Raw genomic sequence first — 216,321 nt, 5'->3', positions numbered from 1 at the left:
GCTCATTTGACTCTTCCTCTCTTTTCTCCTCTGCTTCTTCTTCTTCTTTTTTTTGCATCCTCCACCTCTTCACCTCTCATCCTCCACATCGAGCGTCTCTCATCGTCTTTCTTTCAGTCCACCTGGCCACCGTCCTCCTCCTCCTCTTCCTCCTCTCTCCATCTTTTCTGCGCAGCTCCGGCATGTTTGACTTTGAACAAGGGATCAGAGGTCGCTCGGGAAGCCTCGAGGGAGGAGGAACAAAAATGGAAATTTAAAGACAGATAGGTGACAGAAAGAGAAAAAAAAGAAAGCAAAAAGACCTCCAGCTGTTAGAAGGTGAATGTTATTCACAGCTGGTTTATCCTGGAAAGAAAGCTGGTGGCAGCACAAAACTACTGGACAATATTTAGCATTATGCAGGGCCAAATTTGGATTTTCTTGCACATGTATGTGTTTTATTCACAAATGTGATCACATGCATCGCCCATGGCAAGATAAAATACCATATACCCCATAAACTGGACATTAAATGATAAATAAATGAAAAAACGAAAGGGAAAAAGGGGAGAAATACAACATTTTTGACCAGTATATCCTTAGAAGCTACAATTTAAATTACAACATCAAATAAATAGACATCACTCATCCACCTGCTTTTTATGTTTTATATTATGAAATGTATCTGAGTCAGTTTGTGTCATTTCAGAACCATCATCTCAGATTTATTCAGAGTTGATTCGCTTGTTATTTGGAACCGGAAACTGGGTTCGTTAAGGTATTTTGGCTGAGTTTGGGGGATTTTGTGTTATCAGGTGTGTGTTTTTTTTTTGCCATCAGAAACCACCTGTGGGGCCGTAGAGGTGGGACTCCGGCAGACATGGGGTGTGGTGGGAACACAGACAATAGTTTCCATCAGATTCTAATGATTGAATGGATCCAGCAGAGAAGAAATGTTTAATTGTTGGTCCTTGAAGGTTGAGGGGAAGGACACGATTTCAATCCGGGCTGGTGTGGTGTCCCTGTGGGGTTCTTTTGGTTGTGTCTGTATAGATGGGTCCATATTTCTACTAAAATACAGTCTTTGGTTGACGTTTCACCAACTTTTGAAGCTCTAACTTCAGTAGAATCTGATGTGTGGAAAGTTTGACAAGACAGGTTTCCAGTTTTTACACATTTAGATTTAAAATCTGTCCAAAATTGATCAAAATTGTTTAAAATTACTTGAAATTTGTCCAACATGAGTAAAATCTGACCAAAAAATAACAATCTCACATTAAAATGAAACTTTAAAAATTAAAAAAAATCACACATTAGAATATTTTATAGAATACAGAACAATAAATTACAGTTTAGCATCAGACCAGAAATGTAAAAGCTAAATGACACCATGGATATAATAAGATATATACAGGATAAGCCATATTTACAATAAAAATAACAGACAGGACACAAATTGTCCAACTTTTTGTGACACAAAAACCTCTAATTTACTGATTCAGGTCAATCTTTTAAGTTGCAAACAGTATTTAAACATAATAATGTTGATATCAATTGAACAGTGTGTGTAATTTAAACTTAAATTTCTGCATTCATTCGTTTGAAGTTGAGGTAACTTCATAAAATTAGCTTAACAGCAACATTGTTCTTCATCTTGAAGTCAGGTTTACTTTACATTGGATCAACATATTTCTTAAAACAAATATCCTCATTTAAAAACTGGAGTTCATAATTAGGGCAAATATAGACAAAATACTTTAAAATATCTTTTAAATGACACAGAAGCTGTTGTTGGACCAAGTTTATATTGTGGTGTGTGACTTTAGATGGAGATCAGAGGTCACTTTACAGGCCTTCAGGAGAAAGAAACAATTTTTAATGACAGATAAGTGACAGAAAAGTGGAATTAGATTTGAATACAAACTACAAATAGTGAGACATCAAAATGCAGTTTAGCATCTGACCATAAGTGCAAAAGAAGCAGTAAAAATACAGTGCATCTTGTTGCAACATAAAAAACGTAAAATTTACTGATTTAGATCTAACTTTTAAGCTGCAAACATTAATCTGACATTCTAGTGTTGCATCAACTTAATATTATATATGATTTAAACTTAAATTTCTGCGCTAATTGATTTAAAACAAATTCAAGAGCTGACATAGCTAAAATTTTTCTTTATCTTGAAGTCAGTCACTTTCCTTTCCCTCGTTTACGCAGGAGAAACTTTTCATTTACTTATTTTTTTGTCCATTTCTAAACTAGAGTTCAGAATTATTGCATGTAAAGACAAAATACTTTGAAATTTCTATGAAATGACACAGAAATACCAGTTGGAGTGACAAGAATTACGTACAAATTCTAGTTGCAATGAAGTTTGATTTAAATCTCACAAAATGAAACTTAATTTCAGGAGAACTTGTCTTTAAAACTCGTGTTTAAGCTAGGACTCATCAAGGAAATGTAATTAGATAAATCTTTGATTTAAGAGTAAAAGCTGATTCATCAAACTCAATATAGTTCGTTGGTTGAACATAATTCAATTACAAGATGCCACTGTGATCTCATGTATGTTTCTTTATGGCTGCTTGATATAAAGATAAAATACGACTTTGATAAGAATTTGGCCTTGAGCCGATATTAGAGATAAATCAGACGGAAATGAAACATAGCATGGAGTTTGACAAGGTCACTAAAGTCAGTATTTAAGACCCTGCATGTATCTGGAAGAGGTTTTATTATTAAATGGTGATGTGAGAGTTTAAATGGAGATCAGAGGTGGAAGCAGAGGCCTCCAGGAGAAGAACAAGAGAGGACATTTAAGAATAGATAAGTGATGGAAAGGGGAAATAGACAATGAAAAGGAAGAAATCACACAGGAGACGAACTGAAAGGTCACAACCTCTCCAGCTTTAAGAATAATGACTTTAAACTCAGGCAGTTCAGGAGACAAAGTGAGATTATTTTAGTATGAAGACAAATGTGAGGTTAGTCAGGTAGATTCACACCTGAACACACGGCTACTGAACAATATTTGGAATTATAAAAGCTTCCAATGACTCACAAACTCTAAAAAAGTCATGTTTGAGCTCAACAAAAACAGTAATGCAGCAGTTTACATCAGTCATTTTAAATTATGACAACTTAAAATGTACGCAATTGATTTTTAATTACATTTAATGACTGGTAGCCTACACGTGTTTATAAGTAAATTATTCATAAAATGAAACTCTTCCAACCAATATTTCAACGTTATTTGCAATAAAGTATGACGTTTTAAGTGCTATTTACTTAATTTTTTACCTTATTACCATAATTTAATAGTCATTTATTAAGTTTGTAGGTGTGCAAACGTCAAAAAATTCACATGCTCCCAGGTTAAGAAGTTATGTAAGAGTTCTGTCATCAAGCCACGTTACGTCAACTTGAATTTAGCTTTAATTCCACAAATGTAAGTTTAAATGACACACAATATTAAGTTGATGTAACATTATTATGTCAACACAACTTATTAGAAAATGTTTGCAAATGAATTATTTAAGATGAGCCACGGATTATCTGTAATTCATGATAAATATCTGTGCTGTTTGGCTACAGGAAATATCTGTTTATTTGCCATTTAGTTAAACCGATTATTTCTGGTATTTAAAGGAAATCTTTAAGTGTGATGTCCTTAATTAACATAAGTATGGACTCAAACTTTTAAGTCAAGTAAGATTGCTCTATAATAGGTTGCTCTGTATTAGTTAAAGTTGCTCTAAAGGAGTTAAAGTTGCTCTACATTAGTTAAAGTTGCTCTATCTTAATTAAAGTTGATATTATTACTTACAATTGCTCTGCATTAGTCAAAGTTGCACTATATTAGTCAAAATTGCTCTACATGAATTAAAGTTGCTCTACATGAGTTAAAGTTGCTCTACACTACCATTCAAAAGTTTGGGGTCAACCAGATAATTTCATGTTTTCCATAAAAACTCACACTTTTATTCATGTGCTAACATAACTGCACGAGGGTTTTCTAATCATCAATGAGCCTTTCAACACCATTAGCATTAAAAAAACGATACATATATATACATATATATGTTTGTATATATATATATATATATATATATATATATATATATATATATATATATATATATATATAAATAAAAATACAGTTATACTATGTTGTTTTTTGGAAGTGCCAACAAAGTGTATATATATATATATATATATATATATATATATACACACACACACATATATTCCACATTTTCAAACTTTAAAAAGGGTCAATTTAGACCCGCAGGACGACACGAGGGTTACATAGGTGGACAGTAATAATTAATAATTCGTCCAGATGTGTTTCTATCTGATGTGATCCCAGCAGCACATGTTTGTCCCGAGGCTGAAATGAAACACGAACCGCTGTAAAGTCGCCATTTAACACCTGACAGCGTCATTTTATTATTAATATTATGGTCTGTGAGTCGCTGCTGTTGCTGCTGCTGGCTGTTCTCGTCCTCATCCTCCCTCCCTGCTCCGCTCCTCCGTGCGCACCGCTCCGCCCCTCCGCCTTCTTCCAGCGCGTCGCATCGCATCGCCGAGCAGCCGGGGAGCCGCACGACGCAGCGCCACGAGCTCACCTGGTCCGCCCGACACATCGCTCTGCTCAGCGGCCGAACCAGGCGACGGACCGACGGTGTGGGGGGCAGGACAGCGAGCACCATGCCGGGCGGAGAGTGAGCGGCAGGAGCGCTACTTTACACTGCGGGTGTGTGTCCGTGCGCCTGGAGGAGGGGGGTGGGGGGAGGTGGCCTCTCCACATCCCGGTGAAACACCTTTCCGGGGGAGCTCGGCGGAGCGCGCATCGGCACCGTGATGATGGACGTCCGGCCGCCGCTGCTGCTGCCGCTCCTGGCGCTGCTCGCCATTGCGGGAGGTGAGTAGTTTTTTGTGCGTTTTAACGTCTCCATCGATGCGCTTTTTTTTTGTATGTGTGTGTGCATCATCATCATCCTCATCATCCTCATCCTCCTCACCACCTCACAGGGCCAAAAGCAGCGCGCATCGGAGCGTTCAGGGTGATAAGTGAGTGAAAACAAAAGGCGTTTTTGAAATTTTTGGGGTTTTTTTGGAGACGGAGGTGGAGAAAACGACTCTTTCCGTGCTGCTGTGTCACCATCTTCCCTGAGCAGCCAGTGGATGATGTAGTGGAGGAGTATCACCCGCACGGTGCGCACACTGTGGACACATTAGCTAAAAGCTAACAGGATTTTTAATTTTTTTTTGCATTGTGGGACAAAAAACTAGAAGAATCCAGGAGGCTGCTGTGCGTAAAATGCAGACTTGTGAGGCTGCAGGTACGCGTTAGAGGCTTTTAGCTGCAAATGAGTTGTCTAAAAATAAAAGAGGGAGAAGGAAATCCTGTTATCACTCCCTCTCATTCTACCTCATTAACACTGAGGTCCTGCATTGAGTGGGCAGGTTAATGAGAGGCATGTTGGGCTAAAACTACTTCTACATCCTGTCAGCAGAGGACAAATGATGTGTCACCCAGCAGCAGGGAAAATAAGATTAAAAAAACAAAAAAGCCTCCAGTCTGAGCTCTAAACTGCTTTTTTGTTTTTACGGAGGACGTGTATTTACGACGTGGCAGCAGCAGTGCATTTGGAGTGAATTAGGTTAAGTGTGTGAGCTATTAGGGAGTATTTTACCTCCGTTAAGTTGGCTCTAGTCTGCTGTTGGTTTCAGCTGATTGCCTTAATATTTCCAGCGGCCGATCCATAGTGGTGACAGTTCAGGAGGGCTGGTTCAGTGCCTCGGAGCAGAGAGAAATAAATAAAGAAAACACGGCCGCCTGTCAACCGCACAAACACAACACAACACAACACAACACACGCATGCCTGGCCGTCTGCCTGCACTGACTAAGTGTTCATCATCAGCCATGGCGACAACATACTCCTGCTTCCTGCCGACACACACAGCAGTTCATCAGCACAGAGGTAGAGCAGCGAGGATCCACCGCCTCGGAGTCAGTCCACTAGCACATCAATCTGCAGCTAGTTTGATGACAAGTTCAGCAGTTTTTGCTTAAAAAGAGTCTAAATTCTCTGATTATGATCTGGTTTCTCCTGTCTGATTGAATATCTTTGGGTTGTGGACACAATATTTGACATCTTTGGGCAACACTGATCGATATTTTTCACTATTTTGATCATCAACTACTCAATTTTTTGTTAAAAAGAGTCTAAATCCTCAGATTATTCTCTCATTTCTCATGTATGATTGAATATCTTTGGGTTGTGAACAAAATATTGTGTCTTCTTTGGCTCTGGATCGATATTTTTCACTATTTTAATAGTTGATTAATCATTTTTTGGTTCAAAAGCACATCTAAATTCAGGTTATTCTTTGATTTCCTTCCAGAAAACTAGAATCTTTGGATTGTGGACCAAACTTTTAGCACCTTTGGGAAACTCTGATTGATATTTTTCACAGTTTTGACATCAATTAACCAGTTTTTGGTTAAAAAGAGTCTAAATTCTTAATTATCATCTAGTTTCTCCTGTATGACTGAGTATCTTTGGATTGTGGACAAAACATCTTCTCATCTTTGGCTTTCAATCGATATTTTTCACAATTTTTATAATCAACATGTTTTTGGTGGGAAAAAAGTCTAAATCCTTGAAATTATTCTCTGGTTTCTCCTTTATGACAGTAAATTGATTATCTTTAGGTTGTGGACCAATCATTTGACATCTTTGGGCAACACATCAATATTTTTCACAGTTTTGATCATCAATTAATCAATTTTTGGTTAAAAAGAGTCTAAATTCTAAGATTTTCATCTGGTTTCTCCTGTGTGATTGACTATCTTTGGATTGTGGATCAATCATCTTCTCATCTTTGGCTTTGGACCAATATTTTTCATTATTTTGATGATCAATTAATCAGTTTTTGGCAAAGTAATGTCTAAATTCTATGACTGTTCTCTGGTTTCTTTCCAGTAAATTGAATATTTTTGGGTTGTGGACCAAACTTTTGACATTTTTGGGAAACACTGATCGATATTTTTCACTATTTTGATACTCAATTAACCAGTTTTTGGTTCAAAAAAAGTCTGAATCCTCTGATTATAAGCTGGTTTCTTCTGTACGACTGATTATCTTTGAGTTGTTGACAAAACATCTTCTCATCTTTGACTTTGGACCAATATGTTTCACTATTTTTATAATCAATTAATGCATTTTTGGTTTAAAAAAAGTCTAAATTCTTTAAATTATTCTTGGGTTTCTTTCCAGTAAACTGAATATCTTTGGGTTGTGGACAGAGCATTTCTCATCTTGGACTATGACTTGATATTTTTCACTATTTAGATAATCGGTTAATCATTTTTTGGTCAACGAAAAGTCTAAATGTTTTAAATTGTGCTCTGGTTTCTTTCCAGTAAACTGATTATCTTTAGCTCGTGGACAAAACATATGACATCTTTGGGCATCACGGATCGATATATTTCCCTATTTTGATAATCTGTTAACCAGTTTTTGATCAAAGAACATCTAAATTCTATGATTATTCTCAGATTGTTCTCTGGTTTCTTTCAAGTAATTCGAATATCTTCAGGTTGTGGTCAAAACATTTCATATACTAGGAATTGGATGGATAGTTTTCACTATTCTTATGGTCAGTTAATCAGTTTTTGGTTAAAAAACAAAAAACATCTAAATTCTCAGATTATTCTCCAGTTTCTTTCCAGTAAACTGATTACCTTTGGGTTGTGGACACAGCATATCTCACCTTGGACTATGGTTCAATATTTTTCACTATTTTGATAGTCAAATGATTTTGTTTTTTTGGGGGGGAAACAGTCTAAATTCTCTAATTTGGTTTCTTTTCTATAAATTCAGTATCTTTGGATTGTGAACAAAACATTTGACATCTTTGGGACACAATAGTCTACATTTTTCACCATTTTCTGACCAAACAACTAATTGATTATTGGAACAAATAATCAGTCTAATTGCTAAATGCAGTCCTCGCTAACATCTTGATATGTTCATATCTACACAACGCAATAATTGCACATTTGAATTGATAGCAAATGTCTCCTACATAGTTCTAGATCCTTATTAGTCTTATTAATCAGACCATTCTGTAGAACAGTCAATGGTAACATGAAGACTCTGTGGGATAGAATGGTCTGACTGCACCTCAAACTGCTGTAGGGGTAAAACTAAACACTCTGGCTTATTTGTTATATATGATCTTGGTTATTGTGGTTGGAGTAGTTTCCTCAAAATATCGATGTGGAGATTGTTTTGGTGGAAAATTTGCATGCAAGAAGTCCAGAACCGCCTTTAAAACGCATAATTCACTGCGTTTTCCACATCCTGTGCAAAATGTCAAAGTTTCATTGTGTAGTTTGCTGCTGCTTGGAGGTTGTTGTTGTTGTTTCTCGTAGCAAAGTGGATTTTGAAAATGTTAATGTGCAGATAGTGGAAGTTGAATTGGCCTGAAATTAGCGACTAATGTCAAGATGAAACCGAAAGTCAACATCTGGTGAGTCTAAATAACGTTTTATAGACCAAACAACTAATTGATAAATTGAGAAAACAAGTGACAATGAAAATAAGCAAAGATATAAACTACAAGATTGAATGCTTTGACCCGCAATTCACAGCCACAAAACAAACTATGAGTCGACCAATTATTGGATCTCAGCAATTAATTGATCACATGTCACCTGTTACAGCCAATCAGAACTGAGGGGTAAATGTCAGAAAGTCCTCTTTTTATCAAACTAATGTGATGTCTTGGGGTTACGCAGAAGTAGTGCACCTCTTAGGGCTCACTTTGCATGTTGTAATTGCACATTTGAAGCTTTTTTCATATTATTTTGCAGCATTAAATCAGGTGAAATGGTTAAAGATGATGGGTAGGAGGTTATTCGTGGTGACTACATGGATAGAATGCATTCTAATAACTTATGAGCTTAATATAAACACACATTTTAACAATACGACACTGATTAAACATGAAAAATGTGAATTAACAAAGACGATTTAACAAAGTTTTGTCGGAGTTTGAGTTTTTATGAATTTCAACACTATGATATTAATTTTTTCAATTATTGCATATCTGCCTCCTTGATTAGCAACAATCGATACACAAAAACACCCATATCTGTCGACACGCATCATATTTTAACGTATTTTGTTCTGGTAATTCCAGAAACTTTATTTAAAACCACTGTGAGAAACAGAGTTACAGATACACATGAAAATAAAATTTAAAGCCCCAGTTGAAGAGCTAACATGAAGAAACACAGCAAAGTCTGATAAAATTTAAAAAATAAGCTTAAGTTAATGTTTTATTTTGCAGATGTAACAGCTGATAATAACTAGAATGCATAAAATATGAACTGAAAAGGACTAAAATATGTTTAGTTGAAGAGGTTGAGGCCAATTTGCATTGTGTTTCCGATTAAATTAAAGAAGAAAATGTCAGAAAAATAAAGCAAACTGATAGAAAACTACAAAGAGAGTTATAGAGTTGCAGGATTTATGGAGAAAATAAAACAGTAATTGTTATTTTTCTGTCAAATATTGCAATTAGATTAACAGTTTTAAAAAAATATTCAATTCAACATTGCTGCTGCAAAACATAAATCCAAAGTTGTAACATTTTTGAATTGCATTGTTTAAAATTATGATTAAGAGAAGTAAATATGAAAATATCCAATGCTAATAGACTGTAAAATGTTTGTGAAGCTGCTGCAAACTTGCATAATAACAGAGTTCGATCAAACAAATTGTCAGGAAAATAACGCAAACTCAGAGACAACTACATAAATCATACTTAAAACTACAAACAGAGCTATAGAGTTGCAGGATTTATGGAAAAAATTAAACAGTAATTGCGATTTTTGTGTCAAATACTGTGATTAGATTAGTGCTAATTCTTAAAAATGTCAAGTTTCAGTTCAGCATCGATGCTGCAGAACATAAATCCAAAGTTGCACCGGAGGTTGAGGACTGTTTGCACTGCAGTTCCCTCAAATAAACAAGAAAATGTCAGAAAAATAAAGGAAATGGGTAGAAAACTACAAATCGAGCTATAGAGGTGCAGGAATTATGGAGAAAATAAACCGTAATTGTGATTTTTCTGTCAAATATTATGACTAGATTCACGATAATTTAAGAAAACGTTCAGTTCAGCATCGATGCTGCAGAACATAAATCCAAAGTTGCATTGCTTGGAATCACGATTAATAGAAGTAAATATGGAAACATACAACGCTAATAGACTCTAATTTGTTTGTGAAGCTGCTCGAGTTCGATCAGAGGAATCTGCATTGGAGGACGAGGAGTATTTGCACTTAATCAAGAAAATGTTGGGAAAAAAATAAAGCAAACTCAGAGAAAACTAGAAATAGAGCTAGAGAGTTGCAGGATTTATGGAAAAAATAAGACAGTAATTGGGATTTTTGTGTCAAATATTGCAATTAGATTTGCAATAATTTTTAAAAATGTCAAGTTTCAGTTCAGCATCGATGCTGCAGAACAATACTCCACAGTTGCATTGTTTGGAATCACGATTAATAGAAGTAAATATGAAAACATACAACGCTGATAGGCTGTAATTTGTTTGTGGAGCTGCTCGAGTTCGATCAGAGGAATCTGCGCTGGAGGAGAAAATGCTACCAACATGAAATATCACTTTAAGGAGCCTCATAAGCAGCCGAGGCCTAATGAGTCATCTTCCCTTAAGGGAGAAAATCTGATTAGCATCATCCTCGGAGACTCTAAACTCTGTCCACACACAGGCATGTTTGAAGAAACGCTCGCGACGCGCACACACCTGGAGCTCACAATAACACAAATTCAGAGAGTCCCTGCCAGGGAGCAGATTAGAAAACGCCATATTCTCAGCCTCAGATGTCATCCTATACATCCTCATTTATTCATGTTCGATGGCAGCCGGGCTTCATGTGACGTCCACGTACCAGGGAGGGGTGTTTGTGAATTCATGCGTCTCTGTCACGCAAAAATATCCAGCGTCGGGGGAGGAACAGCCGGCAGCGAAAAGTCACAACTTTGCACCTCCAGAGCCACAACAAGACTCTGTTACGTAAGGCGTCCGACAAAGAGGAGAAGTCTCGTATTCAAGGACGCTCAAGGACGAGGAGCACCTGTGCGGGGCTGCAGGAGGATGTGGCGTCCGGCTGCGAGGAGGAGGATGTCGCTTGTCATTTCCCCAGCAGGCCATGCATAATAAACTGGTCTGTGGTGCCGAGCTGACCTGAAGCCAGGGGTGACTGGATATAGAGTACAGTAGTGCTGCTGCTGCTGCTAAACATCAACCCAGGAGGTGGAAATGTGCAAAGTAAAGCGGCTGAAATCACACAGCAAATAAACGAGCAGCAAGAGGTGCCACAAAACAACACTGCAATGTTGAAAAACACCCCGATAATAACAGCATGATTTACAAATACAGCAACACAGTGTCATTTTATGGTCAAATGTAAAATAACAGTTCTAAAACTACACATTTTTGATGTGGATATTTTGGCCCTTTTTTGTGTAAATTTACTCTGATTTTACTGGATATTACCAGCTATTTAACAAAATAAGAGAAAAAATTATTACAAAGATTTCCAATCTTTAATATACATAATTTCTTTATTCCCAAAATTTTAAATATTTCTATAATAATGCTGTTTTGTTCTGATTTAAATACAGGAAACTGTAATTTTACTGTCCCATGTTGTAAAAAAAAAAATCTATGAAGGACAATTTGTTTTTATTTTGTTAGATTTTTTTTGCAATATAGGACAGTAAAATCACAGTATTTAAATCAGAATATAAAAACATTGTTATATAAATATTTCAAGCTTTTGGATTTAAGAAATCATGTATATTAGAGATTGGAAATGTTAGCAAGTTGTTTTTAGCTGTTACTTATTTTTCCTGTTTTGTTAAATAAACTGATATCTCATAAAATCACACAAAAAAATTACATATTGACTGTAAAGGAACAAAATGAACAAAAAAACAAATTGAATAAAAAATTTTTTAAGAATTGGTAGGTTTTTTTGTTTTGTTCCTTTACAGTCAATACATAAATATATATATGAATATATATGTATTTTTAAAATTTTATTAGATATTATCAGTTATTCAACATAACAGGAAAAATATGTAAAGCAATAAAGTTTTAAATATTTTTTAAAAAATGATTTATTTTGTTCTGATTTAAATACAGTAAACTGTAATTTTCACAAATTGTAAAAGAAAAATTATTACTAATTTTAAAAAAAAGTTTTTGTTCCCTTACACTCAAAACGCAATTTATTTTTTTATTTTTTTATTTGTGATTTAACTAGATTTTATCTGTAATTTAGCCAAACAGGGAAAGTCTTTTTAAAAATAAAAGTCACAATTTATTCTTCATTTTCCAGTTTTTAGTATTTTTTAATTTTTTTTATTTCAATAACAGCAAATGTTTTTTTTTAATAATTTAATTACCCAAGCAAACAGCCTAATTCTACGGTCAAGCTTACAGGAGCAAATTACTAAATAAAATAAAATACAGACTTTTAATATGAATATTATTTACAGATTGTGAGCATTTTCTGTTATGGTTAACATGTAAAGTAATATCTAAAAAAGTAATACCAAAATTCAATTTTTTTTGTAAAAATCTTTTTTTTTTAAACCATTTTCAATCTTTAATATACATATTTTTAAAATTGAAATTAAGGCAAATATTTGTTTTAAAAAATCTTGATTTAAATACCATAAAAAATTGTGTAATTCTAAGTTGTTTATACAGATACAGATTATTGTTGTGGATGTTATTTACATTTTTGGCCCATTTTTTATGTTTAATGTCTAGCTCTTTTTCTGTACTTTTACTTGATATTATCTCTAACAAAACAGAGGAAAACTGAAAAAACGGTAAAACTGCTCTTAAAAATTCCTCCATTTTTCCCGGTTTGCGTTTCCTGAAGCAGATTTTGGTGCTCATGCTGTGATCTTCGGTTCGGTCAAAGTTGTCATCGTCTCGTTGGCAGCGTTTCTCTCTGGAAAGTTCTGCAGTGGGTTGAGGCCGTCGTCGCTTCTCTGCAGCTCTGATCTGTGCTGCAGCTTCTCAGCAGCAGCAGCAGCAGCAGCAGCAGCAGCAGCAGCAGCAGCTTCAGGATCAGATCGGCGGGTAGGGCAGCATCTGCGATTAGAAACGCGCAGCAGATTCACAGCGGAGGTCGTGGCGTGTGTGACTCCATGTGTGAAAACGCTGTGCTCTCATGTGTGGTTTGGCTTGTGCAGGATTTTTACAAGTGTGTGGATGAATGTGCAGCAGCAGAAGCAGTGTGGCCCTGGAGATTACAGCCCGGCAAAGGCAGAGCACAGAGGTTTAATAGAACCTTAAGCAGCACAGAAGAAGACGCTGATAAGAGGGAAGTTTTAACTCTGACTTTGTCTAAGAGTATTTTTATAAAAGGTGAGCTCACGTTGAGGCTCTGCTCTGCTGAACGTCACAGGTGTTTGCAGAAGTGCGTTTCAGAAAACGTTCAAATGAAGCCACGTGTTAAAGATGAGATGGTTTCATCTCACTGAGCGGACATAGCTGGAATAAAACTAGAGGAAAATATATTTTATCAACAGAAAGTCAAGAGAAATATGTTTGCTTGGTGGAATTTTGATCATAGATTGCAGTAATGCAGCTTAGTTTCACAAAGATCTTCCATTAAAATCTGCTTTTCATGCATTCAAGTCCAAAAATGCTTCAGAATGCTTGATAAAAACAAAGCAGTGCAAAAAGCAGCTATAATACAATTTAATATTTGACACTTTCCTCACAAACAACTATAATGTTGACGTTTAGTTTGTCATTCAGATGAAACCACATGTTAAAGATTTTATCTGATAAGACATCTGAAAGTAAACAGGCCTGGAAAACTGTAATAAAACCAGAGAAAAATAGACTTTATAATCTGGAAGTTAGACAAAATATGTTTGTTTGGTGGAATTTTAAATCAGATAAATGTTATTTAGAATCATAGATTGCAGTTGCACAGCTCTGTTTCACAAATATCTTCCAAAAATGTTTCAAAATGCTTGATAAAAACATAAAGCAGGCCAAAAAGCAACACACTTTTCTTACAAACAACTATAATTTTGACATTTAATTTGTTCTTTAACCAAAAATTACATTCCTATACAATTAAACTGCATTTTTATTTATATTGCGAGGTATTTTCTGCGTTTGTGACGTATCGTGAATGCTTTTTAAACCAATATATATTTACAATTTTATTAAAAATCAGTTCACTGTCCCACTTTATCAACCAGTGAATCATATATTATGTAGTCCAAGATTCATAAAATGGTCGTATTTTAATCCAAATGTCCAATTTTTTTTAAAGCATATTAAGTAGTTTTTGGTTCCTGAACCTAAACAAACAGAAAGAGTCATGGTGAAAGATTTGGTGGAAACATCCAACTCTTTCCTCACAAACAACTAAATTTTGATGTTTAATTTGTCATTTCACCAAAAATTACATTCCTATGCAGTTAAACTGCATTCCTAATTAGATTTCGAGGTATTTTCTGCATTTGTGACGCATCATGAATATGTTGTAAACCAACATATGTTAGATTTTTTGGATTTTTTAATTGGTTAACTGTTGCTCCTTTGCAGCATTCAATCATATATTATTTATTATTGGGCAGGACCCAGAAAATGGTCTAAACTGTGTTGTTGTTCTTCACTTAACCAACTAGTTTTCATTTTTCTAGTTTAGTTTTTCTACTTTTCAGCCAAAGAAAATGAAGCTTAAGTTTCAGCTTGAATAATTTGGGGAAAACATCGAGTTTTTTTCCACACATATTGCAGTTTGATTTAAGATTCAACTTTAAGTCCTGATTTAGGTCAGTATTCACTGGAAAGTAGATTTAAAACATGCATTAAAACTTCAATTACACTTTTATAATTGACATAGAACAACTGTCGTAATAGCTGTGGCTGAGTTCAGTTAAATAATTAGCATTCTAATAATAAGAAATAGTGAATTTAAATCAGAAAACAATGGAACGATTCTGATTTGTGACATTAAAACATGTCAGTCATTCACTTATTGCTTAGAAGCAGCATTGAAGTAACGTAAATAAAGCTGAAATTAAAAAAAAACAAAAAACAGCAAATTTTCAGTCAGCCTTTGCAATATGCTAATTTTATAAATGATATTTTCATGTTTTTTTACTTTTATATTTTGTTGAATTACAAAATTTACCTCAAAAGACGAGCTCTAAATGTTAAATAACAGTAAAATGCACATTTTTAGAGATATTTCTTCATATTTTTTCCTTTTTTAATGAATTTTACTGTATTCTACCATTGTTTTATGATTTTTTTCTTTGGTACCAAATGTGTTCCTGTAACCTGCAAAGTTTCTTGTCATGTTGCTTGAAAGCATTTTTGCATTTAATTGCACATCACGTAGTTGCGACTAATAACCTCCCTGACCTTTCACCTGGTATTTAGCGCCACAAAATGGAACCTGAAATGCTAAAAATGCACAGATATGACACATGAAATGCACGAAACCTCAGCACTATCTCCCTTCATTCCTTTGTGGCCGTTGCCATTTGTTAATTGCGTTGTTTCGCGTTGCAATTTTGACGTTTTCAGCCTTAAATAAGTATTTTCTCACGTGTTCCATCCTCCCTATAAGCCTTTCCCACTATTTGACAGCCTTATCTATTTTCGTCTCTTTAAAAGCTGATTAAAGCAGCAGTTTAGCTGTCCTGGAACGTATTTTCGTGTCCATCCAGACCTCTTCTTCTTCCCTCTGACCTGCTGAAAACCGGGCCTCAGATTTACGAGCGTCCAGCTGATGGCAGGAATCATCGCTGCTGTAATGCAGCTCCAGTGATGGATCTTTATTGCCGCTCCTGAAACAGACTCCACCATTAGAAAGCTTTGGTCCGCCGGCCGAGCTGCACTTTAACCAACACAGATATGAAACATATCGATGGGAGCTTTTCATCTGTGCATTCCTCAGTAATTTAAAGGCACGTTTCCTCTTAAATTTCCCCTGATGTGACTACAGAATGAGGTTTATTCAGCGAGGCTCACTGGCAATCTGTTCTGTTTTGTTCCGTTTTGTCCCACCAGAAATATTATAAGTATTATAATAAACCTGAGATGATATTTTTAGCAGCTGCACTTTTACAGAAAATAGACAAATGTAGCTTCTTATATTTGGCGTCGTACAGATAAAATAGCACAGATTTACCGAGTTTAAAAGTTTATAGCCTCTTTGTATGAAGAACGATAAGCATAAAACTAGAAAAAAAACACAAATTATGACCATGTAGAAGTCAATTAATGGGTTTTGTAGGACAGATTTCAATTATTAGTAATAAAAAGAACTAATAACTCATAGATATTTGTCGTAAAAGTTAAAATCGTGGCATCAAAATTTAGAATGACACAATCTCCAACACAAAATTTAGTTGATATGCCTTTGCCTATTTATGTTTTATATGTTAAATGACAGATTTTTTTTCTCTATTTAATACAGATTATAATATATTTAAGGTAAATTTTCAGGTGATAATGGGCTATCTTCCATTATATGCCTGCCATTTAAAGGTGGTTGCTGTTTTGTACGGGATATTGTCAAGTTTATTTTTAAACTTTTTTTTCCGATTAAATGACAATAATTACCTTGGGAGAGAAGCTCTAACTGTTAAATAACAGTTTGGTTTTTTTTGCTGTATTTGTGATCAACTGTGTCGCAGTAACTGTACTTCAATAGTTTTTTAATGTACTGTTTACCATATTTCTGGTGGCAATGTTGACAGATTTTCACCATTTTTTAAAACGTGTTTCTTTTGTCAAAATGTTTATTGTGTTTTACTATTTTTTTTGAATGTACAAACTGTGTTCCGGTAGCGTGTTTTGTGCTTCATTGCACACCATGTTGTTGCGATAAACAACTTCCCCGAAGATTTTGTGTTTTATTCAGGTTCTATTTTACGCCGTAAAATAGAACCTGAAAGGCTTAAAATGCTTAAACCCTTCATCAGGGAAGTGATCATATTTGGTAACTTCTGTACACATTAAATATGCCGTTGCTCCCGCCTCTCAGTGAGGTGGACAAGCATGTGGTTTTCACCCAGCCAATCAGAGAAGATCACTCTACGTTACAGCACATTGCATCGTGGCATTTGACCAATCAGAAGAGGCCTGGAATGTATCAAACTTTTCTCCGAAGTTGGAAAAAGACGGAGTTGCGGATCGGTTCTCTTCCATATTTGCGGTCGAAATGTCAAAACTAACCATTAGTTGATGCAACTCACACGTTTTACAGTTGAGCACTAGTGCTAAGTGATTATAGATACATTTCTTAGAATGTGTTTTTTTTTTTTTAACCACTAACGGGCAAGGAACCATATTTGGTAACTTCATTGACCTTAAAAAATGTCACAAAAGTAAAAGTCTTATGTCCTTCAATAACACTCTAGGCTTGAAATTTTGGATTCAAAGTATTTCATTAAGTGCCCTTTAAAGGGTTAAACATGACACATTAAATGTGTCACTATCCCCTTACTTCATGTGAGCGTCATTAAAGTTTTCATTGTTTGTCCTCCAGCATTGATTGGCTGTTTCTCATGACGTGCAACCAATCAGAGGAAGCTGCACCAGACATTTTTCACAGCAGCCCATTTTCCAATTTATTTATTTTCATTGTAATTTGGTTCAAAACAAACACTGATAAGATACGGTTTTGTTGCAGTGATCCATGTTTACTGTATGTCTGCAACTAACTTATTATTTTCTCTTATTGATACATCAGTTGATTACACTTAAGATAATTTAATTGGTAGATCTGTTGCAATTTGTCAAAACTTAAGGTTCAACTCAAAGATACTCAATTTACAGCGACATTAAACAGAAAGAAGCAGCAAATCCTCACATTTAAAAAGCTGCAGACGGTAAATATTCTGTATTTTCACACTTAAAAATGATGGAAAACATGAATTGATGATCTAAATAGTGTCCTTTTGATCAAATAAGCTCTTCATGAAATTTTACACATTTTATTTGTAAGTGTTTTTCATCCTCCTAAATTTAAACCTGATGCAAGTTTCTTTGCGCGTTTTCATGCATGAGTTTCTGTCTTTGCAAATTTCTGCAGACAAAATGCAAAGTTTTCTTTAAAAAAGAGCTTTGTGAATAGATTAGTATTTAAATTATGCATTTTTTGTGTAAAGTTGAAGTAGGTGCTGAAAGGTGCGAGTTGCATTGTTGCAAATATGCATTATTACATTATTATCTGCAGCTACAGCAGCACAAAGTCAGCCGTCTTCTCTGTGCTTTGGAGTTTGTTGGGACGATAAAGCTTCCACAGTGGGAAGCCTTTGTTTTGGGAGTGCTGCGGCGAGCTGCAGGATCAATATTAATATCTCACTTCTATGGCCACTACAGAGCCAGTTGGGTGTTGCCAGTAGATCAATAGATCTCTCCATTATTGATTTAAGAATATTTCAGCATAAAAGGTTTGAAGCTGCAGCCAGAAAGCCTCTTTGGCAGAGCGGCAGTGCGACCCCACTCTCCCTCCAACCTTTTCTCATCTGTATAAATAGAGATCATCACTGTAATTGTCTTAGCGGGATAATTCAATTTAGCTCGCGCTTCTTCGCCCTCATTTTCCCCACGTTTGTCTTCACGCCGTGTGTGCAGTCCGGCCTCCGAGCAGCAGCAGACGGCGTCAGATTTAACAAATAAACACAGATTTTAGCAAAAAGGGAAAAAAAAACGAGAGCTCCATTAGCGGCTGGGATCGATGGAAAGAGCCGAAGCGATCGTGTTGTCTGTCGCTGGAGTGTGTTTGCATGTGAGGAACTTCCTCCGGCTGCAGCGTCTAATGGGGAGCCCTGCTGAAATATTCATGGTGTCACATTAACTTTGCAATATTTGCACTGGAAAACAAGCAGGATACAACCTGAGCAACATTACAGCGTTCAGACGGGCCTTTAGCATGAGCGCCGCATGTAGACGGATCAGTGGAGGAGCTCCAGGAAGAGCTGGAGGTGTTCAGAGATAAGAACAACCACAAGCTTCCTGTTTGGGTCTGATTTGTCTCAGTTCTGTAGATTATCAGTCTAGACTTTCATTCTGAGTATTTCAGCTCAACTATAAATAAGCAAAAACTGACCTAAGCCAAGATGGCACAGTTCTACACATTTGTGGAAAATGGTCTTTCAGGTTTTGCATCTTGATCTGGATTTGCATCTTAGAGCATATAGTGGAGCATATTTGGTTAAAAAAACACATCACACGTCACCATGTGATGTAATTCTGTAAAAAAATATACCTGCAACTCTTCCTAAATCTGCACGTGTTCTTTCTGGCTGGTTCAGATGATATTTCTCACTACTTTATATCCAGTTAACTGACTCTGAACTTTGGCCATGTCCAAACTAATATGGATATTTTGCAAAACTAAGACTTTCCTCTACATTCGAGCCTCTAATTCACACACAAACTTCATTTTAGGTCATTAAAATTTTGTAAATGTCTGCTGAAAATGTAGGAACTACATTTTGATTTGTGCACCATTGACCATTGTTGCTTCATGTAATTAGCAGCACCTTCTTGAAACAACAACAAATATATTTCTGTACTTTTTGGTTTTCGTTATACGTTGGTTTCATGTTTTCTTAGCATTTGTTGTCATTTTTGCGGAGGTATTTTGCAAATGAATGGTTGTGTGGACAGAATATTTGTGCCCGTCCTCGTGAAGTTACCTTTAGTGGTGTTTGTAGGATTTTTTTGGAAGAAATAGAAATATGTACTCAAAGTGAATCACTTTTCACCTTTTATACAGTTTGATAGAGCTGTTGGTTTTCCATTTGGTAAGCATTGATGCAAAACTAAAAACTAAAGAACAAAAACCTTCTTTTCACATATTTCAGTGCAACAGTACTTTAAGATGCTTGATAAGTGTATAATTTAATGTAAAAAGCAAATATAATTTGTCACTTTGAGCATCATTTGGACTTTTTAGCTCTGTCATCTAGAAGCCTTGTCTTCACACAATTACAACTAAGCTGCATTTCTCAATTATGCATTGAGAGAAACATATTTTCTACCAGATTTGTTTTTTATAGTTACATTTTAAATCAGCATTTCTTTTCTCATTTATTGTATTGCTTTTCTGCCATTCCAACCAATCATATATTAGATGAAGCAGGACCTGTGACCCTGGTCAGAACCAAGAAAATGGAGGTGAAGCTTCAAACATGTTGCAAAAGAGTCATATCTTAACCGATACTATAATAGTTTCCAAAAACTGAAAAGTAATCATGCTGCCTAAACTTAATCAAACTTCCAATGAGCTGTTATTATAAATGCGTCAAAAAAAGTGTAATATTTTCCTAAACCAAACAAAGTGAAAAACAAAACTTCAGTCCAAGAGTAGTAGTCCCACAAAGGATGCAAACTCCAGTCTCCTGGATGAAACCATTTTAACATTTAATTATCTAGACTGAATATCAGCTGGAGAAATCTGTGATTCAATTCTTTGTAGTCAGAAAGAACATTTCAGATCTCTGCGTCATCATTTTTCAAGGACAAATGACATGACTTTTACTATCAATGTGTTTTTTAATTACAAATATCTGCAGCCAAGTTCTAGCTAGATGTATTTCCAGTTTCCCCTCAATTTATCATCCCAGCATTGTGCTTTTTAGGCTCTTAAATGACATTTGAACTGGTCAGAATGATTTTGTAGAATATCAGACTGGAATTACAGATCTTTACTGCAAAATATCTACAGATAATTTGACTTTTGGACACAAAACTGACCTTGTAGTTACGTCAGAAGCTACATTGAGCAGGAGGCGACTTGGTTTTCAAACATGTTATGGAGCTGCAACTATAACCAAAGTTCTAGTAAATTTTAATCATAGAAAGAAGCTAACAGTGCACTTTAATATAATTTCTGTAATATTTAATTATCTAGATTTTAGTATCAAAGTGGTCTAACCCACCACTCAAATATAGCGGTACAGTGGCACTTTGGATGTCAGACCATTCTTGAAAACAAACCCTTCTTTTTTTTCCCCAACTAGACTTTCTTTTTAAAATGTAAATGAGAACGCAGTCGAATCAGCCGTCTATGAATATGAGCCCAGCTGACTGGAACATGGCTCTTTTTATGGCTTTTTTTTGCGCTTCATCATTGTTTAAGTGAAACGTATTGGCTTCCCGTCTCATTCGACAGCGTTATTGCCCTGTGCTTCTGGGAATAATATACATTACTCACATGGCTCAGACGCAGACAGTAATGCTTATTTCCCTCATGAATATGTGCACACAAAGAGACATGAAGATAAAGAATAAAAACCTCTTCCAGGCTGAGCTCGTACGCTGCAAACAACAAGGCGGCTGCTGCACACGTGTGCTGACAGGATGCGTATTGATGACGGCGGATTAGCGCCGGAAAGGAGCAATAAATGGACAGCGGCTGTCAGGAGATGGAGATAACACGAGGGGAGGAGGAGGAGGAAATATGGGCCGACCTGGGTGATGGAGAGGCCGAGGGGAGATAGAGCGTGGAAGGAAATGTGACGGCGAGAGGGAAAAGAGGTGAAGATTGAGGGAGGAGGCGAGGAGTTGGCAGGGGAATGAATAGAGTCCTCATTGATCCAGAGACAGCGGCCATCATTCCTGCTCAGTGAACACAGCAGCAGCAACAGCAGCAGCAGCAACAGCAGCAGCAGCGGCGGCGCTACAGGGCCGGTGGGAGGACGGGGGAGGACGGTGGACATCAGAGGGGGAGGACGGTGGACATCAGAGGGGGAGGACGGTGGACATCAGAGGGGGAGGACGGTGGACATCAGAGGGGGAGGACGGCGTGTCACCCAGCAGCTCCAAACATGCACATCAGGGAGTGCAGGGAAGCAAAAAGCTGCAGTTTTTGGCTCCATTTCTGCATTTGTTTTTATTGCATGTAGCTCAAACCTTTCACTGCAGCTGAATATTATCTGAATTGCTGATTCATCTCGAAAAAGAGCTGCATGATTTATAGTTTTTTTGCTGCTTGATACAAAAAGAAACCCCTCCCAAAACAAGAAGAGCACATTTTGGGGTAACTTCATATCACATTCCCAAGTACCTACACTGTAAAATAGCTTTCAAATCTATTTTTAAGCCGTATTCTTTCACAAATGACTATTATTTTTACAGATTTTCCCCATTTCAGAATTATAGATAATAGCTAGTTTAAAAAGTATCTATCTATCTATCTATCTGTTGATATATACCTATATAGGTATATACATGCACACATTTATTCACTGTAAAAAAGTAACTATAAAAACACCAAAAAACAGGCCGAAACTCCATGTTCAAAATCTGTATTTCCACAAATGTTAATTTGTTCTTTACAGGTTTGACCATAAAATTAGACTATTTTTAGTGCATTTAAATCAGCAAAAATCTGATTACCAGTACAGTTACCATTTTTGGCCTTTTTTTGGCTCCATTTCTGCATTTTTTTATTGCATTTACATGCACTTTTAGCTCAAACATTTCACTGCAGCTGAATTTTATCTGAATTGCTTATTAATCTCAAAAAGAGTTGGATGATTTATTGTTTCAGTGTCAATATTAATTAAAAATTACAGATAGCAACTAGTCTAAACAGTATTTGTATTATATATATCTGTTAAAAGTAAAAACAACAACAACAACAAAAAAAAAAAAACGGTTAAAACTATAAATGTCCACATCCAGAATCCGTATTTCCAGGATACAACTTTTTTTTTTTGCTGCTTAATACTAAATGTTTTTAAACTGAATTTTTGAACAAATTACTATTATTTTACAGACTTCCCTGCTTTGTTATATTACAGATAATAGCCAGCTTAAAAAGTATTTGTTTATATATGTTAACAAGTCAAAACTGTAAATGTCTACATCCCAATGGTAATTTGTTCTTTATAGGGTTGCTGTAAAATTAGACTATTTTTTTTGTGTATTTATATCGGCAAAAACTTGAACTTTCTTAGGAAACCTGCCAGTTAGGTCAATGACCAAACAGCACCATCATACTAGTTAATTTACTTCTGATGAGAAAATTTGCAAATATTAGAATTTAGGTCACAAGAGACAAGACAAGCCCAGCTTTTACAGTACATCCCCAGAAAAATAACATTAATACATTTATTTAATAGACTGGCTTCATCTAACATAAGAACTCTAAAGTCAGATAAGTTCATTTGCTCTCTCGCTCTCTCTGTCTCTCCATAAAATATTATTTCTTTTGCTTCAGGACACAAATCAAGATGCTTAAATAAATCCAGCAGATGGCCAGTTTTCTTTTAGTGTGTGAGTGTTTGTATTTTAAACTCTTGTTGTATTATCGTCACACTGTGTCAAATCTGCATCTTAAAAAAAATAAATAAAAAAGAAGCTGTTAGATAAATTTAGTGGAGCAGAAATTAGAAGATTTAACTCTGAAATGAAGCAGAGTGGAAGGAGAAAGTAGCAGAACATGGTTAAAGTCTAAGTACCTCCAAATTATACTTGAGGAAATGTATTTAAATACTGAATATATTTCAAAATGTTCTTATTGACAACAGGCAAACCACACAGTTTTTTGTGGGGTTTTTTTGTTTGTTTGTTTTTTTTAATTTGGGTCAATAACGGAATCTATGTTTCTTGCTGTTCAGGTACCCAATAATAACTCCTGTTTAACTTTATATCCCCAGTACCTACGCTGTTTAAAATGTTTTTGTTTTTTTTTTTTACACATTTTTAAACTGAAAATTTTACTGTTTTTCATTGATAGTTTACTGTTATATTACAGTTTTCCCCTGTTTTGTTAAATTATAGATATTTTGTGACGTTAAGCATTTATTTATGTTAACTGTTAAAAAAATAACCAAAAAGTGTAATGTCCACATCAAAAATCTCTACTTTTAAAAAAATATATCATTTATGATTTCTATGTTTATAGCATTTGTAAAATTACACAATTTTTTACAGTAATTAAATCAGCAGAAAAATTTTTTTTTATTATTTATTGTAGACATTTGCCTTTATTTGAAAAATCAGCAAAAAAAAGCTACAGATGTTTGCCACGATATATCTATATAGGACTGAAAATGAAAAAAAGAAATAAAACTGTTATTTTACAGATATTCCATTTTGTTAAATTATTCTTCATACAGTCCAGTTACAGATTTTTACTGTATTTATGTCAGCAAAAACAATAAATTTTACACATATTTGTTATTATATATAGTACTGAGAATGGTGAGAAAAATATTGTAATAATAAAACAGTTATTTTATAGATTTTCCATTTTGTTATATTACAAATAATATCTAATAAAATTACAGAATATAGTATTAAGTTTATATGTTCACTGCAAAAAAGAAAGAAAACAATAGTCAAAATCTTTTTCAGTGTGTGACTAAAGTTAGTTTTACTGTATTTAAATAAGCAAAAATGTAATTTTACAGATATGTTCCATTCTATCTATATTGGACTGAAAATGATTTAGAAAAAAATTTATTTAAAGCGTTATTTTACAGATTTTCCATTTTGTTAAATTACAAATAATATCTAATAAAATTACGGAATAAAATATTAATTTATATGTTCACTGTAAAAGCAACAGGTCTACATAAAAAAGTAATTTTCTTTTTTTGACTGTATTAAATTACAGTTTTCATTTTGCAGTTTTATTATATTTCAATCAGCTAAAAAAAATAAAATTGTATTCTTTTAAAGAATTTAGCCATTATTTTAAAAAAAACATGTACATGAAGAATTGGAAAATTGTTTAAAAAAACAAAACAGAACAAACACAAAAAAAATAAGGATTTATTTATTTGTTTTTTGTTTTTTTTATGTTTTTTTGAATTGCAGTCCACTACTAGGTCAAAAATCATCATGTACACATTAACTGTAAAAAAAAAAAAAAAAAAAAAACATTTAAAATACACTTACACTACTTTACATTAAATGATATTCAGAAAAAGTAGTTTGATCTTTACGGTGTTGAGAAAGAAATGAAAGTTTTACTGTATTTAAATCAGCTAAAAGTATAATATTTTGCAGATATTTCACATTATTTTAACAGTTTCTTAGTACCAAAGATCACACCACATGTCAGGAGTTGTTACACTCCAGGTTACAGACTGTCATCTTAAGCATGTTTACCTTAAATTTTGGAGAAAAACAATTAAAACAACTATTGATTTTAACCCACTTCAGCTCCGCCGTGTTTGTTTTCCTGCCCTGCTAATCGCCTCTAACAGAGCACTTGTGAATACGACAACATGGGTACCAAGTTAACAGCAAGCAGCCTGTGTTTATGTTCAGGGGGAAAGTGTGAGGGAGGAACGAGGGCGAAAAGATGCAGCAGATGCCAGAGAGACGGCAGAGAATCAGGAAGTGAGAGCAGTTGTTTTTCCTCTCAGCACTGAAAAAAAAGGGAATAAAACCTCCCTCCTGTGTGCAGTGTTGTGACAGCTCAGCCTGAAGTCGACCGCTAACGCTGGAGTCTGCTGCAGATGGAGGGACGGGAGGGGAGGAAGCCGGCGAGGAGAGATGAGGTGAAAATAATCGGAAGCTACAAAAGACTGGCAGTCGGGGGAAGGAGTGCAACAAGGCAGGGCAGAATAGATGGAGACAGTGGAGACAGGAGGGATAGCGATAGAGACATTCAGACTGGTTGACTCATTCTCATGAAGTCAGATCTCGTAAGAAGCGTGCATCGAGCTGCTGACGTGCTCCAGCCGCCGGTGATGAGTAACGCCACGGTTCAGGGGCTTTGCATTTCCCTACACATGGATAGAAGTGGCCGAGCGCAGAACTCAACAACACCACCGAGTGTGTTTGTACCACGCAGTTAAGCTCCAAAATTATTCATAGCTGTGCCAAATTTGGACTTGGAGTGAATTTTTATTCAACCAATAGGTTTCCTCTGGCTGGAAATGACATAGACAAGATAGTATGTCCCTATGCTGGGAGATTTTAATGATGAGTTTTAGCTAGTTCTGCATTTTCAGTTGCATTTTTATGTGAAATAACACATCCAAAATGATTCTTACTCCTTGAAACTGGTGCAAATATTTCAGAAAATGCTAATTCTATCTCATTCTTGATGGTTCTACTACTTTCTACCATGTTCTAATCCACTATAAACTGAGAACAGCTGATGCAGTAGTTCTCTAGTCAGTTACTCGTCATGGCTAAAACCAAAGATCTCAATGAGAACCTCCAGTTTCACATTTTTGCTGCTCACAAGACATTTAAAAGCTTTAAAGTCATAGAGTGTTTTCCAGGTCCAGTGTCCACAGTTTGAAGCCTGATGAAAAAGTCCAAGGAGTTCCACACTGTGAAACATGTCAAAGGGCTGCTAGGAAGACAGATGTGAGCCCTGCACTGGAAGAATGGTAGAGGACAAGAAGAATCCAAGGATCAGCACCAAGAGCATCCTGATGAATGTGAGCAGTTCTGGTAGCAACATGTCCATCAGACACTCCATCAGACCAAGAACAAGGCTGGTCTCCATGGATCAGACCAAGGAGGACTCCACTTCTCCAAGACAGACACACTAAAGCTCAGCTGGACCTGCAGCACTTCTCTACTCACTTACTGCTCAGTTACAAGTCATGTCTGAAGGAAACGGCATCATGAGAAAAGAGGAAACATGGAGATTGTGGAGGAGAACATCAGGAAGTCTGCAGAAAAACTGCTCATTGGGCATCATTGGAGCTTCCAACAAGACAATGATGTGAAACATGGAGCCGACGTGGTGAAGAAATGGTGAAGAGAAAACAATGAGAAGATGTTGGAGCGTCCCAGCCAGAGTCCAGACCTGAATCCATCCAGAATGTGTGGAGGAACTGAAGAGCAGAGTGATGCAGAGGAAGCCTTCAAAGAGCTGGAGATGGACACTTGGAGGAACTAAATCCCAGTGGAGAGCTGCAGAAACACTGTTAGACACTAGAACTACTGGTGTGGAGGAAAATAAAGACTTTGACACTGAATACTGGCAGTAATTTTGGACATGAAAATGTGGAAAAGAACATAGAAATAGTTAAATATTCATTATTAATGTATCCAGTGTAATATTTGACCATCTTTGTCACTTGTTTATGCCATTTCCAGCCAAAAGAAACCTAAAGTTGACATGGAAATGAATAATTTTGGGCTTTGATAATTTAATTCTGTGTATAAGGCATGTTAGCTATACAAGTTTACTATAAAATCTATCTATAGCATCTACTGTATGCAGTTTTAATGTCCATGAGACACAATTTGCACTGTTTCTTGTTGAATATAGTTAAATTATTTTATGCAAACTGTAAAAACAGACTATAATAGTATATATTATTGGTGTGGGATGTCAAATTAAGGTGATGCGGCTTTAAGCATCTATGGTGAATTTAGGCCTCAGCAGATCTTCAAAAGAGGAGAAGATATCCCTCTTGTTATTTTAAGTGTGACCAATTTTGAACTGTGGGACTGATGTGAAGGAAAATGAAGATTCTGACACTGATTTTTAGTAAAAATGTGACACAAAACCAATAGAAACCATCAAAATTCCCCATTAAACACCTCTAACACAATGTCTTACTGTCTTTTGTTGCTTGTTTGTGTGATTTCCAGCCATAAGTAACCCTTTGGTCAGGTAAAAATTCACTCTAAATCAAAAGTTGGCAGAGGAATTAATAATTTTGGGCTTGTATGATTTCATTTTGGTATAAAAAGCATATTAGCTATAAGGATTTACTATCTGTCTACACCATATACTATATACAGTTGCATTGTGTTTGAGACAATTTGCCATCATCTGGTGCACATTTTTGCACTGCTTCTTATTGAATACAGTTGAATTCCTTCATACCAACTGTAAAAACAGACTATAATACTGTTTATTATTGGTGTGGGACATGAAATTAAGACGCACCTGCTGATTTTGACAATCTATCATGAATTTAGGCCTCTACAGATCTTCAAAAAAAATCTGAAAATAACCTTTTTGTTATTTCATCTGTGACCAGTTTGGAACTGATTGACTGATGTGGAGAAAAAAAAACAGCTTTTACAGTTGATTCTTGAGATTTTTTTAGTTAAAATGTGAAACAAAACCCATAGAAAACACTAAAATTCCGCATTAAACACCTCTAACGCGGTGTCTTGCTGTCTTTTGTTGCTTGTTTGTGTGATTTCCAGCCAGAAGAAACCTTTTGGTGAAATGAAACGTCACTGCAAATCACAATTTGGCATGCCTTTGAATAATTCAGGGCTCGACTGTATCGGATATGAAAAAAGTCCTTTTCCACAGAGCGCCTGGAGAGACACAGATGGCTGCGACTGTTTTGGTCTCCTGGTGGAGGCAGATGATGGTGATGATAATGTGTTCTCATTACAGGCGGCCTTGGGGCAGACACAGAGGAGCGCTTGGTGGAGCATCTCCTAAACCCGGCCCACTACAACAAGCTGATCCGTCCTGCCACGAACGGCTCCGAGCTGGTTACCGTGCAGCTGATGGTGTCGCTGGCTCAGCTCATCAGCGTGGTGAGTGAGCTCACATCTGGCTCTGAATCTCTGGGATTTAGTTTGTGCAAGACTGTTTACTGTTCCTACTGGAAGCTTAAAATGTACCTGAGCTGATTCCTTGACTCTGGAAAAAAGATTTCTGAAAGATAAACCCGTGATTTCTGCCACAAGTTTTTTCAAGATTTCAGCCGTCGAGCAGCCTTGGTGGAGTACTGCGCTCTCTGAGTGGTTTTCTTGTTATTTACTGCACATTTTTTCTTTTTTATCTGTATTTATGGTGGTGGGACCTGTACTCTTTCTGCTGTAACAACCTAATTACCCATTACTGAGAAATCATGTAGACATTACAGACGTGCATGAATTCCATTTTGCGGCATATTTTCCGACACATTATTGTTTTTTATACACAGTAAAAATAGCAACACAGCAAAGGAAATATACTACAGTACAAGTACAGGTTCTGCATGGAAAATGCCACTTAAAGTACGTAGCAGCAACATAGAGTTAAAGTACTGCAGTAAATGTCCTAGTTTGGCCCCTCTGACTGATATATTGTTATATTTGCTAAGTTAAGTAAATTAATCATGAAGCATCAGTGCATCAGAAGCTGCTGCAGGTGGAGCTACTTTCTATATTAAATTAGTTTTATAGAATGAAACTAAAGAGAAATCTCAGAGCTTTCCAGTAGCAGCAAATGAATGGAGACTAGAGGCTTCTCCACGCACAGTCGCCTAAATAGCATCTTAAAATGTCAACATATCGTGGCATCTACTGATTTGAGGCATTTCAGAGACATCTATAAGAAGTATTAGAGCTTCAGGAAACACTGAGATATGATAAAAATGACCAACATTATGCATTTTTTCTGCAAGGAGTGCAGCCAAAGCACAGCTGGAAACAAAAATTTTGCTTTCTGACAAGTCACAAATCATAACAAAACTGGAATTTGCTTCAGCTCCAGATCATCATTACGAAAACAAACGAGTGACATATTTACATAATGTGTTAGGAATTAGCAGTGTGTATGGGAACTGACCACTAAGGTAACGCTTTGTTTGTATCGTTCAATGCCAAAAGGCACAAATGCAATCAATGTAAAAAGATAGCATACAGTCCTGTAAAAAGCAGTTGTATAATGTCTTCTGCAGCTCAACAGGAGCTTTTTAAAGTCTGACAAATTAATCCTGAAGTCATCATCAGGTTTGGTTTCAGCTTTAAGACTTAAAATCTGATACAAAACTGGAACACAGAGTTTGAAAGACGTGTTTTGAAGCGTCTTCAGATTACAAATCAAGATATGTCAAACTGGCTGCATCAATTTGGTGCCGCTTGTTTAAAAACTGTCACCCACACAGAAGTGCTGCAATGAAATCACAGTTTTTATCTCAAGAAATTATAGTTTTTAATGTGTATTTCTTCTTCTTTTGCAGCACGAAAGAGAGCAAGTGATGACTACCAACGTCTGGCTAACACAGGTGAGGCTTCCAGCTGCTTTTTCTTATTTTTAACCACAAACACAGAGAAAAAAAAAACATTAAAATATGGAACAAACAAAGAGTTAAATATGCAGTTTTGGTTGTTTTTATGTTAGATTTCACAGCGCGACAGTCAGGTCAGTGCAAGTGAGTCACAAACCGTGAGGGAATTGGATGGTAGTCATAAATGTGACGGTGAAAAAAGACAAACAGAAAAAAGTCCTCCCTCCCTCCACAACATACTACACTATATGGTGATTTACATTATATAATCGAGTTCCATGGCGTTATCATACTAGCAGAGCATGATGCATGAGTTGTGGTGCAGCTACTGGAGGGGAAAGATGCATCTCTGCGTTCCATATGTTTCACTGGTTCTGTGGTGAGCAAAGTGTAAATCTGCTAATGTGCAGCAGCAGCAGCAGCTATGAAAAAGACTGCTGAAGTGTCGCACAGCAAGAGATAAAGACATCAGACATGCAATACGCCTTTTTTTTTGCGCCTGAAGCACAGAAAATTTGCTGATACTTTCTGCAGAGCCTCCATTTCAGTTGTAATTTGGGTGAAATATACCATAAATTCACCCAGTAATGATAATGCGACTGTGACTGAGTCGTGACCCTGAACCTTATGGCCGGCCCTTACAGCTGAGACCTATATAACATCGTACATCATACATCATCTATACACACTTAGAGATCACACAAAGACACAAAATGCAGCCACATATACACACCATCAACACATGCTTCCATCTGAAGGCAGGTGTTAGAACAAACTACACAGAACTGTGATCAGTTCAGACTCAGATTTACAGTATAAAACAGAATGTGTAATATTTAAATGCCAAATAATGAAAAATGTACAATATTTCCATTACTTCAAGTGGAACTGTATTGTATTTGCTTTTATATAAAATTAAATGCTAATGGTTTAGATTTAATCTATAAAAAAATACAGGCCCCACAGTAGGAATTCAATGCAACAAAAGTCATGAAGATGTTCTGTTGGATTCAAGTCAATCGATGTACTTGTGGTTTTCATTTTGTTCTTCTGTAGAAAATTTTGTGATTTAGTTCTTTGGATGGTTCTCATGCTGGAATATTCCTCTTCTTCCAGCTTCTTGTCAGCCAGTATTTTGATTTATCCTCAGACATTCATCATAAATGTCGTCTCCTCAACACGTTTTGCTCTCATGCAGCTCCATATCATCATACTTCCACCTCCGTGCTTCATTGTCAGGACTATGCATCCACTGTGGTAGTCCTGGTCAGGTTCACATCAAACATATCTTCATCTGACCAAAGAATGTTCCTCAATATTCATCTAGCTTCTTTTCATGTGCTTTAGGAAGGTTTCATCTTGTGCTTTTGCATAAAATAGGAAGCAATGATGTTTTTCTTGTCCTCCGTCCATAGAGTTTGATGTTCTAAAGTGTCCTTCACTGTTTGAGCTTCACAGAAACTCAAATTTGCATTGATAACCTCAAGTATGAAGCAGCTGCTGTTTGTTTTTCACAGCTAGATTGTGAGAGTAGTTCACTGTCTGTGGAGTCATTTTAGCAGGACGACCACTGCAGCCATGATTAGTGCTACTATGACTCCTTCTATACCTCCTGATTACTGCTGACACTGTGTTTCTACTCGCTTTTAGTTGATCTTCCTGTATCCTTTTCCATCTTTGTGAAATCTCACAATTGGATATTTCGGTTACTCTGCAAACTATTTTCCACGTGGAGCCATGAAGCAGACATAGATGTGACCCATAGGTCCAAAACTGAAAAGGTTTCTGCTGTTCACAGCTCATTTTATAACCATTTTCATACAGTTAGGCTGGTTGGAAATAACAGGTGTATTCAGTTTAGTTTCAGTTATTATAGGGGTTTTGTTGCATTGAGTTCTAATTTGGGGCTGTTTTAATTGTTGAAGGATGGAAATACTGAAATTTGTATTTAAGTGATATTCACAGTGGTGTACTCGCTGTGTATAATGTAGCTCCATTGTCGAAACAACCCTTTAAACACCCTTCTTTGTAGACATAATGTAACTGGTATTGACGTTGTGTATTTATTCACATATACACATGCTGCAAGCAGTAGCACCCGAGGAAGTCAGGATTTACGACATGTAACGGAGCGTAGAATGATCATCAGCGCTGTATGGATTCCTCGCCGCCGCTAGTAGGGGAGCCAAGGACGGCCGTCCCGAGCCAAGACAAACTGTAATGACCATAATGCATCACAGTTACTGCAGAGCGCCTAGCGGGAGCATTACAGCTGAAACCTGGTCATAGCACGAAGAGTCACACCGAGCTGCTGTTACAGGTCACAGAGGCTTCGGCGTGCCAATGTCGAACACTAAACCACAACACGGACAACAAGATAATGCCGGTCTTTTACACAAGGACACGCAGAGGGGAGGTCTGCCGATGCACTCGCACACATGGAGCAGCCTCGCCGTATGCCATTTTAATCATAGTGATGGTCTGTGGCTGGCTGTGTTTAAAAGACCATTCAGGGTCAACATGAGTGTGATGCTCTCTTTGGCTTGTAGTTGAAAGTGTGACGAAGGTGCAGAGAGGACAGACGGCACAGGATGTTCCCTGAAATTACACTTGCGGTTAAGCCCAAAATGATTCACACCCATGTAAAATTTTAATTTATAGTCCATTTTAATTTGACCAAGAGGGTTTTCCCAACTGTAAATGACAAACAGACCGTAAGACCGTGTCTTGGAGATCTTAATGATGAATTTTAGCTATTTTTACAGCATTTTTATCCAAAATTATTCCTCTTCTTCCTCAGTAAACTGTGACTCAAAGTCTTTATTTTCCTCCACATCAGTAGTTCTAGTGTCTAACAGTGTTTCTGCAGGTCTCCACTGGGATTTAGTTCCCAGTAAATATAAAAGCCCAAAATTATTCACTCCCATGTCAACTTTAAGTTTCTTTTGGCTGGAAATGGCATAAACAAGTGACAAAGATGGTCAAATATTGCATTGGATACATTAATGATGAATATTTAACTATTTCAATGTTCTTTTCCACATTTTCATGTCCAAAATTACTGCCAGTATTCAGTGTCAAAGTCTTTATTTTCCTCCACATCAGTAGTTTTAGTGTCTAACAGTGTTTCTGCAAGTCTCCACTGGGATTTAGTTCCTCCAAGTGTCCATCTCCAGCTCTTTGAAGGCTTCCTCTCCATCACTCTGCTCTTCACTTCCTCCACACATTCTGGATGGATTCAGGTCTGGACTCTGGCTGGGACGCTCCAACATCTTCTCATTGTTTTCTCTTCACCGTTTCTTCACCACGTCGGCTCCATGTTTCACATCATTGTCTTGTTGGAAGCTCCAATGCTGCCCAAGGAGCAGTTTTTCTGCAGACTGCCTGATGTTCTCCTCCACAATCTCAATCAGGGCTCACATCTGTCTTCCTAGCAGCCCTTTGACATGTTTCACAGTGTGGAACTCCTTGGACTTTTTCATCAAGCTTCAAACTGTGGACACTGGACCTTGACAACACTCTGATATGACTTTATAGACTTTAATCGTCTTGTGAGCAGAAACAATGTGAAACTATAGGTTCTCACTGAGCTCACTGGTTTCAGCCATTAATACTAACAGACTAGAAAACTAGAAGAGCATCAGCTGTTCTTAGTTTATAGCGTATTAGAACATTGTAGAACATGGTAGAAACTAGCAGGGACATCTGTATTGGTATAGAAGCTGCATTTTCTCAAAAGTTGTCAACAATTTCAAGGGTATGAATAATTAAAATGGTTAAATGCATCATTAACATCTCTGACACAATATTTTACTGTTTTGTCAGCCAGAAGAAACCTCTCAGTCAGCAAAAATCCACTATAAACCAAAATTTGGCATGGGATGAACAGTTTTGGGTGTACATATATTCTGATGTGTCATAGTGACTGCTAACAGACTCTCTTTTCTGCTCCTCTAAGTCGCTTCCTTGCTGCTTTGTGATTGGCAGACGAGTGACTCTGCATTGTGTTTTTATTGGTTCTCAGGAGTGGCAGGACTACCGGCTGACTTGGGTCCCGGAGGAGTTTGATGGGATGCTGAAGGTCAGGCTGCCCTCCAAACACATCTGGCTGCCTGACGTGGTTCTCTACAACAAGTGAGTCTCTTTGTTTACCTCGGAAAGCTTCCAGAAGACACAAACACGCCGCAAAGATGCACAATAAGAGCGCATACAGTCCTCTTATTAATCTGATAATGCTTTAATGCCAGCTCCCCCGGTGAACCGATCCAGCTGCGGTTGTCGTGAGTCAGTTTGAATAAGGACATCAATTAAATAGCGAGTTTCAGGGTGTATTACATACAGACCCACCACACATGGCTGAATACGTCCTCTGTCATCTCCTCGTGTTGCTCATGCTACATTACTGTACCTCCAAACCTCACGAGACACTTCAAAGACGGAGTCATCTGCACGACACACTCGGTCCGATCAGCACATGCATCTACAGTAGAAGTATGGTGATACAGCAGGTGTGTGCAGTTAATCCACAAGAATGCCCTTGGTCATGAAGGCACGCAAACTGCTCTGCTGTGTTTTTGCCTTGATAAATATGCAACATTTATGCGGTATGCATGCCGAGAAGCTCAATAATTACCTCTATCTTTGCATTTTAACCCTTAGGGCTAAATTCACATCCTTTCTTCTCAGTTGATCCGTTCTCGAAGTATTTGCTGCAGCGAACTGTGGTGCATATTAAATGAAACCACATGACTTGACCTTTCCGACAACGCTAGTTGCTTGTGTGTGCAACGAATAGTCGATGAGAAAAATAAATGTAAATTTGCATTCAACTGAATCATTGTTACAACCTACATGCAGCTCCATGTCAAGATTTGTTAACTGAAACAAGACAGATGTGATTCAATATAGAATAAGGAAATTTATTCAATAATCGATTAAATGCTGGATGGCTGGAAGTGCTTGCAAAGAGAGTAGCCTAACAAAATGCTAAAGAATAAATTGAATATATGAAAATGCACCAAAAGATTTCCTACAATGAATGAATTCAGTTGAACAATGCAATTCTTTTAAAGAAAATATTTCTTGCTTCATAAAATTAGCAAAGGGCAGAGAAAGAGGGGTGAGATCAATGCAAAAAGTCATGCAAAAATAACCCGTACCTAGTTACAAATGTGCTTGCAAAGGGAGTAGCCAAACAAATTGCAAAAGAATAAACCGAATTCATGAAAATGCACCAAAAGATGCCCTACATTAAATGAATTCAGTTTAACAATGCAGTTCTTTTAAAGCAAACACTTCCTGCTTGATAAGATTAGCAAAGGGAGGAGAAACCGGGGCAGGATCAAGGCAAAAGTCTGGCAAAAGTCCACCAAAAATAACTCATACCTTGATGCAACCTTTATACAGCTCTATGTCAAGATTTGTTAACTAAAACAAGATAGATATGGTTCAATATAGAACAAAGAAAATTTACTCAATAAACAATTAAATGCCGGATGGCTGGAAGTGCCTGCAAAGAGAGTGGCCTAAAAAAATTCTAATTAATAAATTGAATCTATGAAAATGCACCAAAAGATTTTCTACATTAATGAATTCAATTTAACAATGCAAAACTCCAGCAAAACTTGGCCTAAAATAGCCCATATCTTAACATAATGGTGTTTTGGCTACACAGACTTAAATGGGTCAGCAGCATCCATATTACCCAAACACAGGCAAACATTTGGCATTGCAAACCTCATCCAAACACACACCAACACAAGGAGTCAGACAGGAAACAATCTAACAAATGGACCTCAAACATTATGTGAATACAAACGAACAAAATCTTTCAGTCAGCAACCTTCAAACAATCCTGAGTGCATCACCTACCTCAGAGAACCAGAGAAGAATCCATGTGGTAGCCAGCAGACAAAAGGCAGCCATGTTTTCTCAGGTGCTTTAAATACCCTCAGGTAGGGCGGGGCCATGGGAGGAGTCAACCTGATTCTATGGTGGTGTGTTCAAGAGCTGTCAGGAAATAATTAAGCCATTAAACACAAGTGTTTCTGCTACCTTTACAATAAAAATAGATTAATCTACACTGTAAATAACAAATCAAGTTCATACAGTTTAGAAACCTGAGTTTTCCTGCTGCCTTAAAGATGTGCTAACTGCACGCTGGATGATTATTTGTGAGAGAAATGGAGAGGTCACGTCATTCCACTCAAAATACCAAAGATAACAGAGTTTGACAGGCATAAAATTGTAATTTTTTTGCATCAACAAGTGCAACCCTCAAAGGCAAATCAGGAAGCAAACCAGACACTTAAGTTGTGTTTCTCAAGCTGTTACAAAGAAATCTGAGGAATGCGGAGAGGCAAAGTACAAAAAACCCCCCCAAAAAACAGTGGATAACTGAGAAAGCTGTCTGATGAGAAGTTTCTTAGAGTTTCCTCTTTGAGTAACTGGAAGAAGTCGAGCAGCATCTGGCAGCTTCATCTGGAACTGTTCTAAGGCTTGGAGAAGTTTGATCAGAAATAGCCTCAGTGGAAGGGCAGCAGCCACAAAATAAATTTTTCAGAGGAGAGAAGCAGTTGAAAAGCTGAAATATCACACTGACTAGAGTGTAGATCAATGGAGAAGAGTCCTTTAGACAGATGAATCAAAGTTTGAGATGTGCAGCTCCAATTTCCAACAATATGTACAAGGAAGAGTTGGATTTAGGTATCAGAAAGAGTGGTGGAAGGTTCGTTGCATTTCTGTCACTAGTGTCAGAATAATGTCTAAATTGATGTAAACTACAAACAAAATCTGGATTCATCTTGCTAGACTTTGTGAAAATCAATTGAAAACATCTATTTTTCAGCATGACGAAGATCCAAAGCTAATAAAACAGTGACATTATGGACTGACCTCTTCCAGAATCCAAACCTGAGTATTATGGAAGATGTTTGGGATCATCTGGACAGCAAAACAAATAACAAAGAACCCTTTGAAGGAAGGATATTACAGAAGGAGGGGCTTTTTTATAATTTAAGACAGGATTACTTGAGAAAACTTCAAATCACTCGACCCAAAAGAGTTGAAGATGTGCTCAGTGCCAAGGCAGATTGTACTAAATACCGTTAGCCTCTGTCTGTTTATTTATTGAATTATTCTCTTGTTGAACCTAATAATGCAACTGAGAAATGAATATATTTGCTCATTACAGCTTCAAACAACAAACCTAATAGTGGCCTTGAACTGTGGAAGTGCAAATAAGTGTGTAAATAATCCAAAAGTTCAGTACATTGAGCTAACTAACCCCAACTCTTCACATGTAAAGCAGCATGTTTTGTTAATTAGAGTTTGCCTGCTTGTCTGAGGCAGATCCGGATGTTGCGGACCACTTGTCTTAATGTAATGGAAACCGAGTGTCGGCCTACAGTATGTAAATCAGCTCGGAGTACAGTGATCTGTCTGGCCTTCTCCTCTTTCCCTGCCTCGGTCCCCACTTCGCCAAAGATTAAAAGATCCCTGACCCTCCTAACTCTGGATAGAATGATCCCATTAATCCTGAGTACCCCAGGTTGCCACCCCATCCTCCGAGTGTCCGATGTTTCCGACTGTCAGTCAGTCCAACAGGGGGATTAGCTCGGCTTATGTTGCTAATTTTGAAGTGTCAGTTTTACTTGGTTGTCGAATTCGGAGGAAACATGGTGATTCTAAGGGTGAGAAGGTGGGTCAGTAATGCAAGTGCAGAAATGATGAACTATCCTCATGTGTACGTTATATCGTGCAGCATTAGCCATCATTAGGTGGTTTTATCTGCCACAATCCAGAGCTAAATAGAAATTCAATCTACAGCTTTAATGCCGTCAGCTGACTTGTGAGCGAAGTTCTAACTTGAGCTGTTTAATCCGACCCAGTCTGACCTGTGAGCAGAGTTTCCTGTCTAGACTGACTGTTCGCTGGATCCAATTTCCTTGTTTCTTGTTTTTATATATGTGCTGGTTTTTCGTGACCCGGCTGATCTCAAAGTTTTACCTCCAGATCCATGATCCAAAATCCTGTTCAAGGCTCTTGGATTTGATAGTAAGTGTGCCATTTCCGCCCTTGCTGCTATTTTTGTGTTTTCAGAAATTACTTTCGCTAAGGAAAACAACTAAAACAACCTCCAAGCAGCAACCTAAATGCTAAAAGGGGCAAGTTTTGAAGACAGGTTGGATCGTGCAATAGTTCCCACTTGGGTCTTTTACTAAATTAGCCATTTTAATGAACATGCTCACCTGTCTGTGTGCAAATGTTCCACCAAAACAATTCCCCATTTCACTATTTTGCAGAGGCACCATCGCTACATCCTGGGCTTAGCACCATTTAACATTAACAAAAAAATAGAATATTTGCATTTCACATAAGCGCTTGAAGATCCAGACATCATTAAAGCAGACGTCAAGAGAGACAATGAAAACAACTGATCAAAGTACTGATATTTAACAAACTGCAACGTGATGACTACATGAACTATTTCAAAAGCAGTCTAACATTTGATCTTGTGGTGAGTTCAAGTTAACTAGCATATGTACACTGGTTATGTTGCCCTAACCCGTTGATGCACAACATAGGGAAAAAGTCACCCATATTCAATGGAATATGGGTGACTTTTGACCCATGTTGTGCACCAAAGGCTTAAGAAACAGCCTCAACTTACTGCACTGCTGCGCTTTAATAAATAGCACTACAACCCTACCAATATCAGAGTTTTATTATGGTGCAGTCAGACCATTCTCCACATTCGAGACTTGTGTCTGACTAGTCACATAGATGCCTGAATCCATATCTGACACTGTTGATCTTCTTGTCTCTTAGTGCCGATGGGGTGTATGAGGTTTCCTTCTACTCCAACGCTGTGGTTTCGTACGACGGCAGCATCTTCTGGTTGCCGCCGGCGATCTACAAATCTGCCTGCAAGATCGAGGTCAAGCACTTCCCGTTCGACCAGCAGAACTGCACGCTTCGCTTCCGCTCCTGGACCTACGACCGAACCGAGATCGACCTGGTGCTTCGCGCCGACGTGGCCAGCATGGACGACTTCACGCCCAGCGGCGAATGGGACATCATCGCCCTGCCAGGACGGCGAAACGAGAACCCGGGGGACCCGACTTACGTGGACATCACGTACGACTTCATCATCCGGAGGAAGCCGCTTTTCTACACCATCAACCTCATCATCCCTTGTGTGCTCATCACCTCGCTCGCCATCCTGGTGTTCTACCTGCCGTCCGACTGCGGCGAGAAGATGACGCTGTGCATCTCGGTGCTGCTGGCGCTCACTGTGTTCCTGCTGCTGATCTCCAAGATCGTCCCGCCAACTTCTCTGGACGTCCCTCTGGTGGGAAAGTACCTGATGTTCACCATGGTTCTGGTCACGTTCTCCATCGTCACCAGTGTGTGCGTGCTCAATGTGCACCACCGTTCGCCCACCACGCACACGATGCCGCCGTGGGTCAAACTGGTATTCCTCAACAAGCTCCCCGCTCTGCTCTTCATGCGCCAGCCGAGGAACAGCTGCGAACGCCAGCGGCTTCGCCAGAGGAGGAGGGCGCAGGAGCAGAAGGATGGTCAGCGCAGCGGGGAGGCTGGGGCCTTGATGGTCGGCCTCGGGCTGAGCGGCGCCTCCGGGAACGGAGGGGGAACCTCCACGGCGGTCTTCGGCAAGGAGGACGGTGACCCCTGTACATGCTATGTGAACCGGGCGTCCGTTAAACAGTTTGGAGGGGACCTGGGAGGAGCAGGAGGGGGATCCATGGATGGTCTGAACAGGGTGAGGGACGGACGGGAGGGCGGATCCGGAAACCTGCCGAGGGGAAAGCAGGCGGCAGGAGGTCCGGCTTTGACTCAGGCCCTGCTAGCTCAAGCCTGTCCGGGCTTCGAGGAGGCTGTGGAGGGAGTCCGCTTCATCGCCAACCACATGAAGAGTGAGGATGATGATCAGAGTGTAAGTATTACATTACATAGTTTTATAAAAATCTGGCAATGATGGTGGTAATAGAGGATAATAAAAGTTCCATGAATCAGCCAGCAGGTTTGAAAGGCAAGTCATGGTACTGAAATTACACAATTTATCAGAACCAGATACTGCAATCTTCAAATTTCCGTTGGTCCTTGAACTAATCATGTGCAGTCCTTTCATGAAAAATAAACAAATCTCTGCTTAAAATCTCAACATTTCATCAAAAATGCTTTATTCTACGTGTCTCATTTAGAAATTTGACAAAAATAAAACATTTGAAGCCACTAGATATTCCTTGGCACAACTGAGAGGCCACAACTGACAACCTGCAACCAGCACCTACATAACAAAAAAATCTGGATTTTTTTTCAGCAGAACTGCAGGTTGTGTTTATACAGCGTAGAGAGGAAATGGTTTACAAATGGTACATTCTGCATGGTGAAACATCTTTCTAGAGTTAATGTGCAGAGCAGTGGAAGGAATGTAGAGTTGGTAGCGGTTGTAAAAATGTAAAATATCTACAATATGTAGAGTTACCTGTTTTTTTCCAGTTTGGCAACAACAGTGTGCACTTGAAAGAAAGTACGTGCTTAATCCAGTTTTTTTTAATGATTTCTGTCACTCTAACTGCTGCACAGAAGACATTTCTGAGTTCTCTCTCCTTCTTCATGATTGTTCTGTTTCCACAGAGGTGCAGGACTTTATCTTGCAGTGAAAAATGAGCTCACAGTGAAGAAAAGTGTGACAAATTTGCAAATGTGCCTTTTAAAAGAAAACATCTGACTAATGACATGACTAAATGTACAACTGTAGACTGTGTCTGCTGTTCCTGTCAATATTGCAGACATCACTTTTTGACTTTAAAGCTTATAATTTTCCTGTTTTCATTGACTATCTCACTTCAGTCAAGCGGTCAATCTAGCTGGGGAACATCATGGTTACCTTTAAGGTGCTAACAGGAAAAGCTGAGGCTGGTGGAGACCAAAACAAGAGCTAAAAAGAGTGAATATTTACTGTATGTGCTGCATATTTTTACAATAGAGGTACACAATACATTGCTACAGCATCAACACTGCAATGTACACAATACTCACATAAATGACTTCAAAAGCATGATGCTACAACCTTTTTGCTGCTTGATGCAAACAAAAAATGCCACAGTTCTCATTTTTCATGACTAATCAAGAGAAGTCTGTCTGATTAAACACCATCTATTCGAATATTATGCTATTTAGCTATTCTTTGATACACTGAGTTTTCTTTTCAAATTTATTTTTATTTCAAAGAGTTTGTTGAGATGCAGGCACCGCATGTGCACAGTAAAATTAGCGATGGACAGGACAGATAAAACACTGAAAAGGAAGATTTGTTGCAAAATGAAACTGAACACCAGCTGTATGACCATTTAAATCAGCAGCACAAAGCTCTGTGTGAAGAGTACAAAGCAGGATTTTTAGCTTTCTGTAGTTACTATGCAGACGTACTGACCTACAAAATCACCCCAATCATTCTAGAATGATTCATTCTTTTCCAATATTAAAGTCATCTGTTGAAAAAGAATGTAATTTTTCAATATATATCTCAGATAAACTGCATATCACAACGTCAGATTTCTTTAGTATCGTGCAGCCATACTTGTGGACATTTATAATTTAAATAACCTTCCATAACAATAAGACTCTCAAACTGCCCAAGTAGGCAAGAAAATAAGATAAACATCCTGGTGATATTGCCAATAAACCTTTTATTGCTGCAGTTTACTGCTGTGACAATATAGATGTCTATATAGTCCGCTCATAACGTCAGCATCGGATTCAGCTCTTTATTAACCCTCTCCTGTCTTATTTTCACTCACTGTGGGCTCATTTTTCACTCCAATACAAAGTCCTGCACCTCTGTGGAAACAGAACAACAGTGAAGAAGAATGGAGGACTCAGAAATGTCTTCTGTGCAAAGGAAAAATGCCAAAATTCACTAAAAAAAGACCCAAAAAAACCCCACTACCAGCGACTTTTAAGCTGGAGTATTTTCGTGCGTGTTGCTCAGTGCATGAGTACCACATTTTTCCAGGTGTCCATATTTTTTTACCAGTACTAGAATAAAAATTGAAGCTCTTCATACTACAGATATTTTATTACTTTTATTTTTAACTGATTTTCATACCATCTCCTCGATCCTTTGTGTAAACGCTGCCTGCAGTTCAGGTGAAAACTCTCTGAATTTTTGTCACATGAATGTTAATCGCAGCTAAGTCACTAATAGATTGTCAGTTGTACAGAGGAGCACAGAATTTTTGGATTTTTCAGAATCTGGTTTGTGCAAGAAGTTTATTTTTGGCTAGTGTTTTGTACGGGGGTTACGACATCCTCGACTTACAGCGTTTCATCGTTATGTCGGAACTGGTTACGTGGAACTAGTTGGCGAGTGTAAAAACAGTGCAACATATTCTGTTATCTTCTTGTAAAATGACTCATACATGCATGAAAGTCATTGGTATTCATGACTTTTCCAAAGAACTGATCGATATTGTGCTGCATGTGACAGCTTTGTTTACATTTTCGCTGGAGTTCCGACTTACGGCGAAAATCGACTTCAGTCGCACAGTAGGAGCAGAACTCCGACATAAGTCGAGGACCCCCTGTACTCAAGTGGAATAAAAGGTATTAAAATATAACAATTTTAAGCTAAGATTTAGTTGGTTTCTTTCTAGCCTTGCAGTTCTACATTAATAGTTCAGGGAGCGTCAGAAAGCTGAAAATCTGCTGATTCTTTCTGTTTCAAGTGTTTTTGGCTCTGATAAATGGTGTCATTTCTTGAAGATAACATGCCTTTCAAACCTGAAGGCAGGTTTTTGGGTTCAGAAGGTCTCTGTGTGGGCAAAATCCTGCCATAAATCATCTTCTTTCCTGTGAATACATGAGCAGCCATAAAAAGCAGCACAGATCGGTGCCGGTATCATGTCATGGAGCTGCTCAGCTCTGCCATTTGAAACGTGGGAGGTTCTACGGCGGACCAGGAGCAGAGGAGACGGATCTGGTGACGCAATCGCAGCCCCGTTTGAATATTCATGGCAGACATGTAATTATAGCAGCGGCATGACGTGAGCATAGAGGAGCAGAGCGGAGGAGCCGCATTTCCTCAAGGCATCTGAGGAGGCTTCTCTCCTGGAATGAGCTGAGAATCCTCCCGTCGCCATGCCGACCACTCTTCCTCCTCCTCCTCCTCCTCCTCCTGGTGACCATCACCCGGGTTACAGTGTCAGAACACCCTCCGCCTCTCGCCTCCCTCGTCCTTCGCCTCCTCCTTGACTGGTGTCAGAACTCATCAGCGCTGTGAGGCGAAGCGAGTCTCGGCTCACATTAACCCCTCACCTCCATTAACCCTCCGCATGCTTAAGCAGCCGCAGCGCACTCACCTCAGTCTCTCTTGTTTCACGTCCGCAGGTGAGCGAGGACTGGAAGTACGTCGCCATGGTGATCGACCGCCTCTTCCTGTGGATCTTCGTGTTCGTGTGCGTCTTCGGCACGATGGGCATGTTCATGCAGCCACTCTTTCAGAACTACACGGCCAAGACCATCACCAGCTCGCCGGGCTGACCGACCCGCCGCTTCGCTGACAGACAGCTTCCCGACCGACCGACCAACCGAACGGGGGACAAAACGCCGGCGGTCGGTGTGGAGGGGGGAGGCGGCGGGGTCGGCGATCCATTTACCTTTATAGTGATGTTTTTGCAGCGAAAACAACAAGTTTTTTCTCGTATGGTGATGAAGGAAAAACGTTAACCTTGTCCGGATGCTTCGTGGACTGACTGACTGACCTCCCCTCTTTTTTCTGGTGGAAGGCTTCCTCCCTCCCCCGCGCTCTTCCTCCCGAGTGAGGACCTTAAATCAAATCAAAACCCAGCCACTTTCACACACTGACTGCTTACGAACCCCCCCGCCCGCCTTCAACTTACTCACAAATCTGGACTGATGTCGGTATCAGAGAGGCTCATGTCCATTTTGTTTTCTCGAAAAACTCCACTACGAACTGATTCAGTATATTTTATCATAGCATAGCAGCTTTACCACAGTATAGCATCGAGTATATATTATTAAGATTTCTCTATGTTGTTTGGCTGATAGAGAGGCTCCGGTGGTGTGTTGTATGATTGTATAGATATAACAAGAATGTGATATAAACTGTACCACACAGCCCGCACACCTAAAACACTAAAAAGCAACAGATTGTGCAGGAAAAATGATGTAGAGGACGCTTCTGTATTAAAAGGAGGAAGGCAGGTTATTACATAAAGTCAAAAGGGATAAAGTAATAGATTATGCATGGACAGTTTTTTGCTTAGAGTGTTGTGCACCGTAAGTAGAGAGCAGCCCTCTGAGCCAGAGAGCACAGCTGCACCAGATGAGTCCTGAGAAATGGAGGAATCTGAGCCAAGATGGTGCAGAGACAGACCTTCCCATGTGTCGATGTGTTTCAAGTTTAAACAGGGCGAAGATCAGTTGTTTTTGTGGAAGGGATGGGGGGAAATTTACATGTAAATTGGCAGATTATGTGTATTAATACGTGATTTCACACCTGTTTATTTTCTGCTCTGATCTGATCAGATCTCACTTTTTTTTTTTGTTCTCTTTGTTTTCTCCTCTCCCTTTCCATAGCTATTTCAGCAGTGGATTCTGTTCATGTATGTAATGTTCGTGTACGTATGCCCGCATTACCGCATCTGTGAGATACAATGTTCAGAAGAGCATAACGTATGTATGTTTGTTCCCACCTCTCTCCAGCTCTTATCTAGTCTTCCATGGATGCACATCTCTGACAATAACAGCAGAATGACTGCTCGTTTTTTCCCCTTTTTGTTTTTTTTGGTCTCATTTTAACAACTGAGCAAAAAGGCCCCCCTTTTTTCCAGGCTACACAGGGGAAGAGGACGAATTAAATTTTCAACAAGAGAGAAAGAGGCAATAAGTTATGTAGGATCATGAGCAGAAAAGACAAATGGAGAGGGAGGCAGGACAGACGGAGACAAAAGGACTCTTGCGGTGGTAAAACGCCGTCTAAAGCTGTTGAGTTTTTACACAGATTTGCCTCCTTCGGTGTCTCCAGAGGACAGAAACCCCCGAACAAGTGTGAAAAGCCCATCAGAGACCTGTGAAAACTGCATGGCGATGGAGAAAGTGCTGCTGCTGTTGTCCACTCTTTTCTCTCTCTCTCTGACCTTTACACTCTCCTTCCTTTTCTTCTCACACTTCCTTCGCTCATTGCGCTTTTCCCCCTTCCATAATTCACCATCTTCCCCTTCCTGCCTCTAAAATCTGCTCCTGTGCACACCTTAGCCAGTCCAATAAAGGTTGTAGGTTCAGATTAAACTAATCGTCTGTTGCCTGCTTTTTTTTTTTTTTTTAAACTCTCGCATGACACCTAAAGTCTGGAAATTACCCAGATTTCCCGTTAATCTTCCAGCACAGGATGGAAAGAAAGAAAGAAGCATTTCCTGGCTTTCTGTTATTGAAACTGGCAGCTTCCTTTTTATATATTCAAACACACACACGTCTTTATTCTTTTAGGAAGCAGGACTTTTAAACAATCATGGGTGTAGCGCAAAGTCAAGGCCACTTAAAGTTCTTGTTATCCTGCTGCAAAAACAGGAATCAGTACCTGCACGTAGAAACTTTTACCACTTTTTGAACTTCTAATAGATGTAATTTTGCCAGTTATGTGCAAAACTATCTCCAATCTTGCTCCTGCATGCACAGAAAATTGGACATAATTCACACATAACCTTATTGCAAAGCTCCTGCATGCAAACCGGAGCCACTTGCTGCCACCTGGTGCCCGTAATTCTCCACTGCAATAAAGAAACAGCCGACACCGTTTGAGTAAAGGTCACATTTATTCATTCCAGGGGGGAATTACTTAAGTTTGTAACAAAATGCATGAAAAGAAAAAGACAAAAGAGAGATATTCACAAGACTAAGCTTCACATTTCAAATGGAATCGATGGGACAAATACACAAACAACCCAACAGTTGCTGCTTGGAGTGACTGCTGCATGGTCGCGTATTTGTCCGAGGACGTCCCAAATCCCTCCTGCCTCCGTGGAGCGTGTGCAGATCTGTGCTCGCCGAGGACGCCCTTCACTTCTTCTTCTCCTGCTTGTCGTTGTACTCCAGGAAGAAGTCGTTGCAGGCCACGGTGAGAGCTCCGACCAGGATGATGAACTCGGTGAAATCTACCTCGCCGTCATTGTTGGAGTCCAGGTCTCCCATGACCTTATCCACCGCCTCCCTGTCCTGGGCGTTCTGCAAACACGAGGACAAAAAAAAAAAACCCCAGTCTGCGCTTGCTTCAAACCCAGAATTTCCTGCATTTGCAAGCGTGCACGTGAGCTTTCTTACCCCCAGGTAGTTGCCCAGCTCGGCGGTGAGCATCTCTTTGAGCTCGGCCCTGCTCAGCGTGTATTTGTCGCCCTCATTTCCGGAGTACTTGTGGAAGGTCTGGATCATGAGCTGCATGGCGTTCTCCAGGGTGGAGGCGTTCTCTGAGTTGGGCAAAGACATTCTGGAGACGGGGAGAGAGGTGGGGAGGAAGGGTGGGTTGAGGATACAGCGAAAGGCCGTCCGTGTCAGCCTGTACTTGTGCTCTGTCAAGCAACCATGCAAAAAAATCAATAGGGGTTAAGGCCTCTGCCTCACTAAAGCATGTACACACTTTCCCCTCTTAGAGCTGGTAAACAGACACGTGCAGGGACTCTTCTATCTGCTCTGCTGACAGCATCTGAGTGGGAAACCCTACACAGCCCTACGGTCAGGCGTGTTTCCTCCCTGCCAGCAGCATCCTGATAAGATGCTGCTGCAGATAAACCGATCCTTCAATCTGTTTGCTGCTCTGCCAGCGGCGCTCAGACCTCTGGGAGTCAGGACACAGTCGACAGCCGGACATGTGAGCCCGGCTGATAAGAGTGAAACTCTAAGCTGGTTAAACAGGCCGTCCGGTGGAGGAGATGCAGCGGCGAGGCAACCTGATCCGGCTTTTACTTTAGATGCACCGGATGGCAGAAAACACCAGAGACAGGTGTAGGTCGCTGTCTTTCTTGAACCTGTTTTACCTCTGAACTGTGAGGACTTTTCCTAAGTGCCAATCACGGCTTGCATCCGGCGTTTCTCTTGCACACAGTTTGTCCAAAATGCCTTGACTTGCCAGCAGGACAAATGACTAAAAATGCATTTTTACCTACTTTTATCCAGATAAATTTGAACTTTATAGTGAGTAAACAGGCAAAGCTTGTCTTCTTGTCCCTTTGCACCAAAACTTCCACGTCATGTCCTGTCTGCACCTCAAAAATCTACTTTTTGTAATAATAGTTCGAGAAATGTAGTCAAATCCTATACCTTGGTTTCTTACCTGAGTGGAGGATGAGTGCTGGCCGGCTGCTCAGGTGTAGACAGAGGAGGCTAAAGCATCTGATAAGGAGGATGAGGACGACGGCGTCTTAAATACATCCCTTACTCCACCCATCCCTCCGCTCCCTCCTTCCACCTGTCGCCCCTCTCCTCCTACCGATCCCCCCTTCTCTGCTTACAGACACCTGCCATCCGCTAAGTGGACCTGAAGATGCACCTGTTCCCTCACTGATGATGATGAATATCCACCGAAAACGCTAATGGAGCTGTAACTGCTAACAAGACATTAAGTAAATTGAAGTCGCCGCGAGACAACCGCAAGAGTCCAAATGCATTTTTCTCACATCAACCTGCATGAGGTTAAGCAACCAGGGCTAGTTATAGAAAAGCAGATGCACTCTGAAATATTCATTTTTTGATTATCTGAACTCACTAGACCAGCTGCATTTGTTTGAGCACAATGGAGGCGCAGCAGCGATGACATATCACTTACTATGTTACAGCTTTGCCATTGTGACGGTGGATTATCCTGCTGCTCTGTTGTGCAACCATTTTGTACTCGGTGTCAAAACAAAGCCAAGCCTTGCAGGGTGTGTTTAAATAAACTGTGTGCCAAGACTGACATGAATAACTTCAGAACTTTGCAAGTTTATGGCAGCGAGCGGAGCATCGTGGGTCGGACGTTTGCTGCAGGAGGAGGATGAGGAGGATGAGGAGGAGGTGGTGGTGATGATGGGGGGGTCATGCCTGATACAGTATCCGAAGGATCGGAGTAGCAGCGATGAATGGAGCCATCACACCTGGCAGCCACACAGAGAAATCCCCATACAAAGACTTCTGCAAAACGCACAACAAAGGAAAACATGACAATACAAGGACACACACACACACACACACACACACACACACACACACACACACGCGCGCGTCGTCACACATTCACACCTTAAGCTCCGAAACATGCATATGCAAACCGCACACTTTAAATAGTTCATCTCATGCAGACTTAAAGCGCTCCGGAGGCGACGGTGAGATCATGAAAAGCAAATGAGGAGCATAAATAAATGTCAGAGATGCACATAATCACTAAACGACATCAACATTAATGTCAACGCACTTTCATTTGCCACGATGCTGAGTGCATGTTCTTGTTTGTGTGTCTCCGCCTCGGTGTATTGTGTCAGCGAGTGGGGTAGCGCTGTGTGTTTGTGTGCGCTCGTATGCACCATATGTGTGTATGTATAGTGTTGCACAGCGGAGGATGGTGCACAATAGGAAGCGCATACTGTATGTCAGGATCTGGTTGCATTAGCTGATGCATCTAAAGGCTGCTGAGGATGTCGCGGCTATATTCAGCGAGTGTTGCATGGAGCTGTGGAAGTGCAGCAGCCGTTACCGACAAAGTCAAACCATACTGGAGAGAACGGCCCTGTGCAATGTCACCTCAATGTCAGCTGAGTCACAATGGAATCACTTCTCAAAAGTTGTGGTATTTTTAAGTTGAACAGCAGAATATTTCCTATTATGCAAACAAAACAGACATTAGAGACTATATTTGGGCCTGTATACAAATGTGAATCCACCTGTGATTTCCAGGCCGCCAAACTACCATGAACACGATTATAAAACGAGAAGTCAACAGAAAAACTCTCAGTTTTGGAACTATGGGCTGTCTATCTGCATGTCTACGTCATGGCTCAACATGGGGAAAAAAATGCCAGAGGAACTGAAACATTACTGAACTACTTTCACAATTTAACTGTGAAAAACACTGGTTCAGACTTGGCACGGGGGTTATCAATGGAAATCAGAGTTTGTGTGAAGTGAAGAACACTTATAAAACGAGCTGTCTATCTACATGTCTGCTTCATGGCTCCACATGGAAAAGAATTGTCAAAGCTTTGATTGTGAGACTTCACAGAGATGGAAAAGGATCCAGAAAAGATCACTGAGCAACTAAAAATCAGTGAAACAGTGTCAGCAGTAATCAGGAGGTATAGAAGGAGTCATAGTAGCACTAATCAGGGCTGCAGTGGTCGTCCTCTTAAAATGACTCCACAGACAGTGAACTACTTTCATAATCCAGCTGTGAAAAACAGACAGCAGCTGCTTCAGACTTGGTACAGGAATTATCAATGGAAATCAGAGTTTCTGTGACAGATCAGATAGTGAAGAAAGTTTCAGAACATCAACCTCTATGGACAAGAAAAAAACTTCATTCCTCTTTGGCAAAACTGCAAGATGAAACTTTGAAAAGAAGCCTGATGAACGTTGGGAGAACATTCTTTGGTCAGATGAAGATAAATTTAATGGGCTCAGATGGAGTCCAGCATGTTTGGTGTGAACCTGACCAGGACTACCACAGTGGATGCATAGTCCTGACAGTGAAGCACGGAGGTGGAAGTATGATGATATGGGGAGATGATATTTATAGACGAATATCTGAGGATAAACCAAAATACTGGCTGACAAGAAGCTGGAAGAAGAGGAATATTCCAGCAGGAGAACCATCTACAGCACAAAAATCTAGAATTCCTACAGAAGAACAAAGTGAAAACTATGATGTAGAGAAGTATGCAGCCCGACTTGACTATGGTGGGATCTGTTTTTTTTTTTTAATACCATAAATCTAAACTATTAGTTTTGAATCGGACATCAGAGCAAATACCTACTGTTCAACTTAGAAGTAATCTAAATACTTTGAGGTAATAAACGTTTGGATTATGTGACATTTAAGTGCAGGGATGTAGTGACTCATGTTGCAGACTGTGTAGTGGTCATCCTTGCATAATTAAAACGGAAGTTAATGGGTAGAACCAGCAGTGAAACAACAAAAACAAAGCTACAGTTTTAATATAAAGAGTTTATTTGAAAACACAATAAGCATCTTTTATGTAACTGGTATAAAAAGAATACTTCAGTGGAGATGAGTAAGATGGATCTGGACAGATATTGAGATGTAAGTCAGAGAATTACACATCTGGTTGATAAACTCGGTAAAACGATTATGGACTGCTGCGTAGTAATGAATACATGATGGCTGCAATGTTTGGCAATGATGAAAAATGCTTAAAAGCTCAGAAACGGAATCAGAATCATCTTCTTGAGTATCTACGATGCCTCCTGGGTACTGGATCCAGTCTTGCTCTGGCTCAGGGAGTTGGCCAAGTAGCCAATCAGAGTGAGGTATTCCTGGAAGCTGACCTTTCCATCGTTGTTCTCATCCAGCCCCTGCTGCATCTCCTTAATGGCAGAGGCACTGTTTGTATCCTGAAGAAAACACAAAGGCATAAACAGAAGCAGATTCTTGTTGTTACGTTCTAGATTATTCCTACAGAGCCAAAGCTGATGGGAAACCACAAGAAGTTTCTTACCTCCATGAGGCTGCCGAGCTGTTTCTGTACCATCTTCTTGAAGCTTTTCCCGTCGAGGTTCTCCTTCCCCCTGGCAGAACTCAGAAACGTGGTCACCAACGTCTGAATGGCTCCCTCCATATCTCTGGAAGACAGAGTCAAGGACACAAAGCACAGAGGAGAATTCAGCACAGGAAGTGGCAAAGACAGATACGACCATATCTTCAGACTCTCAGATGTTCTGCCGTTAGGTACAGTTCCGGTGAATTATATTCATGAGGGAAAATACAATTACATCGGGCCTTGAGTGGATAAAAGGCTTATTTCATATTTAATGCGTCATTTGGTTGGGAAGGAGAAATGGTGGCGGAAAGACTGTGGAGTGTTTGTGTGCAGATGATTGATGTTTTATTCTGTGCAGACATATTTTATGATGTATTTATACATCTAAACCACAAAACCCAGGTTTAGAAGACATGTCATCTTGAAGAAAAAACACCAAAATTTCACCATTTATCAGCCTGACTCTTTCCAACGGTTCCTTCAAACAAAAAAGTGAACCAAATCTAAGCTTAAAATTACAAAATTTCATCAAAATTACTTCATTCTACATGAACATTTAAATATTTGCCAAAAATAATCAGTTTACACTAAATCGATCCTCTAAAAAGCTAAAACAATTCTGTGCTCCTTGGTACAAACAACTATTTCAGGCTGAAAATAAAAGCTACTGGATCAATACAATAAAGTCAACATGGCTCACAAACAGTAGAGAGGAAAATTCCAAGTTTGTAGAGGTTGGAAAAATGCAGAATAAATGAATGGACATTTGCTATTATTTAGTTGTGTATATATATAGTGGAAAAACAGGATATTTTATGTTATTTCAAAGTAAATCTCCAGTACAAGTGTGTGGAGGTTGTAAAAATGGAAAATGTCCATTTTTTCAGGTGTTGATAAAACTTGTGTGCGCTTGTTGAGTCCAGTTTTACCCATTTTTGTAAAATAAATAATTTTCTTTTTTATATTTTGCAGCTTTCTAACTATTTTATACTGTACAAAAAGACATTTCTGACATTCTTTGCAATGAAAAATGAGCCTACAGTGAAGTCAAAATGTAACAGGATCATAAAATGCACAGAAACTGCTTCTGGGTGAAATTCGTAAACGGTAAATTTAGATTTTGCGTCCGACGGAAACAGTCCAAACCAAAGTGCATCTGAACTGGATGTCTCCTCTACATAAACATGTGGGAAAGGTGAGACACGGCGGTGATGTCAGCATAGCAGAGGAGGAAGAGGAGGAGCGGAGGAGGAAGAGGATGGCCTGGGAGGTAAACAGAGCGAGAGGAGGCCGAAGAGGAGGGGAGTCTCTAAAGGTAAACACAATGGGAGCTGTGATCTCTGACAGTAGACATCCGATCCGCCGGCAGCAAACAGCAAGTTCAGATTACTGCCTGAAGGCCGTCTGCTGCAGAAAACATCCCCAACGATACCAAGCTCAGGTCGGAAACATCACCAGCAAACACCGACAGATTTAAACTCTGGTATATTATCACTGGATGTCACATCTGGAGTGAAAATAATCCACAAGCTGCATCCAAATTCTACACATATACATCATTTTCAGGCCTGAAGAAGCCACTCTGAGCAGGTTTTGAGTGTTTTAAGTCTAAAAAGTGACAAAAAACTGTGTAATAATTACATAAAAGCTAAAAAAAACAAAAAAAAAAACAACCCTGATTCTGGAGTGTGCTGTTGACATTCCTTCACAATGCTCAGGGAAAATAAATTAGCTGCTCACAGCTGCAGCAAATTAAAACTGATTGCTGGTGGTGGGACGGAAACCAAGCAACCAAAAAAACAACAGCAGCTACTAAATTCTGAATTTCTGTATCTACTCGTGATGTAGAATCAGCAGAGACATTCTGGAGTTAGAGTGACATCCATTGTTGTAAAATAATAAACTGGATTCTGTCCCATAATGAGAAAACTGAACCAATAAAAATGAAGAATGAATACATGGACATTTACTATTATTTGTGGATCTATAGTGAAAAACAGAACATTTTCATATTATTTATTGAAAAATCCTTAAAACATACATGGACATTTAATATTATTTATGGATCTATAGTGAAAAAGAAGGACATTTTTATGTTATTTAATGATAAATCTATAATTAACACATGGGCATTTACTATTATTTGTGTATCTATACTGAAAAAGAAGGACATTTTCATATGATTTAAAAGTAAATCTATAATAAATACACTGGCTCTGTCTATCTGTAGTGGAAAAATAGGACATTTTCTGTTATTTAAAAGTAAATCTTCAGTATAAAAATTACAAATGTGAACTAAATACATAAAACAAGAGAAAATGAGCTGGCAGTTCATCATCAAAACTTTAACATTTGAAATTTTCTGTTGATTTCTGGTTGACATGCTCTAAATATGTATATTAAAAAGGGCATGTTTGTCATTATTACACCTACGGCAATAAAAAAACAAACTTTTCTGTCGGTCAGTGATGTATCTGTGTTTATCTTTCGCATTTCTATAGAAATATTGAGTTAAAATGAAATGAAAATATGTTTTTTAATCTCTAAATTGTCCAGATGTGCACATTAATTACAGTTTCTGTAAACACACATGAGAACTACTAAAATAAACATCCATACAACTGCCAATACACAGATATTTTTTTTTAGAGTTTACATATTATATGAAGTTCTCTTAGTTTAAAATATATATTAGCTTTAAGAGTTTTCTATAGAATGTGTCTATAGTATGTAATTCATACTATTAATATGTAGTAGGTTTGTTTACTCTCTGCTAGTTTGATTTTAACTGTTAATTAGTGTACATTTTGCATTATTTCCTCTTGTTAATTAACTCTGCAGCTCCAGTCAGCTCAGAGTCATCGACAAGCTCAAACTGATTTTCTTTAACAACAGTTTTTTATGCGTTTATCGGTTCCCAGCGGGATGATTGTAAATCTCTGTCAGACACAGTCCAACCAGTTAGTTCAGAGAGAAGCTGCCAGGTTGCCAACGGGTCTGAAGAAAATAGAACATCACTCCAGTTCTGGCTTGTTTGTACGAGTTACCAGTGAGATTTAAAATCTGACTCTTTGTCTTTAAAACCCTTGAAGGTTTAGCTGATCTAAATTAAAGCCTCATCTGTTTATTCTCTGCTTTTATTTCCTCCTTAAGCTGCTCCAGTTGTTTCCACTCTTAGTTTATTTTATAGTTCTGTTTTCTGTGTTGACCTGTCACCTGATTTCACTGTTTTCCTCTTTTAATCTTTAATTTTCCTCCTTTTTTTGGTCATCGTCACAGCTTAAACTCTAATTTTATGTTTTTCTTGTCACTTCCTCCATGCAAGTTATCAGTTTATCTTTTCTCTCTATCTGTATCTTTCTGCAGGTTAGTTTGTATTATTTAGAATATATTTTTATAGCTTATTCAACTTAATATTTAACTTTCTGAACTACAAGCAGTTTCGTACATCTTTTGTTTGGCTCCTGTCACATTTTTCCTCACTTTTTCACTACAATATAAAGCTAGAATGCCATAAATCATTAAAAGAAAGTTAAATTAACCTAAAAAAAACTGGAAGTACAACACAATATAGACATTTGACAATTTTCATTTGTTTCCATACTAGTCTCCTCTCTTCTCTGTACTAACAGGCTGCGGTTCAGCTAGAAAGACAAAAACCATTTTTGTCACAAGACTGTCGGTCACATCTGACTCAGTCATGGGTTCATAGTTGCTCCATGGAGTGAAGAATTTTTAGCTTTTACAGAATCTGATTAGAACAAATGGTTTATTTTTGGCACATATTCAAACGACACATGTAGAATGGAGGGATTTTAACAAAATATCACTGATTTTAGCTTCCACTACACCTCCAGGCAGAACAGATAATCAGAATTAGAATCTGAAATACTTAAACATTACAGTCGCTCTCATACAAAATCCTAGAAATATAAACAGTACGAAAAATATGTAGACCTACATAAGTAGAAAAATATACGCTAAATATATAAGTAGAAAAAGTGTAAGCATAAAGTGTAAAATGTGCATTGTACTAAGAAAAAAACTGTAATGGAGTCCTATTGGTAGTTATAATATTCAATAACTGGCAAAAAGTTGGAAATTTGACAATTTTATCCGATAAATGGCATAATGTTGGCATTTTTTCAAAGGATAACACAGCTTTAAGCAGGTTTTTGGATTTAGAAAGTTAGATTAATTCAGTAAACTTGCATTAGTTACAATATTCTACAGCTTAAATGTGAACCCTAATTTAAGCCTGAATTAAGTAAATTCAAAATACTAAGCTTATGTTTTTTATTTGAAAGGACTTTGGCTTTTTAAATGAGCTGAAATTTAACTCAAACTCAGTAAAATATGTCAAATTTTTGTTTAGCAGCTGCAGAAACAGCCCAAAAAGACAAGAAACTGTCTGTTATTAGTGTGAAATGTGACATTAAGACATTACAGCAGGTCCTCGGTTAACAACGTCCTCGATCTACGGCGTTTCTTGGTTATGTTGCCATATCCCATAAATTTATTAAGAAAGTCTTGTTCCATCATTCCGACATACTGTGTTTGCGATGTTTAAACACATTTCGTGTGGGAACTAGTTGGCAAGCTGAACAGACGAATACGTCGTCACGCGGCGCTATACGAGGAAGACAGCTTCGTTTACATTTGCCGGTTTTGCGCCACATTGGATTGGGCTACTTTCATTTGTGTTGCTTTTTGGAAACTTTTTGCCCTTCATTATAGCTCCCAAGCGTAAGTCAGACTCTTCTGATGGCAGCGCTTTGAAGAAGCTATTTTTACCGTACAGTGTTTTTATGTCCTAGATTACGATTTTACTACCACGTTAGCGTAGGTGAGTGACATCGGTACTTATGTACATATGTGAGTTCCAACTTAGGGTGAAAATCACGTTACGTCGTGCCGTAGGAATGGAATTCCGACATGAGTTAAGACCCCCCCGGTAATTCTGAGCATCCATCCATCCATTATCTATACGCTGCTTAAAAAAACTACTATCTGGGACAAACCAAACCAAAACCTAACAGCTCAGGCAGCAGCGGGGTCTTTCTGCCCTTCAGCTTTCTGGTACCTCAACAAATTCCAGGACAAAAGGCCTCAAACAAGCGACAGTTGATGGGTAACTGCGGCAGCGTTGGGGTGAGGCCTCGCAGGATTTCCACTCTGTATTGGAAACTACCACAATGATGATGAAGATGAATGGAGTCTGCAGCCATGTTGTCGGAGTAACCGTAGAAGCTGGTAAACCTCCCACCTGACACAGATGTCACACCTCAATGCTCAGTGCACCTCCACACATAGATGGACAGACGTGGAGGACGCACACACCCGCATATCTGCAGAAGCAGCAATTAGGACTTGTGTTGCATTAACCTAATTAGTGGGTGAGTGAGAGCAGCCACCCAAACCCCGGCTCTGGTTTCATGTCTCCCTGTCCATGCCAACAAACACAAACTCTTTCCAGCATGCAGGTGAGCATCTGTCATCGCCGTGCTCTTCATCATTATTTCATAGGCAACTATAATTGTCGCAACACCTTCCCGACAACCTCCACAGCGGCTCGGACCGGCCGTTTGTTCGCATCTGCTTTGGGACAAACATCCAAACGCCTGACAGGCCGCTGTCAATTAACGTCTCGTCCGAGTGTAATGAGACGAACGTGAAACCGGCGGCCGGTTTCTTAGGTCAGAACCGGAGACATCGGGCCGCGGGATGACAAGCAGGCCGAGAGGAACATGGAGGAGGGTTTGTCTGAGGCCGAGAGGTGGACCGACCCGGTTCACATTAGAATGGCTCAACTGGAACGAAGCCCAGATCGTGGTTTTATTTCTGCTTTTCACCAGAATGTTGCACCACACGGTTCCCAAAATAAAGCAAAGTCTGCAAAAGAACTGCAGAAAAACAATCAGTTTTATGACTAAGTAGGTTCTTGTGCAACTTAATCACCTCATAATGTACAAAGATACCTAATATGTACTGAAAACAACCTGCAAATATCTACAGGTTGCAGGTAAATTATCAGCATTTTAGAATATCTGTAGAGGCCTACATTCACCATGGATGCTCAAAATCAGCAGCTGTGTCTTAATTTTAACATTCCACATCAATAATATTTAGCATGCCCTCCTATTATACTGCTTTTGTGGTAGGTATAAAGGAATTTAACTGCTTTTAACAACAGGAGATAGTGCAAAATGTGCACCGAAAGACAGCAAACTGTCTCATGACATTACAACAGTATACAGTATACAGTATACTGTATACTACAGATAAAATTCACAATAAACTCTTGTAGCTATCATGTTTTTTACACTACAATATATTGATCCAAGCCCAAAATTATAACGCTTTTGATTTGCAGTGAGTTCTTATTTGGCTGACAGGTTTATTCTGGCTGGAAATTCTATAAATAAGTGACAAAAGATGGTAAAATGTTGTGTTAAATGATGTTAATGATGAATTTTGACTATTTCCATGTCCAAAATGTTTCATATCCTTCCTCAGTAAGTCTTTATTTTCTTCCACATCAGTAGTTCTAGTGTCTAACAGTGTTTCTTCGTGTCTCCACTGGGATTTAGTTCCTCCAAGTGTCCATCTCCAGCTCTTTGAAGGCTTCCTCTCCATCACTCTGCTCTTCACTTCCTCCACACATTCTGGATGGATTCAGGTCTGGACTCTGGCTGGGACGCTCCAACATCTTCTCATTGTTTTCTCTTCACCATTTCTTCACCACGTCGGCTCCATGTTTCACATCATTGTCTTGTTGGAAGCTCCAATGCTGCCCAAGGAGCAGTTTTTCTGCAGACTGCCTGATGTTCTCCTCCACAATCTCAATGTTTCCTCTTTTCTCATGGTGCCGTTTCCTTCAGACATGACTTGTAACTGAGCAGTAAGTGAGTAGAGAAGTGCTGCAGGTCCAGCTGAGCTTTAGTGTGTCTGTCTTGGAGAAGTGGAGTCCTCCTTGGTCTGATCCATGGAGACCAGCCTTGTTCTTGGTCTGATGGAGTGTCTGATGGACATGTTGCTACCAGAACTGCTCACATTCATCAGGATGCTCTTGGTGCTGATCCTTGGATTCTTCTTGTCCTCTACCATTCTTCCAGTGCAGGGCTCACATCTGTCTTCCTAGCAGCCCTTTGACATGTTTCACAGTGTGGAACTCCTTGGACTTATTCATCAGGCTTCAAACTGTGGACACTGGACCTTAAAAACACTCTGATATGACTTTATAGCCTTTAAATGTCTTGTGAGCAGCAACAATGTGAAACTATAGGTTCTCACTGAGCTCTTTGGTTTCATGGTCATGAGTTGGAACTGACTGTGGAAGTCCAAATGTGGCATTTTTAGGTATCAGTCTTGACTTGGAACTGACTAGAGAAATACTGCATCAACTGTTCTCAGTTTACAGTGTATTAGAACTCTCTGGAACATGGTAGAAATTAGCAGGACCATTTGGAGTGGGATAAAAGTTGCTTTTTCACAAGACTGGCAGCAATTTTTGGTGTATGAATACATGAGAGCATTAAATTTTTAGTAAAAACATGAACCTAAATAGCTAAAATTCATCATGAACATCTCTAACACAATGTTTTATTGATTTTTTCACTTGTTTATGTCATTTCCAGCCAGAAGAAACCTGTTGGTCAAATAAAACTTCATTATGAAACCAGATTTAGCAGGGCTACGAAACATTTTGGGATGGATGGATCTGATCCACAGACAGGAAACTTGGGTTAATTACTGCAGTTTTTTTTTGTTGTGGAATTTGATATTCCTGACATGCAGAATCCTAGTGTATTTGGAATTATTACAGTTTTCCTTTGTTGATTTTGTTTTGTGTGAAAGTTTTTAATCAGAAAGTTTTGCTTGGGTCTCTTTTGCAAAATAACTTTCCAACTTTAGTGAGATTTAGCAGGTCAAAAACAACAATACGTGCCTAGTGTTGTTGTGTTTTATGTCATGAATGTGTTTTAATGAGGATCTAAAAAAGATTAAAGTTTCCTAATACTGTGAGTGGAGGATCAAGTGAGTATTGTGCAGTCGTTAGTGACTAACTCTGGCATCGTGAATGTTGAAACTTGACATGTACCAACCAGTTTCCAGGTAAATCCACCCAAACCCAGCCCTTTGAGGCGCTGGATCCAGAAAACAGACTCAAAAACGTCTCATATCTGGAAGTTTTTCCACTCAGCTCTTCCTGAGCATTGATTAACCCGCAGTGACTGAGCGGCTCCACCCGGTGCCGTGTTGTTTGCGCTGGGTGTGACTGACGCACTTCCCCCCCTGAGCATGTTACCTGTCATCGGCCAGGTCGCTATTCCTCCTCCGCGTCATTAACTACACCAGGTCGAGTCTCACTGCCGGCTGTCTTATCATAAACTGAATAATTCAGGCTGATAAGAGTCGAATCTGAGCGCCGCTACAGCGACCGCGTTATGACTGTTTAACGGAGCGATAACGGCCCGGTGCGCAAATGGCCAAAAAACCCCCCCAAAAAACACCAACTCCGGTCCGGTGCGCCGTGCGTAACGGAGCCAGGAGGGGTTCGCCCCGCGTCCCACATTTACATTTAGCCCGAACTAATCCTGACAATTTGTAGAGCGTCCAGAGGCAGCACTGACACACAGCAAATAAATAAATAAACGTGACTCCGGTTTCTCTGGAAGTGTAAAGGGATTGGAGTTGGATTACCAAGAAGGAGAACCCGATCCGTGTGGCCACCAAGCTGGGTAATGACAATACAGACTGAGTATACAAAATTGATGACAGGCTGGCAGAAAATGAGCTAAACTGATCATTTTCTGGTGGAGAAAAACAAGATAATGGGTCACAGATGGATGAATAATGAGAAAACTCACCTTTGAGAAAGACGAACAAAAAGGGCTGAAGTATTCCTGAGGCTGCGCTCCTTCCTGCTCTCACTGATCCTCCTCTGCAGTCTAGATTAAGCAGCAACACATATCTTTTCCGTGATTTAACTTCTCCGTGCAGCCAACTTTTTTTTCCCCCTTCTCTTTGTCACAGGGCGTGTGCCTCCGGAGAGAAGGAATGTGGAAAGAGGCGCAGCTTGAGCAACTCTGAGCAAACAGAAAACAGAAATCATCTCCATCATGGCAGGTTAATACTTAGTTTAGGCGTATTCATATGCATGTTTCACACTTTCTTTGTTTTTTTTCTTGCTTCAACAGTTTTTTTCCCCTCTCAACATGTAAGAACAAGTGCGCGCTCCTGTTGCCGTGCGCGCGTCTTCAAAGCTTTCTCAGCGGACAGATGCATTCAAAGCCACACCCTGAAACTTGTGCAGAGTGGAAAGATAGTGAGGAAAGTAGAAAAAACATATAAAACAAAAGAGTGTTTGTGCAGCAGAGACTAAAGACGTGATTTTACTTTTAAATCAGATTTTATTTTGAAGATTTATTTTTTAAAAATGCATCACATGTGGTTCAGAAGGTGCCACGCCTCTGTTTGTGTCCTGGAGGGAGGTGATGTTTTCCAGGAATTCTACTTACTCACACATATTTCCAGCCTCTCAGACAATTGCATTCCCACCCTGCAGTTTCTCTGAGGACCTGTGAGCACAGGCACCTCTGGGTGACACTGTTTGGCAGCCGCTGCTGAGAGACACATTGAATAGAAACTGATAATAATAATGATAATTAAAAAAACAAGAGTGCAGCAGCTCAGAGACACTTTAGGGTGTTTTCCATTTGGCTCGTTTCCCATTTTTTCTAACTGTATGGCACTCTGACAAGTCCAACGGGGTATCTGAGGACACTCTATTGGCTGAACCCCCCGTGCTTGCTTGCGAGGTGTCCAATCAGCTGCCAGAACTCCAGGAAGTTCAGCTCGCCGTCGTTGTTGGCGTCCAAAGAGCGCATGAGCTGGTCGACGGCGGCGGGGTGTCCGGCGTTCTGCAGGGGGAAACAGGAATGTTTGAGAAGATACAAAACAGCACAGAGGATGATCTCATGCTTCCATACTGTTGGTGGGGGGGTGTGGGAGAGGAGGGGAAGCTGACACCGCTGGCACCAACACCGGCTCACTCAGTTCATGCAGCATCAGCAGAGGTGGTTTTGGCATCGGAGTCTGCTGCTCTGTCACCATCTAGTGGACGCCGAGATGGTTTTCAAGGGTTCACGCACGAAGAGGCGCATGGAATTTTCCACACTCGGGGAAAGGCAGTTCTGAAGCCTTTGTCGGGCCTCAGGAGCTGCTAGTTTTCTGTCGGTGTGAGTCAGAAAAAGGCGATCACAGCGAGGCAACACTGGAGTGAATTCTCTGAAGGGCAGAAACTCATTGTTTAAGCAAAAAAAAAAAAAAAAATTATCTGTTGAAGTTGCTCAAGGCCACAGGAAGGAGAGTCAGAAAGTACAGAAAACCCACATCTGTGAGCGACTGCCCACTTAAATAAATGATGACTAACAGTTAATTACATGGTCGCAGTGAAAAATAAAAGTCCAGATGATTCCTATTTCAGCATGACGGCCCCCACGAGAAAGCTTTGAAACTGGCAAACAACTAAATGTTCTCAGGAAACTTTATCCTCCTGATTGGGCAGCAACAGTGGAGCTGGAGGAAATTTAAATCTGTCAAACTGGCAGCTGACGATTTTTGTTCATGTGCTTTCAATAGTTTTCCGGCAACGAGGGGGTTTTACAGCACAAAGGAATCAACCGAATCAGAATTTGGATCCGTAAACAGCATTTGTACACACATGAAGCAGCTCAGTCAGAGTAGTTAATGTTATAATGGTCTAATACACACACACTAATGAGAAGGAAAAATTACTCTTTCCCCTTTCTAAGATGTTTTCTTGCAGCTGTTAGCTGATGTCATCCTAAATTATCTTCAGACCAGGCAGACACTGTAGGAGAAAGACATGCTAAGACCCTTTACTCAGGTTGAGGTTAGATACTGTCTATTCTGACATGACTTAGCAGATGAGTTGTCTCTATATTGGTCAATATTTTAAATCTGACCTTCTCCCAACTACAATATATACCTGAAGATCAGGGAGAATCCTCAGAACTGATGCTACCACTGCTTGCATGTACTGCTGCTCTGTCGGTGTCACTTCTACTGATATCAGTAAACGTTACTCACAACCTAAGTCATCTGAGTCTCCAGTGTGTCTCTCTGCCTCTTCCTCTCTGGACATCGCTGAACTTCCACAACAACTAATACATGTACATTTTGCTTATTTGGGCGACCGCCATCAAAATAGTCCAAGATAAGAGAAGCTGTGCAGCATTTAATAGGTGAAAGTTCATCCAGGGTTTATTTCTGATGAAAATAATGATAATTCAGACTTTTAAAGTAAAATAATATCCAGCTAAGGATTCAGGACTGTGTGACAGCTCACCTGTCGGAGGTGAAGAAAAGGTCGTAGTGTCATTTAACATCTCGTCTCCATGATCATTTATTATTATAACTGATGAAGTTGCTGTCTGATGTTGCAGGTATTTAATAAACTCAGAGGAAATGATCCTAAACAACTGGAAGCAACAAATTAAACTTAATGCTACATTAATTATTAGTCAGCCTTTTTCATTTGACCTGTTGTCACAGTAAAGTTCTATTGTTTTTGGGACATTTAAGTTTGTAAAGATGTGAATTTGAGCAGAGTGAATTTTAAAAAAAACTACATTTTGCAGCTTTCTGCTGCTGTATGTAACTTCTACAGTTTTCTAATGCTGCTTTCACCTGCACTCGGCCACTATAGTTGCATTCAGTGATACTAGGACATCAGAGTTTCACAGAATAAACAGACAAAATTAAATATTTCAATGGACGTAACAGAGAGAAAAGCTTCATCTTGCTGTGTATATTCAATCAAAACTGCACAAATTTCGGCTATAATAGTCGTATTTCTTTGTGTTATTCGTACATTTCTTACCTTGACAAAGTTTGGCAGCTGTGCTTTGACCAGTCTCCAAAACTCGTCTCTGCTCAGAGTGTCGGCGGAACCATCGCTTCCAGCATAAGCCTTAAACTGGGACACCAGGACACCAATGGCAGACTCCATTATGAGCTGAAAGAGAGGTTTTTTTGGAAGATAAAAATCCAAAAGCAGCTAATCAATAAAGCAGATTAAGATAGAGGACAAACAGCAGCATCTTTAGGTTGAATTAAATCTGAAAACAAAGATCTGAGAGGCTCACCAGCTCTGGTGTTTGTGTTGGGATGTTGTGAAAGCTCGAGTCTTCCTCGTCTTTTTCTATTCTCCTGGTAGAGCAAATAAATCATTGCAGCTGGTAAAAGTGTAAACCGTGTTTCTCCATAACTGCCAACTCTCTTCTGTGACGTAGTTGCAGGTAAAAGTTTCAGTCGGTTTCTGGTTAACCCTCCTATTATGTTGCCTGTCAAATTGGTCAAATTTAAAGTAAAAAATATCATTAAAAGTCGTTTTCTGGAAGCAAACTTCTTCTGCTCGGCTTAAGAAGTGTAATCAACATACGAAATTAAAATGGTTTATTTCACATGTTTGTACCATGAACAGCAAAAGCTTGTGTTAATTTATCTATTCCATAAAAAGAAAAAATGTGAAAAGTAAACTAAAATTTAGAAAAAATCAATGTAATGTTAAACTGTTGTATTTTTTATGTAGGTCTTTCCAATGTACATTAAAAAAAGTTTCAACATTTATTTTTGATGAAAAAACTACTGAATTATCCTCATTGAACCGTGATCTGTGGTAAAGAACACCACTGCACTAAATATTGATTGAAATGATTAGTAATGGAGTTAATAATGGGATATAAACTATGTTTATCGGGATTTTTTTTGGCTTCTGACATTTTTTTGAACATGGAACATCATAGCTGTCCCTGGGAAATGAACCTAACATCAGGTTTAAAGCTACGGATGACTGGATGCAGTGAGGACGGGTTAAACATATCACACTGTGCACACAAATAGGCTCGATTTCCTGTTTTCCTGTGCATTAAACTGAGGGCAGAATGCTGCAGGGAGCAAAAAGGAATCAGTAAATCAGCTGTAATTACACAGCCGGTGTCGGGGAAAAGTTTTGAGAACGAGCCACTTGGGTTCCTCCTCAAAAAAGTGGTATTATTTAGTCCAGAGCTGCGACAGGACGAGCACAATTGGCATCTTAGGGAGGCAGTTAGAGCTAACAAGCAGCTTGGTTTCATCATCCAAATATCCCCACATCTTTCTACCTGAAGCAGCTCTGCTCCTGCAGTCCCTCGGCCACCATTCAGGAGGCAGAGAGCAGCAACTAACGCAGAATAAACAGCTTTTAAAGACGGCCGAGGAGCAGAGCTGCTGGATGAGGTGATATTAAAGCATCGGAGGCTGCTGTGGGGAGACGCTGCCGGTTATCTTCTCATTAATGTGTTGTGACTGACAGTATCTAAGGACTTGTCCTTATTTCTGAACATAATTCACAAGTCCTGAGTTTCTTGGTTGTTTACGGTGACCACTTATCCGGCATTTGACCTGGAGAAAAGCATTTTAAGCTAAAAATATGAGAAAAAGTGGGGAACATTCAGAGGTTCTTAAAGTAACACTTGAAGAAAAAGCAGCCAAAAAATAAAAGGGAATATCAGGTAAGAGTGTCTTGGTTGTTTGCAATGTGTACTCTTCTGACATTATTTGGCCTGGAGAAAAGCATTCTAAGCTAAAAATGACAAAAATGTGGGGAAAATTTTGGGTCCTTACAGGAACACCTCAAGAAAAAGCTGCAAGAAAATGAAGTATCAGGGAAGAGTGTCAGAAAAAAAATGTTAAAATCCGGTGGAATACTGTATTGTTCAGAATGTGTAAAAACAGCATCATTTTAGTGTCACACATTATAAAAGAACAATCACTCTTTGTAAAAGCATATTTTTCATTTTTCCATTAATTTTGGCCCTATTTCAGAGTCAATTTGTCAATTACTAATCAATTTTTAATCCTTAATATGCATCATTTTTTCTTTTAAATAACAACTATGTGTAAAATATTATTTTGCTAATTACAGTGAAAAAAAAGCATGATTTTCTGGCCACATATTGTAAAAGAATAGATTTCTAATGTGGACATTTTTCTTTTTTTTCTTTTTTTTAATAAAGATTTTTAAAATGATCATTTTTAATCTGTAATATACACAATTTTTAAGTAACAACAGATATCTGTAAAATAAAATTTTGCTGGTTTAAATATAGTAAAACTTTTAATTTTATGGTCACGTGATAAAATAACAGATTTTTGAATGTGGCGATTATTTTTATTTTTATATTTCTATTTCCTAGTTATCTGTAATTTAAGAAACCAGATAAAATGTGTAAAATAATATTTTTTAAAATTAATATTTTTAATCATTAATATATATGAATTTTCTTTTAAATAAACCCAAGGATCTGTAGAATAATATTATCTTGCTGATTTAAATACAGTAAAAACTAGAATTTTGTGGTTACACATTGTAAAAGAACAGATTTTTGGCATGGACATTATTTTTTATTTTTTAAATAATTATCTGTAATTTAAGAAACCAGATAAAATCTGTAAAATCACTGATTTAAAAACTTTTAATCTTTAATATACATAATTTTTCTTTTAAATCACAGCAAATATCTAAAAAACACATTTTTTGCTGATTTAAATACAGTAAAAAAAATTGTGTATTTTTATAGTTTCACATTGTGTAAGAGCAAATGAACATTTATAAAACTAACCTTACAGTAGATTTACATATTTAGAACACACACTCTCCTCTCCTCTTATTAAAATATTTGGTACTAGTAACTAATAATTGGATTTTTATTTTTTCAAATCCTCCAATCCCTGACTATGACACACAGAGCTGAATGTTTCACCCCTTTCTGGTCTCGAACTGGGATAATAATCGACTGAACTAACCGACTCTGTGTCTGAATAACAAGAAGCCACCATCTCACTCCTTCTTTCCTCATTTTTCCTCCTTTTTCCTGCAACCACCAACCAGGTTGTTGCTCCACATTTCACACCTGGCAACGACCACAACAAACAGCTACATGAACTTAAAGCCACATTATTAACAATAATGATCCCAAACCAGCAGTGAACGGTCCTCAGAGCTCAGAAAAAGGTTGTGGAAATGTCCCCGTCACCTGCGAATTATGTGTTTAAACATTTTATTCTACCTTTTTTTGTCTGGTTCTTCATCCTGACTTTTGCTCAGACTTCTGTTCTGGAAATACAAGCACATTTTTCACAAGAAAACATCACATTTGCACATTAAAACAGACAATTTCTAAAAAATTCTAACACAAAAAATAATTGTCTCAATATGAACAACCAGCTGGGGAAGTTTCATAGCGATATCTGTTAGTTATTTTACCTTTAAGTGCAATTTTAACTGATAATGTGCAGCTTTAATTACAGCAGACAGTTATGCATCTCATTTAAAATAATATTAAACCTTGTTTGGGTAAAAACTATTAAACTAACTCATGTATGAAAAGGCTGAATATGCACAAGATTAAAAGAAGAGGTCACAGGGGAAATTAATTACCTGGCAAAGGTGATTTATGGTCCAAAGACAGCAGATTTCTCTGCAGAACACGAATACATCACTCTGACCCGTCAGCATGCAACTACTTTAAATGATTATTTTGATTTTAAACCAAAATTGACAGCACAGTTGCTCCATCAACCTACATTAAGGAATGAAAATCGACCAGAAATCATCCTATCTGACAATACAAGTACACATTTGCAGGTTTGAAGAAGGTTAAAGAAGACAAAATGGACTTGATTCATCACAGGGAGGCATTTCAATTTATTATTCTGCTCTTATGACAAAAACAGCAGTGGACACAAACTTCCTAACATTCAAAGTTCGCTAAAACTGCCACACGAAATCCTCCGATAAACAATCTCTACGGTGCTGCAGAAGCTTCAGTCAGCTACGTCTCATAAATTCATCAGCGTGTGAAAACGAAGCGCCGAACTAATCCACACGAACAAATGTTACATTCATCGCAAAACAATTAAGAACATTTTAGTGCACAACGCGAGTTCCGTACCTGAAGTAAAATATACATGCTCAACATGTCAATGCCTTATGTGCCGACCAATTCCTTTGTCTATCCTATGCCAACTTCTAGAAAATAAGTTAATTATATATTTTGAAATTACAGCCAAAGTTCTTAAATGCGATATGTACAACCTTCAAGGTATGATCTACGCAGATTTCTCTAATTTCACATCAAATATTCGCTAAATCTTTTCAGCAGTCCGTGTTAAGGCCGTCCTTTGTATTTTTAAAAACTGGTTTGTTAACCAACTTTTAAAGATAATCCCACGTTAAGAATCAGGCTTAAGTAATTAAACATGAAGACGGTGGACTGTAAGCCCGATCAGCAAATAGGTGAACAGTGCAGAGTAAAGTAGTGTTTGAATAAGACTATAAAGTAAATACTCTAACCAGTGGTGTTGACGTTAGCTGCATGTGCTCAGTCACGAATAAAAAGCTACACAACATACGACAGAAGTGAGTAAAACACTGTGCAATATTACCTAAATTACTCTAAATTGTATAACCTTACAGTAGTTGCACAAATTCTAAGTTGAACAGTTGGTATTTGTTCTTATGTAAATTTAAACACTAACAGTTTAGCTCCACAGTAGGAACTATTTAGTTCTTTGGATGGTTCTCCTGCTGGAATATTCCTCTTCTTCCAGCTGGAAGTCATCAAGTCGGCCAGTATTTTGGTTTATCCACAGACATTCAACTATAAACGCCATCTTTCCAAACACCTTCTGCTCTCATGTAGCCCCATATCATCATACTTCCACCTCCGTGCTTCACTGTCAGGACTATGCATCCACTGTGGTAGTCCTGGTCAGGTTCACACCAAACATGCTGGACTCCATCTGAGAACAACTCATTTATCTACATCTGACCAAAGAATGTTCTCCCAACATTCATCAGGTGTCTTCATGTTATCTAGAGAAGATTCATCTTCCAATTTAGTGCAAAACAGCAAGCAAGGGCTTTTTTTTTTTTTTGGACACTGTCCATTAGAGCATCACAGAAACTCTGATTTCCACTGATAACTCCTATAACAAGTCTGAAACAGCTGCCGTTTTGCTGCTAGATCTGAAATTAGTTCACTGTTTATAGAGTCATTTTAGGAGGATGACCTGCAGTCATAATTAGTGGTACTATGACGCCTTCTATACCTCCTGATTACTGCTGACTCTGTTTCACTGATTCTTAGTTCATCACTCATCTTTCTACATCCTTTTCTATCTTTGTCAAGTCTCATAACCAGATGTTTTGCAATTCTTTTCCATGTGGAGCCACGATGCAGACATCGATACAGCCCATAGGCTCAAAATTGAGAAATTGCTGCTGTTTACAGCTCATTTATAACAATGTTAACGCAGTTAGACTGATTGGAGATCACAAGAGTTTCTACATTGGGGCTTGACCTTTCAATATAGTTTTTTGTAAGTCTTTGATTGTTCATAAGAGGAAATACTCTGTTCAACTTAAAAATAATGCAATTATTGAGAGTTAATACATTTTAAATCCTTTTACATGTAATCAACATTGCACAAGGGTGTACTCACTTCTGTTGTATGCTGTATATGTGGCATTTTAGAGAATATTCTCTAGATTCAACATCAGGATCTATGTTTTTAGAAATTCTTTCTGAAAACATTACATTCTGATGTGGATCCAAGCCCTTTCTATATCCCTTTATACTAAAAGTGTGTGCATGTGTGCAGGTGAAACACAAAACTTCCCAAAACAATGAAACACAATTGCAATTGAAATCGCTTGGACAACAGATTGAAGAGAAGTCGTCCTTCAGGAAGGATGGCAGGCTGATAAATGTGTACTTTTAAGCATTTGTGGTCCAATAAGAAGTGTTCCCTTTGAGTAAACCTTCATCCATCCCGACTCCTTTGAGCTACTTTTGACAGATCCATCAATTCTATCATTTCATCAGCCACGTCCTCGTTCGGCCTCCTTCCTCCACTCTGATTTGATTCGCTCCTCTTTCTCTCCTGGAATCAAAAACTTTTCCATAACTTCTCTTTCAAACGCTTCCATTTCCTCCTCTATGGCGCTATCCTCCTCGTCGCCTTCCACCATGTCTTCCAAAATGTCCCCGATGTCCTCGACAAACTCCTGAAAGCTCATCTGGTCGTGAGCGAAGACGCCGTCTTTAAAGAACTCGGCCACCAGCTTTCTCAGCTCCTCTCTTTTGGATTCGTCCACCCCGGCCTCCTCTGCCTTGGCGAGATACATCTGGAGGATGGCCTGGAAGTCCGGTAAAGCGACGGGACGCAGGCGTTCGGCCTGAGCACAGGTTTCCAGAGAGCTGCAGTGCTGTGGAGGTCTGGGGTTGTGCTGGAGGCGATCTTTCTGCTGCTGCCAGTACTCCGGCTGGTCCAGGGAGGGTTTACGGTGAGAGTGAGACTGCTTTCCATCAGTATAAAGGTGCTCTTCCTCATGGATGTGGTTACCTGCAAATTTATTGCTTTTCTCCCACTTTTCTTTCTTCCCGTCTCCGCTGTGCTTCTTCTCCTTCTGCTTTCCTCTTTTCCACTCTTCCTCTTTCTCGTCCTTCCTCTTCCATTCCTTGTCATGTTTTCTGTTTTTACTCAACTCCTGCTCGTTCCACTGCTTCCTCTCGTCCTTCCCTGATCTTTCTTTGCCGTGATTTTTGCCGCCCTCCCAGTGTTTCCTCTCGCCCTTTTCTTTATTATCCCTCCACTCACTTTCTTTCTTCCACTCCTTCTTCTCTCCTTTCTCCTTCCAGTCTTTCCTCTCCCACTTCTCTTTGCCACTTTCCTTTAAGCCGTCTTTCACTTTCTTCCATTCCTTCTCTCCCTTCCATTCGGCCTTTCCTTTGTGCCTCTCTTCATAATCCTTTCCTCCCTTCCACTGTTTACCTTCATTCACTTTCTCATGCTTCACCTTCTTCCTCTCTTTCTCCTCCTTCCATTCTTTTTTCTCGTCCTTTCCTATCCACTCTTTCTTCCCTTCTCGATTCTTCCAAGGCTTTCCTTCGTCCCCTCTGCTCGTCTTCTCTTTCTTCCACTGTTTTGCTTCATCGCTTTGCTGCTTATGCTTTCCTTCCTTGTCAAATGTTCCCTGCTCGTGTTTTTCCTTCTTCCATTCCTTTTTACCTCCATCTTTTCGCTCCTTTTTATCTTCTTCCTTCCATGCAGATTTCTCTTTCCACTCTTTCTTCTCGCCCATGTCGTATTTAACTTTCTTCTTCTTCTCTTTCTGGTCGTCCCATGGCTTCTTAGCTTGTCTGCTGTCCTCAGACTGACCAGTAGGGGGTGATGTAGTGGGCTTCACGTGAGCTGCATGCTCGGCTGCTGGAGAAAACACAAAATCAATAAAATTCACAAAAACACAACTACAAGGAAGTGTGATTTGAAGTGAGAGTATCAGAAAAGAAGGAAAAACATGCTGAACTCTCCCTAACTTTAATATCTATCATCCATCTGCCTCGTCCCTTTGTACCTGAGGAGAGTTTTAATTCGGTCACAGTGGATCTCAGAGTTTCTAGCTCTTTCTGTAGGGCCGGGACAGACTCCAGATCTTTCTTCATCCTCTCGTTCTCTTTCTGAAGGACAGGGAGAGAGGCCATCTCTGTCTTCAACCTACTGTTTTCCTTCTCCACCTCCTCCCAGTGCCGACGCTCCTTCGCTCCCTCTGCTGCCTGTCCCTTGGCTACTTTTAGCTCCTCTTTCTGTGCCTGTTTTAAAGAGGAAGAACAGGGAAAAAAAAAAAAAAAAAAGAGGCTCCGGTGAGAATCTGGCACATTCGCCCGACACACATTTGTGCACCTTACAGCAGAGACGAGGTGAGAGACAGAATGAAGTCGCACCTGAAGTTGGGCTTGCAGCACCGAAATCTGCTGGCTCCCTTCGGCTAACTTATTTAGAAGCTGTGAACTGTCGGCGTCGACTGGGGGCGGAGGGGCCTCTGGATTAAGCCACTCCTGTCAACAAATTGCACACATGGTTCAACACAATGGCAGGATTTTGGGCGACTTCTTGTAATTACTTTTTTTTTCCCATGCCGAGTAGCTGAGAAGGAAAAGAGCTGTTTATGAGATGAGGAAGAACAGAGGAGCACAGTTGGTAGACAATAGCGGTTAATGCTGCCAGTGTTGTGGGTGGTCTCCTGCTAAGCAAAACACACTAAAAATTCATGTGCTGCTACTCAGCGAGCTGTAAAATGAGTACACACAAATGGCATTTATAATGAATAAAAGTTTGACAGAATGGAGGGAGAGCAGACACCACACTGACCTGTTTTCCTGGTACTTCTGCACCTTTCATCTCCGCTGGGCCGTAGTCACTTTCTGCAAATCGTTATGCAAAGATTAATGTCGATGCAGATAAAGTGTACACCGCTAAAGAGCATGCAAAATCTATATACAGCATTGCACATTGCAGGTTTTTACAGTAAAATGCAGCTGTGCAGGTAAAAGGCATTCGTGCTACAGTTGAGCTCCATGCAAAATGTGTATTTATAGTGAATTTTTATTTGATTACTAGGCCTTTTCAGGGCCGTAAATGACATAAACCAGTGATAAAAGACAACAAAATATTGTGTGTGAGCTCCAATGCTGCACAAGGAGCAGTTTTTTCTGTAGACTGCCTGATGTTTTCCTCAACAACCTGAGTGTTTCCTCTTTTCTCATGATGCCGTTTCCTTTAGACATGATTTGCAATTAACTAGTAACTTACTACAGAACTGCTGCATCATATTTTTTCAGTTTATAGTGCATTAGAATGCTCTAGAACATAGTACAAATAAGCAGTAACATCCAGAATGATACAAAAGCTGCATTTTCTCTAAATTGTCAGCAATTTCATGAATAATACAAATAATTTTGGCCATGACATTTTTTAGGAGTCATGCAAAAAATACACATAGAAATAGTTGAAATTCATCATTACCACCTTTAACACAGTGTTTGCTGTTTTCTTACGTGTTTATGCCATTTCCAGGCAGAAGAAACCTTTAAAAATTCACTATAAATAACAAGAAAAGCACTCCGCCAAAGCTGCTCATTCCACCATATGACATTGTTAGAAATACATCATTTCTTTTTTAAATCCAGCATTTGTTTATTAGTTACTGATGATCAGAAATCACGGCACTATAGAATGTGTCCATTTAATATAGATGTATTCACAAACAAAATGACCTTGTACTGAGCACAGGCGTGTGTTATGCATGTGTACGTTATGTACGGACACCGAATCGTGTGACCTAAATATGTAGCAGGCGGTGGGAATTGACGGGATTTAGAAACACCCCCACAATTTAATCAGTTGTTCCTTGTATGATGTCGGGCAAAAAATTCCGCAGCGGTGGATTTGTAGTAGGATCACAATCATGCGATCATCATCAGGCAGCTGATGTAGTGTTCACTTGTCATGGTTACAGTGACGCCGTGCCGCTGTCTCACAATGATTCAGAAATCTTTAACAAATCTGTGGATCCAGACTATAAGCTGCATCATTGCCAAAATCTAATCACTTGGTCCTTGTGTCATTTCTGACTTTCCCTGTAAATTTCATCCAAACCCGTTATTCCGTTTTTGAGTAATGCTGTACACAGACTGATTAACAGATGGACAGACAAACGTATGGCAATGATCACATAGCTCCACGGCATTCCTTGCCGGAGTAAAAACTTGGTTTGGCCATGCTGGGGTTTAACTGCATGTAATTGCATTAGAAATAAACAACATGAAATGCTAATTTTAATATATGAATTGCTGATTGAAAACCTTTTACGTTATCCCGTTTTCACGAAGTTTTACCCTGATACTGCTTTTTAAACTGTAAAAATCTGAAAATCAGGTGATCAGCACAGAAAATGTGCGCAATTACAGCACATCATTATTAGTTCCTTTAGTTCCTTTAGGTGATTCAGTACAATGTTTTCTTTTGAAAACAGCAAATAATCCTGACTGCAACACTCGCTTCACCCCTCTTTCTCCCACTCGCACACCTTTAAAAGCATGGAGAGCTTTTTAAAACAGCATCAGGTGCAAAGTGTTTTCCCTGCATGCAAAAATCACACACACAGAAATGCATGCTGTGGCCAAATGACACACACAACAACACACAGAAACAACCTACCCTCATCCAGGTCCATGAAAACACCTGCAGGTCATAACACACCTCAGTCTGAGAGAGCCTCAATCTCGTCCACACACTATCTGACCTCATTTTACATGTTTAACGATGTTTTTATGCTCCAGTCACATTTTTCCTCACTGTGGGCTCATTTTTCACTGCAATATAAAGTCCTGCATCTCTATGGAAACAGCACAACCATGACTAGAAGTAGAAAGAACCTAAAAATGTCTTTCGTGCAGGATAACAAAATTACAATGAGGTAAATCATAAATAAAAGACCAATCGAAAGTTGAATTTCTTTAGCATTTCTTTGCATTTTTCCAAGTGCACACCAATGCTAGATAAAGTGAGGGCTCCATATGCATTAGAAATTTCACTATTTGCATTTTTACAACCTCGACAAACTAGACATTTTTCCACATTATTCTGCACATCAGCTGTAGAAAGATGTTTCACCATGCTCAATGTATCTTCAACAACTTGCTCTTCTGTTTTTGAGTCATGATGCATTTATTTTATTGATCCAGTATGTTTGATTTTCCTCAGTCTCAAACACAAACACAGCCTGTAGTGCAGCTGAATATTCCCAAAATTTTCAATTTCAATTTCCATTGTTATTCAAATTGGCATAATGCAGTGCTTAATACTTAAAGAAGTTTTAAAAAACAAAAATAGACATCAGATTTGGTTATTTTTCCTGACTGAACTGCACAACACACATGACTAGCTCAAAGACTGTCAGAAAATTGAACATTCAGTGATTTTTTTTTCTGTTTTTATGGCTTCTTCTTCTTCGCAGCTGAGTCAAACATGACTTCCTGGTTGCACTGACAAGTGCAAAATATTTTGCAAAACTGCTTATTTGTGGTAAATTTTTAAACAAGACATAGAGAATAAAGTAATTTTAATAAAATATCAAGATTTTAAGCCTACATTTGATTAATTTTACTAATGAAATTGCACATCTGAAATGCTGGAAAGATAAAATCCAATGATTATTTCTGGTATTTTACAGTTTCTAGCTCTGACAAATGGTGTCATTTTGCCAATTTTTTCTAATCTAAAATGCATTTTAAACCCACTGGCAGGTTTTGGGGTTCAGAGGGTTAAAATCTATCTAAATTAACATGAACATTGACATTTCACTTCTCTACCTGAGTTCATGATGCCTACCTGAGAAAAAGATGGTTCCGAGGCCCAACAGAATCACGGCTCCCAGGATGCACTTGTTCACAGAGAACCCGCTGTCTTCCTCCCGCTGTGGCACCTGAAAGTCTTCATCTTCCTCCTCCTCCTCCTCCTCCTCTCTCCTTCCGACCCTCTCCAGAGCTGCCAGGAGAGACCTTCTCCTCCTCACCTCCGGCTCCCCCTCCTCCCCCGTCTTCTCACCCACCTCTGAATCCGGAGGGGAGTCTGGAAACGGCATGAAAGCGGTCATTTAAATGTATATAAATTGGCAAATAATACATTTACAGGTAAATTCATTACATTTATGGGCACCCCTAGGACATAAACTGTAAATACAGCAAAGCATTGACTCGGACAGTTTTTTATTATTTGAAAAACAAAGTTGTTGCATATTACTGGGCACAAACTTGTTCTGGCACTTCCATTCTCGTGTTAGATAGCACTGCAGCTATCTAAAGCAAACTTCTCAAGGGAGGAAAGACTTGCTTCTTTGTTCGCTCTGCTGTGCATAGCACGCCGGGTAATTTGCTGCATTGCCATTTTCCTTTAATCTGGCTTAAATCTCAAATAAATTCTTCTCTTTTTAAACTTCTGGTCCCCTGAAAGAACACAGTTTAAAGTTTCCCAACTGTTGGCCTCTCAATTTATTACTGAGAAGCAATGGGAATATAGAAACGAGCACTGTAAAACATAAAAACTCGCTGATGCTGAACTCTAGTTACAAAGAAATGCAGAACAGAGCAAAAGGAAACTAATCTTTTGATGCCGTAGTGACACAGAGAGCTGCAGACCAAAAAGCACATACACTGCAAAAAAAGAAAAAAAAGAACTTTAGAGGTCCCTGTGAAGCCAATTTATTTCTGCAGGGTGTCATGCAACTCAAAGTTTTTCCGTCACATCATGCTCCCTGCCTCATACCAACCACAGCCTCTCCAGACAACCTCCTGGCCCAGATACTGAACAAGTCCAGAACCAGCTGGTCCACCAAGTACACTTCAAACACAAATGGCACATGTGGCAGAAAAGAAAGGATACAGGCGTGCTGGTGATGATGATCGTAGCCATGTATACAGTGACAGTTATTAAAGGATTTATAGGAAAAACAACCTGATTAACTCCACATGTTCATACCTGCCTGTTTTCCCAAATCGGTCGACCTCTGGTGCTCCGACTCCTCCCCTTCCAGGTGAAGCTCCTCCCCGTTCAGGTGATGCAGCGTCTCCTCCTGATCGAGCTTCTCTTCGTCCGGTGCAAACTCTGCACTTCCGACGGTCTCGGTGCTCAGCAGCGAGGCTGGAGGCTCGTCGGGGGAGGAGGTGATGCAGGTGTAGGAGTCGGAGGATGAATCGGGGTCGGGGCCGAGCTCCGTCGGGCCCTCAGGCGAGCCCTCCGTCTGGCCGACTTCATGGACGGAGCTGTCAGAAGCCTCCACAGTGGAAGAACTAGGGGCTTCGGTGACAGCGGTTGGCTCAGAGGCCTCGCTTAGCTCTGCTGGTTTTTCTTCTGACACCTGGACAGAAGAATCAGATCACAAAAAAAGGGTTTTACACCGTCAGACTAAGAGGCTTCAGGGCAGCAAATGCAAAACTTCACTCAGAAATGGCCTTATTTTTGAAAGAAAAGCAGTTTTTCTCAATGAATATAACATTAAATGAATGATAAATCCAGTGTAGACATTGTTAATGTGGTAAATGACTATTGTAGCTGGAAACGGCTGATTTTTAATGGAATATCTCCATAGGGGTACAGAGGAACATTTCCAGCAACCATCACTCCTGTGTTCTAATGCTACATTGTGTTAGCTAATGGTGTTGAAAGGCTAATTGATGATTAGAAAACCCTTGTACAGTTATGTTAGCACATGGATAAAAGTGGGAGTTTTCATGAAAAACAAGAAACTGTCTGGATGACCCCAAACTTTAGAACGGTAGTGTACATTTTAGCATTTTTGGTGAAAACAGAAACAATAAAAGCTTTGGCACGTCTTCATAATACGCTTAACATTTAAGTATAAGTGTAGAACAATTATTACAGAAGACATGTTTGTGCATCTTGTTTTATAGGTTCTTTAACCTTCAGAAACCCCTAAAATCCACCATTGGATTAAAAGTCATGTTATATTTAACAAAAACACACCACAACTCCACCATTTATTAGCTAAAAACTGCAAGAAAAAAAGAATTGTCAGATTTTTCAACTTCCTAATGGTCCTTGAGCTGTCTATGACAAGCATTTCTATGTGGAAAATTAGCCAAATCTAAATATAAAATCATGACATTTCACTAAAATCACCTTATTCAACACATCTCATTTAAAAATCCCTTCAAATAAACCGAATACGTCAGTTTTTTTCAATAACACATTCATATCATTTAGATCATTATCAAAATTAAAATATAGATATGTGCAATATCCACAGCTCACAGAAGCTTCAACTTTCTGACAAAGTAAAAATTGTCACAACACACCATTTTAAATGAAGCACTGTAGTGCTTCAAATGCCCTAGCTATAAATCATATTATTAAGATATAATGTAATATGCTGGTTTGATACAGAAAGCAGCAAAAATCTCATTAGTTTGATTCATTTATCTTTTTGTTAGTGGAAAAAAAATTTACCATTTCACTACACTTGTATTACATATCTTGCAAAATAATCACAGAATAATTATTTATGCACATTGTTCATCCCTATTTTGCACCAGATTCTGTTAAAAAAAAAAAAAAAAAAAATCTGCAGTAAATGAGACATCAAGACTGATTTAGCTGTGATTAACAGTCACACTGGCAAAAAATTCAGGGACTATTTGGCTAAAATGACAAACTGAGAGGCAAACAACACATTCTGGATGAATAAAATAAAGTCAGCATGGCTCAGAAACAGTGAACAGAGGAGCAAGCTGTTGAAGATGCATTCAGCATGGTGAAACATCCTTCTACAGGTGATGAGCAGAGTAGAGAGAAAAGGTCTGGAGAGGTTGCAAACATGGAGACAGTTAAATATCTATAGTGTTTACAGTGTCGGTAACACCTGTGCCACTCAAAAACACCCCAAGTGACAAAAATGTGTTAAAAATTGCTTTAAAATTGTCATTTTGAATTAATTTTGTTTAACGTAATTGTGGATGGTTTTCAAGTTATTTTGAATGATTTCAGATGGAGGAAAATCTAACCTACTGGATTAATAAAATAAATGCAGCATGGCATAAAAACAGTGAACAGAGGAGAAAGTTGTTGGAGATATTCATCATGGTGAAACATCTTTCTACTGATGATGAACAGAGCAGAGAGAAAAAGTTTATAGAGGTTGTAAAAACAGAAATATCTAGTGTGTGGAGCCTCAGTTTTATTTTCTAGTAATGGTAACACATCTGAAAAAAAATTTGTACAGGTTCATTTCAAGTTTCTTGAATTTTTGTGAAATAAAAGAAATTCAAGTTTTGTTTTTCCTTTTTAATGCTTTATGACATTTCTCTCTACTTCTTAAAGGTTGTTCTGTTTCCATTGAGGTGCTGGACTTTATAGTGCAGTGAAAAACGACTCCACAGTGAATAATAATTTGACAGAACCAAAAACTGCTCACAGTTCAGAGGGTTCGAGTCAAGCACTGGGCTGGCATTATTTGCAGCCAAGTGCGACTCAAATGAATCACTTTCCAAACACGAGTACCGAGTTCGAAACATCAGAGCTGCGAGGCCGGTCGCTGCAATCAGAATCAAGTATTCCTCTTGAATGTGGTAAAAATAGTTTTATACGCATCATCTGGCAGTTCAGAAATGGGCAACATGGAACAGTTATACAATGAAAAACAGCAGAATGCTTTCACTGGCCAGTCACGGCTACATATTCACATTAAGGTGTGCGACAAATAGAATTATTACACTACAGAACAGGACATCTTACTGTGTCGTCCTGCACGGCGAGTCCTTCTGCAGGTTCTGCAGCGTTCGCAGGCTGGATGTTCTCCCCACAACCTGGATCAGCAGACACAAGAGGGAAGCAGTTCAGTGCAGCAGGTCAACATTTTGCAACTGTGACTCCATGAAACAAAGAAATTCTGACTCATGGCAGCAACACAGTGTGTAGAATGATGAGCAACAGTGATGTGGTCTGTTTATTCTCACTTCTAAACTTATTTTAATGTATGAAAATAGGCAAAAGTAAAAAAAAAATGAGCAGATTTGTGTGTTAGAAGTAGGGTTTTCTTGTTCCCACAAAGCTGTATTTTCTTTTTTGTGCATTTTTTAGCATAAAAATCAACAGCTACATTTCAGTATATTGAGATTAGAATTCTTCACCTTTGTTAGTTCTGCTTTCAGACTTTAGAAAATTGAACCCGCAATGGTTAGTTAGTTTTCAGAGAGATACTGTTCTTATACTAGCACTGTTTTCTTACTACCTGTCGAAATCACTTTAAATCACTATGCCTTGAAATGTGTAAATACTGTATATTGACTTTTAATATTTAGTAATTTCTATAGATTTTAAATTAGAAGTGTTCTTGATAGTATTGTAAAGCAAGGTTTTTTTGAGTATATACTGACGTTTTATTATAATCTGGTTACTAGCCTGATTGCTTTGTCTTTTTGTTTTTTGTTGTTATATGTAAGCTGATGAACAGTTTCTCTCGGGATTAATTAAAATATCTATCTATCTATCTATGGTGCATTCAATTCAAGTGGTATAAAGTCTGATTCACCAACAGAAAATCCTGCAGGAAATGTTGCTATTCAGCCTTAGCAACATCTGCCTACACTGCACAGAAGCACAGGCCTTTTAAACATGCATACTACCCCACATTTTCAGCTAATAACCCTCTGAGCCCATCCAGACTTTGTCATAGGTCCAAAAATGTGTCAGGAGACTAAAAAAAATTGCATTACACTGTGAATTTGGAGTACAAGTCTCTAATGAATGCAGCTTTCGATCTCCTCCTATCTCTGTGCTTGTCTGATTGGGGACTTTAAATATCTCAAACTGCATAAAATAAACTGTGAGGACACCTGCTGTAGTTGTCTGGTTTTCTTCATTCTGCTCAGTCCCCTCTGCCAAAGGCCTCAGGGTTTCAGCAACAGTTTCCTAAAACAAACACAGGAGCAGCAGACAGTCCTGGTTATCAACTATTCCTGGTTCCTTGAATCGCAGGTGGTTTGGGTTACTACAACAGTAAAATCCTGCCTTTACAATAATGCATGAGCAACAAGAAGACATTTTTCTGTGATATGTAGTTTTTCTTTCAATACATTAGTACAGGGGTGTCAAACTCATCTTATTTCAGGGGGAACATACAGCCTAATTTCACCTCAAGTGGGCCGGACCAGTAAAATCACAGCATAATAACCCATAAATAACAGCAACTCCATATTATCCCCCTTTGTTTTTGTCCGGAAAAGTACAATTCTGAAAATGTTCACATTTAAGGAACTATCTTTTTACAAAACATTATGAACAACCTGAAACTTGTTAAGAAAAATACATTCAATTTCAACAACATTATGCCTCAGTTTATCATTTACACATTACAACTGACAGATCACAGAGTGTCTACAAAGGAACACAACATTTAGTTGCAGGTTTGTGGAACCAAAAAAATATAGTACAGTATGTTACTTTACGATCAAAACGACAAAAGTCTGACAAAAACCAACAAAAACAAGACAAAATGTTACAAAAACGAGACATAAAGAGACAAAAAATGGACAAACGACGCAAGCAAGACAAAAAAAAGACACAAAATGACAAAAATGATGCAAAAAACAACTAATAAAGCAAAACACAAATGACAAAAATAAGACAAAAAACACAAGCAAGACAAAAAGGAAACACAAACCAACAAAAACATGAAACAAAATGACAAAAACATGTGACAAATGACAGTCAGACAAAAAACAACAAAAACAAGACAAAATATTCCAAAAACAAGATGCAAAACGACAAAAGAACAATGAGCAAACTAGTATTTTACTTTATGATCAAAACAACTTGTCACAGTCTAGAAATTATTTTAAATTTACAGTTTTACAAATTTACAATTTGCAGTTCATGTCTTCCCAGTAATTTTCCCACGGTCCAGATCTGGCGGGCCGCTTTTGGCCTGCAGGCCGCATGTTTGACACCCCTGCCATTGTACATTTTCCTGACTATATTTACATACTAGTCGTATTTGCAGTGCGAGGCATCTATAGTGTGGTATTAATACCTTTATCTAACAAAGGATGCAATTATTTCCTCTAATCCCTCTCTATCAAGGTAAACAAAGATTTAATCGTAGCTGTAGGTGCAGAAAAGTTACTTTATTTGGCTGTAAAGAGCTTCAATAAGCAGAACAGACACTGAAAATCTGTGTTGCGTTCACTGTCACAGGAGAGAAATAAAGAGTCACTGTTAATTTCATGTTACTGTGTCGTCCTCCGGTGTTCTTCACGTCTTTAACACCTCAGAAACACTGAGCTACATAAAGTAATTGTAACCATAATGACAGTGGTCTCTATTGGTTTATATTTCTGTGTTGACTCTGGGCGCTTTACTATAATGATAACAGATGTCCTATCCTGTTCTCGTTTTGTAGCAGCATCTGCTAAATTAATCCGGTGTTCGGAGACAATTACACCGTTTGCTGTGTTCACCTGTTCATCAAGAAACTCAGCTGTTGCCGAGTTGACTCAGCTGTTGACTCAAGATTTATCAAGACAAATAGAGATGGGAGGACACGCAGGCATTTAACTCGTGAAGTTACACACTGACGGTTGTACATTAGTTGTTTAAAGCAAACTAGCACAAGACAAATGTCAGCGTCTTTGAGCTTTTGGAAAAGCGCTTTATAAATAAATTTATTAAATGTATTTAGGAACCAATAAGTAGAATTTAAATTAGATTTTAATCTTGATTGCTTTCATAATCTGATTTTTGGAACCATTTCTTGATGCCCAACCCTACAGATGACACATAAGTGATCATTTAGACACTAATGCTGGAACACCCTAAGCTAAACAGACCATAAAGACTTTTTATAATCATATCTGAGCATCATTAACCCTCCTGTTCGCTTCACTTACAGGCACCAAAAAAAATACTGTTTCCTTGTCTGAAAAAAATCCAAAAATTCAACAAAGAAATCCCCCAAATTTCTGAAAATTTGCAAAACCTTCAGGAAGAAAATTCCTTAAAAGTTTCCCTTAAAAGTTTTATTTAAAAAAAAAAAAAAAATAAAAATCCTCCAAATTTGGCAAGAAAACTCTTGTAAATATTTTCAAAAAATGAATAAAAATCAGCGAAATTTGCTGGATTTTGGTTGATTTTTTGTGAATGTTCTTAAGAAACATTTTTAACATTTCTTTTTTCCACCAAAAAATGTTCAAAGATTTCCCAAAAATGTTGAAAATATGGACATCAGAAGTTTCACTGTGAAAATATTTTTCTTTTTCCACATTTTAAACTTCAAAACGGGTCAATTTTGACCTGCAGGACAACACGAGGGTTAAAGACTGAACATCATCTTATTTGACATTGTCTACTGCTTAAGTCCCACTAAACAAACCAGTTTGTCTTTCTGAATACCAGTTAAACCAGAAAAAAGAAAAAAAAAAAAAAATCAGGAAAGCCTCGTTACAGAAACCACATTCATATTCAGGTGACCCAATAGAAGATCTACTGGGACAACTGAGAGTTTTCTTATTAAAAATAATAATGCGTTTTCAGTGACGTCATGCATAGAGACTCCACATGTTCTCGTGCTCTTTGCAGAGTGACGATGATGATAATAATAATAATAATAATAATAATAATAATAATAATAATGATACCTCAGAAGAGAGGATGGTCCAGCTGTTGTTAGCACCGCTGCCACCAGACATGGCCCCCTAGAGGCTTTGCCTGTCTCCTGCAACACAAGAACAACATACAGAGCAAATTCAATAAGGAACCAAAAGAGGAAGAGGAAACAATGTGATTTTACACCACAAAATTATCAAATTTTAACTCTCTGAACTCCAGAACCTGCTGGCGGGTTTGAAAGGTATGTTATTTTTTCATAAATTTGCAAAAACTCCGCCATTTATCATCCAGAAACTGTAAAAACCAAAAAGAATCATCAAACTTTCAAATTTCCAACAGCCATTGAACTAATTATGTGTGACATGGAGATTGTTGGGAAAATCTAACCAAATCTGAGCCTAAAAATCATGATATTGCATCAAAATCACTTTATTTCATAAGTGTAATCTAAAAATATATCAAAAATAGACAGTTTGTTGAGGCATAATATTGTTAAAATTGCAATTATAAAACAAAGGGAAAAATGTAATTTGTCTTTATTTATAGGTAATTATGCTCTGATTTTACTGCTCCAGTCCACATAAGATTAAATTGGGCTACATAGAATAGAATAGAATAGAATAGAATAGAATAGAATAGAATAGAATAGAATAGAATGTGCTTTATTGTCATTATAGAGTGTACAATGAGATTGGAGAACTTCTCCTTTTCAATGCAAACACAGCAGAAGGTGCACGATAAAAGTCTTAAAAATCTTAAAGGTAGTGCATACAGTCTCTATTTACAAATAAACAATATAAATGTCACAAACGATAAATATCTTCAAAAATATATGAGAATTGTTCAGAAAAATAATGTACTGCACTGTAAAAAAGTGTTGCACACAAACTAAAATTAGTTTGACACCCCTGATCTATAGCATGTAAACTCATTTCCCCCCTCCGGTATTAGTAAAACCTGTGTTCTGTTTCCATAGAGGTGTGGGAATTTATATGTGACGGGAGCAACTAAAAACACACAGAAAATGGGTTAAAGTTGGGCGAAAAACGTTCTGTTTCAAGGGGAGCAAACAAGATGCCACTAGCTCACAATTACAGCAATGTGTGGCTTTAACAAATTTACATCCTCTGTGTTGTACACATGCACAGGATTTGCATACATGCCTCTGCCATTCAGCCTCACCCATTCTGCCAATAAAGGACCTACTGTAACAAGTTATTAACGTCTTGTGTCGGCGCAGGAAGTCCAATTGTGCCCGAGCATTCAGTTCTTCATTAGTAGTTTGTGTGCGCAGCGGGCCTTTTGGTCACCCTGGCTTTTGACTAGAAGAGGGATGTTTTGGCAGAGACACAGGTAACTAAGGCCAGCACTATTCTGGAGATAGTCCGCTTTAAAGTTCTGGCGAAAACACACAAATTAAAACTGTATATAAGACATTCTCTCCCATAGTGTATATGTCTAGTGAAGGTTTTCTGACCTACAAGTGTCAGGTATTACCTTTCTGTGAAGCTTTTCCTTTCAAGCAGTAATGCATAAGTGATTATGTGTAGTCCGGCTTTGTTCTATAAACGCACTCAAGTTAATACCACATTGTCTGGGTAATGACACACTTCACTCCCCAAATTCAATTCTCTCCCAGCTCCGGCAATTTAGGTCTTCTAATCGAGTGCCTCCCAAGAGGAGTCTACTGAATCTAGCCTGGGGCCCGAGGAGCATTGTGGAGCATATAGTGGAATGGGTTTAAATAGATGCCGGCTAAATATAGCCACCATGAGATTGACTGGAGAAGAAGAAGATGGCCATGGGGAACACAACAGAGGCGGCGATGTGTTCTAAGGACAGTTTTAAAAGGATTGCTCTGCATGCACCACAAACCCGGCGGCTTTCAGCAAAGAGAGAGAGAGAAATAAATCAGCTTTACTGGGTTTTATTTGCTCATGTTTAAGAGCAACACCTAATTTAACCTGTGATTCTCAAGCTCTGCATATTAGATCCTTCAGTGTTTAAAGGTGCATTAATGGCTTTATTCTTGGGGTAAACTAATGGGAGCATCTTGTCTCTGCAAGAGGGAAAAAAAGTGACCAAAAAAGGTCAAGAGAACAAACTGCAAGGCATTCCAGTGTTGGTAGAAGAGCTCACACAGCATCTGAAACAGGACTCTGTTATTATCATGCACAGAGGTTAGCTTGGACTGGAGGAGCCTGTGGGAAGGAAATGTCATGTGGCGATGGATTAAAATACACGTTAACACCGGGGAAAACTCACAAATATCACTTCAGTACTCACTTTGAAAACCAAACTTGGTGAAAAACGACTAAATGTGACACGAAAACTGCTAACGTTAGCTTAAAAACACACTTTTCCCACTTTAGCCGAGCAACCAGGAAAACGTGAAGCGACGCAGGCGACGCAGTAAAACGACAACAAACAGGACAAAAGACATTATTTTCAATCTAAAAAACTACTTTTTGAACGACAAACTGAGCTTATCTTACCGTGCTCGGTCACTTTTCTTTAGCGTGTCCCAGATACAGCTGCCACTTCTCACTGAGTCTCCACATCCAACTTGAGAAACTCGCCTCCTGAACTTCTTGAGCCACACGCCTCTTGTCCAATCACAGGCCGCCTCAGCTCAAGTCCCGCCCCTCGTCACAAGAATCCACCAATAGCAGCCCGGCGTCACTTTCACTCATTTCAGAAGTTGATTGACACACACAGGTGGAGGATAGCATGTAAAACATACATGTAACATACATGTTAAGCCTCAAATTATTCAGAATTATACTGACTTTAGATTTAGAGTAAATCATTATGTGATAACTGTGCAAATGAATAAACAATAATGGAAAGTAAATGGCCTAAACAAGTGACAAAAGACAATTTTCGAGATGTTAATGACAAATTTCAACTGTATTTATGCCATTTTTTGTCAAGTAATCAGTGTTAAAGTCAGTAGTTCTAGCGTCCAACAGCCTTTCGGCAGGTGTCCGCTGGGATTTTGTTCATCTCCAACTCTTTGAGGCCCAACATTATTAACCTCCCATACCAAATTTTGTTCTTTTATGATATAAACAAGGGCCAAAGACAGTAAAACATTGTGTTAGATTGTGTTAATGATGCATTTTTAACTATTTTTCACCGACATCAAAAATAGTCTCAGTAGTTCTAGTGTCTAACAGTATTCCTGCAAGTCTCCACTGGGATTTAGTTCCTCCAAGTGTCCATCTCCAGATCTTTGAAGGCTTCCTCTCCATCACTCTGCTCTTCAGTTCCTCCACAGATTCTGGATGGATTCAGGTCTGGACCAATGTTCCCTCTAATTTTTCATGGGTCTGAGCAAACACACAAACTCCCTGAGCGTCCCTTGGACCACTGTGAGCAACATCAGACGTGTGCACTGTGATCACACCAGCATCACATCCATTCAAGTTACATGGTTCATTAAAAGAATCAAATTACAGCATTTACATTTCTGTTAAAACACTTTGTCAACAGGAGCCAGTTGAAGGCTGCAGTGATTTTAGTGACACTACAATGTATAAGAGTGAAGTTATTGAATATTTGTCTCTCTTTACTGTTGCAGTGGTTTTGCAAATTGCAGACGGACCCTGTTCACTCCATAGACACCAATGTTATTCCTGTAGCTTGAAAGACAGCTACTTTTGATAAAACTGGGCTTGTAGCACATTGTCTACCTTGCAACAATGGGAAAGAGGCACCGTTTATGTTTTGACAACCTATATCTAATGAGTTATTGATGCTGGAAGTCCGAATCTGTGAATATCTTTCCAACTTTACTGAACTTGGGGCCACTACCACCTAAGGAGTGATATATTTAATTTTGAAAAAAGCATTTAGCCATACTTAAAGCTTTAAGTGCTTTATTAACACAGAACTAAAAATTTTGTATTGTTTTATTATCACAGGTTCTGTCTGAAAAGAGGTGGCATCATTTTAAACAGTGAAATCAAACTAATAAAATGTAATGACCAACCAGTGAGCAATACTGGATTCTGCAAAAACACAAACAACTTTTTTAAAAATCTAAATCTTATCTTAACACAGTTAATGTATTAACTTATTTTTGTGTGTATGCATGTATTTATTGATTTATTTAGTACTGTTAACATATCAGGGTTCTGAGTGAGTTTTTCTTAAGATAGACAAAGGCCATTTATTGATTACATATAGGCTGTTAAATGTTTATTAAAAACTAAAAAGCATTTAAAAAAAAACAACTTAGGCATTTATTGAGTCACTAAAATACTGTAGAGTACAGACCACATCAGCATGATTATAAGCATCCTCTGGTAAATGAACAACCAGATACTGATGTCTCTCACCATATGGACTTCAGGAGATGATTAGATGATGATAAACTGTGACCTACTGGTTGGGTTCTCTCTGTTCTCATGTTTCTTACATGTTTGTCCCCTGACAGCCGGGTCCTAATGTTTTTTGAGCAACACACCATACTATGACGTTTTTACAATGATGGTTCTACTATGGAACCAGTTTGACATGTTCAGGTGTTCTTTGTGTGAAAACTCAGAGATTTCAGGTATCAGAAGGTGGTTTTCAACTTTCTTTGTTAACTTTCTGCTTCAACTTTAAACTAAATTTCCTTCACTAAGCCCAGCCCTCTGGATTTCCAGTAAGCTGTGTTCCTATTGGCTGTCCAGGTGGCTGCTTGGTGTTATCAGGAACACCTGAGCAGCTCAGTGTCTTCCTGCTTTATTTAGCTGCAGACAAACATTTCCTCTGTTTCTCTTCACCACTGAACCGGGTTTGGCTCCATTGCTTTAGCTTGTTCTTTAGGCGTTGGCTTGCAGCTTCCAGCAGTAAAATCATCTTTAATGTGTTTCTTGGTGTGTTTTAGGGCTTTGTACTGGATAGTTGTCTTGGTAAATGTGGTTCTTTAGCCACAGTTAGCACATGGTGCTAATGTGTGCAGTGATTAGTGGATTTGGTGCAGCTGAGTTGTGTCTTTATCTTGGCTGTAGTGAGTCTTTAGAGGTTTTTGGTCAGACACATTCTGTATTCTTGTTTGTGAACCAGCGTTGGTTGTCCAGAAGGTAAGAGTTCCTGTCCTGATTCTCTGTTCTCAGAGGTTCTCTGGTAGGCTGCAGGAGACTTTAGCGTTTGGGTTGTACTAGTTTGGTTTTTGTATGGTTTCATTTGGACGACTATCTTGAGGCTCCTCCATGTGGTTTAGTGAGGTTTTCTGGAACAGTTCTACAAAGCAACCTGCAGCAGAAGAGACTTTGAGAGTTTTTAGGAAGTTCTGGAGACCAGACTTTAGAGCAGCAGAAACATTTGTCAGCAGTTTGAGCAGGAGAAGGTGAGCTTCAGAGTAGAAATGAGACAGAAACCTTCTTGACCCGTGTGGTGAGGTCCTGTACCAAGAGTTTGAGCAGGTTGTGAAGAGTCTGTAGTTCTTTGGTCTGAAAGCACAAGAAGAGTCGACTCATTAAAGGAGAAAACAGGAGATATTGTTGGTTCTTCTGTCGCTCTGCAGTTTCCTTAGACTGAATATCAAGTTTATATTTTAAATGATTTCCCATGTGAGCCCAAGAAGACTTCAATAAACTCCCTCCATCCCCTGGACACAACATATTTTATTACCATGTCAAATCTTTTTTTTTTTTTAAATGTTTTTGAGTTTTAATCATAGTTTTAGCATAGTTTTTTTTCTCTTTGCTTGTTTAGTTTTGTCATCTGTGTGAAAGGTGCTAAACAAATAAAGTTGAATTGATAAACTGAATAATTGACTAACTCATGATTGTGACAACAGAAGTATTTTCATTGTGATTTAAGGGGTTTGTTTAATTTTTAAGGTTGGGGTTAAAATCTTGACAGAAAAAAAGATAAAAGAAATAAACTACATTAAAAAACAAGCAATTAAATCAAAGGAAAAAAAATAATACAATAAAACTTTGAAAAAGGTTTATTATTAAAAAATACTTTTTGAATGTTTAATTATCGAAAATATTTTATCTGTAATTTTTAATATTTGTATTTGAAAAATTTTGTTGAATTTCATAATTACATGTATCTTGTTTAATTATCTAATTCATTATTTTGTCTGTTTAATATAGTTAAACATTAAATACAATTAAATGCTATTAAACAGAGAAAATATTGAATTAGATAATTAAACAAGATACAATATATGTAACTATGAAATTGAACAGAATTTTTCAAATACAAATATTCAAAATTACAGATAAAATATTTTCGATAAACATTCAAAAAATACAATTAAACAAGAAGAATATTAAACATTTAAAAAAATATAAAACATTTAATTAGATTATTAAACCGTTAAAAAGACAAAACATTTAATTAAAAAATTAAATGTTTAATTAGAAAATTACATCTTAAAGACAATAAAACTTCAAATAGGAATTAAACAGAAAATACAATGAAGCATTTAAAAAGAAAATTAAACATTGAACGGTGGTAAAACATTTAAAAAGAAAAACCTTTAAGATTTAATCGAAAAATTAAATAGTGGGAAAGAAAAAAAACATTCAAACAAGCCGATAAAACATTTGAAAAAACTATTAAACATTAAAAAGACAAAACATTTGGAAATCAAATCAGACATTAGAAAAGAATAAAAGGTGAGAAAAGAGCAAAACTAAACATTTAAGAAGAATCAAACTAAAGACAAAACATTTGAAAAGACACCAGTTAGACTTTAGAAGATCAAATTAAACAGAAGAGACAATAAAACAATCAAAAAGAGCAAAAACTGATAAAGATCTTAAAGTGTTTTCTAGTCTGAAATGAAAACATCAAGTTGTTTCTTCAAACATTTCCTCTTTCTATGTTCTTGGTTTGATTGTGGACAGATTTACTAAGTGCTCATTTCAGAAAACTGCTTTCCAGATAAAGTCTACTAGTAGTTGAAGGCATCGATCAAACTAATGTTACCTTCTGATCTCCACAAACTTTACTGTTCAGTGAAGAGAATCAAAGTTTGTTGAGGATTTCTAAAAAACCCACAGGTGAAGGTCTGAGAAGAACTCAGATAGATGATCTAAATGTGAAATCAAGACTCATGGTCACAAGTTTTAAGGCTTCTGTTCACCAGAAAGTTCAAACTAACAGAGAAGTACTGAGAAACTTTTAAAACTTCAGTCCTCAGACTGTCTGAAGGTTCAAACTAACAGAGAATTACTCAGGAACTTAGAAGATATCAGTCCTTGGACTGTCTGAAGGTTCAATCTAACAGAGAACTACTGTGGGACTTAGAAAATTTCAGCCCTCAGACTGTGTGAAAGCTCAGGTCCTGAGGACTCGGGAGGTGTGGAGGCTTTGGAAAGTCTTGGAACTGAGGGTTCCACCCTCCAGCACAAAGGCTGAAGTCCAACCTCCTGAGAAAAACGGTCGAGTCGAGACTCGAGTTAAAAAAAAACTCGAACACGACAAAAAATAGATGATAAATGCGCAAAAAAAAGAAGAATTAGTATCTGAGCGAATAGCTCAGGGGGATAAGAAGAAGGACTACCAAGCGGTAGGTCGCAGGTTCAAGACCCGCCACTGGCAGTTTTCTTTCTTTGTCTTTGTCAGGATTTTCAAAAAATTTAAGAAGGGTCTGGTCTTGAACCAGCGACCTGCAGCTCCATAGACAAATCCTTAACTCACTGAGCTACAGATCAGTTGAAAAAACATAATTTCGTCGTCCCTTTGTCATCGTAGTTTCTGTGTGACCACGTGGGTGGAGCCAAGGCGGAGTCTGGGTGGAGTCAGGGCGGAGAGTAGGCGGGGAGGTGGGTGGCGGCCTCCCCCCTCTACTCCCCCACCGCCCACCACACCTTGCCCCGCCCGACGAGTTCTTCGAGTCTCCACGGGTTTTCCCCAGTTTCTGGAGTTTCCACCAGGTCGGAGGCAGAACAAGTTGTCATGAAGAGGTGTTGAAGTCGGCCAGGATGGACTGACTTTTTACAGCGACTAGAAGGAAGACCACTAGAAGAGCAGGTCTTTAACCACCATCCATAAAATCCATGGATTCGGCTCCAGAGAAATGAAGGGAGGTCAACTTTTATCAACCTCCATCCAGATGTTCAACTTGATATCTTCACTTTGACATTTTTAGCACCACAAACCTTTAGTATCACACTTTATTATCATTTATTAGGACTTTAATGGAATCCACCAGCAGATTTAGTTTTTGTTGACAAACTTTATTCTTGTCATCGTGGGACTGCAGTATTTAAAACTCTTCCTTCTATTTGGCCTCATGTTTATTAATTTTAGTGGAGAAAGTTATTTTAGTTGTCGATTAGTCTCTTAAAAACCAAATAATAAATTGAATTAGTCAAGAGGTTTAAATTTCTTACGTTGTCATATTTTAAATATGACAAAAAATATAAAAATAAAGTGTCTTGAGACAATTTGACCTGTAATTGGCATTATATAAATAAAATTGAATTCAAATTGTATGTATCTTGTACTGTTGGAGTAAATCAGCCATATATGTTAGAAAACACATTTTCTTTGTCCATTAATCTGTTGATTGTTTTCTCCAGTAATTCATTTCTTGTTTTGGTTTATAAAATGTCAAACCCAAATATATTCAGTTTACTGTCATAAAAACCAAAAAGATTTACATTCATGATGCAGGAATCAGGCAGTTTTTCAATTTTTATCTTAGTTTAGTCAGAAAGATAGTTGATAATGTGTGAATTGTTGCAGCTTGTGAGCCGTAAAAGGTTTTAATCTTTGGGGCCGAGTGTCAGAAAACATTTAGAAACCAACAATAACAAAACACTCAACAAAGATTTGAACATCATTAAAGGGAAATCCAACTTTTGCATGACAATGTCAAATTGAAGGACATTTATTTCCAACGTAAATGTGTGATATTCATCCTCTGGAGCTTTCTCTTCACATCGTCTTCCACCTGGACTGGTTTGGTCGGGAGCATGTGCAACAAACATTTGAAAAACTGCACTTTAACATCAATGAATGACACTGAAGTTTAATCTCTACATAAATGAGACTGAGTCTGGATGTGCTGCTCTGTCATTAACTCCTAAGTTTAGGGAAAGTTCAAACAAAAGAGGACAGTTCAGATAAGAATTGAGAATGAGCTTATTTTGAACAAACATCTCAGACTTTCTGAGCTTCAGCACCTCTAGCAAGATATTTTAACAACAAGCAACTCAAGAGATCCAGAAGTTGGAGAGAGTTAGCTTTAGCTGAGCCAAAGAACATGTGGGATGCTAACCTAGCAAACATTTCAGACTTTTCTCTGTGAATTCTGAGAAATAATTTACTATTTAATGACAGAGCTACACATCTTAACTCAGTCTCATTAAAACAGACTCTAATTCAGTGTCATCCATCCATGTTAAAGTGCAGTTACCCAAAATGTTTGCTGCATGTGCTCCAACAAAACCTGTCCAGGTAGAAGGCCACTTTGACAAACAGGAAGTGGAAGATTCCAAGCAGATTTATAGAAGGGGGAACCAGACTGTACTAAGTGTGGTCGAGTATAGAGGGGTGTTTTGTGGGTTTTTAAGGCTGATAATGATTATTAGTGAGACATTTGGAGTAGATATTCATTTGCAGTAAATGAAAGTATTTAAAATCTTGGAGTTAAACTTAGAAGAACACAAACTCTAAAAGAAAACTTTGTTGATACGTTTTTGTTTTGTTTACAGATGTTAAGTTAAAGGAGTTTTATTCATGACGTATAACCAATCAAATCACTCCAGAAGACAGAGCGACCACAGGTAGATAAAGGTTCAGAGCCAAAGTAGCGCCATTTTTAAATGTATTTATTACTGTAAATCAGTAAAAAATAAAATACTGATAATCAGTAAATCAGTCAGCCCACAATTACTACAATTCTACAATGTATGTCTCTTTCCTTTGACTTGTTATTTGTACAATATACGATGTATATGATGGCGTTTTTTCATACCAAAGGCTATACTATGATGTTTTCTAAGAGACATACGATGCTACTCTGGTTGTTCTGGCTGCTGCACTCCTCCTCTGTTGTTTTCTGGATTGTACTCAGCTGCATGCCTTCATCCACCAGGCCTCCGTTGACTCGTCCCGCCTGCCGTCTCTGGAGCTGAAGCTGGATTGGAACAGACCAAAGTACAGTCCAATCACGATGCCAGCTGCCTCTCAAAAGGCTCCTTCATCTGGCAGGTGGCAGCACTTCTTCTGAGAGGAAGCAGAGCTGGTCCAGCAGAACTTTGGAGATGTATTCCAGTGGTTGGTGGATGTGTGGGGAGATAGAGAGGGACCTTTGAATTGTTCAGAAAGGAAAACAGGGAACCCATTGGTAGTTTTAGTTTAGGATGCTACTGCGGTGTGTTTTTGGGTTTTAAGAGGTGAACAGGAAGAGTTTTTTTTCGTATTGATTATCTTTTACTTTGTTCCTGGTTGGAATGCCCATCAATGTCAATGTGAAGTTCACTTTTAGTTCTGTTTATTTATTTTTATTTTACTAACACCCATTTGTTTTTAACCCCCTCACATGTTGTGTTGTTATAAACTGACTCTTTCAAATAAATTCTCGTCTAACCCTCTGGAAACCAGTGTTTGGACTGTTTTTGTGTTGCTCCTCACCTACTGACAGCTGTGGACTAAAGGCTATACTGTGACGTTTTTAGAGCGACATGCTATACTATGATGTTTGTTGGGCGACACGCTATACTATAGGCTTTTTTAATTGACATATTACTGTGACTTTTTTTTTGTTTTAGTGTTTTTTGTTTTTTTTAGCAACATATAAGAATTCGAACAGTTTTAAAAGTTACTATACTTTTACTTGTGCAATGAAATTATTATTCTATGGCATTGTTTAGATGACATATTATACTCTGATGTTTTCTTCAGTTACATACTATTTTGACAATATACTGCACTATGACATTTTTTGAACCACATATCATACATGACAATTTTAGGCAACATCCTATCATTTTGCGCTTTTTGAACCACATAATAATCTATGTTTTGGGTTTTTTTCTTGCCAACATGCTGTACTATGAACTACAGGCCATACTATGTTATTCTTGAGTAAAGCATACTATACTTTGACATTTTCTGAACTACATCCTATACTATGGCGTTATACACAGAGTGCTTTGGTTACATGTTGATTTATAATCTAGATTTTTTTTCTGTTTTGTTTTTTGACAGGATTACCACAGACCTGACTGTGAACACTGTTGACACCCACCTCAGGGAGACGCTGCCTAAGATCTCAAGGCTGCTTGGTCGTGGTCTTTCTGGCACGTACTCTTCCAAGATGAGCTGGGAAGTTTAACACTGATGGAATGACACCAGGTCTAAGCCGACAAACTTCCAATTCCTCCTCAACCCATAGTCTCTGGGAAACCTACATGGAGTAAGAAAAGTAGACAGAGAAGTAATTAAGTCTGTACACAACATATTAAAAAAGAAATCATGCTAATAAATTAAGTACAAAGAACCGAATTCGCCAATATACTGGAGACCAGAGCTATTTAATTTGATAAGTATAACCTTGTTTAGTAACATTTCAATTATTTGAGAGCAGTCCTAAAGAACTGCCTGTAATCCCAATCATAAAATGGGTTTGGAGGAAGAACATAGATGGTAATCTGGATATACATGAGTTAGGCTTTATAACTACTATTGGTAGTATTGGTGGTAGTAATAGCAATGTGACTACTACTAGTACTAGTGGTGGTAGTAAACTACTGCTGCTGATACTGGGACTGCTACTACAACTTGTAATACTATTACAAATGCTGATACTACTTCTACGACTCTAACAGCTGTTTATACTACTACTGCTGCTTGTACTTTTAGTATTACTACTACTGCTTGTACAACTATACTACAGCTACTATTAATCGTCTGGTACTTGGTTGTCAAGCTGCTAGCTCGCCTTAGCGTTTTGCTAGTGGCTAACTAGTTAGCTCTCATAGCTGGAAGCTCTCAACAAGATTTCATAATGAAAAAAGAGCCAAAAACTATTCTTACCTATGAAAAGTCATTCCAAGTTTCCTTGTCTCAATCGTACGACGTAGTGTGTAACTGTATGCAGCACAGTGAGCCGGCATACTTCTTGTTTCCGTTTTCACGCCGTCTACATCAACGGAATGCACTGAAACTTTGCCCCCACTAGCTTAGCCTCGCTGTAGCCGCAGCTCAAAGGGGCGTGTCCTATCGACTCATTCATATCTTTGACAACAATGGTGGCTGCACATAAGGACGCCTGACGATTAGCTGCATAAATACCATTATATACAGTCTATGGTAAATACGTATGTGAATCACATCATTGGCTGCAGCAGCCAGTCACTGAGTCACACTGAAAAATAGCACAGAATGAATTGTTACGTGTTTATTTACAATTTAGGTTGGATTTTTTTTTTTTGTGCACAGCAGATTTTCTGTGCGCGGAGACCGTGTCAGCAGTGCGCAATTGCGCACGCGCGCAGCTTAGAGGGAACAGTGGTCTGGACTCTGGCTGGGACGCTCCAACATCTTCTCATTGTTTTCTCTTCACCATTTCTTCACCACGTCGGCTCCATGTTTCACATCATTGTCTTGTTGGAAGCTCCAATGCTGCCCAAGGAGCAGTTTTTCTGCAGACTGCCTGATGTTCTCCTCCACAATCTCCATGTTTCCTCTTTTCTCATGATGCCGTTTCCTTCAGACATGACTTGTAACTGAGCAGTAAGTGAGTAGAGAAGTGCTGCAGGTCCAGCTGAGCTTTAGTGTGTCTGTCTTGGAGAAGTGGAGTCCTCCTTGGTCTGATCCATGGAGACCAGCCTTGTTCTTGGTCTGATGGAGTGTCTGATGGACATGTTGCTACCAGAACTGCTCACATTCATCAGGATGCTCTTGGTGCTGATCCTTGGATTCTTCTTGTCCTCTACCATTCTTCCAGTGCAGGGCTCACATCTGTCTTCCTAGCAGCCCTTTGACATGTTTCACAGTGTGGAACTCCTTGGACTTATTCACCAGGCTTCAAACTGTGGACACTGGACCTTGAAAACACTCTGATATGACTTTATAGACTTTAAACGCCTTGTGAGCAGCAACAATGTGAAACTGGAAGTTCTCACTGAGATCTTTGGTTTCATGGTCATGACTTGGAACTGACTGTGGAAGTTTATAGTGAATTAGAACGCTCTAGAACATGGTAGGAATTACCAGGAACATTTTAAATGAGATAAAAGCTGCATTTTCCCAAACACTGGCAACAATTTCAAGAAGTATAACTATTTCTAGACATTTCTCTCATTGGCACAAGATAGTTTCCATGTATGCTGATGACATATTTCCACACACTGATGAAAAACTTTCTTTAGCTCCCTAGTTCTCTGCATATTATGGAGACATTTGCAGAATTAATACATTTTTCAAGCATAAAAGTCACCACTGCACAGTGCTTGAACATTTGAAATCACATAGAAGCTGCATGTTGTCACAAATTGGAAACAACTTCAAGAAATATAAATCATTTTTACCATGTATTTTTAATATTTTTAGTGTGGAACTCCTTCGACTTTCTACATTTTCTCAGAAATTGTCAACAATTTCAAGGGTATGAATATTTTTGGTTGTTGAATTTTTTTTGAAACTTTAAAAAACAAAACATGAAAAATTGAGAACATTTTTAATTAACATCTCCAACACCATTTATTGCCATCTGCTGTTTATGCCATTTCTAGCCAGAAGAATTCTATTATTCACTGAATTATATTATTCTATGAATAATTTTGGGCTTAACTGTAATCAGAAACTGGAGCATCATCAAGAAATGCTACTTTTCAAGCTTTGATTAATTAAATGAAGTCCTGTTATTGGCATGTTTAAATCCACAGTACATGTTTTGACGCCTAAGCTTTAGTCATTTTTCTCGTTGTACAGTACATTTTAGATATCAAATAATGAACAAAAATCCATTTGTCTACTCATTTAATGCCTTTATTCACTGCCACATTAAGTTGTGTTGTACAGTGAACATCAGAGGCGCCAAGTTCCTGGAAATCTCAGCTCATCAGGGTCGAATTCAGAAAACCCACAATGGACATCTGTTGCATCTTCAAATGAGCATCCTAAAGACATTGAAAAACAAACATTTTAACACATTCAGTAATTTAATAATTTAGTAAACACATCCCCTATCATTAAAAACATTGATTTGAACTAAATTATTGCATAAATTACATTTAAAACAAGACTTGCCGATGCTCCGTCTGCAACGCTGTTCAAACACTTCATGTCTGATGAGATTTTAAAAAAAAATCTGGTTGGAATTACCATGGAAATACCAAAGCTTTCCCACTTGATCTACTCTCAGAGTGTCAGTCCAGGATCTCCTTAATACACCAGCAGCAGAGGAGGAAGTAGAGGCACTCCTTAATGGACTGGATGAACCCGTAGGCAAAGTTTCCTCCCAGTAGGTTCTTGCCTCGTCCCAGCCCCATGGTCATGTCCCTGAGGTGCTGCCCCAGGGACGAGGAGGGCATGGCCTGGGGGAGAGGTCGCTGGGGGTGCATGGCCTCGGCTGGAGAACCACCAGACGTGGATGTGGAGGAAGTGGAAGGCGAGGCGTAACAAATAGGATCCGACTCGTGCAGCAGCTGAGGTCCGCTTCCTGCTCACCTCTACTTATAACCTCCACTCGCATCCGGCATTTTCTCAACTCTTCGCCGACCGATTAAAACACCCTGTTTACCCCCCGGCTGTGTTTTATTTATGCTGCCACCCCCCCGACACTCGTACACAGTGACTCTGCTGGGGCTGTAATAATCCCTGAATAAGCCTCCCGCTGTAAACAGGAGAGTTCCAGCAGCTCCATCCCAGTCTTTGTTCAGGACAGTATGTCACAGGGCTTCCAGCAGCTTGGGCTTTGTTGTTTCACTCTGCATTAAAGTTTACCGTAACAGTTGAATGAAAGGATCTAAAAGCATGTCAGACAAGGTAATAAACGCACAATTTACACTCGAGTATTCTGTGATTTATCTCCAATGCATTTCCCCCCCTATTGCTCTTAATTCTAGAGCTCCACAGGTCTGTTTTTCTGCTTTCCTGGTGTTTCACCCGTTAATCCTCACCCCGACCAGGTGAGGTCGATGTCTGCCCTCCCTGAGCCTGGTTCTGCTGGAGGGTAAAGGTGAGTTTTTTTCTCCACTGTTGCCAATATGCTGCTTACAGGGAATCTTTGGATTATTAGGGTTTTTTTCCTTGTGTAATATAGTGGTGGATTAAGCTTAATTTTTTAATTTACTTTTTAGTTTATACTGACCTTTATTTTTCTTCATTTTATTTTTATTACTGTAGGGGATTAACATAAAATTTTAGTCTGTTTAATCTGCATTTTAAATTATATTTTGGGTTCCAGACCTTAACATTTATATTGCTCAGGTAAATTTACAAAAATAACAATATTACAGTGTCTTAATCTTAATATTTGTATTATTCATAATAAATACAATTGTATTGTCTTAATCTCAGTATTTAAATTAATTGATTACATTTGTATTATATGTAATGTTATGTGGTCTTAACCTTAATATTTGATTCATTTAAAATAATTATACTATATACATTTGCAGTTTATATAATATTATTGGTTCTTAACTTCAGTTTTCAAATTAGTCATGTCAATTTTATTATTATGTTTTTATGCTTAACTTTAGTATTTAAATTAGTAAGTTAAATTTGCAAAAATAATGATACTCAGTAATACTGTAGGATTTTAACATTACTGTATGTAAATTAATCAGGTAAATTTGTGCAATAAATAATATTTTAGGGCATTATAATTTATATTTAATAGTAAATTTGTATTTTTAAAATAATATTATAGGCTTAATATTTAAATTAATTAGTTAAATTTGTACTATATGTAGTGTTCTGTGGTCTTAACCCTAATAAGCGAAGAAAACAAATAAATGTACATAATAAACTGAAACTTAACATTTAATTGTAAATTTGCTTTTAATATAATATTATTGGGTCTTGACCTCAGTTCTTAAATGACACGTACATTTTTTTATGCTCAACTTTAGCAATTAAATTAGTAAGTTGAATTTACATAATTATTAATACTCAGTAATATCGTAGCATCTTAACATCTTTTTGTAAATTAATCAGGTAAATTTGTGTAATTTATTTTTTATTTACATAATATTGTAGGATCCTAACCTTTATTTTTTTAATTAGTCAGGTACATTCACATTATGAATAATATTGTCATGCTTTAATTGAAAAAACGAAATTTTTTCATAATTAATCATATTTAATAAGTAAGTACCAGTATAAGTAGTTTCTTAAATGCAATATTTAAATTCGTCAATGTTTTATTATAAATGTCAAATTTGTAATTAATATTGTCAGGTTTTAACCAGAATATTTGCATTATTTATCACTTTTGCATCATTATTTAATACTATTAAATAATTATGGTAATTATGCTATTAAATAATTTTAATACTATGTGTATCTTAATGTAATATTAAAAGTCCAATAAATTTACATAATAAATCATATTGTCGGTCATTGCCTAAATATTTAATTTAATCAGGAAAATGTGTATTTTTAATAATATTCTAGAGTCTTAGCTGCAATATTTAAATTAAGCAGGTAAATTTACATAAAAATAATGTCAGGTCTTAACCTAAATATTTAATTTAGTCAAGTATATTTATATTTTAGGGCCTTAAACTAAACTTTTCAAAATAGTAAATTTGTATTTTAGATATTATAGTGGGGAGTTAAGCTTACTATTTAAATTGTTCAGTTAAACTTTCAAAATAAAATATGCTGAAGGGTTGTTTTTCTCTGCTGGAAATTATTTTGGCTCCATGTCTGTTGTTTAAAATGTGACTTGATGACAACAAAATCCAAACCCACAAAGAGAGATGAATGATATATGTATTTATATATGCAATCTATATTTTCAGATATAGGTGTAAACAGACATATTTTCCTAAAAACAAAACAAAAAAACAACAACAACATCAACAACAACAACAAAAAAGTATTAAAACAGAACCATATAAAGTAAAAATCAATAATCTGTGCACGCTATTCGAAAGTAACCTTTGGCTTTCAACAACAAAAAAAGAAAAATGAAAAAGTACAACAGCATCAATCAACAACTATCACCATCACCAACAACAAACAACACAGATTTCTGGGTTTTTTTGTTTGTTTTTCATGCAACAAAAGGCAACTGTGATGAACAATGATAACACAGGACCAGTTCACTGATAAAACACAGGGTTTGTTCCAGCACACGGTTTCCCTATGTGACCTACAAACGCGTGAACAGCGCGACCCAGCTGTCGCTCTGGTATGTGTGTGTGTGTGTGTGTGTGTGTGTGTGTGTGTGTGTGTGTGTTCCATTTCATGCTCCATGGCGGTTAAGGTTTAGGCTGTCGATCCCTTCTCAGACTTTTTGTGTGTGTGTGTGTGTGTGTGTGTTTCAGCTGGCGTTACCGTCGCTTGCTGTGGCGTCTGGCTCTGTGTTACCCATCAAATAAGTCATTAAATACACAGAAAAAGAAAAGAATCAAGCTCCAAATGATTAAAAAAAATCTGATGTTATTTACAGATGATCAGGAAATACCCTCACCCCTTCCCCGACGGTGACATCAAGTATCTGTGACTAGAAGCTGAATGCAAGAATGTGCATCAGAGCAGATTGCCATCACTGGATCTGTGTGTGTTTCTGTCCGAGTGCCGTTTTTGCAGAGTCTTTGCTGAAACTGAGAGAGAGACCTGTGTTGAGATTGTTTTTTTTTTCCGTAGAATTAAGTACATAAGGTGACTGCATTGAAGTGACGTGACTGCATTGAAGGAAACAAGGCACGATTAAAAAGATATATAAAAAACAACACCATGAGCCGTGGGAGAGCGTGAACATCTCCCTCCAGGTTTTCCCTCCAGAGTTTGTGGAGAAAGAATTAAAACGACAAAAACAGCACAATCGAGGAGCAACATTTCGTCTCTCAGTCGTTTACACCCGAGCCGCTTCGTCTCATACAAAAAAGATCGATTCCCTCAAGTGATTCAGAGCAAAAAAACATCACAATACACAGAAACGACACAACCAGCTACTATGACAGAGTTTGCATTATTTTTTGCCGAGGGAAATTCATTGCTTTCGAACCGTTCAACTCTTCTCATCGGCCGTCGTTTAAAAGGGGTTTAATCCATTTGAAATCAACCAAATCTGAGAAAAAGTCCTACCTGACCTCCTCAGAATTAGATAATTCTTTATCTGCAGTAAGTTTGGTATATTTACTAAAGCCATGCAGAGTTTTACTTTCATACTGTCAATATTTTCAGTTATACGTCCAAATTTATCATTTTTACTGGACTTTTTCCATCATTTCTGAGCCTCAGAATTCCATCAGTACAGCAGACAGAAATATGACATTTTCAAGACTGAAAAACACATTTCAGTTCTTTTAAAAACTGCAACCAAATCAATTTTACCTCCACTCCACCTGTCACAATCTAAAGGCAAAATCTCATTTTTGTGCACCATGGTTTCCATCACCAACTTTTAGCATCAATATTATTGGATATGTCATAGTTTCAGCAAAATTGCACTAATTTAATTCTAAAACAGTCATAGAAACAAGCATTGGTACCCAGGCTGTGTTATCTCTTCTGTTTGCTGAAAATTACAAAAAAAATGACCCCAGAATGGTCAAAAAATATCTCTAACTCGTGTAAATTGCCTTGAAAATTTCCCCAAATCACTACAAAATAGTCAAAAACACCTAAATTGTGTCTAAAATAGAAAAAAGAATGCTCAGAATTATAGGAAATGGTTCAAAATGGCTCAATTTGTCACAAAAAGACTAACTAAAATGTCAAAATTAATTACATGTTAAAATGACAAAACTTGAAAATTACAACAAAAAATGTCCAAAATGAGCCACAAAATAGTTGAAAAATCTTATCTAAACTCACCTAAACTGCACTGAAAGTTTCCCAAAATAATAACAAAATTGTCCAAAACACTTAAATCTGATCCAAAATGAAAAAAAAAACCTAATGCTCAGAATTTCATAAAATGGTTTAAAATGACTCAATTTATCACGGTTCAAAACAACTAAAATATCAAAATTAGTTCTTGTTGAAATGACAAAACTTGTCATAAATATGTTAAAAAAAATCAAACAAAATGAATAAAAAACTCTCCAAAAATCACTTTTAAAATATGTCTGAAATAAATATAAAATAATTATTATTCAAAGCCATAAATACTGAACTTGTGTAGTTTTGCTGTTGAAACTATTATATTCCATGAAATTAATGCTTACAGTTGGTTATAGAAGAAAATCCTGCAGAACATAAATAAGATTTAGTCTTTAGATTGTGACAACTGAAAAAGATTTACTTATTATTTGGTTGCAGTTATTAAAAGAGCTCAAATGTGTTTTTCAGCCCTGAAAACTTCATATTTTTCTGCTGTAATTATGAAATTATGAGGCTCAGAAATGGTGGGAAAAGTAATACAAATTAAAACACGCAGACTTACGCATTTCAAGCTCCTGTAACTCTGAAAATATTCACAGTTTGAAGGTAAAATTCTGCATTTCATTAAATATCCTGAAGTTTTTGCACATAAAAAAAATCAGCTGATTCTGAGGATTTCCGGTGGGAGAAACTGATTGATTTTCACGGAAATAATCGTTTCGGTCTCTGGAAAAAGATAGAACCCATAGATTGTCAATGCAAACACATACTAAGTTAAAGCAGCAGGTCCAAAGGATCGACGCTTCTGAAGATGTTCTGTGTTTGTAGGTGACATCAGTGTACTTAAAATCTCCTTTTTTTGTTTTAGATGAGGCACAATCACCCGAAAACATTTCGCTCTCTTCGCTCCCGATGCTGTAAGCACAGATAAATGGCTTTCCTTTTCTGCCGTTAGCGACCGAGTTCGTGTTCTTTGGCGTGACAGGCGGCGCAGAAAGGTGAAGTTTACAAAGAAGGGGATCGGGGTGGGAGATCCAGCCGTTCTGATCCTCCTGTAATCAGACAAATGATGTGTGATGGTCATTGGCATAGCAGTCCCAGTTTTGCATACAGGCTTTTCCTCCAAAAGTCCTTTAAAGGGGAGTGTTTGGGGGTTGTCGGGTGGCGCTCCTGATTCGATTGGAAGCTTCTTTTTTATTTTTTAATGCATATGCACCAGCCAGAATCATCTCAGAGTCAGGTTTTTGCTGCAGAAGTGCTCCGGTGAGTTCATATATTCAGTCTTTCGCCATAAAAACGCTCCAGCGACAGTCCGAGGAGGGAAGATTCACCCCTCCGATGCTCCGTTCGTCCACAATCTTAGATTTGCTTGTTAATTTTTTTCTTTCTTTTAAAAAAAACCTTGCATTTTGTTTTGTGAAAGCTCCTCCCTGCTTCACAGTAGGCTGAGGAGCTGCAGCGGTGGGATAGTTCGGCGCCTGCCGGGTGTCGACTGCAGCCCCGGGTTTGGAGGAACGACGGGGAAATGTGGCGACAGCAGCGAGTGCACAGAAACTGGTTCGATTTTCTTCTGTTTTTTGGCTTTTTTTTCTTTTTGCTTTGTGTGCATTTGTATATTCTGAGTGTGTGTGTGTGTGTGTGTGTTTGCCCGTGTGTATTTTTGGTGGAGTATTTCATTGGTGTGTGTTGCGTCAGACCCTGCGCTCCACCGGCTGCTGCAAACACACTTCGCTCCCGGCCGACACGATGGGAAGCCGGTTGTCCATGTGGTAGCTGATCAGGTGGCTGACGCTGCCGAACCGATGGTCTTTTGTACGAACCTGAAAGAAAAGAAAAACACGTCTGAGTACGTTTTGCCATCTACACGCCCAGTCGTATGTTAAGCAGCCAATTAATCCTCTTCTTTGTTCTTTTGAACTTTAAACCTTGAACCTAAAAGAAGACACAAAATGATTAAAACGAGAAACAAAACAACTATAATGAGACACAAAATGACTAAAATGAGACACAAAACAACTAAAACAAGAAACAAAATGACTAATATGAGACCCAAAATGACTAAATTGAGACACAAAACGATTAAACAAGACACAAAACAGCTAAAAGGAAACAAAACAGTTAAAACATGAAACAAAATGACTAAAATGAGAAATGAAACTATTAAAATGAGACACAAAATGACTAGAATGAGACACAAAATGACTAAAATCAGCCACAAAACAACTAAAACAAGACACAAAATGACTAAAACAAGACACAAATCCACTAAGATGAGACACAAAACGATTAAACGAGACACAAAACAGCTAAGAGGAAACAAAACAGTTAAAACATGAAACAAAATGACTAAAATGAGAACTGAAACTATTAAAATGAGACACAAAACGACTAAAACGAGACACAAAACGATTAAACGAGACACAAAACAGCTAAAAGGAAACAAAACAGTTAAAACATGAAACAAAATGACTAAAATGAGAAAAACTATTAAAATGAGACACAAAACGACTAAAACGAGACACAAAACGACTAAAACGAGACACAAAACAACTATAATGAGACACAAATCCACTCAAGTGAGACACAAAACGACTAAAATGAGACACAAAACGACTAAAACGAGACACAAAACGACTAAAACGAGACACAAAACAACTATAATGAGACACAAATCCACTAAAGTGAGACACAAAACGACTAAAATGAGACACAAAACGACTAAAACGAGACACAAAATGACTAAAGTGAGAGCAGATACAGAATAAAGAACATTTAAACCTTTGAAAACCTGCAGTTTCTGGGTGTTTTTCACATTTTTCCCTCCCTCACCTCCATGGGAGCGACACAAACACGGCTTTTGTGCCGTCAGAACGCCATAAATTACAAACAACTGATAAGGAGGCTGCAGCAATAAACCCTCGAATGAAATACGCTGTCAGACACAAAGACATACCGGCGTGCATTCAAGCAGAAAAGCACACGTATGTGCGTTTCTACCAAGGACACGTCGGCGGGACAAAGAGTCCATCTCGTTCAATTTACCTGCTTCGGTTCGGTTTCTAACAGATTAAAAAATTACACAAAGAAAATGATGAATTTGAAAAGGAGCTATTTTTAGACCCTCAATATAAATTATGTAAGCTCAGATTTTCAATGTCTGTTTCTTTCCCCAGCTGAGCTCCCTGAGAAGGAAAACTGATATTAGAACCTTGAAAAAGCAAATGTTCACACAGTTCACAGCTCAGCAAATACAGTTAAATAGTTAGTTATCAGGCCTGCTTAGTGGTGAAAGTGCAGTTTGTTCCTTCACTCTGCATTCTGTAGAGTCTGGACTGTTTAAAGGAGGATGAAAATATGAAGATTTTGTTAAAAAGAGGAACTTATATTGTAACCCTCAAGCAGTTTCTGGGCGCTTTTACTCAGTGTGAGCTCATTTTCTGTGCAGCACAATGAAGTTATAATGCCATGAATTATTTGGATGAAATATTACAATTTTAAGCTCAGATTTGGTGACAAACCATTCTGTGCAACTTACTGCCCTTTAATACATTCCTTTTAGTCATTTTCCATGCGTTTCTGCAACTTTGGACAAGTTTGAGTAATTTTTGACCATTTTTACAATGTTCTGCACAAATTTATTGAATTTTGTACAAATTTTCAGTCATTTTGAGGATCGATATTTCCATTTTTCCAGCCTCTTTACCTTTCAGTCTCTGTAATTAGTTTCTATATTTGCCTGCTTTGTGTGAACATTGCCTGCAGTTCAGCCTAATATATACAGATTTTTTCTAAAATGACTGTTGGTTGTGGCTTTTCAGTTACGTTGAGGAGAACAGAATTTTTCCTTTTTTACAGAATCTGGTTAATGCAAGTGGTTTATTTTTGGGAAAGTATTTAATTATGACCTGTAGAGTAAAGTGATTCTGATGAAATATTACGATTCAAGCTCAGATTTGGTGACAATTTGTGACAGAACTTGACAGATGATGTGTTCAAGGACCCTCAGAAAGTTGAAAATCTGATGATTCTGTCTGTTTTTATAGTTTCTGGCTGATGAATGGTGTAATTTTGGTGATTTGTGGAACGATAACGTGTCTTTGAACCCTGCCGGTGTGTCTTTTTGAGGTTCATACAGCCTCTCCGGCCCTCCTTCCCCCCCAGACTCACCACTCCCTCCGGGTCGACCAGCAGCAGGTGTTTGGGCTGCCCTCCCTGCTGCCCCGTCAGGACGTACTGTCCGGGCGTCGTCCCGGACTCCCGGACCAGGAAGTCTCCGTCTCGGGTCAGCAGCCGCTCCGCTTCCCTGCGACTCAGGCTGCCGTGGAACCAGGTCTCACACTGCAGCTGCTGCACCAGGGAGGGCGTCACCGAGGCCGGACCGCCGTGTCCCGACACCCCCAGAGCGTCGTCCAGCGGCTCTGGAACGACCGACACACATACATTTTTAATATCACACAGGAAAACACACGACGGGTCCTATACGGAGCAAACCCGGTGATCTCTGACAGCTGCTGCTCACAGATTGGCTCTTTAATGTGAGAGGCTTTGTGCAGGCAGCCCGGAACGTTACATAAAACGCTCCTGTAATGGACAAAGACAGACTCATTTCCTTATCTTCCTTCGAGGCTGCCTTCTGTGGACAGCTTCAGTCCCGCAATTAGCATCAGTCATATGGACTGTAAATGCAAAAATGCTCTGCTCAGCTGCCTCGCCAGAGATCATTAACCCTTATTCTGTCCACATGAGAGAAAAACAGAACCAAACTCCCGACAAATTCGGTTATTTTGGCTACAAATCTTGTCATTTTGGTTTTTTTTAGCAGTTTGTGTTCAATTTATTACAGGCTTTTAGGCCATTTAATTATTCATTTGATTATTGCACCTATATTTTAGCTGTTTTACTGCAAAAAAAATGTTATTTATTCTCTACGTTGCTGGACATAATTTTGTTCCTTCATGATTTTAGCGCATTTCAGTGACAATAAACTGAACTAAATGATTGAAATCTTAGCATAGAATTACTTTGTTGTCACTGCAGTGTAGAACGAAATGAAGCAACATTCCTGTCAGTGAAATCACATAATCAGACAACAGTTTTTCCCTGAAAATTTCATCCAAATCTGTCAGTCCATTTTTGAGTAATATTGCTAACAGACAGACAGACAGACGTATGCCGATCATCACATAACTAAAAAATAGAGTAAAAAACATGTTTAACCTTTAAAAACAGTGATACATGCAGCATATTTGCTGTGCTAAGAACCCTATATAAATAATCGTGTAACTGATTATGCACATTCCTAGAGATTTATGAGAATTCAAGATATATTATTGCAAAAAAATACACACAGTGCAGTTGTAAGTAAACATATATACAGGTTAAGTAGATAAATCGAGGGTGCGTGTAGGAAAAGGTGAAAAAAAGGAGATATTTCCAGATTTGGTAGATGTTAATGTAAGTAAATCGCTGATAAACGCTCAGGTTCAGGCAGTTAAAGTCAGAAAAGCACCTTTTATATTTGTTGTTTTTGTATTTTTTCCTGCTAATACGCTCAAAGTGACACTTACTCATGTCAAAAGCATCTCTGTGTGCGTTTCCGTTGGCTGCAGCTGGAGGTCGAGGTTTGTCCACGTTGACGTACGAAGGATCGTCGAACATCTCCCGAGCTCCTTCTTTGGCACCCACTAGAAAAAATATAATCATAACAAGAAGATGCTTGTGATCTTTGCACATCTTCTCGTTACTAGGAACAGAACGAATGTGAATATTTTCTGGTTTTCTGGCTCTTTAAACATCTACGACCGTCAGCTGATCATCTCTAAACATGTGATCGACGTTTTCACCAGTTTCTGGCATTTTTTAGACCAAACAACTCATCACTTAATTGAGAAACTAATTGATAGAAAGGCAAAATGTTAATTCAGCTCCTAATTAGTTTCATTATTTCTCATGAAAATAAGAAAAAGAATCATGAAATGGGTCTAAACAACGAATCACTTTCAAATTAAAATCGCATTTTGAAAAAACGCACTTATGGCTGCAATTTAGGATCTATGTTATGTTATGCAGCCTGTCTGACTTGAGTTTAATTTTTTAACTATTATTACTTAGAATTTGTAATATTTTGAAGTTGTCCCAGAGCCACAAATGACTTTACAGACAAATACTATAAGTTTCTTGATAAAATAATTCTATTTTTTAATGATAATTACTTTATTTATTTCACTAAACACAGTCAGCTTTTGTAATGGTTGTTCTAAATGTACTAAACACACATTTGATGCAGTTTATACCCTAAATTTATAATCTTTGCATTAGAATACAGAGCAGCTTTGACGGTAAAACATCATTACATGCTTTTAAATCAATCTTTTCCACAATAAATATTTAACTAAAGCCTTAAAATAGACCAAAAAACTGCTGTATTTGTTAGAAAAACTGCACTAGATATTTTCCCTGAGACCATTTAGTCCGACCGGTGATATAACGGATCGATAAGCAGCATCTCAGCGATACCCATCAGCTGTGCATAATAAATGACGTTTTAATCAGCCAGAAATGGTCCAAAAACAAAACAACTAAAACAAAGAATGGAGAAAAATCTGGAATTAAATCTTAGAGAGAGGAAATGTGGGCTCTGATTGGTGACACAAACCTCAAGGACAAATTTGCAGAGACGAAGCGGCCCAAAATGACCACTTACTGAAGAACTGTGCAATGAAAATCAGTAGTTCAATCTGTTTTTAGGCCGATTGATGGCCAGTAAACAGCAGATTGAGACAGAACTGACCTGGTAGAGGAGGCAGAGGCTGCTTGTGAATGTCATTCTGACCCGGCTGTCCGTACGGCTGCAAACACAGAAGCACAAACAAACAGTGAGTCACTCCTCATCCTCAAATAAATCCTCCCTCTGGTCAATCACAGGGATTACAGAGGTCACTAATTAGGAGTCTAAATCACACACAGCACGTATTTGCTTTACGGATCGAGTATATTTGAGTCCAGACTGGAGTATTTTTCACACAAATATTTGTAATTTTTACGGCTGCAGAATCATCGCTCTGATCTCACAATGAAACTGTTTATTTGGTTCCACGAAAACATCCAAATTCTATTAAACAGAGTCATAAAAATTCCAAATTGTGCTGAATTTCATCGTCATCCATGCATTGAAAACAAGTAGGACTCTTTTCTCAAGTTGGCTGCAGGCCTGCATCAATAAAATTTGGGCAGATTTACTGTATAAAGAATAGAGCTGCAACTATTAAGCAATTATTTGATTCTAGATTCAGTTTATTCTGCAGGCTGTGTTTACAAAGAGCAGAGGGGGCATTGAAACAAATCAAAAATGTTAATATTAAGACATCTATACCATGTGCAGTTACATTTTTCCAGTATTTTCTAAAACTTGTGGGCTTTTAGAATGAAGAATTTGAAAATTTGAAAATGGATTTAAGGCGTTTTCTTTTCTTTTATTTTTTGTGAGTCCTATTTGGTTTGAAATAAACCAAATTAGACCAAAAAAATAATTAAATTAATTTACATTTTTTTCTCTTACTTTATTTTTCAAACAAAAATAATAATTAAGTACATTTTAAAAATTATTCTTTTTAAGAGAAAAATACAAATAAAAGAAAAAAATTTGAATAATTTTCTCTATTTTATTTTTTTCCTTTTATCAAACGAAGAGAAAAAAATATAAAATCATTTGTAAATTATTTTATTTTTCAATCAAAATAAGAGAAAAAACCTAAAATTAATTTACAAATTGATTTTTGTTTTTTCTTATTTACTTTTATTTTTTCTCTTTTTTTCAAACAAAATAAAAGAAAAAAATAAAATCAATTTGCAAAATGATTTTAGGTTTTTTCTCTTATTTTGTAATACATCAATTTCTTTGATTTTTTCAAACAAAATAATGTTTTTATTTTTATTTTGTTTTATTAGAAACAACAAAATAAGAGAAACAAAACAAAAATCACTTTGTAAACTGATTTCAGTTTTTTCTCTTATTTAGTTTTTTCTTGAAATTAATTTTTATTATTATTTATTGTATTTTATTTTTCTCTTTATCTTCAAACAAAATAAGAGAAAAAAAATGAAATCAATTTACAAATTGATTTTTGTTTTTTTCTCTTATTCTCTTAAATTCATTTCTTTTATTTTTTCAAACATATTACAAATAATGTATTTTTTCCTCTCATTTGGTTTGAAATAAACCAATTAAATGAAAAGTTTTTTTTTCTTGTATTTTGTTTGAAAAAAAAAAATCAAAGAAGTGAATTTTTTTCTACTTCTAGTCGTGGTTGTTCTGTTTCCATAGAGGTCAGGACTTCATACTGCAGTAAAAAATGAGCCTAAAGTGACAAAAAATGCGACAAGAGCAATAAAAACACCAAGAAACTGCTGTTTGGAGCTCAGAGGGTTAACTGACAATGAAAATAATCATCAGCTGCAGCTCTAATGTACAAACGTTGAGCGTATTTCTTGAAACACATATAGAATTAGGAGATGACACACTTTACAGGACTCTCCTACGTGCAGCCCTGGCTGTATTTGGATGTGCAGAGCTCATTTCTTCCTCCCTTTCATGCTAATATTCCCTGTGCTCACCAGCGTGGCCCCTGGGCGGGTCCTCATGTCGACCAGTCCTCCGGGGGGAGGCTGTTTTCCAGGGAAGTTGTTGTAGTAGGGGACGTCCGGAGGTGGAGCGGCCTCGTCGTCTTCCTCCTCCCAGGCCGAGCCGTCGAACGGAGCCATCCTGCAGGAAAACAGACGCAGCGTGAGCCACAAACTCAATTACGACTGCTTGCTTTTTGTGGCGTTTGGATGGCTCACCTGTCGTGAGGTGTGACCAGTTTGGGGGGGTTCTTCAGGTACTGCTTGAAGCGCAGCTCGAAGGCCTGGCCGATGGTGCTGATGACCTCCTGGGCTAAACCCTCGGAGCACTCCAAGATGTGACACGCTGCCGCAGAGGAAACACAAATACAGGAATGTAACAAACACACACAGTGGAGCTGCAGTGCATGTATGTATGTATGTGCATCTTCACCGCTTTAGATTTGAACACTGACATGAAGAATATCAACTCTGTTCAGACCTTTCTATAAATTATGTAAGCTCAACGTGTTCTTTCTTCTCCAGCGGAGCTTCGTGAGCATGAAAACTCAGAACACTGTGTTTTTTTGTTCCTCCGTTCACCTTGAGACGCTCAGAAATGGAGCACCTCAGCAAATATATTTAACCCTCTGAACTCCGAGCGCTTTCTGCTTGTTTTTCCCTCATTGTGGTTCATTTTTCACTGCAACATAAAGTCCTGCACCTCGATGGAAACACAACAACTACAGCTAGAAGTAAAGAGGATTCCAAAGCGTCTTTTATGCAGCATGACTTTGTATAATGTCATAAATCCTAAAAAAAAGAAATTTAATTTTTAAAATTTATTTCACACAAATATGTTTCCATGAAGAGGTGTTAAAATTACTGACAAAGATAGCGATCCTGCTACAGACATTCATTCATTTACCTTTTGACAACTTAAAAACTCTGGTTTTCATCCTTTCCTGCTCATCAGCTGCAGAAAGATGACAACTGACTCATCTGTAAGCTGTTTTTAAGCCATTTTGTGTGTTTTATTTTCCTCCTATGATAATTTTAGATGTGTTTATGTAATTTTGAACACTTTGTTTCAATCATATTGGATACGTTTTTGTCGTTTTGGACAGAATTTGAGTCATTTTTAATATAAACATTTCAATTTTCTAAACACTACACATCATCAGTAGAAAGATGTTTCACCATGCTGAATGTATCTTCAACAACTCACTCCTCTGTTCACTGTTTCTGAGCCATGCTGCATTTATTTTAGTGATCCAGTAGCTTTATTTTCCTCTCAGTTGCTCTGTAGAAACGCTGCCTGCAGTTCAATTTAAAAATTTGGAATTTTTGTCACTTAACTGTTGGCCACACCTCAGTCAATCATGGCTTCTCAGTTGCACTAAGAAGTGTTGATTTTTTTTGTTTTTTAAGAAATCTGGTGTAAACACTTCTTTATTGGGAAATATCTAAATGAGACACGTAAAATAATGATGTGATTCTGATAGAATATCATCATTTTAGGGTTAGATTTTGGTTGATTCTTTCCGTTTTTACAGTTTCCTGCTCTGATAAATGGTGTCTTTTTTGTGGTATTTTTAAAAAATTATACAACTTGCCAGCAGCTTGTGGGGTTCAGAGGGTTAAGTCATTTATTCCTGCATAATTTAAGCTTGTTAACATTTCTTTGTCGTGTGTGAAATTGAAAATCATGAAGCAATTGAGCATTGGTTGGAGCAACAAAAGCAAGAAATCTGCATCTTTTAGAAAGTGTGATGAATAAATTTGAACCATTTTTTATATTTCAAATGAAATGATTGCATGAGAAAGTTGTCTATGTAACTGATATTTAAAATAATTAGGAGGATACAGCTTTTCCCTCCATATTTTAGCACCTCAGTAAATACCTTTAATATAAATGATGTCAGCTCAAAGACCTTCTGTGTTTTCTTTGTTCAACAGGAGCTCTTTGAGCTAAAAGCTCAGAATACTCTTTTTTTGCCTCCATTTATCTTGAAAAACCAAATGTTCTGACATTTGGCACCTTTGAAAATACATTGAAAACAGTTTCTTCCTGTGCCTCTTTGTAGGAAACGTTCTGTTTCTTCCTTTGCTCGGCACATTCGCTCTGTGATGCCTCGGCTCTGGAGGGTTGTGTGTCAAATTCAAAGCAGAATAAAAAAGAAAAGAGCTTTTTCATTTACTTAAAGGGCTAATTTATATTTTAATGAAAACACTCTTCGAATTTATTTTTAAATACTTTACAAGCAACACATCTCCAGGTAGAGACAGACAGAAAAAACATGGTTCAATCCGGTGCAACTTCAATGCATTTAAACATATCAGTGTTTTCCACATTCTGAATAATTTCCATAATAATAACTTACATATAGACAAATCTGTGTCATATTGACAATATCAGTGTTTTTCTACAGGAATCTGAGCAAAATTTGAATTTTTACACATAGAATTGGTACAGTATCAGCAGTATTTATATTTATTTCTTGTAATTTTTGCATTTTGTCATTATTATTAAAATTAATTTAATAAAGACTTTATCTTCACTGATAGAAAATGAAAAAAGCTTTTTAATTCACTTATTTTATACATTTAAGATACTTTCTGCAATATATTTTTCTTGTACATATAGAAGAATGTGTGCAAAATCTATGTTTTTAATACCAGTATTTTCTACTTCTGGAAGAATTTGTGCAATATCCAAGTTTTTCTACATATTGAACAGCCCTGTGCACTACTTTTATTTCCTACATTCAAAGGAATCTGTGCAAAATTTCTACACGTAGATGAATCTGTACAATATCAGCAGGATTTATGGATATTTCTTGATAATTTTTATGTTTTTCTGCCTAATCTGGTGCAACATCAGTGCATTTAAACATGTGCATTATTAATAATTTTTACTTTTAATTTACAAAATGATTTTCATTTTTTTTGCTTATTTCATTTGAAAAAAAAATTATTTCTTTTATTTTTTTCAAACTATTTTTTCCCTCTTATTTGGTTTGAAATAAACCAAATAAAAGAAATAATCAATTTTTTAGTCTTATTTTGGCTTTCTCTATTTTTCAACAAAATAAAACAAGTCAATGATAAAAAGTCAATTTACAAATTATTTTTTATGTTTTTCAAATAAAAGGAAAAAAACATCAATTTAAAAACTGATTTTTTAATATTAATGCACAATGAACAATATAATTAATTTCTGCATATCGAAGAATCTGTGAAACATCTGTATTTATTTCTACAAATAGAACAACCCTGTGTAATATTGATTTTTTTTACATTTAAAAGAATCTGTGCAACAACTGAGTTTCCGTATATAGAAGACCCTGTATAACATAAGCAGAATCTATATATATTTTTTGATAATATTATATTTATTCTATGTAATCTGGTGCTATTAAACATGTGCATTACTAATATTTTGCCCATATAAAACCCTATGTGCAATATAATTCGCCATTACATATAGAAGAAATGGTGCAATATTGATAATCTTTGAAACATCAGTTTTTCTACAGATAGAACAACTGTGTAATAATTTATTAACATTTAAAGGACTCTCTGCAAAATCTGGTATACTTTTTTTTACCGCCGTCCCCACATTTCTGCACTATTAATCAACCCAACTTAATAAAGGATTGTCTTATCTCATCTTTTGCAGTATTTGATGAAAATGCACCAAACTGAGGTAATAAAAGTTGTGATTTTTGTCGATACCGGCCGATGCTACCTCTGTAAAAGTGTGATTCTGCTGTTGGTGCTCACCTCTCTGGTTGACTGGATCTTTGGCCACATATGCTACGTACTCAGCCGTATCCTGAGGGAGGGAGACGGAGGGGAGACAGTTAGGGGGGAAAAATCGATGGGAGGAAAAGTAAAAAGGGCGGAAAGGTTGAGAAGAAGAAGAAACAGATAAAGCAAAGAGCTGTAAGTTAGAGGAGAAGTTAGAAAACAAAAAACAGCTGAAAAAGAGATTGGGTTTGGAAGGAGAAGGACTGCAAACCGGCAAAGCAGCAGCAGCCGAGTGAGCGCTTTTCATAAGAATAGACAATGACAGAAGGCAGGAAGGAAGGACATGCAGGCTGAAGAAAGATGGAAAAAGGCCAGAGTGAGATCTGAGCAGAGAGAGAGAGAGGGAGGGAGGGTTGGGTGACTCACTGGGTCTCCTCCAGAGGCGAAGGAGATGGACTGCATGTGATGATTGGCGATTATCTGTGAAGAAAAAGAAGAGAGGAGGAAAGAAAGAAAGAGAGAGAGAGAGAGAGAGAGAGAGAGAGAGAGAGAGAGAGAGGGAGCACATGGGTGACATGAAGTATGTGGGAAGTGAAATGAAAGCATGTGGATGGAGACGAATGTGGGATCATTACTGAGAAAAGTGCTTTTTCTCTCTCCGCCAAGAAGCTCCATCGACTGCAGCTGAGATAAGAAAACTAACCGACGGATGGAAGCACCTTTTCTGCAACAAACCGCCCGATGCCGGATCGACAGCAGCACCGACTCTCGCTAATGTGCACAATGTGTGGCCCCGTGTCTTTATTTGTGAATGGCTGCTCCTCTGTCTACGTGTTACAGCATCTCCCCCCCTCCGAAGATAAACATCATTCAGCGGCTATTAACTCATTAGAGGGGCTGAGAGGAGGCTCACATCCTGCCCTGCGCTGGAGGAGATCTGTGCAGCATCCAGTCAGAGGCGATGAAGCAAACAGAAAGTGTTGTGGCTCTAAATTTATCTGGGTTTCCCCTCCACCCCTCCTGCCGACGAATGATCCAGAAGGTCACGGCGCACACTCATGACTAAATGGCAAAAAACGGCACATTGAGTTATGCTGTAAATACATAAACACATTACCTTCAAGGCATAATCAGTTCCAGAATGTTGTTTATATCATGAAAATGCTTACACCATTAACCCTCTGAACCCCAAAGCCTACCAGTGCATTTAAAAGGCATGTTATTTAAAAAAAATGCAAAAATTACATCATTCATTAGATTCAGAAACTGTAAAAACTGAAATATTTATCAGATTTACAACTTTCTGGCAGTCCTTGAACGGTTCATCTGTGATGTGCAGTTTCATCTAGAAAATTTACCAAATCAAAGCTAAAAAAAAATAATATTTGTCAAAAAAATGCTTTATCCTGCATGTCTAATTTAAAAATCTGCACTTTGTATTAGAAAGATATTTCACTAAGCTCAGCAAATTCCTACATTTTCAAAAGAATTTTCAATATTACACTCTTTATCAGCCAGAAACTGTATAAACACAATGTGATGTGCAGTAATGTTTGCAAAATTAACCAAATCTAAGCTCGGAATCGTGACATTTCACCAAAACCAATTTGTGTCTCATTTGAAGATGCGCCAAAAATACACTGTTTCCACTACTCAGATTCTGTAAAAAAATAATAATTCTGTGCTCATTTGCTCAACTGTGAAGCCATGAGTGACTCAACTGCACCAAACAGTCACATGATCACAGATTTTTTTGATTGAACTGCAGGCAGTGTTGATACAGAGTAGAGGGGAGAAAAGTCTAAAAACAAATCAAAAATGTAAAAATTAAGAATCTGTAGTACGGAGAGTCACAATTTCTTTTCCCAGTGTTGGTAACACATACTGATTCCAGTATTTTTTTTAAATTTTTTTTTTTTACATTTTTTGTAAAATTTTTGTGCTGTATCTACTCTCAGATGTACGTCACTTTGGCTAAAAGCGTTTGCTAAGTGAAATTGTAAAATAAATATTCTGAGAAATTAGATTTTTTTCTTCTTTTTCTTCTTTTATGACATTCTAATTGTGTCATACTGCACTGAAGACATATTTAATTTCACTCTACTTGCAGCCATAGTCGTTCTGTTTCCACAGAGGGATAGAACTTTTTATTTTAGTGAAAAATGACCCACAGTGATGAAAAATGCAACAAGGGCAAAAAGAAAACAACAACCAGAAACTGCTTGGGGGTTCAGAGAGTTAATTGGAAGGTGAAAGCATTCTAAATAATTACCACACATTTAAAACATGTTCTCAACCACAAAACTATCTCTGGAAAGACAAGTCAAGTTAGTAGACATATGACGGCTCCAGATTAACTTTTTACATTGGTTGCACTGCTGAGCCTTTAAATCATCATCATTTTTGTCAGTTTCCATTCACATCAGTAATTTCTTAACTCTCCTGTTGTCCTCATTTATGGACACCAAAAAATACCGTTTCCTTGTCTGAAAAAAATCCAAAAATTCAGCAAAGAAATCCCCAAAATTTCTCAAAATTTGCAAAACCTTCAGGAAGAAAATTCCAATAATTCCTTAAAAGTTTCCCTTAAAATTTTTATTTTAAATAAATTCCCCAAATTTGAAGAAAATTCTTGTAAATATTGTGTAAAAATCTTCCAAAAAAATCCTAAAAATATCTAAAGTGATTACATATATATCAGTAAAACTTTTAATATTTCCTTGAAGAACATTTTTAACATTTCCTTTTTTCCACCAAAAAATGTTTAAAGATTTCCCAAAAATGTTGAAAAAGTGGACAACAGAAGTTTCACTGTGAAAATATATGTTTTTCCACATTTTCAAACTTTAAAACGGGTCAATTTTGACCCGCAGGACGACACGAGGGTTAAAAAAAGCATCAGTTTGAACACTAAAACAAGGTCATAGAGACAGATGAAATTCGCAGGAAAATGGTAAAATCACAAATTAGGACACTGACAATTTCATAAACATTGAATTCTGATTTGTGCTCTTTAAGATTACGCCGTGAACAGATAAAGTCCCTGCAGCAGAGAGATCACCAGCTTCCCTCTGCTTCAGTGAGCTGCACAAGCTAAGTGCAGTCCGGATACCAAGCATACCTCTGGCTACATCACAGAGCTGTGACAGTCAGATGCATCTCTGACTCACAGTCATACTGTTGGCTTTCAGGGCCAAATCTACAAAAAAAAACCACCAGGAGAGGCTTTAGAGAAAACAGCAGCTTCACGCCGATTTCTTGCTAACCTGTTTGCAGTCGGAGGCCAGCAGGTTGAGGCTGCTGGTCGAGATGGTGAGGCTGATTGTCATGCCGGCAAACTGCAAGTTGCTCTTTCCCAGGATGGACGTCAGACAGCGAGAGGAAGGCTGCGAAGGAGGGGGAGGAGAGGAGTGGCAATCAAAACAAGAAACACAAAGCAACAGGGCAACATTTTTCTTTCCTTTTTTTTTTTTTTTTTTTGGACTCCGACTAATCCACCGCCTGAGTCTGTGGGAGTATGTGTGTGGAAATGCCTGTATGTGTGGGAGTTGGAGAACAGCTGCAATTGTGAAAGTGATCCTGTCTCCAAGGCCAACTGTGACCGATGGGGAAAAGCCAGGACGGTCCACAAACTGCGGGCCAAGAGCATCGCACAGACCATGCCAGGCCTGCTGTGCCAGCCCGTTTATCCCGACCCTCCTCCTGTTCTCGTGGCGTTCGTCCACGTTTCTTGTCGAATAAATGTTTGCTGCGGCAAACGCTCCATCAGTGCTCTCGGCCGCATTAACCTCGGTCCCGCCGAATCACAGAATCAGACGGGCTAGTTCAATCTATTCTGGTTTCTGTCTGGTGTGCCGCGCTGCCAGACATTCTTCGGTCAAACCCTGCAGGCAGCTGGATTTAGCCACCTGTTTTATAGACTGTTTGGGTGGATGTTTTTAGTTTTACAGGAATCCGGAGCACAGACATGAGCAGCCTTTAAAAGAGCAGACTGGCGACGGTGTCTGCTAATCTGTTCTTTAGGCTCCACGCGAGCTCCTACTCCGCCTCTTTAGCCTCCCCTGTGACGACAGGGAGGGAAAAGTGAGAGCGGAGACTGATTGGTAATTACCTGTGAGTAGCCCACTAACCACAGAAGTGTACAATCAGCCTAAATCTGGATTTGTGTGTGCGTGAGGTTACAGCATGAGCCCGAATAGCCAACTGACCACAGGGGTGGACAATCAAGCAGAATCCATCCAGAAAAGCCTCCCCACTGCCGTCCACTTAAGCCTTATAAATAAATAATGCCCTGTCAGGGTGTGTGCTGCTGTGTTGTATGTACCTTTCTCCTGCGTTGGGCTCCTTTGGCTCCGGGTACTGCCTCGCAAACCACAGAGATCGCTTCCCTGAAACAAATAAAACAAAAAGAAAAACATGCATGACTGACACTGGCGCATCTTCATTTCCATTTCCAATCCATTCGCCGTGGATTAAATGAGGGGTGGTAGAGTTTATCGTCCCTGGCGGCTGTGCTCGTCTGTGCCACGGAGACAAACACAACTACGGAAACCAGACGGAAACCACCAGGATTCCAGAAAGTTCTAATTTAAGGGCCGAGGCGTGGATGTGTGCACACATGAGTTTAAACAGTTGGGCAGAAAGACACAAGCGGGACAAAGGAATACACGAGATTGCACAAAGAAGTACTAAAATGATAGGAGATAGTAGGACTGTGAAGTCTCACCTGGTGACCTGAGTTCTGGTGTTGAAGTCCAGCGCTCGCATCGACTGCAGCACCTCCACGCACCCCATGTACTGCCCAGGAAACAGGAAGTCGACGCATTAACATCACACATTTCCGACATCACAGTTCCATTGTGTCGGAGGAAGAAAGCAGCTGCAGTGTCCGTTATGCGTTTATGTGTCAGTTGCTAAAAATGTGACAGAGGAGCGACCAAAACGGACTGTTCCTAGTATCCTCGTGCAGTGTCACTCTGCTCCCAGTGCTCCTGCAACACTTTAAATGCCCCCAAGAAAGCCAGTTATGTAAACATGTCGAGCACCATCTGTGACTAGCTGAATTTCCTAAACTGTGTCAAAGTTTGAAGAAGGTGAATTTCATTTTGGGGAAGAGGAAGAAGTCACAAGGAACCAAATCTATTTAGTAGGGCGGGTGGAAAGCGACAGTCGTACACCTCAGGACCAGAGCTGCTGTAATCAGTCAGAGTAAATGATGCTGTAAAAGCTGAAAATTCATTGATTTCAGTAACGCCAAGATAATTTTTTCCTCATCCCCAAATATGAAATTCCAGTCCCTCACACTTTGACACAGTTGAGGAAATTCAGCTTATCACAGATGGCATTTGAAATGTTTCCATAACCAGACTTCTAGCAAGCAATAAAAGTGTTGCAAGAGCACTGGCAGCAGAGTATCGCAGCACAAAGAGAATTTTGCGACAATAATGATGGCCAAATCTAACTGCTTCAATTTATTATGACAAATGTTTTAATTACTATGAAATTGTTGAGTCATTGCGTCACTGGTATAAGGTATTTAGTGGTACAGTTTTAGAAAACATCGGCTGCAGCAAAGTTTGATTCGGTTCAATATAAAAGTTTCCAAAGACCTAAAGTGTTGTACATATGGGAGTATTTCAAATGATCCACTGTGCAGATTTTGAATGGCAGACAAAAGCATCATACAAACCTGAAGTGAAAACACAGAGGCATTATACATCTGTTAGCTTCTTTCCTGCTCTCTGTGCTCACATATTCTACATTTTAATACAGCCAAACTCCCAATAACGCTGTTCCCATTTACATATTTCTGTTTCCCTTGTCAGGTGATGGAAAAAACATGAAAACGAGATGTAGAATCATTCAGACTTCATGTTAACCAGCAGTTACTTCCAAGCTGCTGCTCTAGATCACAAAACCGCACATTTTATAACTACAATGTTGTCTGATAAACTCACTGAATTCAGTTGTATTTTCATAGAATTCAAAGTTATTAAAATCGCAGTGTAATTACACAGAAGTTGGGATAGAGTTGCTTTAGCTCCTCTATGCTTGTAAAATAACAGTTTTATATCTAAACTTTGGGAGGGGTTAAATAGATACTTGGATTTCTTGTGGGGTTGCACTACTGACTTAAATAATGTGCCCTTTTGTTTATGCATTTTATATTGCTGGACTTTCAAGTTTAGCATTTTAATTTAATTCTTTGTTTCCATTTCATGTTTTGTTGAATTATACAATAGCATAATATAAAAATAACTTCAATGAAATCGTTAATTTGCCTTTTTTTTTTAGGAAGAATTAATCAATTAATAGACTTATCTGTAAAAACCGACAGAATGATCAACAGAAAAATAGTTGCAAATGGCAGCTTTAGCCAGGATGTTAAAATAGACTTCTGCCTTGTCAGTCTGAACCTGGAAGGCAAATTAACATCAACATCTTCTCCAGTTTTGGGAAACTCTTCTGCTTTAAACGCTGCTGTTTCTTCTCTTGATAGTAGCTGCAGACTCACCTCTGATTATCAGTGGAGATTTTCCACATGAAGGTTGACACAGATTGTGACGATTGCACTTTTAGTTTCACACTGAAATCACAAATGTGCACCTACTAGTGGTGACACAAACATCTGTAACACAATTCTTGATGTTGACAACGCAATGTCTCGTGGAATCCTAAATTTGTTGCGTGCACAGTGTCAGAACTTTTTGATCACCCCTCGCATTAAAGACTGGAAAGAGAAATGTGTATTTTTGTATTTATGCTAGTGAGAGTGTGTAGTTCACTTACCCGTACAGTGTAGGGAACCCCGGTGGTGCTGACCACATTGTCGGAGTGCAGCCAGCCACGGGTGGGTTTGTTGACAAAGGAGCCATGGCGCGTCCACTCGTCTCCTCCCAGCTGCCCTCCTTCCACCCGTGCCCTCCTGGACGCCCCTCCCAGCCGGTTCATGTCCTGCAGAGGAGGTCGGGGAGGAGGAGAAGGGGCAGTTAGAAGGGGAACAGGGTGATGGAGAGGAGGGGAGGAGCTGGAGCTGCTCCTGTCATCCCCGGAGGACTCGACAGGCGCCTGAAGAGGCTGCTGCTGCTGCGACCTGCTCGAGGCCTTCAGTCCTGGGAGTAGAGTAGCAGAGACACCCAGGCGAAGGGATCCCATCCTGGGGAAGAAGGAGCAGAGGGTGGTGGGGCTGTTCTCGGCGGGGCGGGGAGACGAGGGGGGCAAAATGGGAGTGAGAGACGAGGAGGAGAGGGAGGAAGGTAAACCTGGGGAGGGAGTGAGAGGGGTGGCGGGACTGGACGGAGGGAACGAAGACGGATTGGAGTTTGTTTCATCAGTTGAACTCAGCGATTCACTCCGAAAGTGGGTGTACTTGGTTTTCGGAACGAGCTCCATAATGAATCTGCAGTGTCAGTTTTTATATCCGCACAAGTCCACACAGGCTCTAGTGATTCAATCAAAGTCTCTTTGTCTCACTATTCAAAGTTTCTCTGTGAAAGGACACACAGCCATCTGTCTGTCTTGCTCCGTCTGAGAGCTGCATCCATCTGTCTGGTTGTTTGTCCTCCACTCATTACCACGCAGCCAAAACCGAGCTGCTTTAAAAACGGCTTTATCCACGATGAAAGCAGGATGAGGAAAGGCGCGCAGGAAAAGTGGGGTGTCCCAGTTAGTGGCAGAACGTAGCTGAAGAAAGTTTTTAGTGCAGCAGTGCAGCTCATGTTGTCATCAGTTCACTTTTGAATCTGCTTCAGCGAGTTCCCAGGGACTGATGAAGACGGCGCTCCGCAGAGTGTTCGTCTTGGTGTTTTGCCACAATGTAAGACAATATCTGTGAGTATCTTGTCCCAGCTTAATAGCCTCTGAGCGAGGACCAGCTACTCAGCTGTCGCCAGCACCATGGAGAATCAACACAAGCGATTGTCTTTCCGACCGCCCCCTCACTTTGCGTGTCTTACTGCACCGAGGGGTGTGATGTGTCTACATGCAGTGCAAAAGCCTTCCCTGCCCACAATGCCTCTTTGATTATCTCTGTGCACGTGTGAAGCAGCTCTATCCTGCTTGACACGGGCCCATAAAAATCCTATTAGCAGCCAACGAGGGGATTGCAAAAAAAGAAGAGGGGGGGACCGTGAGCACCAACACACAGCCTCAACTGGTCGATACTAACGCGGCGCGCACCTGCAGAGCTGAATGAAGCTGCTAAAGAAGAGAGAGGAGGATGTATGGCGAGGCTCCAGCTCTTGCTAGCAGCTACTTTCCCCTTTTTCTACTCTCGCTCCCTCTTCCTCCAAATGTTTTCATGCCCTCTCTGTATGGCCCTGGCTCTCTCCCTGCCCTCCTCGTCTTCCCTCCTCTTCCAGATCACCTCGGGCGCTGCCTCCTTCTCTTTCCCTGCGCTCTTGCCTCCCTTCTCCCTGTCTCCTCGCTTATCCTGGAAGTCCTCCCTCTTCCTCCACACAATGTACTCGGCCAACCTCTGCCTCTCCAGCGCCTCCGCCCTCTCCCTCGCCACCACTTCCTCTCTCCTCTTCCAGATGATCTCCCCCTCCTCCCCTCCCTCGTCTGCTCGCCCGTTCTCCAGGCTGTCCTGTTTAACAGTCCCTCTGTCTAGTATATAAATGGTGATCCCTGTCCACTACTGCCTCTCCGAACCCTTCTAAGACGGCTAGAGGCTAGGCATGGTCACCGTAGACACCGATAGAAATCAGAAAAGAAAAGTAAAAGTTAAGACTGGGCTGGCAGAGTTGGGCCCTTTCCTGACTGAGGTTCCTGATATGGCTAAAACAAGTGCCTTGGTTCAAGTGTGTTCCCTAAAGATTGGCCACCTTGGTTAGGATGTTTTTTTGTGTTTCTGGAGCACCATTAGATAGCGGTAGGTTGAGATGCTGTCTGTGTCTGGTACAGTGACACACACTGCAGTAGCACGGTGGTGATGTAACACTGGAGAATGTAGGTCATTGGCTGATGACGACTACCGGCGGGTTTGTTGTGATGGTAATGAGACCTGATTGGTCAGGTTTGAACTTCCCAACCCAGGGTTCCCTGAATGGCGCCAGAGGAACGTTAGCACAAACTCACTGACCCAGCTGGAAAATGCTCAGTTTTAAAACACGCCGATTTCTCTGTGCTCTTGCCTTGTGACTTTATTACCGCCCAGTTCAAATAACACGCCCAGATAATACCTGAGAGAAGAGTTTTGACATATGATATGAACAAGCCACGTGTTTTTATTCCAGGACAGCTCTCTTCCTTATCTAAGGCAGGGCTTATTGAGCAGCAGGTTAGCTCTCAGTTCTCAGACGCCGCACAAGTCATACTCTGCATAGTCCAACCTAGAAGGCAAACAACAGTCTGTTTACATTAACAGTCTCTCGCAAAGTCCCGCAAATAAAGCACCTCAGCAGGAGGCGACGCTACACGATCTGACACCTTAGTGCTGCCCAGGCACTCGTCATATTTACAATCCGTCGACCTTTACTCCCTCAGAGGAGAACAAGGTTCGCACGCACCTCGGGTTTTAAATTTGGCACCAATGTTTCAGTAATGCCGAACGAAAAAGGGGTTGGTTTCGACTTTTCTAACTGTGCCCAAAGTACAGCGCGGGAGCTTGCAGTGGGCGCCGGACGCATGGCAAAAGGAACAGTCGCCTACACCAGTCTAGCACCACAGAGGGATTGTCTAGCAACTCTAGCTAGTCATCCATCTGGTGTTGGCCAAAAAGCACCATGGAGGATCCAGTCATACTCACGAGCCGCCAGACAGGCTGGGACGATCTCCAGAAAGCTGTAAAGAAGTATGGCTGGAAAAAGTCAGGAAACACGCCCGAGCATGCGGAATAAACAAAACAGTCCCTATTAAATAGACAAGAGGATTAAAAGATCCAACATTAATGGGCCAGGTGAAAAGAAAGGGCTGCTGAGTTAACCCTGCCCAGGATGTTTCAGTGCACTGAACACAGTGTAGGTCAGGTGACTGCAGAGCAGACGAACCTCTACAAGAAGAGAAATCCTGAGTCACCTACAGACAAACAGTAACAGGAATCTGCCACAGATAATGATTGGTAATTAGTGGCCGTAGGGAGGCCCAGCAGCTGCACACACTGATATGTACAAGTAATGTGATTTATCCAGTCCTTCCTGGTGATGGCACATCAGCCTTGACTGATGGAAAACGGTCACCGGTAAAGGTAATTTCAGGACAAGCCGGGCTGAGCCGACTCGGCGGCAGGGGGAAGGTGGGGGAGGGTGGTGGGAAGGGGGAGTCGGGCGGACCTGAAACAACCTGATTCAGACGAACCCTCAGAACGGGGAGGGGGAGAAGGGGGGAGACAGGTGACCTGAAACAACCCTGATTCACGGAGTCTGGCGAGCTTCGCTGAGACAAAGCCTCGTCTGGTAAAGACCAAAAAAAAAAACTAACAAAAAAGAAAAAAAAACAACAACAAACCCTGTGTGAGAGCTAAAAACTGCACTTGACTAATCAAGTCTCCTCTACTGAATATATACAGTTACCTAATAGAACAGCACCAGTTTTGTTTTTTAAAGATAAGACAAGGATTAAGAACTTTACATCTTCTTCCGTCTGCTGCTGCCGCCCGTTGCTATGGCAACAGACATTAAAAAGAGATGCCTGCGGTGGATATATACACTGAGAAGTCCCGACAGCAGCAGAAAAACCTTCACGAGAAGAAGAGATAACTGCAAATCACATGGCAGGCAATTAGTTGCTGCATCAAAGGCTCCACATTAGAGCTTTTTTCTTTTTTTTTTCCTCTTTCTTTTTTTCAAACAGGAAAAACTACAGACTCCTAGAAAGATCAATACAGTTCAGGAAATGATCAAAGTTTCAACCGGCACCACACCAGCCATAAAAACCCAATCAATGTTGACATCCCACATCGGCTGCATGCACCGACTCCTCTTCGGATGGGATTTTTTTTTTTTTTTTTTAAAGAACAACAATCACTTTCTACGTATAAACGGCTACACGTTTACACCTAAAAGGACAAGTGATGTGTAGAAAAACTTGCATAAAAACAACCTGAATATCGAGTGCAGCAGCTAACAATAATAATGATCCTAGAAGATAGAAAATCAGAAACATTTACACAAAAAGGAAAAAAAGTAATTGTAGAAAGTGAATCTAATCTAATTTCCCTAAGTGTTCTTGTTTTTTTTCTTTTCTTTTAATGAATGGCAATGTAAAGTAGTTCCTTTTTTTGGTTTACAGAGCATGCAGTTGATAATCCATGGCGAGTCATGTAAAGCCTGGTTCCATGTTCACATGAGAACCACATTAATGTTTAAACAGATCCTCTCCTTCCTCTTTCTCCGGCTTCCCGTCCGTCCACTCCCCGAAAAACGTGCTCGCGCCTCCGATCCGCTCTTCCTCTTCTTCCGCTCGATTGATTCACAAAGTCACTGCCGGCGGCTCCTCTCCATCCACCCTCTCTCCTCCGTTTTGGCCGCCTCCTCCTCCTCCTCCTCTCAGCAGATGGTGAAATGGCAGCGCTGCCAGCATGGACAATGGCACTCCTTCATTGTGCTCCTCTGCTCCCCTTCACGTCTGCCTCTCATTCCCACTTTTCCCTTCCACCTCTGTCTGTTAAAAGGGACGCTGCTGTCTGTCCTCCCCTCCTCCTCCCAGTCTGGGTGGGTGATGCTGCCTCCCATTTTCTCCCTCTCTCTCTTGCTCTCTCTCCCTCTCTCTCTCTTTCTATGTGCCTTCCCTTCCTCTCGATGCTTCCTCCCCTTCCTCCCCTTCCTCCCCCCAGCCTCCTCTCTGCAGCCAGAGTCATTTAGCAGAGTACATGTGTATGCATGGCAAGATGCTGCACTCGTAATACACACGGGAATGGGGGAGGAAGGGGAGGGCGGATATGTTTGTTTGTCGGGGGGGAGGCTGGATCGTTGGAAGGCTCCTCCCTTTTTAATTCATGTTTGGTAACCTGAGAAACCAAGTTCAAAGAGGATGGAGACGGATGGCAGGAAGGGGACCGTGACACGAGGTCGCCCTGCGTAACCTTGGTGAAACTTAAGGAAGACGGGCATTCAAATATTTGCTGATCTGCTACACGGAGGGAAAAAAAGACAGACAGAAAGCATCCGACGAGGAAACCACCCATAAAGCATAAAGAGCGTAAAGCAAAGAGTCCTCAGATGACACCCCAACAATCGAGTCCTCAGATGACACCCCGACAAAAATGAGTCGCTGCACTACCCCGTCCGACCACCACGTGCTTCATCATTGTACTCTCAGGGATGTGAAGGAGGAAAAATCAGGCAGAGAACCATTAATCAGGCTAATAAACCAATCAAGTGATATGATCGGTAGCGATCGGTGAAGACAGTTCCCTCCACCCACAGCCAGGGAAACACACCGACACACTGTGGCTCAGGGATGCTGACAGAATCATCATTTTTTGCGTTACTAAAAAAAAACCTTCATATATTCCTGTGAATGAATAATTCATGTGCTATCTAGAATTCAGATGAACCCGCTGAACCCCAAGTAGTTTCTAGGTTAGGGTTTTTTTCTTTGCTCCTGTCACCTTTGATCACTTTGAGCTCATTTTTTCACTGCAATATAAAGTTGTGAGCTTTTATGGAAACAGCACAACCGTTGGTAGACGTAGAGGGAACTCAGAAATGTCTTCTGTGCAGTTAGAGTGACAAAAATCCAAAAATAAGAAAAAAATTATGGTTGAATTTTTATGATAATTTACCTCACAAAAATTTGAAAATGTACATTTTTCCAAGTGTCCAATGGGGTTAGCAGTGCCAGAAAAAATGGTGGCTCTACATGCAATAGATATTTTACTAGTTAGGTTTTCAATTTGTGCAAACACTGCAGCTCAACCAAAAAGTCCCACAATTTTTTGTCACATGGCTGTTGGTCGCAGCTGAGTAATTCACAGCTTCTTGGTTACAACAAGTAGCTTAGAATTTTTTGGTTTTTGCAGAATCTGGTTACTTCAAAATGTTTATTTTTGGCAAATCTTCAAATGAGACAAGCATACAAATAGATTTTCGTGAAATGTCATGATTCTAGGATTAGATTTGGTTAATTTTACGAACATAACTGCACATCACGTGTTTTTACATTTTCTGGTTGATAAAGAGTGTAATTTTGGCAACTCTTTCAAATAACTACTCCTTTGAAGCCTGCTGATGAGTTTTTGTTGAGTTTAGTTAATTATTTTTCTAGTGCTGATATGCTGAGTAGCGTAACGTAAAGCGATTTTCGCTGTAAGTCGGAACTCACATTTGTACACAAGTATCTATGTCACTCATCTACGCTACCACAGTGGCAAAATCATAATCTAGGACATAAAAACACCGTACAGTAAAAATTGTTTCCAAAAAAACAACACAAATGAAAGAAAGTGAATGTAGCACAATCCAACGTGGCATACAACCGGGGAATGTAAACAAAGCCGTCTTCCTCGTATAGCGCCGCATGACGACATATTCGTCCGCTCCGCTCGCCAACTAGTTCCCACGCAAAATCTGTTTTAACATCACAAACGCCATACTTTGGAACAAGACTTTCTTAATAAATTTATGGGAGACGAAGACGTAACCAGGAAACGCCACAGATCGAGGGCGTCATAAATATATGACGCTATAGTTAATTACCTATAGCATGTGGAACAACCATTTTTTCATGTTAATTCTTGGGGATTTTGATTCTTTTTCTTATAAAAAGTCAAAGAAATTCAGCTTTCTTTTGTTCTTTCTCATGATTTATGACATTCTAACTGTGCCATACTGCACACAAGACATTGTTGATTAATAGCTACCTCTATCCAGGGTTGTGCTGTTTCTATAAAGGTGCAGGACTTTTCATTGCAGTGAAAGACCGTGTCCTTAGATGACACCCAAGCATGGTGAAATATCTTTATAGAGTTAATGTGCAGAGAGACAAAATGTAACAAAATATGGTGTAAATATTAATTCTCATTTTTTAAATTCTTTGCAAAATACATAAATAAATTTAGGTTTCGTTTTCACGATTTAAGCCATTATAACTGAGTCTTATTGCACAGAACACATTTTTAAGTCCTCTCTGCATCTAGCTTTTGTTGTGCTGTTTCTTTAAAGGTGCCAGACCCTATATTGCTGTGAAAAACCGTGTCCTCAGATGACACCCCAACAATCGAGTCCTCAGATGACACCCCACTACGGTGCTTCAGCCTGATGCACTCAGAGGTGTGAGGGAGGTAAAATCAGACAACTGCAGAGAAGCAGACGGTCATTTAGGGTAAAAATATGTTTTTAGTGCAGTACTACACAGGTATAATGTCATTAATCATAAAAAATAACGAACAAAAGTTACATTTCTTTGATTATTTGCTTCATAAAATGGAAAAAAATAGTATCAACATTTGCAAGTGCCCAAATGTGTTAGTATGCAAGAAAAAATGGTGATACTACACATTATATATAATTTACGACTACATTTGATGAATTTGTTGTGCAAACACAGCCTGCAGTTCACCCGAATAGTCCCTGAATTTTTATTATATAACTGTCTGTCACAGCCAAGTCCTTAATAGCTTTTCTGTTGTGTTGAGGAGCTCAGAATTTTTTGTTTTTTAAAGAATCTAGTTAATTCAAACGGTTTATTTTTGGCACATTTTTAAACAAGACGTACAAATAAAGTGATTTTATTGAAATGGCATGAGAGTAATAGATTTGGCTCATTATTCTGACGGGACTGCACGTCAGATTTAATTTCTGACCATTCTTTCTGTTTTTATAGTTTATTATTCTGACAAATAGTATAATTTGACTTTCATTAAAGAGAAAACGTTTGGGTTTTAGGGTTTATTCAGCATAGTGAAACATCTTTCTAGAGTTGACAGGCAGAATAAGGTTTGTATAGCTTGGAAAAATGCAAATAGTGAAATATCCACAGTATGTACTTGGAAAAATGATGATGTATGTTGACTCCAGGTTTTTTTAAAATGCTATAATTAAAGAAATTCAGCTTTCATTTTTTAAAATGTATGGCTTTCTAATTGTGTCTTACTGCACAGGAGATAAAATATCTGAGTTCTCTCTGCATCTAGCTATATTTCTATAAAGGTGCAGGACTTTACATTGCAGAGAGAAACCGAGTCCTCAGATGACACCCCAACGATCGAGTCCTCAGACGACACCCTGACAATCGAGTCCTCAGATGACACCCCGACAATCGAGTCCTCAGATGACACCCTGACAATCGAGTCCTCAGATGACACCCCGACTAAAACAATCCCTGCACTACCTCATCTGACCACCACACCATCATCATGTGCATCAGTTTTAGGTCTAGTTGAAAAGTCTCTGAATTTTTGTCACATGATTGTTGGTCGCAGTTGAGTCACTGATATCTTCTGAGTTGCGCCAAAAAGCGTAGAATTTTTTGTTTTTGACAGAATCTGGTTGCTTCAAAGGTTTTATTTTTGGTGAATTTTTATATGAGACATGCAGAAAAAAATAATTTTGCTGAAATATCATGCATTTTCCCCACTACTCTTCACATTAACACTAGAAAGATATCTCACCATGTGTCTCACCACGAGGATTTTGATGAGGTTCATTGTTTTAAGCTTAACTTTGGATCATTTTCAAGACAGAACCACATATCATGGTAAGAATCTGATTATTCTTTGTTTTTCACAGTTTCTGGCTGATAAATGGTGTAATTTTGGCACTTTTTCTGAAGAAAAAAATGCCTTTGAAACTCTCTAGTGGTTTATGGGTTTATTGAGCATGGTGAGATATATTTATAGAATTGCTATGCAAAGAAGTATGAAAGATGCAAAACTGTAAATAATCTGTACTATGTAGAGCCACCATTTTTATCCTGGTATTGGAATTACTTGTGGGTGCTTAGAAAAATGGCAACGCCAGGTTTTGTTTAGGCTTTTTGTACTATTAATAATTAAAGAAATTCAGCTTTTTTATAATTTATGGCATTCTAACTGTGTCATTCTGCACATAAAACCCTTCTGAGTAATATTTGCTTCCAGTTTTGTTTGAGCTGTTTGCATAAAGGTGCAGGACTTCATGATGCAGAGAACAACCGAGTCCTCAGATGACACCCCAACATAAAGAGACTCTGCACTACCTTATCTGACCTCCGGGATGTAAAGGAGGAAAACCAGACAACTGCAGAGAAGCAGAGGGTCATTTAAGGTAAAACTGTCTGCTGTGCAGAATGAGACATGTATAATGTCATAAATCTTAATGCAAGGGGGGAAAATACAATTTATTTCATTATATGTTTTACAATAATAGAAAAATGTACAATATTACTCCTTATTTTGTACATTCCATTGCCTTTATTGATCTATTTTCATATTTTGACAATTTTTTATTTAATTTTGTTTTATTTTACTTCTATTTATCTTTTTTGTAGGTAGATTTCTATTGTTTGGCATTCGTTGTGATTAGCAAAGAAAGAATTTCATAGAACAGGGAAACATGTTTCTTTGCTGTGCATATGACAATAAAATTTGAATCTTGAAGCTTGAATTTTCCTCCACAGACATTACCACCGCTGATAAATAAAAAAAAAAAGTCATTGCACTACAAACTCTAAATATTTTGCCACTTACTATTGAATCTGTTGTGAAAACGCATCCTGCAGTTCAACCCAATGGTCTCTCCAATTAATGTTAAGTGACCGATGGTCACAGCAGGATCACTAATGGCTTTACGTTTACAAAAAGAAGTGCAGAATTTTTTTAGTTTTTACAGAATATGGTTAGTGTAAACAGTGTATTTTTTAGCAATTTTTTAAACAAAACTTGCAAATATAGTTGTTTAAATGAAATGTCATTGCATATCAAGCTGAGATGTGGTCAATTTTCTTAACAGCACTTAACATGAAGTGCTGTTAAGAAAATCTGATGATTCTTTCTGTTTTGACAGTTGATTAGTCTGATAACTGGTGTAGTTTTGCCATTTTTTAAAAAGAAAACATGCTTTCAAATTCACTGGTGGTTCATTCAGCATGCTGAGATACCTTTTAAGAGTTGATATGCAGAACATTGTGAAACATGCAGTTTGAAAATCACAACATTTCATCAATATATTCATGCAAAAACGGGCTAAAAATAGACCGTTTGAACTAACTACATTCTGTAAAAAACTAAAAAATTTTGCACTCCTTGCCCCAGTTATGAAGCTATTATTGACTCAGCTATGACAAACAGTCACGTGATGAAAATTTAGCAATTGTTGGTTGTATTCACACAAAATACACAGAAAAAAACCATGGAAACAATTAAAAATGTATAGTTAAGTATTTACAGTGTGTAAAGTCACAAATGCTTTTTTTCAGTATTGGTAACAGCTGTGGACACTTGGAAAAATGTTTTTCTGGGTATTTTTATTTTTTATAAATTATAATCAAATGAATTCAGCTTCCTTTTGTTCTTTTTTATGATTTTTGCTATTTAACTTAGTCATATTGCATAAAAGACATTTGAAAATCACAACAATTCATCAAAACCACTCTATTTAACACGTCTCATTTAAAAATTCACCAAAACTAGACCGTTTGAACTAACTACATTCCATAAAAACCTAAAAATTCTGCAACTTTTGCCCCAATCAGGAAGCTATTAGTGACTCAGCTGTGACCTACAGTTGTGTGATGAAAATCCAGTAACTGCAGGCTGCATTCACACAAAATAGACAGGAAAAAAGCATGTAGCCAAATTAAACGTGTAAATAGGTAAGTATCTACAGTATGTAGAGTCACAAATTATTTTTTTCAGTATTGATAACAGCTGGGGACACTTGGAAAAATGTTGTTTCTGGGTATTTAAAATTTTTATAAATTAATAATCAAATAAATATAAGCTGAATTTTATTCTTTTTTTTTTTAAGGATTTTTGCTATTTAACTGAGTCATATTGCATAAAAGAGATTAGTGAGTTCTATCCACTTCTAGTCCTGGTTGTGCTGTTTCTATAAAGGTGCAGGACTTTACATTGCAGAGAAAAACTGTCTCCTCAGATGACACCCCGACATAAAGAGTCTCTGCACTACCCCGTCTGAGCACCACACCGATACCACGTGCTTCACTATTATCCACTCAGAGATGTGAAGGAGGAAAAACAATCAGACAAGTGCAGAGAAGCAGACCATCATTCAGGGTCATAAATCAATCAGGGTCATGATCGGTAGTGATCGGTGAAGACAGTTTCCTCCACCCACAGCCAGGGAAACACACCGACACACTGTGGCTCAGGGATGCTGACAGAATCATCATGTTTTTGTGTTCCTAAAAAAAAAAAAAATAAACCTCCATATGTGAAGGCAAAATTCATCCTAAATTTAGCTGAACCCACTGAACTCGGAGCAGTTTCTGGGCGTTTCTGTGCTCCTGTCACATTTTTCACTGCAATATAAAGTCCTGCACCTCTTTGGAAACAGAACAAGCATGAAGAAATGGAGAGAATTCTGAAATGTCTACAGTGCAGAATGACACAGCTATAATCCCATAAATCATGAAAAAGAAGGCTTAATTTCTTTGTGCATTTTGCAAAATATTAAAAAAAAATGGAATAAACACATGCTACTTTTTGCCAACAGGTACTGAAAAAATGTGACTCCACATCATCACTATGGATATTTTATTACTTACATATTTAATTTTTTTGTAAACACTGCCTGCAGTTCAGCCGAAAACTCCTTTAACTTTTGTCACATGACTGTTGGTCACAGTTAAATCACGAATAACTTTTCGGTTGCAATAAAGAGCACAGAATTTTTAGTTTTTTACAGAATCCGGAGAGTTAAAATGGTTTATTTCATTTTAATTTCATTTCACGAGATAAGTGGAATAAAAGAATTTAATTAATTATTTATTTAATTAATTGTGATATTTTATTAATTTAATTAAATATCACAATTTCACCCTTGGATTTGGTTAATTTTCCTGATCTAAATGCGAAAGAATATGAAAATCTGACAATTCTTTCTGTTTTTACAGCTTCTTGCTCTGAAAATGGTGTAATTTTAGAGATTTATTAAAAGAAAACATGCCTCTGAAGTCGGGTTTTTGGGATCAGAGGGTTAAAAAGACGAGTGAACACACTGAACCGACTAAACCTGATGTGGTCTTCTGCAGTAATCCTTTAAGTAATACCAGCGTCTCGCTTCATGAAGGATGTAAGCTTCATTTTTTAAGCCTTATGCAACAGAGTTAGACAGAACCACAAACTGCAGCCTCCAAAATCAACACATCAATAAAACTATTTAACCGTTTGAGCCCCAACATCCATCAGGCAGGTTTTCTTTTTTAAAAAAAGGCTAAAATGACTCCATTTACCTGCCAGAAACTGTAAAAACAGACAAAATTGTCAGTGATTTTTAACTTTCTGACAGTGATTTAACAAACCATGCATTGTTTATAGTTCTATACGCAAATATGGTAAAATTTAAGCTGAAAATTGTGATAATAAGACATAAAATTCTAAATAAATATCAATAAATTCTTAATTTTTAAAAAAATCTATTGCATGAAAACTGGGTCACTTTGCATAAAAGACATTGTTTGAGCAGGTTATAAAAACTTTAAAAAGTGAAATATCTACAATAATATATAGTATGTGTAATATAATATGGAAATATTGTATATGTTGCTTTTTTTATGCTCGTTTCAAGTTTTGTACTAAAATTTTTGCTGTTTTGCATGATAAATTGCATTCTACCTGTGTCATTTTGCATAGAGGCATAAAAGACATTGTTAACTTTTCTCTACTTCTATTGTTGCAGGGAGGAGACAAGTATGGAAACAATTTAGACAGATTAAAAGGAAAATAAAACATATTTGAGCCATAAAATCAATGTGGCATGGCTCGAAAATAGTAAACAGAGGAGCAGGCTGCTGGAAGATACATTCAGCATGGTGAAACAAGCTGATGTGCCAAAAACATCAAGCTTAAACCGGTTTTAAAAACGTTAAAAAGTGAAATATCTATAAAAATGTAGAGTATGTATGATACAGTATGTAAATATTGAATATGTTGTTCTTTTATGCTCGTTTCAACATTTGTACTGAAATTTTTGCTGTGTTTTCATGACAAACTGCATTCTAACTGTGTCATTTTGCATAAAAGACTAGTTGTTCTGTTTCCGTAGAGGTGCAGGACTTTATATTGCTGTGAAAAATGAACCTACAGTAAATAAAAATGAAACTGTTCAATGCTGAGAGGGTTAAAAACACATTCTAGCGTTAACAAAGACTGGATTTATAGCAGGGCTGCGTTTGTTTTACCTGGTTGCCCCGAATAAACCATCAAGTAAAGGAAGTTTAACAAATTTGCAGAGCTGCACGATCACTCATGCATCTTTTTCCAGGTTCATACGGTTGTTTAAGAGAAAAAACAAACAACACAGGAGTGATATTGAAACATTTCCTCCAGACTGCTGCAGGGGAAATATTTTATATAAGATGCCGAATGTGCAATAAATACGATATGATTTCCTTTCAGATGCTGCTTTGTTCAGGATGGTTTGAATGATGCTCCTGTTTTATGCTAAAAGGGTCAGAAACTTTTTCATTTCAGAGCTACAACACTTCAATAAAGTCGAATAATATTAACCTGAAACATTTCTCAGTAACACTTCATTTCTATGCAGCGCTAAGAGGTTGAATTTATAAACATATTCCAAAATAAACCTGTAAAAAATGTTCAAAGATGCAGTCAGTAAGCTGCTAATGTAACTTTCAGTATTTTATAACAGGAACTTAATTTAATTTGGGCCAACAGAGGAAATGTTGTGGTGGATTGGAGTGGGAAAAAGTTTTATAACACGGTAACACCCAGAACAGACAGTAATAATAGGCCTAATTCTACAGATTTATTACTTTCTTTATAATCTCATCTGTATACAGCAGCTTGGAGATTAACTTATTGATTTACGAGGTCATGTTTCCCATGTCCTAAATAGGAAATGCACAATAAAATTTTAATTTTGTGAGACGGGAAAAAATCTCTCAGCTTAAACGTGATAGGGCTCAATTATATTTTAGATTTTATTAACCACATTTAATCTCCAGTCTACATTTTCTATACTCGTGCATTTATATATTTAGATTTTTATTATGTATTTTTAGTGCACCTTTGTGAATAAGAACCTTGGTATCATTTTGTATGTTTCTGCTGTAATCAAGCAGCTCCAAAATTAGAATACTTCAACTACTGTGTAACACTCCTGAGAAGAAGTAGGCCAAATTGTACTTTCTTGAGTGTTTATCTGTGTGTACAGGAGCAGTTTCCGGTATCATAATAAACTCCTTCACCACAGTGCCGCCGTGTGTTTCTGACCAGCTGCTGTATGCTTCAGATTTCTTACCATATATTCCATCGGCCAACAGGCTGCCTGAGATCTGAAACCCTAAAAACACCAAAGTGCACATCAGCAGGCGGTTCACACATTCACAGGAGCCAATCGCAGCGCTGCAGCCGCTCCACTCCCAGCATGCTTTGCTCCCGGGATCAGCTGTGGAGAGGGGTCATGGGACCGCCGAGATATCGAATAGAGATGCAGCGCCGACGTGAGAAAGTGGGAGAAAGGAAGAGCAGGAGGAGGCAGTGATCCAGCGAGCGTGTCGAAACAAACCCTGTGGAATGAAAGGAATTAGCTGCATGTAGGACGGCTGTGTCTCGGCCTGTACGGCAAAAAAACAAAACAAAACGGTGTTTAGGTTTCTGTGTGGAAGACTGAGGAAGCTGCAGGCAGTCAGGAAATATTAGGGGAGACGATCTACACTGGAAAAATGCTGTTTCAATTGTTGTTGGCTGGAATTTTTAAAAAATAAATGACAATTACTCTTATTTTACAGAGTTTCTTGTTTTGTTATATTACAGTGATTTAGTAAAATGACAGAAAAAGCATTTATTTACATGTTTAAAAAATATAAATTTTTTCCCTAAATTACACTATTTTAGGGGAAAAAATACATTATTTTGTTTAATATATTTATTATTAAAATATTGTTAAAAATATTATTTTAAAGAAAAATTCTGTATATCATAAAAATTTGCAAAAAAACATTATTGTCAATTAATATTTATTTTCAAAATATAATTTTACAGATATTTGCCATTACTTGAAAAAAAATCTGTATATTGAGGATTGAAAAAGAGAGTATGATTTTTTTAACTGATTTTTTTTTCAAAAATTCTCAGTGTTTAATTAAATTACAGATAAAATCCTGGAAAAATGACAGGAAAAAAGTATTAATTTACACATCAGCTAAAAAAAATACAAAACAACAGACAAAACAGTAAACAATATCCACATAATTATCTGTATTTTTAGAAATGATAAATTGTTCTTTGACAGTGTTTGACAATAAAATTAATTTTTTTCCCTCAGGTATTCATATTTGGAAAAAATATTATTTTACAGATATTTTGGATTTTTTTCAGGAAATATGTAATATAATGACAGAAAAAGTACTAATTTACATGTAAACGGTAAAAATAAAATAAAATTCATTCATTCATTTGTATTTTTATAAAGTTATTAGTTGTTGTACCATTTGAAATTTACACCATTTTACTGTATTTAAATATAATCAATATATATTATTATTTTACAGATTTTTTTTGTTTGTTACAATGTTTACATGACAGCATGTCACAGTATTTTTAACATTTTCTTTTTGCAATTTTAAACTAAATAAATTATGAGTTATTATGGATTCCTTATGGGATTTATGGCAACGTCAGTATGTACGTAAAAAGTACAGAAAAGTATTAAATCATAAAAAACAAAACAGGTCAAAACAGTAAACAATGTCCACATTAAATATCTGTATTTTTTACAAATGCTAAATTGTTCTTCTACAATGTTTGAAATAAAATTACACTTTTTTTTCTCATGTATTCAAATCAGAAAAAAACATTATTATTTTACAGGTATTTCAAAAGAAAAATATGCATATTAAGGATTTAAATGCAGTAAGTATTTTAATGATTTTCAGAAAATAATACTAAATAATAATAATAATTCTGTAACAAAAATCACAGAAAAAGCACGAATTCATATGTAAACTGTTTAAAAAAAAGCTGTAATCCTGTATAATAAAAAAGTATTTTTATTTATTATTTTAAATTTATAGCTTTTTACTGTATTTAAATCTAATACATATAATTTTAATTTTCTATTTTTAAAAACATTTTTTACATTGCAATTTAACTGTTTTGTTTTTAATATTATTATTTATTTATTTTTTGAGGGAATTTTGCACTGAACAAATTCTGAGTGATGTAAGATTTGTGGCTTTTAGGACATTTATTGACATGTAAATAAACATGTAAAGTTCTCTTTTATCACTATGTTCTACCTGTCAAAGCACTTTGTGAATGTTCTTCTGAAAGGTGCTATACAAATAAAGTTACTATTATTCTTATTATTGTAAAAATAAAACATGTCAAAACGGTACATAATTTCCACAATAAAAAGTACAATTTTCACGTTTTCTACAGTACAGTACAGTGCTTGGACGTCAGATTTCTCCAGAATATGTTTTCCCAGTGTGGTTTAGATGCTGCAGGGCCTCATGTGCTGCCAGTGTCCGGCTGACTGTGTGTTTGTGTGTAATGTGATTTGACTCAGCTTCCTTTACGCACACTGGGCCTGAAAACACGAGCGTGGACGAGGAGACGGCCGAGCCGCTGACCTTTCCCCCGCTGGACCGCTGCCAGTCCGGGCTGCTGCTGAACATCAGCTCGCATTACGGAGACGAGAGCAGAGAAGAAGAGCAGAGAAGAAGAGCAGAGAAGAAGAGCAGAGAAGAAGAGCAGAGAAGAAGAGCAGAGAAGAAGCTTCGCATGCAGGCAGGCAAGGACAAGGGCAAAAAAACTGCAATGGACAACCAGAGCCACATTAGATTATCCAGGCATCCAGCGGGAGGTCGGTTTCAGAGCTCACCAGCCAACATGTGAGCCGGCTATTTTGGGCAGTGCCAGCCCCCTTCCACCACCCCCTCTAACCACACTCCCACATCTCTATCTGCTGCCATCATTCCCTTCCTGCTGCTGCCGCCGCCGCCGGCCTCGCTCCACTTACAACTTCCACTTACAACTTCCTCCCCTCCGCTGCTGCAACAGTTTTATTGGCCACAAACTGTTATTTCATCAGCGAAACTCTCTGAGCGCCATCTTTTAACGCATCTGCAGCGTCGGCGAGGATCGAAACTGCTTGGTTAGGGTTTGTTTGCAGACATTTCTTGGTTTAACCCTCTGGAATCCAAGCTGGGTGCTTCTTTTTTGTTGCATTTTCCCCTCAATTTTACCACAATATAAAGTCCTACACCTCTATGGAAACAGAACAACCATGAAGAAGGAGAGAGAACTCCAGTTATGACGATAAAAATCAGGAAAAAACTGTCAAAAGCTTAATTTCTTTGACAATTATTTCACAAATATTTAAATAAATGTGGCATCAACATGCACAACTCCTTTCCATGAGCCCATAAGTGTTACTAATACTGGAAAAAACATATATATTTATTTAAATACTTACAGTTTTCATTAATTTCCGTACTTCTCTGCTATCGTCTCTGTCTAAACATAACCTGAAATTCATCTAAAACTCTGAATTTTTGTGAACTAACTGTTGGTCACATCTGAGGCCTTAAAAGTTTCACATTTATATCAACGATCACAGATTTTTTTGTTTTTTACAGAATATATTTAAAGCAAAGAATTTATTTTGGGGATTTTTTTTAAGTAAGACACATAGAATAAAGTAATTTCGGTGAAATATCACAAGTTTAAGCTTGGATTAGTTCAAGGACTGTCTGAAAGTTTAAAATCAGACAGTTTGTAGCTGATAAATGGTGTAATTTTGACATTTTTTAAAAAAGATAAAATGCTTTTCAAACCCTTTTGGGCTTCAGAGGGTTTAGTCAGAACTTTGCAAACTTCATTTTAGTTCAGAAAAACAACACAAGCTGCAGAGTTCTAGTTTGAGGGAAAGTTTTTAATTTCCTCACAGTAGAGCTGGACAACAGAGCAGATGATTTATCATGATAAAATGATTAATTTCAGTTGACAATGATGGATAAGTATCATTTTAGTGGTCTATAAAATAAAGGTTTCATTTGAATTAACTTTTTTAACCTGTTTAATATGGCACATGTATAATAATTTTAATGTAAACCCGACAATGACACTGAAAAATTATAAATTTAGACACATAAATAAAAATAATAAGGATAAAGGAGTGATCTCACCTTTACATAATAAACTAAAAAAGAAACTAAAACCATCCGGGTGTTCCTCAAAAGTAAAAGAAATATTGTTTGGTAACATCAAGTCCAGTCATGATGATAATAAATCAGGTTGAGGTGAACTTTAATGCAACTATCTCATCGTCATCAACCCTAAAGTCATAAATCCTGATTAAAGTCTGGTCTGCAAATATCAATTTCCTCTAAGGGCACTTTTCCTATTGTGCACTGAAACCACTATCTATTTATAGTAGTATCAGCAAATCTGCTTTTACTTTTCATCTGCTCAGATAGCAACAGCAATTTTATCACAGTTTTTTTTTTTTTTTTTAATGGTTTGACATCCAGTTTAAACTCTAAATTTAAATGCATCTAACATGTTTCAGCCTGATAATTAACTCACTGGTGATTTATTATTAATCTGAAATCAACACAAGGGATAATGTGGAGCAGAGAACAGTTATGGCAGATCCACCTTGGATGGATTATGTCATATAAAGTGATCATAAATCAACCTTTTCTTGCAGAAGACAACCTGTTGCATTACCTCCTGTAGTATAAAGAATAATAGAGGAGCCCTAACCTGCAAAAAACGAGCAACTTCCTGAAGATTTCTGCAAAAATAGAGAATAAAGATCATAAAGTAGGTGATTAAATGATTCCAAGAAATACCAATAATAGCAGAATTTGTGTTATTCTGTCTCTGATCTGCTTAGAACTCTTTTATCATAAACTCTAGACATTTAAAATGATGTCTGTGAAATTTTACTTTGATATATTAAATACTCTCTGAGATAACTGTACCCTTCATCCGATTTTCAGCAGTTTTTTTCACACATTTAAATTTGATTCTGTTTGAACAACATCTCAGGAGCTATTAAAGATAAAAACTTGAAATTCTTTCTGTTATTTCTCATCACGCTGTTGATTAAAACCTGTAATATTGGACAAATAGACAAAACAATCTCTGAATATTGCTGAGTTAAAATATGAAAAAGAAAGGGGAAACTGGCATACTGAAAGTCCCAGCTGATAAACTGATAAAGCAGAAGTCAACTAGTGAGGTTTTCTGAACCACATGCAGCTGCAGGTCACAATAATACCAAACTAAACATGTAGAATACTTTAATATTAAGTATTTGGTCACGAGAAAAAGGTTGAACTTTTATTAGTGATTGAGCAGGTTTGACAAGTTGCAGGACAAAAAACTAAAATATTGCTTGAGAGTCTGACCCAAGTAGAACAGACTTCTGGAGTTTCAAAATTCTGATTTAATGCTATGATGAAAAATAACAGTGAATATTTCAGGTTTTTTTATCTTTAATAGTTCCTGAGATATCAAACAGTCTCAAATTTCAATGTGAGAAAAGTGAGTCGATGTGCAATTTTTACAAAAAATTATCTTGAATACTACTCGATATATTGGGTTAAAATTTCACAAATATTTTTATAAATATCCATATTTTATTCAATAAAACTTTAAAGCAAATTGGAGCTAGCTGAGCAGAAACTAGTGGAACAAAGAGATGATTTAAGACGTAAAGAGTCCATAAAAAAACAGTAGGAAAGTATGTTTAATAGGTTCATGCAACATGCCATCAATGTCCAAAACTAAAATGAGAAGTTCGGTTGCATCAACAAATCTCAGTCCCACCTAAAAAAAAGCAAGGACTTGATGTTAATGGAGCACAAGATCATTCCCTTATCATTATTTATTCTTATTTATGCATCTAAATGTATTTATTTGACTTGTTTTTACATTAAAATTATCACCTGAGTGCCTTAATAAAGAGGATAAAGTGGTTAAATTCTAATTAAACCTTTGTTATTCTGTTTTTTATTAAAAGCGGATCATCAAAAATGCTCAAAAATCATCTATATCGACTGAAATTAAATATTTTATTGAGATAAATCTTGGTTATGTTGAACCTGCTGTGTATTAAAGGCCTCTTACCCTAAACTGACCTGATATATTGTGAGAAGAAAAGCTCCTGTAGGCCTGATCTGCAAGAAAATGCAACTTCTGACAGGTTCCAGCTCAGTTTTCTGCACGATTAAGACGATATCTGCCAATATGACAATCACAGAAACCGATACAGGATGCAGCAGTCATCGCAGTGTGATTGTGGTTCTGCTTTTTTTTCTGCAAACTTGACGGAGGCCGAGCTCATGTTTAAGATCATGCAGGCCGAGATTTCCATCAGACCGCGGCTGCACTGAAGCAGCGTGTTGCAGTGAAGCGAGCTCCGCAGGAGGAAGCACCGCCGAGGCTCGGGCCCATTGTGTAGCAGCAGCGAGGGACAACCACACGCTACGACCTCAAAAACAAACTCCTACGGCCTGTTTCCAGGCTAAAAACACACACCGACGGACGGACGTACACATCAGACACCCACACGAGTCTCCACGTCCTGTCAGGAGTTCAGTTCGAGGCTAATATGCACGCTAACGTTTCCACTGACTGCTTGTTTAAATCCCCTATAATAACCACTGATGATGAAATCACAGAAAAGCTTGCAATAACCTCCTTTCCAACTCCATAAAAACAACATTAAATTCTACCTGCAGCTGCAACTAAAAATTATTTTCGTTGCCAGTCAATCTGTTGATCACTTTTTTAACCAATCAGTGTCAGAAAATGGTGAAAAATGTCGACCAATGTTAGCCAAAGCTCAAGATAATGCCTGACAGTAGCTTATTTTTTTTCCACAATCCAAACATACAGAAGCTGAAATCAGAGAATTTCATTTTTTTCCCTTAAAAAGTGACTCTAACTGATTAACTGAACAACTAATGATCAGTTGTTGCAGCTATAAATGACTCACTGATCAATCAATTAATCTTTTCAAGTTAATTTGAGAATATTGGTGCATCTAACTGGGTTGAAACTAAGAAATATTTTCATTATCGAGTGTCTGATTAGTTGTTTTGGCCCCACGATGTCGTCTTAAAGTGTCAGACGCGTCAACATGTTAACAGCAGCTCAGTAGCAGAGTTTAATTCGAGGCTAATATCGACGCTAACGTTCTCCTTGTATATAAAAATCCCAGCTGATTTCCGGCCCGGGTTGTGTGTCCGTCTGCAGACCTGTCAAAGCTTCGTCCGTAACGATCCCGCCGTCCCGTCAATCACGGCCGAAACGTTTACCGGCGACTGATGGGGTTTGAGCAGAGCCGGACAGATCCAATTTTAATGGTCGGAGATGCTCGGCTCTGACTGACAGATCGGACTGTCTGTGTTTGTCCTGATAGATATATATATATGTGTGTGTTGATGTGTTGTTGACTGGACCTTCTCTTCGCCTCCAGTTCATCAGCGCTGATAACTGCAGGCGCATAACGTGGTGTCAGGGGCTGCCGGTGTGTCCGACCCTGATAAGACGCCTTCAGTCGCCTCAATCATCCCTCCTGCCCTTCAGTCTGTTTCCATAATAGTTTGTCTGTCCTTCACTCGCTCGTGGTGAACTTTAACTCCACCACGCTGACCCCGTTTCGACACATCTGAGGGCTGTTTTCAGTCTCCATGGACACGATCGGCACAGAAGAAGCAGTGGAGGTTATATGGTCTGATTGTGTACAGATTGGCTGGTTTAATCCCCCATAATAATCACTGACCATAAATCACAGTCAATACTGCAATAACCGAGTCTCTTCCTTCTTCCAACTCCATAAAAATAACATTTTATTGTACCTGCAGCTGCAAGTAATGATTGTTTTCATTCTCAGTTAATCTGTTGATCACATTCTTTGATCAATAAATTGGGTTTTTGGTCTTTAAAACGTCAGAAAATCGTGAAAAATGTAAATCTGTGTTTCTCAAAGTCCAAGATCACATCCTCAAAAGTCTTGTTTTGTCCAAAACCCAAATATATTCAGTTTACTGCCATAAAGGAGGCAAGAAACCACATTAAAAATGATTTATATTGTACTTGCAGCTGTAACTAATGATTATTTTCTTTCCCGATTAATCTGTCATCACTTTTTCGATCAATCAGTTGGGTTTTTGGTCTCTAAAATGGCAAAAAATGGTGGAAAAATGCTGGTTAGTGTTCCTCGAAGTCTGAGATAACATCCTCAAGAGTCGCTTGTTTTGCATCTGGACCAGCTTGTTTTGTCTATAACCCAAAGATATTCACTTTACTGTCATAAAGGAAGCAAGAAATCCCATAATAATAACATTACAGTGTATCTAAAGCTGCAACTAATGATTATTTTCATTCTCAATAAATTTGTTGATCACTTTTTTTGATCAATTAATTGGGTTTTTGGTCTCTGACATGTCAGAAAATGGTGATAAATTTTCCCAAAGTCCGAGACGACAAATATTTTGCCAAAAGATATTCAATTTACCATCATAGAGGAGGAAAGAAACCAGAAAATATTCACTTTTACGGAGCTTCAGTCAGAGAATTTAAGACTTTGCTGACATTTAATCAATTCTAACTGCAGCTCTAGTTTTTAATTAATACTGCAACTGATAACTATTTTCATATTCAATTAACTGATCAGTCATTTGGTCTCTAAAATGTCAGAAAACTGTGAAAAATATACTCAACTACAACCTGAAGGTGAACTGCAACAACTATTCCATTAATCAAATGGTTAATCAGTAACGTTTTTAAATATCAATTAATCTGAGTGATTTTTGAAGTAAAAAAGTGAAAATTCTCAGATTGCAGCTCCTTAAATGTGAACATCTTCTGGTTTCTCTCCTCCTCTGTGATGATAAACAGAATATTTTTGGACAAAACAAGACATTTGTCATCTTTAGGAAGCACTGATGGACATTTGTGACTGTTTTCTGCCAGTTTATAGACCAACCAATTAATCGATTAATCTAGAAAATAATCAGCTACATAAATGCAAACTACCTGCAGCCCTATTAGACACTGCAATATTGCCAAACTAAGTCAGAGAAGATTTGGAGAATAATCAATGAGCTGATCAGAGCTGCAACAATTGACCAATAAATTGTTCAACCAAACAACTAATTGACAAATCAAGAAACAATTCAGCTTCTCTCTCACATAATTTTAGTTTAAAACACTAATTTTGGGGCTGCAGCTGATGATTATTGTCTAGATATTGACGGTTTATCAGGCTACTGGATCAGATATTAAGCCTTTCTCTAAAGACCAGTGTTGCTGTTTTTTGCGTCTGAAACCACATGTGATTTATATGAATTTAAGACGAATGTCGCACAATGATTCCCTTGTTTTGGTGACTAAATGAGTTTTACTGTAATCATCTGCAGACAGACGCTCTCATGATAACCGGTTCATGAATCAGTCCTACTTCCTTTGTCTGCGGTTGGATTTAAACAAACTTTAAAATAAAAAAAACTCTAACCTTCTACAAAGGATGTTCAAAAATGTGGTTTGTATCTGACCTCAGTCCTGAATCTTTTATGAAGAAGTTGTAGACAAAGTGCTGAAGTAAATATGACTTAAGTGTTTGTTTAATAATCATATGTGTCATCTTAAATTAGTGACCAACCAATGATCGGCCAATTAGGTCAAAAGATGGTGAAAAATCAATGTTTCCTAAAGCCCCAGATGAAAAATATGTCACTTTCCCCAAAGATAAACAGTTTTCTGACATAGAGGAGCAAAGAAACCAGGAAATATTCACATTTAAGAAGCTGAAATCAGATAATTTTGACCTTTTTCAGTCACTGCCCTAATCAACTAATCATTAATCAGTTAATCTTTACAATTCTACCTTGAATTGAGTATATTATGGTGTTTAATTATGGCTGCAAGTATTGTGGAATAGTTTCTAGATTAATCGATTAGCTGTCAATGCAAAATGTCAATTAACGTCAAAATGTCTTTTTTTTTTTTTTAACTCAAATGCATTCAGTATACTATCAGAGGAGGAAAGAAACCTGAAAATATTCACATTTAAGAAGCTAAAATCTGAAATTTTTTGTTTTCCCCGAAAGTTACTCAAACTGATCCAAAGTTTATGAAAAATACTTGACCACTAATTGACTAATTGTTGCAGAACAACCAAACCTTTCAACTCTAACGAACTCTAAAGAATTATTTTCATTGTTCAGTGTTTTCTGCATTAATCGATTAGTTGGTTGGTCTGTAAAATGTCAATTAGTGTTTCCTAAATGTCTTGTTTTGTCCGAAAATATTCAGTTTATTGTCATAAAACCTGAAAATATTCACATTTAAGAAGCTGCAATCAGAGAATTTAGACTGTTTTTCTTAACAAAGTTACTTACTAGTAGATTTGGTTAAAATATTTGACAACAAATCGACTAACTAACAAATAATTGCAGCTTTAATCAACTTATCAATCAGTCAGGACTGTCATAGAGGAGAAAAACCTGAAAATATTCACATTTAAGAAGCTGCGATCAGAGAATTTAGACTTTTTCTAAAGAAAATCACTCAAATCGATTAAATGATTGACTATTAAAACAGTATTAAAAGACGACAATCATTACAACTCTAATTAAGGCTGCAACTAGTGAATATTTACATTCCTGGTTAATCGATTAGTCGATTGGTCTCTCAAATGTCAAAAATGGTGAAAAATTCAGTTTATAGCTGCAACAATACACCCATTTATCAAACAGATGTCTCCTTTAAACTGATTAGCATCTTTTTAGATAATGATCAAATCAGATTGGGTCATTTTTTAAGAAAAAAAGTCCAAGTTCTATGATTTCAGCTTCTTAAATGTGACTATTTTCTGGTTTCTTTGTTCCTCTATGAAAGTTATACTGAATATCTTGTGGCAGGATACTTTTCTTGGTCTTTGGCAAACCCTAAACAACATTTTCGCCATTTATTGACATTTTAAAATGAAATTGTTGAATCATTTAAGGTGACAACTATTCATTTTGGCTGGGATGTTTAACTAAGGCAGCAACTAGTGAGTTTTTTGACATTATTGATTAACTGATTAGTCCTTTGGTCGCTAAAATGTCAGAAAATGGCAAAAAATACAGTTTACAGCTGCAACAATACATCCATCAATCAAATAGATGTCAACTTTAAACTGATCAGCAACTTTTCTGATAATGATCAAATCATTAATGTGAATATTTTCTGGTTTATTTGCTCCTCTATGACAGTAACTGAAAATCTTTGGTTTTCTTGGCCTTTGAGAAACACTGATCAACATTTTCACCATTTCAAAACGAAACAGTTGATGATTAATCGATTGATCATCGCAGCTCCGGTGTGTAATAGGCTGCAAACACCACGTTCGTGAAGTTCTCTCCAGTTCTGACCTGATTTCTCAACATTCAACCACCACTGGGGCAGAAGCTACACTCACTCTGCTCCTCTGAGGCTTCAGGCTCCAACACTGAAACCCAAAAAACTCGTCTGACAGCAGGACAGGGAACAAGTCAAGCATTCAGCGCAGCTATTTTACGGTAACCCGACGCACAAACGTGCAGAACAACAAAACACAAAGACGCGTTCCTCCAACTTTGGAGACGTGCGGGGAGGCTGACGCACGGCGCGGCGCGCACGGTCCAGACCCAACCATGCCTCAAAAAGAAGTGTGGTCAACTTTTAACGAGCAACTCACCAGCTCTGTTCCTCCCTGCGCCTCCACTGGCCCTCCTGCCTGCCCTCCTGCCTGCCCGCCGAGCTGCCGCCGCCGCCGCCGCTGCGTAAAAACTTCAGCTCCGGTTCATCCAACGGGACAAAAAGTCTCGATCGGTTCCGTCCGCCGGGAGCCGAACTCTTTGGGTAGAAACTTCATAAGAGATGAGTGTGAACTTCTTCTTTCCTCTCCCTTTCCTTCCCTTCCTCCTCCCCCTTGCCTCCCCCCTCCACGGTCACGACAGAAGCCACTTCCGCGAAACAAATGGCAACGTCATCTGGCCGCGGATCCTGTGTGCTGTGTGTGTGTGTGTGTGTGTGTGTGTGTGTGTGTGTGTGTGTGTGTGTGTGTGTGTGTGTGTGTGTGTGTGTGTGTGTGTGTGTGTGTGTGTGTGTGTGTGTGTGTGTGTGTGTGTGTGTGTGTGTGTGTGTGTGTGTGTGTTTGGCCCCGTTTCTTTTCTTTTTTTTTTTTCTTATTTGCACCTGGACCAGTCAGCGCAGATTGCGTAAAAGTAGAAATCCCTCATCGCAGAAGCCCAGAGTTAAAGTTTAAGTCACCGAGAGCAGCTGTTTCTCACTAAAAGTTTTGTTTTCGTACTGCGGTCACCACCTAAAACCACATTTGTTCACAAGTAAAAGTTCACTTCTCTGTCCTTTAATGTAAGCTTTTCAGCAACAAACACTTTTGATGTTTGAGCTCAAAATGACTCATCTTCAAGCCAAATGCCGATTTATTGTGACTCTTTTATTTAAACGATAGATTTTTTCTGGCTGGAAATGACAAGTGAAAAAAAAACACAGAAAGGCATTGTGTTTGAGATGTTAGTGATGAATTTAAACTATTTTTATGTTTTCTTTTCCCATTTTCACTACAAAAAAAGTCATGTCCAAAATTATTCATACCCTAAATTGTTACAAGTTTTTCAGAAAATATAGAATCCAGATGCCATTTTCTACCAGTAGTAGGTCTCTAGTCAGTTCCTAGTGAAGATCTCATTGAGGACATCCAGTTGCAAGTTGTTGCTGCTCACGAGACATTTAAAGGTTATAAAGTCATACAAATTGTGAATCATCGTGAGTTTTTCTTCAACTAATATATTTCTTATGGCTAGAAATTGCAGAAACAAGTGACAAAAGACAGTAAAATGTTGTGTTAGAGATGATAAAGTTGACCTATCTAAAAATGCATGTCCAAATTAATTATATTCCTGAGAATTGGTGCAACTTTTTGAGCGAATGAAGCTTTTTCCAAATGTTCCTGGTAAGTTCTACCATGTTCTAGAGTGTTCTAATACTCTAAAACTAAATTTAGAACAACTGATGCAGTAGTTCTCTAGTCAAGAGCTCAGTGAGGACCTCCAGATCCACATTTTAGCTGCTCATAAGACGTTTAAAAGCTATAAAGTCATATCAGAGTGTTTTCCAGGTCCAGTGTCCACAGTTTGAAGCCTGGTGAATAAGTCCAAGGAGTTCCACACTGTGGAACATGTCAAAGGGCTGCTAGGAAGACAGACGTGAGCCCTGCACTGGAAGAATGGTAGAGGACAAGAAGAATCCAAGGATCAGCACCAAGAGCATCCTGATGAATGTGAGCAGTTCTGGTAGCAACATGTCCATCAGACACTCCATCAGACCAAGAACAAGGCTGGTCTCCATGGATCAGACCAAGGAGGACTCCACTTCTCCAAGACAGACACACTAAAGCTCAGCTGGACCTGCAGCACTTCTCTACTCACTTACTGCTCAGTTACAAGTCATGTCTGAAGGAAACGGCATCATGAGAAAAGAGGAAACATGGAGATTGTGGAGGAGAACATCAGGCAGTCTGCAGAAAAACTGCTCCTTGGGCAGCATTGGAGCTTCCAACAAGACAATGATGTGAAACATGGAGCAGACGTGGTGAAGAAATGGTGAAGAGAAAACAATGAGAAGATGTTGGAGCGTCCCAGCCAGAGTCCAGACCTGAATCCATCCAGAATGTGTGGAGGAACTGAAGAGCAGAGTGATGGAGAGGAAGCCTTCAAAGAGCTGGAGATGGACACTTGGAGGAACTAAATCCCAGTGGAGACACGAAGAAACACTGTTAGACACTAGAACTACTGATGTGGAGGAAAAGAAAGACTTACTGAGGAAGGATATGAAACATTTTGGACAGAATAACAGATTCTTTTGTTGTCTTTTGCCACTTGTTTATGTCATTTCCAGCCAGAAACAGTTATTGATAAAAAAAAAAAAAACAAAACATCACTATAAATGTCATTTTGGTACGGGGATGAATAAATATGTGTTTAACTTTATGTATTATTTGTAGGTTTCAAGCCATCTCTTCCTCGTGACTCCCCACACACACTTCCATAAAGTTTGGTTTGATCATTTTCAACAGTCTGATGGTGGGAAGCGATAACTTTCTCTCTGCAGGCTGCAGCCTAAAAATACCACCAACAGGTAAACATGCCCCTGAGAAAGACACTTAATCCCAACAGCTCACATGCTCTCAGGGAGGATCTTTACCCACAGGCCACAGGAAACATTTAGTCCTGTCATCATAGCAAAAGCTATACTGGTGTAAATAAGAAAAAACAAATGTGCAACAGCTGAATTCCTTTTAGCTTCTTCACTTTCACTGTATGCCGACTTTCTGCAACACAACAGGGCCTTTGTTATTAGTGACAACGGTGCTTTTATGACATGTGAAATTATCCGTGAAATAAGCCGTGCAGTATGGAAACCTACTTCTGCCAAGAAAAAGCTGTGAACACATACAGAAATCACACAAATAACATGATGTATAGAGAGTAAAAGTGACAACCTACACTGAGATTTTAACTAAAATTATGATGCAAGACATTTTATCCCAGAATTGTCACTTGCATCATGATTTGTTTGATTTATATTTTAAAATCTGACTCATTATGTTGGTATTTTCTTCTACTATAAGTGTGACATTAAACATTAAATATTTAAATAATTCTAAATCATTCGTCTGTTTTTTTTTTTTGTTCCCAAACAAAGAAGGACCATCATACCTTCATCTGCAAGAAACAAAATAATCGTATAATTGCATTTCACATTGTGGAAATATTTTATTCACACTTAAAGGTTGTATTATTTCCTCTAAATTATACAAAACTGCTTAAACTATAGGCTTAGATTTCAGGTGGGTTAATGTATCCTCCCCATAAAAATGCAAAAAAAAAGCTAACATGACTATAATATATACTAATAGATGCAGTAATACCTTCATTTGTCATTTTTCTTTAAAATAAATTACATAGATATGTGTGATTTGTCTTGAATTTGCAGAAAATTTTGAACATGAACAGAAATCTTGCTGAAACGTGTATGACCTTTTAACATCTGGAGGTTTTAAAATAATTGAAAGGATGTGAAAAAGTGCCACTTGCATATTTAAAGAGGTTACTTCCCCAAACAAAAGACAAGAAAAAAACAGAGGACTGAAGAATAAATCCTGCTGGAGTATGTGTTGACTCAGCAGGAGCATTATGAAATGAGAAAAGCTGATCTGCAGCAGAATAAATATTTGAAAGCATCACAGAATGTCTGAGAGTCTCAGTGCATTATTTTCCACTAATTTTGTTATATTTCATCAGCTGGAGCTTGAATTTTGGGTTTTTCTTTACACAAATGAAGATATTTGATGCAGAAAAGGTGCAAACTGGTGCATAAAAATTCACTAGAATACCGGAAATAATATATATGACACTCTGACAGCAGATTACCCTGCAGTAGGTACTTTTTTGGCAACAAAAACAGCCACAAATGAGGTTGTACGGGGCTGGTTTTTAAGACTGAAACATAGCAGGAAGGTTTTGGTGGGCCTAACATAGCCTGCAAGTTCCTGCAGTGCAAAATGGCTTAATATGTGTTGTATTTTGCAATTTACATCTTTTATTTGTGCATAAACACATCCTTCATAACCTGAAAAATCAATGAATTTTTGTCACATTACTATTGGTTTCAGCTAAGTCACTTGTGCCTTCTTAGTTGTGCAGAAGAACATCTAATTTTTTGCTTTTTACAGAATCCTGTTATTGCAAACGAGTTATTTTTGTTGAATTTTTACACGACAAATGTAGACGGATTAAACTTATTGATTTTCAGGTTGAATTTGCTGTGTTTTACAGACAACACCGGATGTCAGATCATTTCACAGAAAATAAGATGTATTTTTTAATGGTTTGTGGCTGACAAATTGTGTCACTTTGAGTATCTCTTTAAAAGAAGTGGTGCATTTTATTTCTAATTTAACACTGTGGGTACTAAACAAATCTGCTTTTACTTTGGTTTAATATTTCATCAATTTATAGAACAACAGCGGACTGACTTTTCTATATCAACAAAAATGTGTGCCACTACTAAATAAACATTAATTTGAATTTGTAAAAATGTAACTCAGATGTATTTTTTAATGTAATTACTCAGATTGAGCAATGCAACTTTAAATGTAGTGTATTCAAATCCAGTCTCCAGTGGGCCTCACTTCTAGGTATGCTAACATGCTCCACCAACAGGCCAAGACAGTAATATATACAGATCAGACAGGACAGAGTAGAAATACACGGTTGTACTTGCTTCTTGTAGTCGAGTCCTCCGACCAGCAAGGGCACACGTGTTCAAATCACTTCCTTTCTCAGATAGACGAAGAAGTAGTGTTTCCGCCCATCTGCTAGCATCCTGCTAACAGTTTCTTATCGGAATAGCGATGTTGGAAAACGGCAACAAGTTGTCAATACCTCACGTTGAGCAGATATTTCTTATATTTACATTCGGACACATTCCATTCCACTGTGGCTGCGTTAATTCTGCGACGACCGGAAAAAGCTTCTATTTACTTCCGCGTACTTCAAGTCGCCGACCGTTAGAGCCCACCTCCGCGAATGTGATTGGCTATCGCGCATCACGTGGAGACGCGTCTCCCTCTGTGATTGGACAGTTAACGACATGCCTTCAGCGCCGTTGTAGCCACAAATGGTCGGATACGTAACGAGGGCATTTGCGGCTCCAGAGTAAGTTTGTTCTGTTTTTAATGAATGTTTGATCATCGAATTATGAATTTAATGTATTGTGTTTTTGATCTGAGTATGTGGCAGTCGAATAAAATCGGCAAAAAATGGTAAAATTGAGGGGAGTTTGTGAGTGTACTTCTTGTTTGTTGCCCCTCAGTGGGTCAAGACACCTAGCAAGGAGTCTTATCACAGTTAGCTTAGATGTGTAATGAATGTGTTATACACTGAAACTGCTGATCATTTTCTGTCCCACATAGTGTTATGAAGGTGAATTAGTGTGCAATTTAGTCCCGTTACTGTGTTGCGCAATGAAAATGGACAGGTGCAAAGTAGCATGCTGCTCTAACTTTAACTCCTAGCCAAGAATATGCTCCTAATTTGAAAGTTAATACACAGCTCTAAATGTCACAGAAGAGTAAGTTAAACACTGTATAATACCTGTCAGGGCTCCAAAGTTATTTAATCAGCCCTGCAGGCTGCTGAATATCTGTCTCTGCTTTCCATTATTATGCACTGATATAGGGATCTACAGTGACTTGAGATCTGCAAAATATTTTAATCTAATAATATATTGGGTTTGTCACATCACTCTTGTCAACTGGGCACAGGTTAAACTCTTCACTTGCTGAATATCTACTTTGTACAATTTACACATGTTCCCTTAACGCCTCACCTGGAGGCTGCAGTAGAAGTTACCTGGGCAGGTGTGTACAGAGAATCCTCTAGTCTCCATCAGTTACTGCAGTACAGCAATTTAGATCCAACATTACTTTGAAAAAAACTATGTGTCAGATTTACCTCAGTTTGGAGTAATTTATTTCGTCTATAGGGGTTAAGGGGTGCATTTTTAATGTAAATATCACAGTTGATCATGTAGATTTGCATTTTAGCTGTACTCTAGCTCAAGTTGTAGCTTTAATATTTAGTTATTATATTTAGTTTTTCTGTGATATATATTACTATATGCAAAACAAAAAGAAATAATTTCCCCACTAGATGATTTGCAGATAATTAATCATTCTGTAATTACTAGGATGATATTGTAGTGGAGCACATACACCAAAATAAAATTGTAATTTTTTTTAAAAAGCAGAAAAGAAGCTGTTTTGAACCTTTCTCACATGATATAACACTGACAAAAGCAGCTGAAATCAACGTTTGCTCGGGATGACAGTCAAATCTGGCTTTGCACTCGTCTTACAGAACATTTTGGTGCTGATTTTAAATGACCAAACAAATTTGCATGAGGCAACACAACGAGACACTGGTGACAGAGAGCCTGTTTCTGGTTAACATCATTTTTACTGTAGCAGAAATATTTCCATACAGTTTGTTTTGCAAACAGATATTCCATTTCAGTGCACATGTGGAACCTGCACATCAGTGAACTCTCAGTCTTTCAAATAGATAGATAGATTGATAGATTGGTCATGGAAAATGAGAACTGTGTGGATTTTCTTTTTGTATCGAGCAGCCAAACAAGCTGTAGCATCATGTGTTTGAGTTAATTTTTCATATTTCACATCACATTATCAATACTCATTATATTGGGCAGCCGTAATTATTTGTCAGTTCTGCTGCACAGTGAACATTCATCTGTCTGGATTTAAGTCTCCTCTTGTCCCCCTCTTTAATGCTTCTATGTCACTTGCACCTGACCACATTACAGACAGTTCAAATGCACTCAAGCTGTGTCAAAGTCTTGCTTTCCTCTGTTACTCTGCCACCTGTTTTGTCAGTAAAAGGCTTCTACTTCAAATACTGAAGAAGACAAGTCATTACATCTTCTAAACTTTTTTTAAAAACTGATGATATTTTAAGTTTATTACATCTAATATACTTAAAACATCACCTGCTGTTAGCTCGGCTATCCAGCATGAAGGTGTGTCCGTGTCAATGTGGTCCAACCATATGTAGCTGAAAGTGCAGTTAACGGACTAATTAACAGAAGTAAAGTACGACCCCCAGAGTGCAGTATTTTTATTATTTTATGATTATGCAGCTCATTTCTTATTTAATCTCCAAGCCCTATCTGGAGACTTATACTAAGCAATAAGTGATGAGAAATCATTATTAGGTGATGCACAGCGTGTTCTGTGCAGCCGAAACACACGAGCTGTTCACCGTTTCTTTTCTACTCTGCTCTTTCATGTGTCTCTTCCCAGATACTCCCTGCTAGGAGGCGAATAATGCAGAAGAAGAGAGCGTGAGACGTGTTGAAACATTTCGGGATGCTCCGTGTGGATTCATGTTGATGTAAGAATCATTTACTGTCCTCACAGGAACACGGTGTCGTAAAAGCAACAAAAATGATACAGAGCTAACAATAAGATGTGCATATTAACACTGAATTATGCAGATATTTTATTGTCCTTGGATGCTATGCTGAAAAGATTTTATTGACGAGAGATTTTTTGACTTTATTCTATAGTAAAAATGCTTTTGTTGACTCTCCACCTTTTGCAAAACTAACTGAGTTCATCTAATTGAGCGCTTTTAAATCTAAACTGCAAGTTCTTGAGGCCGACTCCACAACATGCACTTGTTTTTCATAATTTGCTTTTAATTTAATCCTTTTTGTTTGTTTTTTTGCTGGTGTTTTAATTGTGTTTTAACTGTGGACTGTTCTGGATTTCCATGGGATTTCTCCTGGTTAAATAAAAGTAAATAAATATAGATGCTTGTGGGTCACAGATATGCTGGTCATTCCAGAATTCGATTTTGGACATTTGGGCTTCAAAAGTTTTGAAATATAAACCTTCTCTTTTCCCATTTTCTGCTCCACATTCATCAATAATAGGTATTGATTGGCTCAGCTTCCACATCAATGGTAGCATTTTTATTCCATGTTTTCTGTGTTGTTTGCTAACCCTACTCTAATCACAGTAACAGGGTTGCTAATCCATGCTAATGTGATCTTTTTCTCAGCAGTAGAAGCTAGATATTTAGCTGCTGTTACTGCTGACCAAGAGGACAAACTGACTGATGGAAAACAGTCCAAAGAATTAGCCTGATCCTGATAATATGAGGTAGAGGGAGACATTCAATCAAGGCTGACAGTGTTATGAAATATGAAAAATAGAAGAGAGGACATGAAAATGTCTTCTGTGCAGTATGACACAGTTATAATGTCATAATTCCTAAAAAAAAAAAAAAAAAAAAGCAATAGAATTTCTTCATTCATTTTACAACGGAAAAGAAAGAAGTATATTTATACATATTGTAGGTATTTTACTACTTACTTTTTGAACTTGTTTCCTATCTGCTCTGTGTGAACACAGCCTGCAGTTCAACGGAGTAGTTTTGAATTTTTGTCATGTGACTGTTAGTCATAGCTGGGTCAATAAATGCTTGTCTGTTGCGCTTAGAAGTGCAGAATTTTTTGGTTTTGGCAGAATCTGTTTAGTTTAAGCCGTGTATTTTTGACAAATTTTTAAACAAGGCATGTAAATAATAGGATTTTGATGCAGTATCAGGATTTTAGACATAGATTCGGTAAAGTTTTCAGACTGAACGGCATATTACAGATGCTTAGTTCAAATGCGTTGTTTTTACAGTTTCTGGTGCTTTTAATTATGTAATTTTGATGATTATGTTCTTTTTTTTTAATAGATAACATCCCTTTCAAGCCTGCCCGTGGGTTTTGGAGGTTCTGTAGGTTAATTAAAAATGAGTTTTTTTCTCTGTCTTCCAGCTTTTCTTTTCCCAGTCTGAGTAGAGCAGTGGTTCGTGTCAGGACACTGGCAGCTCAACTCAGCAAAGCAGCCATGTCCACCAACCACCAGAGCTCCAGTTTATCCCCTGCAGGCAACGGAGACGCTCCCACCGCCGCCATTCTCATCATCGGAGACGAGATACTCAAGGTGATTGAGCGCTGATGGACATTTGTGTGACTTTTGTGATTGACAGCACCTCGCTGAGAGTCCTTGAGAGTTTGTGGAGTGGAGAAATTTATCTAATAAATGTATGGGCTTGAATGTATTTGATTTGATTAACATATCATCAGTATGACTCTCTGGACTTCTATCCAGCCTCGGATCCTGATTTCATGACCTCAGGAAAACGCTGTGATGGGTGCTTGACACGCCGGCAGTTCTTGGATTTAAAAAGACACCATTATTTCTTGGCGTGACATGATCATGATTTAAACATGAACTCTTTGATTCTGTCCAATGTCGAGTTTCACCCTCAAAATATGCTCAGTCCTTGAGTCCCTTCAAGTGGGACCTTCTTTAGAGCACCTGGATGTGGTCGGAGCTAACCGAGCGTCTCTTTCAGGGTCACACGCGGGACACCAACAGCGCCTTCCTGACGCGAGCTCTGAGGAAGCTCGGAGTGTCGGTGCAGCGGATAACGGTCATCCCGGACGTACAGGAAGTCATCGCCAAGGAGGTGGCGCTGCTCTCTCCTCAGTACACTCACCTCATCACCTCTGGGGGGATAGGCCCCACCCACGACGACGTCACCTTCGAGAGCATCGCCATGGCGTTCCAGGAGGAGCTCTATCCCCATCCGGAGCTCTCCCGGCTGGTGCAGGAATTCTTCGGGGTGGTGGACAAAGACAGCGCCGCCATGAAGCTGGCGACGGTGCCTCGGTCGGCCAAACTCAACTACGGAACCGACCCTCAGACCGGACAGCTGATGCGCTACCCAGTAGTGAGTAAACGGAGGATGGTGGAGACTAGCGCAGCTTTTGTTATGCTGCTTTTTCTGAGGAAAAAATTAAAATGATTGTATTCAACATTACAAAAGTAACTTTGTGCAAAAAATTCAATGTAAAAGTGAATCTTGAAAGAGGGTTTTCTATTTCAGTGACAGAAGTATTGCACAAATATTGACCAAACTGACAAAAATGAATACTGCTTAAGGAGGTTATCCCTCAAATTATGATTTCATTTGGTACCCCAGATTCTTTCTCATCTGAACCGCAGAAAACCTACCCAGGAATGAGTCTGACTCTTAGACCCTGTGAGTATTTGCAACCCCATCTTCATTCCAGGTCTGGACCACATCCAGCACTTAAAATGACATCAGACGAGACCCAAAATATCAGGGATCAGTGTCTCCCATCAGCCTTGTACATTCTAATACAGATCATTTTCTGGGTATTTTTCCCCTCGAGTTTAAAAAAAATTGTCTGTCTACATGATTGTTGTTTCACAAAACATCTCCATACACACAACACAAAAACAACTTCAAACACCAGCATACACCAGACTTTAAACTGGTAAACAGATACTATGGAAGAAGTTGTATTGGGTACAGTGGGCACAGAGGATGTAGCGTTCTGCTGAAATACCCAAATGAAAAAGCCTCCAAGATTTACAATTACTACAATAACTGCAGCTCAAATAAACCCTCTGAACTCCAAACCCCACCAGCGGGTTTTTAAAAGTCATGTTATCTTTAATAACGCCCCAAATTACACAGTTTATCAGCTAAAAACTGTAAAGAAGAGACAGAACTTATGCTAAACTTTTATTTTTTAGGGGGGAAAATTAACCAAGTCGAAGCTTAAGATGAAGCTGTTTCTTTTACTAAATATCAGTAGACTTTTACCTGACTTTACTAGCTGACACGACTTTCAGGATGATCACATAATATTCAATCTGTTCTGTTCTGGGGTTATTTTAGACAACAGGCTGCAATTTCACCGACTAACCAGACACTGCAGGAGTGAAAAACAACTCCTCACAATGAGCAAAATCATTTAATTGAACGCTTTACAGATGTGAGGTGTGAAAAGCATTCACACCTTTAAGTCTCGGTCTGCTGAAATCATTACATATTGACACGGTGTGCGGCGCGGTTAACACGTCTGCTGCTTTCTGAATGCGTTTCAAGTCGAGATGCACAATAGATCGTGTTCCTATACGGAGCTTAAAATAAGTCATTAAAAGGAGCAACGTTTATTCTGCTGCTGGCTTGGAGTTAAACGCAGAAGATTCTCATCCCTGTCTGGTAAATATGAAGCTCCAGACAGAAACAATCAGCCTGTCAGCAACTCTAAAGCGCATTAATTAACTCAAAGGCAGCGACTAACCACTGTTGATTAATCTGTTGATTAATTGATTAGTTGTACGGTCTATAAAATGTCAGAAAACAGTGAAAAATATTGATCAAATCCCAAAACGCCATCCTCAAACTTCCAGTTTTTGTCCACAACCCAAAGATTTTCAGTTTACCAGAAAATATTCACATATAAGAAGCTGGAATCATAAGATTTTTATTTTTTTCCCTGTAAAATGTACTTAACTGAATAATCAATCAGCATAATTGGTAATTAATTTAATAGTTGACAGCACTAATAAATCCATAATTTTCACTTTAATGCTTTAAAAATGACCGTAACTAATTAATCAGTGATCAAAGTAAGTGGCAATTAATTTAATGTTTGACAAGTAGTCAGCTCTAATTAATGCATCTTCTTTAAGGTTGTGGTTTTTAAAGGGATTTCTGGAGACATTCTGGTGGAGATAAAGTTGTTTTTTCTGAGTACAGTAAAAAAAAAAAAACTTGCACCAGCAGACTTAAAAATAGCAAGTTAACAGAACCTAAGTTTACAGACACACTGATAAATAACATATCTGCTGTAGATATAGATTAATTTTAGCACATATTTATTCTTACTGTATGATTTCTTCACCTTCTTCTTCCAGGTGAGTGTACGCAACGTTTATGTCTTTCCTGGGATCCCGTCTTTGATGGAAAGGGCCTTCAGCGGGCTGGAGCACCTCTTTGCTGGTTCAGGGACCACGTTTCACACTCGTGAGGTAACACCACAGCCATCCTCAACACATCTGTCTGAATACGGTGTTTTATTAGACCAGTGGTTCCCAAACTTTTTCAGTCAGGCCCCCCTTCAGAGGACAAAACACTGTCATGCTCCCCCAATGGCTTTGTATATATACAAAGTTTATATATATATTTAGCATATTTTATCATTTTATTTATTTTATTAATTCAGGGGCCACATATAGCTCAATTTGATCCCAAATGGACCGGACCTTAAAATCACAGCATAGTAAGCTAGTAAGCTATAAATAACCACAGTTCCAACTTTCCCCCTTTACTTTAAAAAAGTACGTTCTGAAATTGTTCACATTTAATGAACTATCTTTTTACAAAACATTATGATCATCCTGAAATTTTTTCAGAAAAATTTGTGCAATTTCAGCAATATTAAGCCTCAGTTGATCATTTCCACGTGCATTACAACTGACAGGTCACAAAGTGTCTACAAAGGCACAAAACATTCAGTCACAGCTATCTGGAACTGAGCAATCTAGTATTTTACATTGTGGTCAAAACAACTTGTCAAAGTCAAGACATTGTTTAAATTTACAGTTTCACAAATTTACAATTTACAGTTAATGTCTTCTCTGTAATTTTTACACTTTGTAAAGTCATCCTGCAGGCCAAAATGGACCATCTAGCTGGCCAATTATGGCCCGCGGACCGTATTTTTGACACCCCTGGAAATAATCGGAATAGATGAGCTGAGGTGGTGACGTCATCGAGTACACTGGTGTTCCAATTTCACGTTAACAATGCGTTCTCCCGTTCTTCCAAGTCTGTACTTGCAAGTTCGTACTTGGTATTGAGAAACAGCACAGTTTGAGTATTGTTGTGCACCGCGACAAACAGGCCGACGTTAAAACAACAGTTCAGCTACTTAGTTTCATGCAGATGGACCTTTTCCTCCAGTCGCTCACGCCTCCCCAGTCATGCTTCTTAGCCCACGCACTTTGAGAAGCACTGTGTTAGACTAACCGAGCGTTCTTTCTCCAGGTGTTTGTGGATGCAGACGAGGCAGAAATTGCCCCCGTGCTGACCAAACTGCAGGCCAGTTGGGGCCGGAAGGTGGCTCTGGGTTCGTACCCCGACTGGCTGAGCAACTACCACCGAGTCCGGCTGGTTCTGGACTCAGACAGCCAGGAGGAGGTGGACAAAGCTCGAGCACAGCTACTGGAGGATCTGCCCACAGGAAGCGTGGTGCCTTTAGTGACCGACCCGGTGTCCATCGCCACGGCTGAGGTTTACACACTGGCCAACAGCGGTAAGAGGGAGACTGAGTGCATACAAGTAGCAAAAAAATCTGCATAGTTTAACCTCAGAACGCCAAAATCTGCTTGAATGTTTAAAAGGCCTGTTATTTGTTTAAAAAAAAAAAAAAAATGTCAAAATGACACCATTTAACTGAGAGCGAAACTGTAAAAACAGAAAGGATCATCAGATTTTCAACTCTCTGGCTGTTTTTGAGTGAGTGGTTTTTGAGAAAATGAGCCAAATTTAAGCCTGAAGTGATTTTATTTCTCATATGCCTCATTAAAAAAAAAATCCCCAAAGTTTCCAACAGACTCTCGCACACCCTCCAACTGCAGAAATACATTTATTGTTTCGGTTTAAAAGTTCGACAATGTGTGGGAGTCTGCTGGAAACTTTTAGTTGCACAACTTTCCTCTATTATTGAAAAGAATTCACCAAAATTTGTTGAAAAAACAGAAAAATTCTGTGCATCCAAGCAGCCATGACTGATTCAACTGCGATCAACAGTGATGTGACAAAAATTCAGGGACTTTTTGGCTGAACTGCAGGTGGAGTTTTCTTAAAAATCACCGAAATTATACTATATATTAAAAAAAGAACCAGAGAAAGCCTTAAAGTTTTCAAATTTCCGACAGTACTTGAACTAACCATGTGGGATATGCTGTACTATCAGGAAAATTAAGCAAATCTTAGCTTTAATGTGTCATATTAATTATATTATTTTTAATTCTACATGTGTCATTTAAAAGTGTTGCACCGGATTGTATACGAAACTAAATATTCTGAGCTCCGTTGCACATTAGTGGCTCCACTGGGACAAAAATTCAGAACCTTTCGATTGAACTGCAGGCAGTGTTTACATAGAGCTGAGAGGAGACGAATACAGAAACAAATTCAAGAAAATGAGAGCAAAACACAACATTTTTGAGCCATAAAATAAATGCAGCACGGCTCAAAAAAAAAAAAAGAGGAGGAAGTTGGAGTTGGGGGATACATTCTGCATGGTGAAACTAACAGCCGCTGATGTTTAGTTTGTTGCTTCCAGCTGTTTAGAAGTGTTTCCTCTGAGTTTATCTTTCTTTCCTTGTGGTTTCCAGGACTTTATATTGCAGAAAAATGAGCCCACAGTGGAAAAAAATATGGCTAGAGCTAAAGAAACACACAGAAACTTCTTGTTCGGAGCGTTAAACTGTGTCGTCTTAATATAAAGCGACTATTGCAGAGAACTCTTGCACTTAACACAGTCATTGGGGCCAATAAAGGAAGCCAAAAATATGAAAGTAATTATAGCTGTAAAATCCACTTTGGATTATAAAAGTGAATATAAGTGGTGTGAGAATGAACGGAGAGAAGAGTGAAGCATTAATAACTTCAATATGAGAAACTGTGTGCAGATATTTTTAACCTGAATTAGACGTAGAAATGAGGGATGGTTTATGATGTGGATTTTTTCCCACAGGCACGCCGTTGGGGGAGAAAGTCATGTCTGCGCTGAAAACAATAGAGTCTGCGCTGGATCAGTATTCCACAGAGCAGGTCTGCGTGGGCTTCAACGGGGGGAAAGACTGCACGGCGCTGCTGCACCTCTACTACGCTGCTCTGAAACGGTAACGGCAGGAGACGGTGACGAGTCGAAACGAATGACCTCAGAGACCAGATTCAGATGAAATAAACCATGATTCTGTGACGTATCTCACTGTGAAGTAGTGAGTTGGAGAGCAGCAGCTAGACTGAGAAAAATCCCGGACAGGGCCGACTAGTTTTTGGACTCCTCCTGACCTGTGCTGGACAGATTGTTGAACCGATGAGACGGAGAACCAACATTTATCTGATCTTTTTCTGTGCCTCGGTTATTTGTCCTTCTCTAATTTCCCTTTTCTCTCTCTCTGTTCTCTTGCCCCTCTCAGACGTTATCCAGACAGTAAAGACAAGCTGAAAGCTCTGTACATTCGTATCGTCTCTCCATTCCCAGAAATGGAGAGATTCCTGCAGGACACGATAAAGAGGTGAGACACCAATCTGTCCGAAAATAATATTTCAATCAACCCTCTGAAATCCAGGAAGTTTCTGGGTGTTTTTTGAGTTGCTGCTGTCGTATTTTTCCTCACTGTGGGCTCATTTTTCACTGCAATATAAAGTCCTGCACCTTTATTGAAACAGAAAAACCACAAAAAAGAAAAGAGAACTCAGAAATCTCTTCTGTCTCCAAGAATGTTTTCAATTTTTTGCCTTTTTTTTTTTAACTAATTCCAGTTAGTGCAAAAATGGTGACATCAGCAGTAGAAAGATGTTTCACCATGCTGAATGTATCTCAAACAACTTCCTCTGTTTACTGTTTTTGAGCCATGCTGCATTTATTTTATTGATAAAATAGAATGAATCTTTCTGTCATTTGTTTTCCTCTGTTTCCATACTTGTCTCCCTCCTATTCTGCGTGAACGCAAACAGCATTTCAGCCAAAAACTCCCTGAATTTTTGTCACATGACTGTTCCTTGCAGCCGAGTAACTCATGACTTCACGGTTGCACAAAAGAACACAGAGTTTTTAGCTTTTTGCAGAATCTCTTTAGAGGAAACAGTTTGTTCCTGATAACTTTTTAAAAATAAAACATGTCAAATAAAGTGATTTTGATCAAATGTCATGATTTTCAGAAAGGCACGTCATAAGTGATGAGTTCAAGGACTGTCAGAAAGTTGAAAATCTGATGATTCTTACAGTTTCTGTCTCTGATAAATGCTGTCAATTTAGCAATTTTAACAAAAAATAACATACTTGTCAAAACTGGTGACAGGTTTTGAAATTCAGAGGGTTAAGAAACGAGTGTCAGTGGATTGTTTTTTTCAGATTTCTGTTCTATATTTGAGTATCTTCTCACTCCGAGTGGTTGTGTGTTAAATGTCTTCATCCACATCTTAGCTCATTATTTGGCATGTGTCCCTTTAGGTACGACTTGGAGCTGTTCTCAGTGGAGGGCAGTATTCGGCAGGCGCTGAACGAGGTGCAGGAGAGGAGGCCGGAACTGAGAGCCGTTCTGATGGGAACCAGGAGGAGTGACCCCTACTCTCACACTCTCACCCCCATGTGTCCCACCGACCCCGGCTGGCCGGACTACATGAGAGTCAACCCGCTACTGGTGAGAGCCACGCTGACGTCACGCTGACGTCACGCTGACGACACGCTGACGTCACGCTGACGTCACGCTGACGTCACGCTGACGTCACGCTGACGACACGCTGACGTCACGCTGACGTCACGCTGACGTCACGCTGACGTCACGCTGACGACACGCTGACGTCACGCTGACGTCACGCTGACGACACGCTGACGTCACGCTGACGTCACGCTGACGTCACGCTGACGTCACGCTGACGACACGCTGACGTCACGCTCACGTCACGCTGACGTCACGCTGACGACACGCTGACGTCACGCTAACGTCACGCTGACATACTGCAGTTTTATGCTGCAGTAATCATAAAGTATTTCTTTTTTTTGTGGTACATCATATCATGATTAAAACGTTTTGTCTTTTTGTCTCGCTTGTGTTTTTGTCTGGTTTTTGTCATTTTGTTTTTTCGCTTTTGGCATTTTTTGTCTCGTTTGTGTCATGTGTCATTTTTAGTCTCATTTTTGTCATTTTGTGTCTTCTTTTGTCTCGCTTGTCCATTTTTTGTGTCTTTTTGTTTTGTTTCGTGTCGTCTAATTTTTTGTCATTTTGTTTCTCGCTTTTGTCATTTTGTATCTCATTTTTGCAATATTTTGTCTTGGTTTGGGTGTTTTTTTGTCTTTTTTTGTCTGACTTTTGTCGTTTTGATCATAAAATAAAAACTATATCATTCAGTTCCAGATAGCTGTGACTAAATGTTTTGTGTCTTTGCAGATCCATTGTGATCTGGAAGTTGTAATGTATAAATGACAAACTGAGGCTTAATGTTGTTGAAATTGAATTTATTTTTCTTCAGAAATTTCAGGTTTTCATGATGTTTTGTAAAAAGATAATTCCTTATATGTGAACATTTTCAGAGCATACCTTTTTTTGTACTAAAAACAGAGGAAAAATTTGGAGTTGTGGTTATTTATGGGTTTTTACGCTGTGATTTTAATGGTCTGATCCACTTAAGATCAAACTGGGCTGAATGTTTCCCCTGAATTGCCTTAGAGATGTGGATTTCACCCTGACACATTGTTCTGCCCTCTATTGAAATCTCTCTCTTTCTATGTGTAAAAACAGAGGTGAAATGGCAAAAAAGTCATCTTAAAAATGAATTCTTTGAGGTAAAATATACCAAACACACATTAAATCTTCGTACCAGCTCAGTGTTTACCTCCCCAGATTGTTTTTTGTGGCTGTTTTATGCCTTTGTTTCACAGAGACAGTGACTGGAAACAGGAAATAATGCAGCAAATGGTCCCCAGCTGACAATCAAACCAGTGACCTGCTGCTCAGAGCTCCTCCACCTCGACAACTCGGCTGTCGGGTCGCCCTCTGGTTTTTGTTTTAGAGCACCTGCAGAGATTCATTACAGCAGAAAAAACCAAGCAGTCCCTCCTTATTCCCGTCTATATATCGCTGCAGGAGAAACTGCTTTTTCACCGGTAATAGAAATCCGTTTCCACTGCTCCAGCCGGCCAAGTTTCCCTTGTTACACTTAATGTTATTTGTCATGTTGACTAAAGTTTCCGAATTCAGATGTGTAGGCTGTAATTCCAACACCTGCGTGGGTAAATGCAACCCTGTAGCGGCGGCTCATTTGTAAAGCTTTAAATGACAATATGTTGTGCAGAAGTCTGTGCAGTGTTTGTATCATTCTTTCTAATGTGCTTCGATATCTACAGCTACGGCGAATATTTAACGTGGAAAACGTCACAGAATGGAAGTTATTGCAGGGTTTTTGTGCTGAGTCGCGTTGCGCTGGTGTACAGGCTTTTTATTACAGCTTTTGTAGGCAGAAATCTCACGTTTTTACTCATTCTTCTGGTTAATCTGAGGCTTTGTTTTATTAATGTATTTAGAAATGGCAGTTGAAGCAAGTATAGAGGAAGAACAGGTACATTCAGCAGTTGACCTTGACTTCTGTAGTCCTTCATCACATACGAGGAATCCACAGTGGATGATTTAGTCTATATTAATGGAGAACCACTATTTTCCCTTAATGTGACAGCATGTGGACACGCCTAAATTAGCTCCTGGCTTAATTTTTAGTGAAAATTGGAATTTTGGCACAAATCTCAAATATATATAGTCGCATTAATGACTTTTTTCTACATTTCAGCACCAATATAGGTCCAGAAATATCACACTGGGATTGAAATTGCAAATCACCCTTCTTGTGCACTTTTTCTGCAGTTACACATCTATAAGAAACATCTATAAGAACATTCACAAAAAAATCAACCAAAATCCAGCGAAATTCGCTGAATTTTGGTTGATTTTTATGTGACTGTTCTTAAGAGAATATTAGAAGTTTTACTTACATATATGTAATCACTTTAGATATTTTTAGGATTTTTTTTGAAGATTTTTACTCATTTTTTGAAAATATTTACTAGAATTTTCTTGTGAAGTTTGGGGGATTTTTTTTAAAAAAATGAAACTTTTAAGGAATTATTGAAATTTTCTTCCTGAAGGTTTTGCAAATTTTCAGAAATTTTTGGAATTTTTTTGCTGAATTTTTGCTGATTTTTTTCAGACAAGGAAACAATATTTTTTGGTGCCTGTAAATGAAGACAACAGGAGGGTTAACAGACTAATGAAGCAGAAATGTTCTGTTTTCGTGTCTAAAGTTTCAAACCAGTTAAATTTTTCTGTTTTCTACCTGTACAGGACTGGACGTATCACGACATCTGGTCCTTCCTGAGGACTTTATACGTTCCCTACTGTATCCTCTATGATAAAGGGTGAGAACGTGTTCATGATGTTGTAGTTTCTGTGTAAACAGCAGAACTTGTGGCCTAACATTTCCCCGTTGACCTGCAGGTATACGTCTCTGGGCAGCATGGACAACACCTGTCGGAACGCTGCCCTGCAGATGGTGGACACGAGGGGGGTGACGAGATACAAGCCGGCCTACCAGCTGGAGAACGAAGACGAAGAACGAAACTCCCGTGCCTGATTACCAGCGGAGACGCTTGATAAGACTTCTAGCCGCGTACATGAACTCAGAGAAGGACGTTTTTTCACGTGAAGGCTCGACATGTCTGACTGCAACGACGGTTTGTACGTATGCTACTGTGTTTTAAATGTGAGCCTCAAGTCGTGGCTCTCTGTGTTGTTTAATAAAACATCGCTCTGTTTAATCTTTTTCTGGTGTCACGCTACTTTAAAAAGACTCCCATGTATCTGCCAGGCTTCTTTTTACTTGAATTGAGGTTGCACAGTCTCGTTTGTCTTGTTTTATGTCATTCTGATATGTAGAACTGCATAAGAACTCATATACAGTATAATAAGCTTTTTAATGTAACTTCCAATTGATTAAAACTCTAAAATGTTTAGCTAAAGTTCTGCTTTTTAGGTGTTAAAGCGCATAAGATAATTCCAATTTCAATGACAAAAGATAAATTGTCTTTGCTCTGCTCGGGACACCTGAGACTTCACACTGTGTCCATCCAGACTTTAGTTTTCTGTCTTTTGACTGCAGGTTCTGGGTCAGACTTACATTGTTCAGCAGTTTGTTTCTTCAAAGTAGGTTTCATCCCTGCAGTCTTTAAAAGTCTGGCCTGTACAAGAGCTTCAACTAAACCCACATCTGAACCTGAATCACACCACGGCCGCAAAAATAAAATGCCAGAAGACTGAAAAGTGTGAACCTTTGTTGCCTAAAGAAAATATTCACATTGAAGAAGCTGCAATCAGAGAAGAAAGACATTTTCTTTAATATACTCAAAGTGATTTGAGGAAATGTACTTTGTTCTCAAAGGTTTTTTTTTTTTTTTAGTTTTTAAACTACACTACTTTACTTTTCTACAGATTTTCCCTGGTTGGTTAAAGTTTGGATAATATCTAGTAAAATTAAAGTATAAAAGTACTCATTTACATGTCACAAAAACTGGTCAAAAATATAAGTCATGTCCACTTTTAAAATCTGTGTACTAACTCTGTTTATACTTTATTTATATTAGCAAAAAATTTTGCATATATTTTCTGTTTTTAAAAGAAAATTATGTATACTAGCGATTGAAACTTGAACAGGTTTTCCCCGTTTTGTTAATTTACAGATACTATCTCGTAAAATCACAGAAAAAAAAGCAGTCAATTGTATGTTGACTTGAAAAAAACTGGACATAATATCCACTTTAAAATTCGTATTTTTTTTAACACAAATATTTCTTTGTTTGCAGTTTGTGGTTGTAAAACCACATCATTTTACTGTATTTAAATCAGCTAAAAAATATCAGTACTTTAAACGTTGATGTTCTTTAAAAGAAAAGAAGAGAAAAAGTCCGTATAATAAGGACACTGTTTTAATGTATTTAAATGAGCTGAAAATATCAATATTTCACACAAAATTGCTGTTATTTAAAAGAAAAGTATGTAGATTAAGGATGGAAACCTAATTAAAACTGTTATTATAGATTTTCCCTGTTATTTAAATTAAGGATAATATCTAGTAAAATCACATTAAAAAATATTAATTTACACACTGAAAGTTAAAAAAAATCTATATATTTACAAATATTTTTTTCTTTTGCAGCGCGTGATCATAAAATCCCACAGTTTTTCTATTTCAGTCAGCTCAGGATACCATTATTTTACAGATATTCGTATTATTCTGACAGTTTTTACAGATTTTCAATATTACAGTACTCCACAGTTTTTATTTTTTTTATATTTTCTCAGGTACCCTGGATGTGTTTTTCATGGATGTTTGTTTTTTTTTAGTTATTTTCCTGTTTATGCGGGATGGCCAGACTTTATTCAAATATTCTATTATAATATTTCAATATTAAACAGCTCCTGATCTTTATTCCTTGTGGATCCATTTGTTTTCTTTCTGTTTCCAACAGCAACAATCCTCCAGAACCTCAGCTTCCATCAGGATGTTTTCTTACTTTCTGTGACATGTTCAGTGTCCAGCTGAGAAAATCAGATTCTACAGCTTCACATTAATCCCTGCAGCTGTAGTTCCGCTCCGGAGCCTCACGGGGACGTTGTTCTCACGTTTTCCATCCTCTTCCGTTCCGTGATTACAATAAATTACCGTGTGTGTTTCCAGACATGATTGGATCCAGGCCCATCGATCCGCTCTGCCTCTGCCGCCTGCAGATTAGTGAAGGCGGCGCGGCGCGGATCGATACCGGCCGATCTAATAAAGCGGGTCGCTTACGAGGCCACCGCGGGGCTGCACACACTGTTACACCGGCAATTACCGAGCCGAGGCCGCCCCCCGGTTCATCTGTCCGGGGCCGCCTGCTTTATTAATAATAACAATAATAAAAGAGGCTTCATCACCGCAGCGCAGATGTAATGGAGAGGCTTCTGCTGCAGTAAACACACCGGGACATGGTCTGCAATCTGATTTATGCGCAATGAAATCGTGTTTTATTCTGTGCTGCACATCTGAATGCTCCGTGAGTTCAGAATGGCGGCATTTATGACTTTTAATTAAGTTTAATCTGTGTTTAGTGCAACTTTCTGGCTTCTAAACGTCCCCAAGTGGCTCCAATGTTCTTCTAATGTTTGTGGTGATGCATTCACGTGCAAAATGCTGCTTTTAGATGAATATCTTCCTAAAATGAACATTTATTCAACTTCAAGTGTGTTTTACCCCAGTTTTTCTAGTTTATGTTGCGTTGTTACTGCATTTCAGAGGGAGATAATGTGCTTTTATTCAACTACACTGGTCTGACAGATTTATTTGCTTTCCATTTTCAGATTTTACTTAAAGATAACCTTAAGATAACCTTAAAGGAACCACTCGACTAACTGCACATGAAGTAGTTTAAATCTATTTATTCCTCTTTTTATAGATTTTGAACATCTATTACTTTTCTCAGACCAAATTTATGTTTCATTTTATTTAAAATACACAAATCTGGCAGGGAAGTTTTATAAATCTGTGTTTACATCTAAAGACTTCTTTCACATCATTTCATTGTCAAAAGTTTGTTCTTGTCTTAATTTATTTCATGTTTAAGACCCAAACAGGTAAAATTACCCAATAATTCACCAAGAAATCAAAGAATAAAGCAAAAAAAAGATCACATTTCTTGTTCTTCTTTAATTCCACTGGACTAACTTGATGTAATTTAGTTGAAAATATGCTGAAAAACTCACCTAGAGCTCATTTACGCTCAGCGATTAGAAAGAGGTTTAATTCTAGAAAAATCCCAGTTAATATTAATAGTTTCTTCCTTTTCTGGATCAGAACTGGATTTTAAACATCCTCAAAATCCTTCCAGGACTTTTCTTAAACCAAGTTTATGTATTAATTGATGTAAAATATCCAAATCTGTCTGGGAAATAATATTTATCTGCGTCTTTTTAGTGTCAAAAGTTAAATTTACTAAGTGTTTACGGCCCAAACAGGTAAAATCACCCAATAATTCACCAAAAAGCAAAGCAAAGATCACATTTTTTCTTTCTTAATGCCTCTGATTAAACTTTAACTGGACTAACTGAGTATAAAGCAGTTTATAATATGCTGAAAAACTCACCTGGAGCTCTTTTTCATTCAGCATTTATAATTTAAACACAGTGTGGACTGTTAGACGGATGTTTAACTCTGTAATGTTCCAAGTTTTTATAGTTTTTATGGATTACAGCTGAATTGTAAACATCCCTTCATGACTTTTATTAAACCAGCTTTATTTATCAGTCAATAAGTGTCCCTGGGCTGCTCTTATAGGAACATTTTAAATCGATGAATGTGAAATATGTCCCACATTAATTTTATCACCAGATAAAGGTGATAAAACCAAGGAAACAAAAAAAAGCAAAATGTTATTCTTTGTTTGTTCTTCTTTTTTAAAGTTGTTACCCATATAGGAGCCCAAATCTTAGTTTACTTGTATGTAAAGTAGCTTTTAATTCAAATTAATGAGGTTTTAATACAAGACTGTTTCACTGTTTGAGGCACAAACAGTTCAATTTCACCAATAATTCACAAAAAAAGCAAAGTTTTATCTTCGTTTATTCTTCTTTTCAAAGTTGTAACACTAATAGGAGCCTAAAATCTGAGGTTTCCTGTATATAAACTAGTTTCAAATTCTAATTAATGAGGATTTTTACTCTCAGTTGAGTATTTTTACATTATTGCACTGATATTTTCTCCTTTTAGAACACTGACACGGATACAAAATGTGTTTTGACGTTTCTTTCCGATATTTTTTCCAGAGTTTGTCGTCGCTTTCCGGTTTCATCTTCGTCCTCTTCCATTTGTCACTCCATCATCCTCACTTCCCCGTCTCATTCCTCACGTTTGCTCTCCTGCATCCACAAACTCTTTCTTCCTCCGCCGCCTTTTTCCCGAGGATTACAACTCTGGATTTCTTCTTCAGTCCTTCTTTTGAATTTCAAAATGATGTTTTGATTCCGGCCCCAGAAGATTGAGTCTGTGTGCTGACATAGTGGGAGGATATGGGTGTTGACTACCGGGGCTCTGAAAGTACTTTATTTGGACTGAAATACTTCTTTTTTTTTTTCCTTGTGGTCCTCCACTGCATATTTATGAACATCTTATTTTGTTCTTCACGCTGCTCCGCTCACAATGGGGTTTGTTTGAAATTGAGCAAATAAAATTGTGATGCTGCAACTTTGGTGTGATCTGAGACAAAATAGGAGCAAAAATAGGAATGAAATAAATGTGGATATTTAAAGTTAAGTGGCTCTCCAGAGGCTTGAAGCACTGATGATCCACCAAAAAAAGCAAAAATTAGAAACAAACCACCACAAAAATGAATTCAAATGTGTGCAGCAAGTTGTTTTTTTCTTCTTTTTTCACATATTAATCATCAAACAATCCTTTAGAATAAACTTGAGACCCTTTAAAGAGACCCAAAGGTATGCAAATAAGTTATTTATAACTTATGTTCAACTGCAGAAAGTCCCAGAAAATCAACTGATTCCTCCTCTTCTAGACTTAAACTGGATTTTAAACGTCTTTATATGCAACAATCAATTAAAAAAACTATCCAAATCTGGTAGGGATATAACATTTGTGTTTAAAGCTTTAATTTGATCTATTTTTTTCATATTTTTTTCTGTAAAAGTTAGTTCCTATAATGCTACAGTTGTTTAAGATGTTTGCCCACAGCGAAGAAATAAATGCATATAATGTAAAATGTGGACTTTTTCAACATATTTGAACAAGCAAATGCTGTTTGAAACACAAAACAAACACGTGACACTTAAAATTGCCATTTTACAGTGTTTTTAAGATTAATAATATAATATTAATGAGTTTATTCATATTGAACTTTCCATAACAAGAGTTTACACAGTTTCATACCAACAATTATGAATCATATGGAAAAATTAAGTAAGTTTCATGTTAATTATTGACTTTTTCAACATATTTGAACAAGTAAATGTGATTTGAAACACAGACAAAGCTGATGAAGTCAAACTAATGATACAAAACTCAAATTTTGTAGCCTTTTTCACAAGTTAATTAAAAACAAGTCAGTCACAGGGAAAATCTACAATATCAATATCAGAATCAGGGGTTCTAAGCATTTTGTATGAACAATTATCAATTATATGGAAAAATTCAGTGTGTTTTATGGTAATTATTGATTTTAGACAGTATAATTATAGTAGCATTTTCAAAAGCCAGGGTTTACAAAATGTTCCATACCAACAATTAGGATAAAACAAGAAGGCAACAAACTTAAAATCCACAATGTAATATGTCTAACTAGAATAATAACAGGAATAGAACATTAATATTCAGTAAAAGTACTTTTTCTCGTGGTCTTCGACTGCATATTTATGAACATCGTATTTTGTTCTTCTGAAATCTGGCAAATAATAAAACAGTGATGCAGCAACTATATGGTGTGATCTCAGGAGCAAAGTTGTTTTTTTAAAGTGTGACTATTTAAGTGGTTTGATCAGTGAGGATAAGAAGCTGATCTTTCGGGTGGATCCTGTTGTGGACTCAGCATGACTTTGTGCAGAAACATGCGACGAGCTTTTTGATATCGAGTGAACTTTCCATCAGATGCTGTGAAGGAAAACGATCCCTAATCCAATTCCCCAGCAGCTTCCTGCAGTGTAAAAGGAGACGTGAAGCAGCGTGAGACGGCGATTCAGCCGCTGTCCTGGGAGGGATGCCGAATGGACGCCGCGGTGTCAGGAGGCATCAGGAGAGAACGGACACCTCTGAGTCTATGCAAATCAGCGGCCCATCTGCATGTGAAGCCGGCCGACCAGAACACGGGGAATGGGATGTTCAGTATCAAAGTGTCGCACATTAAACGTGGATGAAAGCCGGGCGGACAGAGCTTTGCCTGCTGCCACGTCAAGTGTGACTGAGTGCGTTTGGAATAAAATCCTGAGGTTTGTCACGGCTCTCAGGGCCGGTACACAGAACCGAGGCCCCCTGCTCAGGTCCAGACACGTTCAGCCTTTCAAACCGGCTTTAATGTGAAGATCCAGCCGCAGAGCCGAGAGCTGATGAGAGAAATTCTGCTCAGATGAACTCCACCGGAGCTCATTTGCACTCAATAGCAGGAACTTAACCACAGTGGTGAGATGTTTAGCTCCACAAAGTCCCACACAGAGTCGACTTATTCCTGCTTTTAGAGATCAGAACTGGATCCTCTTCCATGACTTTTATCAGAACAGTTTTTATCTACTTTGGGGATTTCTTGTTGGTCTTTTCAGCATTAAAATGCTATTAGGATGTTGTACTCCAAATAAAAAATGGTTTTCATGTTATTTGGACATACAGTTCTGAAAAACTAGGTGTGTCCCATGAAAATCTTTGACTTTTTCAACACCTTTAACCAAGAAAATGCAGTTTGAACACAGATACATGTGATATAATCTAGCAAATGACAAGTTAAATTGACATTTTTCTAGTCTTTTCCAAAGAAACAAATGTAGAAGAAAGACCAGACTCTGAAATCCAGAAATGTAAAACCTGGAAATAATCTGCAAAAAAGCAAAGACTCAATGCAAATTTGTGCAGCATAAGTTTGCTTCTTCAAACAGTGGTGATTGTTGGAGACATGTTTAACTCCAGAAAGTCCCTTCCAAGACTTTTCTGAGACCAGCTTTTACCTACTTCAGGTGATTTCTTGTTGATCTTTTCCACATTCAAAGTTAGTTCTTAAAGTGACTTTAGGCAATTGTATTCCCCCAAAAAGGGTTTGCATGTTATCCAAAAAAATAGGTTCAACCAATGAAAATCTTTGACTTTTTCAACATATTTTACAAAAAAATGCTGTTTGAACACAGAAAAATGTGATATAATGGAGCAAATGACAAATTAAATTGACATTTTGTTCTCTTTTCTGTAATTTTCATCAAAAGAAGTTAAGACATAACAGCCCTACTTTTATCACATCTTCAAATGCAAAAAAATGGAATGTGGCTTTCCAGATTAGTTACCAGACAGTAGAATATCTTTGGAAAGTCTGTTTATTACTGGCAATTTCACCAAAGACAGATTTCCTCACTGAACTTCTCAAATTGCTTTGTCCCATGAATATCTTTCACTTTTTCAACATATTTAAACAAAAAAAATGCTCTTTGAACACAGATACATGAGACATAATCAAACAAATGACACATGAAATTGACATTTTCTAGTCTTTTCCATAATGCCCATAGAATAAAGTGGTTTATCACACTTTTAAATCCAAAAAAAAAATGTAATTTGGCTACCCAGATTAATATCCAGTGATTAGAATATATGGGAATTCTATTAACAGCTGATAGTTGCACCAAACCGAGATTTCCTCATTAAACCACTCAAATAGTTTCATTTATTAACTGTTCAAGGTTAAAACTGGTAAAATTTTTGTAATAATCTACAAAAAAGCAAATATTCAATACAAATTTGTGCAGCATAAGTTGTATCAATCCTCTAATAATCCCTCAGATTAATCTTATGACTGTTTAAGGAGATCCAAACTCTACAGGTTCAAAACCAGATTTAAAGTTGTTCATTTTTTCCCAACATATTTAAACAAGAAAATGCTGTTTGAAACACAGATAAATGTGATAAACTCAAATAAAATGAAGATTTTGCTGTCTTCCATAATTTCTTTTTAAAAAATGGAAAAAGAAAGTAGATCCTTACATTTATCACACCTTTAAATCCATAAAATTTGAATTTGGTGTTGCTGATTAGTCACCAGTGATTCTTTAGTCTATCTGAGTTGTTTGCAGTTTCAACAAAGAGTGATTTACTCACTAAGCCTCTCAGGTAATTTAATTTAATAACTGTTTAATGTCCACACAAGTAAAGCTTGGCACTAATCTACAAAACAGGCCAGCATGCACTACATATTTCTGCAGCATAAGTTTGTTTTGTCCTCTTTCTATTGGCATGAATCACTCAACAAACCCTGGAACTGACCCTGTGGTCCTGAGAGTTCTCCAGACCTAACAGGTTACAAACCACTGAACAAACTCTATATAAAGTCATTTAAAGCACCCTGAAAAACCCATCTGGTGCCAGTTTGCATTCAACAGTCAGAACTTAAATACAGTGAGGACTGTTAGAACAGTGCTTAACTCCAGAAAGTGCCAGTCAGGGTCAAGTGATTCCTGTTTCTATAGATTAGAAATTCATTTTAAACATCTTGACAATCCTTTCGTGACTTTTCCTGGATCAACTTTATGTATCTATGAAATTAAAATATGCAAATGGGGCAGGAAAATACCAATGATCTGTGTTTATCTTCTTCATGTGATCTCTACCTTGTCTTTTCAGTAAAAGTCAGTCAACTAAATGTTTCTGCTTTTAGGGAAACCAAGATGAGACCATTTTCGCAATCAGAAACCTTCAAGAACCCTAAAATTCAAACACCAGCTGTTGGTGTCAAAATGCTGCATCGACAAAGAGAAAGAAACTGTCCAAATATGATCAGGGAAAAGCCGCAACAGTTTGCCAGTCAAAGAGCAGTTTCTGGCCAGATGAATCAAAGATGGAGCTGTGGACATGTTTGGCAGCGTTTCAGGAGAAGAAGAAGATCACACCAGCGACGGAGCACGGAGCTGGAAATGCTCTGGTTTGGGGTTTCTGCTCTGTCTCAGGGATCGGACGGCTCAGAGTCGCTGATTCTACGAGGAATTCTGCATCACAGCAAAGAAAGTGCTTGAAGATAATGTGAATCCATCTGTCTGAATGTTGAACCAGAGGATGCCCTTTGAACAGTATAATTATCCAAAGCAAATGAGCGAATCCACCGAGGAACGGATCAGAAAGAAGACATTCCAGCTTTGAATCCCATTAAAATGTATTTGGGGGGAATTGAAATGGGCAAAAAAAAAAAAAAAAAAAAAAAAAAAAAGCCTTAAATATCTGGTAAGTGAAAGAATTTAGCAGAGATAGAGGTCAAAATGTTTATCAAGCCAATGCTAGAGATGGTGGACAATCATGCAAAAGACTGCTGATGCCAAGGATACACCTACAGTATGCAACACAAATGAGTGGTACCACTAATCATGGCTGTAGTAGTCATGGCTTCCTCCTAAAATGAGGCCACAGACAGTGCACCTCCTGCACAAACGAGCAATGAAAAACAAGGACTAATCAGTGGAAATCAGAGTTTCTGTGACAGCTCAGATAGTAGGAAGGACAGTTCATACCTTCAACCTCTATGAACAACCTTACTTCCTGTTTGGCATAAAAACTACAAAATGGAACTTAAACTTGACAAACATTAGGAGCACATTCTTGGGTCAGAAGAGAAAAAGATAAATGAGTTGTTCTCAGATGGAGTCCAGCATGTTTGGTGTGAACCTGACCAGGACTACCACAGTGGATGCATAGTCCTGACAGTGAAGCACGGAGGTGGAAGTATGATGATATGGGGCTGAATGAGAGCAAAAGGTTTTGATGACATTTATAGATGAATGTCTGTGGATAAACAAAAATATTGTCTGGCAAGAAGCTTGAAGAAGAGGAATATTCCAGCAGGAGAACCATCTAAAGAACCAAATCAAACGAGGAAGAAGAACAACATGAAACTCTAGTCTAACTTGATCTGTCAGCACCGTTTCAGTTTCCACCTGTACTTATGTTTTCACATGACTGTGTTGGATCCAAACAGCTAATTTGTCTCTCTTTGTTCCTTTGTCACGATCTGGTCGAGCCACATTTTCCACCGTCGGCGCGACACACTGGAAATAATAACGCCGTTACTGGTTACCTGACATGTGTGAAGGATGTGGAAAACAGGACGTCACCAGCAGACCCACTTATTTTAGACTTTATTTAGAACAAACAAAACAAACTGCTCTCACCCACAGAGCAAAGAGAAGCCCTGAGCATTATTCACAACCTGGAAATTAAACAGCATGTGGAAACATCCGGGCTGCGAAATTATTCAGCGATGATCCTCAGAGACGCACAAAAAACCCCACACATGAACACTTGAGAACTTGTTTTTTATGCCTCTAACAAAAGATAATATTGGAAAGGATATATATATATTTTAAAAATCAAATAGTGTTCAGATTTCTCCAAATCTGGGTGTGCTGCGATGAGGCGTCTTCAGTAATGAGCGTATAAATGCAAATGTGATATTTCAGTCGACTCATTTATTTGAAATTATTCACTTGTCTGTGCTTTTTAGGTGATGTTTTGAATCTGTAATTTGATAAACGATTAGAAAAAAGTTAGAAAAGTGTAATTTTTTGTCTTCCTTTTGTCAGTATCCGACTCAACCTTTTAAACAGTGAGCATTAAAGCGTCAGAATTTGTCTGTCTGTCTATACAGTGAACATTCATACTTTAATTATGGTAAAATACACTTGTGGAGATGTTTCTGAGTCCATCAATTCCTGCTGGACGCTACATATTTAGGTCACGCGATTCGGTTTCTGTACATCACGTACACATGTATAACACACGCCTGTGCTCAGCACAAGGTCATTTTGTTTGTGGGTACATCTATATTAAATGGACACATTCTATGTTGCTGGTATTTCTGAACATCAATAACTAATAAACAAATGCTGCATTTCTGACAACGCCATATAGGGGAATGGACACCCTTGGCAGAGGACTGTGCTATCCAAGTGCTTGTCTTCTTTTTGTATTGCATCTATTGTTATATTCTATTTTATTGTTATATTGTTGTAGGTTATGCACTTTGGGGGTGGGAGCAATGATTCAAAAGATGTGAGTTGAATTCCATTGTATAGTATACTGTTGTTGTTTCCCCTTCAAAAAATGTATTTAAAGCTACTTTCTGCACATTTCCTAGGATATGCACATACTATCTCTTGCTACACCTATGCAGTACCTTTAGCAACAACAGCAGTGATGACAAACATCCACTTTAGGAAAGAAAACCATTCCAACATGTGTGATATAATAAAAACGAGTGGTGTCCGCTCATTAAATACGGTCTTTTTGCAGAGGGAAAACCCTGACATTCACAAAGTGTGTGATGCATGACAGGTTGTTTCTTCATGTGAAAAATAGATTTTGGGTTGGAAACTCAATGAAGCAGCTTTATTTTAGAGGCTCAGGAGAGCGTACAGGATGTTAAAACCACACAAAGGTTCATGATTTTCAACTCGGAGAACTGTGAAGGTCACGAACAGCTTTCTCACTGATTTTTAGATCTGCATTGGATCATTATCTTGTCGTAGATGTCGGCTTCTTTTTAGTGTCCCGACTGACTGATGTTTCCTCCCCCAGAACACAACACAAGAAGGTCGTAAATGGGGAAACTAACACTCAACTTGGGGTTGTAAGATTTTCCCCAATTACCGCCCACTGAATCTATCAATGAAGGACAGAACAAAAAATTATGACCCAAAACACAACTCATGTGGGAGCTTCTTAAGGGGTTGTTTGGAAATAAACACAAAGAATAACTTGATTCTCACATTGGGACAAAGAAAGCCACCCTCCCCAGCAGAGATGAGGGTCAGAACCTGCTCTTTATATAGTCTCCCAGCCAGACTGATGGCCAACAGTCCTCAGCTGAGCTCTACTTCAGCTGCAGCTCATCTACCTGATGATCAGGTGAGCTGTGACCACAGGGTTCAAGACATCTAGGTTTTCTTTGTGTAATTCAGCTCAACAAAAACTAAAACCTCAGTCAGAGTTAACGGAAATCACAAAGGTGGTTTTCTTTGTCAACTCAGACTTTCTGCTTCAAACTCTCTTCACATAAAACGTTTAATGAATCATTTGAATCTTCTTCTGCACAAAATGAAACAATGTTCAGCTGCTTCAGTCAACAGGTTGTTTTAATGGAGAACAATGAGGGATAGAAAAAGAAAGTCTAAATTCTGTTATTTCCTCTTCTTAAATGTAAATATTTACCAAACAGCTTGTTTGGTCTGTAAATTTTGAGACAGTTTTTAAGGAAACGAGTCTAAAGTCTGTTATTTCACCTTCTCAAATGTGAATATTTTTTCTTTTCTTTCCTCTTCTATGACAGTAAACTGAATATGTTTGGACAAAATAAGACATTTTGTAACATTTTGTCAACCAAAAAGCTCGTGAATTATGCATTTTGAGACAGTTCTTTAAAGGAAAAATGTCTAAATTCTGTTATTTCAGCTCTGCAAATGTGAATATTTTCTGGTTTCTTCCTCCTCTATGACACTAAAGTGAATATCTATTGGACAAAACAAGAAATTTTGGGACATTTTGTAGACCAAACAGCTGGTCAATTATTCATTTTGAGACAGTTTTCAAGGAAAACAGTCTAAATTCTGTTATTTCAGCTTCTTAAATGAGTATGTTTTCTTTTTTCTTTCCTTCTTTATGACACAAAAGTGAATATCTTTGGGTAAAACAAAACGTTTTGTGACACTTTGTAGACTGATTGTGCATTCTGAGACAGTTTTTAAGGAAACAAGTATAAAGTCTGTTATTTCAGCTTCTGAAATATGAATAGTTTCTGGTTTCTATGACAGTAAACTGAATATCTTTGGACAAAACAAGACATTTTGTGACATTTTATAGACCAAACAGCTCATTGACTATTCACTTTGAGTCTAAATTCTATCATTTCAGTTCCATAAATGTGAATACTTTCTGGTTTATTTCCTCCTCTATGACACTAAAGTGAATATATTTGGACAAAACAAAACATTTTGTGACATTTTATAGACCGGACAACTCGTTTATTCATTCTGAGTCTAAATTCTGTTATTTCAGCTTCTTAAATATGAATAGTTTCTGGTTTCTATGACAGTAAACTGAATATCTTCGTACAAAACAAAACATTGTGTGACACTTTATAGACCGAACAGCTCGTTGACTATTCATTGTGAGTCTAAATTATGTTATTTCAGCTTCTCAAATGTGAATATTTTCTGGTTTCTGTGACAGTAAACTAAATATCTCTGGACAAAACAAGACATTTTGTGACATTTCGTAGACCCAACAGCTGGTTGATTATTCATTTTGAGATAGTTTTCAAGGAAAACAGTCTAAATTCAGTTGTTTCAGCTCCATAAATGTGAATATTTTCTGGTTTCAATGGTACTAAACTGAATGTCTTTGGACAAAACAACATATTTGTCATGTTTGGGAAGCACTGATTGCCATTTTTTGCCATTTTCTGACATGTTAGAAGCCAAACAACTACTCAGTTTTATAAATTCATGAAATTACCTGCAACAGTAACCGCTTTGCTTCAAATATATGTAATCTGCGTTAAATTTAGGCGCCTAAACTTTCGTGTTTGTGAGGAAAAGTGCTGCGTAACTGAGCTCTGAGGGCTGTTGAAAGCCCTCCTGGATGCGTTTCCGGGGAAATGAGTGAAGTGAAACCTCTCAGAATAAAAAGGGAGGAAATCCTTGAATCAGATTTAGAAGAATCTAAGTGGACGGTCGGCTTGTTATAACCCACTTCACAGATTTAGTGTCTTAAGTCTTTTACTCTCCACTGCATAAAGGGTCCCATGTTCACCCTGGGAAATATACACTGCATCTGATTAGCAAGTATCGAAACACTAAACGCAATATGTGCAAGAGATGTCAAGAGACATTTGTGTGATTGGCGGAGACTCGAACAAAGTGCTTGGCTCTGATATTATTAAGAGCTCTTTTGCAGGACTTTGGTATACAGACGTCACCTTGAGGAGTAAATAATGCTTTTCCTCTACGGGGAGCTTCCACGTCTTCTTCTTCTTCCTCCCAGAAAAGCTCCACATGCTGGCAGATGCAGAGTGCTGAGACTAAGAGGTCAGGAGATTTCAAACACATTTTTACTGATGCAAACGGCGATTCTGTTGGGAAGATGTGGAGGCCGAGATGACAACCGAAGATTACCGCAGTTTGGTGAGCTGGAAAGATCGCTGGAGCTTCAGGGGTTGGTTTTTTTTTTGGCGTGAAATCTCCATCCAGCTCTGGATGAGATTTATGAACACATCTCTGTGAAGAAACCTTTCAAAAAGTAGTGAAACATCACTTTAAATAACTGCAGTGAGTTCAGCATCGTGACACGATTAAAAGATCTCCTTCATGCATGTTTGGGAATTGATGGAAAATCCTCTGCTGTGAATGTAAATTTGAGTTTTCTTTTTTCTGTAAAACACTTCAATTACTTGATTAGAAATTCCTAAAATGACATCTATGCTTCCCCTCTAATTGGAAAATCCGAAGTCAATGAATATGCTAATTTAATTTTAAAACTTTAACTACCGGATATAAGACGTCTCCTGCAGCTGTGGAAGATCATTTTCAGTACTTGTGTCATGCAGCCTTCGAGTCTCCACATCAGGCTGGAAAGTTGCCTGTTGCACCAGTTTATGGGTGTTTTTCTAAGTCCTAAGTCTCTAAGCACCTGTATGGAAACAGAACAACCATGAAGCAGCAGAGAAAACTCAGAAATGTCTTCTATTTGATTATTTATTTTTGCAAAAATTTAATAAACCTGGAGTCAACATGTGCAAAACTTTTCCAACTTCCCCCCAAGTGTTACCAATGTTGGAAAAAAAGGTGACTTAAGCCTACATACTATAGATATGTAGAAAGCTGTTTCACCATGCTGTATGTATCTTCAACAACTTGTTCCTCTGTTCACTGTTTTTATGCCATGCTACTGATATTTTATTGATCCACTGTGTTTGATTTTCCTCTCAGTCTTTATTGTGATCTCAGTTTTGTGTCTTTTGCATCTCATTTGTGTTGCTTTGTCTCTTTTTTGTCATTTTATCTTGTTTTTGTCATTTTGTGTGTCTCGTCTTTGTAGTTTTGTGTCTCTTTGTGGTTGTTTTGTCTCCATATATTACAGATATTTAACTCTTTCCATGTTTCCAGCCTCTCCAGACTTGTTCTCTCTACTCTGCTCATCATCAGTAGAAAGATGTTTCACCATGCTGAATGTACACTATATTGCCAAAAGTATTTGCCCACCCATCCAAATAATCAGAATCAGGTGTTCCTATCACTTCCATGGCCACAGGTGTATAAAATCCAGCACCTAGGCATGCAGATTGCTTTTACAAACATTTGTGAAAGAATGGCTCGCTCTCAGGAGCTCAGTGAATTCCAGCATGGAACTGCGATAGGATGCCACCTGTGCAACAAATCCAGTCCTGACATTTCCTGGCTCCTAAATATTCCACAGTCAACTGTCAGCTGTATTATAAGAAAGTGGAAGTGTGTGGGAACGACAGCAACTCTGCCACCAAGTGGTAGGACACGTAAACTGATGGATGCTGAGGTGCATAGTGCCAAGAGGTGGCCAACTTTCTGCAGAGTCAATCACTACAGACCTTCAAACTTCATGTGGCCTTCAGATTAGCTCCAGAACAGTGCTTCAGCAGAGAGCTTCATGGAATGGGTTTCCATGGCCCAGCAGCTGCATCCAAGCCATACATCACCAAGTGCAATGCAAAGCGTGGGATGCAGTGGTGTAAAGCAGCCACCACTGGACTCTAGAGCAGTGGAGACACCTTCTCTGGAGTGACCAATCACGCTTCTCCATCTGGCAATCTGATGGACCAGTCTGGGTTTGGTGGTTGCCAGGAGAACCATACTTGTGGGACTGCATTGTGCCAAGTGTATAGTTTGGTGGAGGGGGGATTATGGTGTGGGCTTGTTTTTCAGGAGCTGGGCTTGGACCCTTAGTTCCAGTGAAAGGAACTCTGAATGCTTCAGCATACCAAGACATTTTGGACAATTCCATGCTCCCAACTTTGTGGGAACAGTTTGGAGCTGGTCCTTCCTCTTCCAACATGACTGTGCACCAGTGCACAAAGCAAGGTCCATAAAGACATGGATGACAGAGTCTGGTGTGGATGAACTTGACTGGTCTGCACAGAGTCCTGACCTCAACCCCATAGAACACCTTTGGGATGAATTAGAGTGGAGACTGAGAGCCAGACCTTCTGGTCCAACATCAGTGTGTGACCTCACAAATGAGCTTCTGGAAGAATGGTCAAAAAATCCCATAAACACAGTCCTAAACCTTGTGGACAGCCTTCCCAGAAGAGTTGAAGCTGTTCTAGCTGCAAAGGGTGGACCCACGTCATATTGAACCCCATGGATTAGGAATGGGATGTCACTTACGTTCATATGTCAGTCAAGGCAGGTGAGCGAATACTTTTGGCAATATAGTGTATTTTTTTCTACTCTGTCTCTGGGTTTCAGGGTTCAGAGGGTTAATATATATTGCATTATAAAGTCATTTGTTTTTGGAAAATCAACGGAGAAACTGCCAGATGTAGATGTTTTTTTTTTGGCTACTCCACAACTTCAATCATATACATATAAAGGTACTGCAGTGATGCAAAAAACACTTTTATTGATCAAGTTGTGTGTTTTATTTTCCTTTTAGTCTCCTTTCTGTCTGCTCTGTGTAAACACTGCCTGCAGTTCACCTGAAAACTCTCAGAATTTTTTCTACTTGACTGCTGGTCACAGCTGAGTCAATCATGGCTTTTTGGTTGCACAAAGCAACTCAGAATTTTTTGTTTTTTATAGAATCTGGTTCGAGCAAACTGTCTATTTTTGGCAAAATTTTAAATGAGACAAAGTGATTTTCATGAAATATGACAATTTCAAGCTTAGTTTTGGTTCATATTACCTCATGGAACTGTCATGTGTGATTACTTCAAAGGACTGTTGCAAGGTTCTTCCTGATTTTACAGTTTCTGACTCAGATAATTGGTGTGATTTTGGTGACTTTCAGCAGAAGAGTGTGACAAGAGTCTGCACATGCATCACTCTGCACAGTGAAGGTCAGCATGTTTAAAGAAAAGCAGCTTGGCCTTGAACAGCTTCACCTCCCAGCGGGTAAAACGGTCCAATTTCTTATGGATGCCTTGACTTTAGTAAAAATAAAAATAAACCAAAGATAACCAGTGAAACTGTGAATCTTGAAAAACGCTCAAGGACACGTGGTGCAGCAGGGAAGCCTCCTCACCTCGGCTCACCTTGGTTCTGAGTGTGAAATACACACTGGTCCGATTGTTGCTGCTGCTGAGAGCTGAGAGACGCTTATCTGTGAAAAACATTCTCCCAAAATTCAGGAAAAGGTTACAGGGCCATGTGTCTGAGACATGACGGGAATACACAACCATTTTCAACTGCACCCACATTTCAGTTGCACATTTATCTTTGAATTTGTTATAATATGTTGCAAATAAAATGCAAAACACACATAAAAATTGGTGGTGGGACGCAATTAAAAATAATTATCTAATTAGAGGTGTGGTAATTAAATAATTGCGATTGATCACATTTTTGTCAAATAGCAATGTTTGATACAATAAGCAAAGTTTTTCAGTTCAAGTAAATTTTGGTTGATGACTGAATCGAACAATAGATATATACGTGAACTTAAACAACAAAAATGTTAGTTTTTTTTCATCTGTCTACTACACTCACAGATTACTGCAAACTCAAAGTGCAATTATAGCGATTATATTCAACATTTTAAGATTTTTTGTAAACTCAAGCACTTTCAATGTCTTGAAAAGTGGTCAAGACATTATTTATGGGCACCTTGTCTGAAAAAAAATCCAAAAATTTAGCAAAAAAAATCCCCAAATTTCTGAAAATTTGCAAAACCGTCAGGAAGAAAATTGCAATAATTCCTTAAAAGTTTCCCTTAAAAGTTTTATTTTAAAAAATCCCCCAAATTTGGCAAGAAAATTCTTGAAAATATTTTTTAAAAAATGAGTAAAAATCTTCCAAAAAATTTCCTAAAAATATCTAAAGTGATTCCATATATACCAGTAAAACTTTGAATATTTTCTTTAAGAACATTCACATAAAAATCAACCAAAATCCAGCAAAATTCGCTGGATTTTGGTTGATTTTTTTGTGAATGTTCTTCAGAAACATTTTTAACATTTCTTTTTTTCCACCAACAAATGTTCAAAGATTTCCCAAAAATGTTGAAAATATGGACATCAGAAGTTTCACTGTGAAAATATATATTTTTTTCCACATTTTCAAACTTTAAACCGGGTCAATTTTGACCCTCAGGACGACACGAGGGTTAAACTCCCATCTCTGATAAAAACAGATGTAAAAAACTACAGTGTTGAAGGAAAATGAGCTGTTTGTTCCTACTGACAGTCGATGTTTTTTTTTTTCTGAAGATGCAATCAACACCGTCAACTTGTGACAACACGATACGCCGCGCTGAAACTTCCTACGCTGTAATTACCGTGTCAGTTCTGCTCGATGCTATATTTTCTTTTGTCTGTCAGACTGGTGGTGGGTAAATCCGTCGCTGCAGAAATTGTTTATGATCGCTCCAAGAAAACTTTATCCAACATCTGTCTGCAATTATGAAGATCTGCTGCAAAAAATATACAGAAAAAATAGAATCTGTGATCTCATTTTTTTCCACTTCCTGGAATCAAAGATAAATAAAAACTCGATATCAAACTTGCATTGCAGCTTTAGTCCTCTTTTTGAAAGCTGTTGGCGAAAGAATGCTTTAAAAATCTGCATGTGAAGGTCAAAATCAAAGCCGCCTCGCAACAACATGCCTCGACAGCGACAAACATGTCATCAGAGGAGATCATAAAGCATGAAATAGCAGCATTAGGCCTATTATCCAGGAAATTGCCTCTCGGGCTTCACAAGACGTTCTACATTACAGCCTATATAAATGGAAATGCATTTACAGCTGATTTGGATGTACACGTCTATACTTAAAACGCTTCTTTTAAGGGCTCAAAATCACAAATATGTTGACTGAAAATAGCCGCGGAGTCTATTAATACCACGAGTCTGTTGAGGTATCCGAAGTCTTTTCAGGCTTTAGATAAAAACTCGGCTCGATATTCCACCGGGTTCCTCACATTACAACGGCCTCTCACACCGCAAGGTCATCTGAAGTCCCTGATGCCTCCTTATCTCCTGTGTATTACACCCTGTGTGTGTGTGTGTGTGTGTGTGTGTGTGTGGCAGAAAACATCAATACACTCGACAGATAAATGATAATCAAAGGAGAACGTATTTATTTTGCCGCGTAAAAAAGGCTCAGGTTGCAGTTTGGCTCTTCACAGAAGAAGCTACATTCTTCACTAAAATGTGAAAGCAGGACTTCAAAGCAGGATCCTACTAGAAACAAACAAAAACTACATCACCGAACGGAATTATTATACAAAAAAACATTGTTTTTATCACCCATGTTGGGAAAAAAAACATGACAGGTGTGATTTACAGCAATTTTGACAGGAAAAATATATATTAAGTGCTAACAATGTGTTGTTTTTTAAAAAAAAAAAAAAAAAAAAGCTTGAACAAACTGTACAATTAACCTAAATTTTGTGGGGAAATAATTCTTTTAAATACAAAAACTTCATTTATTTGCCAGGAAAAATGCAATCATACTGTATGTTAATTCTCTATATTTTTTTAATTTAGAAAAATAAATGAACAATTAAATTTATTGTAGTGTTGTTTAAAAATCAATTCTGGTTATTTTCTTTTTTAAAAAATTGGGGAAAAATTAAACAAATTGAGATACAAACACACATTTATATACACATAAAATAAGTCATTGATTGTTTATTAAAAAAAGGTCATTTTTGTCTGTTTTTTGCAATAATTAAATAAAAGAGACCAGTTTTTACAAAAAAATTTGAATTATATAGTTAATATATCTTATTTTTGCAGAATATATTAACTATACAGAAACAACTAACGTCGAAGAATCTAAAAATTTTTTCAAAAAGCTTGAGTGCGCGTTTGCACACCTGAAGAATCATGATTCAACATGTACCCATAAACCCCTTGTTGTTCTGCACTTTATTCTGTTTTTGCCAAACAGAACCAGAATCTAGAGTCCGTTTACTGGTTTTAGCCCACAATCCAGTTCAGCTCCAGTACAACCAGTATGATCCCAGCAGGGGGCGCAGCAGCCCAGCATCACTCCTCCACAACATTCCCCCCATTTTCCTCCCTTAAAAAAAAAAAAAAAAAAAAAAAAAAAAGCGCCTTCAGATTCAAAATCTAATTAGTTGCAAAAGTAGAGCACATTTATCTTTGCTCGGATGTAGATGAGGCAGAAAAGGGAGTCGTTTTTTTTGCAAAGCGTGTCAGGAAACGTCTCAGCGAGTGACCTGCAGCCCGACTCTCTGCAGGACTTTATTTGGCCGCTTTCTTCTTTCAAAAAATAAACCAACAACAACAACACAAGGAGCAGAAAATGAGCAACGGAGATGAAGAAGTGAGAGAAGTTTGAGCCCTGACAGACTCATTGTTCTGGTGGCGTCACAGCGGGACTCGAGTCGTCTGACTGGATAATATTCTGCACTTTACACAACAGGTGGGAGACGGAAAATAACAAGAAATGAATCACTGTGATTCCCTGAGTCACCGTGGCCCCGTTTCTGCTCGGGTTTTTTGGAGGAAATTTCACAGGTAAACAAGCCACCGAGGTGTCATCTGCAATAGCTTAGCGTTGGTTGTCCGAGAGCGGAGGTTTCGTCCGGATCCCTCGATGGGGAGGTCGGCGGAGGACGGGGCGGTCAGGTGGTCAGGTGGTCAGGAGGAGGAGGATGAAGATGAAGGGCAGGGAGGCTGTCGTCATGGAGGCCACGCTGCTGAGAGGACCGGTTTCTGAAACAAGGAGGGACATTTATATATGTCAAAAGAATGTGGACAGGAGTTATTGCTCTGATCCGAGGCTGTTTGTCATTCTACGAGTTCGACAAAGTTCTTCGGCCTCCAAATGAATCCTCTAAACCCCAAGTTTCTGAGCGTTTCTGCTTCATTTTTCACTGCAATCTAAAGTCCTGCACCTCTGTGGAAACAGAACAACCACAAAGAAGGAGAGAGAAGTCAGAAATGTCTTTTATTTGATTATTTATTTCGCAAGAATTGAAAAAAACCTGGATTCAACGTGTGCAAAACGTCCCCCAACAGTGTTACTAATGTTGGATAAAATGATCACTTATACCTACGTACTATTGATATTGTACCATTTACATTTTTACAGCCTCTATAGTCTTTTCCTGTCTACTCTGCTCATCATCAGTAGAAAGATGTTTCACCATGCTGAATGTATCTCCAACAACTTGCTCCTCTGTTCACTGTTTCTGAGCCATGCTGACTTTATTTTATTCATCCAGTAGCTTTGGTTTTCAGTCTGAAATACTCTGAAACTATTTGAAATTTGCCCAAAATGACTCAAAATTGGTCTAAAGCAACAAAAAAATGTCCAAAATGAGTCAAGAATAGTTCAAAATAACTCAAGCTGTTTTTGAGTCATGCTGCATTTAGTTTATTGATCATTTATGCTGTATTTTGCTCTCAGTCTCTCTAATTTGTCTCTTCTCTGTTTTGTGGAACCACTGCCTCAGTTCAGCTGAAATGTTCCTGAATTTTTGTCACAATTTGAGTCACTAATGGCTTCATAGTTCAAGTGCAGAATATTTAGTTCTTACAGAATCTGGTGCAAACGATTTATTTTTGGCAACATTTTTAAATGAGTCATGTAGAATAAAACGATTTTGATCAAAAATATCAAAATATGCCAGTTTTAAGCTTAGATTTGTTTCATTTTTCTGATAGAGCAACACATGATTCGTTCAAGTACTGTTGGAAAGTATAAAATCGGATGATTCTCCGTGGTTTTACTGTTTCTTTTCATTATAAATTGTGTAATTTTGGCATTTTTTAAAAAAAGATAACATACCTGTCAAACCCATTGACAGGTTTTGTGGTTTGGACGGTTAAAATTAAGCGATCATTGCATAAAACTCTTGAAATATGCCAATTTTGATCTTAGTTTTGGTTATTTTTTCTCATGCAACAGCATACTGCACATGATTAGTTCAAGAATCGTTGGAAATCTGACGATGCTCTCTGTTTTTACAGTTTATTTTAGGATATACTTTGTAATTTCAGCGATTTTTACAAGGATAACGCTTTTAAACACACCGGCGAGTTTTGGAGTTATAATAAAGCCACAGCCACACATGATTAGTTCAAGTACCCTTGGAAAATTGAAAATCGGATGATTCTTTACAGTCTTTTAAGTTTCTGAAACTGATAAATGGTGCAGTTTTGGTCTTTTTTTCCCACCAACACACTTATGAGTTTTGGATTCAGAGGGCTAAAATAACATGATTATTACTGATGAAATAATAGATTTTAAAGATTTCATTTAGTTTTTTTTTTTTATTGGATGTAATCACACATCATGCATGACTCCTTCAGGCTCAGTCAGAAAGTAGAAAATCTGACGATTCTCTCTGTTTTTACAGTTTCTTTTATGAGCTACGGTGTAATTTTGACAATTTTTAAAAAGATAAAATGATCTTTTTAAACACACTGGTGAGTTTTGGGGTCAAATAAAGCAACATAACAACACGTCACACATGATTAGTTCAAGAACTATTGGAAAATTGAAAATGTGATGATTCTTTGCAGTCTTTTAAGTTTCTGAACCTGCTAAATGGTGCAGTTTTGGTGATATTTTTTCCCCAACCCACTAGCGACTTTTATTGATGAAATCATAGATTTTAAAGCTTAAATTTAGTCATTTTTTCAGATTTAATCACACATCATAAATGACTCCTTCAGGGACAGTCAGAAAGTAGAAAATTTGGTGATTACTTCTATTCTAATTCTGAAAAATGTTGTAATTGCACTGATTTTCTAAACTATAACTTTCCTTTTCAAACCTGCCGCTGGGTTTTTGGGTTCAGATGGTTAATCGGAGCCTTAAAATCAAATCCCATCCAACACTTTTAGGACAAACTGGAGCACTGATCTTGTTCTACATCTTATCCCCCAAAATCACTGGTGTCTTAGTGGCTGAATTACACCAAACCTCAGAGGAGTTCAGCACACGATTGCTCATTTATTTGGAACGAGACCTTCAACAATCACTCTGACTCATTTCTGTTGCCACTGAAGCACGTTTCAACTTGATTTTCACCCGAAAAGAAGCAATCACCGACACGTAGGCATGCAAAAGATGATTACACTTGAAAAACGCATTGAGTTGAAGACGTTGGATCTCACCTTGTATTTGTTTTGAACCTTCTGATGCTGTAATAAGGCGAGAGAAGAGAGAGAGAGAGAAAAGGAGATTTAGATAAAGTTGAGGCAAAGAAACAAGTTGCTGATTAGTCATTTTCGCGTGCTTTGCTTCCTCAATAAAGCTGCTGCTGCTGCTTTGTGGAACAAAAGGAGCAAGAAACAGACAAATGACCAGGGGAAGGTATTTACCATTACTCAAAGACTAACGCCATGAAAAATGAGTACTGACTTGGCTGCACAACCCTAAATATGTCCCCCTATGCAAATTCCCCTAAAGGTCGGATAAAAAAAGAGCTCTGAGAAGCACGGCAAACAGGAAAAGATAGTGTTATGTAAATTAGAGAGCGTAAGAATGATGGAGATGGTACAGAAGGAGGAGGCGGCGGTGGTGGGGATACAGGAAATGAAAAAGACGGGGGAGAAGAAAAAACAGGAGAAAATTCAAAATGACAGAGCGAAACCATGAAGTGGACAGAAGATGAAAGGGACGGCAGCGATTGAGAAAGTACGGCAGAGGAAAGACTGAAACAAGGTCAGATAAGAGAGAGGGAAGGGAGGGAAGAGAGGGAGCCGGGACGAGGGGGTGTTTGCGTCTGGGCGTCACTTTCTCAGCAGGAGGGGGCCTAAAAGGAAATAATGGAGGGAAGAATGGAGGGATGGCGTGATGGAGGGGCGAGGAGGGGCAGGAGGGAACGCAGGTAGAGGCTGGAAAAACCCTTAAAACCCCTCGGAAGGTAGAAACGGGAGGACGAAGCTGCGTAGGTGCTATTAAAGCGAGCGGCGGCCTTGAAGCCACCTCTGACTCAACTGCAACACAAACACACATATCGACGACGACAACCGCCTCCCCCCCGAGCCGAGACGACGTGTCGCTCCACGAGACACGAGACGATAAATTACTGTGAGGTTCTGTGCGGCTAACGAACAGCTAAGGGTTAACGAAGCATTAAATAAGGAGCGAGGTGTGGGCCTAGAGCCGACAAAACTGCCACCGCCATGGGAAGAAATGCAGGAATTTTCAACCTATCACTCGAATATCTCATGTTTTACTAGAAATTAATCATACTGGAAACATTGAGGTGATTTCTAGGGAGTGCATCTACATTAAATGTAAAAAACGATTTAAAAAAGGCGGTTTTCGCATACGGTGCAGCACTAGCAAATGCATCCAAAATCTTTTTTTGGAGATTTGTGCAGCTGATTTAAACAATGCTTTCTTTCTGCAAACCAATCTTCCTTTGCAGTGTTTCTTTCTCTTTTTACAGTGCACACAGGGAGCCTGCATGTGTGTTTTAAATACAGTTTTATCCAACAACCCTTAAATTACAACAAATGAGGATTTATCAGACGATGAACCGTGCAAGTTTATTGTTGTATAAAGCAGCAAATCAAGCTGTTTACATGACGCGTTTGAGTTAATTTTCAAAATATGAATATTACACACATGCAAGTCGCAATATTGATGCTGGAACTATATGTTTTACAGCCCTAAAGTGTTTGTAGGAAGCATTAAAGCAAAGAAAAAAGCTAAACAGTTCCAATTTTATACAGCGATATCGCGCTTGCATGAAATAAAATGTACAAAAATTTAAAAAAAAAAAACAAAAAAAACCCCAAGAAATTTATCTTACGTTCCTTGCTTTTGTACTAAAAATGCAGCATTTCTGCAACCAAACAGCATTTAAATGCACCAACCGGAGAATATTTACTAATTAGAGAGCAGGCAACTGAATTTGGTGCAGCTATAGCAAATGCATCCAGAATCATTTTTTGCAGATCTGGCATTACACTCGTCATACAGAAATGTGTGCAGCTGATTTAAACAATCAAACTGATTTCTTTCCTTTGCAGTGTTTCTTTCTCGTTTTACTGTGCACACGTGGAGCCTGCATGTGTGTGTTTTAAATAAAGTCTTAATAAAGAAACTTGTGTATCTAACAACCCTTAAATTAGAACAAATGATGATTTATCAGACAATAAATCATGGAAAATGAGAACCATGTTAATTATTTTGTTGCACAAGCAGTAAATGAAGCTGTTTGTATGCTGTGTTTGAGTTAAGTTGTCATATTTTACATAGCAGAAAACACAATGTGACTGTTTCACATATGCATGTCGCAATTTTGGTGCTAAAACAATATATTTTTTAGTGTTTGTAGGAAGAATTAAAGCAAAGAAAAACAGCTAATCAGTTCCTATTTTAAACAGTGATATCGTACTTGAATGAAATAAAATGTACAAAAATGTTAAAAAACACGAAAATAACCTCAAGTTCCTTTTTTGTATTTGAAAACTCTGCACTTCTGCAACCAAACAGCATTTAAATTCACCGACCGAAGAATATTTACTTATTGGTGACCAGGAAACTGAGGATTTTTTTCCATTGTCGATTATTTTCTGGATTACGTGATTCGCTGTTTGGGCTCTACATTGTCAGAAAACGGTGAAAAATGTTTCCCAAAGATGACAAATAATGTCTTGTTTTGTCCACAATATTAAGATATTCAGTTTACTGTCATAGTGGAGGAAAGAAACCAGAAAATTCATATGTAAGAAATTATAAATTAATTAAAATTGCTCAATTTGATTCGTCGATTATTGAAATAGTTGATGATAAATGCAATAACTGATGACTAATTGTATAATTGTTGCAGCTCTCTGAGCGACTCACTGATTAATTATTTAATCCTTTCAGCTCTAATTGTGAAAATACTGCGGTGACAAATAGGGCTGTAAATGATGATTATTTTCTAGTTTATTCACTTGATTGTTTTGTCTATAAAATGTCAGAAATTACCAGTTTTTCGTACATTCCAAGATGACAAGTGTCTGTATTATGTTTAGTTTACTGTCACAGAGGAGGAGCGAAATCAGGAAATATTTACGTTTAAATTTGATTTTTTTTCTCAAAAAATTCATCAGTGATTATAAAAATATTTGACGTTTATTTTCTAAGTTGGCGGCAATTTAAAGAAACGATATTTGCAGCGTTATTGCAGTAAAAGAAGCATAAAAGACATCCAGGACTGTGGCTGTAAATGTTCATACATCTGGATAAACTGAACGTATTTATAGAAATTATTTATAATATTTCCGTTGTGTTGAACTGTTCTTAAATTTAAACCGTTCGGAATCGATCAGCGAGTGTGTGACTCAGCGCCGCGGTTTGCAGAGTGAAAATTCGTGTTAGATGCCTTGTGTTTACCGGTGTGTGTGTGATGTGTGTGTTTTGATCCGCCTTTAATCACATCATTTGTGCAAGAAAAAGACAAAAGCCGAAACCTTTGTCCTCGTTTGTGTCTTAATTTTTGGGTCGTGGCGAACTGCGGCACAAAACGGTGTCCGCGGTGGCGTAACTGCAAGAACAGTGTCCTTTCTGCACTGCAGTCACAAATGCATGTGGAACTGTACATGCACAACCGCATTTCACCGTGTGTGTGTGTGTGTGTGTGTGTGTGTGTGTGTGTGTGTGTGTGTGTGTGTGTGCAGAACGCCTCACTGCAGAGACCCAACCTTCCACCATCCCACCTCTCCTGCACGCCGCCATTTTGCAAAAACACAGCAGCTAATGCTAACCGTTTCTAGCAACAACAAAAAAAAAGTGCCGTGAAAATTTACGAATCGGGCGAAACTGAACGACGCGAAAACGATGAAATTTTTCGAATCTGAAAGAGCAGCGAGCGTCGGTCCAGTTTTGTCCCGTCGAGTTCAGGGGGTACAAAGGTTTTTTTTTTTTTTTTTGTTGGGGCGAGAGCAGGAGGGGGGCAAAAGGAAGGGCAGTGATGTAAGAAATGCAAAAGAAAAAATAGTCGGAGAAAGAGACGGAAAGTGGGGAAAAAAATGGCGAAGCTCTGCAAACTGAAAATGAAGGTAATGGACTGTTCACAGCGGGAAGACGACGGGAAAAAAGGAGGGAAGACAGAAAGGGAATCAATTAGAGAGAGAGGGAAGTCGGTCTGTAATGGTTTCTCACAGTAGGACGGCTGGAAGAAGAGAAGGAAGGCAGAGAGGCAGAACAAGAGAGATAAACACAACAGGAGGAGTTTTAAGGACAAGTTCCAGCGTAGAGAGGAGAGAGAGAGAGAAAAGAAAAGGTAAGGATGGAGCGAGGGGCGAGCGATGCAATAGGAGGCTGCGGGGCGCCACGGATTTCACATCACACCAGTCTGTTGATTCTGTTTTCTGATGCAACAGCAGCTAAAGCACCTTTCAGCAGCAGCAGCAGCAGCAGCTCAGAGCGTGAAAAAAAAGCAAAAAAACCAGGGGGTTTGGGGTGGTGGGGGTGGACGTCATTAGCGGTTAAATTAAGGCGATAAACACACACATTCACACAGCGGAGAGAGGTGACCTTGCTGCAATGACGACGTCACCTGACGGGCTGTCACTGCCCCGTCCTTCAGAGGTAATTAATCCAAAACACCCACGACGGGGCATCCCCCACGTGGAAACACCTTTTAGTCAGACAGGAGGGGCAGAAAGAAGAAACTGGGATGGAGAGGAGGAAGAAGAAGGGCTTGAAGTTTAGATAAGAGCCGTCGCTGAAGGACAGGAGCTGCCGTCACCTGCGGCCACACACTTCACCAGAGCTTCACCTGTCAGATAAAAGGCGAAACTAAAGCAGGTGAGGTGTTACCACGGGGAGCAGCTTTGGTAAACCGCTCCCTCATCCGTCTAACTCCTCTCTCCGGCCTCCTCGTCCCAACGCAGCGCAGAGATGGAGGGGAGGCGAAGGGCCGTACGGAGACACAACAAAGAGATAGAGGAAGCACGGGGAAAAGGAGGTGGAAGCGGCGGTGGCGTAAAGAGACTGCTGCCGAGATTAGTTTTGCTCCAGTAGCGAAAGATCATAAAAAATGAGGAAGGGAGGAGAGAGCTGAGGAGACAGAGAGAAGGGGGGGATTAGTGCCACTTCAGGAATGACAGAAGACTGAAGGAAGAAAGAGGTCGGAGTCGAAGAGGGGGAGGAAGAGACAAGGAGACGGGAGATCCTGAAATTTAGTCAGGATTAGTTTTGGTTAAGGAATAGGATGAGAGGCGGAGGAAGGAAAAAAATTAGGGAAGGGAAAAAAAGAGGACATGTGTGCGTCTTTGTAGGTGGAACTCTTTGTACTTTAGAGAAAAGGGTTTTTTTTAATCTGAACCCTCTGAACTCCGACCTTTGCATTTAAAAAAAAAGCCAAAATTACACAATGCATCCAAGGATGAAACTGCAAAAAAAAAAGCTGTAAAAAAATTTAAGATTTTCACCTTTCTGACAGTCCTTGAACTAATCGTTTATAACGTGCCTGTCTGGAAAGTTGTGACATTTGATCAAAATCACTTTAGTCTTCTAAAAATTGCCAAAAATAAACTGTTTGCTCAACCAGATTCTGCAAAATGCTGAAAATTCTGCATTCCTCAGTGCAACCATGAAGCCATGAGTGACTCAGCTGCAACCTAAAAATAAAAGTAAAAAAGGGTTGTTCTGTTTCCGCAAATGTGCAGGACTTTATATTGCAGTAAAAAAAATTTGTTCACAGTGAGCTAAAATGTGACAGGAGGAAAAACGAGGAGTTAGAAAAGATATACTATCTATCAAACCTGCTGTTCATTTCAGCACAATCATCTGCAAGATTTTATATCCAGTTTGCAATTATCAGGCCTTAAAGAATTCACCCAGAGTGTACTGAACTTTCTACAAAACCTGCATTCGATCTCTAATCTAGTAGATATTTTATGTTTCCACTTAAAAAGAATTATTTATCTCCCAATCAAAGATGCATTTAATGTATATTTTGGAAGGTTAATCTCTTCAGCATCCACTAAGAGTTGATATTTACACCTAGAACACATGGCGTTAGCATTAGGATGAATCTTAGCTGATTTATCTTTGGTATAATGGAGGGGATTTTAAACTGTAGGAGTCCATGTGGTGCACACAGAGATGATGAATGGATCCCGTGTTTTCTCATGTTGCAGCAAATTTAGCTTGTTTTCACATAATCCGAGTTAATTTTAGACAAGGAGGAGAAATTAGCTGGTATTTGTAAGCAAACACAAGCTTTCCAAAGGGATTTATCACCAAAATGTTGTCCAGTATGCTTAAATTTGGTGGAAAACAGAACAGATTTGCTTTAAATAGCTACAAAATCTGGTTGTTAGTATGATTACATTTCTGTATCATTAAGGCAAAAGCAGCAGTAATATATAGGTCTCAGTAGGATATAATGCTTTAAATCTAGTGAGTAAAGTCAAGTGTGCGTGCTGGATGTGTCTCCCAGCATGCATAATCCAGGTGATTTCAAATATTTTGATTATTTTCAGCTCCGATAGGCTGATCAGGGAATACTGTCAGAAGGTCAAGACTACATTAGCATTTTCTCACTGAACAATTATCTGTGGTATTTCTAATTAATGACAGCAGGATAATTAGCATATAAAAAAAGTCATCAGCCTTCACTCTGGTAATAACGCAGCAAATTACTCCCTGTCTCGCACCGGAACAGTGATGGCATTTAAGAATTCATTCGAGACGGATGGAGCTCTTTTTTATTCCAGTTTTAATTTTTTTTCCCATCCCTCCTTTCACGCCAAAATTTAATCAAGGCTGTGAGATTGGGAGGTATTTCATTAGACAGCCTTGCAAGCCAGTTTCCCCTGGAAAAAAAAAAAAAAAGTGTGTGTTAGATGAGCCGAGGACGGCACAACAAGCCCCCTGCAGATAACACTGGGATGGGAACTGGGACAGACGTCTCAGACACGCATGTCAGGACACACAAACACACGAAGTTGTACGAATTAAACTGCCAAAGAATGCACGCAAGGGCCCGTATAGCCACGCACAAAAACACAAAGTGCACCAGACACAGAGAAATGGGCGCACACACCAACAACTGTACAGGGATTCCCACAGCGACTGGGCAACATTCCCAACCGGAATGGGCAGCTCACTGGACTGGAAGACTAACATTACTCCAGGCGGGCTCTGGATTAGATCAACTCTGGGAATTTCACACTGGGACAGAGAGATGGAGAGTGGGAGAATGAGGAAGGACAAGGAGGTAAAAAAAAAAAAAAGAAGAAAGAGGCAGAGTGGAAGGGCGGTGTTAGCTGATGTTTAAAAACCCTCAGTACCTTACAGTAACTGCATTACTTTGAAGTTGAACAGTAGAGAATTTGTGCTGATGTAAAAAAAAAAAAAAAAAAAATTAGGTTTAATATATTAAAAACACACAGTAGAAACTCATTGCAACAAAAGTCTGCACACCTTTCATTACTGAGAAATCTGATTTTTTCTAATATTTGGTGCGTTCACCCTCATGTTTGAGGTCAGACTCAATCTTCTTCTTCATTTTTTGAAGATATGCTCTCTCCTTTTTGCTAAAGGGGTTGTTTTGCACTACATTTCTCCTCATAATACCCCAAGCATGTTCGATTGCATTTAGGTCATGCCACATGCATGTACAGGTCGTAGTTTTCACTTCTTTACAAGCTCACAAGCATGATTTAGTTCTTTAGATGATTCTCCTGCTGGAATATTCCTCTTCTTCCAGCTTCTTGTCAGCCAGTATTTTGGTTTATCCACAGACATTCATCTATAAATGTCGTCTCCCCAATATCTTCTACACTCATACAGCCTCATATCATCATACTTCCACCTCCGTGCTTCACTGTCAGGACTATGCATCCACTGTGTTAGTCCTGGTCAGGTTCACACCAAACATGCTGGACTCCATCTGAGCCCAACTAATGTATCTTCATCTGACCAAAGAATGTTCTCCCAACATTCATCAGGCTTCTTTTTGTGTTCTCTAGAAAAGTTTGATGTGGAAGTTTTGTGTTTTCTTGGCTTCTGTACATGGAAGTTGATGTTCTGAAGTGTCCTTCACACTGTCTGAGCTTCACACTAACTCTGGTTTCCATTGATAACTCCTGTTCCAAGTCTGAAGCAGCTGCCATCTGATTTTCACAGCTCGACTGTGAAAGTAGTTCACTGTCTGTGGAGTCATTTCAGGAGGACGACCACTGCAGCCATGATTAGTGCTACTATGACTCCTTCTATACCTCTTATCACTGCTAACCCTGTATCTCCACTGATTTTTAGTTGCTTATTGAGCTTCCTGTATCATTTTCCATCTTTGTGAAATCTCACAGTCAGATTTTTCAGTTAATCTGTTCAGTTCTTTTCCATGTGTAGAAAAGATGCAGACATAGATGCAGCTCATAGGTCCAAAAACTGAGAAAGTTCTGCTGGTCACAGCTCAGTTTAGAACCATGTTCATGCAGTTAGACTGATTGGAAATCACAGGTGGCTTCACTTTTGTTGCATTGAGTTGCAATTATAGTGTTACAGTCTTTCTAAAGTATTTGTTTTTGATTGTTCATAGAAGGAAATACTGTCCAACTTTGAAATAATACCACTTTGAGAGGTGATACTGCACAGCATTGTGCTCACGTCCCTAATTTTTGAAAGAGTCTCATCCTACATGGTTAAAATGGCGATTTTGGAGAGAACAGTTAAATTTAGCCTCACCAGTAACAGCAGAGAATTACTAAAACAGCGAGGAGGAAGCAGGGATAAGTAGCAGTGTAAACATCATGCTATACAGGCCTGATAGTGGAGATGTGAGAGGCAGAGAGAAGAGTCTGTTGGTGTACAAAGGGGAGGCATGAAAGAAAGAAGAGATGAAAAGAGGAGTGTACTCACTGGGCTTACAGCACACTGTGACACGCAACTTCATACATGGCAGAGGAGGGCCTTCATCTGTGGGTAGAGCTGCAAAGAACAAGAAAAGACAGATGTAAATAAGCTGCTTACTTATTAAACCCAACAAACGGTGAGCATTCAAGACGCTAACATGTCAAATAAGATACGCTGAACGAAATCCTCCTGTAAAATCAACTCTTTGAGAATCCTTGTGCTGCTTTTTGAAGACAAGAAAAGCTGAAGAACAGAAAAGGTTGTTTTCACGATATCGGGATGAAAAATTACACCGTCTCCCATTGACACGCTGCATATCATCTGCACAAATGAATAAGAATATGAAATCAAGACCATTAAAGAATGCGACGTTCTTCAATGCCGATACTGGCCGCGGCTCACGGGGGAAATCAGGTCAACATCATCTGTCAGTTTAACACGGATTCTACAAAACAACACCGTTTGGAAGCTGCAGCTGAAGGATTTTAGATCTGAATAATTCACAGACAGCTGCTAACTCAACAGAGACACCGCCATAACCGAGTGTGTGATTGCCAACAGTTTGTCTTTGATAAGCTCCAACACAGAGTAACAGTGAGGCTGCAGAATTAGGCAGAAACTGTGATGGCTGAAATAAAAATACAAACAACTCAGAATGACAATGATACATAAAAGTCTTAACTTCAGATCCGTTTCTTCCAGATCTTTGAGCCTTTAAAGAATAGTTTCAAAAGTCGTGCACACTTAATGTTTCTTTTAGTATAATACTACACATCTAGGCCTTTTTTTTTTTTTTTTACAGCATTCAACACCATTTCCCCAACAGCAGCTGGAGGTTAAAGCCCAGATCTCCGGATATTACATGAAGATTACTCTGCACCAGCTCATCTAACTTGAAGAAGCTGCACCAGTTTTGCCTCAAAGAAAATGGGCAACAATCCCAGTGACTACATGTGCCGAGGACTTTATCTGGAAAGTGAAATGTTCTGTCCTTTTCCAGTTTGAGATTTAGGGAAATTTAGCTCGGTGTGCCAAAACAGCCTCGAGCGGCAGAGCTGCACACTTCTGACTGCACATGCTGTAATATTTGGGTTGTAAGCACAAATATGTTTCTCCGGTATTCAAAACACATTAGTTTTATGATTTAAGTATTAACATAGAGCATGCATGAAATAAATGACAAGATATTTGCAATGATAAAAGTCTAAACTGTGTCTGAAATCACTCATTTACCATTAGATATTGCCTATATAAGAAATATTTAGTGGTTTTCTGTATAGTGAACAATAATTGAAGATGCAAGACTTTTCTCTGACCTTCACCCTAACCCCAACCAGTTGAGGCAGACAGCTGCCCTAACTGAACCTGGTTCTGCCAGAGGGGGTTTCTTCATGAGTTTTTTTTTTCTTCTCAATGCTTAAAAGCAATTCAAAGTAAATTTCACCTGAGCAAGTGAAGAGCCTTTGTGATGAATCATGTTGTGAATTGGTGCTATATATCTGAAATTGGATTGAATTTATACAAATTTACATCATCACTGACAGTTGTGCGCTGTACAGTTACACCTTAGGGAACAGTGCAAAGCTGTGCAGCAAAACTGGCCAAACTGCAACGTATGACTTACGTATTCTTTGTTGATGCACACTGGCTCAAATAACATGTTACTCTATACACAGTAGCAAGAAAAGGAAAGGCTACAAATAGCTACATGTGGCTCTTCTAGACTATTTAGTAATATCAAAATAAAGGTCTTTTTTGTTTCCCCAGTCGAGTCCAAGTCATTTAATATGTAGTATCTGCTGATACCGAGTCCCAATCCAATACCATTTTCTTACATAATGCGTGCTTCAAGTATTATAGACTAGCTGTAGTACCTGGTTGGAGCTTTTCGACCGTTTAATACTGTAGCGAACAGAGGAGGCAAGCAGAGAGCATTGTGGAGATATAGCTAGTAAATGGGCACCATGACAAAGTCTTATGTGATGCTTAATGATGTCTGACCAATGCATTTACAGCAACTCAATGAGAATTAATGCACAAAATGAAAACGCAAACTTCGGTTCCAAAGCTTGCTCCCTCTCTGGTTCATAAACAGTCAATCATGTCCCTTGATAATGGAGCCCCTTCAGTGCAGGTCTCCCAAGACCTGCTAGTCCGGGACGCACCTGGGCATCAGACCATCACTAGTGGAGGTTGTCATTTTGAATTCTAAAAATTACCAATGACCCTTTGTCATCACATCTCCATCTAAGAAATGTCTGCTACAAGGCCTAATGGGCTTGATGTTGGGCTGCACAGGTAGGTTTGGGGTTAGTCAGGGTCTCCATCTGGTGATAACTGACCCTGACTAGCTAGTAGGAGCTTTAAAGTCAATGTTATTTCACCGTGGTCGCCCTCCATGCACCTCCAGGATTTACTTTCTTTCTTTAATTAATGTATGCTACCATTCAAAAGAAAATTTCATGTTTTCCATGAAAACTCCCACTTTTATCCATGTGCTAACATAACTGCACAAGGGTTTTCTAATCATCATTGAGCCTTTCAACACCATTAGCTAACACAATGTAGCATTAGAACACAGGAGTGATGGTTGCTGGAAATGTTCCTCTGTACCTCTATGGAGATATTCCATTAAAAATCAGCCGTTTCCAGCTACAATAGTCATTTAATGTTATCATCATTGGAAAAAAATGCTTTTCTTTCAAAAATAAGGACATTTCTAAGTGACCCCAAACTTTTGAATGGTAGTGTATATCAAGGCAAGATCAGTTAGTGTCTACATTTGTTTGTGTGTTTTTAACTTGTGTGCCTCAATAAACAGGCTACAAAATGTTCCTTCTTCTTCCTGATTGTTATTCAAACTAGTTCATTACATACTACCAGTGATTATTGATATCACCTGCAGTAACCCGTTATAACATGTCACCCTCATATTAAATGGCAGAGTAAATGCAGCAGTTTAATACAGAGGAAGTGATTCCTGATGGAGCTCTATTTCACTTTTACGAGAGATTTTCATATTAATGCTGCTCATCACTTCTGAGAGTTTCCTCAAAATGTTTGTAGTTTTTCTGTGTTTTCTCCTGTTTGGAGTATTTTGCTGCTTCTGTCAAATCGTTTTTTCAAAAGTAGCTCATGTGTTGTCAGAGCGGTGAAAGCTGTTCTGCTAAGTGGCTCGTGTTTTCTCTGCTGCCCTCCCTTTCCTCTTTACACGCCGACTATCGGAGGACGTCAAGGTGTTTCCTGTTTTCACGGATCCACACACGGAGACGGTCGGTGTCATAGTCTGTGGGAGAGAAGAGCTGAGCCGGGCTCAGACTGAGCCAACTAATGCCATTAGTGTTTCTAATGCCATTGTGCTGTTCTCCCGGGCTAATGCCATTATGCAGCCTCCAGTGCCGCGGGTCCATTCAGCGCTCAAACCCCAGAGCCAAACATTTGGACCAACTTTACGCCTTATCTGCGATGTGGACAAAACATACACAATCGCTGTGAGCCTGAAGTGGCCCGACCGGGGGGGAAGACCTTTTGTTGCTTCTCTGTGAACTGGCATGAGCAGCCACAATAGGCCAGTGTGCATGTGTGCGTTTGTACATACATGTGTGTGTTAGTGTGCGTCTCTCATGGCCTCACAATGCTCCATTGTCCCCCCCCCACCCACCAACACCCCCCAGACCACAACAGTAATTTATGTAAAGATTCTTTCTTTTCCTCCAGCCCATCCATCCCTTTTCTCTTTTGTTGTCCTCCTCTCTCCAGTCCACTCATCCATCCTCTCTCCCCCCCACCTCTGTACTGTCAGACTGTGTCCATCTTTTGCTCTTTCTCCCCCCTCTGTCACTCTTCCACGCTTCTCTACCTCCGTCTGCTTCTCTGCCTTGCCTCGCTGTCGTCCTGTATTGATCTCCGTTTCTTCCTCCTACACTTCGCCGTCCCTTCTGTCTCTTTTGTTGTCACCCTTCCATACGACGCATTCACTCGACTCTTTCATTCTCTGCCTTGTTTCATGTCCTCCCTCCTCTTGGACTGACACCAAAAAGTTGTATAAAGTAACAGAGAGAGTGAGAGAGGAGAGAGGGAGGAGGTGAAAAAAAAAAACGTCAACTGATTTTACAGCCACTAAGCCATCTTCTGTGTCTCTTCCCTCCCTTTTCTCCCTCCAGTGGTTTGAAATAAATGAGCGAGGAGAGACAAATGCAGGAGGATGTCACGGAGAAACCATCACAGAGACTGTTACAGCCTACAGGTTTATGAAAACATCATATTAATGTCATTCAGCGGGAATTTATGGAAAACATTAATGGAATAAGCTGCAGTTTGCCAACACTCAGGCCTCATAAAAAACAAAATAATAAAAAAAAGCTGGCTAAAGCTACTCTTGTTAAAAATGTAAGACTTTCTGGCCAACACACTTTCTCCAACACAGGAATCTTTGCACACACTGATGACCGGAAACATCAAATATTTACATTTCTCTCTTTTTATTAGGGTGCCACGAAAAGAACCCTCAAGCAAATATTTGTAGTTTCACCAAATGATAAGAAGTTTTGCATTTTGCATCTCAAAAATGTACTTTTTAGCAAATTTTAAACCAAGTGCTGACAAGGGCATTGAACCTCGAAACACTATGAAACGCATCATTAGTCACTTTACAAAAAATTTAATTATGACAGCTCAGCTAATTATAGCCAATTAATGATGACTAATTAGATTTGTTGAGTGTTTAACCTCTAATAAATAAAACTTAATTAATATCATATTACATTATTATTATTAGAATCACATCAGATCAGGTTTCTGCTCCATGTTTTTTTCTCCTGTCCTATTTTTAATCACTGTGGGTTCATTTTTCCTTGGAATATAAAGTCCTGCACTTCCATGGAAACAGCACAACCATGTCTGGAAGGAGAAAAAAAAAATTCAAGAAGTTTCTTCTGTGCAGTATGACAGAGTTAGAATTCCATAAATCATAAAAAGAAAGAAAGAGTTGAATTTCTTTGATTATTTATTCTATAAAAGAAAATACTTGGAATCAACATGCTCAACATTTTTCCAAGTGTCCACAAGTTTTACCACTACTGGGGAAAATGAGTGACTGTACAAACTAACTATGTTTTACTATTTGCAGTTTTACTACTTTTACAAACTTGTTCCTACTACTCTGCACATCAACTCTGAAAATATATTTCACCATGCAGCAACTTGTTCCTCTGTTTACTGTTTCTGAGCCATGCTGCATTTATTTATATTTACTATTTGAAACTTGTCCAGAATGAGTCAAAATTGGTCTAAAGCACCACAAAATGTCCCAAATGAGTCAAGGATTGTTCAAAAATATTTACTAAACTTACTTAAAAGTGCCTGAAAATATCTGGAAATGTGTCATTTTAAACACGATTTGTGTCATTAAGGTGAATTTAAGTCATTTTGGACAAGTTTTAAGTCACATTTCAGTCTCTGCACATCAACTCTGAGAATGTTTCACCATGCTGAATGTATCTTCCAACAACTTGCTTCTCCGTTTGCTGTTTTAGAGCCATGCTGCATTTATTTTATTGATCCAGTAGCTTTCATTTCCTTTCAATCTCTCTTGTTATATCTGCTTTCTGGAAACACTGCCTGGAGTTCAGCTGAGAAGTTTCTGAATTTGTGTCAAGTGACTGTTGGTTGCCGCTGAGTGAGCGGGTGCACCGAGGTGCCCAGAAGTTTTTTTGTTTCGTTTTTTCTACAGATTGTGGCACAGTTTTTTTAAATGAGGTGTGTAATAAAAGGAATTTAGATGAAATTTTCTTATTTTAAACTTAAATTTTGCTAATTTTCCCAAAGGAATGGCATATCACACATAGTTCAAGGACCGTCTGAACGCTGAAAATCAGACAATTCCTTTCTGTCTCTCTTGTCACCTCCTTTCTGTTCTGCGGAAACACTGCCTGCAGTTCATCCCAAAAAATTTTTTGGGTTACTGTTGAGTGTCATGGCTCCTCATTTGAGCTAAACAGTGCAAATTTTTTATTTTTTATTTTTTTTTAAATTTTTTTACTGAATCTGTTGTAAATAATTGATGTTTGGGGAATTTTAAAATGAGACACGTAGAATAAAGTAATTTTAATTAAATATCATAGTTTAAAGCCTAGATTTTGTTAATTTGTTGCAATGGAACCATAAACCCCAGATGTCTAGCTGAAGAACCCTCGGAGAATTGAAAATCAGATGATTCTGTCTGTTTTCACAATGTTCTAGCTCTGATAAATGGTGCCATTTGGCGGCTTTAATTAATTTTTCTGTTTTGTTTTAGGTTTTGAGGCGCAGCAGGTTAAGTCATTTTTTCCTCACCTGGTTCAAGCTTGGTAATTAAGTAACTGTTTGTGTTTTATTTTCTTTGTCTTATGTGATAATAAACTGAAAATAAAGCACCATATCTGAAGGCATCATCTTCTGGAAAGTGTGACTGATCAATTTTAAATGTTTATTGATATTTCAGATTAACTTATTAACTAAAGCAACAGTCTACATAACTGATAATCGATATAATTTACAGCCCATTCTGCCTGTTGCAAGTCTGAGTAGAAAAACTGTCGAGTACCGAGGGACATTTTGTTATTTATTCATCTCCTAGCTCTTGATCTAAACCAGAAAATCGATTGACTTTATTGTTTTTTTAGATTACATAATGCTTCGGTGTGGTTGCTAAACATGAAAAACTGGTCAGCTCAGAGGTTGGGCTTATCTTGTGTCGTGAATCACCTTAAAAAAAGGTGTAATTGTACTGCAGAAATATACACATGTTGTACTCACAGCTGTAGTAGTAGTGTTTCCCTGGCAGGAACTCAAACCCCAGCGAGAACGGCGTAAACCTTTGGATCTTTTCGGAGAACCGGACCGGTCCAAACGGAGCGTAGGGCGTGTTGCACTCCCACCTCTTGATGGCCCGTCTGGTTTCTACACAGCCTTGGAAGGATTCCTCTGCCACCAGATAGAGGGCCAGTGTTTCAGGCTGCCCGGCCTCTTTGTTGGGGTAATGAGGACAGTAGATATCCAGGTAATCATTCAGATTCAACTGAATGGACAGATCTCCTGCTGTTAACCTGGAAGGAAGAACGACAACAGCATTAATATTTCACATAACAATTACAGATTAATACATGACTGACGGGGGAGGAGAGGCGGTGATTAAGCACAGACGGACAGAGAAAGAGCGAAGGAAGACAGATGACGGGTATCCCATAATTCCTTAGTGCCCTCCAGGAATGTGGAATACTGCAGAAGATGGATTTTTCATTGGTTTTGCACGTAACATGGGGTGATAAAACAAAGCTGTGCAGGTCTTCAAGGATGCTTAGGGATTTCATCGTGTACAGCAGAATTACATACATCCATGTGCAATATCTCCTCAGTGTCAAATAATTCTTAATTTTATCACCTAATAGGAATTGTATTGCTTCCAAGTTGAATGGTAGGGTTAATTTAAAAAAAAAAAAAAAGTTTAGATTTACTGTATAAAAATACACTTTATCTTTCCAACAGCTTTTACTCTCATACAGCTCCATATCCTCATACTTCCACCTCCATGCTTCACTGTCAGGACTATGCATCCACTGTGGTAGTCCTGGTCAGGTTCACACCAAACATGCTGGACTCCATCTGAGAACAACTCATTTATCTTCATATGACCAAAGAATGTGCTACTAAGATTAATCTGACTTCATTTCATGTCCATTAGCAATGTTTCAATTTGCTGTTTTTCACCAAACAGCAGTTTTTCATGGATGCCATCTAAAGAGGTTGATGATATAAATGGTCCTTCATTGTCTAATCTCTCACAGAAACTCTGATTTACATTGATAACCCCTGCACCAAGTCTAAAGCACTTGTTTTCAGAGCTAGATTGTGATAGTTCACTGTTTGTGGAGTCATTTTAAGAGGACGCCCACTGCAGCCATGATCAGTGGTACTATGACTCCTTCTATACCTCCTGATTACTGCTGCAGCTGTGTTTCCACTGATTTTTAGTCGATCTTCCTGTATCTATTTCCATTTTTGTGAAGTCTTGCAGTGGGATTTTTCAGTTCTTCTGGCAATTCTTTTGGAGCTATGATGCAGACATAGATAGACATGGCCCATAAGTCCAAAACTGAGAAAGTTCTACTGTTCACAACCTGTTTTATAACAATTTTCATGTATTTATGTTCACTCAGTTGTACTCACTTTAGTTTCAGTAATCACAGGTGCATTCACTTTTGTTATTTCTACTTTAGGGCCTGTATTTTCAGTACAGTCATAAAGTATTTGTTTTCATCTTGAACAGAGTCGTATTCACTTCTGTACAATGCATATCACAATGATAAAAATCTAGTTTTATTTCCAGGCCAGCAAGAGACTGCTGCTGCTGAGTGTCAGATGGAGAGAACAACATTCCTCGTATGCTAATTACGACCACTGAGGGGAGTTCAGTGTAAAATAAACTCGACTGCCTCTGTTTTACATTTTCCTAAAACACACAGCACAGAAACCCACAGTTGTGTACCAACTTAAGCGGACGTGCATGTGAATGTACAACCATGTCAGTCAAGGTTGACTGGTTTTTGGCATAACAACAACTCTGGACAAGACAGCATCATTAGAACAGAAGAGCTGCATAATGTATGCTCTTTCAGATGGAGGATTCTGACTCGCTGTCAGCTACAGTATAAAGAGTTACCCATGTACAAACTAATAGGAGACAGAGATGACGAGAGAAAGACAGAGGGAAGTACGCTGAATGAGAATATAAACGCAGCATGCAAATGGTGATCTTTTGTGACTCAGAGAAAAGTTAAAAATGTCATTTTTATTGTGCTGGTTAGAAAAGGCTTCAATTCAGCCAATTTAAACTGTTCAGCTGCTGACAAATTCTCGTCCGTTGAGTTAATCCACAGTCTCGTCAGATGTGGCTTTAAAGGACAATGATCAGATAGCGTGACCAGGACACAGACACTCCTTTGAGCAGCGACTATAAAAGGTCACTTTTATAGGATCAAAAAAATGCAGCTTTATTTAAATGACACAATGCCACAGATGAGAAAAGAAAGATGAGAACGGGCTATTGGAATTTCAGTTAGAGCTGTAGACAGGCACTTTGATATTGTTAACTCCACCGTTTGTCATCTAAGAAATTGCTTTCGACAGCAACGTACAACAGACAAACTACTATATGACCCCAAACCACGTGTCACCATCACTACTCTGAAACCAGCCTAATACCTGTCTAAAACCACTTATAAACCAGACAAAAACCAACCTTAAACCAGCCCAAAACCAACCTAAAGTCAATTTAAAATTTGCCTAAAACCAGCCTTGAACCAGTTTAAAATTAGTGTTAAACCAGCCAAGAATTAGTCTAAAACTGTCCAAAAAGGGGCCAAAAACCACTTAAAAACTAGTCAAAAACCAACCTAAAACGACTCCAAAATCAGCCTAAAATAAACATTAAGCCTGTCCAAAACCAAACTAAAGTCAATTTAAAACAGCCTAAATCTGCGCAAATTAGTCTAAACTGGCCTAAAAACCTTCTTAAAATCACTTTAAAACTAGGCAAAGCTCAGCTTTATATCACTCCAAAATAATCTTAGTCAGCCTAAAATTAGTCTAAAACCAGGTCAAAGTTAGTCCAAATCCAGTCTAAAATTAGTCTAAACACGTCAAAACTTGTCCAAAACCAGCTCAAAATTAATCTAAAACCAGGTCGAAATTAGTCCAAAACCAACCTAAAAACAAGCCAAAACCCATCCAAAACAACCTAAATTTAACATTACAACAGACCAAAACCAGCCTAAAATTAGTTCAAAACACCAGCCCAAAATTAAGCTTAAACCAGACCAGAGTTAATCTAAGGCCAATCTAAAAAACACCCTGAAACTAGCTGAAAACATAGCATCATAACCATAATGAACCTTCAAACTGTCCAAAACTAGCTTAAAACAAACCTAAAACTGGTCTAAAGTTAATCTAATACAGTTCAAAACCTGGATTAAACTGGTCCAAAGCTAGTCTAAAACCAATCCAATACCAACCTAAAACCAGTTCAACACCAGTTTAAAAATCTCCAACCGACCCCAAGATTGTCAAATTTGGCTCGTCCATCTTCTACATCATTTGACTACAGATAAGGTTGTTGGTGTGAACAACCAAAGTATATTTGTTCAGCTGTGAGGAATCTCCAGAGGGAAGCTGCTTTGCAATCTCTTCACCAGGACCTTAATCTAAAGGCAGAATGGCATCATAACTGGCTGCAGTAGGCAACCACTCACATTTATTAGATACCTGCAGGGTGGAGGATGATCCATTTCAATGATGGATCTTGTTTTCAGCTCTAAAGAGCAGGTGGCAGACGTTTGGCATCTTTGAGGGAAAGACTATGAAGACAGCAACCTAAAGAAGCAGAGAGGTGATGCTGGATGAAGAATACATCAGCATTTCATCTATGCCTGTCTTGATGCCCGATGATATTAAAATAAATATGAAATCCTCACAGCCGTGGCTATCCTGTTCATTCGCTGTTATTACTTCGTGTTTCTGCAAGACAACATCTGTCCTCATGTCTGTAGAATCTGTACTGTCCTCCTATAGCAGCTGAAAAGACTAAAACCTTTATGAAACTAGTCTAAAAATAGTCCAAAACCAGCCTAAAATAAACCTTAAATCGGTTCAAAACCAACCTAAAGCCAGTTTAAAACCAGCCTAAATCAGCATAAAACTGGTCTACAAACCATTCAAAAATTACTTTAAAACTAGCCAAAAATCAACATAAAACCAGTCTAAAAACCAGCCTGAAAACTGTCTAAAACCAGGTCAAAACTAGTCCTAAACCAGTTTAAAATGACTCTAAAACCAGCCCAAAACTTGTCCCAAACAGCCTAATTTTAACATTATCCTAAGACCAATCTAAAATCAGCCAAAAACCAGCTTAAACCAGCCTAAAACCAGTCTACAACCAGTCCTTCTACGGCAGTTGAAAATGTTCCAGTCCTACCAAACTCACAGCATCTGTAGGACACTTTGCATAGACGTATCTTCAAGCTTCATCAAGTCCTTCAGAAACAGTGACTCAAGTTTTCCACGAGCAGCATCACAACCTCACTAAGTCTCTGCAATGAAACCACTCTTTCTGCAGATTATTGTTTCATACGGCGAGTACTTGTTTCACGGCATCCCTTCTGTTCATGCATTTATTAAAACATCACATGCTGTGTATATTTTTTGTTTCACAGATGTAGGACAAAGTACCATATGAGAAAGAGTACGAGAGGACAAAGCAGGTACCAAACGGAGGGAAGGGATGTGACATAAGGACACTGATGAAAAGAGACCTGAAGCAGAAAGATGAATAAAAAAGGAAGAAAAAGTTGGAAGAACAGGTAGAAAAAGAAAGTAAAGAGAAAAAGAAAGTAAAAGTGTTTTAATTAGTGACCCCAGAGAGTCTGAGTGCAGACACACAGAGAGGAGAACAACGGAGTGGAAAAGGAGACGAGACGGACTTTAATTGGTCTCCTCTTCGCATGGAGCGCCGGAGAAAAGAATGAGGGTCAGAATGTGGCTTGGGCAGAAGGTTCAGGTCCGTCAGTGGGAGTCTTTATAGAGGGGTGACAGAGCGGAGGAGAGAGGAAGGGAGTGCTGGGAGTCAGTGAAGGGGAACATGGGAGGGAAAAGGAGCGTGGAATGGGGAGGAGGTAGCGCCGATGGTGGTGGAGTGGTCGCAAGTTAAGTAGGCGGACAGAGAGGAGACCAAAAGAATAAATAAAAGCAAGAGCAGAGAGGAAAAAAAGGAAAAGGAGTAGGAGGAAGTGATGGAAATGAAACAGAAAGACATGACAAGGAAGCAGGAGATGGTCCAGCAAATCTACTGAGAGTGTCAAAGATGGATGGAGCAATGAGAGGAGAAATGACAAGAAACTGTTAGAGAGAAGGGCCCACAGCTGAGAGGAGAAATCTATGTTCTCTATAAAGCTGCAATAGAGTCACAGTAACAGCAAGAGAAGCACTCAGAGAGCACAGTATTCCACCAAGGCTGCTCAGTTGTTGGAGCATTTCTGGTGGATGAAATCTTGAAAAAATTTGTGGCAGAAACTGGCACCATAGAGTGTGTCCATTTAATATAGATTTACCCACAAACAAAATGACCTTACATCCAGCACAGGCACATGGTATACATGTGTATGTTATGTACGGATACTGAGTCACGTGACCTAAATATGTAGCAGGTGGCGGGAATTGATGGGACTCAGAAACACCCCAATTGTTCCTTGTATCATTTCCAACAGAGAAGTCCCAATAAGTCTGCTGCGGTGGATTTGTAGAAGGATCACAATCATGTGATCATCAGCAGGCAGCTGACATAGTGTTCACTTGTTGTCATGGTTACAGTGACGCTGTGCTGCTATCTGGCATTGATACAGACATCTTTAACAAATCCGTGGATCCAGACTATAAGCTGCATCACTGCCAAAATCTAATCACTTGGTCCTTGTGTCACTTCTGACCTTCTCTGAAAATTTCATCTAAAGCTGTTAGTCAGTTCTCAAGTAATGTCGCGATCAGACAGACAGACAGACAAACCAATGCCGATCGTCACTTAATTTAAAACAAACAAAACATTCTTGGAATGACCTTGTTTATCCGTCAGTGTTTTGATTGGCTGTGGGTGGCACATTGTTGATTAATATATTTTAGCGGGAATCTGTAGAAAAACAAACATAAAAACAAAACAAACAATGCTGACAATTGGAAAAATGCAAAATATCGACTCAGCATCAAGTTCAAAACCAGATTAAAGCCAGTTCAAATTCAATCTAAAACCAATGAAAAATTGGTCCAAAACCAGCCTAAACCCAACCCAAAACCAGTTGAAATCCAGTCCAAATACAGCCTAAAACTGGTCCGAAACATTCTAAAACCAACCCAAAGTTCAGTTCAAAGCCAGCCTGAAACCCGCATAGAAACGGTCCACTTTAAATTACATGTCCTATTCAAAAATTAACCAAAAAGACAACACTTTGCACCAGATTCTGAATCAGTGTAATGATGAGAGGTACAAGTAAACATTTTAGACGTTAATCTTCACTAGTTCCCAAGATTTTGTTGTTCAAACACAGCTTCAAATTTCAGTTTGTGTGCTAAAAACTTGCTGAAAGCGGGTCAACGGTCAATTATTTGATATTTCAATCTAAAATTTCACAGATACCAATTTTAGAAAAACAGTCACTTTACATTCCACTGCACATCCTGTGACATGTGACAAATAAAACTCCAGAATATTGAATTGAAAAATCCATATTTTACGTCAAAACAGACTGGATCAAACCAGAAATGGTCGAGCAGAAGTCCTGTAATGATCTGAGATGGAATAACCCACTGTCAGTATTTCAGTGTATTGTGCAGAACTGCTGCATTGACTGTGTGTGTGCAGAAAAGCAGTAAGATGTGAGTGTGTGTGTGTGTGTGTGTGTGTGTGTGTGTGTGTGTGTGTGTGTGTGTGTGTATCTTTGGGGATGCAGGTGAGACCCTGGAGGCAGATCACACCAGAGCTGCTTCCTGCTCAATAGCCACCGTGCAGAATTGGCGATCTATCAACAGGACAGGACACCATCGATCAGGATCCCTCGCTCGCTCACACACACACACACACACACACACACACACACACACACACTCGCCTGATCAATACCCCCTCTGTGAAAGTGTGTGTGTGTGAGGCCACGTCCGATAGCTCTATTACCTGTGTGTGCTAATTACAGCCCAACAAAGGCGCTCGATCGGCCGGTTAAGAGAACACCGAAGCCGGTTGTAAGCGCTCACACATGCACACAGCAGCCTGTTTACTCTCCCCGCTACCTGTGGTGCTCTGCAAAGCCCCTCGGAGGCTCGGGAATATTTGCTTAGCTGCATCGGCTGTGTGCGTGTGTGTGCATGTAATAATAGATGTGTGCTGTGTCGACATGCTGCTAGACATGTCATTCACCTCGAGCTCCTCTCTCCCGCTCAGGTCTTGCCTCCTTCCTCCCGCCCCCTCCTTGCTCTGGATGACATGCACTCATCTTCCATGTATCCCTTCAGAGACCCTCCTATTCCTGACTCTCCTCCATCCCATATTACCTCAGCCTGCGCCATATGCACGCCAGCAATTACAGAGTCGGTGTGCTGCGCTGATGTCAAACTGTCAGCCCCTCTTTCCCCTTTCTCCCTCCCCGACCCTGGTAGGCTCGGGTACGCCCTAATTACACTCAGCATCCTCCCCTCCTGCCAGCCGCCATGCAGCCGAGGCGGTGACAGCACAGGGGCATCATGGGAGCGCCGGTGGAGCTCGCCGGAGCAGCCTATCAGCGGCGGCGGGGGGGTGAGGGTGGAAGGAGCTCAGAGGATTTGGTCCAGTCCGGTGCAAAAGAGGGCAAAGACACACGCACACACACGTGTTTCGCACACACCCAGACATGAAAGTACTCCAGGAGAATAAAACATGCCCTCGTGCCACAGGGCGATCAGGGACACCCTCCTGAGGTTTTGGTGCAAGCTCGCGGTTGATAAAGAGAAATCTCACAGACGAGCAGAGTCTGAAACGCCACACTGAGCTCTTCAGTGGGAGAACTTGAAAAGGCCAACATTTATCCCGTTGTAATCACGGGAAATTGCATTCGAAATTCGAAAAATTGGACATACATGTGTCGGCGTGTGTGTGTGTGTGTGTGTGTGTGTGTGTGTGTGTGTGTGTGTGTGTGTGTGTGTGTGTGTGTGTGTGTGTGTGTGTGTGTGCGCACGCCGAGGCATGCATGTGTGTGCGGTTCTAATGAAATGCAGCAGGTTGACTGTGGCAGAGACCTTTGATCCTTTAATATGAGAGAATAATTAAAGGAGCAACAATCTTGCAACACGGCTTCAGGAATACAGAACAGATAGTCGATCACGCAGAGCAGGTGCATGCTACGCTTCCTGAATACACCGGGGCATTTAGTGCATTTAGTGCATGTAGTGCACGTAAACATCGGGGATAAAAACATTCCACTACAATGAAAATGTTAATAGCAGGCAAGATAATGACTGCAGGAAATGCACACTGGATTTTGGACACATTTTCATGCTCGCACTGGTTCACAGTAAAAGCATTTTGGCTGCTTTCAGGGACAATGGGAGGCCGAGAGGCTTGGTCGAGCCTCGGTTCTTCCGTGGTCAGTCTCAGCAGGGCGACTGCTAACTCTGGCCACTCTGCTGACTGGGCACAGTGAGCTGTGGTCAGTTGGCCTTGGCTGGGCATAGCGTGACACAGTTTCAGCCTCTGCACTGGGTGCTGCTGTAGTAACACCGCTCCAGGAGGACGACTCTGTGGAAAGGCGTTGTTTATTTCTTGTATAAGATGGGTGGGGATCAGCATGTTATAAAAGGTGAGTCATTGATCTGTAGATATATATATTAAAAAAAACAAAAATCAGTGTTGACTTACACACATACTGATTGCCTTAGGTGTCACCATACTGTTGTAATAGTAAATCCAATAAGCTGCTATAAGAGCAAGGTCACACTATCATCAATGACAGCTGAATTTCAATTATGTAACCCTTTCAAAGGCATGTTTTCTTTTAAAAGACTGTTAAAATTACACCATTTATCAAAGTTGGAAACTTTGATAAATGCGTAAGAACAGAAATAATTGTCAGTTTTTCAACTTTTGACAGTCTTTAAATGAATTGCTTCTCAGTCTGAACTCAATGTGAGCTTAAAATCACATTTTTACTCTACATGTATCATTCAAAAATTTACCAAAAAAAGCCCTTTGCACTAGATTTGGTAAGTCAATGCAACTGCATAAAACTGGTTCAACAAAATGGCATAAACCAACCCCAAACCAGCTTACCACCAGCCTCAAACCCAGCCTAAACCAACGTCAAAATCAGTCCAAAGCCATTACAAGACCATCCCAAAGCCTTCCTAAAACCACCCTTAAATTAGTCTTAAAAAATAGCCTGAAATCCACCCAAAACCGACCAAAAAACAGTCTAAAACCAGCCTAAAGCTAATCCAAATCCAACTTAAAACCAACTCAAAAATCAGGATAAAACCAGTCCAAAACCAGCCAAAGCTAGTTGGAATCCAGCCTGAAACCAACACAAAACTCTGTCCAGAAAATATGCCCAAAACCAGCCCAAACCCTACCTAAAAACAGACTTAAATTAGTCTAAAAAAATGTGCCTAAAATCAACAAAAACAAGTCCAAAACCAGCCTAACCAACCCAGAGCCAGTCTAATGTCCACCCAAAGCCTACCTAAAACCAGTCTTAAATTAGTCTAGAAACTGTGCCCACAATCAACCAAATACAAATCCAAAACAAGTCCAAAACCAGCCTAAAGCTAGTTCAATTCAGTCAGCCTCAAACCAATCAAAAGTCAGTCCAAACCCAGGTAAAATGTTGGCTAAAACCAACCCAAAACTAGTCGAAATCCAGTGCAAATACAGCCTAAAAATAGTCCGAAACATTCTAAAACCAACCCAAAATTCCATTCAAAGCCAGCCTATAAAAAATTCTGAGTTTTCAGGTGAACTGCAGGCAGTGTTTCCACAGAACAGAGAGGAGATGATGAGAGAGACTGAGAGGAAAATAACATTTTTAAGTAACAAAATAAATGCAGCACGGTCCAAAAAGTAAACAGAGGAGGAAGCGTAACAGTAGCAAGAAATGCCAAGAAACAGCTTGGAGTTCAGAGAGTTAAAAGATGTAAATCTATGCAAGCCTTAGTGTTGAGTTCAAAAATTGTGCTCCTGACCAGCTGCAAACTGTCAAGCCACTCCTAACCTTTGAGGGAAGGGAAACCCACAGAGTTGCGCTGCCTTTGTCGCTCCATAAAATTTAATACCAACTCTGTCCTGCCAGAATATAAACTGTTCCATTAACTGCAGAGCTTGCAGCTAGTTGATGGTGCAAGAAAGTCTCCTGAACAAACAGCTTCATCTTTTTGTTCATTAGCAACAAATGCAAGCACATTAGCGGCTCCTCCAGCAGGCCCACTCGCTATGTGATCAACCCCACCTGCTTCATGAATTCCTGTTTGCTTGCACTGCTTTCTGATTGTGTTCAAATTGCAAAGAAATATGTGCAAACACCCCTCGACACAGGTGTGACTACAGAAGGCAAACATAGTGACAATTTTCTCACGTGAGTTTGCGAGACATTTTCATGATTAGACAGAAACAGAAATTGGCAGGTGAGTAAATCCACACTCTGGAAGCCTTTTATGAGAACAACAAGGAGTTGGGAATAATTAACGCAAAATGCGAGGAAAGTTATTACAAAAAGAGACCAAGGATAGTGCAGGAAGGCCAAGAAAATAATGATAAAGCTTTGGTGACCTGCTGCTTCACAGGCTTTGATGGAAAAAGCAGATAAAATACACTTTATTGATCCCTCACCAGAAGTATTTACATGTTACAGCGGCGAGACACATTAACATTCAGTTATAGGAAAGCTGTCCTGGTAAACATCAGCTCATTTTCAACACATGAACTCTGGTGGAAATCATTAACTACCACAGAAGTTTTTGTCATGGTGCCCACTGCAAGCAAAACCTCCACAATATTTTTAATTAGTTATATTCAATCAGTTAATCAAAGTTTATTAGCCCTTTACAACAGCCCAAAGTACTTCACAGTAAAAAACAAGAAAATAACTCAAAAACAATACAGTAACTTAAAGCAGGACAAACAATCACACTCGCACTCAGACCTACAGGCAAATTTAGAATAATCAATTAACCTCAGCATATTTTTGGACATTGTTATATATGGATATTATTAGTAGCAATTAATTGGCCAAATCTAAAGTTTTCTGTAAAAAGCTATGGCAAGAAAAACAGTGTTAACAGATGCTGTTGCACATGAAAATGTTATGTTTTGTTGCTGATCTGGAAGAGATATCGGTAGAAAAACATCCTTTGTGTAGATCTATAGCAAGAAAAAACAGAGTTAAGAGATGTTTTTGCACATGAAAATGTTCTGTTTTGTTGTTGATATGGAAAAGCTGTGAAGACAGAAGACAGTTTTACACAAATTTAAAGAGATATAGATAGAAAAGCAGCATTTATAAAGAGCTATAGCAAGAAAAAAATGTGTTGAGATGTTGTTGCACATGTGAATGTTATATTTTGTTGTTGATCTGGAAGAGCTGCAAAGAAACTGACAGTTTTACCCAAATTTAAAAGATATAGATAGAAAAAGAGCATTTATGTAGCTCTATAGCAAGAAAAAACAGAGTTCAGAGATGTTTTTGCACCTGAGGAGCTACAGGAATCACAGAGAAAACCCCATCTGCTCCTACTGGACTGTTTGTTCTCCGTTAGCTCGATCTCTGTCTCTATATGGATGTAAAGCAGAGCAGAATGAGGACAACCCCCCCCAACCGTCCACCTAGCAGCGCCTCCCCTCCACGTCCCCACAAAGCCCCGCTGTGTCCCAACAGCCCCGGCGCCAGTGTTGTGTCTAACCTGGTGCTTACTCCCCTCGATGCGCACAAACAAGGACGTCACCCCCCACCTCCGACCATCTGGGGCCCCCCACCACCGCCTCGCCTGCCCAGCTGGCTTCAGAAATCCCTTCACAAACCCCCAGATGCCCTCAGACACCCTCAAACCTCGCCCCTCTGGATTCTCGGTGTCATCAAACGGAGGCCCGAGGCGGCGATGAGCTGCTCCTCACGGGGAGGAAAGAGGGACTTAAGGGCAACAAGCTGTTGTGCTTATCTGCCGTTTCCTGTTTGCTGCTCTACGCGTTAGTGTGTGTTTGTGGGAGTCTTGGCTTCCTTCAAGGTCAGAGGGAAGTGCACGTCTCCTTTTGCTTTCTTTTCTATGACTCCTAATCTGCGAATGTGGACG

At 38.5% G+C, this 216,321-nt stretch overlaps 9 protein-coding genes across 22 annotated transcripts in view; 2 read left to right on the top strand and 7 right to left on the bottom strand.

Moving 5' to 3' along the window:
• The first annotated feature begins 4,699 nt into the window (after nucleotides 1-4,699).
• chrnb2 (cholinergic receptor, nicotinic, beta 2) lies at nucleotides 4,700-45,382 on the top strand. Its single transcript, XM_023266454.3, has 6 exons — nucleotides 4,700-4,904; nucleotides 28,438-28,583; nucleotides 29,996-30,040; nucleotides 34,068-34,177; nucleotides 38,873-40,001; nucleotides 43,460-45,382. The coding sequence occupies exons 1-6, from the start codon at nucleotides 4,844-4,846 to the stop codon at nucleotides 43,610-43,612; spliced, it is 1,644 nt and encodes a 547-aa protein (XP_023122222.1). The 5' UTR covers nucleotides 4,700-4,843; the 3' UTR covers nucleotides 43,613-45,382.
• Nucleotides 45,383-45,887: 505 nt separating this feature from the next.
• On the bottom strand, nucleotides 45,888-47,573 carry s100t (S100 calcium binding protein T). 2 transcript variants are annotated; one of them, XM_055013818.1, is made up of 4 exons: nucleotides 47,418-47,573; nucleotides 46,412-46,574; nucleotides 46,121-46,315; nucleotides 45,888-46,075 (listed from the first exon to the last, which is right to left on the bottom strand). In XM_055013818.1, exons 2-3 carry the CDS (start codon nucleotides 46,571-46,573, stop codon nucleotides 46,151-46,153), a joined length of 327 nt encoding a protein of 108 aa, XP_054869793.1. In that variant the 5' UTR covers nucleotide 46,574; nucleotides 47,418-47,573; the 3' UTR covers nucleotides 45,888-46,075; nucleotides 46,121-46,150. The 2 variants fall into 2 exon arrangements, with proteins under 2 accessions (XP_054869793.1, XP_023122225.1); XM_023266457.3 differs by having other exon boundaries at nucleotides 45,888-46,315.
• Nucleotides 47,574-50,259: 2,686 nt separating this feature from the next.
• si:ch211-105c13.3 (uncharacterized protein LOC325758 homolog) lies at nucleotides 50,260-59,852 on the bottom strand. Its single transcript, XM_023266458.3, has 3 exons — nucleotides 59,703-59,852; nucleotides 50,791-50,914; nucleotides 50,260-50,686 (listed from the first exon to the last, which is right to left on the bottom strand). Exons 2-3 carry the CDS (start codon nucleotides 50,908-50,910, stop codon nucleotides 50,528-50,530), a joined length of 279 nt encoding a protein of 92 aa, XP_023122226.1. The 5' UTR covers nucleotides 50,911-50,914; nucleotides 59,703-59,852; the 3' UTR covers nucleotides 50,260-50,527.
• Nucleotides 59,853-60,008: 156 nt separating this feature from the next.
• On the bottom strand, nucleotides 60,009-64,811 carry LOC111566087 (protein S100-A13-like). 2 transcript variants are annotated; one of them, XM_023266481.3, is made up of 3 exons: nucleotides 63,006-64,811; nucleotides 62,741-62,875; nucleotides 60,009-60,755 (listed from the first exon to the last, which is right to left on the bottom strand). In XM_023266481.3, exons 2-3 carry the CDS (start codon nucleotides 62,867-62,869, stop codon nucleotides 60,621-60,623), a joined length of 264 nt encoding a protein of 87 aa, XP_023122249.1. In that variant the 5' UTR covers nucleotides 62,870-62,875; nucleotides 63,006-64,811; the 3' UTR covers nucleotides 60,009-60,620. The 2 variants fall into 2 exon arrangements, 1 of the variants encoding a protein (XP_023122249.1); XR_008602838.1 differs by lacking the exon at nucleotides 63,006-64,811 and having other exon boundaries at nucleotides 60,616-61,065; nucleotides 62,741-62,876.
• A 1,772-nt stretch (nucleotides 64,812-66,583) lies between these two features.
• Nucleotides 66,584-84,554, bottom strand: pbxip1b (pre-B-cell leukemia homeobox interacting protein 1b). Of its 6 annotated transcripts, none has more exons than XM_023266465.3 (12): nucleotides 84,420-84,554; nucleotides 81,954-82,030; nucleotides 79,155-79,230; nucleotides 78,055-78,125; nucleotides 75,283-75,661; nucleotides 75,070-75,144; nucleotides 74,137-74,376; nucleotides 72,964-72,987; nucleotides 71,116-71,168; nucleotides 70,689-70,802; nucleotides 70,322-70,556; nucleotides 66,584-70,173 (listed from the first exon to the last, which is right to left on the bottom strand). In XM_023266465.3, exons 2-12 carry the CDS (start codon nucleotides 82,002-82,004, stop codon nucleotides 68,786-68,788), a joined length of 2,706 nt encoding a protein of 901 aa, XP_023122233.2. In that variant the 5' UTR covers nucleotides 82,005-82,030; nucleotides 84,420-84,554; the 3' UTR covers nucleotides 66,584-68,785. The 6 variants fall into 6 exon arrangements, with proteins under 6 accessions (XP_023122233.2, XP_023122238.2, XP_023122239.2 ...); XM_023266470.3 differs by having other exon boundaries at nucleotides 70,466-70,556; XM_023266471.3 differs by having other exon boundaries at nucleotides 66,584-70,170; nucleotides 70,466-70,556.
• Nucleotides 84,555-95,858: 11,304 nt separating this feature from the next.
• On the bottom strand, nucleotides 95,859-97,212 carry lenep (lens epithelial protein). Of its 2 annotated transcripts, none has more exons than XR_008602767.1 (2): nucleotides 96,142-97,212; nucleotides 95,859-96,011 (listed from the first exon to the last, which is right to left on the bottom strand). XR_008602767.1 is itself a non-coding variant. In XM_035946529.2 (2 exons), exon 1 carries the CDS (start codon nucleotides 96,453-96,455, stop codon nucleotides 96,261-96,263), a length of 195 nt encoding a protein of 64 aa, XP_035802422.1. In that variant the 5' UTR covers nucleotides 96,456-97,199; the 3' UTR covers nucleotides 95,859-96,011; nucleotides 96,217-96,260. The 2 variants fall into 2 exon arrangements, 1 of the variants encoding a protein (XP_035802422.1); XM_035946529.2 differs by having other exon boundaries at nucleotides 96,217-97,199.
• Nucleotides 97,213-98,823: 1,611 nt separating this feature from the next.
• Nucleotides 98,824-146,301, bottom strand: shc1 (SHC (Src homology 2 domain containing) transforming protein 1). Of its 4 annotated transcripts, XM_023266461.3 has the most exons (14): nucleotides 146,055-146,301; nucleotides 134,610-134,651; nucleotides 120,037-120,201; nucleotides 117,974-118,044; nucleotides 117,572-117,635; nucleotides 116,514-116,633; nucleotides 113,674-113,727; nucleotides 113,281-113,332; nucleotides 109,735-109,861; nucleotides 109,510-109,657; nucleotides 107,687-107,744; nucleotides 106,464-106,580; nucleotides 105,064-105,314; nucleotides 98,824-102,716 (listed from the first exon to the last, which is right to left on the bottom strand). In XM_023266461.3, exons 2-14 carry the CDS (start codon nucleotides 134,619-134,621, stop codon nucleotides 102,588-102,590), a joined length of 1,368 nt encoding a protein of 455 aa, XP_023122229.1. In that variant the 5' UTR covers nucleotides 134,622-134,651; nucleotides 146,055-146,301; the 3' UTR covers nucleotides 98,824-102,587. The 4 variants fall into 4 exon arrangements, with proteins under 4 accessions (XP_023122229.1, XP_023122230.1, XP_023122228.1 ...); XM_023266462.3 differs by lacking the exon at nucleotides 134,610-134,651; XM_023266460.3 differs by lacking the exons at nucleotides 134,610-134,651; nucleotides 146,055-146,301 and having other exon boundaries at nucleotides 120,037-125,763.
• Nucleotides 146,302-150,983: 4,682 nt separating this feature from the next.
• flad1 (flavin adenine dinucleotide synthetase 1) lies at nucleotides 150,984-165,450 on the top strand. Its single transcript, XM_023266472.3, has 11 exons — nucleotides 150,984-151,098; nucleotides 153,264-153,354; nucleotides 154,793-154,961; nucleotides 155,377-155,754; nucleotides 157,758-157,871; nucleotides 158,890-159,157; nucleotides 160,607-160,754; nucleotides 161,055-161,153; nucleotides 162,092-162,281; nucleotides 164,973-165,046; nucleotides 165,126-165,450. The coding sequence occupies exons 2-11, from the start codon at nucleotides 153,347-153,349 to the stop codon at nucleotides 165,259-165,261; spliced, it is 1,584 nt and encodes a 527-aa protein (XP_023122240.2). The 5' UTR covers nucleotides 150,984-151,098; nucleotides 153,264-153,346; the 3' UTR covers nucleotides 165,262-165,450.
• A 19,247-nt stretch (nucleotides 165,451-184,697) lies between these two features.
• The window catches only part of si:dkey-246i14.3 (ephrin A4), a 57,651-nt gene continuing 26,027 nt past the window's right edge, over nucleotides 184,698-216,321 (bottom strand). For 2 of the 3 annotated variants that reach the window (XM_023266478.3, XM_055013907.1), the window contains exons 2-5: nucleotides 204,232-204,521; nucleotides 197,443-197,511; nucleotides 188,739-188,765; nucleotides 184,698-186,326 (exon numbers count right to left, since the gene is read on the bottom strand). In XM_023266478.3, the coding sequence (XP_023122246.2) occupies nucleotides 186,244-186,326; nucleotides 188,739-188,765; nucleotides 197,443-197,511; nucleotides 204,232-204,521 (469 nt within the window). In that variant the 3' untranslated portion in view covers nucleotides 184,698-186,243. The remainder of the gene's footprint in view (nucleotides 186,327-188,738; nucleotides 188,766-197,442; nucleotides 197,512-204,231; nucleotides 204,522-216,321) is intronic. The other variant, XM_055013908.1, reaches the window with a different exon arrangement.

Source organism: Amphiprion ocellaris, chromosome 9 (genome assembly GCF_022539595.1).
Source record: "Amphiprion ocellaris isolate individual 3 ecotype Okinawa chromosome 9, ASM2253959v1, whole genome shotgun sequence".
Taxonomy (NCBI): domain Eukaryota; kingdom Metazoa; phylum Chordata; class Actinopteri; family Pomacentridae; genus Amphiprion; species Amphiprion ocellaris.
The sequence above is the reverse complement of the archived record's forward strand: the minus strand, read 5'-3'. Positions and strand labels throughout refer to the sequence as shown.

Coding starts and splice junctions, on each gene's coding strand:
- chrnb2 (XM_023266454.3), top strand. CDS start 4,844: ATGATGGACGTCCGGCCGCCGCTGCTGCTGCCGCTCCTGGCGCTGCTC. Junction 30,041..34,067: donor CCAACGTCTGGCTAACACAG/GTGAGGCTTCCA, acceptor ATTGGTTCTCAG/GAGTGGCAGGACTACCGGCT. Junction 40,002..43,459: donor GTGAGGATGATGATCAGAGT/GTAAGTATTACA, acceptor TCACGTCCGCAG/GTGAGCGAGGACTGGAAGTA.
- s100t (XM_023266457.3), bottom strand. CDS start 46,573: ATGTCTTTGCCCAACTCAGAGAACGCCTCCACCCTGGAGAACGCCATG. Junction 46,316..46,411: donor AGCTGGGCAACTACCTGGGG/GTAAGAAAGCTC, acceptor TCGTGTTTGCAG/AACGCCCAGGACAGGGAGGC.
- si:ch211-105c13.3 (XM_023266458.3), bottom strand. CDS start 50,910: ATGGAGGGAGCCATTCAGACGTTGGTGACCACGTTTCTGAGTTCTGCC. Junction 50,687..50,790: donor AGCTCGGCAGCCTCATGGAG/GTAAGAAACTTC, acceptor TGTTTTCTTCAG/GATACAAACAGTGCCTCTGC.
- LOC111566087 (XM_023266481.3), bottom strand. CDS start 62,869: ATGGAGTCTGCCATTGGTGTCCTGGTGTCCCAGTTTAAGGCTTATGCT. Junction 60,756..62,740: donor AGCTGCCAAACTTTGTCAAG/GTAAGAAATGTA, acceptor TTCCCCCTGCAG/AACGCCGGACACCCCGCCGC.
- pbxip1b (XM_023266465.3), bottom strand. CDS start 82,004: ATGTCTGGTGGCAGCGGTGCTAACAACAGCTGGACCATCCTCTCTTCT. Junction 78,126..79,154: donor AAACCAGACAACTACAGCAG/GTGTCCTCACAG, acceptor CTGCTGATCCAG/GTTGTGGGGAGAACATCCAG. Junction 75,662..78,054: donor TCGCCGTGCAGGACGACACA/GTAAGATGTCCT, acceptor TCTTCTGTCCAG/GTGTCAGAAGAAAAACCAGC.
- lenep (XM_035946529.2), bottom strand. CDS start 96,455: ATGCACCCCCAGCGACCTCTCCCCCAGGCCATGCCCTCCTCGTCCCTG.
- shc1 (XM_023266460.3), bottom strand. CDS start 120,639: ATGGAGCTCGTTCCGAAAACCAAGTACACCCACTTTCGGAGTGAATCG. Junction 116,634..117,571: donor GAGCCCAACGCAGGAGAAAG/GTACATACAACA, acceptor CCTCCTTCGCAG/CCTTCCTCTCGCTGTCTGAC. Junction 105,315..106,463: donor CAGAGATGCTTTTGACATGA/GTAAGTGTCACT, acceptor CGGTCGTTCCAG/AGCCGCTGGACGACGCTCTG.
- flad1 (XM_023266472.3), top strand. Junction 155,755..157,757: donor AGCTGATGCGCTACCCAGTA/GTGAGTAAACGG, acceptor TTCTTCTTCCAG/GTGAGTGTACGCAACGTTTA. Junction 162,282..164,972: donor TGAGAGTCAACCCGCTACTG/GTGAGAGCCACG, acceptor CTACCTGTACAG/GACTGGACGTATCACGACAT.